The sequence below is a fragment of the Canis aureus genome, chromosome 3 (genome assembly GCF_053574225.1).
Source record: "Canis aureus isolate CA01 chromosome 3, VMU_Caureus_v.1.0, whole genome shotgun sequence".
Taxonomy (NCBI): Eukaryota; Metazoa; Chordata; class Mammalia; order Carnivora; family Canidae; genus Canis; species Canis aureus.
The window spans coordinates 55,300,479-55,520,799 of NC_135613.1; the positions used below are offsets into that span (position 1 = coordinate 55,300,479).

General features: G+C 51.8%; 1 protein-coding gene, 2 long non-coding RNA genes and 1 pseudogene across 3 annotated transcripts; 1 reads left to right on the forward strand and 3 right to left on the reverse strand.

The window, feature by feature from the left end:
* Positions 1–696: 696 nt before the first annotated feature.
* Positions 697–1,891, forward strand: LOC144310942 (uncharacterized). The gene is made up of 2 exons (XR_013376603.1): positions 697–1,009; positions 1,564–1,891. It is a non-coding gene; the product is annotated as an uncharacterized LOC144310942 (long non-coding RNA).
* Positions 1,892–5,599: 3,708 nt separating this feature from the next.
* On the reverse strand, positions 5,600–176,835 carry NTN1 (netrin 1). The gene is made up of 7 exons (XM_077892661.1): positions 176,711–176,835; positions 175,194–176,280; positions 67,735–67,923; positions 53,812–53,961; positions 51,200–51,253; positions 20,179–20,253; positions 5,600–5,975 (listed from the first exon to the last, which is right to left on the reverse strand). The coding sequence occupies exons 2-7, from the start codon at positions 176,209–176,211 to the stop codon at positions 5,647–5,649; spliced, it is 1,815 nt and encodes a 604-aa protein (XP_077748787.1). The 5' UTR covers positions 176,212–176,280; positions 176,711–176,835; the 3' UTR covers positions 5,600–5,646.
* Positions 68,399–71,581, reverse strand: LOC144305396 (MICOS complex subunit MIC26 pseudogene; annotated as a pseudogene).
* A 3,408-nt stretch (positions 176,836–180,243) lies between the features above and the next one.
* Positions 180,244–189,965, reverse strand: LOC144310944 (uncharacterized). The gene is made up of 2 exons (XR_013376604.1): positions 189,113–189,965; positions 180,244–188,417 (listed from the first exon to the last, which is right to left on the reverse strand). It is a non-coding gene; the product is annotated as an uncharacterized LOC144310944 (long non-coding RNA).
* Positions 189,966–220,321: the final 30,356 nt, after the last annotated feature.

Consider the following 220,321-nt stretch of genomic DNA (forward strand, 5'->3'; position numbering starts at 1 on the left):
GGGAAGAAAGGCAAGGGGTGCCTGGGTGGCTCAGTAGTTGAGCATCTGCCTTTGGCTAAGGTCATGTTCCTGCGGTCCCGGGATCGGGTCCCGCGTCGGGCTTCCTGCATGGAGCCTGCTTCTCCCTCTGCCTGTGTCTCTGCCTCTCTCTCCGTGTCTCTCATGAATAAATAAGTAAAATCTTAAAAAAAAAAAAAAAAAAAAGGCAACACAGGGCTTTAGCACCCAGCCCCTCGGCAGCTTTGTGAAAATAAACCGTGTTAAAACAACAGTGTAAATACTGTGTAACTTCCCTGATTATGATAAGCATTTAGAGGCTGGATGCCATATAAAGAAATCCAGATACCTGCTTATACCTGGTACTTACGTTCCGTTGAAATTTCATTATTATTAATAACTAACTAAACCTTAGTCTTAATTAGCTCCAGGACCATGTGCTGCTTTCAGGGGCGCCAGAGCCCCAGCAGAGCCCTGTCCATCCACACAGCTGCTGCAGAATTCCCAACTACCCCTCTCCCTCCAGAACTGCTGGTCTCAGACACCTGCCAGGAGGCCCCTGCTTCCTCAGATCCCCTATTCCCCATGTCTTCAGCTTGGGGTTACCCTGCGAGCTCTGTGCATAAACCAAAGGTCTTCTTTTATCTCGTTTTTTTTTTTTAAGATTTTATTTATTCATCAGAGACAGAGAGAGTCAGAGACACAGGCAGAGGGAGAAGCAGGCTCCCTGCAGGGAGCCCGATGTGGGACTCAATCCCAGGACCCTGGGGTCGCACCCTAAACCGAGGGCAGACGCTCAACTGCTGAACCACCCAGGCATCCCTCTCTTGGGTTTTCCAGCCTAGCCCTGCTCAAGTCAAATGGGGGTATTTCTGCCTCCCCTCCCCCATTTTAAAAGGTGGACCAAGACTCATCTTTCCTCTAATTGCTTCGTACAGTTTCTGACGTCCTCCCAACTACACGCCAATGACAAAAAGCCTTTACTCCTCGGCGTCCCAGGCCCACCCTGCAGGTGGGTGCAGCAGGCACACTGCGGGCGCCTTGCTGGCTCTATTCGTCCTTTCCTCCCCATTTCCCTTGGCATGTTCCTCCTACGTCTCTATTTAGTCTTGAGAGTGCAGAAAGAGATGTCTGTTCAACCAAATCTGAAACCTAGGGCGTCTGCTGAGAGCAGGCGGTCCCCGTGCCAGCACGCTGCCTCGGGAGGGGGGCGGCTTTACAAATGGGGGGCCTGGCCTCCCTGCACGTTGGGCAGACCCCGGGAGGTGTCCCCATCCGGGAGGGCCTGGGCTTTTGAGTGGACTGTAACCATGCTGGACCCTGAGCCTGGGACAGGGTGGCTCAGGTTCCTTGGGCACCAGCGGCCATCTCTAAACAGGCTCGTCGGCCACCTGGGGCCAGCGCTTCGGGGCAGCCGGGCTGACATCCCGCGCACACTCTTGACAGGTAGCAGCGCGTCCCCTCCCCAGCTAGAGCATAAGGCCCCGGGAGGCGGTGAGACTGCTTACTTTACAAGCCAGGCCCTATTGCTGTCTCTGACCGACAGGGAGCTTTCTTCTGGCCCAGGGCTGCAGGTGCACAGGGGGCCTGGCTTTCACCCCTGGGTCCAAGAACACGGCACCCATCTCTCAGGGCCAGACCCCAGCGGCAGCTGGGCCAGCCCTGGTTCTTCCTGAGGACAAGCTAAAGCATCCCTGTCACCTCCCAGAGCCTCAAGGAAATGGCTGGCTTCCGGAACCTTCTAGGGCCAGCCTCTGCCCGTCACTGAGACCTGTCTTCGGAGCAGCTGGGCGCAGAAATTATAGCTTCCTGGTGTCGACGGGCCCCATTCTGCACGGCAACACAACGTGTTCCTAATGACTGAATTGTTTATTTAATAAAGAAAGCACAACCATTTGGAGATTTAAATATAGCCTCCCAGAAATGCAGTGAGCTCAGCTCCCTAGGCCTGCCCTGCGCGGAGCATTCAGCATCGGCTCAGGGCGGAGGACACTGATGATGTGAGAGGCAAAAACTCACTTGCAGGTCCTGAATCAGAAGGGGAAGTTCAAAGGTGTGCGAGGATGCCTCTTTTTTGCTGCTCTCTGGGGACCCCCTGACCTGGAGCCCCCCGGGGACTGGCAAGGATGGATGCCATGGACGGTTTCTTGGGGACCAGAACATACATGGTCCCATCTGGGAGACTTTTTGCTCTAAATTGCAGTTAAAGCCAGTACACCCTAGGACTTTCCAAGCAAAGTGGCCCGCCCCTTCCCTGTCTTTCGGGGGGGGGGGGGGGGGCAGTAGTCAGGGCTTCACCGCCGGGGCATTCTAAGAGCAGAAGCCACGCTCCTGAAGAGTGGCCAGAAGACTCGCTATCCTCTCCCCCACGGCATGCCCAGGCCACCAGTAAAGACTAGGAGACAGTGGACAGTGTACAAGAGTTTATTTAAATGATATCTGAACTTAGTTCTATCATGTGGCGCCCACGTTACAAGTTCCATCTGGGTCCATTACAACTCTAACCCCCCCCTGAAAAAAAAAAACTTAAAAAAAAAGAAAATCCACAACTTTTTCCATGTCATTAAATATATTCATATATAATAACCATAATATATTAGTATGCATTGGAAAGAAACACTGACCCAAACAATATGTCATGGTCACAACTAAACATTTACAATTCTGAGCAAACAGAACTCAGAAACGCAGGAGGGAGCTGGGGTTGGGGGTGGGGGGGATGGAAGTGCCTTCGGGAGCAGAGAGACAAGATGTCTGATGACACAGGAGTGGGGCTGGCTTGGTTTTGGCCGGGGGCGAGGCCCCACAAGGACACACTTGGATACATACCCATAGGGTATGGCATGGCTTTGGCCATGAACCATGGCCCAGTGAGTCTAGGTTGTCCCCTCGCCAGTCTCTCCCCCGGGCGGGGGGTGGGGGGTGGGGGAGGACAGGGGGCTTCCTTTAAGTGTTGAGACCTTGACATTGTTGAGTTACCCAGAGAGACCGTTTCCTGATGGCCTGGGGTCTCCTTGATCTCAGCTTCATTCCAATCTGGGGGGAACCCGAGGAAGTCTGTACCCATTTCCTGCCTGCTCCTACGGAGGCAGAGCTCCAGGAGGACACGAGGGGCCTTGTGGCAGTCCCCAACCACCCTGGCTTGCACCCCAGGCGTCCCTCCCTCCCACCCCAAAATCTTTAGTGTTACTGTGTGTCAGTAAAGCAGGCACGGGGAGCAGGGGCCGGGGGCTACAGACCACCCAGCAGGTAAGCAAAAGGACAACTGGGCAATCTGTTTTCGTTTTAAAAACTAATCTGGTATGTTTTTCTTCGAACACCTACATATCACAACTCTGGTTAATACACTCTTCAAAATCAAAATCTAGGTCCATTTTACATCCTTTCCTAACTGTACAAACTGGAACACCTCCGTTCCTCCTTCCATCTCCTCCCAGGAGGGGGTGGGGCGGGCTGGAAGAGGGCACCTCGACTGCCGCCCCGGGGATGGGCCCTGGCTGCTGGGTCAGTCGGTGGCTGCCATCAGAGGAGTGGAGGGGCTGGGTCCTCCTCCAGAGGGGCGACGCAGGCTGGGATGACGGAGCTCCCAACAGTGTCCTCACCCCCGCCCCCCTCCACGGGTGGATGCGACAGCCCGCGGCCTCGGGGTGCTGAGCCGAGGCTGGAGGCTGGGGGCTGGCTGAATTTAAAGGAGGCATTGCTGCTTGGCAGGGCCGGGGTCCAGGGCCCAGGGGGCCCCGGAAACCCCCAGTGCCAGCCCCTCGCGGACGTGGGGGGACACTCGGACCCAGGAGGGCACAGCCCTTCTTGGTCGGGGTAAGGAAGCCAGGCCAGTGTGAGCAGAGGAGGCCCCAGCGGAGCGTGAGCGCAGGGTGCCTTCCGAGGACCGGGCTGGGCCTTCAGGGAGGCCTCGGGGATGCTAAGGTGCTCGGCAAACCTTGCCGGGCCTGAGGGGGCGCGCTCGCGGCAGTGCTCTCCGCTCCCTGCCCCCTCGGGCGGCTCTCCCAGTCTGTCCTGGAATCCTTCCAAACACCCCCAGGCGGACGTTTTAGGATTAGCCAAGGCCTGCCTCCCACCCGCGGGGGGTTTGCGCCCTGCCTCACCCACTCTGGCTGCCACCGCTGTAGATGTCGCGCCCACCTCACCCCCGCCACCCCCCCCACCGCGGTCCCCACCCTGACTCCTGTTCCCCAGGCCAGATGCAGCAACCAGGGCCGGGTCGCAGCCCGGAGCGCCCCCTGGAAGCCTCCCTAGGGAGCCGAGGGGCAGTGTGGCCAGAAGGCCCGGCTCTGGAGTCTGACCCAGTTCTGCTTCTTCCCTGCCCGTGACCTTGAGCACCTTGTGTCCCTGCTGGCGGCAAGTAGGGTGCGAATCCTTGTCTCGGGGCTGTCGTGAGGATAACGGGAGGTCATGTGGGTAAAGTGCCTGGCACAGAGCAGGTGCTCAACGGAAGGCGGCCTGCTGCGGGCTGGAGCCGGAGAGGCCGAGGGAAGCCAGGCCGCGAGGGACCAAGCTCCATCCTCGGCGACCCTCTGCAGCGGCCCGGCTGCGCGGGGAGTTTCCTGGCTGAGAGGGGAGCCAGGTCTCTAAGTCAGTGTGCCGGGTGGGTGTGCGGACGGGGCGAGGCCCCTGGGCAGTGCAGAGCTCCGAGGCGGGCGGCAAAGGGCCCCAAAGGTCTGGGGCTGCCTGTGGGGCGCCGGGGTCTCTAGAAAGCTTTGGAAAGGGGGGGCCTGGCCACACCAGGGGGCCACGGAAGGCCTCCGCGAGTAAAGGGGGGGCCAGAAAGGAGCCGGACGGGCTGCCCAGGCTAGACCACAAGAGCTGGAGGGGCGGGTGGGGGTGGCGCAGGGGGCACGCCCCAGGTTCCTTTCCCCAGGGACCCGGGACCTTGTGCACCGCCGGGGGTGACAAGCCCCTTCCCCCAGCCCGGCCCACCCGCCTGTGCAAACCTGCATTCCGTGCCGGGCCCTTCCCAGGAGCTGACGTCATTACACAAATAGTGTCACGGCCCCTTCCCCCTTCCCCTGGAAAATGTCATAAAGGGGCTGGTTCCAAGTTTCCAGAAAGGAAACTCTCTGGGAGGTTTTGCCCGCGCAGCGCCTCCTCGGACGGGCGGCTCCAGCGTGGGGCGGTGACCACCCGGCTGGGGCTGCTCAGGGGCGCCCCGGGGCCCCCTGCCCAGCGCGGCCCGGAAGCGGGGGGGGGGGGCGCCAAGCCCGGGCCGCGCTGCTCCGCCTCCAGGGACGGAGACTGGGACCCGCCCCCGAGACCCCCGGACCCGCGCAGCAGGCGGCGCGCTGGTGGGACGGGCCGGCCCTGCGGACGGGGTCACGGCCGAGGAGCCGCGTCCTCCCGGCGCCCCGCCCCCGGCCCCACCTGCGCGGCTCCGCGCCCCGCCCGCCCCGCCCCGCCCCTCCCGCCCCGGAGCGCGCTGCTCGGCCAGGAGCCCGTGAGGTAGCTAAGTCTCGTCCTCATCTCTCCCGCCCCGCGCGCGGCGGCCAGGGGGCGGGGCGGGGGCGGGGCCGGCGGGGCGGGGGCGGGGCCGCAGCCCGGAGCCCCGCCCTCTCCCCCGCCCGGCCCCGCCCTCCCGCCGCGGCCCCGCCCCGCCCCGCCGCCCGGCCCCGCCCACCCGGCGCCGCAGCCCCCGCGCTAGGCCTTCTTGCACTTGCCCTTCTTCTCGCGCTGCTGGAACTTGCGCAGCCGCCGCGCCCACGTGTCCCGCCACTGGATCACCAGGCTGCTCTTGTCCGCCACGATGCCGCTCTGGTCGGGCGAGTCCTCGGCGTTGCCCAGCAGCAGGTACTTCTTGAGGGGCTTGATTTTGGGGCACTTGCAGGCGATGTCCCGCGAGCGGATCCACAGGCTCTGGTCCCCGCGGCGGATGCGGCTCGTGCCCTGCTTGTACACGGAGATGATGTTCACCGTGAACTTCCACCAGTCCCCTGCCTTGTCCGCCTTCAGGATGTGGATCTGGACGGCTGCAAGGAAGCACAGGCGGGCGGGTGGGCCCCGGGCCGAGGAGTGCCGCCGGGCCACCCCCCGCCCAGGCTCCTGGGCCCAGGTGGGCCCCACCTGCTGGCCCCCACCTGCTGGCCCCCTGACCGCCGGGCGGCCCGTCTGATGGAGAAGGCACAGCTGGGAAGCGACGGTGCAGGGTACCCCACGAGGGCACCCGTGGGTGGTGCCCAGGCTGACCTGGGGAACCAACCCCACCTGCTGATACCTGGGCCGGGGCCACTGCTCCCACCAGCCTTGCCTCATGCCTTTGTTGAAGCTGCCACCCAGCACTGCCTTTGGAGACAAACCCCCCTCCCTCCTGATCCTCTCCAAATCCCCAGGCTGTTCCCCACCCCACCCCCCAGTTCTCTTCTGAGACTTCCCCTGGTGCAGGGTCTCTCCACTGGAGCCTGCAGCAGAATCCATGCCCCTGGGGTGGGGCGGACACATAGTGCTGGGCCTCCCCGCAGAGTTTCCGATTCAGCACATCTGGAATGGGCTCCCCAGAGTATGCCTCTCTCACAAATTCCCAGGTGGTGCTGCTGCTGCTCCTGGGAACACACTTTGAGAACCAGTGCCCTAGTCAATGTCAATATATGCTATCTCTGCAGGATATTAGGAAGGGTTTTAAAACGCTTTTTTAAGGATTTTATTTATTTATTCATGAAAGACACACAGAGAGGCAGAGACATCAGCAGAGGGAGAAGCAGGTTCCCTGTGGGGAGCCCAATGCAGGATCAATCCCGGGACCCCGGGATTACCCTCTGAGCCCAAAGTAGACGCTCAACCACTGAGCCATCCGGGTGCCCCTAAAATGCTTTTTAAAGAGAAAGGGGGAACCTTGCTCAAATAGGTTTGTGAAATTCTGGCTTAAACGAAGTCAAGAGGCTTCCTTATTGCAGGACTTTTCAGAGCCTTCAAGCTACAAACCATGCATGTGTATGCATGCATGTGAGCTTCCCAAACTACTCTGACTGCAGATCTCTTTGGTTAGCGCATCTCAAGGTAGCAGGGCCCCATGGGGTACCACTGGGGAAACTGCTGGGGTTGGGGGGAGACATAATCATTCCAGGGGATAAAAGGAGAGGTCTCTGCTGCACTGACAGATCAAGGAAAACTTGGTCATCTTCCCCCTCCCCAAGGTCAGATCAGGGCACATTCCCCTTGCTGAGCCCACCTGCCCCCGCCCCGCCCGCCCCCCCCACCAGACTGAAGACTGCCCTAGCAGATGAGCAGCCAGCTCGTCTCTCCAGATTACACCTGAAGAAAGTGAGACATGGGTCAGCCCAGCGGCTCTAGGAGTCCCGAGGACATGTCCCCAGGGCGTGTCGAGTGGTCATCACCTGCCCTCTTACAGCCCGGCTGGGGTGCCCATGCAGCCCAGCCTCTCTGAGGGTCTCTGGGGACCCACTCTGCTGCCTTCACTCCCAGGCCCCCCCTCCCATCCTGTCCCCACGCTTGGCCCAGGATGACGGGGAGGTTCAGGGATGGCGGGGCCCGGGGGGAGCGTCCCACACCATCCAGCTCATCCTTCTGGGGTGAGGCAAGTGGCAGATTTTCCCATATTTGATTTCAGCTGTTCTTGGGCATCGTCAACTTTGCACTCCAGTCGGAGAGCTCCAAAGAATGGCTGCCATGGCAACCGTTTCCATGTTTTTGTCACCAAGGGACTCAACACTCAGTGTGAACTCCGAGGTGGGGTGGGGAGCCCTCCAGCCCGCAGAAGTGGCCGGGCTGTGTGTTTGACTGTGCACATGGAGGTCACCGTGGTAACTGAGTGCCCCTCCGCTAAGCGACGGGGGAGCCAGCGTCCCTGGGAACCCCGGTTTCCTCTCCTCGCGGCTGAGCTGAATGCACAATGAGGCTCCATCGGGATGCCACCGTTTTCCCTGGGTGGCATCTTAGACCCCTGGTCCCCAGCCACAGTGCCGGGGTGGGCAGGGGGTGGCCTGGCAAGGATGCCTCAGAAAGTGCCTGTGGATGGGGACTCCGGGGGCTGTGACCCCGGGCACCGAGCATCTAGTGGCGCTACAGGCCACACTGCGGCTCTCGGCCCTGGACTCATCGGATGAAGTGCCAACCATCCTCCAGGAGCTCAGAATGCGACCATATTCGGAGATGGGGTCTTAACAGAGCTGATTAAGTTAAAGAGGCAGTAATACGGGGGAGCCTAATCCAATGCAACTGGTGTCCTTGTGAGAAGAGCAAAGCAGGACAGACACGGAGGGAGGCCTGCAGGCCAAGGAGAGGCCTCAGCAGGAGCCACCGTGTGGACGCCTTGGTCGCCGACTTCGGCCTCCAGAATCGTGAGACAATAAATTTCTGTTGGTGAAGCCCCCAGTCCGTGATGCTTGGTTCAGGCAGCCGGAGCAAACTCGTTCTTTTGGGGGGAGGGGTGCTCGGGATCTTGGGCGGGGTGCAGAGCCAGGTGAGAGGGCTCACCTGGTGAGGTGGCCCAGGTGTGCTGGGAAGCGGCCAGAGAGAGCTGCCCGAGTGGTCGGGCCCCGGGCTGGCCCCTCAGAGGAGCTGCGAGAATGTGGTCCTTCCCACAGGGGGGACCGGGGACCCCAGCCCCACCTTCCCTGGTCTGAACGTTCTCCCCTGAAGGAATGCCCTGGAACAGCAGGCAGGACATCCAAAGCAGCTCCCCCCGCCGTCACCACTACCTGCCCCTCACCACCACCTGCCCCGGCCGGGCCTCTTCCCCAGGCCCTGCTAGCACAGGCCTGGAGCGCATCCGCTCAACACAGAGGATGCAGCCCAAAGGGGTACCCACCCCTGACCCCATGCTGTCCCCGGGAATCCAGAGGCCACAGCAGCAGGCCCTGGTCCACTGGCCACAAAGCAGCGGCCTGTGTCCTCTGTCCACGCCAGCTGCTCCCAGCAGCTCCCTGGCCTTGGAGCGGGGACGGCCCAGGCGGGGAAGGGGCAGGGGAGGGTGGCGGGAGAATTCATGTGATTATGCTGGAAAAAATCCCCAGTTCCGCTGCCCTTGGCAACGCCTCCGCACATTACACAGCCCACCAAGTATGAGCTGCACACGCAGCACACAGGCCAGGTCCCCGCCGCGCGCACAGCTGAAAATATTCAAACTACACACTGAACAGTGACCTCAGGCAGACGCAGGCCGCACGCTCAGGGGAGCGGCCCCGGCACACGGCGCAGCGCCCGCCCCGCGCCGCCGCCCGCCTGCTGGCCCGGAGCCCGGAACGACTGGGGGCGCCTGGGGGGCCGTGGCCCACGGTGGCCACAGGCAGCTCTGCCCGTCCGAGCACCAGGAGCCCCGAGGGTGTGTCCCCGGCACCCACACGACAGTCAACACCAGGCCACTTAGCCTCAGCCCTCAGGATGCCTGGGCCGCCCCATCTGTGCACCCGTGTCCTAGACTGACCCCCAGGAACACGGGGACCCGTGAGGCCCCCGACCCTGCAGTCAGAAACGAGGGAGATGAGCTGACCCTTGGGAGGGCAGCCTGGCAGGTCCCCGCGCAAAGCCAGAGGGGGGCCTTCTCCGGCGCAGAGACGAGGCAGTGGCTGAGCCAGGGCAGCCTGGCCCCCTCGGAGTGATAAGCGGCTGCGTCTCGGGGTCCACACTGCGAATGCCCTTCCTTACACTGAGCCCTGGCTCACCCCCCACCCGAAAAAAACAATATGAGGACTCAAGATGCAGGAGAGCAGCTTGCCTGGCGCCTGGGGCCCTCTCTCCACACGGACAGAAGCAGGCATCAGGGTGTGGGGACTGGAGCCCACCAGGCAGGATGGGTGAGGTCAGCTCTGGAAAGCCCAGCCGGGCTGGGGGACCCCTGGGTGCCCCCGAGCAAGCTGCAGGGGAGCGCGTCCCTGGAAAGGAGCAGGTGGCTGAGCAAAAGCAAGGGGAGAGCTCCTGCCTTCCGGGAAGCAAGGTCCTAGGGGCCAGGCGGCACTGTGTCCCCGGCCTTGGAGTCCCCACATGTGTCGCCAGCTGATGAGCTCTGAAGGCAAGGCCATAGGCAGGGCAGGGCAGCAGCCACCCCTCAAGAGCAATTCTGGGGCTCACAGGCAGGCCTTGGCAGCCACCCGGGCAGGGCCGTGACGACTGACTTCGAATCCCAGGCTGCTGCTGGGCCTGCAGGGCGTGGGGGGCACGTACCTCTCCATCCCTGCCTCCACACAGGCCAGAAGGGGACTGAGGGCCAGGCCCACGGGGGCCGCAGTCAGCGAGAGCGGCCTGGGCCAGGGCTGGGCTGGACTGGCCAAGGGGGGGGGACTCGAAGGCAGCCCCAGGGCGGGCTGGGTGCCTTGGCCTGTGCTGGGGGTCCTCTCCGCCACTGAGTGTGCAAGACCGCACACGTGTCCTACAGGAGCAGACCCTGGCCATCCCTTCCACGGTGCCTCAACTGTACTGGGTCCCAGCACTGGGCTTCCTCCAAAGGGGCCACAGCAGGCAGCCCTGTTCTGGGTCGGGAGCCCCCGTTCATCCCGAGCCCCCCTCCCAGCTCCGGCCCTGGCACAGCCAACTCGGAGCCTGTCAGCTCTGGGCCCCCAGAGGACCTGGGACCGCCTCCTCCCTGGACAGGACGTAGCTCCATCCCCCCACCCCGCCCCGCCCATGTAGGGGTTGGGGACTTCCTGCTGCAATCCAAGGGCCCAGCCTGGGCTAAGTTCTAGGAAAGCTGTTTGCACAGCGAAGAGTATACAGTTGTTGCTCATTCATCCTCGGGCTTGGCCCTGACACACCCTGCCTGCCGGGCCCAAGTCGGGGGGGGGGGGGGGGGGGGGGGGGGCTGGCACAGGCCCCGGTGGGGAGCTGGGGAGTGGGCGGTGGGAAGCCGGGGAGTGGGGCCACCAGCCATCTTCCTCCTCCCACAAGCACAAGCCTGGAGCCCTGGGAGGGATGACACCTCAGCGGGGAGGCTTCCTGCCGCCTGGAGGGCCCAGGATTTATGGGCCGCTCAGGGGGGGTCCCCAAGGGCTTCCCAGCAGCCACCCCTTCCAGGAGGCTTGGGTGGCCAGCCCCAGGTGTCCCCCCCTGTCACCCCCAGCCACACCTTCCTATTGGGCCAGTCCAGCCGGGGAAGGCTTGTCATCCGTCTGCCTCGGAGGCTGCGGCCAGGGCGAACGGGGGAAGACGCTGACCCCAGAGAAACCCTTAAAACCATGCAGCCCCATAAATTTCCCTATATAGCAAGTGTGTCGTGAGCTGCAGCTGCTTTCATAAAATGCAGCTCTGACCACGTGTTTCCCAGGCCCCCGCGAAGGTGAGAAAGCACGGGGCCCGGCCGCGTCTTGTTCCCGGAGGTGCTGACCTGCCTGCCAGCCAGGGGGGCGTCAGGCGGGACCCCCGCACCCACGATGACATGTCCCGGCTGGTGGTGAGCTGGAGGCCAGTGGGGGCCACACCAGGCCGTCAGCCACAGCCATCCCCCCAGCAGGAGTCCTCGGGAGTCCCCGGGGCTACCACTGCCTGCCACACATGTGCAGGTCCCACCTCAGACCTTGACTAAGGTGGGGACATCCCTCCCGAGGGTCCCTCCTTTCTCATTCTCAACAAAGGTTTGCTTCTCTCTCTCTCTCTCAGAACTAAGAGCAATGGGAACGCTGCCTCGGTTTCCCCATGGGGCCATAGCGCTGAGGCTCTGTTCTTGGGAGGGGATGTTGGGAAGTCTGGGAATCGGGGAGTCTTGCTCTGGGGAAGACATGAGCCCTGTTCACTGGGAGCCGGGCCAGTCTGGACCACCCGCCCCAGCTTCACAAGTCAGAAGGGCTCAGGGGCCTGGCCACTGTGCGTGGCCCGAGGCTCGGGCAGGAGAGGGGACGTGGCCCTGCCTGCACAGTGGGGTGCCCTCACCCCGCCCCCCCCCCCCCCCGGCTGCTCTCTTCCTCAAAGGAGCCAAAGGGAGAGAGGGACCCCCTCCCAACAGGAGGAGCGGAGACAGCCCGGCTGGTCCCTGGCCCCCCAGCCCAGGAGCGGCCAAAGAGGCCAGAGGGTCCCCCAGAGGATGTGACGCATCCACTAGCAAACCTGCCTCCCAGCCCCCTGGAGGGTCCTGCAAGGGCTGCCACCCCGGGCCCCTGTGCCAGCGGGGTAGTGGCCTCCGAGGGAAGGAAGGCTCGGCCCCAGTCCAGGGCTCACATCACCCCCAGGTCCCTCCAGGACACGTGGCCTCCGAGGCTCACAAAAAGCTCCTGGCTGCAAACTTACACGCGGTCCCCAGCAAGGATGTGGCCCTCTGAGAGGTCCCTGCGCAGCCCGCAGTCCAGTCCCCATGAAGGCCACTGCCTCCAGGAAGCCCCCTCACAGGACCAGGACAGGCAGCCTGTCCCTCCTCAGGTGAAGCCCCTGAGAGAGGAGGCTGGCAGCTACTGGTCTTCTGAGCACGCTCTGCACACCACGCTCTGCACACCTCCCTCTGCACACCACGCTCTGCACACTGTGCTCAGCTCCAGCTTCCAAAGGTCAACGCTCATCCACAGTGGAACCTGCTTCTCCAAGGAGCCCAGGAGCAAGGGCCTCAGGCCCAGAAATAGGAACCAAGTGGGATCCAGACCACAGCAGCAGAGTCCTGGGGGTGCTCCTTCGTCAGCCGCATTCCCCTGGGGGATCGAGCAGGTACCAGCGAGCACTGGACGGGTGTTCCTGGCCCCGCCTCACCTCCCGCAGCTCTGCAGCTGGAGAGTGTGGTGCCCTCAGGTCTGGTGGCTGGACCATCGGAGGTGGGGTGGGGTGTGCGTGTGTCCCTCTCTCCCATCCTGGCCAAGGCATGGGGCCGGGAGCCCCAGGAACAGTGAAACAGGGTGCTGGGCTCTGATCCCAATGCAGGGGCAGGGGCAGGACCCACCAGACCACCCCGCAGGGGGACATGCCCATCTGAGCTGTGACAGAAATGCTCTGTGATGCTGGGGCTGGGCCCCCGGGGAGCACAGAGAACAAGAGCTGCCCATGGTGGCCAAAGCAGCCTGGGTCCCCAGCACCAGGTACCCAGCTCCCCAGGCACCTTGGACAGGTCCCTGCCCCCACCCCTCCAAGCCTCCCGTTCCCATCTGCCAAATGGGACGAGCCCCTTCCCAGCCCCTCAGAGCCGCCCCTCCCACCCCCCCAGCGGCCCAGAGGCACAGGCTCTGGGGCTCCCCTGTCTGCGGGGTCAGGAAGGGTGGCGGGCGGCCGGGGCAGCACCCTGCAGGATGGAGGGCTTTCCTGTCAAGCCGTCCCGGGGGCCCCTGGGCACTCCCCGTCCAGCCTGGTGGTCACCCGTACTCCGCGACCTCAGCCTGACTCGCCGCGGACCCAGCTCCACATCTGGCCTCCATATGGGGCTGGCACTGTGGGGTGGGGGGGGAGGGGAGGTCACATCTGGCCGGGGGAAATCGGAGGACCCCCCCCACCAGGGGGCCAGTGACTGCCCCCTCCAGGGAAGGGTCAGCGAGCCTCTGAAACACCAGGCCACGTGCTGCTGGCTGGTCTGCGCCCCGCTCCCTGGGGCTGCAGGGGTGGCTGGGGTGGGGATGGCGTCCCTGCAGGGTGAATGGCGGCGGGGGGGGGCGGCACCCACCAGCTTCGGGCTCTCCAGGCAGCCCTCCCTTTGGGGAACCGCCCCCAGGGATGGGGCACATCCGTACCCACACCCAAGCCCCATGATCGCAGCGTGGGGTGGACTCAGGCGCTTTGTCCCCCCGCAGGGTCCATAAGCAACCTGTCAGGTTCTCTGCTCTCAGCGGGCTTGACCCCCCTCGATGGGGAGCAGCTGTTGAACTCAAGGTCAAGAAAAGGAAGGGGAGGGGGTGTCAGGAGGTGAGAGGCCCGAGATCCCTGCGGCGGGAGCATCCGATTTGCAGCCTGAGCCACTGGACGAGCGCGGGGCAAGCGCCAGGCCGGGTCACACCGTCCTCACCACCGTGCTCGGCGGGCCCTACGCCACCGGTGTCACCCCCATACCCGCCCCTCATCATGATCGGCCGTGACCTTCCCCCGCGACACGCCCATGCCCACCGCCGGCACCCCCCACCCGGTCCCGGCCACAGCGTCCCCCACGTTGGCTCTATCATCTCTAAGAGTCACCCCAACACCGTGGTGACCACTCCTGCTGGCTCCCCCAGGAGATGTGTCTGGTTCACCAGGAACGGGGAGTCAAGGGTCCCGGGGTGGCAGTGCGGGGGGACCCGTTCCTGTGCCTTCTAAGGGCCCGCTGTGCCCACCATGTGCCACCAGGGGCTCGGGGCCTGGGAGGCATCGGGGGAGCAGAAGCCTCTTGGGGCTTGGGAGTCGGCCGGGAGCCACGTTATCTTATTGTGTCTTAGCCTGTGGTGGGCGGGGAATAAAGCCCCATCGCAGGTGCCGTGTGGATTCCAGGGGACGGGAGTGCGGGTGCCTCGAGGGCTCCCGGCACCCCAGGAGGTTCCGGGGAACATGGGGACATGCTGAAGAGAATCGGGGCCTGAGAAAGCAGGAGCACAGACACGTGCACGTGCACACACACCCTAACGAGCCCCGTCTCTCCCCGCAGATGCCAGCAGAGTCCCCCCCTTGAGTGGTACCCCAGAAATGCTCCTTGCAGGATCTCAGGGGGAAGGCTTGACACAAATCATCCTGTGAAAGGCATTTTGATTTTTCCATCCCGCAGTGCCAAAATGTCTTTCAACAAAAGGGGTGACTAATAAACATTTCTGGGAATGAATAATTTTTCCAAGAACTGGCAAAAGTGAGATGATCTCACCTTTCAGAATGTGAGCTGTCTCCGCCCCCCCCCACCCCCCACCCCGATCCCACTTTCGGATCCCAGGGAGAAGGCAGCACCCGGGCCCCCCTCGGGCCACCGCGCAGGCCCAGCTGAGGGGGGAGGCGGCGCCGGGGGTCTGTGCACACAGATGTGACCGTGGCTGCTGAGGCCTGCGCGGGCCTCTCCCCAGCCTCCCCGGCCCCCACACCCCTGTACCCGGCCCCTGCTTCTCCTTCTGCGCCCAAGGCCTTCCTCCCTCCACCTGGGAGCCTTGCCTTGCCCTGTGAGCACGGGCTACCGGAGCCCCCGCCTCCAGGAAGCCCTCCCTCCACCCCCTCCCTGGAGAACCAGTCTCTGCCCCGCGTCCCCACTCTCGCCTGTGTGTCCGTCTGCCCCCTCCCGACCACAAGGTCCTTGAGGGTTAAGCCTGCGTCTCCTCCAGGTCTGTGAGCTCAGCACCCAGGACAGGGCACATGGCAGGTGCTGGAGGAGCCAGCGATGGGGGGTAGGAGTGCAAAGGTGAGGAGGGGAGTGGGGACAGGGCCTGGGGGGGAGCTTGGGGACCAGAGGGGACGGGAGGCCCAAGGGCTGTGGGCAGGAGCCTGGACCAGAGGGCAGGGCAGGGAGGGGCAGGGCCCCTGAACCTCCCCAGGCCTCAGCCCAGCAACCTCCCAGAACAAAGCACCCTGGGGACACAGTGTCACCCTGTTACCCTCATAGCCTTGACTCCCCAGGCTGACAGGCAGGCAACTCCAGGGAGGGTTGCAGACTTCACAATGAACTCGTGCATGCACACAGATGTGCAACACGCACACAGGCACACCCCTGCTCACACACAAGCTGTCACATGAGCACTCCTGCTCCAACGCACGTGGTCATACATGCAGGTCACACTCACATACACTCATGCAGTCACACACACGTGCCCACCCATGAGCATACCCACACCTGCACATCCTCATACACCACACAGGGACACCCACACACACTGCCACAGTCACGTGTGCGCACACACACACACACCCACAAATCTACACACTAGTATATACACACACCTGCACACACAGTAACATACGCTCACATATTATCACATGTGCACACACACGCACACTCACAGAGCCCACCCATGCACACCCACAATGCCGTCACACACATACACTCACATGTGCACTCACACATGCACATCCACATGAGCACATGCACACACAGGCACACCACACATCTGCGCACACACACTAGCATATACACACTCACAAGAACAGATGCAGTGCTCAAATACTGTCACACTAGCACATCTACACTTGCACACCCACACACGTGTGCACATCACACAAGCAAATCCACAGGAGCCCACCCATGCACACATACCTGCACTCACACCCATGCACTCACATCCACGAGCAAACACACACTTGCTCACACGATCACACCTACACTTGCACACCAGCGCGTGCGCACTCACCAGTGGCAGTCACCCCAAGGAAGGCCCCCCCAGGCGAGGTGCCCCGAGGAGGACGTTGCTAAGACCCTGGACAGTAACGCGAACACTCTTCTGAGCACAGCCGTCCGTCACTGTGCTGCGGGCCGGATCGCCCAGGGACCACGGGGCTGGGGGCCGCACACCCCAGCGTCGCCCCGCACCCCTGCCCCGAGCAGATGGCGCCTGGGGGGCTGGGCAGTGGTTGGGCCTCACCTAGGAGGACATAGTGTGCGCCTTGACGACACTATGGTTGTGGGTCCGCCCACAACCCCGTAGCACATCAGGAGCTGCACCTGCAGACGGTGGGCCTGGCGCCCCGTCCCCGCACATGGGAACAGAACGGGCCACCTCCCCGCTGGGGACACTGGGTGTGAGCAGCATGGCGGGCTCAGGCCCGAGCCCCCCCGCCAGGCCTCTGGTTCTGCCTGGGCCCCCTCTCGTCAGGAACATGCCAGAGCGGCCACCCCACGCAGCCCAGCTCCCCGAGGCCCAGAGCCACGTCCCAGCGGGAAGAAGGGTGCCTGGGGCCTGCTCTTCACCTGGCAAGGGCCACCACCCCGAGGTACTAATTAGCAGCTTCTGGAACATCCAGCGCACTGGCTACAAGTGAAAGAAGCAGGATTTCTAATTGGCTCCCTGCAGGGTGTCAGCGCGGAGAATATGCAGCCCCTCGAAGTCCGGTCCCCAGTCCCCAGTCCCCTTGGCCGGCCGCTAAGCAGGCCTTAGCTCCCTAACTGCTCCCCAACTTTCAGGGGATCCCAAAAGAGTCAGGAGAAGTCCTAGGGACCAGAAGCCCTCGAGGGTCTTTGGAGGACAGGAAGAGTTTCTGAGCTCATCAGCTCCCCGAGGGGGCACCCGACTCCTGTCTGGCATCTGCTGCTCCCCGTGTGGGGCGCAGCAATAGAACTGTGGGCGCCAGTGCAGTGCGCCTGGCAGGAAGTGCAGGGCAGGAGCTGGGCGGCCACGTGAGGTTTCGCAAAGGGGGCCACGCCGGGCATCTATCTCCTCACCCCTCTCAGCCTTGGGGCTAAACAGGATGTGAGATGAGAGACCCAGGGCAGGCCGCCGCGGACGGAGAGGGAGGACGGGCCCCGTGGGCAAGTCACACCCACCAGCTGGGCCTGTGTCCCCTCCTGTGACACGAGGGATGTGAAGCCAGCCGCTGGTGACACCTGCCTCACGCAGAGGATCCAGAAGGAGTCAGGTGCTGGCAGGAGGGGAAGGGCCATCAGGCCCGGAGTTGAGGGCAGAAGGAAGCCAGAGGCTGTGCCCCACGCTCGGCACCCCCAGAAAGAGGGGCCTGATGCAGGGGAGACGGGTGCACAGCAGGTGCAGAGCCCAGGGAGGGCCTGTGGGAACCCCTCTGAGTTCATAAAGAGGTGTCCACCCCCTTTGGCAAAAAGAGGGTATTCCTGCCTGCTGGTAGGGGGCCAGGAGGGAGCCAAGGGGGACAGGTGTCCCCCAGAGAACATCAGGAGTCAGAGAAGCTGAATTCAACAGGAGTGAAAAGAAGTGACAAGGGAACAAAGTGGGGCCGAGTCAGATAGAACCAGGTGGCACACGGGAACTATTCCGGTAACTTTTGCAAAGTCTTTTTCCTTTCTGCAATTTAAGAACAGAACAGGGGCTGCGGGCCAACTCCCCTCCAGCCCCTCTCAAAGTGTCTGCTCCAAGTACACCCGCTCTTCTCCGGCCCCGCCACGTTCTGGGCAGGGCTCTCCTCTATGCACCCTGGCTCTCTGGGCCTGTGTAGACACCTCGTGCATGAACCCCAGGCCCCAAAACAACAGGACCCTCGGGCCTACTTGCCTGAGCCCTCGTCCCTCAGAAAGGTTGGAGGGGCAGCAGATGTCCCTGTGGAAGACCCCAACAGAGGCAGGCAGCTCGGGGCTGGGGGGATGGGACCCTACGAGGGGCCTCTCCCCATGGCCGTCACCAAGGCTTAGAGACAGCACTCCCTTTACCTTCAAACCGCACTCCCATGGGACTCAGAAGTTTCTGCATTGCCCCGGATGCAAACACTTGAAAGGGGCTTTGGGGGACTTGCCGAGGGCCCCACGGGGTTGTGGAGCAGGCCCACCAGCGGCCTGACCACTTGTGGACACACTAAGCCTGGTGCCAGTTGCTCTGGCTGTATCGAGGGGTAGGCCAGGCGGCCTGGGGGCGTGTGCTCTGGGCCCCAGGGTGGGGTAGGCATACTGTGCATGTACACACGCATGGGTGTGTATCCGTGCACACACACGCTCACACGGTGTACAATGACAAAGTTTTAGACGATCTCAAAATTGCTCTGGGTTCCTTCAGGCCTCCTCATGCATCTGTTATGCAAAAGGTCCCAAAGCTTGGCCTTAGGAAAGAACACAACCCACGTTTGGCTCCAACGGCCAGCCCAGGTGAGACAGCAGGGTGGGCTGCTGGACGCCCCTGAGTCAGGCAGGGATGGACGAAGGTTCTCTCCCAGCTCCACTTCTTCCTCCCTCCCTTCCCGCCCTGATACCTCTGGACCAGCAGAGGTGGTTCCTCCCTGGGAGCACCCCCGGCGGGCACCTGGCCCCATGCTGGCTACTTCCAGCTTGCAGACACGATCCATGCTGCACACAGGGGATCCAAGGCTCAGAAAAGCAACGGAGGCGCCCCAGGTCCTGGAGGAGGAATGTGACCAGGGCAGAATGGAAAGCCGGGCAGCAGAGAGAGGCCAGAGTGGTGTGGGGTACACAGGCCCGCCAAGGCCTCGGGTGAGGGATCTGTCTCTGGGGTCAGCTGCAGAGGGGACGGTCGGTGGCCAGAAAGAGGAAGGCCCAGCCCTCCACCCAAATCAGCAGGACCCATAGGTTAGGAGGTGGGAGGCGCCAGGCCCAGGTTCAGGGCCCCTGGGCCTGCATCCAGGCTGCGGCAGCGACCTCCTGGCCGGGTGACAGGGGCCTCGGCTGCCCACGTGGACGCCCGCATCTCTGCATGGGGGGCCCTCCCCGGCTCTGCCAGCAGATCCTCTGGGGACTTCTCTTTGCTGGGCCAGCTCTGCAGCGCCCCCCACTCTCTGCACACCTGTGCACCGGGACCTCAAGGGGCTCCCCTCCTCCTGCAGGTCCCCAGACCGCCCCCTCATCACGTGGTGTCTGGCTAGCCTGGGCCTCCAGGCTACCCAGAAATTCTCAGGGATCAGAAGCCACAAAGCCGGCTCCTTAGGTCCCCCAGGGTGGGCCGGACCGAGGAGCTTCTCGGCAGGTGCCTACAGAAGGCGGGCAGGGGCGGCCTGGCAGAGGGGTGCAGGGAGGATGGGGACAGAGGGAGCGCAGAGCCGGGTCAGCCCTTCCCGGGGAAGGGGGCCTGATGGCTCAAGGGACAGAGCTGTCAGCCCCACAGGTCCCGGCTGCAAAACACCCTCAAGGGCCCCCCCCACCCCCAGCCCAGCAAGCTGTGTTCAAACTTCAGCGAACCATTTAAAACACAGACTTACCCCTCTGCGGAGTCAATCTTTGGAAGGAGGTGGCTTCCAGAATAGCAGTTTTAAACCCACGGACCCTCCGCCCCCTTTCCTGAGGCCTGGAGGGCCCCACTCTGAGCAACACTCGAGTTGAAAGCCCACAGTACTTTGAGGGCACCCGAGACCAGACAGGTAAAGTGACGAGTTCTGAGGCCACAGCCCCCCACCCGGGGTAAACTGAAGGCTGGAGGCCAGGCAGGGAATCCCAGCCGCCAGAGGAGCCCCACTGGCCTGGATGCCAGATTCTCCACCCTGCCCGGGCAGGGGTGGGATGGGGTAGGGTAAGTGGAGGTGGAGGGGAAGAACCCAACCCTCACACCCCTGTGGCCCCTCACGACCCCTTGCCTCTGAGGGCCGTGGTGCAAGAGCTGACAAGTTCCTCGGGTGTGGGATCCCGCCAGCCTGGGCCCTGTCCCGTCCCAGAGACTCCGTGGCCCGCATGTAGCCAGGGCCACCTGCGCCCTGCGCCCAGCTCCTGGCCAGTCACGTGGCCCCGCCGGCCCGCCAGACAAGGGGACTGGCACTCACCATAGTCCTTCCTGCAATACTTTTTCATGTTAATCTTCAGCTTTCCTTTGGAAGCCTTGCAGTAGGAATCACAGTCTGCAGGGGACGGAGAACACAGACAAAACCTAATTAGACTGGCGATGAATAGGCTGGGGGGCCGCCCCCCCAGATCCCCAGAGGCCTGTGATACCCATGGGCCGGGCGGGCGGCCATTCAGGGCAGGCCTGGCCTTCTAAAGAGGCGCTTGGGACAAAGGGGCCCCCGCCCGGCCCACCCCCCTGTGGCCTGCCGAGTCCTTCAGCCGCCAACTGGAGCCCCCTTGGCCTCCGTGGGGCACGCTGGGGGCTCCCGTATTGTGCCACCCAAGGCTTCTGAGCACCACACAAACTCCCCCCACCCCATTCTTAAGACACAACCGGAGCCTGATTAAAGGCGATAGAGGCCTCATTGTCACCCCGTGCCCTAGGTCTGTGTCAGGCGCTGGCTTTCACGGCGCGGAGCCTCTGGCTGGGGTCAGACCCCAACAAAAGAGGTCACGGAGGAAATTAGCAGCCCATGAAGCATTAGAAAACCCCTTTGGTGTCCACTCTACTGGAGTGTGCAAATAGAATGCCCCATGAAGAAGAGTTCAGTTCTAATGGGCCCAACTGCTGAGAGGCAGGGCTGCGGGGCCTGCGTCCGGCCGCCAGGGATCACGTCGGGGGGCTGCCCGGAGCCCGAGTCTAGTCGGGCGGAGAGCTCAGGGCCCTGGGGCAGCCAGGCATCGGGCCTGCTTCTCCGGGAGGCGGCCTCCATCCACCCACCAAAGCAAACCTCCAACATCGGCCCTGCCAGGCCGTCTCCCCACCGGCCCTTCCCACTCCTCGGACAAGGTGATGTGATTGCTTTGCTAGATCCGTGGGGGGACACCCTTAGCCCCCCAGCCAGCCTAGCGCAGAGGCCAAGGAATGACTCGGGCCCGCCCCGCACCACCGCGCTGGGCACCGATGTGCCGGGCCTCACTCAATTCTCACCACCGCTCTCTGATGTGGGGGGACCTTCCCATCCCGCAGTTAAGAGAACTGAGCCCACCTGCTCACAGCATCCGGGGAGCTGGCGGCCAGGCTGGGCGCTGCACTCAGATGTAAGATGCCATGACGCCCGCACCCTCGGTTATGCCCTGCCGCGTGCGTCTCAGCGAACGCCACCAATGCCTCATCTTAAATGTGAGCAGGGAGCTAAGCTCTGAGCAGGGGATGAGGAGCACCCTGTGTTCCAGCAACGCCCAGACCGCCGGGGGTGGGGGGTGGCGGGGGAGGACCGGGGGCTATGGAGGGTCCAGGATATTCTAGGAGCAATGACAGCACCGGGCAGTGGACGTGAGCTGGGAGGGCATCCTGGTAACAGACTAGACAGGTCACACACACACACACACACACACACACACACACACACACAGGGGTGACTGCCCCAGGGGTAGGTGCAATCTCTCACTCTGCAGAGGGGCTCGCCAAGTCAAGGTGCGCGGAAGGAATGACTCGTGTGGAGCACAGGGCAAAGCCAGGGAAACAAGTCGGGCCTCACAGCAGCCCCCCACCCCCCATGGCTTAGAGACACAGAGACTATTCAGAGATCTCCCGCCCAGGGATGCAGAGACTATTCAGAGGGCCTCCTTCTAGGTCCTGTGATTCACTGACTGCTGCCTCAGTTAAAATCAAAACAGCTCTATCCCCCTGCCCTGGCGGCCACGGCCCGGAGCCCCCACCCCTTCCCTGCCTCTTGCACCAGCTTCCTGGGGCACCCAGTTGGGAGCTGGTCTCAGGAAATGGGGGAATAAGCAGCCCCCCTTCCAGATGCCCTGTGGTCTGAGTCCTTGGGCCCACCCACCCACCCAGATGCCCTGCCAGGGACACCAGGGGCTACCGTGCTGATCCTTTGTGCTAGCTGGCTGGTTGCTGGGTGGTGACCCAGGGAGGCACCACTCAGGATGCAGGGCCAGGGTCGCCCAGAGACTGTAGCCAGAGCCCGGGGGGTCAGTGCGAGATGGTGGAGGCCTGTGCACACACACCAGTGGCACCAGCACCAGGCTGACCCCTGGGAACGGTTGCTCCTGGCCATGTCCCCGCAGCTCAGGGACAGATGACATCCCCAGCAAAGCCACCGCCGAATCCAGGTTGTGCGTAAGTCCTTGTGGTCCTGAGCGGGCTGGCTGCGATCCCTCTCGGCTCTCTCCACTGAGGGAAGCTAATTGGAATGCGAGTAGTGCTGGGTGACGTGATTCCCGGGACAGCCTTGGGCCCCCTCTCAACTCGCTTTCTTGTTATTTTACTTTTTTTTACGAAAGTCAAAAGCCGTTGGCCGCGTCAGGGCTTGCATTCCGGTCGGCAGGAAATCACCTACGCCCTGTCGCCTCTGCAGGCCCCTCTGTCTGGGCCCTGAAGTACACAGCACCCTGTGATGAAGGCACGGCTAGTCCCACCCGAAAGCCAGACCCCAGGGTTCTGGAAGGTTCTAGAACACCTGCCACAGATGCAAGCCACACACTGTGGGGCTGCAGGCACGGTGGTAGAGCCCTGAGACAACCTCCCCCAGCACCTTCAGCTCTTACCACCTCCCCTCCTGGTCACATCTACAGCTCTTCCTTCCAGAACCAAGTATCCACCTGGGGCAGAAGTCGTCCTAGCACGTGTGGCATCTATTCCCTGCCCAATCAGACCCCAGTTGACCAGCCTCCGGCGTCCCTGTGAATATCAAGAGCCTGCACCTCGATGACAGCCCCTGGACAGTCCTGACAAGGCAGGTGGCACACTGTCGGCCCTGCCAATGAGCCCCAGTTCAGAGATGAGGCAGGCTGGCTGCACAGCCCCTGCTCCCCACGCCCTGGTTCCCAGCCCAGCCACACGGTGGAATTACCCAGAAGCTTTAAAAAACACTGCTGTCTGGGACCCACCCACCCCCAAGACCTTCTGATCACTGGTGCAGGGGGCAGAGTTCCCCAGCCAGGGTCCCAGGGGCCACCATCTCAACCAACCATAGCCAGGAGGGGCCAGGGTGCATAGGGCACCCAGGCAGACAGAGGAAAGGCTGAGAGGTGCTCGTTGACCCAAACTGGAGGGTGTTCAGAGAGGGAACCCAAGCTGCCTGTTCCTCCAGGAAACGGCACCACCTTTGAGCATTTACAGTTGTATGCGGGGTGCAGGGGATGGGGGATCCTTCCTATATTTTTCCTTTCCATCCCTTGGAAATACTTCTTGGGTCAGTGAGCTCATTGTTGTAAGAATAAGTTTTGTTTTTTTTTAAGATTTTATTTATCTATTCATGAGAGACACACAGAGAGAGGCAGAGACACAGGCAGAGGGAGAAGCAGGCTCCCTGAGGGGAGCCCGATGTGGGACTCAATCCCAGGACCCCGGGATCACGCCCTGAGCCAAAGGCAGATACTCAACCCCTGAGCCACCCAGGCGGTCCGAGCATGTTGTTGTAAAACTACCCCCTACCCCCCTGCATATTCGCTGACTGATCGATCGGTTGTAAGTTACGAAAACAGAGACCAAGGTTGTTAGAACTGTATATAAAACACGGGTAAATCGGCTTGGAACGAGGGAGCCTGAAATGCTCTCCTTTGGGTAAAGTGAATAACATCCAGAACATGGACACTGTGGCAGCTATCTGGCTGTGCTTGTGGACTCTTTGTTTTGGGTATATTCCAGAGAACTGAGGTCATCGGACAAGTGGTCCCTGGACAGGGAAAATGTTCCTGCATTTTCTTCTTTTATCAAAAACACACAAAGCTACAGAGACTGCTTCGAGATGGGCAAACCACAGCTTTTGACTGCAGTTCTGACTCCTTCAAAATGGCATATCTACTTGGCAGTCACCCATGGAGCCTCTCCTTGTTTTGTTCCAAAATAGCTGTAAAGACAATGAGAAAAATGAAAATTCACACGAATGCCAAAAACTAAACTGATAGATGACCCAATGTTGGAATCTGGGAGCAATCTTTATTAATTAAAGGCAGATGGTGGTGAAACAAGCAAAACCTGTCCCAGGTTTTACCTCAAGACACAGCCTTTTGTCTGATGAACAGAAAGATTTGAAAAAGGAGATGACACGGAGACAACAGCCAGGAAACAAATGGGTAGGAAGCGGGCAGGGGCCTTGGTGGTGGTGCCCTCCTCCAGGGAGGGGGATCTGAGGAAAAGGCAGGGCCCAGAAGGACAGTGTTTGCATATCTGAACTTGCATTTTTATCAAAATTATTGGCGTAGAGAATGAAGAAATCAGGCAGTGCAGATGGAAGGACACATTTCCACAGAGCAAAGTGAATCAAAGGGAAAATACTGGTAGGAACGAGGCAGTAGGGACAGAGCTGCATCAATTCCCCTGCTATCCAGCTTGGAGCTAAGATGGGAATCCAGCTGTTGTGCTAGTAGCAGGATCTATAAGGTTTTTTTTCTTCAAATGTCAAACAGTAAATATTTTAGGCTTTGTAGGCCATACGGTCTCGATCCCAAGTATTCAAACTTTATCGCCATGGCTCAAAAACAGCCATGGATAGCGTACAACTGAATGAGCATGGCAGACTACAAAAAATCCAAAAAAGACGTAGCCTCTGTGAAATCGGAGAAGAAAGCCATAAGGAAAGACTAGGGTGTGTTGAAGACGCCATATGATCATACAAAGAGCATGACACAGAAGAGAAAGAAGAGCCAGAAAAACCAAAACCTAAAAACGCAGTAGCACAATTAAGACTCACTTTGGAAGCAGCAAAGAGAAATGATGCTGGAGAAACTTGATTCAGACACACAGAGAATAAACTGGGGAAGCCCTCAAAAATTCTAGAGGAAAAAGATAAAGATGCGGAAATCATGAAGGAGAGGATGGTAAGGATATGAGAGAGAACATGCAGGGGGACATATAATGGGGAGAGAATGCAGCAGAAGCCAAGTGGAATAGAAACAAGGATCAAAGATCAGAATCCTGAGCTAAAGGCAGACCTACATATGCACAAGAAGATTCACTGACTTTTTGGAAAAATATTAAGGAGACCAAAAACACCCAGACATGTCTCTGTACAACATATGATATACCAGGATGAGGGAAAATTATATATGGATTAAAAATCAACAACAAGAAGCCAGCCAGATGACCATGGAGTGATGCCCATAGGTCTTGCGGAGGGAAGTCTGTGATCTAAGAATTTTATACCCAGCAAGACTGTCTCATATGTGTGTAGGCCACCATGAGCAGATGGCATTCTCCAGCGTGCAAGGCTGCAGACAATATTCCAATCGTGTACCCTTTTTTGAGAGAGATACTTGAAAATGTTTTCCAACCAACCATGAAATGAATCAAAAGTAAGAGTTTAAGAGGGAAAAGTCTTGTGGAGATTGTACAATACGAATGTGCTAGTGATTGGCTCTGAAATCTGCAAATGTGGAGATTTCATATTTGGTCCTAAAATCGAATGCAAGGGTGCCTGGGTGGCTCAGCTGGTTAAGCATCTGCCTTTAGCTCAGGTTATGATTCAAGGGTGCTGGGATTGAGCCCTATATCAGGCTCCCTGCTCAGTGGGGAACCTGCTTCTCCCTCTGCCCTGCCCCCTGTTTATGCTCTCTTTCTCTCTCTCTCAAATAAATAAAATACGTAAAACTGAAGGCAAATATCAAAACAACTTTTTTTTTTAAGATTTTATTTATTTATTCATGAAAGACACAGAGAGAGAAAGGCAGAGACATAGGCAGAGGGAGAAGCAGGCTCCATGCAGGAGTCTGATGTGGGACTCGATCCCGGGACTCCAGGATCACACCCTGAGCCGAAGGCAGACACTTAACCGCCGAACCACCCAGGCATCCCTCAAAATAACTTTTAAATATTTGAAAGGAAATGTCAGTGTGTAAGTATCAATATATATAAGTATAAATAGCTCTAAAATGTAGTCTGAAACTTAGATATCATATTAACAAAAACTAAGCAGAAGAATGAGTCTTAAGCAGATAGAATGTAAGATATGCTCTTTCCTGCTTGACTCTGACAAATAAGAGCTATTAGATCAAATAGTGCTTTTGAAAAACTCAAAGGCAACCACAAAGCACTAAAGAAGATGGGAAATAAATTATAAGTAATATGGGGGTGCCTGGCTGGTGCAGTGGGTAGAGTATGAGACTCTTGACCTTAGGGTTGTGAGTCTGAGCATCAAGTTGAGTATAGAGATTGGTTTAAAAAACTTTCAGATTATAGGTAATATGTAAAAAAAAAAAAAAGAAAAATAGAGAAAGTGGATTATATAAAAAGCAAATGAGACCAATCAAGAGTACAGTAGAGCAACCATCTAAAAACAAAACAATGCCTGTAAACAGATTCAACCCCTCTACTGATAAATGGATTAAAAATTATTAAATCATTTCAAAGGAACATAATTAAATGAAGCAATTTGTTTTTAAAGCTCACAACTTTGAAAGAAGTTAGCTTCTTTAAAGATGTTATAGTAAGTTCATCACTAGCAAACAAAGAAGTTCACCTATTAATGAAAAAAGAGAATATTTTACATGGAATAACATCTTATTGAAATATATTAAGAAAAAAAGTGTTAGGAACATAAAAAGGAACAGACAGTAACCTGAGCAGTAAAAGGATGCTAAATTAATCCCAAAGGAGCTGGAAGCACACGGGACGCATCTCCTGACCTCAATGTAAGAAATAGGATTTACTGGGCAGCCCGGGTGGCTCAGTAGTTTAGTGCCACCCTCGGCCCAGGGTGTGATCCTGGAGACCCGGGATCGAGTCCCGCGTCGGGCTCCTTGCATGGAGCCTGCTTCTCTCTCTGCCTCTCTCTCTCTTTCTCTGTGTCCCTGATGAATAAGTAAATAAAATCTTAAAAAAAAAAAAAAAAAGAAATAGGATTTATTGTTAAACAGAAAAGAATGAAAAGATATGTACTCGACTCTAGAAGTTAGAAAATGAGCAAAATAAACTCCGAAGAAAGCCAGAGAAAAACTAACAGAAGTAGAAACTAATAGTGTGGGACCCTGGAAAATATTCACCAGTTGTCAATACCTCCAAGAACTGATTCTCAGGAAAGGCCCCATACCAATACTCTTTTTAAAAAATCACACACAGGGGCGCCTGGGTGGCTCAGTGGTTGAGTGTCTGCCTTTGGCTCAGGGCGTGACCCGGGGTCCTGGGAACAAGTCCCTCATCGGGCTCCCCACAGGGGGCCTGCTTCTCCCTCTGCCTGTGTCTCTGCCTCTCTCTGTGTCTTATGAATAAAGAAAATCTTTAAAAATAAATTAATTAATTCAAAAAAGTTTAAAAACCACACATGAAAAATGCAAACAACCAAACAAACAAACAAAAAAACCAAAACAGACAAAATACAGTCGTGTCTAATTATGAACATGAGAGAGAAATCAGACACACATGAAGTCACAAGGAAGGGAAGATAATCATGGTCGAAAGCACATTTTATGAATTATGAGGCTACTACTGTATGTGGCTTTAGGCCGAAAGCTTGGGCACTCAATGAAATGCATGACTTTTTAGGAAAATGTAAATGATCGTGAGTCTGAGTGAAGAAGAGATATAATAATCTTCAGAAATCCCTGAATCCAGGGCCACTTGATCTGGGCGGAAACAGGAAAAGGTGGAAACTGGTGAGAGGGACCATGTGAAAGTATCTAAAATCAATCACTTTTCAACTTAAACTTAAGAACGATTTTTTTAAAAAGAGCAGTGTCCCATGGTTCAACCCTGACAAAAACACCCACATGAGCTCACGGACACACAGGCCCTGCAGATCCCATTCACCAATCGGGCCCGACGTGGGGTCCCAGCCTCCCTGGACCGCTGGCCGTGCCCTGTCCCCCCAGGAGTGAGCGAGGGGTGAGCCAGAAGGTCCACTCTCTCAGGGGACCCCCCGCTCCAGGGTCACCCGCCGCTCCCATCCTCCTCCCCGCAAAGACGGGAGCTGCCAGGGAGGGACACGGGGACCAGGGAGAGGCGCCGAGACCGGGAGGCTGCCATCTGCGGCTCGCAGCAGGCCCATCCTGGCTGGCTGGCATCCTGGCCCCTCCTGGGAGCAGCCGACCTCCCTTTCATTCCACCCACCTGCTCCCCCGGCCCAGCCACAGCCAAGAGCCGAGAGGGGGCCCCTGCAGGCCCAATCCCAGCGGCCGAGCTGCTCCCTCCTCTCCCACCACCTTGGGTAGCTCACCCCTCTGGTCTGCCCTCCTGCGACCCAGGTGCCAAGAATCCTGCTGGGCAGGCCTGCTCGCCGGATCGAAGCTCATCCCCGAGCATATGGCAGGCGGGGCCCGGCATCCCCCCGTCAGAGCTCGGGGCGCTGCATCTGGCGCCTCCCTTGGAGCGGGGCGGGGAGCTAGCCAAGCTCTTGCTCTGAGCAGCACCCTGGCCTCTCTGCTTTTGGGCTGTCAGGCTTGGGAAGGTGGGGCAGTGAGGGTGACACACAAGGGACACCAGCCCTCGCCCAGTCCACCCTGAGGCCGAGACCCAAACGGTGGGTGAGACAGCCGGGGACGGGTTCCTGGTCCCCCACACCCTACCCCGGCCAGGGTGACAGAGCCCAAGCGGGTCAGGCTAGGAGGGACCTCCATCCATTTCGCCTAGGCCTCTCTCCCCACCAGCAGGTGACAAAAGGCAGGTGAGGTCGGTCTGTCCAGAGAAAGTGAGTTTCGGCTCCACCGGACCTGGAGCCACTGAACCGCTTGGACGTCCTCAGGCTGGAGCCCCGTTTGCACACGGTGGGTGTCCAGGGGTCTCCTGAGCGAGGCCGCTGCAGCGAAGGCATGGTGAGGATAGAGGAGGCACTTCTCAGGAAGCCAGCTCTCGCCTCTCGTCCGAGGCTGCAGGTGACTTATTGCCCTCCCCCCAGTAAGACCACCTCCTCAGCATCTTCACCCACAAATGCTTCACCCAGGATACCACCACCGGTGTGGGAGAGCTGGGGTCACAGCCAGCTCTCAAGCGCCCACGCATCTCTCTGAGACCACAGTGGTCCTGCCTGTCCACTCCAACACCTCTAAGCCCTCCCTGCCTGCCTCTACAATGTCGTGCCCTCCAGACTTGGGGCTCGGGGGCAGAAAACCCAAGGACCCCCCTTCCTCAAATGAGGCGGCCCCCAGCAATGGACGGCTAGAGGATATATGGTGTGAGGTGCAAGCAAATGACTAGAAAAAAAGCCACAAGTATTTGTGAGACAGATAACAATGGGTTAGGATCTTTCATATATCAAGAACTCTTTTGAATCAATAAGATAAGCAACCTGAAATTCAAAGGAGGGGACACCTGGTGGCTCAGTGGTTGAGAGTCTGCCTTTGGCTCAGGTTGTGACCCGGGGGTCCTAGGATCGAGCCCTGCATTGGGCTCCCCCCAGGGAGCCTGCTTCTCCCTCTGCCTGTAAATCTGCCTCTCTCTCTGTCTCTCATGAATAAATAAATAAAATCTTTAAAAAAAAAAAAAAGATTCAAAGAAGAACAGGCAATTCACAAGAAGGGGGAGAAGGGGGACAAGGAGATAGAACATGGCCAATCTCAAGTAATCAAAGAAATGTAGCTCAAATCAATGGGAATACAGGACCTGTGGCTTGTGAACTGGCGAAGGCATCCACACATGTGCACACAAATGTGCGGGTGAGGTAGGGGTGCAAATTCCTCTTCCCTGAACACAACTGATATCGAAATGTCAAAAGCGTGGAGAGATGCGCACCCTTTGGTGCAGCAGTCCCCCCCACACCCCGCACCTCTATGAATTTATCACCGCTTGCTCCCTTCCAAGGTTGGGCTAATAAGCAAATTCCACATGGCCAACTCTGGGAGGTGCTGGGTGGAGGGGGAGGCCTGACTGCAGAAGGGGGACAGGTAATTTGCATGGGTGTGATCACACTCACCCAAGAGCGACACCCATCCGGGGGAGATGGCGAGCAGAGAGCGGGCATAGAGATGGAGACTGACTGAGGCGCGAGGGCCAGGCCGATGGAGGTGACATCTAGGATGACAAGGCCTGAGCCACATGCAGCACACAGGGAAACAAAGGACCAGGCAGGTGTGAGGAGCCAGATGGAGGGGAGCTGGTGAGGCTTGGGGGGGGCGCAGCCAAAGGTCAGGGGGTCCCTGGGGGCCGGTTGACCTCGCCTGGGGTTTTTGAGTTTTATTCTAGAAGAGTATGCTATGCGCTGAAATGGTAGCCATGGGACTGGGATTGGTTTTTACACTCTTGCTCTGGCTTACCTATATCTCTCTATATATTTTTTAAGATTTTATTTATTAATGAAATACACACAGAGAGTCAGAGACACAAGCAGAGGGCGAAGCAGGCTCCCTGGGGGGAGCCCGACGCAGAACTCGATCCCAGGACCCCGGGATCACGACCTGAGCCACAGGGAGACCCTCAACCACTCAGCCACCCAGGTGCCCCAGCTTATCTATATTTTTAATTTTACTGTAATGAGTATATAATTCTTGTATTAAAAAAAACCACTAAAAACATTCTGAAGTGAGTCTCTCCTCAGTGAGGATGGGGACCACTTACTTCCGGGGGATCCCATCATACGCGGGTACCCGTGGTCTACAAGGCGATGCTCGTATTCCTGATCCACGGGGCGTCCGCTGCTGCAAGTGCTACATACCCCTCAAGAGAGGGAAGCGTGTGCGCATGCAGATGCCCATCCCCTCGCAATTGCACACACGTTAGTACGAAGGGACAAACCAGAAGTGAGCTGTCAGCCAACTGCGCACAGTGGTGTGGTTGAGAGCGAGGGTACGGCTCTAGCTAGAGCGGCCAAGAACTCGCCAGAGCGGAACACCACACAGGGACCGAGAGCGCGGAGCACGCAGGGCAAGGAGATGGGCAGGTGGAGGGCTGCAAGCAGGAAGCACAGCCCGCGCAAAGGCCCTCCGGCAGGATGGAGCCTAGCAGAGCCCAGCGACTGAACGAAGGCCAGGGTGCCTTGCACACAGTGAATGGAGAGAGGGGGCAGGGAGGTGACTGGCACAGTCTGAGGGGTTGCGTGGGGCCGGGTATGGTTTGGATTAGACCCCGTGTGGTTTATAGTGGCACAAGCTACGTGTTGGAGCCTCCTCCTGCATCAAGCCGGGGGCCCGAGGCTCTGGGTAAGCACAGAGGCTGGGGCTCCGGCCCCCACCCCACGTCCCAGGGGAGCCCTGCCCTGCTTTTCTGCTCCTTCCCCAGCTACGGTCGCGGGCGCCCAGGGCTTCCCGGAGGGTCCCTTTGCTGTGCCTGCAGCAGCGGGCGGCGTGCGCACTGCACAAAACCCACCCAGGGCCCTCCTTTCCCGAACCTTTCTGGTCAAAGCCACCCGCGGGGACGGCTGCACCATCACACCTGGGTCCCACACATCTGCTCCGGCCTCCCCAGCACCCACCCCTCTTTCTTCCAGAATGGCTAGCAACCCTCAATGTTTCCAACTTCGGGTACTCTCCAAGACTCCCCCGTGGCACCCCGTGGCCGCGCACCCACTTAGGGCCCCGACGGTGTCAGCAGTGACCCATGAGGGGCAATGGGGGCAGCCGCTGTTCTTGGTGGAAGGCGGTTGCATCACCAGCCCAGTGATCTGTGGCGCTTGACCACTTGGAGCCTTGGTTTTCCCATCAGTAAAACGGGGCAGGATTTAGGAGGGTGCGGTGACAGAGACAGGCTGTCAGACACGGCGTCCCAGGGATGTGCCCCCTCACCTGTGTCCCTGCGGTGACTGATGAGCAATGGGAGGGCTGGGGCCTGACCCTGGTCCCCAGCAGAGACTATAAACCGGCCCAAACCAAGCAGCAGCAGGTGGGTGGTGCAGTGCTCTCTGGCCACCCCACGGTCACGTTCTTCCTGGACCTAGGGCTGGGCCACCCGCCGTTCTTAGCGCCCACCCGATGGTCCAGAACAGCCTGGCTCCCCGCCTCTGCTGACCTTGGTCTCAGCACCCGGCCCAGCGCGGGCCACAGCAAATTCTTGCTAGACCCACAGGTCACGGTGGTGTCAAAGGAGCTGAACGCAGTTGCCCCTGTGAGGTCCCCAGGCTGCCTGGCCCAGCAAACCCACACATAACAGGTCCCCTGCGGGGCTCAGCAGGGTGGGGAGCATCTGCCTTTGGCCCAGGGCGTAATCCTGGAGACCCGGGATCGAATCCCACATCGGGCTCCCGGTGCATGGAGCCTGCTTCTCCCTCTGCCGGTGTCTCTGCCTCTCTCTGTGTGTCTCATGAATAAATAAATACCATCTTTAGAAACAACCCAGAGGGGATCCCTGGGTGGCTCAGTGGTTTGGCACCTGCCTTTGGCCCAGGGCGGGATCCTGGAGTCCCAGGATCGAGTCCTGCGTCGGGCTCCTGGCATGGAGCCTGCTTCTCCCTCCTCCTGTGTCTCTGCCTCTCTCTCTCTCTCTCTCTCATAAATAAATAAATAAATAAATAAATAAATAAATAAATAAATAAATCTTTAAAAACAAACAAACGAAAAACAACCCAGGTCCCCGGACGAAGGAAGGACACATCCAGCTCCCCCGGCAGTGATCCGGGCAACACCCACGGGGAAGCATGGGTCCTGGCTCAGGCATCCGTTAAAGCGGTGAAGCTTTGTGACAGCAAACAGGGCATGAGCCCCGAAGAGGGCTGGAGGGGGCTGGAGGGGCACCCCGAGTCAGAGGGCCCTGCTACCCATGCCAGGACTGGCAGCTAATGGCTGAAAAGAAGCACACTGGAGCTCCGGGCCCTGGGGGCTCTTCTGTGGGTCTTGGTCTGTCCTCTTTGGAGCACCCACCCCCACCCGAACCCCGGGATCCGATCCAGTGGGCACAGTGCATCTCGGAATTCTGCAGGATGCGGGGCGCTGTTAGCAGGTTGGCCATGGAGGACTCGGAATGCTGGCTCTGCGACTTTCTAGCTGGGCGGCTCCGGGCGCGTCACTGCACCTCTCTGAATCTGGGCTTGCTCTTTGAGGAAACGGGGTAAGACTGGGTCGTCCTTGAAGCTCTCGTGAGCGAAAGCCTGACCAGGTGAGCTCTGAGCAACGGTAGCTGTGGTGGCTTTTGCTACAGTTTAGGGATCACGACCAATCTCACTGTATTGCTGGCACCACCCAATTAAAAGATTTATTTTTCTTTCTTTTTCTTAATTTTTTTTTACAGCTCTCACTCAGGTATGTCCTGACCAACTTTTGACTCTTTGGAAAAAACAAACCCATCTTCCGGGGATCTAGTTCCTTCCCGGCACTTGTCACACACTGTATTCCCTTCGCTCTAGTTTCTTTTCAGCCTCCCTCCCGGAGGACAGGGCCACTGCCTCGTTCACTGCTCTCTCCCCAGGGCCCGAAAAGCATGCAAACCCTCAATAAATATTTGTCAAATGAGTTGCGTAAAAGGGAGGGTGGGGGGTGTGGGTGCTCAGCTGCCACCAGCACCGTGCAGCCCCGGCGATTCCGGCACCCCTCCATCCGGGAAGATCCCAGGCCCTGCAAGGGACCCCGCCCCGAAACGCGAAGTGTGTGTCAAAGGCAGGCAGGAGGAGGCTCTGAAGGGAGGGTGGAGAAAGATAATTCTGGAAAAACGCGAAACAGAAAAGCTGACCCTCCGCGAGTGGCGGCTCCTTGCCTGGGGATAAATCTCCCGTCTCTGGGGAGGTGGAAGGGCTTTGGTGTTTTGTTTGGACTTTAAAGACACAGATTCCCAATCCACTGCCTTATTATGAAAATACGTCTGCAGATGCAAAATACTGGGGCCCGGGATGCTGAGCCGGGCTGACCCCACAGGGACAGAGACACCCTCCCTTGCCCCGCAGTCCTGCGTCACCTGCCCTGGACGCCTGTCCCATTTCAGTCCCTCCTGGTGCAAGACCCAGTCGCTCGGCCTCCTGGAAACGGGACCAGCAAGTGGCCTCTTCCTCCCTCAGCTGATGAAAGCGGTGACCAGCTTCTCCAGAGGGGGTGGGGGGGGAGGCAGAGTGGCCTCCAGCCCGGTTTTGGGGGTGGGGTGGCCAGGCCGGGAGAGGTCAGGGGCTGCGCCGGCCACGTGAGGCAGGAAAGCAGCCCCTATCTCCACTTGGAACAAGAGGGTGCCATGAGTCCCCAGCATGCTCTTTCTTCTTGCTGAACAAGATGGATTGGAAAACAAATTGGCTCAAATAAAGCATGTAATTAGATTAAAGCCTCTTGCCCAGAGCCGTTGGGGCTGCAAAAAGCCCTCCTGACTGGAGGCAGGACAGCTCGGCAGGCTGAACCAGCTTCTGGACATCCAGAATTTTCCCTTGACCCCCTGGCCGCCCACCCCCCCTAGTCCTCCCCAGCTGGCGTGAGTCGTGCTGAGGGGACTCATCCTACCCCCGAGATGGCCCCAGACCCGGCTCTGCCACCAGCCCCACAGGCCTTGGGGTCGCCCCGTGCCCCACCACCAGCAGATCCGGCCTGGGCCTTGGAGGTTGCCACCGGGACCAGCCCAAGCACCTGCATGGTGATGAGTCTACACCTTGGCAGCCCGCACCCAGCACTTTCCAACCACAACCTCTCAGGAAACCAGGCATGAGGGTCCCCACGGCCATGTCCACTACAAGCACGAGAAGACTAAGGTTGAGAATGTTCAGTGTCCCAGGTTCTCGGCCGGTGGGGGCACTCACTTCACTACTGTCAACACCAACTGCCCCTCAGCCCTTGGCAGGGCCACCCCAAGGGGTCTTCGTCGCCAAAGCCATGGAATCGTTACCCTTGCTGATTCCGGTGCAAGGGGCTGGCCCTTCTCAAGGGACTGCGTCCTCTGGGCTTCTGGTTCTCAGGCCGAGCCACACCCCATCCCAAGACTGCACCCCTTGTCCCACCAGCTGAGGCCTCCAAAGATGCAGCTGTGCTCCCAGGCAGCCAGAGGAAGGAAAGAGCAGAGAGGCCACACTCCAGAAGCCGCTGGGCCCCAGGGAGTAGATTCCTCTTCCTGCAAGTGTTTCAGGGGTAGCTCCCTTTGGAAATGGCAGGTGAGCTTCCGGCCCTCTGTGTCATGTGACACCCCGGGAAGTGCAAAGGAGAAAGGAAAAAAAGGAAAGGAGGTATGAAACCTGGGGCTCCTTGTTGCCAGGCTTCATCATTAGCAACTTATCTCCAGAAGGGAAAAAAAAAAATAAAGAAAATGGGGACTTCCAGAAGAGACAGGGATTAAGAAGAGCAAGCAAACAGGCAGCACAGGGACCCACAGCTTCCCCAGCCACACACACGGCAGGCATCACTAATCAACCTCAGAACACAACAATTTGCTGTGGTTGCTCCGCGACAAAGCTGATACATTCTTGCTGTCCCTGGTTGATCCTGTCACTGGCCACTGACTGACTGACCGGCACAGGCCACAGAGGGGGTCCACGTTCTGAGCTGGGAGAGTTCTCGAAGGCCAGCCTGGCCCCTCCCTGCTGCCACGCCGAGCCTGAATCTGTCTCCCCACGGATCCTAGGGTTTGCACAGGACTTCCCGTGAGCTGAGCCCCTCCCCCGCTCTGTGGCCTTCGTTCCACCATCCGGACCGGACCGGTACACGTCCACCACCCACTGAACCAATAGATCAGCCCTCAAGGCCGTCGAAGCAAGCGTCCCTTCCCTTCCAGGCCCGCCTGGTTCCCTCAAACTCAGGAACCACGGCTTTTAGGAGCCGCATCATGCTGGTCCCTCTTAACCTCTCTGTTCCATGGTTCTCTGAAGTGAGAGCCAAGGGAACTAATCCTGCCTCCTCTTTATTTCAAGGGCATCTATGTGCAGTTGGGAGATGCTTCTTGAGGCCGCCTGTCTGTCTGTCTGTCTTGGTTCTCTGGAATGCAGGGGAGAACCAGGAACAGAGCCGAGCAGCCAGACCACCATCACAAAGGACATCCCTCCGGGTCTTGGTTCACAGCTTAATGATCCTTCCCTTACAGACACGGATGCTGTTAGTGCCACTCCTAGGACACGGTATGGAAGGATGGAAGGATGAATATATTTAGTATATGTGCTGCCGAAGCGAGCACAAGGATGAATATATTTAAAGAGTGGGGGGACCCTCTAGAGATTGACCCATCATTGGGAAGAAAGAGCAGCAAGCCAGCAGAAGGCAAAGAAGAAGAAGAAAACCATGAGATCAAGAAAAACAGATGTGGATTGTAGGGGGGGCCGCGGAGAACAGAGGCCAGCAGTCCTAGCACAGCCAGACAGCTGCGGGGCGACGACGGCATCCCCGCACCATCTCATCTTGCAACCACCACGCTATCCTGGAAGGTGAAATCGTGTTCCATGGGCATCGCTCGGGGAGCAGGAAAGTTGGCGATGCATCTGGGAAAGACTTCCACCCACCATGATTAAAAAGAAAAAACGTTACGTGGCAGGTGAGTGAAGGATGCCTCAGGGGTCTGCAAACCGTATTTACGGGGTCGGGTGGGGGGATGCTTGTTCCCCAGCTGTGCAAGAACCCTGGCAAAAACTGAAATCTTCGCTGAGACCAAAATGAAGGTACTGCATCTGCCTTGGGGAAGGAAAGAATTCTCAACAGACTCCACAGATGCAAACGCTCCCTGCTGTAGAAGGTCTAGAAGTCTTCACAGTCCAGGTGGAGGCGCTGCTGCTCTCCCCTGAGCCACTGAGGGGCCTAGAGGTTGGAGGTCACTATGAGGCCAGTGGACATGCTGGACATCATCCCTGCCCTGCCCTCCCCACCTGGACCTGTCTAGGCTTTCACAAGATGGCCAAGTTCATCTTCTATACCCATCTTCCGATGCAGCCCAATTCTGCAGCTGAACCAGAGGAATACAGAGCCCCTAAGCTGTTTAAGATGTAAACTCTTAGATGAACTTTCTAGAGGTTTTGCCCAAGGACACCAGATTTCTAGCTATGCCACTGGTTCTTCTTACCTGCCATTACGGAACAGAAGCCCATCTGGAGGGGGGACGAGCCACCTCGTTCTAGGGCTTTGGGGGAAGGAGGAACAGATCCAGCAGGCTCTCGGGGAAGCCTGACCCCAGGAGGCCGTGCAAGACCACGTGGGCAGCTGCTGACATGTGTACACGTGGCTCTACCGTAAACTGCAGTCCCCTGAACTTGAGGCCCCACGCTCCGTCCTCTCTGTAAACCCAGCACAAACCCTAACGTGGGCCCTCAATAAATGTGCAGGGGATGAATGAATAAACAGGCAAGGGCACAAACCCTTGGCTCAGAATTCCCAAGGACCACTGGGAATGGCAGGGTGGGTAGTGCTCCAAACTACCACCAGCCTGGCGGGACAAGAAATCCCCATTTTTTTTTTTTTTTCTTTAGAGCACAGGATCCGGATTTCTTAAACCCTTCCAAACTGCAGAAAAGGCTGCACCTGCCGGAGTCAGTCTGCGGCCGCTAATCCGCTGTAACAGCCCTGCGCCCTGCATTCTGGCTCCCGCCTGGAGGGCAGACTTATCCTGTGTATTCGTCTTTAAAAAGCTGAAGCCATTCGGGCGCTGTATTCACTGGAATCTGCTCCCACCGGGCCAGCCCCACGGGGTCTCCTTGTCGGCTCTCTCAGTGAACAGGGGGATTTTGTGTTCAGCAGGGAAAACAACGCCGTCCCGATGGGGATCCAGTTGGCTCTCGATACACTTCTCCAGCCGGAGCCAATGGTGGACACGGCCCGGAGCCGCTGTCTATGCTGAAGGGTGATTCAGGGGAGCGAGGGAGGGGGAGGCTAAGCCAGGGCTCCCCGGGAAGGTCATAAAAGAGGGATGCCTGCAGCCCGCGGTGTCCGCTGGCTGGTTGGCTGGCGGGCCAGCCCAGCTGGTTAAGCCACTGCCAATGAGGTCATGCCTTGGAACCCGGTGTCGCCTTTGCTTACTTTCCCGGGTAGGGGGGCACCTACACCCGAAATCCAGGCAGCTGTCCGGCTGGATGCACATCCCTCCTCCTTCCTACACCGAAGAAAGGCGCTCACAGTTTACCATCTCTTTCCAGTGCCAATGACTGGGGCACCACGATGGCACAGGTGACCACGGATGCCCCTGAAGTCAGCAGAGTGAACAAACATCTATGAGGAAGAGTGTGCCAGGTTCATGCAGCTCCTGTGATTACATTACCCAGCAGCCCCTGCAGTCAGGTGTGGTTGCATGACTGAGTTCTGGCCAATGGGACATGGGGGGTAGAAGTGATGCTCAGACAAGTCTCCCACTGCGGCCCTAAACTCTCCTGCCAAACCAGTGAGGACTCCGAGGCCCCAGGTGATGGCAGAACCACAGGAGGGAAGGAGCCTGGGCCCCTGCCTCACTGCTGGGAACGGAGGCGCCCAATCAGAAACACCTGCGTTGGGCTGCTAGGGCTTCTCGTTGCAGCACATAGCCTGTCCTAACCAACAGCATGACGGACCCACTGGCTGGGTATCATAGGGGGGACATGGGGCCCTAGAGAATAACCACCAGGTGTTTTTACAGTGTAAGGAGGTTGGAGTAGACAAGACAGAAATCCATAGATGGTCCCCAAATTCCCATAGAACTTGTTTTCCCCTCAAATAACTTACCCAGGATAGCAGAGGTGGTTGTTACCCCACCCAGAGCCCCCTCACGGGGCCGGTGCACCCACCTCCAGCTGCGGACACCGGCGTCTAACGGCTCCCATTGCACCTTCTCTGAAGGCCTGTCCTTGGCTGATGGAGCTGCTCTGCTTGCAAATATCTGGGAAGTTGCACACACCACCCCCTCCCCCCCCAGGGAGGCAGCCCATAGTCTGTGGCCAGGCTACACAGGCAGCTCTAGCCGTCCAACCCTATTACCTTTAGGCAGGATAACTGTGGTGTAATTCACTCTTCAGAGCTCTCTGTGGGGTCAGGTTGAGGCCAGACTTCTCCCGAATCCACATGTTTTCCTAGCTTCTTCTGCTGCCCTGTGCAGTGCCCTTCGCTCCCTTACTGGTTTCTCCTGAGAACACCCCCCCAATAAATCATCTGCACAACACTCTCTGTCCTGGGGCCCCTGATAACCCAAAAGAATGGCTGGCAGTCCATCTCTTCTCCCACCTACAGGTACATCTGCCACAAAGAGGAAAAAGGACAAGGCCTTTTCCCTTCAAGTCTGGGCCAGGACAATCCTGGACCATAGAGCCAAAAAAGATGACCACCTTGTGAGAGCTTTCTCCATCTGCGAAAGATGCTGAAGTATGGTTTCCCAACCTTGAGACCGAAGGAGGTGGCCTCATGGGGGCAGCAGGAATGCTTGGCCAGGAAAGCAGGAGTGTGTCCCACCTGCTGGGGTGGAAGCCTAACCTGGCCTGGCTTGGAAGAAAATTTCAAGGCTGTTTTCACTAAGCCTGTTGCCCCCAAACATTTGTGAATTTCTAGCCCTTTTCAGCAGAAGGAATATTTTCCAAGTCCCCATGTCTGATTTCTCTACACAGTGCACCCCTTGAAAGGATGCTTGCTTGAGGTGCTCTGGTGAATGAAAAGTTGGCAGACCTGGGTCCTCCCCTTGGTTCTGCTGCCCACCTACTGTGCCACCTGGGGCAAGTCACTGTCCTCTTCTGGGCCTCAACCTACCCTCCCCCCAAACCTGTCAAATGTGGAGGCCAGACCCAATATCAAGATCCTAAACTCCATACCTAGGATGCCCATCAGAAGAAACACCAAGAACTGTTCAATGACCAGCTCTCCAAGAAGAAAAAGCCTTAATTTGTAGCAACTGCCAATTTCCACGGTGTAAATATTACCACCAAGGCCAATTTCCAATTACCGGCAAGGCACCCTGAACGAGGCTGGAAGGTGCATGCGGCCCCAGCACACCGCCAATTCGCAGATACCTCTTTGCACAAAATAAATGCATCTCAGACCCCAACCCATTTCGAATCTCTGCCAACAAAACAGCTTCCTCCTCTTCTCAAGCCTACAGAGGTCTTTACTATTGAGCAGAGATCACAAAACGGTGCAAATCTTCCCTAGGGAGAAGCTGGCTATTCCAGTGGAAGTGGCTCTTACTGGATTATAGTTCTGCCCTGGGGATGGGGAGAGGGGGGCAAAGACACAAGGTCTTTGATCTCTGTGGCCACGCCTTGGGGACACATAGGGACGGGGTTTCTCATACTTAAACCCACAGCTTTAGGAGCCAAGGGAAGAGCAGCAGAGAGCAGAGGCCTGCTCAACAGGAGGTTGGGTTGGAGGGGCAGTCTGAGCATCTCCTCCCATGCGGGAGGAGGCAGCTGGTGGCCCCGCATCCCCACACACTGCCTCAAGGCCATATTGCTCCTTCCAACCCTGAAGATCTATGTCTAACATAGGGAGCACACCCAGTTAGTGGGCAGAGAATGCCCGAGTCCATTCTCCCTGCCTCCTTTCCTCCCCTGGGTCTCGGCACCCTTTTTGGTCTAAATGACCCCCCCCATGGTCCCTTCAACAAACACCTGGAAAAGCCCCTGAGGCAACCCCCCCCACCCAGGCTCAGGGACCATCAGGCCCAATGACTGCAGTTGGCTTCCCAAGCAGCGGGGACCCCGGGGCTCTGAGCTGGGAGGGGGCCCATAGACCATGTAGCCCATTGCGCTTCATCTCGTTGAGAAGACTGAGCCCAAATCTATCAAGTGGCCTGGAAGGCACTTTAATTGGGGTGGGGGGAGAATCACGAAATACTCAAAATCCACACTCTTAAGAAAAAACACATGTGGTTTAACGTTGTTACTATTCACCCAGGGCACCTGGGTGGCTCAGTGGTTGAGCATCTGCCTTCAGCTCAGGGAGTGATCCGGGGGTCCTGGGATAGAGTCCCGCATTGGGCTCCCTGCAGGGAGCCTGCTGCTCCCTCTGCCTGTGTCTCTGCGTCTCTCAGTGTGTCCCTTGTAAATAAATGAATAAAATCTTAAAAAAATAAAAATAAAAGGTTGTTGCTATTATGACTTGAGGTATTTAAGCAATTGAAGGGACTGCATGGATGCTGCACAACCCCAACCTCTGGCTTGGGAAGCCTTCCTTGCTCAGGGTCAGTAGTTGCTGAGGTTCAGCTGGGGCCGAGCCCGACTCTGACCAGAGAGAGGAGGGATCGTGAGCTCAGGGGCCCAGCCAGCTTCCCTGCACACAGTTCAGCAACTGCACACACCCCACCAGTGCCCAGCTGGGGTGGAGGCCTCCCCGGGGTCGGGGGGGCTTCCACCCTGCCCCTGCCCAGCTCCACAGCCTGCACACCGCCCCCTCAGCCTCGGCCAACAAGGACCCAGGGACATCTGTGTGACACTGGGGCAGGCCCTGGAGATTCCAATCCCCTCTCTCACTGACACCTGTCACTTGCCCCATTCCCATCAGCTATTCCCTAGAGTCCCCAGTGGGAAGAGCTCCCAGGAAGGGCTAAATATTCCGCCCCCTGCTTGCTCCTCTGGCCTCCTGGGCTCATCCCTTTATCTTCCTCCAGGCTGGTGGCGCCCCACCTGCAGAGGCCAGGCCCCAGGGAAACAATGGGGTCCCAAGACCCGCTATGCAAATTGCTTCTTTTGTGCTCCCTGGGGTGACCGAGGCCCCAGGCAGGGGGTGGAGGTGGCGGGGGCTCTCTGGGCCCTGCTCACCCCTAGCCTGACCTCTGCCCCAACCTTTGTGCAGACCCCCCCCAACAGGAGCGAGGAGAGGGGGAGGGGGAGGAGACCAGGGAAGCAGAGGGAATGAGGAAGGTGGTGACGACAAGGGTGGAGGAGAGAAAAGCAGATAGACACACACAGAGACAGGGAAGGAAGGAAAGAGGACTGCTTTATGCAGGCTGCCCAGAGCAGGGTGTCCTGGCCAAGGGGGAGCAAACAGTAAGCTGGACCCCGTGACCCTGTCCTCTCTGGTCACCAACGATGGTCCAATAAAATGGCAATTCCATTCGTTCCAACTGAATCAGCACTGGATGGATCAGTGTGCTCCCCAGCCAGGGCGAGGAGAGCAGGTCCCTCGCACGGGCCCCACGTTTCCTTGGCTTAGCCTCCAGTCTCCCTTCCTGGGGTGTTCTGGGGTAACCAGGGGAGGTCATGACATCTGAGTCCACCCCAGGGGTTATCAACCAGGCATTGTTTGCTCACTGGATTATCACAACCGTCTGGACAGTGGGGGCCAGGGATGCCGTGCCACATCCCGAATGCATAGGATGGCCCTCCACACCCCAACTAAGAATTCTCCAGGCCTGCCAGCAGCCACACAGAGACTGAGAGGCCCTGGTTCACACCCTTCTCCTTGGCAGACACCTCATATCACCGCACAATGTCTCTGCTCCCACCCCGGGGACAAGGATTTACAATGGTGCCTCACTGCCTGGTCCTCACTCTCATTCCCCTGGTGGAAGCTCAGAACTCACACCTCCTCCATCCTCCCCCAAACCCCCAAACCACAGGGTGGGCCACATACAAGGCCCGACGTGGCTCTGCCCCTACTTTAAAATAGTGAGATTAGTGACAATGATGTTGGGGGGGGGACAGGTAGCCCTTGTCACCAGACACCACACTCCAGGCGCATTAGAGCCTCAAAAGCAGCCCACACCCAGGCGCTAGAGCAGCTCTAAATACAACACTTCATAAAGCACATTATCACAGAGTGCTTGAACAACTAAACCATCCAGCAGACCAGCTATAAAAGATATTTGGGGGGCGCCTGGGGGGCTCAGTGGTGGAGCGTCTGCCTTTGGCTCAGGGCATGATCCTGGGGTCCCAGGATCAAGTCCCACACCAGACTCCCTGCTTGTCCCTCTGCCTGTGCCTCTGCCTCTCTCTGTGTCTCTCATGAATAAATAAATAAAATCTTTAAGGAAAAAAAAAGACATTTGGGGAATAACCAAGGAAGTCTGCAGGCGGACTGGGTATCAGATGACATGAAAGATGTTTTGTTAATGGCATCAGGTATAACTACGTGATTGAGAAGATTTAGGAAAAGGCTTAGTTTTCAGAAGTGGTATTGTGAAACATTTAGGGGCGAAATGTCAGAACGTTTAAGCTTCTTTGTTTTAAGATTTTATTTATTTATTTGACAGAGAGAGAGAGAGAGAACAAGTCAACAGGGAGAGGCGGAATCAGAGGGAGAGGGAGAAGCAGGCGCCCCCCTGAGCAGGGAGCCCAACGCAGGGCTCAATCCCGGACCCCGGGATCATGTCCTGAGCTAAAGGCAGACGCTCCACCGACTGAGCCACCCAGGCGTCCCTTTTTCTTTAAAAACATTTCAAAAACAAAAACAAATTGTTGAAGCAAAGGAGGCAAAATGTGACTTAACTAAAGCCGGGTGATAGCAATGTGGGTACCCACCTACAACTCTTGAGGTTTTTCCACAATAAAATGTTTAACCATCGGTTAGGTCACATTAATTCCAAAATAGTCATGTATACAAAAGCTGAGAAGTTGGGATAAATTTTATTTTAGATTGGGCTCAGTTTCCCAGGGAAAATGGAATAGCAAATGTTCCTTGTTGACTTTTTTTTTTAAAGATATTATTTATTTATTCATGAGAGACACACAGAGAGAGGCAGAGGCAAGGGAAGAAGCAGGCTTCCTGCGGGGACCCCGATGTGGAACCCGATCCCAGGACCCCGGGATCATGCCCTGAGTCGAAGGCTGACGCTCAACTGCTGAGCCCCCCAGGCGCCCCTCCTCGCTGACTTGATAAACAGCACTTTTGAAACCCTCAGACGCACCCATTTCAGTATCACACGCGAGTAACAAACGGGCTGGTCTACATATGAATGCAGCAGGATCTCATCCTGTGTCGATATAGCAGGGTCTCTGGCACTATTAGTATTTGGGGCTGGATAGTTCCTTGTGGGGGCTGCCCTGCGTTTTTGTGGGATGGTCTCTCCTCAACGGATGCCAGTAGCGCCACCACTCCTCCAGTTGTGACAATCAAAAACATCAAAAACGTCTCCAGAAATGGGCCAAATGTCCCCCAGGGGGGCAAAATCAGCACCGTCGCCAAGAACCACAGCAATCTATGAGCACGACGAAATAATTTACTTAAAATGCTCCAACAAGCCAGGCCTCTCACCCACGTTTGACCCTCCAGGATATATTTATCTTTCATTACGTGTCTGGTAAAACTCTTCACTAACGTTGACCCTCCGTGTGTAATTGGCGTTGGCAACAGCTTGTACCTTTCCATTTCATCTTTGAATTTTCTCCCACCACATAATTATATGGATATCGCATGACTGAGTAACTAAAACTCTATTGAAAGGTTGTTCCCATCCTTTGTTATTATGAACAATGCTGCAAAAAAGCAACCTTGTAGCTAAATTTTTGCCACATCTCTAGTTCCTTAGGCTAATAAATTCCTAGAAAAGAAGGCATGGAGTCAAGACACATTTTGATATGTATCACCCTTCATAAAAGTAGTAACAAGTTGCCCTCCCATCACCAGAGTAAGGAAGCATTTCAACACAGAGCATTATTTTTTATTTTGTAGAGTCGTCACATTAGCAGGTTTTGAAATGGGATTCTTGTCAATGCTGTTTCTTTATTACCAGGTAAATATAAGACTTCAGATGGTTATTGCCATGTGTGCAAATTCTCAGAATTTCCAGTGCATTGTCTCAACCCAATTTTGCATAAGAATATCCTCTACTTCTTGTTGAATTGCAAGAGCTCTTTATTTATTGAGGATATTGATCTTTGGTCATCCGTGTCACAGTATTTTTCGCAGCTTTTAGTTTATCTTTCTGTTGCTTATAGAGAGTTCTGACATACAGAAGTTTTCACTTTTATCAACTTAAAGTCTTTCCTCTTATGACTTCTGATTTTTTTAAAGATTTTATTTATTCATTCATGAGAGACAGAGAGAGAGAGGCAGAGACACAGGCAGAGGGAGAAGCAGGCTCCATGCAGGAAGCCTGATGTGGGACTCGATCCCGGGACTCCAGGACCACGCCCTGGGCTGAAGGCAGGCGCCAAACCGCTGAGCCACCCAGGGATCCCATGACTTCTGATTTTTGTATCATATTTAGAAAGCTTTCCCCACCCTAAGATTACATCGACATTGATATATCTTATTCTAGGATTTCTAAGGACTCATTACAAATATAGAAATATGTAACCCACTGGCATTTAGATTGGCTCACAGCCTGAAGTCGGAATCTCATTTATTATTATTTTAAAATAAATAGCCAGTTTTCCCAGTACCATTTACTGACTGGTCCATCCTTTCTTCACTAATTAGTAATCACAACTTATTGTCTACTAAGTTCTTCTGTTTACATTTGAGTCTATTTCTGGACTTCTACTCTGCTTGTGTGATTCCTCTATCACACTAATTTAAATATCTTGGCTGCAATATTGTAAAAATCTGGTAGGCCATATCACCCCTCATTACTCTTCTTTTAAAAAAATTCTTGACTATTAATACTCATTTATTTTTCTAGTTGAACTTAAGAATCATGTCTTGTCCCATTAGGATTTTGATGAGAATCACGCCAAACCTACAGATTATTTGAGGGGGAGAACTGGCACTTTATAGGGTTGAGTCTCACCCTCCCAGAATATGGTAAGATCTTCCTTTTTTTTCCTGGTCTCCCATAGTGTCCCTTAGAAAAATTTTACTCTTGGGACTTGGGTGGCTCAGCTGTTGAGCATCTGCCTTAGGTTCAGGGTCCTGGGATCGAGTCCTGCATCGGGCTCCCCGTGGGGAGCCTGCTTCTCCCTCTGCCTGTGTATCTGCCTCTCTCTCTGCGTCTTTCATGAATAAATAAAATCTTTTTTAAAAAATAAAAGTTTTACCCTTTTAAAAAATATACATTCCACACTTTTAATGCTACATTTATTTCTGCGTATTTGATATTTCTGGGACTATTCGAATTGGGATCCTGTTTCCATTATACAAATGCTGTGTATTCACAGGGCACTTACTACGGGCCAGACATCCCCCTAACATTTTCACTCACTAGGACTGTGTTTTTATGTAGTTCTTGCTGATACATAAGAAAAATTCCTGCCCTTTGAATGTTAATTGTGCAATAATGGCCTCCCTGCCATGCTCCTACCAGGGGATAACACTTTTCAGCTGGTTCTCTACCAGCATGTTTTTAGGATGCGAGTGTCATCCTCTGTGTGAGAAAGCCACCTGCTCCCCCCACCCAAACTGTTTTCTCATATAAGCTGATCCATCTGCCCCGTCTCTCTCAGGGCCGTCTTGTGACCAAAGGGACAGCTCTGCATGACCCCCTGTGTCCAGAACCTGTGGCCTCAGCCGCCCCAACCTTACATGCCAACCAGTCTCACTCCCAAAGCCAACGTAATGGGCACCTGCAAAAAACAGAAGCTTTTAACTGGCTGCTCCTCTATCTCTACCCTGGCTTTTCAATCCCTACAGACGTACCCATTTGTCTTCTCTCTTGGTAGGATGCTACCAAACCATCAGGAAGATATATTTAAAGATTACCCTAAATTGGCCAACCAGCATAACTCACTGGAGACAGGATGACACAGAGGTCAATGCCACTTGCAGACTCTGAGGCCAGGAGACCTTGGCTGGAAGGCTAGCTGTGCTGCTTATCGGTACTTATCGGTATTCATCCCTCTGTGACTCTGTCTCTCACGTGTAAAAAAAAAATGGGGTCTAATATGAGTACCCATCTCATGTGGGGGGAGCAGGTGATTAACGGCTAATCATTGAGAAGAGTGCCTAGCACAGAGCAAGCATTCCATAAATGTCATTTCCTTCCCCTCTCCATTTAGCCAGAATCTTTTTTTTAATTTAAGATTGTAAAATAAATAAAAAATAAAAAAAATTTAAAAAACCAATAAGATTGTATTGATTTATTCATCAGAGACACAGAGAGAGGCAGAGACAAAGGCAGAGGGAGAAACAGGCTCCCTGTGGGGAGCCCGTTGCAGGACTCGATCCCAGGACCCCAGGGTCATGCCCCCTTTCTCCGACACCAGGAATACTTGATGGCCCAAGGAACACATCCTTCCCTGAGGACCCCAAAAGGAGAAAGAGCGGATGTAGGCCGTGTGGCCAGACCTTTTCTACATAACAGGATGGACCATGGCTACTGCTGTACATCTGGAAAGAACCAGAGACCGTCTGCCATCTCCCTGCACTGGCTGGGCTATGCCTGTGTGGAGACGAAGTGAGCAGGTGCTAAAAGACACCCCCAGTGACCCAGGGGACAGGAGGGCAAGCATGTCCCCCACTGCCGCTCGCTCCCCAGGCCCTGTCCTCATGGCACTCAGCCCACCCCAAGCAAACCAGATTCACTTCACTCTTGGACTCTTGATCCTTTAGTACTTGACTTTTTTTTAAATTGTGGTAAAACACACATAAAACGTACCATTTTTATCCCTTCTCAATGGGGCAATTTGGTGGCAAGGAAGCACATTCCCAGTATTCCCCAGCACCACTGTCTACTTCCAGAACCTTCCCGCCACCCCAAAAGGAAAGCCTGTGTCCGTCAAACATCACTCACCATCCCTCCCTGCTCCCAGTCCCTGGCAACCACTAATCTACTTCTGGTGTCTGGATTTGCTCATTCTGGGCATTTCATATACATGGAATCATACACCGCAAAGCCATTTATCTCTGGCTTCTCTCACTCTGCAAACTGCCTTCAAGCTCATCCAAGTTAGCACCTATTGGTACCTCATTCCCTCTCGTGGCCAAATACTAGTCCACCATGTATGGATGTGCTACACTGAGGCTACCCAGTTGTGCAGCAATGGACACGTGGGCTGTCTCCACCTTTGGGCTATCATGAGGTCAGGCACTTGACCATCACCTGGCTTCTGACTTTCAAGGGTCAGGGTCTCTGCTAGGTTCAGGGTCTGATATGGGCCGCTGGGAGAGCTGTGACAAGGACACCCAGCAGGTGGCGGGGGGCACCTCCAGAGCAGGTGCAGGGGGCACTTCACAGGGCCCCAGGTGGGGGGAACCAGCCACAGGGCGAGTGCTTACAGCAGGGAAAGTGGCAAATGCTACAAACCAGGCCTTCCCCAGCCAGTTGTCAACCATTTGCCCAAGGAGAGCTCTGGAAGGGGCAGAGGATGAAGCCTATCAACGGGCAGGAAGAGAGCCAGCAGGCATTCCTGAAGGGGAAGGCAACCCAGCAGGAGGGCAAGGTCATCCCTAGCAGGAGAAGCAGGGCAGAAAGGGCCCCCGCTGCTCTCATCCGGGGCATGATCTCATTCTTTGGGGGAGGCCATCAGGAGACACCTACGTGGCACCCAAGGCCTCAAGGCCAGGGGAGAATCAACCCCAGATCTCCCAGCTCCAAACCCCGCTTCTTCCGAGGAAGCAAACAAACGTGAAGATAGATCAACATCCACTCGGGGCTGATGGAGGGCAAGGGAAGGCAGGTGGCCCTCTTTTAGTCCCCCTGGGGATGGAAGTCTCTATGACCATAGTAGATGGGTTTGGAGTGGGTGGTCCTCATCCCCTTCCAACCCGGTTCCTCCTGGGCCCCCACCCCCTACACAGGGGGGCCCCCCCGACCTCCCACAGTCAAGGCATTCCTCACCTCCCTGCCCCGACAGAGGGACCCAGCCAGCTTAGTGAGCAGGTGGACAGAGTTCCCCCAGTGAGCTGGCCCTCCAAGGGGATGGGTTCAGGGTGAGGTTATGTCCATCAGCTTTCAGGACAAATTCTCGGTTTATTAATTCTCCTCCATTACGCAGGCAAAAGTAAACAAGCTTTTCTCAGGCAGCCTGGCACAGAGGCCTTCTCTATTCAAACACTGCAAGAATCGACAGGCTTGGAAGTATGAGCTCCCAGGCCCATTTTCCGGGGGGCCCCCTGGCCTCCTGCCCACGATGTCCCAGCCTGCCGAGACAGGCGAGCCGGGCTTTGTGTGGTGGCCGCTCCGGAGTCCGGCGCTCCTGGCCTGGGAGTGGCCTCAGCTCTCTGGAGGGAGCACCGGAGATCCTGGTCATCCGGAGAGCCCGAGAGAAGGTCAGAAAGGGTCTGGCCACAGCCATGGGCACCCCGACAAGCATCACATCCGCCCACTCACCTCTCTGTGAGCAAAGCACTTTGTAAGGGTGTTTATTTGATGCCTGCTTCCATTTACATCATGATTTTTAAAAACGATTTTATTTATTTTTTACTTATTTGAGGGAGAGAGAGCACCAGAGAGCACAAGCAAGGGGAGGGGCAGAGGGAGAGAGAGAAGCAGATGCCACGTTGAGCTGGGAGCCCGATGCGGGACTCGATCCCAGGACCCCAGTATCATGACCTGAGCTAAAGGCAAGGCAGATGCTTAACCCACTGAGCCACCCAGGCACCCTTAAATCATGATTTTGTTTATTTATTTTTTTAAGATTTTATTTATTCATTCATGAGAGACACACACAGAGGGAGGCAGAGACACAGGCAGAGGGAGAAGCAGGCTCCCTGCAGGGAGCCTGATGCGGGACTTGATCCCAGGATCCCGGGATCACACCCTGAACCAAAGGCAGATGCTCAACCACTGAGCCACCCAGGCATCCCTAAATCATGATTTTAAAAGCACAGAAAAAAGAAAGGAAATTCACAGTAATGAAATTAAAAAACTGCTAAGAAAGACTTTTCTAAGCAGGATGCTACAAGTATTTCTAAGTAGTTACTCAGGAGACTTTTCCCTGCTGGAACAGAGACGGTTGCATGCATGTTTTATATGATTTTTTTTTTTTTTTTGCCTTCTAATTTTCTTCTTTTCATTTCTGATTTGGAAGAAAGAAAAGTTCCAAATCACTGCAAGAGGCCTAGTCAAGCTGTAAAGCCCAGAAACTGGGGGGCAAGAGAGAGGTCGTGACCTGTAGTGCCCTTGGACATGAGCTGTGCAGGCCGCCCTGAGGAGCATGTGTCTCACGTCACAAGGAGGAAGCTAAGACTCTGTTAAAGGGAAGCGTTTTGGGGCACCTGGGTGGCTCAGTGGTTGAGCATCTCCTTTCGGCTCAGGGCATGATCCCGGGATCCTCAGATCGAGTCCCGCATCAGGCTCCCCTTAGGGAGCCTGCTTGTCCCTCTGCCTGTGGCTCTGCCTCTGTGTCTTTCGTGAATAAATATTTTTAAAAAGGGGTGGGGGGACATCTTCCAGCTTCCAAACTGCTTCCCCCACAACCCCAGAGCTGGGCTAATTGGGAGGTTCCTTTGAATTATGTTTTTACAGAAAAAGTTCCCTCCATCTCACCTCCCAAGTATTGGGTGATACTACTTTTCTTTTTAAAAAAGATTTTATTTATTTATTTCACAGAAAGAGAGACCACAAGCAAGGGGAGGGTGGGGGGAAGCAGGGTCCTGGATGAGCAGGGAGCCCGATGCGGGGCTCGATCCCAGGATCCTGAGATCATGCTCCGAGCCACAGGTCTGCAGACACTTCACCCACTGAGCCCCCCAGGGCACCTCTCACAGCAATACTTCTAAATGCAAAAATAAAATACACAGGACTACAAGGGCAATGGGTTATAGTGAAATACACTTACCCAAATATTTTCCCAAAACCCAGCTCTCACGATTACAGTTAAATGATCTACACGCTACTTTATTAATGATTATAAATCAGGACCTACCAGCGGGTCGGCGGGGGGTGGGGGTGTGGGGAGTACCTTCCTTCCGAAAATCCTGATGTGACACCAACAACAAACAGTATCGCACCATCTCCATCTCGCCAACTCGAATGTGGAGTGACACTGGCTGTGACCTCTGCTACCTGCCCACTCTGCCCAGGGGCCTGTGACACGGCGCACGATTCCAGGCAGGAGTGTGGGGCGGTGAGGGTGTGACCGAGACCTCCCCCGGCCCCGGATCCTGTTTGCAGACCCCCATGCTCGGAATGCCTTTTTTATCCCATCGCCACCTCCTGTCGTCTCTGCAGCCCAGATCAGAAGGTGCTGGACACGCAGGCAGCTTGCTGCCCGGGGTGGATGGGCAGGAGGGGTACAGCTTCGAGGGTCTCAAGCCTGGGTGAGAATCTAGCCTGGGGGCACAAGGAAGCCCCCCCTTTCCGTTTTATTCTTGGTGGTAGCATCAAAAAACAATGCCCAGTGGCTCCATCTTCTTCAATCCAGCCCCGGGTGGGGGGGGGGGGGTACCACGCACGCCCAGCATGCCCTGATGACAGTGGTTCTCAGGAGTCTGGCACCTCTGGTCCCTTCCCCTTCCCCCCAACCCCAGCCTCCCTGTGGCAAAGTGGGACACGCCTACCTTCTGGCTCCTCCACGCTGCTGGCTGCAGTGGTCGGGGGTGCCACGGGGATCTCTGCAAGGTTCCGGACGGGGAGAAGAGAAAATGAGGCAAGAAGATGTTATTTTTGACATTAGAAAAGGATGAACAGAGCACAAACTCCTCCCTAGGCCCTTCTCTCTTCCCTACTCCTCAGCCCCAGAGGAGGAGGGTCAGGGAGGCAGAGGAAGGCGGCACAGGGGCCTTGTTCTCTCTGGATGCTGTCCCTCCACCCAGCAGGGACAGGAGTGGCCCCCCTGCACGGTGTGTCGGTGTGTGTGTCATCACGGGGCTGGGCCCTTGGGGCAGCAGAGGCATTCCCCAGCCCCCCATAAGGATGCGACTGCTCCTCTCTGACCTCCGCTGGCTGGCAGGGAGGGCTCCCGTGGCAGGGGTGGCATGCCAGGGGCTGGGAGGTGCCCCACGTGTGCAGAGTGTGGGTCCGCACCCCTGGCCCAGGTTCCCACGGTCTCCCACTTTTCCCGGTAGCCGGAACATACTAAGGAAGATCCAAGGGCCCGAGAGAAGTGTGCACTTTACCGGGGTCATTGCCTTCCTACCTAGAACGGCAATTCTTTCCTATTAGCTCCTGACCCCGCCCTGTGCTCAGGAGAGGAAAAGAGGTTCAGCCAGTGTCTGGGAAAGATGCTCAGGCATCGACCAAGAGTCCCTGAGGGCTCCCCCAGCGGGGGCCACAGAGGTCTCCACGAATGCCCCAGACTCAGGCTACCAACTGGTTTGGGCTAAGATCCCCCTCAACCTCCAGACGGGATCAGCTGAGACCTGGTGGGTCGAGATGGGCCTTTGGGGCCTGGGGGCCGTGCCTGAGACCCAGCCCTCCATTCATAGTCAGCTCTTGCCCCCAGGGGAATTTATCAGCGACAAGCCACCGGTGGCTCTGTCACAGCAGCTCAGGAAGAAGCGGACCTGGGACAGGCCCTCTCGTAGCCCTCAGGGGCTGCTTGGTCCTGATGGCCAGGTCTGTGCAGCAACGGGGCTGGGCCAGGGACCACCGAGCCACAGAGCTGCCCACCCCTGGCGCCTGGGGGGCCAGCTCCGGGATGTGCACGGAGGGCCCGGCTGCCAGAGCTGTGACAACACTGGCACAAAGCAGCCCCACCCAGGGCACAAGGAAGAGCTCCCAGAAACCCCAGGGTGGAGAGCCAGGTCTTCCGATGGTCAGTGGGAATGCCTTGGCGTCTGCCAAAGGAAGGGAGAAAGCACAGAGCAGGTCGGAGAGCGGGAAATCCCGCTTCCCAAAGTTCCCGTCTCTGAACCTTGGATCACCAGCTTTCATTTCAACATCCTTCCCCTTGGGGCTTTGAAGTGGCAGTTCCAGCCACTTCTGAGCTCCCTTGGTTTTCTTATGTTTTCAGAACCCCTGATGGCTGCGCTGGGTTTCCTCACGGCTTTCTAAAAATGTTCACTTTGCAGCTTTTTGGGATAGATGGAAGAGGAAGAAGGGGTTTGGCAAACCGTGAGACTCCGACAAGTAGAGGTGGTCGCAAAAACTGCTTCAAGGTGCTCTGCCCCGGGGTGGAGACTCAGCTCAATTTCCCAGGGGCTGGGATTTGGGGTATCTGCCGTTACCCGACCCCTGTGAATGCCTTGGGTCCAAGGACTCTCCAGTGTGTCAATGCGCCCAGCTGCACGGGTCGCACGGTCTCCACCACAGCTACCCAGTCGTGTGAGTGGCTCAAAGCAGCCACAGACAGCAGGTACACAGAGGGCATGGCTGTGTCCCCATCAAGCTTTACGGACACTCCACTTTTCACTTCAATCGTTCCACGTGTCATAAACTTTGATCTTGGTTCCCATCAGGAAAAGACTATTAAATAGAAACACGGAGCCCCGCAAAAACAGGCAGTGGGTCAAAGCCCTGGGGATCAGCAAACCCCTGGTCTAGAGAAGCGGACTCCGTCCCTCAGGTCTGCCCACTTTGCTGGCATCCACTCCTCTTTTCTGCTCTCCCTGCTGGGTTGGGTCAGCCTTCCACAAGGAATCAAGAAAGCCAAGGCCAGGGGGTGGGGGTAGGTGGTGGGGTGGGGGGCCCAGTTCCCAGCCAGGCCTGACTTCCAAGCAAGGCTAAGTATCCACTCAGAACACCTGGGATGATCCTACCAGGTGTGAAATATGAAGTCCCTTCTGAGCCAGGGCCCCTGAGGGACTCCTGCCATCTCACATACTCTGTCCTCTTGTTCCAGGAACTAACGGGCTCATAGCTGGTCCAAGGGGGCCCCCCAGGACCCATGCATGGCCCTCACGGCCCTCAGGATACATGGGAGCTCAAAGTGTCAGCCCCTTCTGCTCTGGATCTGCCAGGGCATGAGGATCCTGGGGTTCCCGCCGCAGCAGCCACAGTGACCCCAGGTCCAGCTCTGCTGAGCTCCCAGCTCTTGCTTCTGCAAGAAGCCCACAGGCTTGGCGGTGTGGGGCGGGGGGTCTCCCATGGGGTTCCGCTGAGCACAGGGCCCCGGACACACAGCACCACATCAACAAGCGTTCGACCAGCTGCACATCAGCAGTCGGGGTTCATAGAAGGCTTCCCTCCCTCACAGCCCAGCTGAAGCCTGGGGAACCTCGCATGCACGTACTTATGCAGGGGGCGATGGGCGAGCGGCTCTGCTGGTAGCCCTTGGCACAGCGGTTGCAGGTGATGCCCGTCACGCCGTCCTTGCAGGGACACTGGCCAGTGGTCTGGTTGCAGGTTTTGCCAGCAGCGCCCACGGGGTGGCAATCGCAGGCTGTGGATGACACCCAACAGGAGGGTCAGAGGGTGGCAGGGAATGGCCAACCTCTCCCTGGGAATCCCTCCCTGCTTTGGGGCGCCCCATGGACCCCACCCTGGGGATGGGGAGGGGGCAGGCCCAGTCAAGCCCACACACATATTCTAGAAGCTCTGATAACTGGCCACCTGCGCACCTGGAAATGGGGCATGAAAATCAGAATGGACCACCTTGAAAGGCTCAAGGCATCCAGGAAATAGAACAGGGGGGAACCCTCCAAAGCCCCGAGAGGAGGGCCCACACTCAAGGATGTTTTCGGGAAGGCAAAGGCCACAGGCTGATCACAAGCGGAGGAATCAGAATCTCCACAGGGTAAGTCTGTGCCTCCCCAGGCCCCAGGCCTCCATCCCTACCCTCCAGGTGGGAGAAGGAACCTCCCAGGGGGCCTCACAGAAAGGGAGACGCCATATAGCGGCTGGAGCAGGCCCTACACCCTTCCTGGTTTGGAACACGCTAGAAAGCTGGGGTTGCCTGGCCTGGCATGTTGCACCCCAAGCTCCCCTCCTTGTGTTCCAAGGACGTAATCCCAGAGGACTCTGGGGAGGACATCCCCACTACTATGGGTGGATGAAAAGCTTGTAACCCTGCCCCAAATTCACGCCCAGGCCCTCAACCCCAGTGTAACGGGGTTAAGGGTGAGGCCTTGGGTGATGAGCAGGTTTAGATGACATCTTGGAAGCTGGTGCCCTCGGGATGGCACTGGCATCCATCTAAGAAGAGAAATAGAGAGATCTCTGTGCACAAGCACACAGCAAGGCCATCCCCTGCGCCAGGAAGCTGGCCTTCCCCAAACACGGGATCTGGGGTGTGCTGCTCTTGCACTTCTTAGCCTCCAGAACTGGGAGAAATACAACGCTCATCGTCTCAACCACCCAGTCCGTGGTGTTTTACTATAGCAGCCAAGATTCCCACCGACCCCCGGCTGCTCAGGTGAGAGTGACTCTACCAGCAAAGATGGGACACCCGAGGTCCCAGCCAAGTCCCGCTTCCCGGAATCTAGAGGTAGGCTCGGGGTGCAGGTGGCAGGGGGTGGGGGGGCAGGATGAGGTAGGCAGATGTGCAGCCTACCCCGTCTGTCCACTCCTCTCCCCAGGGAAGCCCGGGTGTGGGGCGTGGAGGCAGGGCGCGGGGGTGAAGAGCCGTCTGCAGGAAGCTGCTAAGTGTTTCTGCTCCAAATGGGAAGAAAACACCCCAGAAAAGAAGTGTGAGCAGAATGTCCAGGCAGCACCGCTTGGTGAAGTACGAGTCTGCTGGTGAGAACGCGGCCCCCCACAGTCAGCCCCTGGGGGACCCCCCCACCCCTGAGGGGCTGACCAGGAGAAGTCAAGAAGTCAGAAGCGGGAGGCAGAGAGGAGAGGAATGTGAGGAATTGTTAACGTTGTGTCTGGACATGTGGGAGCTTCTGGAAGCTCTCTGGGTGGGGGTCCTGTCTGTCATGGGTGCCCGGGTCAGGTTTGAGCAGGGCAGGGGTGCCACCCCGGGGATGCACCCCTGTGTGTGTGCAAGTGGTGGGGTCCTGTCAGCAGACTTCTCCTGTTGCAGGATCCACGGGGAAAAAATAGAACTGTCCCCCTCTCGTCCCTGTAAACAGCAGTACCTCATCCTGTTAGGGACGTGTCTTCTTCAATCTACCCTAAATTCAAGTTCAGTCGTGCTCAACTGCTCTCACCTTTCTTTTCCTCTTCTTTCGTTGTAAGAAAAGACCCAGCCTGCTGCAAGCTGGGGACGATGCTGTGAGGGGGAGATGTCTGGAGAAGCCCTCTAACCCTTCCCTGTGCCCTCGAATCTGGGCTTGCGGTAGTAAGGCTGCAGGGGCAGGGGAGGCGTCTCTAAGGCCACAGCCCAGGACCCCACTGTCCCAAGCACAGCAAAGGCACAGGGGCCGGGAGGATGTGGACTCCAGAGGCTCATGCCAGCCGACCTCCCGTGGCCTGCTGTGCGAGCCTGCTGGTAATGCCGAGATCCGTGCCAAGACCTCCTCCCCTCCGTGCTGACGGAACACAGCTGTGTGCCAGGAAGCTCTGGGGCCTAGTGCTTGGCGGGGAGGAGGTCACCAAAGGTTGCTCAGGCATCGAGGGGTCAGAGCCAAGTCACCCAGAGGCACAGATCACCTTTCCCAAAGCAGGAGCTGTCCAGAGCACATTCTCCGGGAGGGGCGGGGGGCTGGTGTTGCAGGAGGGCTGCACAGGCCTTGCCCGTGGCCCCTCGCAGCTGGTGACCTGTCAGCTGCCCAGGCTGGCGTGCCGCCGGGGAGGAGCCAGGCGCCAGCTGACGTCGGCAGAGCCCAGGGCTATCCTTGGGGACAGCGGGGCAGCCGGCACTTCCTACGAGCCCATCCTCTGATTAAAGCCGGGGGTGGGGGGTGCTTCGCTGCTTGGTTTCCAGTCTTTCTCCCAGGATTCTGCAAAGACTGTGAGTAATTGGCCCCTCTGCCTCATCTGGCAGAGGCCGCAGGCTGGATGTCTTTCCATGAAAAAAAAAAAAAAAAAAGGGCACCGTTCTGGGAAGAGAAGCTATTGGGGGCCTCAGAAGGGTGCTCAGGTCACCTCCAGGGCAGCGGGACTGTCACCAGAGCCCAGCATTCCTCGAGCCCAGATACCTGGGAACACCTGAGCGCATCCATGCGCTCTCATTTGCTGTCCCCTCGGGTCCCCCCCAGCAGCCTGTGGAGTCAGCACCACCACAGAAGAGACTGCGGGCTGCCCAGGAAACACCCAGAGGAAGGTGGAAGGGGCCTCATCTCTGAGGGCATCGTGGAGACTCTCAACCCCCCTCTGCACTTCTCGTTCTGCAAGGAAAAATCCCTGCTTACCTGGCTGGGCGGGCTTTCTGTTACCTGGGGGCCAAGTGTAATCCTAGCAGACTTGCATTGCTCTCATTCTCAGTGCCAAGCAAAACAGCCCCAAAGCATGGACCTTCCCCCTAAACCCTCAAGTAGGGAGAGCCCCAAGGGACAGCCTCTGCACAAAGACAGGTGAGCTTTTAGGTGTGGGGACAAGTAATGGGTGACAATCTGCAACCTAGGACGAGGCAAGCTGCTGGCAATGTCCAAGGAAGGGAGGCTGAGCCCACCAGCTATGAAGGAAACACCAGACCCTGGCCCTTAGGGTGAGAAAGCCAAAGGGATCCCTCAACCTGGAAACACACACAAATTTCCACAAACTCGTGTTCACACAGAGCTGCTTAGACCCACACGGATGCAAACACGCACAAGCTCACCTGGCAACACAGCAGGCAGGGCAGCGGAGGGGCGGGACTGCACAGGGGCATGTGTGTGTGTGGGGGGGGGATGTGGAAGTGAAGGGTGTGCAGGTCTTCCCCTGTGCAAGGGGCCTGGGGCAGAGCGCCTTCCGCCCCCGGAAGCCCATCTGGTGACTCCTGTTTCCCTGGAAGTCGGCCACTCTTTCGGAGGAGGTCAATCCTTTCAGGGCAGGTCACCCTGTCTGCACGGGGCAGGCAGCACCTGGTCATGGGAAACAATCCACCCGGGGCTTTGTCCATAAAGAGAAAGGTGAGACCAGACGGAAGCTCGGGACCCTGAGAAGGCAGCAGGATTAGGTTTCTCACGCGCGCAGCGGGCTGGAGTGCCTCCCAGCCTGCAGAGGGGAGCCCCCGTCATTCAGGGACAGCCAGCATGGGGCACACAGGCGAGGTTTCATACAGGCATCGGCAGACCCGGGTCTAGGCCCATCCTGCCAGGACTGCTGTGTGACTCTGGGTCAGTGCCTCGCTCTCTCTGGCTCACAAGTGCCTCATCTGTAAGGACAGAGGTCTGCATACTCACTAAAGTCACCTTCTGCTCACCAGTCCAATGCTTGGTCTGTGGCTTCCAGGTCCCAGGCAGCACCCCACCCCCACCCCACCCCCTCCTGCTAGAGGTCACCACAGTCCTGGCCCAGAGGACAGGGAAGGGGCTCAGGCTGCTGGTGCACCAGGCCTTCCATCCACACCCATGGGTGACCCTGCCCCAGCACTGTGGGCTGTTGGGCTGTGCTGGCATCTCCTGGTGAGAGGAGCACACAGAGAGCCCTGGCAAAGCTGACCCCAAAGGCAGACAGTCCTGACCCCAGCCACCAGTCCTAAGCACTGCCATCCAGCTCCTTTGGATGCCCTCCATCCCAGGCCCTGAAGACCCACGGCCTCCATCAGGAGGGGATGCATGTCCCAGCCCGGCCTCCTGCACTGCGGCTCCCATGGTGGCTTTGGGAAATCCATCCTGGCTCCTATCAGGAGATCTGGCTACCTCTCCTGCACACCTGACTCCGGGGGGGCCTCGGGGTTAGGCAGGACGCCCCAGGGCACATGCTCGTGGGGGAGAGGGGAGCTGGCTGGGATCCCAGGCTCCATGGGGCTGCTCCAGGCAGGAAGGGGGAGCCATCCAGCCAGTCCGGAGGCTTGGGCCTGGCCTCGCACTAGGGACTGAACTGCATCCCGAGTGGTGTCCTAACCCCCAGCACCTCAGAGTGTGACTGTATCTGGAAAGAGGATCTTTGAGGAGGTGAGGACGGTAAAAAGAGGTCACTAGGGAGGGCCCCAATCTGATATGACTGGTGCCCTTATACGGAGAGGACATGAGGATGGAGGGAGGACTACATGAGCACGCAGGGAGAAGGAGGCCACCCGCGAGCCCCAGAGAGAGGCCCCCAGAAGAAGCCAGCCCTGCCAACACCTTGGTCTCCTGCTTCCAGCCTCCAGAACTGGGGGAAATAAACATCTCCTCTTAGAGCCCTACGGCCCATGGTACCTTATTCTGCCTGCCCTAGTGCACGGACACATCTTGTGCCAAGCCCTGACTCATGTCTTCTTTCCCCAGGCCCATCGCTGGCCTCGTGGGAAGATGGACAACCAGCTCAGGTGTCCTGCTCATGCTGCCAGTGAACGGGGCTGCTCCCCAGAGCCGACCATGGAGTGGGGGAGGAGGAGGAGAGTAGGAGAGGATGGAGGAGGAAGGAGTAGGAAAGAGGAGGAAGGGGATGAGGAGAAGGAGGGTGAGGGAGGAGGAGTGATAAGGAAGGAGGAGGAGGGGGAGGAGGAGGAGGGGAGGAGGATGATGGGATAGGATAGAGGAGGAAGGAAGGAAGGAGAAGTAGGAAGGAGGAGGAAGGTGACAAGGGGGAGGAGGAAGAGTGAGATAAGAAGAGGAGGGGAGGAGCTGGAAGGGAGGACCATCAGGAGAGGGAGGAGGATCAGAGCATGCTCCATGCAGGGGAGAGCAGCACATGAGGACCAACGTCTTCAGAGAAAATCAGGTTCAGATCTGAAGGGTTCCCGTGTCTCAGAGGTGGCACGGGGAGAGGACAAATGTCAAGCACTAAGTAAGGGGTGTCTAAAAACCTGCTTCTCCTCTGCTCCCCAAGTGAAGTGAGGGGGACTGGCCACCAAGAAGGGCAACATGAAAGCTGGCCAAGGCTGCTGAGGTATTCCAGAACGGTATTGGGGGAGGTGGCTGACACAAGGTGGCAGACCCGCAGGGTGGGGCTCTGGGAGGCCAGGCAGGAGGAGCAGAGAACGTGACCCAACCTGCAAAGAACAAGAGGTCCAAGGACCCGGCATCATAAAGCTTTATGGAAGCAGCTTCTCACCACCCTTGCCATCATTTCACGTGTGTGCAGCAACATCACTTTTGTCGCTGTCCAGTTCTCTGGGTTTTATCATGCATGCAGACTCAGAGTGTGACTATATCTAGAGAGAGAGTCTTTGAGGAGGTGAGGACAGTAAAAAGAGGTCACTAGGGAGGGCCCCAATCTGATACAACTGGTGCCCTTATACAGAAAGGACATGAGGATGGAGGGAGGACCATGTGAGCACGCAGGGAGAAGGAGGCTGCATAAAGAACATTCCAACTCTCTCAGGAAGTCCCTCATGCTTCTCTGTGGCCAGCACCCCCACTCCGACTCCTGGTGGCGACGTATCCGTCCTGTCCCTCTAGCTTCGCCTTCTCAGAACATCATATCCTGGTACTGGTGTGTACAGTTCCGGACAGACGGATGGTTCATAGTCTGGGACTGGCCTCCTTTACTCAGCCAAATGCACCCGAGATGTGTCTGGGCTGCTGTGTCCATCAATAGTTTATTTATGTAAATTGCCCAGTGGTGCCCTATGGTTCACAGACTGCAAGTTTTTAGGGCAGATCTACGTTTAATTTTGCAAGAAACTGCAAAACTGTTTTCCAGACCAGCTGTGCCACTTTGACTTCCCACCAGCAGGGCGTGAGAGTTCCTCGCCAACACATGAAAATGTCTGTACTTTGCATTTTTGATGTTTTCATAGGTGTGCAATTGTATCTCGTGGTTTTAATCTGTATTCCCCAAATGACAAGTGACAGCTTCTACATGCAGCTGCCATCGGTGCATCTTTGGTAAGTACCTGTTCAGGTATTTCATCCATTCCTAACGGAGTGGTCTGTTTTCTTACTGTTGAGTTTGGAGCGTTCTTTGTGTGTTGCGAATCACGTCCCATGTCCGGTGTGTGACACAAGCATTTTCTCCCATCTGCGGCACATCTCACAGAAGGAGCACCTTACTATGTAAGCCAGATGTGTCACTCAAGCGTCTCCTCTCCTGACTGCCCGGCTGTTCGTCTCCTCTCCTGACTGCCTGCTTGTTCGTGGCTTCCAGAGCTGCTGGAATGGGAGCTGGTCCCGTCCCTTGCCTCGGCTCCCTTCCCTGCTTCCAGATGCTGGCACTGCACTTCCCTCAGCTTCTTCAAGGCTGCTGACTCCTCACATCATGGGTCTGGCCTCAAATGTTCTGTCCTCAGGGAGGTTGTGACCCCTAGCCACCTTGCAGAGCAGCTCCCTGCACCACCACATCCCCCTTCCTCACTGCCCTGTGTGCTTCCTCCGGGTGACTTCCCACCATCTACATAATCTTCTACTCACTTTTTCTCCTTTATTGACCGCTGACCTCCCTCCAGAAAGTGAGCGCCAAGGGAATGTGTCTGCCTCTGTCATCACTGTAACCGCCCCTCTCCTGCATGTAGCAGGTGCTCAATAAACAGTTGCTCAATCAGTGCTCTCATGGGGGCCAAATCCCCACCCTGGAGGGGAAGTGGGCAGGCAAGAAAGAAATCCTCTCACATCCTAGATCACTAGCAACCCCCATGGGGAACACCCCTCACTCCCAAATCCTCCATGCTCACGAGAAAGCAAGGATAACTGACGTCCGGAGGTGATGCACAAAGTGCATCTCAGCTGTCTGAGTCTTCCTCCTCCGTAGCTACATTTTCTTCTCTCCTAGCAGGTGCTAACAAGGCACCAAAGAATAAATGTTTCAAGTTGCCCTACTTCTGCTCTCCCTGCCACCTTGGGATCAAGGCGCCCAAAGCAGGAAGTGGAAGGGGAGGGGAGCGCCATAATCCCAAACTGGGTAATTTGACCCTCCGCGATCCAGTTAACCAGAGCCTTCCTGCACCTGATTTACAGCAGAAATAGAAAGGCATGCGTCCTATGAATGGCTCCCAGGGAGAGACGGAGACAAGGAGAGACAGCGTGCGTGCGTGCGTGTGCATGTGCGTGTGTGTGTGCAAACACAGGCTTGGGCCAGGCAGGTAGGGGCTGGACACCAGCACAGTAGGTTGGCACCAGAGCACCTCAGTCCTGTGCAGTGGGGCAGTGGGGACCAGCTGGGACCTTGCAGCCCCTCCCCACCCCAGGCCAGGAAGGAGCCCCTCAGAGGCTGCCAGGTCTTTCTTAGTGGCGGTTTCAGACATATTTTTTGCATGCACACAGCCTGACTCCACCTCTCCGCTCAGCGCCTCTACAAGCACCAACTGAGCACTCATCTCTGCTGTTCAACTCATTTACCATTTTTGGCTCCCTAAACACGCCGATCCTTTCTGGAGAGTGTGGAAGAGCATTAGGGCAAATCCCCAGAGCCCTGCCCCATCCTGGGGGGACTGGGGCATGGAGTCCACGCCAGAGAGTCTCTGCTCCGTGTGCGTGCTGGCAAGGGCAGGGGGCTCTGGTTATCGAACCTCCTTCTACTTGGACAAATAATCCTAACAGCTAACAGGTGTGGAGTATGTGCTGTGTGCCTGGGACCTCTTCTATATCCTCTCTACTCAACACCCCTAAGTAAAGTGCCCTCCACTAACTGGGGATGCTCAGAGATCAGGGGGCTTTTGTGCTTAAGAGCAGCCCACCCCCCAGGAAAGTCCATGTGGAAACCGTGAGAGCAGGTGACACCCAGTGGGATGAGGCCTCTGGCCAGGGAGTCGGGGATGAGACACAGCGGAGCCTGAAAGATGCTGTCTTAGGAGCAGGACACCGTGTGGGCCACACATGGGGATGGGAACTCTCTCTGCTCAGAAAGACTCTGCACTGGATTTCCTGGCCCTGCCAGCTCCTCCAAGCTCGAGGGTCACACGCGTTACTGACACAGGACATGGTCCCATTTAGTTATCAGGGACCCGTAAAATTCTGAATGTTTAAAAAGAGCACGTGGGACGTGGAAATGCAGAAGCTGGCCGGGACTCAGAGACCATAAATCTGAACACGATTTCACAGATGAGGAGACTGAGGTCCCAGGAGGGCACGTGACTTGCCTACTGCTCTTCAGGCTTTGAACCTGGAGCCAAATCCGGAGATCGGGATTTCTGACACCCCCACCCCCCAGCCGAAGTCCCCAAGGAACAGGGGAAGGAAGTGCCAACCGAGGCCACAGCTGGAGTTGGCTCTTCCATGGGAGGAGGGGGTTCATCTCCTTCCGGTTTCCTCTGTCCCCGTGAGTGCTGGGCACTCCTTGTGTCATGGTCGCTGCCCTCTAAGCTGGGACCCGTGGCAGACATGAGGGCCCTGCCCCGTGAAATGACCACCCTCTTCCCTGCACTCCTAACATAGTCGCAGACCCGAAATGGAGATGTCATATGTGGGACCCACAGAATAAAGGGCACCCCTGAGGCTTTCTGGCTTTTGTAGGCTACATGGACACCACCTTGGAGTCAGGAAGAAGGAGGGGTTACCCAGGTTCCTAGCTGTGATGTGACTAAACTCTCCAACCAGAGGGAGACAAACCATAAGAGACTCTTAACTCTAGGAGACAAACTGATGGCGGCTGGAGGGGAGGTGGGTAGGGGGATGGGGCCCCTCGCGATGGGCATGAAGGAAGGCACGAGATGCGATGAGCATCAGGTGTTCTACGCAACTGATGAATTCTCGAACTTTATATCGGAAACTTAATGATGTACCATGTGTTGAATAAATGAATTTAAGTAAAAAAATAACACTGGAATTAAAAGGAACTTTGAAATTTTTAAAAAAATAATAAAAAACCATCGAATGATCCAATCTAGCTTGCACGCATACACGTGTGTACGCGCACACACACACACACACACACACACACAATCCAGCAGTGATAACCATCCAATCCTATGCCTTCCTCTGGACACTATAACATCAGCAGGCACTAGCTAAGCTCCCAGCCTCGCCCGGCAAAATTAAATTTTTTTTTTTTTTTAAGCAATCCCCTCCCACCCAGTTATCATCAAGAGCACCTTAAAATAACATTTAAATTCATCTCTCTGCCCTCCCACTCTGTGACCATCCCCCTTTTCAACCCCAGCACAGCACCCCGCCCGGGCCTGACTCCTTATGCCCCAGGGCAAGGGTGGGACGGGGGTCTCATCAGGACTCATTCATTAAAACGGAATCTCTGAGGGTGTCCACATTTTCAGATCTCCGGGTGTTTCCAAAGTGCAGCCAAGGACTGAAATAAGAGAGACATACACAGAGGATGCCCTTTAGAGAAGGTGGAGGATTGAGGGTGAGAAAGTCGTGGAGAGGCCCACACAGTGGTCAGGGGGCTACAGGGGGATGGCCTGAGGTGCCCATTTCCTCCTCGAGCTCTAGCAGAGCTTCCAGAAGAAACAGGGGGTGACTGGGAGCCATGGGTGTGCACTGGCCAAGACGGCGAGGACCGCTGCGTGCCTCTATCCCGCCACCTGGACACCTTCTTGGTGGCCTGCATTTGGGCCACATTGACTGTGGCCTTGAAGGGGGAGGCGGTGAGTGCAGGACAACTGGTGAAAGCAAGGAGCTGTTCAGGGAGATGGGACGCAAGCAGACCCTTTGTGGGGGTGGGGGGTGGGGGGTGCTGGACAAAGTGGTTGACCTCCTAACTCTCATCGCAATTCGGTTCACGGGAGACGCCCAGAACGTCTTTATCCATCACAGATGGTTTGGGAAGATGATAAATTAATATCGCTCAAACAGAGACAGGGCTGGAATGGTCAAACAGCAGTGTCTTCTCTGCCGGCTCCAAAGAGAAAGAGCCCCCCCTCACCCACCCCCCACCCCGGAGTCCATAAAGAAGACAAATGGTAAACAAAACCGCCTATCTTTTGACAGATTCCAGGACGAGGATCGTTCACAACCCATTCTGCGGAGAAAAGGGAGAGATTCATCTCATCTGACTTTGTATAGGACGGCGGCCCACGCCATAATGAGGCCTTCCCAGTGCTGTGAAATTGCACTGAATAGGCGCAGAGTGCAGCCGCCTGTTCCCTGGGCATGTTTATTACGGCCCTTTGTGTCCACCAGCCTGGCCAGCCCCGGTTTGGGTCTAAACCAGGGGAGGGGCGAAAGAACCCAACGATTTGTTGCTATGAAACTTCCCCAATGGGGGGACTGCATAATAACGTTTGGAATCTAATGCCCTTTGCTCTAAGCAGTTCTTGTCTGGGCGCACCCCTGCTCCAAAGGGAGCCAGCCAATCACCAGCAGGACCTGGGTGGCCTCAGGCCCCTGCCTGGGGATCCTCCCAGGCCCTGGGAAGTCAAGGGTAAAGAGGACCCCAGTGGCCATTCCCAAGTACCCTCAGGTCACCTGCAGTCTTGAGTCAGGAATTGCCTCTGCCAGTTGCCCCAGCTCCCCAGTGAAATGCCTCGGAAAACAGAGCAAAGAAGTGCACAATCGGAGGCTACAAGGGAGCTCCCCGAGGTTAGCCCCATGAGGCTGGGGTGGCTGCACGCCTCCAGGACTTCAGAGGCCTCTGATTGCAACCCACTCAGATGGGCAGACTCCGTGGAGGTGGTGGGGACAGAGAGACTCCTGTCTGAAGACCTCAAGGGTACACAGCCCTCTGCTGACATCTGACCTCCTGCAGCTAGTCCCCACTCCCACCCTCACCTGCCCCCCAAGATCTCAGGGTCTCCATTTGCTGGGAAATGTCCCCTAGAGTTCCAACATGCCCTGAGGAGTTGACACCAGAAAAAAGAGAGCAGAAGGGAACGATCTAGAACTTCTGAGAGATGCTTTTCTTTTTTTTTTGAGAGATGCTTTTCTGCACCAAAGAAACGGCAGGACCTTTTAGGTCATATTCTTCTTGCTCATCAACCAGAGAATAGATCAGTCAGGTAGTGTTTTTCCTTACCAATCAGGATGCAGGGGCCGCCACATAGTGTTTTTCTCACCAATTAGGAAGCAGGACCCGCCAAGTAGTGTTTTTCCTCACCAATCAGGTGTCAGGATCCTTGAAGCGTTCTCTTTCCATGCCAGGCAGGAGGTACCTGGTCCCACTACCCCCCTGCCACATTTCCCTGGTAGGACTATACAGACGTCCTTCCGAGCAGAATCTGTCCTCACAGCTCTCTCTTCCTTGGGCTCTTCTCTCAGGGTCCCACCAAGGCTGGGGACAGCTGCTGCCCAAAGCTCGGAGGGAAGACAGAGCCACCAAGGCCAGCCAGTGTTGGAAATAGTAAGATGGAACCACACCCTTGTCTGCCCGCACCTGTCCCTCCTGGAAACCAGCAAAGGAAGCTGGGTGTCTCCACGCCACTTAAGCAGAGTGGCAGGGCCCCCAGAAGGGTAGTCTGCAGGTTCCCAGGGCCCCGAGGCTTCTTGACATCTCACCCTGAGCCATGAGAGGCCACATGTGGCTCTTGCGCTTCCTTGCAGCAACAGAGGAGAGGGAGGTGTGACGAATGGCAAGATGACCAAGTCCCTGCTCCCTCCTGCCTCTCTAGGGGACATGCCTTTCCTGCTCTTATGGTACGTGACTGACTACTGCCCTTCCACGCCCAGCTGAGATCCTCTCAACTGTGGGGACAGAGCCTCCCACCTGAGTGGCCCCTGCTGATTAAAATTCCCTTGCCAAATCCCCAAGAAAGCTACGTGCAACCAGTTGTTTACAAGACTTTGACTTTGGTTTCTTCTGTAAAAGGGCTGGATACCTTCCAAGTACGGTCTCTGAAAACCCAGAGCCCTCTCTCTCCCTGGTCAAGCTCCTGCTCACACCTTCCTGCCACTTGTAGGTGTTTCTGGGTCCTGTCGCCCAAGGCCACCTTCTCGGTTGGTCCCTGCTCAACATCTCCTGGGGGAAGTCTCACCTTGATTAGCAGGTTTGGGATGTAAACTTCTCTTGACAACCACCAGAGGCAGCCTTAAGTCCACAGATCTGGGAAGACAGCTTTCCTGTGTCTCGGGAGCCACTTGATTCATCCCTGTTCATGTGGAACCTAAGTGATTCCTCCCGGAGAAGACAGGCTGGGAACCTGTTTTATGAACCTGTTTTATTTTGGAGAAAAGTATCCTCTCCACCAGCAGGGCTGGCTTCACGGGCCTGATGCTCAGAACGGCAGGTTCCAGGTCAAGGCTTTCCTGCTGCCATTTAAAAATTCTCAGCAGTTCCCATCAAGAAGCCCCTCGTGTTTTCATCTTGTGTGTTTTCATTTTGAACTGAGGCCCACAAGTCCCATAAGTGGTCCTGCGTGCAAGTGCCAGATGTCTGGCAGATTTGTGGAGAAAAAGATACTCTGGCTTCATCCAAAAGCTAGGCAGTGGCCACAGAGGGGTTTCTGGACTACAGCTGCTCATCTGAGCCTAAGCCTGACAAGGGTTGGGTCTTGCCCAGGTCAGGATCTACACGGGTCCGAATTCAGATCATGCTGGATGGTGGCCCAAGAGCCTTGGAGATAAATATCTTCTTGGGAAGCCATGCTCACAGCAAGCCCCTGGCTCTAAGCCCCAAGTTGTAGGCCCAGACAGCCTGGAATTCCCAAAAGCAAAGGTGGGGCCCCCCCGGCCCCCCATCTCTAACAGCATTAGAGCTCCCTGGCATTTCAAACAGCTCCTCTGGGTCATCTGACCATTGCTTCATTTTTGTGAGTCGGGGAGAAAACACAAGTGCAGAAAGTTAAAACATTTCGTGCTCGCTCCGGTGAACGCAAAGAGTCTCCAGTCTCCCTTTAATTTTTTTTTTTGTCCAAAGAAAGAAAGTTATTTGCAGGTGGATTAAATGTTCCTTCAGAGACCCTGCCCCCGAAGCCTCCGACCTCACTGCAACCGGGATGGTGCGTGTCTGTGTGAGTGCTGGGGGTGGGGGGCTGGGGGGCCCCGGGGGGCAGGAGGGGCGCACACACATCCAAAGAAATACGTCTGCGCGCACGGTTTGGGTAAAAGAGGGCCCTTTGTGCTGGTAAGCCCCGGTGAACGTGACCCCCGGCCTGTGGTATGCAGCACACCTGTGCCGGCGGAGCAGCCGGGCGGGGGGCGGGGGCCGCGCACCCTCACAAGGGATCACACCTTCTCCTTTCTTCTCCGTGGGGCCACGTCTCCATCGCCCCTTTGTTTGTGGACTCGCACCCCCAAATACCAGGGAGGCCGTGCGCACGCCTGGGCGTGTGCACAAGGGAACAGGTGACACAGGCTTGGTCAAGGCAGGTGGCGTGGACAAGGACAGGATGGAGGAGAGGACGGGAGGACCGTGTTCTCGAGGCCCCGCCCCTGCCTACCTTTGCAGGCCTTCCGGTGGGTGATGGGCTTGCCCATGTCGCGGTAGTAGCCCTCCTTGCAGTAGTGGCAGTGGCGGCCTGCAGTGTTGTGGCGGCAGTTGAGACAGACGCCCCCGCTCTTGCGCCCCGACAGCTTGTACAGCTCCATGTTGAAGCGGCAGCGCCGGGCATGCAGGTTGCAGTTACAGGCTGTAGGGAGGCAGGGAGAAGTGTCAGGGCAGGGGCAGGAAGGGACTGTCCCCAGCTCCCCCTGGCCCCACTGCTGGACCTCAGGAGGGACTGTCCCCAGCTCCCCTCAGTTCCACTGCTGGACCTCAGGAAGGACTGTCCTCAGCTCCACTGCTGGACCTCAGGAGGGACTGTCCCCAGTGTCCCCCCACCTCCACTGCTGGACCTCAGGAGGGACTGTTCCCAGTGTCCCCCAGCTTCACTGCTGGACCTCAGGAGGGACTGTCCCCAGTATCCCCAGCCCCACTGCTGGACCACAGTCCTTCCCTGGGAGCTGCTCTTTGGCCCCCCGTTTCCATCCAGAAGCACCTACCCATCCCAGCAGTATCCAAACCATAGCAGAAGCTCCCCCTTCCCCCATAGGGAGATTGTTCTCTTCCATCCAATAAGCTGCCGGCCCCCACCCCATCGGGCACACATCTCAAAGCTGGGAGGTGGGGCTGGCCTCCCCCTGGTCCCCCAGGTCCTGCTTAGGAGGGCCCGAATGCTGCCCCCCCCTTCACACGCACAGGCCCTGACCCCCAACTGAAAACAGGACTGGGAGACTGACGGTTTCAGAGTTGATTACATGGAAATGAGGCCATGGGCTGGGGGGTGGGGGAGGACCTTCATCCCATCTGACTGGAGTCCTTATAAGAGGCAGCTTGCACACACAGCAGTGCACACACACAGAGGGAAGGTGGTCTGCAAGCCAAGTAGCGAGGCCCCAGGAGAAACTAACCCCGCCGACACCTTGACCTCAGACTTCCAGCCTCCAGAACCGTGAGAAATCTGTTGGCTAAGCCTCTAGAGCTTGATGTCTTCTGTTTGGGCGTCGGGGCAGAGTCGTGCACAGCTTCCAGGGCCCCCTCCCCTGTGCTTTGGCCACCAGGCTGCTCCACAGGCCTCCCTCTGAGGGCTGGGGAGGGGAGGCTGCTGCACCTGCTTTCTCCCCACCTTCCCCTCGGGCAACTCCCCATGGCACACTGGTCACACACCTGGCCTCGGGCCCATTAAGGGGACTCTGGACATCCTCTCACCTGCTTTTCCTCCTGCTTCCCTCTGTCTTGTTCCCTTCATGCCCCTCAGGACTCATCGCCCTCTCCCCCTCTGCCTTATGCCCCTGGCTCCTGAATGCACACTCCGGCTTCGGGTCTAGGGCCTCCAGTGGGCTCAGAGGCACCTTGCCCACATCCACCCCCTCCTCTCCAGCCCATGGCCTGAGCTGGGCCTCCTGGCTGCCTCAACCCCACAACCAGAGCAGGAGTTCTGAGCTCCAATCTGAGGACCGTCCGTCAACAGCTGAAAGTCTTTCGATGCCCCTCCCGTTTCTCCTCTGGGTAAAATCTAAATCGGTTGTCACAGCCCTTGGGGCTCTGAATAAGCTGGTTCTGCTTCTGTCCACCTCCTCTCCTTAGCTCTGCCCACCGCCACCCCACCCTTGCTTTTATGCTTGAACTGTCCCCAATTTTTTCAGTTTCTAGAGCATGCCATGCACAAGGACCCCCACCCAGGCCTGCCCCCTCTGTGGCTTTGTGGATGCTCCTCTGCGCCCCGGCCCCGGACCCTCTTCTCCCCAGCCTCCTCTTCATCTGCTTGCATCCTTCTTGTCCTCCACACCTTGGCTTTATTTTTTTTTTAATTCAGAATTTTAATTATGTACATAAATAGCAACATGAGAACCAGGAGTTCTAATGCTGGACATTATCTCTAGGTGAAAGCATTTCCGATTAGTCCACTGGTAGTATGGTATCACCCAAGATAACAAAGAAGCCTGGTATAGTTTTTCCTGAAGAAGAAAGCCAATTTACTACATTCAGTACTGACTTCTCTGCCATTTTTCTGTAGAAAATGCATGGAGTTTCCAATGTTTACCTATAACTGAGTAAAATGGGCAGAGCATGGAGCATTCTACTTATTTCCAGGTGAATTCTTCACATTTCCTGGCTGGACAAATACGATGGCTTGTTGTGGATAATAAAGAGAGGCAGCTAGTCCCATGAACCCAGGTGGTTACACCAGCTTCTTTATTTTTGACCCTCTAGTCAAAAGAAGTCCAACAATGCCAGCAAAACCAATAACACCAAGTCTTGGAAAAAATCCAGGTGGTGCATTTTGGAGATATTCATAGCTGTCTAACCCCCATTGAACCAAGCTCTGCATCTTGGGCTTTGTTTGTGAGTACATTTCCTGACACCAACTTGTATATGGCTCGCAATAAGGTCGGAGATGTGAAATGCTTTCTTCAAGCTGGGTCCTTGGCTCCTCCACATATTTAGATTGACCCTGAGGAACCGAGTAGAGTGAAAGCTCATTAAGCTTCACAGAAGTTTTGTGAGGTGAGTCCCTTTTAGGTGACGCACAGACTTTAAAGGTGAGCAGACTCAGGCTGGCTGGCCCCACAGACCTCTGAATTACCTTGAACATGTTACTGGCAGAGGTGGCTCCGGCGGGGTCCCACGCCTTGGCTTTAACATCTGTCCCTGACTCATCTCCCCACCACCCTCCCCCGACACACAGGGCATCCCACTCGGCCCCCGTGATGCCTGTGACCTGCTTCTGCGGGCTCCCACCTCCAGGATAACTCGGGCTTCCATATGGCCAGGATAACTCTGGCTCAGTCTTCAACATGGTTTGCACTGCCTTTGTGCTAAGTGTGTTTCAAGTTGCATTTTATGTAATGTCTAAAGAAATGCTTAGTGCCAGACACTTGATAAACAAAAGCAAAAAAGTGAAAAAAAAAAAAAAACCACTTAGATTTCCAGCAACCACGGTGAACAAGGGGTCTTCCCTTGCAGGCTTTAATTAACATTTGCTCAGTTGTGGAGTGACATAATTCTTTCCCATGGACATGGATCATACTCGTGCATCTCCCCCTTTGTGGCCTATTTTCCCAGAAGGATGAGCATCCTTTAATGCCAGATACGGTTCTTCATGATTGTGGACAGCTGTCCAGTCATCCCTGTACACCTATCTGTAAGGGGCTCTTTGGAAACCCTAGTGGGTGCATTTTTTTTTTTTAAGATTTTATTTATTTATTCATGAGAGATACACAGAGAGGCAGAGACACAGGCAGAGGGAGAACCAGACTCCCTGTGGGAAGCCCAATGCAGAACTCAATCCCAGGACCCCGGGATCATGCCCTGAGCCAAAGGCAGATGCACAACCACGGAGCCACCCAGGTGCCCCTCCAGTGGTGCATTTCGAAGCAGGACCTCCCTGGGGCTGAGCAGTTAGGTTGTTTCGGGTTTGTCACTGTTACAAACAACATGTCGGTAACACCTTTAGACTTGCCTACATGTGCTCCTCTCTGACAGCTGCTGCCCTGTGGGTTTCTCAAGACAGCGTGCCTAGGGTAACTTGGATCCTCATGCATTTAACTCAGGATCCAGATTGCCAAACTGCCCTGGAGAAAGGCAGTCCTAGCTTCCAGTCCCTTCCAGCGGGATCTGAGAGCTACCGTCTCGCCACACCACACCCTTCAAAAAAACAACAGTACCCATGTGCTATCTGTACTCTTTTATTTTTCATCTCTGCCAATTCGTCTGGAACACACACACACACACAAACACACACACACACACGATTTTAATTTATGTGTCTTTGATGACCAGTGAGGTTGGACATTTCTTCATGTGTTTTTCTTTTTCTTTCTTTTTCTTTCTCTTTCTTTCTTTCTTTCTTTTCTTTCTTTCTTTCTTTCTTTCTTTCTTTCTTTCTTTCTTTCTTTCTTTTCTTTCTTTCTTTCTTTCTTTCTTTCTTTCTTTTTCTTCCTTTCCTTTCTTCTTTTCTTTCTTTCTTTCTTTCTTTCTTTCTTTCTTTCTTTCTTTCTTTCTTTCTTTGTGCATTGCCTGTTCATGCCATTTGCCCACTTTTCAAATAAGGTGGGTTTTTTTTCTTATGCCTAATGCTCTTAACATACGAAGAGTTAAAAACTATGTGTCTCTTCTATCACACAAGCTGCACAAATTTGCACCAGCTTCTTTTTCATTTACTCTTTTTATGATTAAAAAATATACGTTTGCCTCTTTTAATTTTTCTCTCTGACGTTACAAGTTTCTTTAGATTGTTCTTGCTAGAGGCATTCCTGTTAGTCACTCAGCTGACAAGCAGAAAAGGACATAGCTTAGCAGGAGCACTGTGGAGACCACAAAAGGAAAGGTTCAGTTCACATCTGAGTCTGGAAGCAACTGGAAGGCAAATTAGGCCAGAAAATGATTCTTGAGAGCCTCATCAACGGTCCCTCAGCACCTCCAGCCTGTGGCTCAGCCTTGCCTTTCCATCAGCACAAGGGACCATCGTGAATACAACATCCACTGTCCCTTTGGACTCACTCAGCCAGAAGAGGATGCTACGGACTGCTCAGGGTTAAGTGACCTACCAGCCCAGGACCACCAAGGCAATAAATGGGAGTCCAGGACTAGAACACAGGTCTTCTGGCTCCTGGCCCACCACCCCAGAGGAAAGGACCCACATCACTGGAAGGAACAGTGGGGCTACAGCACAGAATCTAGACCTTTCCTGCTGGCTCAGAAGTCACAGGACCTGGCACACCTGCCCAGGGACAGGGATCCGGGAAGATCACCCAAGTCTGGCTTCCTCAAGGTTTTCTTGCACCAGGAAAAGCCTCACTAGCAGCATCTTCTGGTCCTTCTTGGAGGCCAATGCTAATCCTGTGTCCTCCTCTGTAAAGACAGTGCCAGCTGTCCCCCAAACCCCCAGTGGGCCTGCCTGAACCTCTGAGCCTCTCCTGGGAGCTCAGCAACCACCCTCCCTACCCCAAGGGGAACCCCGAGTAATATCTCTCTTCCATATGCACCTTACACCAATAAAAACTTCTTCCCAAACAACCGTCACACAAAAGAAAGTTCAGAGGCCAAACATCAAAAGGCAGGGCTCCCCTCCCTCCTGCCTCCTCTTGGAGCTGTCAGGGAACATCAAGTGGCAATTGCCCACGCTCAGGCTTCTGCAAAGTATTTTACGGCTTGTTTTCTTTTCCCTGTGTTTTATTTTCTCTGCACAAATGGAAAAATGCATCAGGCAAAGCAGCCCCCATCTGGGTCCCTCGGCTCCATGCAGAGATGTCACCCCATTCCCAGCTGGGCCCCAGCCCCTTCCTCAAAAAGACACCTTAATCCCTCATGCCTTCCTGTTTATCTCCTGCCTCTCTTGGAGGCAAAAATATTGGGTATTAGTTTCATTATCAGATTTCAAGGCGGGAAGGAAAGGGTAGCTTTGTGAGAACAGAGAGGTCAGCCCAGGGGAAAAGGGGGCAGGGGACAGCAGAACTTCTGAGGAACGTCTATGAGTCAGGGCCGGGAGTCCTACAGGCACTGTATCCTGTCCACGGGGGCCCCAGCCACCCAGAGACGGCTGGTCCAGTCTGGACCCCAAGCCCCATGCCCTCCTTCAGCTCCCACATGAGGATCCCCAAGGATACATCAAGCGTGGCTACGTTTCAGAACCAGGGGCGTAACACAGGGCAAGGAGGTAGGAGCAGGAGACCCCCCCATCTCCCCATCCTGAAACCCGATGGGAAAAGGGGCCCCAGAGACAGTCCCATCAAGAGGTCCTCTAAGTCCTGTTTTAACATATGCTTGTCACCACCATTCCTTAAGTTTTTCCAAACCTGTCCCACAAACCTGGGTTGTCTAAACCCTCACCACCCTCCAGTCCAGTTCAAGTCACCACACACTTGAGTATTCCAGCTACATGCCAGCCCCTTTGCTATAGGCCCTGAGGCAGACAGGGATGGATGATGACTCCTCAACTGTCCAGGGGCTCCCTGTCTGGTGGAAGGAGGGGGCAGATGAGGGCTCTTGGAAGCAAGCTCTCAGATAAAGTAGGATAAATGCTCTCCTGAACCGTGCTGGTTCCTGGAGTACAGGGCAGCGTTTGCCCTTATATCCTCCAGCCCAGAGCAGATCTTAATACATTTTCATTGTACAAAAAAGAAAAAGTGAGAAAGTCAGAAAGAAGACAGATGATGGATGGCTGAGTAGGTGAATGGATAAATAGGTGGGAGGATGGATAGATGGATGGATGGGTGGATGGATGGGTGAATGAATGGATGAGTGGATGGATGAGTAGATGGATGGCTGGATGGGTGGATGGATGGATGGATGAGTGGATGGTTGAATGGATGAATGGTTAGGTGGGTATGTGAGTGGGTGGATGGGTAGATGGATGGATGGATACATGCATGGATGGATGGACTGATTGATGCATGCATGCATTCAGGGGTGGATAGGTATGTAGGTGGGTGGGTGGGTGGATGGATGGGTGCATGGGCAGAAAGAGAAGATAGATGGAGGATTATGTGGTGGGCCTAGACCACATTCTGACAAGACACAGTTTTGTGACATTTCTTTTATTGTTGCTTTGAGCTACTTAAAACTTGTCTTGCTGCTTTAACTCACCAATTTATCTTCCATCTGCTCAAGTAGAAAAAATCCACATCTAGGATGCCCTGGATTCCTCCCAGGACCTCAAGGAGAACCTTGCACACAATACAGCCTGATTCTGCATCCATTGGTTTGAGGAGTTTACCAAAAACAAGTGTTGGTCCTCTCCTGAAAGACCTTCATAAACTAACTCCCAATGCCCATGCCACCTGCCCCTGTCCCCCTGGGATATCCCAGGCCCAGAAAGGATCCTGCAGATATTGTTAAGCTGTATCCTGGCCCTGTCTCTCAGGGACTCTGGCCCTGGGTTCTCCAAATTTCACATAGCTCAGAGGCTCTCAGCAGAACAGCAAGGTCATTTGACAATGGGCCCCCTCAGAGCTCTGGGCTGGGGCCACAGGCCCTCCTATGCTCTCCCAGCACAGGGGATGGCTCTCAATTTTTTTCTCCTAGGGCAGTTTTTCTGAGAAGGCGACCCCACATTATTGCTCTAGCAGAATAGGAATTTTATTTTTTAATTTTTTAAAAAGGATTTTATTATTTGAAAGAGCGAGAGAGAGAAAGAAAGCACAAAAGAGCAGGGGAAGGAGCAGAGGGAGAGGGAGAAGCAGACTCCCTACCAAGCAGAGAGCCTTGACGTAGGGCTCCATCCCAGGACCCTGAGTTCATAACGTGAGCTGAAGGCAGATGCTTAACCCACTGAGCCACCCAGGTGCCCCCAGCATAGGAATTTTAGATTTACAGATCTGCAGCTAAACTATCCAAAATAACTGGCCCACTTGTGCATCGTCCACAAGCTGGAGGCTGTGTACGCAAGAAACCGGTCCCCAGTCCTGGGATACCCATCCCAGGGGAAGCACAGCCCTCAGATCTCCCACAATTATCAACAAATCTCTACACGTCCAGGCCCCAGGGGCAGGTTGGGGCATGACAGGCATCTGTAGGTTGGAGGCAGGTGCTGCCTCCCTCAATGGTTCCTTCACAGATTTTGTCCGTGGCTGCTGGGTAGGACCACCAGATTCACTTAGCGTGTGCAAAGTGTATGCAACTTCTCTGGGTGGGGGGCGGTGGGCGGGGTGTTGCCCCCCAAGCAGACAGCGGGCAACGTCTATAGACATCTTTGGTCGTCATGACTGGGGTTGGTGCTCCTGGCATCTAAGGGACAGAGACCAGGGATGCTGCTCCATGTCCTACCAGGCGTAGAACAGCTGCCCACAGCAATTACCAGGCCAAGTGAGAGAAAGCCTGGGTTAGAGAGATTGTAAGGGTCTCACCCATGGGAGGTTTTTGTACCCCTTTACAGCGGCCTGTAACATGCCATTCTCTAAGGAGCAAATTCAAACGTGGCCCGGGGGTGATAGACCTTTGCTCCTTCAGCAGATGCTAGCTGGAGCCTTTGCACGGATGGGGAGCTGGCTGAGGGCAGGGGTACAGCACAAACAGGGCAGAGGCCTGCTCTCAGAGAGCTCCAGCCTCAGAGGCCAGAGGGACAGCAGTCTAGCAGCTGCGCAGGAAATCCATCAGGCATGTCCAAGTGTCCTGCTGGCGGTAAGGATGGGCTATCAGGGAGAGGATTCTGCTCAGCCCCTCTGGGGACCGGTGGACAGGGCAGGATCTGAGAAGACAACTGGACGCAGATGGAGTATTCCTGCTGGCCAGTGCTGCTCCATATGCCACCTGCTAGGGCAGGGGTGGGGGGGGGGCAGTCAGTTCAAATGCAGATTTGGCTTCAGGAGGTCTGGGGTGGGCCTGGGAATCTGCATTCTGGAAAGCTCCCAGGTCCTGCTGCTGCTGCTGCTTGTCCACAGAGCTGGCATCAGTGAGCAGACAGGGAACTAAACCCAAAGAAATGGGTCAGGGCATGAGCCACTCCCCGGAGAGGGAGCCCGCAGGGAGACGGTGGGCAGAGCTCGCGGCCGGGAAGCGATCAGAGGTCTGGTTTCGAAAGGAACTACTCTTTGGACGACTGGTTTCCAAATGATGCAAATATTTTGAGTTATTTTTAAGAGTTCGAGGCAGCTGGTATATCCTTTTATCTGTTCCATTGCTACTCTATTTGGTTTCCTATTTATTTAAAAGGGGTTTGACGCTTGTTTATAAATCGTACACTTTCCGCCCTCTGTGGCCTGTGGTCTGAGCCCAGATCGCAGTTTCTTGAACTGAGGTGTCCAGGACAGGCAGTCACCGCTCCACACACCTGGCTCCTGCCTGCACTGGGTGGGGGAGACACTCATAGCGGGGTCCCTAAGGGCTCCTTCCTGGAGGGGGTCCAGAGCGAGGCGGGACTGGTCCAAGCATTTCTGGGGTCTGGACCCTCTCATGCCTGCCCTTCAGGTGAGTTGGGCAGAAAAGCAATAACCTTACCCCCAGATACATTTAAGAAAAATCGATTCACTTTATTGATGCCAAGTGTGGTAGCTCAGGGATTTGTTTTTTCATTCAACAGATATTGCCCAAGCAGCTACTGTGTTCCAGCCCTGAGGCAAGGTGCTACAGAGGCCACAGCGAGCAGGACGGACCTGGTTACCCCCCACACACACACCCCTCGCAGAGTCTGTGCTGCTACCTGGCACGAACATGTCTGCTCCAGGCCCCTGCCACTGTCAGCTTATCCCCCAAATGCGGGGCTTAAAGCCCGTCACCAGAGGTGTAAACTGGCCAGACGCTACAAGCGGTGATGGGCCGGGGTGAGCCAAATAGATTGGGCAACTGCTAAGAGACTTAGAAGCACCATCACGCATGAGCAGCTTGGTGCCAGTCAAGGTCCTCAGGTTTGGGATCATCCGAGGGCTGACTTGTGTCACTTTTAACTTAAAGGCTGTTGGAAAGCATCGCCGAGGCATGACCAGGAGAACTGGACAATTCGCTTGTCTGAAAAGGAGTGAAGAATCCATGCCAGGTGTGATAGAGCCCAAGTGAAGCCAGGGCGTTCTGCGGGAACCCCTGGGGTTCCAGGGGACACGTGACAGAAGACGTGGCCCCTCAAGGCAGGATTTGGGGCCACACTGGCATCCCCATCAGGACCATCCTCTGCAGGGTGGCTGCTTCACTCCCAGAATCCCCATCAGGACCTCCTTCTGCAGGGTGGCTGGTTTGCTCCCGGAATCCCCAACAGGACCTCCTTCTGGAGGATCACCGGTTTGTTTCTTCTTTCAACAAATGTGAACGGAGCCCCTTTGACGTGCCAGCTTCTGAGTCGGGAAGCACAGCTGCTAGAGGGTTGACAGTTGTGTCCTGGGGAGGTCTCAGGACTATGCCCCTTCCTCCTTCTCTGGAGCTCCGGTTGGCAATTCAAGGAGCCGCTAACTCACCACCCTGCCAAGCCCTCTGACACGTGATGGTTCTCAAACATGGGTGCATAAAGTCACATTGCCTATGAAAGCACAAATGGCTGAGCCCCAGCCCTGAAAACTTCTGATTCAGTAGGTAGGTTGTCAGTGGGGCAAGAGGGTCTGTCCTGCTACCCAGCTGGGCATCCTGTGGCTTCCACCTGCTCGAGGCGGAGGCGATGGGGTTCTTCAGTCGGGGAGCAGATGACAGGACCGTGGTGACCTGCGTCTTCCAGAAGGAGAGGGGGTGGCAGGGGCACTCATCGGGGTATTGGGCAGAGGAACAGAAGGAATCCACTTTTGGGCACATAGGGGTCGGAGAGGGCTTGGTGGTTGGTTAGCATCGGGGAACTTGGCTGGTGGGCCCTGGAGCCCCCCAACCCCGAAGTCACGTTCTCATGGGTCGGTAGAGGGGGAGCCCTGACTACTCCACCCCTAAGTCTCTCTAATGTGTCTCCTCTCAGTGGACAGAAGGCCTGCAGATCCACAGCATGATTTAAAAAAAAAAAAAAAAAGGCTCCAACTTGAAAACAATCTCTGACCCCCCCAGACCTACGCTTTATCTCTGATATCAGACACAGAATCTACAAGAGGTGGATCAAGGATGGTCAGAAAAATGAGCCATAAAAATGGAGTGGGAAACCGGGTGTCCTTCCTCCCCACTATGCCCCCCTCAAACAGCGACAGTCAAGGAGGCCAGAGTTCCCAGCAGCCACGGCGGGCTTTAGATGGTTTCTGATAAAGTCCCGGGAGATAAGTGGCCTGTGTTTGCCGAGGGCTTAGAGAGCTTTAGCCGGGTCTGCACACAAAGAGGCCCTCTGTCAACAGTCCTTCAGGCCACTCGTAGGGCTGAACAAACAGTAGGGTAACAAGCTCTTCACACCTGTGGGGCTTGGGAAAGCATGTGAGACAAAAGAGCGGCTGGGAGCCGTCCCCCCACCCAGCTGGACCCTCAGGCTGCTGGAGGACAGACGGGGAGTGGGGGACGGATTGAGGTCTGTGGGGCTCGTCCAGTCTCCTAGCCCAAAAGTGAACTCTAGCCAGGAAGGGAGAGGGGGCGATCCTGGGGTGAGGGGCACAGGTAGGCGCCCCGATGTCAGGCTGATCGGGTGGTGGGGGAACTGGGGCTGGGCAGGACCGCAGGCAGGGTCAGGAGTACCTGGGTCAGTGCCCCGCTGTCCCCCATGCACAGCCATGCCTGCTGGGGCCACCAGCCTCTCCTCGGTCCACTGAGCAGGGCCACCCCCCGAATTGGCTTGACCTTGCCGTCACTTTTTCCACTGACTTCTCTCTGTAAACATCGGAGTGTTTTCTTCCCTCTGCCCGTTTTTTGGCTGCCGTGCCTCCCTCAGGCTTTGACGCCGTAGCTCCTTGCACTGCCCAGGCCTTTGCCGCTAAAGGCGCACATAACTCAGGGTTCCTGCTGCACAAACATCCTCCTCTCCGCTGGCGGGTAGGCCCCCTCTCTGTGGAGGAAATGCCGGGGAGGCTTTGGTGAGCCCAGAGCAGTCATCAATTCTTTGTCTGCGGCCCTCCTTCCTCAGATCCTCCCTCCCCAGGCCATTTCAGAGCCCCACCCCAGGCAGCTGGGCGGAGGGGGCCCTGTCCTGTCACCTCCCCTGGGGCAGCGGGGGACTCTAGCCCTGGCCCACTGTGTGGCATTCCCCACTCCAATGGCCCTCCTGCCCAAATCCCCCTTCAAGCTCCGCTCACCTCATTGCTGCCCTGTTCCGGAACCTTCTGGGCCCATTTTGGAATCTTCTGGGGGGGCAGCCCACTGACTACAAAATGCAAACTCTGTTGCCCTCAAGGGTACTACTGGTTGCCAAGCAGAGGTCCAGAGACTAGAGGCTCTTGATGTTTCCTTGCAGTGGGACCTGTATGAACACCCCCACCCCATCCTCACACAAGATCTATCAGCCAAACAACGAAAGGGGCTCTTGTCCCCCAACGGCAAAAAGCAGGATCTTGGAGCTGGTGCGGGCTTTCAACTTTTCCTAGTTTCCCCCTCTTGTCGAAGGGATGAGAAAAATGCAGCCCCAACCGGCATAGAGACTTTGCCAAGGCCCTGGAACTAGTTAGGGGCACTCCTAATTCAGGGCTCTTTCCAGACCTCCAGCACGCGAGAGTGGCATGGCCTTAGGCAGGATGGAGCTTGATAAACCCCCTTGGCTGCTGCTGGAACGCATCCCCAAAGGCCGAGAAGTTTCAAAGAAGTCAAGCTAGGTTGTCTGAGCAAAGCTTCCTCCCTTTGCCCCCCACCCCAGCAGCTTCAGTTGCCATGAAATCCTCTTTGCCTTGTGGCTTGTCCACCCTGCCCGGAAGGGGCTTTCTTCCAAGCCCGCTTCCCCAGAGGTGGCACACACACTCCCTGTGCTTTATTAACCGGACACAGGAGGGCTGATTTGCCAGCCGTGCTGGCCAAGCCTGGCCCCTGGCTCTCTGGAGTCATTTCCCATCCGTAATGGGTCCCATCACCGGATCTGGCACATGCTGGGCTGGAGATGCGAGGCTGGACTCCAGCGGCCGTGGGAGAGCCTGGCAGCGAAGGAGGTTTAATGACTTGCAGTGGAGTCTGCCCCCATGACACCAGCAGAAAAACACTGGATTCCCAGGACACCTTTCCCATTCCCATCACCGCTGACCCACACAGGCAGCGTCCTCCCTGTGCTGGGCCTGTTATTTATCTCAGCTCTGACTCGGGCTGGAAGCTCTGGAGACCAGCCTAACCTGCAGCCCAAACTGCTCCAGGGATCTGACACAGCACACAGGACTCCCTGCCCTTGGATAGGGACAGGCTCTCCTTCCTCTGGGCTCGGTGGGAGGGGGTGGGGAGCGGTCACTCCGGGTCAACACCAAATGCACTCTACCCACAAGGGTTGCCAGATTCAGCAAATAAATATCCGGGATGCCCAGTTACGTTGGAATTTCAACAAAGACTTTTTGGTGAAAGTGTGCCCCAAGTGTTGCAAGGCCATCCTATCTCTGGCACCTTCCAGATCCCCATCAGATGTGTGCTTTGCCTAAAATGTGTGACTTTTACATAACTGACTTTTTTTTTTAAATCAAAGGCAGCTGTGATCTTCTGGGTACTGTGGAGTCCCACCAGAGGGTGGAGGGGTAGGGGTGGGGGTCCCCATGCTCCAGCAGCAGCAGGAGGAAAGAGTCCTGCTCAGGCTTTTCTGTTTGGTCAATGCCAGCCTGCCTTTTCTCAATCACTTTCCTTTCTGCATCTGCTCCATGAGAACAGAGGTCACATGTGGGAGGCCACGCAGAGATGTGAAAGAAGGGGAAGACCTGGCCCATCTGATGACCCCCAAAGCGTCCTCCTGGCCATAGACATCACCATCGGTGCTGAGCGGACAGGCCACCTCTCTGCCCCCCATCAGGCTTTACGGGGGGGCTCGCTGTTCCCCAGGATACCCAAAAATTTCACATGCGAGGATCCCACATGGAACCACACTGCATTCAGGGAGAAACAGGGGGAGGAAGGCAATTATGATCAGAATGACCCAAACTCTCTACCCACTTCCATCAGGACAAGCTTTGCAGTGCAGTAGACCAATAACTCTGCACCTCAACCCTGAATCCAATTATCTTAACCAAACCAGCAGGTATCATTTATTTGGATACCGGCAAAGTGTTCATGAGGCCACAATTTAAAGGCTCTGATTAAGCATTATGTCACTGAAGAATGCAGGTGGCCAACCACAGAACAGAGGGAATGACAAGGAATGGCAGATTCTAACTGGCCAAGAATAGGGGGGAACCCCCCAAAGAGAGTGATCCGAGTAGAGAGACGTAGTACAGGAGATTCTAGCTCTGAGGAGGAGGCAGGAGGAGGCTGCCAACCTTACCCGTGGAGGAGACACTGTTCCACCTCTGGGCTGGGAGATCCTTCCAGGTTTTAGGCTAGGACCAGCTTGGCCATCATTCTTTTTTTTTTTTTTTTTAAGATTTTATTTATTTATTCATGAGAGACAGAGAGAGAGAGAGAGAGAGAGGCAGAGACACAGGCAGAGGGAGAAGCAGGCTCCATGCAGGGAGCCTGACATGAGACTCGATCCCGGGTCTCCAGGATCAGGCCCTGGGCTGAAGGGGGCACTAAACCACTGAGCCACCCAGGCTGCCCTTGGCTACCATTCTTAAACACGCATTGGTAGAAGGGGTGTCCTGAAAACCTTCCAGTCGGTGGCTGACTCTGTGTCCTTGGGGGTGGGGGTGCATGTCTGAAGGAGACCACGGAAGGAGGCGAATGTGGGGGATTTATCTGCAGAAAACAAACCCTATGGTCCTTCTGGAATGATGTCCTAGTTATTTAGGGGGAAATGGCCCTGGGAACTGCTGTCACCTCCTCCTCACCGGCAGATGATGCCTCGGCCGCCAAGCATCCTCCGCCAGGGCTTTCAGACCAGTGCAGTGACAGTGGGATGGAGGGGGCTTAGCTAAAAAAACAAAACAAAAAAAAGCAGCCACTCTTTCAGGGTTTCCAAAGGCTTTAGGGCAGACGGATCTTTCATAGAAATGGCCCAACACAGTCATGTGTGGCTGGAAGCTCCATGATGGTTGGTGCCAGGAAGTACTGGCTGCTGAGCACTTTGAACATCTCCCCTGGATTTAGGACGCTGAGCCTCCCCAGTGGCTTGCTGGCTCTGTCAGGCTGAAGCTCCCAGGTAAGAACCAAACAAGGGACTGGGCCTTGTGGGAAAGAGAAGGGTCCTTTCCTGAACAACCCCTTTACCCTCTTTCTCCAAATTGTTCAGAGTGCCAATGGCAGGGTTCAACACCTCCCTCTCTAACAACCAGAGAGACTCTGTCACGGAGCTCTGTCTCTGCGCCCAGATGGCAGGGCTGCTGAGGGTCCACTAGATATGTCTAAAGACCCCTGGATGGCTCAGTTGGTGAAGCATCTGCCTTCAGCTCAGGTCATGATCTCAGGGTCCTGGGACGGAGCCTCGGGTCGGGCTCCCTGCTCAAGGGGGAGCCTGCTTCTCCCTCTCCCTCTGCCCCTCTCCCTGCTTGTGCTCAAGCACTCTCTCTCAAACAAATAAACAAAGTCTTAAAAAAAATAAAAAAAAAAGACGCCTGAGGTCTCCAACCCGGCTGCAGGAGACGGCTACACTCACTTTGCTGCTTGCTCCAGAACTGCATGCCCAGGTTTGGTACGCACGACTCTCTCCTACCTGAGACCTCACCCCGATGTGACAGGGACTTCCTTCTAAAGCCTGATGAATACAGAGATGTGACGGACTTGCAGTTCTACAGAAGAGAGGACCTGGCAAGTGCCGGCCATGGTCTGCAGGAGAAGGTGTGCAAGCGGTGGGAGCAGAGGCCAGGAGGCAGTCCTCATGGATGAAGCAGGTGCCTCTTGGCCACCTGGACCCACAGGACCGCAGGGACAGGTGACCTGCCGGGGGCCAGGTCAGTGCCCCCAGGTGAGTGCCAGACACCACAATCTCTCCTGAGGTTGGACCTCACTCAGCTGCTTCCCACCCATGAGCCATGGCTGGCCAGGCAAGGTGTGCCATGGTCTGGGAGTGAGGGATGTGCGTGAAAGGTGTGGAGGCCTCTGGAAGGGTCCCCCGGCCCCTGAAGCCAACTAGTGACCACAGAAGCATGTCATCGTCCCCATCCTCTCCGCGAAGGGGGGGACAGGAGGCAGGGATGAAGCTCCACATTCACTCCTCCGAATGCCTCACGCGGTATGGCTTTTCCTCTCATCTCCACCAGAAGAGGCCATAAAATAAAAGAGATGGAGAATAAGGAGGCTTGATTTTATATGCTTTGTCCGTTGGACAGCCTCACAAACAGCCCATTCTCTAGGCAAGGACATCAAGGCCCTGGGTGGAGCCCACCTGGCCCCTGCTCGGCTCTGGCTCCGTGTCTTCTGGCACCTTCCTCGGCTCCCGGCTGCAAACGGTGAGTCTCAGCCCTTCCCTCTGGACCTCCACGGTGACTCGGATGGCTTTGAAACCAGAACAGAACTATTTAAGGCACAAGTGGAGCTGGACAGGGGTCGTTTTACAACCACACTACCCCTCAGGTGAAGTCTTTGGAAATGCTTTCCTCTTGCCCTAAAATTAGGGAGTTTGGGAATCAGATAGGTTCCTTGACAAGGACTGGGGGAGGGGGGATAGTGGAGGGGGCGCCGCGTGTGAACGCCCCACATTTCTTGGCCTTGGTGCTTCTGGCTGCTTTGGATTTGCCTAATTCCCTGGGCGCCCTCCATAATTCCACAGTAATGTGGCTTTAATTGTCCCCAAAGCAGGCCATTCTTTCTTTATTGTGCAGTAAATTTCCCTCCAGAGTTCGGATTTCATGCGCCTGCCCCAGCCGGGGAGCCAGGAGCCCGACCGGCCTAGGGCGGGGGGGGGGGGGGGGGGGGGGGGATGGGGGGGCACCACCGTCCTCACTGCCCTGCCTCTCATGTCTTGTCGTGGTCAGGAGTCGCTTCGTTCCGCCCCCACCCCCTGGCCCGCCCTGGGACCCGGGAAGGCTGGGCTGGGAGGCTGGCCGTCAGGCCCCCCGGGGGTGGGAGTGCACGCTGGGCAAGAGGCAGGGACACGCTGGTCTGTGGTTCTGTCTGGAAAACCAATTAACTCCACAAATGCAAACAAGCTGCCATCACGGGATCCATTAGGGCTGCAGTTGGGCGAGGGGACGAGGTTTCACGGCTGCTTCACTAGCAAACGCCACTGAGGCAGGAGGGAGACGCTGAGGCCGGCTTCGGGGCCCTGCTGAGAGCTGGCACCTGTGCGACGCAGCCCCAGCACGCGGCCGCTCGGCCTGTACGTCAAGGAGCAGGAATCAGGAGCACCCCCGGTCAGATGAGATAAGGCTTGGAGAACTTGGTGAAGAAGGTGAGCCTCAAGCCAGGTGCCTATGTTCAAATCCCGCCTGTCACACCAGCATGGTGTACTTGACCTTGGCTGTGCCCACGAACCTCTCTATGCCTTGGTTCCCTAACCTGGAAACAGGGGGAAAGGGGGCATCATGATGTCCATCTGTCCCAGCAGCGAACATGGAGCCAGTGACCAAAGTTACTGCCATCATTGTGACCACACAGGTGCCCGGAAAGTCTCCTGCATGCAGGGGACACGAGGCTGGGTCCCTCACAGGCAGACAGGTTCAAAAGCACACAGCAACATGCTCAGGATGCTCGTCCCAGAGGAATGGCACAGACAGGGTCACTGCAGGGGTGACCCTGGGCCTCCTGAGACTCAGTCCCTGTGGGGCCAGTGCATCTCTAAGGCCCCCGAGGTTTAAGGTGCTACTGTTCCAGCCCTGGCCCGGCGTGGCTTTATTTAAGGGACTCTCACTGTGACCATCTTTCCTTTCCAGAACGACACCACCGAGACCAGAGTCAAGAACGATGCCAAAGAGGCAGCTGGGTGGCTCAGTGGTTGAGCATCTGCCACCAGCTCGGGTCCACCAGCATCTACCTGAACAAGTCAGCCAGGGATCCCGGGGGGGCTGTGAGGGCTCCCCTTCATGGGCACAACCGCCTCCTCTCCCCTCTGCTCTGGCCCTCCTGGAAAAGTCACACCACAGGGAAGAGGGGCACCCTATAAATCCGTGGCCACCAGCAACCCACTCCAGACAGCCACAGCTCACCAGTGGCTCAGTGCTCACGGTCCCTGCCCTGGGGGGCCTGCCCTGGCCGCCCCGCCCCCAGCACCCCAAGCTCATGGCCGGCCCTCCCAGGCCCCTGCTCCATCTGTAGTGGCTTCTAGGAGTTTGGCCTGTAGTGTCATCTTACAGTGGACACAGACTTCACACACGCTCTCATCTAGTGCCCTGACTCCCCCAATCCAGAATGGAAGCTCCTGAGGGCAGGGATTTATTTTTGTGTCCCCATCGTCCCCTGCTCTACCCCCCGGGACCTAGGACACAGGGTCCCAGGAACGTCTGCCAAGTCAAGACCTGTGCCCCCTGCCTCCCACTCCCTGAACGACTCCCTGCCCCACTCCTGTCAAGCACCCACACTCTCTATAAACCCCGAGGCCCACCACCCCCCTCCTCACCTCTACACCTTTGCAGTCTATGGCCTCATCCTCCTACTTCTCAGAGGAGACAAGAGCTCCTCCGTCCTGGTGCTCCCACCTCGAAGCCACCTTCACAGGCCGCCCCATCCTCCCCCCTACCCACCCCTCCAGCCACGGGGTTCTGACCTCACCCCTGTGCCTTCTCAGGAAGCCCAGCATCCCCCCATCCCCTCTCTTCAGATATCCGGCCTCTCCCTTCGACCCCTTTCATCTCCTCTTTTTTTGTTTGTTTTTTAGATTTATTTATTTGAGAGAGAGAGAGAGAGCAAGAGAGAGAGCACAAGGAGAGAGAAGCAGCAGAAGGAGACGGAGAAGCGAGCTCCCCGCTAAGCAGGGAGCCCAATGCAGGGACTCAATCTCAGGACCCCGAGATCACGACCTGAGCTGAAGGCAGACACTTCACCGACCGAGCCCCCCAGGTGCCCAGCAACCCTCTCTTTAAAAGCCCTCCATCCAGCTCTCCAGCCTTCCCTACTCTGCTCCCCAGCACCTCCCCTCCAGCTCACCCCAGCCACCCCACTCCCCTGCTCCATCCCACTGTCCCACGGAACACCAGGCTAAGGCCACCCACAGCCTCCAAGCTCCAAACCCCACCAATGCCCATGATCACGCCTGCCGGCCCATCCGTGGCTCCCCCTCAGGCCCTGTCTCCCCTCCAGGCTTGACCTCATCAGAGCCGGAGTTCCAAGGACAAGCCAGGCTTCTCTCCTCTCACTGGACTGTCCTCCTTGATAACCTCACCCAAGCCAATTACCCTTCTCCATCTCTAGAAATCCTCTCTGAGCTTCTGACACATATGTCCCCTCTCCCAGGGGCCCCAGCCCAGCTGTCTTCCAGGGAATCTGCCAGCAAGTGCAGGCAGGACACAGAGAAGTCACCCTTGTCACCTTCTGCCTCCTCCTCCTACCTCCCATCATCCTCCCATCACCAAGTCGCAAGTCCTATTTATTCTTTTTTTTTTTTTTAAGATTTTATTTATTTATTCATGAGAGACACAGAGAGGCAGAGACAGAAGAGAGAGAAGCAGGCTCCCTGCAGAGAGCCCGATGTGGGACTCGATCCCAGGACCCCGGGATCACGACTTGAGCCTAAGGCAGAAGCTCAACCACTGAGCCACCCAGGCACCCCAGTCTTGTTTATTCTTAAATTCCCAAATGTTGCCCAGATCTCTCGGCCTGCTTCCTTAAGTCTGCGTCATCACCCTCCTTGACCTGCACAGGGGTCCCGGATCTGGGCTCTGACCGGTCCACACATTGCTCTGGCTATGAATTCCCAGAAGGGACTGTCTTCCCCCCTGGGGCCCTGGCTCTGCCCCCAGAGTGCAAGCCGTGTTCCCCCTCCCCCAAGGAGGTCTAGGTTTTATGTGGTTGTCTCCTGCCAGACCTCCTACATTCGTCCCTGGTCCGTGTCCTGCAGCGCCGGGGCTCCGGGCGGCCAGGGCTGGACAGACAGCCTCCCGCACAGAGCCAGCTACAGCCCCCAGGCTTGCTCACCTCCAAAAGCCCCCTCCTGGGAGCCTCCACAGATGCCTTCCTTCTCCTGCCAGCCCAGCAGTGCTTTTGTTGCCATTTCCGTTTTTGTTTGTTCGCTTTTTAAAACTATTTCATGCCACCCTTTGTTCCTATGGCTTCCAGAGGCAGGGTACCTGTTTGCCACACAGCCGGGAGCAGGCGTGGGGACACGCAGCTGGGTGACATGGGGCCAGCAGGGCAGAGGGCCCTCCCCTTCGCTGACCCCGGTTCTCCACCTCTGTTCACGTGATGACCCCTGCTTTCCTGCTGACCCAGGGCACGTTGTCCCAGATCGCCTGCTATCTGGGGTCAGCATGTTGGCTTCAACTCCCCAGGGTGGCTGGTGTTTAACCAGCAGAAGGGAACCACCCACCTGTTAGCAGGTCACAGGATGGGGGTCATGGGTTCCGGGACAGCATTCAAAAAGAAAAAAAAAAAAAAAAAAGGAGGTTTAAAGGATATTGTGATGGGTTATGTGTAGCAAAGGTATGTGAAACTTGGATGGAGGGACAGATGGACGGACAGATGATGGACAGACAGACGTGTGAGGTCATGATTCATCTATGGCAAATGTATTTCTACCATGTGTCATGGTCCAAAAATTTAAGTTCCATGGACTCTGTGGTTATAGCTAGTTCTTGAGCACAAGGACCACGTCTTCTTTCTTTCCTACTCCCTTGCTGGACACAGGCGTGTGCAGGGCTCACAGGAGGCTCCTGGCCAACACTGGAAGATGAGGGTGGGGGGATTGATCATGCATCCAGGACAGTGACCGAGTCAGCGGGATCCTGGAGCCCCGAGGGGTGGCATGGGCCATCTCTCCTGGGACCGAAATCCGGGAGGCCCTAGCCAGCTCTCCACCTGGCCCCCGCCGGGGAAGGCCACACCTGACTCTGAAGCCAGGCTTTGGGGGATACCAATTTTCCTCAATGTGCTGTCCCAGGGGAGGCAGATACATGTGGGTAGCAGGTCCAAGACCTCAAGGCCGCCACTAGGGCCTCCTCGTGCCCTCGTTTTCTGCCCATTCCCTGCCCACGAAGGACCCTGCCCCACACTCCTTCCTTGGCACCCATGCCACTGCTCGATCGACGGATCCCGAGTGTCTCCACCAACATGCCTGGGTTCCAGAGAGCCCAAAGGACGCACCTGGACTCCTTAGCTTGGCATTCGAGGCTCCTTACAACCTCCTCCCTCTCCCTACTGCTGTCACCGTAAGTCTCCTCCACTGCTAGCAGTGCTCCCAGCCCACCCACCCATCTGTTCACTCCCCCTCCTCTTCGGCAGCCACACATTCGACCCCCGGGCAGCTGTCCTAACATCCTCAGCCACATTCACTTGGTCAAGCCCCGGCACACTCAGAGCCCTGGACATGTCTGATCACCACGAGGGGGCTGGCTGGGGGCTCCCAGAGCTCACCTGGTGGGAGCTCAGTCCCAGAGGCCTCCTGGCCAACTGTCAACACCCTCTTCAAGTCTCCATCTTCAGCCCGCAGGGTCCCCAGTTCTGGTTGTGCCCACCCTGCCCGTCCCCCAGAGCTCTGATGGCCCGCCACACCCTGGCCTGGCACCTAACACAGCTGCCTTGTCTTGTGCACACTGCCCCCCAACCAGATCTTATCTCCCATGTCTTTCTTGTCTCCATCTCCCCAGGGCGGCACCCAGCGCCTGGCTGTCAGTACGAAGGTGCGCACATTCAATAAATTGGTGTGGACAGATTGACGGACGGTGAGGGCCTGCCAGAGCCCAGGTGGAAGCCAGGGTCCATCTGGTCTCTGTCTCCTGCCCAGGCAGGGCCTTTGGTGACAATGCGAGGAGAGAAGGGGACAGATCAAGGTCACGGACAGACGGGCATCGAGCCTCCTGGAAGCAGCACAGTCTCATCTTCCTCCCACGGCGGCTCCTGGAGGAGCTTCTGCAGAGGACAGAGCCCAAGAAAATCGCAGACACATGTGGCCTGGGCCAGAGCAAGGCCCTGCCGCTCGTCCCCCCATTACCAGGCCTACTTGGGCTTCCTAGGCCCCGGGCTATATCTCGCCACTAAAATTTATGCAAATGAAATAATGAGCAATTTGGGAAAAGGAATGAAATGCTGAGCGGGATCCAAACCACCCAGACACCCGCCTGCGGGGGTTTTCAAGTTGAGCAATCATTTTAAAGATGATTGAAAGTCACTCGCTGGGAAAAAAACACTGGGATTCCCGCAAACCAGCAGGTCCCGTGGCTTCCTCTGGAGGCTGCTGGCCTCACCGAGGGCAGCAGGGGAGGCTGGGTTGGGGAGGGGTTGGGGAACCGGCCCTGCTGCTCACTGCTCCCCATGGCTGGACCAGTGGGATTTCAGTGGGGCCCGCCATGAGCAAACTGCAGGGACTAAGCCTCTGGCCTGGGCATTCCGAAACACCCACCTCATTCCCGGAATCAGACACAGGGAAAGCTCTGGTCCTGCCCAAAAATCGCCCAAAATGGTCATCAACTCTTACTAGTAGAGACATGCCTGCCCCAGACATAGGACACTTGGCGGATATGCTCGTTCACTCATTCCTCATGGAGTACCCATAACATACAGGTCCTGCTCTAGAACACAGAGGAAACAAATATTCACTCTGCAAACGGTCACCGCGCTCCAGCTTCCTATCATAACTGAGCAGGGTGGGTGGGGTGGGGCATGGAACACAAAATGAACAGGAGAACAGGTCGCTGGCCTCTGGGAGTTGACAGTGTGGTAGGAGGGGAAACAAAGCTGACAAAACTTGAATTCTAGGCACAGATGATGCGTGAGGAGGGGTTTTAGGAAATGGAGAGACCCCTGGGACCAGGGCAGACCAGGGGCATCGCAAGAGGTGTCATGTGAGCCAGGCCGCGAAGAACAGACAGGAGCCAGGTGTATGGGGCAGGTAAGAAAAGCATTCCAGGCAGAGGAAATGGCACAGGACAAATACAGACCAACACGGGACCTCAGGGCCTCCCCTGACCCCTGAAGCAGAGAATTAGCCCGAAGAAGGAGTCACACTGTTTATGTGCTGCCTACCATCTGGGGGCAGCCCGTTTTGGACACCTAAAGAGCTCGGGGCCTCCCTCTGCCCACAGGGAGGAGGAGGGCAGGGATGAGCTGGGAATAAAGGTTAGGGAGGTGCCCAAGAATCTTTCTCTCCACCGTGCATGCTCTCCGTTTGCAAGATCTGGGAGTGTGTGGTGGGGATGGGGGTTTCATAGAGACCCATTTCCTGAATTTAAAAAAATGTTGCAATTTGATAAAGCTGGGGGTGGACACATACATATATTCATAAGGTATCCTCCTTTCTTAATTACTTCGGCATAAAATTCATTTTGGTTTGCTCTGGTTTTGTAAAGATTGGAGAACCGGGGTGAGTGCAAGTTCTGCTGACCCCAGCCACTGGCCCAGGGCTGGAAAACCTCCTGCCTGCTTCTGCAGCCCGTGACAGCTTCACCTCAGTGGAGTCCAACTCCAGGAAGATTCCAGAAAGGAGCATGGGTCAGAGCACCAGGAAGGATGAGGGAAGATGCTCAGAGCTTGCAGGAGGGCAGGTGCATGTGTAGGGAAAGAGAGGAGGGGATGGACAGGGACAGTCAGGAATTGGGGGGTGTTGTGCCTGGCTGGACCCAGAGCGGATGGGGCCGCCAGGTTCTGGGTAGAGAGCTCAGAGGGTCTGGTTCAGGGTATGGGGATTAGAGGTGCTGGGGACACGTAGATGGGGTGTCTATTCAGAAGGCAGCACCCCTCTGGAACCCAGACAGGCCTCCCAAACTAGACTGTCAAGTCCTAGAACAAGTTTGCTCCTCTCTCTCGGGACCCATGATTGAGGAGTCCCGGCCAGGTTCACTTCAAGCCTGCAAATACCTAGCAAGCAACCACCTCGAGAAGGACCCAAGACCTCAGGTGTTAACTCCAGAGGCGCTGTGGAGCGAGGGCTGTGTCCGCACACTCCCCTTGCACTTGGGCCAGTCCCTGCAGGGCAGCAAGTGTGAGTACCTGCGCCCAGAATCATCCCTTGAGACCATGGGGCAGTTGGAAGGATAATGCATTTTGAGAGCGGACCAACCGTCTGTCCTGGTGGTTTACTACTCATGCTGCGGATCAGAATCTCCGGGAAAGCTTTAGAAGAAAGTGCAGGGACACCTGGGGAGCTCCACGGCTGAGCTTGTCTGCCTTCAGCTCAGATTGTGACCCCGGGGTCCTTGGATGGAGTTCCGCCCCGGGCTCCCCGAAGGGAGCCTGCTTCTCCCTCTGCCTGTGTCTATGCCTCTCTGTGTCTCTCACGAATAAATAAAATCTTTAAAAAAAAATGAAAAAGAAAGAAAGAAAGAAAGAAAGAAAGAAAGAGTGGCTTCCCCACCACTAGATGGGAGTTTGATTAATCTGATCAACCAGTCCAAAGTGAGGCCCTGATGAGTAGTTTTTAAAAGCTCCCCAGGTAATTCTAATGTCTAACAAGGACTGAGATGCTGTGCCAGACCCAGGGAGCGAAGGGGGCAGGTGGCTAGTAGCTGGCTTGAAAAGTCCATATTCTGGGGACGCCTGGGGGACTCCGTTGTTTGAGCATCTGCTTTTGGCTCAGGTCGTGATCCCGGGGTCCTGGGATTGAGCCCCGCATCAGGCTCTTTGCTCAGCAGGGAGCTTGCTTCTCCCTCTGCCTCTGCCACTCCCCTTGCTTGTGCACGCGTGTGTGCTCTCTCTCTCTCTCAAATAAATAAAAATTTTTTTAAAAAGAAAAGATCATATTCTAGCAAAGGAGGTGGGCATGGTGTAGGGGGTGAGGCCCTCAGGGTGCGCACAGGGAAGCAGGGTTCAAAGCAAGGGAGGGATGCATAAGAGTTTCTCAGAAGGGGGATCCCTGGGTGGCTCAGCAGTTTAGCGCCTGCCTTCAGCCCAGGGTATGATCCTAGAGTCCCAGGATCGAGTCTCGCGTCAGGTTCCCTGCATGAAGCCCGTTTCTCCCTCTGCCTGTGTCTCTGCCTCTCTCTCTCTCTCTCTCTCATGAATAAATAAATAAAATCTTTAAAAAATTAAAAAAAAAAAAAGAGTTTCTCAGAAGGCCAAAAGTGAAGGCATTCCAGGTCCAGGGAACAGCAGGAGCAAAGGGCTGAGAGGTGGGAATGCGTGGTATTCACGACAGCACATGGCTCGCCAGAGGATGAAACGAGGGGGAAAAAACGAGCCCAGAGCCAGCGTGAGGGGTCAAAGTAGTTAGGGAAGGCGAGGGACAGAAGGCGTGGCCCGATGATAAAGGGATGGGGTGCATGCATGTGGGGGAGCCACCCAGGAAGCCAGCCTCTCAAAGTGACACACACACTCAGGTTTCTACTCAGAGAATTCAGATGGAGGCGGAGCCCGTCATCCACTCATCAAAGAGGAATCAAGGACATCCTGTGGCCAAAAGAAAGACAAACATGACACGGTTCTGCCCTCAAGGAGGCCGGGGTCTAGTGCAGGAGAGGCCAAGACGGACCATTTAAAAAATGGAGTCATGCACTGCATTCATTCATTCATTCATTCACTCATTCATTCAGCAGGTACCTGTTGAAAGCCTAAGTGCCAGGCACAGAGGATCTGGTAGGGAACAGAAAGGTTAACAACTAACATGCGACAAGCTAGTGACTGAGGAGGGAGAATGAACTAGGCACACAAGGAAATTGTACCGCATGTAAGAAGTATTGTGAGGAGAAATCAGGTAGAGAAGGAGGACAGGGTATGCTGGGTGCCCGAGAGGAGCACGGTGCTTTTAAACAGAGGTCATGGAGGCCTCATCGAGCAGGTGACACGTGAGCAAAGACCTCAAAGAAGCTACAGTGTGAGCCACGCAGATACACAGGGGAAGGAAGCGTTTTAGAAGAAACAGCCAGTGCAAAGGCCCTGAGGCAGAGTGAGCCTGGCAGGTTAGGGAATAGCAAGAGGGCGTAATTAGAAGACACAGGTAATTAGGGCTGGGGCAAAGGATGGGTGCCTGACCCAGCCCCTGGCAAAGGGAGGACAATGAAAACCACCTGTTGGATGTGAGGTTGGTCTCAATATTAATGCTCGAATAAAGAATCCAAAACAGCACATTGCTCATGATAGGTGAGAACTATCATGCCACAAGGCCTTGCAAACTTAGGGGAGGAAGGTATGGAGCCTGGAGGCCATTCAGGGTGGGCTGAGGGGGCCTAATTCAGGGTGTGGCAATGGGAACAGAGGAGGAAGCACACTGAGGGAGCTGTCAAGCCGACCTAGATTTGGATGCCAGAGCGTGAAGACAGGGGAGGCATCCGGGGTGACCCTGAGTTCCTTAGGGCCCATGAGACGAACAGTGAAACCCAGAGTGGGGGCAGGTCTGGGGGTGGAGGGCAGATGGATTCAGCCCTGGTTGAGTTTGAGGGGCAACCGGCAAGAGGGAGCTGGTCGGCCCCATTCGCGGGGCCAGAGAGGTCTCCAAATGGGATTGGAAACACTGGGAGGACAGACACTTAACCACCCACCAGCTCTGGGGTCCCCTCCCCCAGCACCTAGGAGGGGGAAGTGGAGGGAGAGGGAGTCTCTGAGCAATGGTGAGCAAAGCGGGGGCCTCCCGGCCACTCTGTCAGGATCACCTCCCACCTTAACACCAAGGGCACAGGTGCATGGGTAGCTGACACGTGGCAACGGCAGGCCGGGGTCGGCAGGCCGTGGTAGGAAACCCACATTTTTCTTGATCCAAAGGCTCTGCCCCTTCCCACCACACCCCCCTACCTCCCAGAGGTGAGAAACCCAAGCCTGCTGCTAAGTCTCGTTAGGTAGAGAACAGGCACGACAGCCCCCGACCACCCTGATCATGCAGCAGTCAGGGCCCCCAGCGTGGGTGTCTGAGCAAGCCCGTAGTGACTTTCCGGCACAGGAAGACTTAACTTCTCAGGGATCCTGAGCTGGACCAGCACACCACAGAACTGCTCATGGCTCTTCTAGAAAGGACACCCGAACAGCTGGTCTGGACCCAATCATGCCCCCCGCCTGCCGCCCCGTGAAGTCACAGCTTTCAAACTCATTGGACCGAGATCTTTCCTGTGTCTTCGATCTGAGAGGCACATTTTTGTACCATCTCTGGAACCACCGCAGGCCAGGCAGCAGCAGTCCCTGGCATCAAAGGAACGTCCAGTCCTGCAGCATAGGAGGTGACCGCACAGCACACGGGGTATTGGCAATTCAGAGTTCACAGAGTGACACTGGGTGTCACACGCTGGGTGAGGGGATACCGTCCCTGAGCTCCTTTATAGTTTCCTTTTACCACAGGCACAAACCTTAGGTTCAAGAATCTTAGATGTGATGTGACTCACTAGGTCACTCGCGACGTTGGGGCTGGAGGGACTGGTTCCTCGCAGAAAGGAAAAAAATCCATCAGAGGAATTAAAGTAACTCCAGAGTAGCAGCATTCGGACCAGAGGTGCTTGAGACTCAGGGGGGCATTCCTTCCAGGCATCATTCCCACTGCTCTTCCCTCGGCAGAGTAGGACGGGCTCTCCAGGGGAGCCTTCTAGACAAATTGCCTTTTAGCAGAGGCCCAGGGAGGCCAGACTCCCTGGGGGCTCTGCAGCCTTGCACAAGGGTGATCCCCTGAATGGCATTGGAAACCAGCTCCATGCAGGCAGCCTGCAACTTCTCCAATCTCTGTCACTGATGGTGTTAATCTCGACTGTCACTGTGTGCCAGACTAGACAATGAAAGCAAGCACTGGGGGCGCCTGGGTGGCTCAGCGGGTAAGCATTTGTCTTCAGCTCAGGGCGTGACCCTGGGGTCCTGGGATCGAGTCCCGCATCGGGATCCCCATAGGGAGCCTGCTTCTCCCTCTGCCTATGTCTCAGCCTCTCTCTCTCTGTGTCTTTCATGAATAAATAAACAAAATCTTTAAAAAAACAAAAAGCTAGCAAGCACTGTATTGGATAGTGCTGCTGCCAAGCAGGGCCTGGGGAACGCAGAGCCAGCTCCCCGATTCTGCAGGCAAAAAAAAAAAAAAAAAACAGGCCAGGTCACACAGGACAATGTCCAAAATGGGGCTATGAGCCCCTTGGTTCATTTTAAAATTCTCTTTCTTTTTCCCCACAGCACTTCAGATAAATGTCAGATGGGATTTTTAAAAAAATTTTTTTATTTTTAAAATTATTTTTATTATTTAAAAAAAATTTTTTGGACTCTAGGAATCACGTCTTCTGTTCTCAATCCCTAGAAATTCCAGGAAGATTCTGATCTTGGTTACGACGCTGTACTTGGTTTAGGCAAGCATCCACCACACAAGCCCTGGGAATGCAGAGGGATGGAACATTCTAGAGGCCTTGCTGTTTGGGCCAGACCCCCCGGAGGTATACTAAAGGGACCAGGCATGTCGAGGACCCTGGGCTCTTGCTCCTCTGAGGATCTGAATGCAAGGGAAACATACAGGTTACAACTTTAGGTTCAGATGGAGAAAAGTGGCACAAAAACCGGAGTTGATAAAGAATAAGTGCCAGACTGGAGAGCCACCCCCCCACACACACATACCTCCCTCCAGCGGCCTCCCTGGGTCCCAGGCTGATGGTCAGGAGCATCAAGTTCATGGTCCCATCCTTCCAAACCCTCCCCCTCAGCCAGAGAACCTCAGGAATGGTTCTGGAGTGGGCCAGTCAGATCAGAAGCTCCTGCTCCTGGACCACAGGCGCCAAGATGGCCTGGGACTCCCTGAACCTCGCCTTCTCTTCGGAGTCCCAAGATCAACTCCACCTCAAGCCACTCGTGTTTTATTCATTAATACAATCACTAATGATGCACGTTTCCTCAGGAGACTTTCCACCGTTCCCCAGCCCGGTCCTTGCCTCCCCATCTCCCCACCCTGAGCCCACAGTGGTTTGTAAAGTCAGGTGTCCCCAGGCAAGGCTGCACACAGCTGGGGAAATCAGGCAACGGAGTCTGGTCCCTTCTCATCTGCACCTGTGCCCCCTTTTTCTGAACATCTGGCTCTGCAGCGTGCACATACCCCCCACCCCCACGCCCGAGGACCACAAACTGGGGATGAAGAGATCATTGCTCTCACCCTTCGCCACAGGCCCCCGCTGTCCAGCAAGCAGCACCAAGCTCCAGAGCCACACAAACAGACACGGGTTGCTTCCGCATCCCTTCTGCTCCCAAAAGCAACCCACCAAGTTCTGGTGGCGCTACTGCCCACGCAGACCCCAAATGTGCCCACTTCTCTCCACCATCCCGTCGACACCCACACCTCCACCACGTACACCTGGGAACCCCCACCGCCTCTCCCCTGCCTACTGTAGGCCTAGCCCTGGCTTGAAACTTCCTAAATTTCTTAGGAAAACCTAAGCAGGATCACACCAGGCCTCAGGTCTACACACAGCTCCAGCTTCCCTTTATACTTGGAGGAAAAGCCCAATGCCTTCTCCGGCCCCTCCACCATCCAGGCCCTGCCTGCTGCTCAGACTCCCTCCTACCACTTGTTCACCCACAGCCACTCGGCCAGGTGCCAGATCCTTCTCTGGGGTAACACGGGACATATGCAGCCAGACTCACAGCCCCATCCCCAGGGATGGGGGGCTCACTCCTTCTCTCAAACACCCATCCTGGCGACCTAAACACAAGCCCCCTGCAGCTCATGTCTGTGACCCCCAACAGCATGATGCCCTTGTGGCCATGACCCTGCAGTGGCCTTGGATGTCCTTCCCTGTGTGCTTGTCTCCTGTTGCACCTGTCGGGTCCCTGCAGACCACGGGCCTCCTAGCAAGGCTCCAGCCTAAGGCTAGGCCTGCCCCGCCCCGGGGTCCCTTCCTCTGTAGCTCAGGCACTGAGTAAGGGCAGTGCGGTGTCGCCGGGCCCAGGTACCACTGGACCAAGAGGTGGGAAGTCCACTATCCCCGCTCCTGACTGCCCATGAGCCCTTCACCTTTGCGACACCCACTTCCCTAGATTCTCTTAAGTTCCTGAAATGCTATCTTATTCTCCAATCCTTTCAGATGTGTTTCCCTTGCATCCACCCCATTCTGCATCCACCCATTTGTGCTGGCTCTGCTCGGGAGTCAGGCCCCGGCCTTGCCACTTGGCTGTGGGACAAGCTCCTGCAGGTGACTTGGAATTCCTGAGCTTTGGGTTTCTCGTCTATAAACAGACGTGACACCCAGTTTAAAGGCTCTGAGAAGGTTACATCAGACAGTGTGATAACGAGCCCAGCATAACACGGAATAGTGATAACTCACATCAGCATTGCCATCGGTAGATGTTTACCGAGCATCCGCTCTGTGGGATTGCTTGTGCCACAGTGAATAGCAGAAGGGCAGGAGGCTCACACAGGGCTTGCAAGCTGCCAGAAGTACAGGGGACACACACACACACACACACACACACAACACTGCAAACACACGGTATGTCCAGGCACCATCCTAACTCGTGTATCCCTCATACCACCCCCGTGAAGCATCATTCCCATTCTATAGATGAGGAGAGTAAGGCACGGTAAAGTCATGTTACTTGTGCACACGTCATGGTCGGGGTTTTATCAAGCCCATGCAGTCAGGTCCCGGGTCTGAGAGCTGCACCATCTGGCTCTACTGATAGAGCAAAGAGGATGGGGACAAACACTGAAAGAGCAGGTTCCTTTGACCACCCCACAGCCCCTCAGCATCTACGGCTGTTCAGGGCCCAGGGCAGGTAGGAGCTTGGTAATTAAATAATGATGTGCACGGGAGGCCTCTGTGGGATTCGCACAGCATCACCCAGCTACTGCCTGGTCACCACCGGGCTCCTCCTCCCCGTCACTATCACGGTCGGCCTCGTCATTGGAAAAGAAAGCACGGCTGAGCATGGCCTGAGTGTGGCCAGGGCCTGTATTAGGCCCAGCACAAGGTGTGGCCGAGGATCTCTTGGAAGTCTGGGCAGACCACCCAGCAGGCTTCCCACCCACAAGCTCCCTCCGAGTTCAGGAAGTGGGATCCGGAGAGAAGCTGGAGGGAGGAGGGCACAGGAGGACGTGTCTGTCCGACCACTGTCATGGCAACAGCCCTTATGGGAGCGGGGCAGGGGCGTCCCTCACCGGCTGGAGCTCTGTGTCCTCCACCACATTTCCACCCTGAATTCCCCACCTCAGGAAGGAAAAAGCAAGGATTGTGCCCGGCACACCCAATTATGGAAGAAAAGCGTCCAGAAGTCAGAGAACATGAGTCAGCAGAGTAGGGTTGCTGATTTTGAAGAAAAACGGATGTGATTATGGGATATAGTGGAACTGAGGGACCCGGGCTGACACAGACCCGCCTTTCCTGGGTATAGGGATGTGGCAGGGCTTCGGGGCAGGGGACAAGCCTTACGCTGCTCACGGCCCAGAGTGCTCACCGGTTCAGAAGCATCCCCGAAGAAAAGCTTTAAAATAATACAGATGGTTTACTCTTACCAGGGATCAGATGTATATTCAAAGATTTCGTACAACACAAACAATCCTTTGCTTTTTGGATGGTGTCGTTCCATTCACAAAGCTTCCCGAAGTCTTGAAAGTATAGTGTGAGCCACAAGAATCAAAACAGTGTGAGCTGGCTTATGAGAAGAGAGAGAACATTTATTTAATCCAATGGAAAGTCTAGAACAAGATCTGTTTGTGTCATCAGATGGGCAAAGGCAGAAATTAGGAAAAGAGAGGACAGTTGGGTAGGAAATAACACTGAGACAACTCGTCTACCAGGCACGAATGACTTATGATAGTTCTACCCTGCTTTCATTGCTTCTACCATGATATTTCAGGCAGATGAAAAGTCTACACATAAAAAATGAACCTGCAAAAATTACTGGCAGAAAAAGTAAGTAAAGAGTTATATAATCTTGGGTTCAAGAAGGCCTTTCTAAAGTATGACACCAAAAGCAAAAGCTGTAATGTATATTTTTGACTACATGTCTGTCAAAAGCACCACAAATTTTAAAATTTCGCTAACAATAAAACCAATCAACCTGAGATAAATATCTGTAAGACAAAAGATGGACCAAAAGTTATAATCTTTTTTTTAAAGATTTTATTGATTTATTCATGAGAGACACTGAGAAAGAGAGAGGCAGAGACACAGGCAGAGGGAGAACCAGACTCCCTGTGGGGAGCCTGATGCAGGACTTGATCCCAGGACCCCGGGATCACGTCCTGAGCTGAAGGCAGATGCTCAACCACTGAGCCACCCAGGAGTCCCTACAATCTTTAATATATAAAGAGTTCATTCAGAAACAAAGATAAACTTTTACTAGAAAAATAGATGCATGCCCCAGGAGGGAATCCACAAGATATAAATTCAGGAATCATGTTCAACCTTTCTGAACGGTTTCAAGAGACTTACAAGTTAAAACAATCCACTGCCACTTCTTTTGTCTTCCAGGTTGGCCAATATTTTTCATAGCCGTTCATGCCCAATACACATGAAGAAGTAGGGACAAGCACTCCGTGCACTGTAAATTGGGATAATTCTAGGGAGAGCCAGGACACAACATGGATCAAAGGTCTTAAGCCTGTGCTCACTCTCTGACCCTGCAATTCCACAGCCAGGAATCCATCCTAAGGCAACACTGAGAATGGTGCAGAGGCCAACCCAGAAGAATGGTCAATACAGCAGAGCTTAGAGGGAAGCAGGCCAAACATCCAAATTTAAATGCCTGATTGACAGAGTCAGGGTGTAGCTCACTGATGCAACACTATGCAGCCAGGCCAAACTACAGGATGGAAGACTACCCAGTAATGTGGAAAACAACAATACATTCGTAAGAAATAGAAGGACTTTATGGAGAAACCTGCACGCACATGTGTACGTGCATGCTCAGGAAAAGACCTACAAGGTAACAGTTCCTCTAGGGCATTAGCACAGTTGCCCGGGCTGCTTACCTACCACTTCTATTTTTTATTCATCTAGTCGCTTTTATTCCTAATCTGTGTCTCGTAGCTTTTTTTTTTTTTTTTAACAATGAATAGGTAACATGTAATACATATATTTATAATTCGTGATACAGAAAACAAGACCATATGATCAGAAACAAGAGCCCGAGACTGGGAGGCTGAGGCTATGCCCTGAGAATCCAAGCACTCCTCAGTATGGAAAGCTCCCCTGGACCCCCTCGCTTGCTGTAGGCCAAGTTTCACAGCACCCCCATGTCCACTCAGGGGTGTCACTGGAAATAAAAGCCATGGCCCCAAACCCAAAGGTTCTCACCCAAATCACCATTTGCTAGTTACAAACCAAACCTGAAGGGACTTTGGGGTGTGGAGGGCAGGGGGCAGGGGAGTGTTGCTGCTGAAAAAAATATTTGTCCATGGAATTTCCTAGAATCCCAACACATACAGAATAAAACAAGAAGGCTAAGAAGGTGGCTGGCTAAGAAGGTGACGGATGGGGTCACCTTCCAGCCTTCCCACATCAGAAGGGGCATGACCAACTGTAGGGCATCAGGTGAGGTGACAGGAGGCAATGAAAGGTCTGGAACTGGTCCCAGGAGGAGTGGACAGGTGGAAATGCAGGTGTGTGCAGCGTCCCCGGAGAAACGTGTTACTGACCAGTGCGGCCAACCCTGGGTGGGGCCTTGGTGTGGCTGAGCATGTGCTGCAGACCACATTCCTCTAAGCGGGTGGGGGAGGCCTCCTGGGCCCAAGAAGGGGTCAGGGGAGGCAGCAGGGTCCCCGAAGAGTGCACATGAGCGAGCATGGATCATCGCAGGGCCAGGAATCCTAACAGTCATAGGTGAGCACAGAAATGTCCGGAGGTCCCAGCAGAGAAACACGAGCCCCAGACTGAGGTGGGGGGGCAAAACCACAGAGGAAACACACTTGAAGCAGGCCGGATTCACAAAGGATGATCACTCGTGACACGGCAAGGATGTGCTAGTTCAAGGGGAGACAGAGAGCCTCAAGGAGCTCAAAGCTGCATTGAAATGGCCTCAAGGTAAAGGAGAAAGCGTCCTTCAGGAGGAGACAGGACTTTTATCACCGGTGGGTCATTAACAAGCTGGTTGTGGAACATGGTTCCCCCTTCGAGCAGCTCAGCCCCCATGGGAATTGTAATTACGCCATCCAGCTCGGCCCAGTGTGTCCATCTGGACCACCTGCACCCCCGTACTGACACAGGGAGGGTCTCCTTCCTGGTCCCCCATGTGGGGTGGCCTGGTGGCTTCATCCTCAAGGTCCCCCAGGGCATCCCCTTTCCTGGAGGGAGGATGAGGGAGGGGGTGCTCAGGATATGTCCTCAGGGAAAGCCAGAGACGTACTTGAAAGGCTGAGGTCAAACCAAACCTGAGCTCAATCTTCGCCAAAGACTATTAACTGTTGGAAAAACTGGGATATTTTGAAGCAGAAGGAAAATGAAAAGGAAGGTTTATACAGGGCCAAATGGCCACCTGAGCAGCAAGCAGCTGGTGCCAAACAATTTAGGGGGGACGTAAGCGCCAAGTGGACGGAGGCCCAAGATGAAGTCGCTATGATGAGTTGGTGGGGGGAGAGAGGGCAGGACTCGGGGAGTCTTGATGGGGCCCCGTCAACACTGTGCACATAGGCCAACAGCACTGCCAGCTGCCTCCTGGGGGGCTTGCAGGTGAGCAGAAGCCAAATCCCGAGCGGCACTGAGGTCATCAGCAAAGGCAGCCAGGTGTGGGCAAGCAGGTGGCTGCCATCGGGACTTGGGGAAAAGCAAATTGGAAAGGGTGGGCTGGGCATGGGGGTGGCCGACGCTCCAGCCTCTCCTGAGTAGAAGAATATCTGAAGAAAACGTAAAGCCACCCACTGGCCACTTGGGCAGTGAGTGCCCCGCCCCCCATGCCAATTCCTTAGCACAGGTGGCTCGGAGAAGCCTGGCAAGCCAAGTTCTGGGAAACCTCCCTAAGATTAGGGTATGAGGCACATCCCCTGCCCAAGGCATTCCTGCAAGCACTTCTGAGGACTAGCTTACTAATCAAAATGGACAAAGGATCCGACAAATAGCCAATAAGCACATGAAAGAGACTTGACACCACCACCACTGGCCATGGTTCCAGTCAAAAAGGCAAATATGCTGGGACACCTGGGTGGCTCTGCGGTTGAGCATCTGCCTTTGGCTCAGAGGGTGATCCCAGGTCCTGGGATCGAGTCCTGCATGGAGCCTGCTTCTTCCTCTGCTTGTGTCTCTGCCTCTTTCTCTGTGTCTCTCATGAATAAATAAATAAAATCTTAAGAAAAAGAAAAGGCAAATGCTAACAGGTGCTGGTGTTCCTAATGCGTTCCTCATGCATTCCTGGTAGGAGGGTAACCCAGTGCAGCCGCTCTGGGGAGCAGTCCTCAAAAAGTTGAATGCAGAGTTAGCACGTGACCGAGACAACCCCCAGCCCCCCATCATTGAGTGTCCACCCGAGAGAAATGAGACCACGTGCCCGCGCAAGACCTACCCACGGATTCTCAGCAGCATGATGCACAAGAGCCAAAAAAGTGGAACCAACCCAAATGTCGATCCAAGGAATGAAAGGATTAAAAAATCTATACATATATAAGGTAGATCCATACCCCTGAGTATCACTGGGTCAGTGGTAGAGGGTGGGTGGATGGGAGGAAATGGGGAAGGAGCAGGTGGTGAGTACAGCACTTCTTTTGGGGCCGATGCACACGGATTCTGGTGAGAGCCGCACAGCTGGAGAGACTCAAAACCACAGAAGCGCTCACTCTAAATGGGTGCATTGTACGCGACGTTGGATTATAACCTCAATAAAGCTGCTTTAAAAAACAATTCACTTCATGCCCACGTCCCTTTGAGGTAGGCACTGACGTGAATCCTGGTTTACAGGTGAAGAAAACAAGGCTCCAAGAGCAACCTGCGCCCGGGTCACTTGGAAAACGGGCAGGGCCAGGAGCAGGAGGGCTCCGTGCCCCCACCCCCCAGCACTGCTGCAAGCTGCTTTGAGCCTGAGATCGGGCACCTGTCTCTGTTCACAGGCTGCATGCAAGGGGCAGAGAAGCAGACCCCAGCCCGCTCAGGCCTGCCCCCCAAGGGGTCTTAGGCAAGACAGGCAGGGCCCCAAGCCAACAGCTCACTCGGTTGGGGCACAGACCAAAGGCCAGTGGCTCTGCCTGTCTTCAGGGTTCAGAAACATGTAGGCCTGACTCGGGGCAGGGCCAGCCAGGTAGGTGCTCCCCCTGTGGCCCGCCTTCCCTCAGGGGAGCACAGCATCCCTGCAGGAGCTCGGCCCCTGCTGCCACGCGGCCCCTTTCCTGGGCTCCCAGCGACAATCTGCACTGTGTCCTCCCCGCCCTCCCTGCCCTGTCTCGGCCTCCTCTCTATTCACGCGCTGTTCCCTTAGACGCTGCATTTTTTCCTATAACATCATGTCTGATCCAGACTTTCCTAAAAGCACCCTTTGAGACCTTGCAGCTTCCCTGATGTCGCTCCCTGGGCTGGACCGCACAGGGGGGGGCCGTCCTCTCCTCAGCCCCGCAGGGGAGGGGGAGCCCTCCCGCCCCTCCCCCACACCCCATTCAGAGAGCCACAATACACATTTTCATATCAAAAGCCACCCCTTGTACCTCGGGGCCGCAAATCCTTCCTGAAAGCAGACAAGATATCCTCAATCCAGAAGAAAATAAACAGGATGTCCCCACTGCCAAAAAATATTTCCAACCCATACTCAGTACGTTAACGTTACCAGAACATGCTCCCACCTTCTACGTGTTGTCTGCCTTCAAAATAATGTGTTCTTACCACCTTTCTCGGGGTGTGTGGGGGTTGGACAGGGGGGTATTTTTCCGCTGGCCTGTGAAAGGGCCGTCCCCGGGCAATACAAATAAGGCCCTGCACTCCCAGAGGCCATTGGAAGCTGACCTTCTGGGACCTTCTAAAGTGACAATGACAACGTGGTGCATGGGAGTGTTTTCTGGCCCCGGTTTTCAAGCCGAGGCAAGCACTGGCTTCCTCAGCTCCTCAGAGAGGCCGGAATTTCAGCTTTGGAAATAAAACAGGAGCAAGTCAGAGAGCTGTGGGGGAGAGAGAGAAGGAGAGGAGGCAGGAGGGTGGGTGAGGGGGTGTTAGGAGGAAGTCCCCCTCCATCCCAGAGCTCCTTCAGACAGCTAGCAGGAATCCCAGGGGACACCCACCTTGACGCCTGGGAGCAAAAGATGGGGTACAGTAGGTCCAGTGAGGGAAGGGATTGCTGGAGGAGGCCGCACAGCTAGTAGATGGCTGGGTGGGTGGCTGGGGGACCTAACCCCGGGCTGCTTCTCGACAGGGGGAGGGGGTGGCTGTGCCCTCCATGCCACACTGCCTCCCCCCCGCCCCAGCACCTGCTCCAAGTCTCTGCGTTCTGCAGACACTTGCATGTGTGGACAGGGGTCTGAAAGGCCGGCAGCTCTCCTCCAAGAACAACAGTGGCCTGGCCAGCACCAAGAGGCAATGTGCTCGGTTAACCAAATAAGATGATGAGACCCACAGGCGGCTTTCCCCGAGGAAAGCTCTGCCTCTGTGAGGTTCCTCCAATCTGCACCCCCCGCCCCCCCGGAGAAACGGAACGCACAGAGTTTGAAGGAAGGGCCACCCAGTCTCTGCCCCTGGGGCCTCCACCCCGTCAGCTCACTGTGTGTTTGTTTTTGTTCCAGAGGAAGATTCTCAGACTGGTCACCCAGGGAGGCATGGGGTCCCCTCCTCCCCTGCTCAGGAGCAGCCTGGGCCCTCACTCCTCTTCCTTCTGCTCCTCCTCCTTCTCCTCCTCCACCTCCTTCTCCCAGCTCACAGGCTCTCCTGCACAGCACCCGCGGGTGCACGGGGAAAGGCCAGCCTCCCCAGAGGCTGCCCGGGGGACCTCCGGAGGCCTCACCGAGGCCTGTTGTCTCTGGAGGCTGTGGCTGGGGGAAATGTCAGAGCCGTGTGTCACCGCCCCTGGGGGAAAGATGAGTCAGTGGACAGACCTCCCTCCTGCCTGCCTTCTTTCCTTTGGAGGCCTCCTGATTGTGTTTGTGAAGCTGGTTTTTCAATTAACTGCTGCACACTCGAGTGGGGGCGTCTGTAGCATTTATCAAACCCTTCCCCGGACTGCAGCCGGGATCTGTCCAGCTCCGGAGCCTCCGTGGACCAGGACACCGCTAGGAGAGGGGATCCCTGCGGGCCCCAGCCCGACCCTGGGTGGGTACCCGGGCCAAACAGAGCAGGTCTTTGGAGAACCCCTGGTGCTCCTTCCAGTTCCTGCTCAAAAGGTTTCCTCCAAGGCCTTGAACCTACTGATTTGGCCTCAAAATCAGTCCTCCCCCATGAATGAACTCTAGGTCCAGCACTTCATTCCCTCACTAGCACCGGCGCTTCCCGTGTGCCACGGTTCCCTCTCAGAGCAGGCTCAGGCCCTAGGAGGAGGGAGCAGCTGAGCAGCTGCGGGATGATGCAGGGCCTGGCTTTCTGCAGCCCCCAGCCCCCCAGCCCCTGCTCCCCGATGCCTGCCCAACCACCTCCTGGAGGAACGAAGCCCTGAGCATCTTACTCGAACCACGCACTCTGTGGACTTCTAGAAACATGAAGGGTGCCCTCAGCAGTTCAGAGTCTAAAGGGGGACCTGGATGCAGACGCGAACAAGGACAGTAATGTGACAGATGCTGCAAATCAAGCAGGACCAGGACCTCTGAGAGATGAGAGAGGGAAAAGACAACGAACGTGTTTCTTCCCACTTTTTTTTCTTTTCTCTCTCTCTTTTTTTTTTTTTTTTTTTTTTAAGATTTTACTTATTCATTGATGAGAGACACAGAGACAGGGTCAGAGACACAGGGAGATGGAGGCGAAGCAGGATCCATGCGGGGAGCCCGATGTGGGACTCGATCCCAGGACCCCAGGATCATGCCCTGAGCCAAAGGCAGATGCTCAACCACTGAGCCACCCAGGCGTCCCTTTTTTTTTTTTTTTAACTCAAGTAGTAATACATCAATATGTTTTTTTGCAAAAAATCAAACACTCCAGACTCATGCATGGTATACACTACAAATAACCTTTATCCCGCCCAGAGTAACAGAGTCACCCAGACCTTCCTCTAGGTAAGCACCTTTTTTAACAAATGGGAATAAAAAATCTGATCGTGTATTCATACTATTTTAAGTCCTGCTTTTTTTCCCCTCTACTCTTTGTAAGTCAATGAACAATACACAATACCTGAATAGCTGAATCATACATAGTTCACATTACAGCTCTACTGGAGCTCACTTTACTACTCTATTGTTGGAGGCGTTTTTTTTTTTTTTCTGGGCTTTTTTTTTTGTTGTTGTTGTTGTTCCTCACTGCATGCTACATGGATCTCACTCCAGTGATTAACTTTTTAGTTTTCTTGTCATCTCTCCATATACGCCATCTTACTCTGCCTTTTAATGTCAGTGTAAAGTTATTCCTTTTTTTAAAAAAGATTTTATTTATTTATTCATAAGAGATATTTAGAGAGGCAAAGGCAGAGGGAGAAGCAAGCTCCCTGCGGGAGCCCAATGTGGGACTCGGTCCCAGGACCCCAGGATCATGCCCTGAGCTGAAGGCAGACAATCAACCATAGAGCCACCCAGGTGCCCCAGTCTAATGTCATTCCACCAAGGAATGTTAGCTTCCATTTAGGCAGAGAATGTGCCCGCTTGAGACTGGAGGGCACCAATGTCCAGATATCTGCCCCTGGGTTTCATGGTAAAGTCATCTCCAGAGGTGGGCTCTTACACAGATGTGGTTGATTCTCACTATTCATAGTGGTTCTATCCTTCCTTTCAGATTTATTTTAATTCCAGTGCAGTTAACTCACAGTGCTATGAAAAAGTTTCAGACGTTATAATCTATAAAGTCGCTAGAACACTCAGCTGGCAAATACTGAACACAGCTCCTAAGGGAGATCCAGTGTCCGGCTCCTGCGAGCCTCTGGTCACAGCCTTTCTACAAGCGAATCAATACTTAACCTTGTTGTTTATGTGTTTCCCTTTAAAGACACCTATTTGGTGCATGTGGTTGACTGGTTAGCACTGGACTCATGGCCATCATCACTGTAACTCGTGCCTGAGGGAAGCTTATCTAACACGCGTATTTTCTCCATGAGGCACACCGCACACTCCTTGTGGTTAGGAGGCACCAGGCACAGCAGCCCTGCTGTTAGGGGCTGTTGTAAACAGCAAAGTCACAAACAAAAAGCACAAAAAATTCAAAAAATGTGGCACCAACCAAGTAGACCACAAAAAGGACACTTGTTTACAGAACAAGAACTGAAATAGAAGGCGGATGTGCTTGTTCGACCCCAGCTGGGATGTGCTCATCAGGTGACTCAGTCTCTTCACTCTTGTCCTCATGGACAATGCCATGGTGACTTGGAAATAACCAAGGAACTCTTATTCTAGGGGCCACAGATAAAATTCAGCGAGTGAGTAGATTTACAAATATGGAATCCACAAATAATGAGAGTTGACGGTACTATTTCTTTTTCCTTGACTCTACTATTTTTTTCCCCTAGGGGTCCTATTGGCTCTCCCTTTACTTATCGTCAAAAGGGGAAGATCTACACAAGTTTGGTATCTGTTAAGGGACATAGCAGCTCACCCCAGCTCCTATCCTGGCCCACTTTGGCTGGGGGTATGATCACCTGCTCAACTCCACAGCTGGTGGACAGGTTGATGCCACTTCCAACATTCGATCTGATGTGTACCCACTCATCCAAGGGGGCACCTTCCTTTATTACCCACTGCTTGTTTTCTGGGACTCTGAGTAAATGAAAAAATGTGATAACTACAATCCCCTCCTCTCTGGGGGGATGGCACCTCATAGAATATACTGCCTCTGTCAGAATGTACCATTCCTTCTCTACATGGCACCCTACCTCACACACACACACACACACACACACACACACACACACACACACATATCCTGCTTTGGGCACAGTTGTTCTCTGGGATTTCTGGAGTTTGCCAAACGTGTGGATTGAACAGCCCTCAAAAGATATGTCCAGGTCTCAATCTGGTGCCTGTGAGTGTGACCTCTGCAGGGCCTCTGCAGGTGTGATTAAGCTAAAGATCTTGAATAGGAGGTTTTCCTGGATTTAGGGTGGGCCCTAAATCCAATGATGGGTGTCCTTTTTTTTTTTTTAAGATTTTATTTATTTATTCATGAGAGACACAGAGAGAGAAAGGCAGAGACACAGGCAGAGCTGAGAAGCAGGCTCCATGCAGGGAACCCGATGTGGGACTCGATCCCAGGTTTCCAGGATCATGCCCTGGGTCAAAGGCAGACGCTTAACCCCTGAGCCACTCAGGCATCCCTGGGTGCCCTTTTTAAAAAGGTTAAGAGAGAAGACACTCAGTCACACAGTAGAGAAGGCTACATCAAGACGGAGGTGGAAACTATAATGACATATGTACAAGTCAAGGAATGCCGGGCGTTGCCAGCAGCCACCATCATTTAGGAGACAGGCATGGACAGATTCTCCCTCAGAGCCTCCAGAAGGGAACAACCCCACCAATACCTTCATTTCAGGCTTCTGGCTTCCTGAACTGTGATAAAATACATTTTTGTTATTTGAGCCACTCGGCGCATGATATTTTGTTACAACAGCTGCAGGAAGCTCATACACCTGGAGAGAAACAGATGTAGGAGGTGGGAAGAAGGGAAAGGAATTCTGCTCTTCCCACATCAAGGGGCAGCACCCAGATTTTGGGTTTTCTTACTGACATAGATACTGAGGTTCTGAAGGGGGGGGCTTCATCGGGGGAGCATTATTTTGCCCTCACCCAAGCATTTCATGAAGCAAAACCAGGTCAGGAGATATAAAACAACAAAAGGGAAAAAGAATAATAGACTGGGCAAAAAGAATGGCACCACATACAACAAAGGATTGCTATTCAGAATACATAAAGAATGCCAACACATAAATAAGAACCCAACAGCACACACACACACACACACACAATAGCTGTGAATATTCAGGTTACAGAAAAGGAAATACAGACAGCCAATAAACATGAAAAGATGTTCACCCTCGCTAATTGCCAGGCATATGCTAATTAAACCATGCATATGCAGATTTAAACAATACATACCCATCAGACCAGCAAAAATACACAAGTCTGATAATATCAAGTGTTAGCTAAGATAGTGCGAAATGAAAACTTCTTTGCAAAGCTGGTGGGAATTGGTGCAATCATCTTGGGTAGCAATCTGGCAGTATCTGGTAGTGCTGGAAACAGCCAAACAACTGTAGTTCTTGGTGTTGATCCTAGAAAAACTGCACACGTGACCCCGAAAGGACAGATAGAGCCACTTACTGCAACATTGTCTGTAATAAGAAAAAACTGGAAGAAGGAGTGAATGGCCATCAGTAAGAAATGGATAAATGAACTGTAGCTTGTTTATATGATATCATGTGGTATAAGTCTTAAAATGAATGAAGCACAGCCCTACGAAGCCACATGGATTCACCTCAAAAACACAGCAAGTTACAAAATTATACACTTGGTACAAAAGCATTCTGATAAACTCATTAGCTCAAAAACAATACTCTGGGAGTGCATGGGTGGCTCAACCAGTTGTCTGACTCTTCATTTAGGCTCAGGTCATGATCTCAGGGTTGTAAGATCGAGCCCTAAATCGGGCTCTGCACTCAGCCAGGGAATCTGCTTGAGATTCTCTCCCTCCCGCTCTGCTCCTCCTCCCACCATGCTCTCTCTCTCTCTTTCACACACACACACACACACACAAATAAATAAAGTCTTAAAACACACACACACACAACACTCTGCATGGGCACAGAAACACAAATGTAGTACACATTGAAAAAAAGGGTAGAAAAATTAAGTTGTATGATTTGTCTCTGGGGAGAAAGGAATCTTATGGAATTAAATGGAGAATAAGGTATTGTTTTCTTATTCAAAAAAGTCACAAAGACACAGAAGAGAAAACATGAAAGCATATAACTACCACATGAAGGAGAACATCATAACCTCTCAGAGAATAAGAGATAGTGTTCCCAGAATGCAGAGGTCAGAGACTTCTGGGAAGGCTTCCTGGAGGAGGTGGCAGTGGAGCCTTGAAATATGAAAGGATGTAATTTGGAGATGGGTCTGAGAACTCCTTCCATAGCACAGTAGGCCCGTTCTCTCGGGCACTCTGGGCCAGTCTCATTTCTCATGTTTACTAAATAATGTCTTTTTTTTTTCTTAAGATTTGACTTATTTATTCATAAGACAGAGAAAGAGAGGCAGAGACACAGGCAGAGGGAGAAGCAGGCTCCCTGTGGGGAGCTCGATGTGGGACTGGATCCCAGGACCCCCGGATCACGCCCTGAGCCAAAGGCAGATGCTCCACCACTGAGCCACCCAGGTGTCCCATGACTGCAGACTTTGATTACACTTTTCTCGTGAACCCAGGTCCCCTGAGCTAAGATTTCTCACTGCTGCAATCAAACCACGTTTGACGAATAAATGAGCCCAGCAAACAAGCGAATTTCAAGCATTTATGACATGCAGGGAAACGAAAATTTAGGAAACATCCAAAACGTTAATGTTAGACTAGGGTCTGGCAAAATTTGTTACTATAGAGGACAAGAGAGCAGGTATTTCTGGCTTTGCAGGCCATACACTCTTGGTCACAACAATTTAACTCCAATGTCATGTGTGAAAGCAGCGATGAATGGTATGTAAGTGAGTGGGTGTGGCTGCTTTCCAATAAAACTTTATTTATAAAAACAGGCGGCTGGCTGGATTTTGCCCACGGAGCATAGTTTGCAAACCACCCCCTACCAGAGGCTAAACATACAATAAACCGATCAAAGCCACCCCAACCTGTGCAGAAGGTGCGATGAGTCCAGCATTCCTGGGGCAGCCATGTCCCCATCCCAGCTGAACGAGCTAACACATGATGTTTCCATTCATGTTTCCATGTTTAATAGGGCTCCCTGCCCCCTAATTTCCTCTTTCTCTCTCTTTTTTTTAAGATTTTATTTATTTATTCATGAGAGACACACAGAGAGAGGCAGAGACACAGGCAGAGAGAGAGAGAGGCAGAGACACAGGCAGAGGGAGAAGCAGGCTCCTGCGGGGAGCCCGATGTGGGACTTGATCCCAGGACCCCAGGATCACGACCTGAGCTGAAGGCAGATGCCCAATGTTGAGCCACCCAGGTGTCCCACTTTCCCTCTCTCTTAAAATGCTTAATCTAGAAACAGTCATAAATATGGCCATAGTACCCTTGTGTCCCTTTTTTTTATAACAAGCATAAATTACATTTTATTTGAACAAATATTTAGGATTTTCTTTCAACTGGCCGAGACGTATAGGATTTCTACTTCAGTCTTTAATTAAAACACAATTAAAACGCAGATGGAAACTGAAACCAATACAGACATTAGTGTTTATATTATAAAATGCCTTGACACACTCTAACATATGGTAATAATAACTACACAGATTTTGGCGCTTACAGGAGAACTTCTGCCCACCATCATGGAACTTGGGGACTGTCACCAGGACGAAATGGGCTATAATTCTGTCTGACTTCCCGAGTGTAAGTTAGTGTGGTGTTGGAGTCACATGGGCCTCAGGCCAAATTCCATCCCTTCCGTTATGGAGGTGAGTGAGCGGGAGTGCGTGATGGTCCTTGGAGCCTTGAGCCTCAAGCTCCTAGATTCAAAGTAAGACCAGGTCAGGGCAGACGTGACAAGGAGGTAACCTGCCCGTGAAGCGCAGCGCGGATCCCAGTGAGGGTTCCCTAAAGGGTCAGTGTTGGGATGATGGTGATGATGACAAAAAAAAAAGGCCTGTTTTGAAATGTCGGGGCACCTGGGTGGCTCAGTCGGTTGAGCATCCGGTTTCGGCTCAGGTCATGATCTCAGGGTCATGAGATCCAGCCCCGCGTTGTAGTCTGTCTGTCCATCCTCTTGCTTGCATGCACATGAGCACTCTCTCTCCCTAAATCTCTCTCTCTCAAATAAATAAATAAAACATTTTTTTAAAAAAAGACATATTAGTGACCAAATAGCAACCTGATGGTGGGAAACACACCCCCAGCATCTGGGGTGCTCCGCTCTGCGCATTCACCCTGGGGTCTCTCTCCAACTTCCCAGCTCCAGCATCTCTCCATGACCACAGCTTCCCCAAAACTTCCATCCCGAGACACAAAACGCACATGGATTCACCCAGGCACAAATCTGGAGTCCTGAGAGTCAGGTTCTGCTATCTCATCTCACCTACAGGGTGGCAGTGGCGGTGGGCAGGGGGATCTCCACCGCACCCTCTCACCCCCCTACAGTTAACCACCTGTGGGGTCACAGACAACCACTTCACATCTCTGGGCCAGGAAGTGTAGCCCAGTTAGTGCTCCCCAAACTTCAATACGCATGTGACTCAGCTGAGGAATCTTGCTAAAAGGCCAGCTGGCAGTCTTCACTGGGTGCGAGGTGGGGCCCAATCATCTGCACTGCTAACAGTTCCCAGGTGATGCCCAGGCATCCTGAGAGCACACTCTGGGGACCTTGGGGACCACTGGCCTCCAAGATCTCTTGGTTACCCCAAGACCCAGCCTAGCACTTTGGGATCAGAACTCTAGGCAGGTCTGCCCACATCCATTCACTTCCCCAGCCGTGGGTTCTGGGGATGAGGTGGGATCCCACAGTTCCTAAAGAATCAGAGACAGGTTGGCTGTTCTCTACCAAGAGCATGAAGAGACAGAGAGTGTACGCAGATCCCAAGGAACTCAAGAAAACCTTTTAGGGGCAAATCCGGGCTCCTCTTAGTGTGGAGCCTTCACCCCCACCCCACTCTTCATGCAGACGCCAGGCACAGAGGAACTCCCACGTCTGCACAGATTTCTAACAAAACTGTCTCAGCAGGAAAAATTATTCTGGATTAATGCCTCCTGCATTCACCTGCCAGCTGGGAGCATTCTTTGCTCAGCCCCAAAAATGTTCCTAAGGCTTTCCGGGCCACCATGCAAACACGCCAGGCCCCAGATACCTCCAGTAAAGGCCCAGATCAGCAGCTGGCCTCCTGGAGGACCAGTCTAGGGCTGGGCAGACAAAGTGGCCTGAGCTGACCGGCCAGGGCGGGCCCTAAAGTCCAGGTGTCAGGAGGTGGCTTTTCTGGGAAGCCAGTCCCTGCTGGTAAGAGTGTTAACGACACGCCTTCCCATTCCAAAGTGGACATTCAAAATAAAACACCTGACCACACAGCCACCAGGGCTTCTGGCGCATTCAGGAGAGCAGGAGTCCTGCCCCCATGGGCACCCTCCCCAACCCCAGTCCTGCCCTCCTGGAGGCACTCCTTGCCACCCGGCCTGGGCCTGGCACACCGCAGCCCATGGTGTGCAGGGATTTGCCTCTGACTCTGCATCTCCTGCGGGCAGCAGGCCCTGGCTGCCACGCCAGCTCCATGGTTCCAAATCTCATGCCACAGAATAAAGCCCACAGGGGAAATCCTGCCTGTCCTCAGGCCAAATCGCCCGTCTGAAGTCTCCTGTCCCCTGGACCTGATGGCAGTGCCATGCCGGATTCAGACAACAGCCAGACCGGGTGCTGCAGGGCGAGAGAAGCTTCTTTCCAGCCAGCATGCAATGCACACCGTCCAATGAGCCAGTTTCGACATGTGCCCCCAGGTGCTGGCTGGTCTGACCGTGGCGCTGCTCTATGAGGTTGATGGGCCCCCACCACCTCTCAGAACCTCCTCCAGGGGTGGAGGAGCCCCTCTGCACTTGGAGCCCCCCCTCCCTGGGCTCTGCTGTAGCACGTTGGGCCCGGCCCCTCAGCACAGCAGGCTTCCTGCTGCTCATCACTATGTGCATCTGTCTGTGGTGCTAAAACATACACCACATAAAACCTACCACCTTGACCCACTTTCAGCACGCAGCTCAGTGGCATTAAGTACATTCACGCTATTGTGCAACCATCCCCACCATCTGCCTCCAGAGCCCTTCTTTCTATCTACCTTGACTGGAAGTCTGTCCCCATGAAACACTGGCTCCGCATCGCGCCCCGTCTCCCCCAGGCCCTGGAAACCACCATTCTACATCCCACCTCTGGGAATTCGACTACTCTACATACTTCACAGTAATGCAATCATACAATATTTGTCCTCTCGGGTCTGGCATATTGTGCTCTGCATAATGTCTCCAAGGTTGCAACATGCTGTAGCAGGTGTCAGAACTTCCTTCCTTTTTAAGGCTGAATAATGTCCCATTGTATACGTACACCACAGTTTGGCCATTCATCCATCAACGGACACTTGGGTTGCTTCCACCTTTTGGCCATTGTGAGTTGACGCTGCTCTGAACACGCGTGAGTATCTGCTCAAGTCCTGGCTTTCAACTCTTTTGAGTGTATTCCCCATGATTTACTTTTTTTATTAAAGATTTTTTTTTCTAGAAAGGGAGAGGGAGAGAGAATCTTTAAGTAGACTCCCCACTGAGCACAGAGCCCAATGTGGGGGCTCAATCCCACAACCCAAGAGATCACGACCTGAGCTGAAACCAAGAGTTGGATGCTCAATCAACTGAGCCACCCAGGCACCCCTTCATGATTTACATTTTTTAAAAGATTTTATTTATTTATTCATAAGAGACACACAGAGAGGCAGAGACACAGGCAGAGGGAAAAGTAGGGTCCCTGCAGGGAGCCCGATTAGGGACTCCATCCCAGGACCCCAGGATCAGGACCTGAGCCATAGGCAGAAGCTCAACCACAGAGCCAGCCAGGCATCACCGTGATTTACTTTTTAACTCGTCCTAGACATAGAATATTTGTCAGAAAGCTCCTCACATAAGTGCAGGGCTCATGGAATTTCCACAAACTGAACACACCCATGAAATCAGCACCCAGATCGAGAGCCAGAATGCTCCTCACTCCCCAGAAACCCCCACGTGTCCCCCGTTCCCAAGGTCACTACCCTCCACCCAACCTGCATAACCAATCTCCTGACTTCTAACAGTGTACATCAGCTTTGCCCGTTTTTTACACTTTACATAAGTGGAATCATGCAGTGTGTGTCTGGCTTCTTTCATTCAGCATCATGGTTTGTTTGTGAGGTCCCAACTGTTGCATGTAGCTGTGGGTTGCTCACGCTCACTCTCGTATGGCATTCTGCTGTATGCTATATCACAATTTATTTTTCTATTCTATCGTTGATGGGCGCGTACAGACTGTTACAGGTAGTGTTGCTATGAACATTCTAATACATGGCTCTCAGTAAGCATACATACCCTCTTCCGGTCAGTATATACCTATGAGTGGTATATACCCAGTTACAGGGTGTTCACATCTCTGGTTTAGTAGATAAAGCCAGGCTTCCAAAATGCCTCCCACCTGCAGAGGATTTCACCGATCCGTGAAATTCTCATTTTCATTTTACCATTCTGGTGGGTATACAGTGGCAGTGCCTTGTGGATTTCATTTGCATTTCTCCAACGACTAATGAAGTTGAGCACCTTGTCACGTTTATTAGTTCTTCTCATGTCTTAGTGACAGGTCACAAACCCCCAGCAAGAAGACATAGCAGGGGAATCTCAGCGTCTTGCACAGCTGGGTCTTCCAGCCTCCCATGCAGCCAGGGCGCAGGATGAAATTCAAGGCCGAGCTGCACTATGTGAGATGCAGCTAAGTTCTCCACTCACCTGGCCAGGCTGTCCTGGGTCCCGGGCTGCACTATCCACGGCTGGCCCACCCCTCAGTAACTCTTTGCTCATAACGGTGGCCCAAGGGCCAGGCCTTTAGCCAATAGTGCCAGATGTCACTGTGTTGGCACCGACTAATGCAAAAAGCCAACAAAACACAAGTGTGCAATTCGTAGGAACAACAAGTCCCTCTTTGGAACACATGCAACAAATACAGAGAATTCTGCAATCCTAAAAGGGACAGAGAGGGACCCGTGTCTGGTCTTCAGAGTTGTGCCAACCAACTCCCTGACCTAGACCTGACCCCTTGGTCTGCCCAAATTCAGCTTAAGTCCATCTAACAAATATTTATGGAGGTCCCTACTAGGAACCCACACACCGGGTTGATGATGCCAGAGTGGCAGACGAGGAAGATGGTCCTAGCCCTTGGAGAACCTGTGGTCTCCAAGAACATCATTAATATAAAAGCAAAATGCAGTAAGTGGAGTAGAGTATGAACACAATACAGGCAGAGTGTCATGAATTTAATGGAGAGAAGATGTCTGGTTATAGAAAACCAAGGAGACCTGATGGGGGAAAGGGTTTTTAGATGGACTCTCAACAACAGATAGGGGATCTCAACAACTGGAAATTGATAGGGAAAGCTCTCCAGATGGACAACAGTTCAAACTAAACAAAGACACGCGGAGGTAGGTTTGCAGCAATCATTTCCAGGTAGAAAAGGATGACTCAGTTACTTTTTTAGGTCATCACATTTTTTTCTATGTTAATCTTTTAAAATGACATCAATTAAAATTCAGGAAAGAAACCATTAGACTTCAGAAAATAAGATACGTGTGGGGTGCCTGGCTGGCTCGGTCGGTGTGACTCTTGATCTTGGGGTCATGAGTTCGAGCCCCGAGTTGGGCATGGAGCCTACTTAAAAAAATATGTGTATGCCATAAATTATTTTGCCTAATATATAGGCAAAGATTTTTTAAAATAAGAACTACTGGGCAAGAGTTTAAGGCATTCCCATAGACTTCTGGTGGAAAACATGACTACTTTGATCTTTTCGGAGAGCAAACTTAAAATATGCTTATCCTTTGACCCAGAAATTTCACCTCTAAGAATTTATTATAAGGAAATGATGAATTTACCCAAATATACTTCTAGGACGTTCACTGTAGATTTTTTTTTTTTAATAGGAAAGAAGGAGGGAGGGAAGGAGGGAGGGAGGGAGGGAAAGAAGGAAGAAAAAGAAATTAAAACAGCTTAAGTTTCTAACAGTTGGGAGTTGGCTTTAAATAAATTATTCCATACTCAGAAAGTAAGACTGTATGAAACAATTGAAATGATGTTATAGGATCTTTAATAACATGGAAAAAACATTTCTGATAAAGCGCACATAAGAAGCCTAGATCATGAAACAATATGTATAAATCTATCGCACCTAAAGATTCACGTACATATAAAGGAACAGGAAAAAATACCAGAAGAATGTATGCCAAAATGCGACTGGTGTTTTCTCAAGATGGATTTCAGATCATTTTTTTTCTTTTGCATTTTTCTCTATTTTCTTAGATTTCTCAAATAACGCACGTTGTTTTTCAGAATCAGAAAGGAAACGAGTATTAGTGGTTAACACTGAAGGAAAAGCAAGAGAAAAGTGGCTTATCATTCTCAACAGCTTCATCTTCCCCACACATCCATTCTCAGCAGCATCTCACTAACATGTCTGGCCCCACAATCCAGTTAGAGATGGTGCTGTTTCCTTTCCATACTGGTGTGGCTGGAAACACCCAGTAGCATCCTATGGTCTGCTCCAGCCCGGGTTCAGTAATGACAGCATCCAGCTGTGCCTGGAGCCACATGGACCTCACAGATGAGGCTCTTGCCTGGTATTGTGGCTCTGCCAGAGACTCTCTGCATCCACCTGCTGCATCAGGTGAGACACTCTGCAATGACTCTCCCTACACCCTTCAGTTTGTAATTTGTAATTATCAAGACTGCACAGGTGCGTCCTGGGGCACGTGACTGCATCACTGGGGATGCTGCTTGGCCAGAGATGAGGCTGATGCCACCTGGCCATATGATCCGCATCCACCACAGTTGTCACTTATTTTGCTTTAGTTTCATCAGCATCACGTATGAGCATCACGTATGGGCGTGATACTGATGAAACTAAAGCAAAATAAGTGACAACTGTGGTGGATGCGGATCATATGGCCAGGTGGCATCAGCCTCATCTCTGAGGATGGGAGTGGGAGGGATTATTTATCTGACAAACTCAGAAGTAAGCAAGGCCAGGTGACAGTGAAGAAACGAGCAAAGGGTCTGCTGTACAGTTGCAATAAACAATACAAAGTCCTTGACTAAAATCCATTCACTTCATTCAAGAGAATCACCAGACCCTCGTTCAGAACCTATTTATTCTCAGTCTCCACTCAGTGTTCAGTAGTTCACCTATTCTCTTTCCTCTGGAAATCAGAGCAAGTAGATTAGGAGCAGAAAATTAGAAAAAGCAAGCAAAAGCTTATATTTATACAGATGTTCACTGTAGCTGTTTTTGTTATAGCAAAACAGTGGGAAAACCTAAGTACATCGGGTGATTGTACAAATAAATTATGTTACTTACATTAAATGGCATAATGAGAGATTCATACGTGATGATTTAGAAAGACTATCACAATACAGTAAGTAGGAAAATGTACCTCTTTGTGTGCTTTGGTTTGTATTTTAAAAACCCCACAAAGATACATATTCATATATGTCCTGGTACAAGCAAAAAAGATATCTGGAAAGATACAAGATGTTGCCTTTTTCAGAGTGAATAGCATTTGGTGTGACAGGGAGACACTTATGACGTTTGAATTTTCTGCTTTTGAGTTTTTACTTTTGTAGTGTTTGAAGTGTTTTCCATGCTCATGGATTATGCCTTCAATTACAACAATGGTTTTAAAAAAGAAGGAGAGGAGAGGGGATAACTGGGTAACTTTTGGAAGTAGACCCAGTGACAGAAGAAATAATTGATAACAGACAACTTGAGAACAAGAGAGAAGACACAAGGAATGTTTCAGTAAGCCAGTAATGCAAGAGAGGGAGAATGAAAGTGAGAGAAAAACAGAGGTCAAACAGATATGCAAGACCCACTCTGATCCCTGGTGATCTTACTGTATTATAGAATAATTTTTCACTACATATTAACGATGCCTCTGAAACATCAAAATAAGATTAGACTGCCTTGAATAGTCTTTAAGCAGGAAAGTTAGAAATACCAAAGATATTTCCACTTAAGTCAGAATTAAGATAAGCATGCCTACTCTCATCCTTACTACCTAGAGTTGTTGTGGAGGGTGTAGCCAATGCAACAAGACAAGAAAAGAAAATGAACAGCAGAAATACTGGAAAGAGACTGAAGACTCTGTCAAGATGCTATGCTGGCCCACCCGTGAAATCCAGGAAGACAGCCCCACAGTTTATGGAGTGGGCCAATTACTAAATAAGTACCTGAAAATCCATTTCTTTTACATATGCCAAAAGCAAAAAATTGGAAAGTATAGTGGAAAATTCACCTTGACTGCAAGCCTCTCAAAATGCCCAAGTATAAACTTAAGAAGCCTACATGAGAAAACCATGTGAATGACATCTGATGGACACACCGAGGCTGCAGAGGGGAAGATCCAATATAATAAAGATTCCAAATTCCCTCTACATTCATCTAGAAATGTAGTGCAATTTCAATCACAACCACAGAGGAATTTTTTTTCCAAGTTGACCAAACCATTCTAAAGTTCATCTGGAAATAAAATGCAAGAGAACAGCCAAGGAATTTTGTAATCATGGGATTCATGCCCTAAAATAATTAAAATATTAAAACAGCGTGGAACTGGCAACAGAACATAGATTCATATCATTGGACAGAAAAAAACCCCTCCAGAAACAGAACCAAAAGTATGCAAGAATTAACACATGGCAAAGGGAGCATTTTGAACCAGTAGGAAAATGACAACGTTGGGAAGGTGTGAGGTTGGATTTTCTACCTCACACGAGACATCAAATCATTTGGGGAGTGGATTCGAGATTCAAGTGTGGAAAATTAAGTACAAACATGTTGGGATAAACAAAAATGTGGACAAATAGCTGTACATTGTAGAGTAGCATGGATCGTGAAGAATGACACCAAATGCAGAAGTTTAAAAGGAAACATTTAGAAATATCTCTGCATGAAAACAAAAAGCTTTTTTTCCCCCACATCATCAAGCACTAAAAGCAACACTGAGAGGCCGAGGGCAAACCAGGATAAAATTGTTTGCAGCCGATATGACAAACAATTTACATCCTTGATATGCAAACACTTCTTACAAATTAATAAAAAAATTAATCCCCCTAAGGAAAAAATACACAAAGGGCATGAATAAGCAGCTCACAAAAAGAAGGAACAATGGTCTAGAGATATATTCCAAAAAAATGTTCGAAGAAATGCATACTTTTCAAACCTAGATGGTATTCTTCACTATTCAAACAGGCAATAATTTTTTTTAATGCAAATATGAAGTTTATCAATGAGAGGACGGGAGAGTACTCCTCTTTTGTGCTGCTAAGGAAAATAAGGAAAACTCATCTGAGTTTGTCAACGTGTGTAAAAGATTCCAAAGCTTGACAGATGGACGTACCCTCTAACCCACTGACTGCAGTTCTAAAAATCTATCCCAGGGAAAGAAGCAAACATGTGCGAAGACGTTCAGCTCCAAAGATGTGCTGGTAATAGGGAAAACTGTAAAGTGGTGGGAAATTGATGAAAATTTGTGATATATTCATGCACCAAAATGCTAATAGCAATAGTTTTTTATTATGTTGCAGCAACAAGAGTCAAGATATCAGTGAGTTTCAAAAACCAAGTTACAAAATGGTATATGTTTGAATATGAAACCCTGTATTACTAAGTGACACAAAAGGACATACACCAAAGTATAAATATAAATACATATATATATACATATAAATTTATATACATATATATCTCCCAAAAGTTTCCCTGGATGACAGGATTATGGACGATTCATGTTCTTTTAACTTGCCTACGTTTTAAAAATGTTTTTTAGGGGATCCCTGGGTGGCGCAGCGGTTTGGCGCCTGCCTTTGGCCCAGGGCGCGATCCTGGAGACCCGGGATCGAATCCCACGTCGGGCTCCCGGTGCATGGAGCCTGCTTCTCCCTCTGCCTGTGTCTCTGCCTCTCTCTCTCTCTGTGACTATCATAAAATAAATAAATAAATAAATAAAAATGTTTTTTTAGGAGCACCTGGGTGGCTCAGCAGTTGAGCGTATGCCTTTAGCTCAGGGTGCGATTCCCGGGTCCTGGGATCGAGTCCTGAATCGGGCTCCCTGCGGGGACCCTGTTTCTCCCTCTGCCTTGTGTCTCTGCCTCTCTCTCTGTGTCTCTCATGAATACATAAAATCTTTAAAAAAAATTTTTTTTTTTTTTAATGAATGTAGCCTCTGAAATAAGAAAAAGCACTTTTAAAAAGTCACTGGCAGGGGCTTCTGGGTGGTTCAGTCAGTTGAGCATCTGACTCTTGGATTCAGCTCAGGTCATGATCTTGGGTCCTGAGATCCAGCCCTGGGGTCAGTTTGGGAATCTCTTTCCTTCTCCCTCTGCCCCTTCCACTTGTGCTCACTCGTTTGCTCTCTCAAATAAATAATAATCTTAAAAAAAAAAAAAAGTCCTTTGCAAAAGAAAGCCTAGCACACCCAGTTTCACAGAAGCACTATTCACAAAGACCCAAAGGTAGAAGCAGCTCGAATGTCCATCAACAGATGGACAGACACAATGGGTTGTATGCATATAATGTGATATTATTCAGCCTTGAAAAGGAAGGACATCCTGACATACGCTACAACACGGATGAACCTTGAGGACATCATGCTAAGTGACATAAGCCAATCACAAGGACAAATGCTGTATGATTCCACTCATAGGAGTGTCCTTCCTAGAATCATCAGATTCACAGACATGGAAAGCAGAATGGTGTTGCCAGGGCCTAGGGGGTTGGGGGAGAGGCTCAGGGAGTTGTGTTTAATGAGGACAGAGTTTCATATGGGAAACAGTTTTGGAAATGGAAGGTGGTGATGAGAACACAGCGATGTGAACGTACGTAACAGGACCCAACTGTACATTTTTAAAACGGTTAAGGGATAAATTTTATATCAATTTACCACATTTAAAAAAAAATACTTCTTTATTTATTTATGATAGAGAGAGGCAAGTGAGAGAGTTATTTATTTTTATTTTTTTAAAAAAAGATTTTATTTATTCATGATAGAGAGAGAGAGGCAGAGACACAGGCAGAGGGAGAAGCAGGCTCCCTGCAGGGAGCCCGATGTGGGACTCGATCTCAGGACCCTGGGATCACGCCCTAAGCCAAAGGCAAACACTCAATTGCTGAACCACCCAGGTGCTCCTACCACAATTTTTTTTTTAATGGGGGACGCTCGAAAGACACAACAGTTCAATTGTTAGTGTTTGGGGAAAGAGCCTCGATTCTCTAGAAAAGCCACTTAGTCTCTGATAATAATAAATTAGGTGTTCTTGCAGACACTAAGGCATGACCAACACAACAGGTCTTCCTCCCCCACCTGGCACCCAGTGCCCTTCTCAAGAGGTCCCCCGCCCTTGGCCACCCCCTCCCTCCCTCGGCAGCCTCAGGATGGGCAGGCGTCCGAGTGTGGCCGAGCCTCCACCGCCCTGCCAACCTCCCTGCCCCCTTCTCTTGGCTCCCATTCCAGAGGAGCATTTGACTTTCTTCTGATTCTCCCCTCCTCACAACAAAAAGCTGAACATTCCCCAGGCACTTGGCCTGGTTTCTGTGTTGGAGCAGAGATGGCCAGAGAAGGCAGACAGCAAGAAGCCAGCCCCAGTAAGTTCTCGAGAGCAGCTGCCTCACACGCCAGCCGGTCTACAAACCAGGTGCCTGTTTCTCTGCTCACGTGGCCAGAGATAGTAAGTGACTCTCTGGCTCTGTGTCCCAGATGGAGTCCCCCCAACTGCTGGGGAGAAGAGAAATCAAGTAGCCTGGTTCCCCTGGTTCAAACCAAAAGAGTATCAGTGTCTGACCAGGTGTTAACAGCATCCTCCACTCACAACCCTGTCCTGTCCTGCAGCCTCAGCAGGTCCCCCTGCGTTTGGGTGTCCTCAAATGCCCATCTACCCCACGGGCCTCAAAAGGATGGGCAGGCACGTGAGCCTCAGAATTTCTCAGCACAGAAGAGGGTAGTGTTAATTTTGTTTAGTAACTACACTGCTGCGTCCAAATAGCTTTATTAGTGTTTTTGTTTTGTTTTGTTTTGTTTTGTTTTGTTTTTAAAAAAGGCACACACAAAACAACACAAAAAATCCTTTGGCTGCTCTAACAAGTGCTTGCCAGAAACAGCAGGAGGCTGGCGGTGGGAGCCAGGTTAGGGAAGGGAGAGGGAATCCCCACTTCTCCCCCATGCCTCACCCCTGGAAAAAAACCCAATCACAAGGAAAAGTGGCTACAGCTGTGAATACAAGCTTCCTCTCCAGTCTCCAGTGTGGTGATGCTGAGGGTGAGCAGAGGCAGGAGGCCCCAGGGTAACTGAGGCACCCAATCCCAGGAGGCCTCTGCAGGCAAGGTGATAGGACCGGGGTTTTCCAAGGGCAATTGCTACTTTTGGTCGACCAACTACGAGAGACCCACCAGGGACCTGGAAGGGGTGGCATGTTTAAGAAAGACTTAGCAGACTTCCATCCTGGCATGCATCCTGCCCAGGAAACTAGCGTCCTCTAGAACACTGCTCTGACAGGTGCATCAAGGTGTGAAAGGTAAAAATTGTAGAGGAACCAAAATAGGTACGCTGATTTAATGATAAAGGCAGCGCCAATCAGGCTCCTCCTGCCTGGTTTCCTCAGCTGTCCACGATGGAAAGAGGCTATCCCCAGGCTGGGAGCACCCACTCCTTACCCGTCACCACCCAAGGCCCAGGCATGGGGCTGTGGAGAAATTATTAATAATTTCTATAAATTTCTATAAATGCTTAATAATGATGTGCAGGCTCATCCCACTTTGCAGGGCGGGCAGGTGCACGAGAGGTTTCGTGGCCATACGGACCCTGGAAAGAGGTCATTTCTCTGGGTTTGAAGTCATTCAAACTCTTGATACTGGAAGGAGAAGAACAGATTATCAACCCCGAGGTCCCTCCACGCGTGCTTCCAGCCAGCTCGGAAATAGTTACCGTGACTCAGCCAAGCTGCCAGCCCTGTCTGCAAACCCAAAACCTGCAAAGAAGATAATTGAAGCAGAAAAATCCTCCATCTGGGACGATTGAATGTGTTCCAGGCTTCTGGGTCTGCCCTGGGGAGTCAGTCCTCAAACGCGCAACCCACCCGGGGGTGGTGTGGCGGCTGACTGGGAGCCGGCCCACCCATCTGTCTGGGGCGCTTATTTAAGGGTCTTGGTCGCTGGGGTTCTAGGAGCTCCAGAGAATCACACAGCCCCTCGGCTGGAAGGGACCTCAGAGGACTTCTGAGGCCAAGCCCTGGTTTCTTTTTTCCTTTTTTTAAAAAAGATGTTATTTATTTATTCATGAGAGACACAGAGAGAGGCAGAGACACAGGCAAAGGGAGAAGCAGGCTCCCTGCGGGGAGCCCGATGCAGGACTCTATCCCAGGACCCCAGGATCACGCCCTGAGCCGAAGGCAGATGCTCAACCACTGAGCCACCCAGGTGCCCCCAAGCTCTTGTTTCTTAAAAAGGTACTGAGGCCCCTAGAAGGGAAGGGCTGGCCTGACCTCACTCAGTGAGATGGTGATAAAGCCAAGCCCAGGACCCAGAAGTCCTGACCTGCTCCACAAGAAATCCCTCCGAATCTCAAGAGCAGGATGACAGGAAATTTCAAGTCATAGAACAGGTGGCCAAAGATCCTTGGGGCTGACCCGCAGATGGACCCCCACTTGGGCACCCACAGGGTCTCCTGCCTGTTCACCACCAACACCAGTTTGGGGGAACTGGGGTTCTGGCCATGGTGTGGCCCTCAGCTCTGGACACGACAGCCCTGTCCTCTAGGAAAGTCACTGAACGCCATGCTGCAGCCTCAGGGAAGGAGATGGCTTCAGGGAGCACGGAACAGAGTGACTTCACTCAGCCTCCTGGTGGAGCTGATGTTTCTACATCTGCTCCTGAGTAGATGGTGAGCTCCCTGGGGGCAGGATGCCCAAGGGGCCACTTTGATCACCCTGGGAGCTCAGGGACCCTAAGCCTTGGACAACCCCTCCAAGGCCTGACCCTTAGAGGAGAGGCTCAGAGGTGTTGCACTCTCCCTGAACCACAGGACCAGGATTAAGGGGAGGCCACAGCACAGAGCTCCCGAGGCCACAGCACGGGAGCACCCGCATCAAAACCCTCCTGTCCTGTGCTTGTTCTACAAGGTCACAGCCCTCCAAAGGCCAGCTCTGGCTTCCTGTGGACTTCTTCAGCCTCCACCAAGGAAACACACAGAGGTAGAGCCATCACTTTCTTGATCGGATGGTGAATTCATTTGAAGGCTATAGGAGCAGAGCCCCCAAAGGGACGGATTGCTGTGCTGAGAAAGGAGGGTGATGGGCATCTGTGGGAACACCTGAGGGGACTCTGAGGGGACCCCATATGCACAGGGGTATCCTTCCTCTTTCAGCCCATGACTTTCAAATGTAAGACGTGGTCTACTTCAGACACCCATCAACACCGACAACTGTGGTCTCCCTGCCTCAGTCTCCCCTTAGCTCCACTGTCCACTTGGTGACCATGGTGATCCTTCACAGCACAATCGAGTCATGCCCCACCTCTTCTCTACTGTCTTCCTCCTGTTGGCATCACGGCATCCAAATGCTGGACACAACCAGCAGGGACTTGGAGAGTAGACTCTGCCCCCCATCCTCATCTCTTACTCCTCACACACAACTCCAAAGACCGCCTCTTTGGATTCTCAACTGCCTCCAGCCATCTGCCACCTCTGGACCTCATGCCTGGGACCCTTTCCTCCTGAAATGTTCCTGATCCTAATCTACCTGGCCAAGTCCCACCCGTCCTTTGAATGTGGTCAGTAAAACAAGGCTTGGGAGCAGACAGTCTGGGCATGAATCTTGAGTCTCACATGGACAAACTCACTGTATGACTTTGGTCAAGCTGTTTAACTTTTATGAGCCTATTCTCCTCACCTCTATTATTTTTAATTTTTTAATTTTTAATTTTTTAAAAAGATTTTATTTATTCATTTGAGAGAGAGAGCACAAGCTGGAGGGGAGAGGAAGAGTAGGCAGGCAGGGGCAGAAGGAGAGGGAGAAGCAGACTCCTCATTTGAGCAGAAAGCCTGATGCGGGGCTTGGTCCCAGGACCCTGGGATCACGATCTAAGCCAGAGGCAGACCTTTAAGAATCTGAATCACCCAAATGCCCCTTTTCCTCACCTCTAAAATGAGAATAACAACTGGACTTAAGGGGATCCCTGGGTGGCTCAGCGGTTTGGCATTTGCCTTTGGCCCAGGGCGCGATCCTGGAGTCCCAGGATCGAGTCCCACGTCAGGCTCCTGGCATGGAGCCTGCTTCTTCCTCTGCCTGTATCTCTGCCTCTCTCTCTCTCTCTCTCTCTGTGTATCTATGTGAATAAATAACTAAAATCTTAAAAAAAAAACTGGACTTAATAGGTCATGGTGGAAAGTCAATGAGATAGCACATCAAAGGGCTTGGCACAAGGCCCCACATGCAGAAGATACTCGATGAACACCAGTTGTGATGATGATGATGATGATGATGATGATGATGATGACAAAGAGAGTGTTGGGGATGGTGGTGGTGGTGGTGGTGATGACAGTGCGGTGGTGATGATGGTGATGAGGACAGTGGTGATGGTGGGAGCAGAGATGACAGTGATGATGACGATGATAGTGAGTATGGTGATGGTGGTGGTGATAGTGATGGTGCTGACACTGGGTAATGATGACACCAAATGATGATGATGATGGTGACAGTACGTGTGATGATGGTGATGATGGGGATGGTGATATGGACAGTGGTGATTATGGTGGTGATGATGGTGAGGGTAGGAGCAGAGATGACAATGATGGTAGTGAGGATGACAGTGAGTGTGATGATAGTGATGGTGATGATGGTGATGATGAGGATGAGGATGAGGATGATGACAAAAGTAATGATAATGAAGGTGGTAGTGATGATCTGTTTGATTTCACTTCCTCCAGGAAGCCTTCCCTGATCTTGCCCCACAACTAGCCCAGGTGCCTCCTCTTCTTACTTCCCAGTTTGGTCCCTACTGCAGCAACTACCACCCTGTATTGTAATTGCTGGTGTGTGTTCCCTTCCAACTCGACCGTCATGGTGGCCTCCACTTTATTTCCATCACTTAGCACAGAGACTTAGCATGAGAAAGATGCCTAAGAAACAGTAATTGAAGGATTTTAATGTTTTTGGTTTTTTATTTATAAAGATACCATGACAACTTATCTCCCTACACCTACTTCCACTTGCTACTATTTTTTAATATATATATATATATAGGGATCCCTGGGTGGCGCAGCGGTTTAGCGCCTGCCTTCGGCCCAGGGCGTGATCCTGGAGACCCGGGATCGAGTCCCACGTCGGGCTCCCGGTGCATGGAGCCTGCTTCTCCCTCTGCCTGTGTCTCTGCCTCTCTCTCTCTCTCTCTCACTGTGTGCCTATCATAAATAAATAAAAATAAAATAAAATATATATATATATATTCATGAGAGACACAGAGAGAGAGGCTGAGACACAGGCAGAGGGAGAAGCAGGCTCCCTGTGGGGAGCCTGATGCCAAACTCGATCCCAGGACCCCAGGATCACAACCTGAGCTGAAGGCAGATGCTCAACCACTGAGGCACCGAAGCATCCCTCCATTTGCTAGCATTAAAAAAAAAAAAATACCCCTCATAAAAAAGAACAGGGAAACCAATAATTTTAAAAACAGGGACAAATGGTGTGCTACCTGGGTTTTATTACATGGCTTTAACAAATTATCAGCAGAAATGCTTCTCACTTGGGCTCCACTGCTAACTATGAGAAGCCAACTGGAAGACCCTTGCAGAGTGCCCCAACTTGGAAATCCCATGTTTGGTAACACTAAGAGGATCACTTACAGTCCCTCCAGCCCCTGCCTCAACCTCTCTGAGCCTCAGAGCTTTCAACTGTGAAACAGAAATAACCAAAGTGCCGACCTCAACGACACATGAGAAAGAATTCTGCCCACTGCCGACACAGAGTTGAGTACTCAGATGGGTTACATCATGGAGAGAGCTGCCCACCTCCCAGCTATTAAGTGAAAGAGAAATAAACATCCACTTTGTCTGAGCCAGTGTGTTCTGAGGCTTCTGTGTTCCAGAAGCCAAGCCTGCTGCTGACCAGGGATTCCCTGCCCAAGTCCCACAGCTCACTTCATTTGTTTGTTTCCGTAGCATCCTGATACAAGGGAGTGGAGCTGCTGGTTTCATGCTTGTTGCTTTAAGGATCAGAAGGAAGTGTTAAAGCTGCAAAAAAACAAAACCAAAGCTAAGAAGCCCCTAGGAAGGCTATGGATGAACATGTCCAGAGGTCTCCTCCCGCCAAGGCCCTGCAAGGATGGAGGCATCAAGGTACAAGAGGTACTGCTCTCCAGATGGAAATCTCCTGGACAAGCCACTCTGCACTCCCTCAAGGGCCACTGTGTGACAGCATCTTGTGAAAACAACACTCGGGTGGCTGTTTCTACACTGGAATGATGACAGTTTGTGGAGTTTGGGTTTTCCTCCCACAAGATGACTAGACAAAACAGCTTTTTATTCACATCATCCTGTGCCTTTGTGAAAATTTTCTCTTGCTATTCTCAGCATGTTCATGGCAGCTACCAGAACATCTTATCTCATGCAAAACACGTGCTCCTGGGAAGTTAACAAGCCTGCGTTTCCACAAAACCTTATCCTTTTAAAAATGTATGTGGTGAGCGTTCCATTGAAAGAAGAGCTATTGTGCAGTCATACATAAAAGTGGATCATCACCCTCATTGGAGATTCTTTTTAAACCTGGATCCCATACGCCTGCCCAGCTTAGCAGCCGCTCATCTACCACACTGCAGTCCCTTGAGGTGCCTTCTAAAACACCAAGGCCCAGAAGCAAATGCAATGTTCAAATCTTGGGTGTCTCTCCCCAAGCAAGCAGGGGCTCTGGGTAACTGGAATTAGAGCTGGTTTCATTCCATAATGTCATCAAGCACTTGGCGTCTTCCATCTGTTCTCTAGGCCTTTGTGGTATCAGTATCGACCTAGGGTGGGTGTCCCTTGTGGGGGCAAAATGGATGCAGCAGTTCCAGGCTTCGTATCCACACACCACACCATCTAAGATACAAGAGAAAGGGCTGACTTCTAGGGCATCTGGATGGCTCAAGCAGTTGAACATCCAGGTTTTGGTTCAGGTCATCATCTCAGGGTTGTGGGGTCGAGCCCAGCATCGGGCTCCATGCTTGGCAAGGAGTCTACTTGTGATTCTCTCCCTCCTCCTTCCTCTCTAAAATAAATAAAATCTTAAAAGAAAAAAAAAAAAAAAGGAAAGAAAGAAAAGAAAAGGTTGGCTTCCAGAATCTCCTCCAGAAGAGTTAGAGACCTTATTACAAAAGCCTCCAGCCAATGTGCTCTTATGATTCTAGACCAAATTGGGTCACACATCCATTCCTGAACCAACTCCTATAGCCAGGGAAATGCTGGGTGTTGACCAACCATGTAGCGAGGAGGATGGAGTCATCCTGATTGGATTAGACAAACCACAGACAATTCCACAGACAAGACCACATGGCTGTACAGAAGAGAAAGGATGAACAGGTGTCAGGCAGATTGGCAGCCACATCCTGTATCTGACACATATAAATCTTTCTTTCAACTAAAACCCTTAAGCCTGTCTGACAATAGTAGGACCCGTCACACTGTAACGGTACCACTCAGTTTTTGGACCTATGGCAAAGACTTTAGATTTATCCCCAACGTTCTTCCCCTGATCAGACTAACTCAGTGAATTTCCTCATCCAAACAGAAGGCACAAAACCTCTCGTAACTCATGGCACCTGTCAGCATCAGTTATGCTTTCTGTTCTTGCTGTGAAACCTGGGGCTGGTGTCCCCAGCGAAGCTGAGTCCTATCGAGGCTACTCTCTGCTCCTCAAGGAAATTGAGACGTTCCCGACCCATTTAAAACAGCGAGCATGGGACACTTGGGTGGCTCAGTGGTTGAGCGTCTGCCTTCAGCTCAGGTTGTGATCCTGGGGTCCTGGAATCGGTCTCCCCGCAGGGAGCCTGCTTCTCCCTCTGCCTGCGTCTCTGCCTCTCTCTGTGTCTCTCATGAATAAATAAATAAAATCTTAAAAAAAAATAAAAACAGCAAGCAAAGGGCCATTGTTTCTAAGAAAACCAAACTGGACAGACAGTACACGTGAGCCACTGAATTTACAAAAGTGCCATCAACTGAGATGCGGAGGAGGTATCCAGAGGAGAAAAACTGGGGAGAAGTTGTAAAAGAGGAAAGATTCTGAACACAGACAACTTCCCAAGTTTCTCTGGAGAATTACTTCGCTTTAAGGAAACGAGACCGAGACCATGTATCGCAGGCGGGGTTTATGCAAGAAAGAACCCAGAACCCAATCAGCAGACCCAAATTCAAAGAAAATGCCTTGGCCCTGCATCAAAAGCCTGGCAAATGGATGTACATGTACATGTGTCAAAGGCAAATATTTAAATGTTTATATGACTTATTTGATTGTTCAGCCAACCACTGCCTTCAGCCGGGAAACATTAAAAGGCTTCCCCCCATGGCTAACCCACTCCACACACACCCAGCTTCCTGCCATTCAGAGCTTTACCGGCCGGTCACTAGTCTCTTCCTCAAGGAGTAAAAACGTTGGGAAGGGCCGGCCTGAGCCTAGAACTCTCTCTGTGCCAATAGGTCTGCTTTCTTGTTGATGCTGAGGATGGGAGGAGGTACTTTATGATAGGGAGTGTGGATCTGTGGGGCAGGTGGGGAGACCGGGTTGGGACAACAGTCAAGTCTCCAGGTGAAGAAAACTTGAGTGTTGGCAGTAAGAATGGAAAGGAACAGGTGTGGAGGGGGCGTTACAAAGAGAGAATCAACGAGACTGCGTGATCAGTTGACAGGCCAAAGAAGATCAAGATGGGGCTCCTGGGTGACTCTCGCATAGAGGAAGTACATTTTGGTTTATGGGTGACACTTCAAATGTTCTAAGTTTGAGATGGCAATGTTTGCTGTTTCAAGAAAGACTAGAACATGGATGGATAATTTGGGGCCATTTACATCTCAAACTCTAAGGATAACTCGAGGCACTGAGATAAGACATCTCGAAGGCTAAGTGGATAGCAGGGCTTACCTCAGAACTCACCCACATCTCAGGAGCTGGAGGAGGGCAAGCCAAGGAGGGAGAAAGATGAGGCCTAGACAAAGATGTGGGGACAGACTGTAGCCATGAAGTAAAGGATGAGACAGTTCAGTGAGGAAAGACAGGTCCGTGCAACCAAATGCTTCAAGAGGTCAATGAGGGCCACTGGATTTAGCTCTCAAGGTCATTCATTGGTTGCCTCAGGTTAGAAAATTTCAACTGTGTGGGGCCCCACAGGGATCCAGAAATGACAGCTGCCTGGGGCCATTCCTTCAAGGGTCAGAAGCAGCTGGGGCCATTCCTTCAAGGGTCAGAAGCATGTTACGGGAAGGGGACAGAGTTCAAGAAAAAAAGATACTTGGATCACCCCCTGAAGCCATCACCACAGGGGAAATAGAAGATGAGCTCCCAGTCCACCTCATTATGCAAGACATTTTCTCAGGAGGGTGAGGAATGAGCCTAAAACTCAAGTGTTTCATCCACTCAAGAGGCAGCCAGGCTGGAGGAGGTGAAGCACAAGCCACCACGGCTCTCCCCTTGGGGACCTGCCATGCCTAAGATGGACAACCCATCATCCTCAGACAGGACTTCTCTCTCACAGTGTGGTGACGGGGGTCTACTGAGGTAGGATGGAGGTCCTTCTGTCAGGACCTCAGTTCCAGGATGCATTAAGTACCCTGGGAGTCATTTCAGGCCATGCTCCCTGCAGTGGTCTCCTCTCCGGGGCCCAAGGCTGGTGTGTGGAGGGGAGAAGCTGGAGCTACGAGGACCACAGAAGCCACCGGGGACCTCCCTAGATACACAGCTCCTTTCCAGAGGATGTAGCCCAGACCCCTAAGTCAGTTTCTACGTAGTCCAAAGAGTGGGTTCAAAGTAAAACAGAAGGAGGGAGGGTTGGAAGGGCAAAAGAACAAACAGCATATGGAGTGTTGACAAGGAGGCCTTAACCATCATCTGGGGATGGGAACACATGAGCTGGGCAATGGCAATAAAACCCGTTATGGTAAATATCTTCCCTGGGATGACCTTCACCCTCCCAGCATGGAGCCCAGGGCCCCAGAAGCCTCCACAGACACTGACGACCAATAGACGACAGCTGAGGGTCAGCCCTGCCACATGCACTCAGATGGATTCTTGGCTCTCCAAGATGACTGAGGTTTGGATCACTTGTCTGAGGTCAGATGAAAGGGAGATTTATACATCATCTCTTCTGTTTTCAATTCTCCCCAGTGACCTCTCCACCGTCTTGCCAATCTTCCTGAATAGTGTACTAGAAGTTTACATTCATCCTCCCAACCTCTCCCCACTTTGTTTCTACTGGATACATCAGGTCAATGATGATGGTGAGGGTGATGATGAGGGTGAGGGTGATGGTAATGGTGATGGTGATGATGGTGATGATGGTGATGATGATGATGGTGATGGTACAGCACCCTAAAAATCAAGTATTTCATTTCCATCTTCACTCATACGGTCTTCACTACTATGCTGGGGCAGGGAGCTGGGATTATTGCCTCCATTTTTCAGGTAAGGACACTGAGGCTCACAAAGGTGAAGGGACTCACCCCAAGTGCTAAAATGAACTCACAGTACCGCCCGCCTTGGAAACCTGGCCTTATTCCCTCCCAGCCCAGGGCCCCACCTCCAACATCCTGTTGCCTCTGGATGCCCTCCCTCTCACCTCTACTGCATCTGACCTTATGTTCTCCTGGGTCTGGTCCTCAAACAACGGGCAGCCCCAAACCCCGTCCCTCTCCCTGGCCAAAACCCACATCATTTCTTCCACTCCTTTTCTTTTTTTATTATTTCCATTTCCAACACGACAGTTGGGGCTGCTTGCCCACATCTCCAGCTGTTATCAGTTCTTTCCTCTGTGTCTTCCGTTGTTAATCCCAAGATGCTGCAAACAGGAAAGACATCAATATGTGGCCAAATCCCATGTTCATCCAACTCTATGACCATTACCTGCTGCAGAACAAGGCAGGGGTACTTCTCCAGGAAAGAGGACTGAAAACAGCAGTTTGGGCTTCAAAAATTTGTGCCCTCCCCTCTGACTTCTAGTCAAGGTAAGCAAGATGCTGGGACCCAGGGTCATGATGCAAAGCTCAGAGTCAAGGCACTCTGAATTGTCACCATTTAGGAATGTGATGATGGCCTCCACTGCATTTCCTAGAGTAGGTACAGGAGAGCTCCATGAGCAAGAAAGCTCCTCTGATAGCATGGAGCCAGGACACCCTGAGTAGTGGCAAGTTGTTGATAAAATCACGCAGAAGGTGAAAATAATTGTCAATAATTGTCAAAATACAATTACAAAATAAATCACCAATAAGGGCACAAAATGCATGTTTCTTGTATATTCACTTTGGACTTTTATGTGTTAGGTATGCTGAAAGCTGAGAAACTGTAGGAAAGGGGATGTGTCCAAGCATCCCCATCGCTATACCTTGTGGTAATGCCCAGCTATGGTCAGTTTGTGTGCAAGATGGGGTGGACAGGGGGCTCGGCAGGGGTGAGCCATGCACCCCAGGTTGATTCCACTTCACTTTGATGCTCGGCCCCCCTTTTGCCAGTGGAGGTGGTGGTTGTCTTGAGTATCAAAGGGCACAGGTGAGCGTGCACCCTCCAGAGGGTGAGGCTCTCCAGGCAGCTCCCAAGAGCAATGCCAGCTGAGTGGCCTCAGGCAATCTCTTCTCTGTGACCAACAATTTCTAAGATACCTCAAGGAGCCCCAGGATTTGGTGGCATCACCTCAAGGGCTACTCTGGAGTTGAGGGGTGGTCCAGCCCACAGGGCCTCCGTCACATCAACACAAACAGCTCTGCTTTCTTCTGCTCTACCTACCCGGGTTCCACATACAATTCCATCAACTAGAAGAGAGTTTGCCAATCACTGACCAGTGCTGAGGGAGGGGTGATGTCCCCTGACTTCCGTCCTGCCTCCTGCCCACCATGCTGGGTCTGTCCTGGGACCACACCTCCAGGTGGCCTCAGGCTGACAAAAGCTGCACATGGCCTGAGACCACAGGGCTAACGTCCCCGAGGTTCCCAAGGGAAGTAGTTAACAGTGAAGTAGATGGGAAAACTGACCCACAGAAAGTAGGTAACTTGCCCAAGGTCATACCCACGATAACTGGTGGAGCTGGGATTTGAACTGAGTTCATACCCTTAGTCAAACCATCTAGGCCTGACCACAACATGGCAAGGTTGACTCTTCAACAAGCCAGAACATTCCATATCCACACACACACGTTCCTTTGAGTATAAGAACCTGGCATCTTGGGGAAAGCGGGATGAACACTTGTCCTAAGGACCCGCCCTCAGGGGCTTCAGCTCCTCAACCCTGGGATCTGGATAGAACTTCCACATCCAACCCCAAACCTTGGGTGTCAAGTCTGGTGAGCAGGCTCAAGGAATTGAGCTTGGGTGATGTTGTTGTTGGATAAAAACAAACTGTGAACGCAAAGCAACAAAAGCAGCTTTCCTCCCGTGGGACTGGTAAAAAGACTGTACAGGCCAGCGAAAAGAAGTGTTTCTCCTCCCAAGGTGGCCACTAAAGTGGACAGGACACTCATCTAAGCCTGTCAACCCTGGTCTGTTTGGTGAAAAACAAAAAGTCAGCTCCATCCTTTATAGTCACACCTCCGAAGCCAAGGAGTCATGAACTTGGAGTTGTTTTTCCAGTGGTGGAGATGACTTTCCACTGATTTGCACACCCGCTCACCCGCGCCACGGCTCTGCTTCGTAAGGAATGACACACATTTTCGAGAAGGCTGGCCAGGTGAGGAGTTCAGCCCAAGGCCGCGTGCAGAGAGAGACGCTCACTGACCCTACATGAGCATGAGTCACAGCACCGAGCTCCAACCAGAGGGAGCTGGCCGGGCCCCATCCCTAATCCCTCTGAAAAATGCGATCCTTGAACTTACATGCCGCCACCCTCGCCAACCTGTTTCCTTCCTGTGGTGGTTGGGTTTCAGCGCTGCGAGCAGCAGCAGGCACCACTGAACTCTCGGATGCCCCCTCCGTCGCCTGAGGGGTGCTGGTGGCTCTTGGCACCAGTAGACCGATCCCCTGAAGTCCTCATTCAACATATCCATCAATCCCTGGGGCTCTTGGGCTGGGGCTCACGGAGCTGGGGGACTGGTAACTAGAATCATCCATCTTCCAGGCTCTGTTTCCAAACAGCTTTCCTTTTTCCTGTGCCCCTTGCAAGACCATCGAAAATGGCAGGGAATCAGCTCAAGGAAACTCCCAGAGAATGAGGGTGCTGGATGTCCCCACCCTGGCACCCAGGAGACCTGGGAACCCCAACTAGGCAGCCCCACCAAAGAGAAGGCCACAGCCACCACTTTCCAGGCATCTACTAAGTGCCAGGCACTGACCAAGCTGGAGGCTGCTGTCCATGTCCCCAGAAGGCACAAGTGGGATCCACAGGTGCAACTTCCAGAATCCTTGTCCAAGAAGGTGAGCACCTGCCACCAGAGTGGACAGAGCAGAAACTCAGCATTCTGTGTCGGGGTTTCTACACTGGGTGGAGGATCAGATGCTGGATAATCTCTATGGTCCTCTCAACCCCTTAAATTTAACAAGTCTATAAAAAATATGATGTAAGGAAAGATGTACCCACGCACACCCCCAGCCAACCCCCGGACACCAGCACGCCTTTGTTGCAGAGAGTGAGATTTTTACCCTAAACTACTTGGGACAGAGCTGCCCCCCAAAACTCACGCCCTGATCTGATGAGCTGTCGGGGTAGGAGGTGCCAGAGAACCATCCCAAAGACTTACTGGAGTTCCATTTCTTCCCAAACGACGCACTTTCAGGCTCCAGACACCACCCCATAAGCACCTTCGCCTCCTCCCAGCCCTGCTGTCTGAACGCAGGAGGCAGGTGTCCGGGGCCCAGGTGGGAGGGCTGCCACGTCCGAGCCACTGCTGGCAACGCTGCTGGGCCCCCATGGGCACTGCCCCCTCCTTGTGGGGCCTCCACCGTGCAAAGCGTGTGCAAACCGAAGCCCGCTGCCAGCCTGCTTTCAATATGTGCTCGTCCCTCGCTGGCCTACCAGCCAGACGGTCCCCCCCCCACCCTTTTCTCTTTGAAGAAAAGTGATTTAATTTCATGAGACTTTGGGGTAATCATGTTATGATCTTCAACATTAACCAGAACCAACTCCCTGCTACAGGAGGGTGGGGAAGGCAAGGGGAAGAGAAAAGTAAACAGTCCCATTCGGGATTGCCAGAAATGAGAGGGGGAAAAAAAAAAATCACAGCAGCTGCTTTGCTGGTTCCCCTGTTGAGGACGGGCCTCTGCCAGAAACGGGGGGCCTCGGTGCCAAGGTTTCTGGAAACAAGTAAGTTGGGCTTGGCAGGGCCTCCACTTCTACAGGTTAATCAGCTCAATTGGGGGGGGCAGGGAGAGATATTGGTTTCCATCCCCAGCCTCTTATTCCCACCCCACCCCCACCTCCACTCACTTCCCTAGGGCTCTGCACCCCCAACCCCCACCCCAAACCAGCCAAGGTGACCTGACATCCTTCTCTGCGGCCTGGAGCTCGGGGGTCTCCCTGCCTCCTCTCCGAGGCTGGGATGCAGAGCTGCTCTGGAGACCAGGTCAAGCGGCCTCCTGAAAGTTCCTCAAAGGGCTTTGCTTCCATGCGCCCCCCACCACTGCCGCCGCCACCTCTCAAAGCTTTTTTGGACAAGAAAAGGAGGCTTGGTGAGATAGTCTGGTTGAGAGGAGGCAGGGGGAAGTCAGGAGGTGGGAGGGAGCCTGTGGTTCAAAAAAGAAAAGGAATAATTCAGGGCACAACCCCAGAATAGTGCATCTAAGGGTTAGCTGGAGCCAGCGAGGAATTCTCATGAACAATGGTCCTTCTTGGCAGACAGTCCAAGGGTGTGGTGCTAGCTTGAAAAAACAGCAAATAACCCAGGCTCCAGGGCCACCGGGGAGGGGGCTGGTGTGAAGCTGCAAAGTTGGGGCCAGGGCCTTCAGGGGTGTCTACCCAGGAAACGGAGGGTCACCCAGGAAGTGACCCGGCCCGGAGACACCTAGGTGGACCTGGGCCCTGGCTTCCCTCCCATCTCTCGGGGTTGCCTGTCTGCTCAGACCCCATGAAGGCATCTGTGGGTTCTCTAATACCCCCCCACCTCCCTCCCAAGGGATGCCGAAACCAGAGCACCTGCTAGGGGCTGCAACCCGCAGGGACCACCATGCCACCCGAGGCAACTGCTCACACGGCCTGCTCAGACCCCCAGCACCCATTCGGGTTTCTGAGCATCTGAGGAATCCTGGAGGGAAACAAGACCCTGGACGTGACTCTGAGACATATGTTTGTGGTTTAAGTCCCCTTCTAGGGTGTAGGGAAAACAATACAAGTGAAATCGGCCACCGCGCAACAGCCACATCGCCACCCCCCAACCCCCACCCCACCCCGGCCCCTGTAGGCCTCCAATCCAGGCTGCTGGCTGAGGCACATGCACTGGGGCCTTCCCTCCGCGGGGCAGGCAGGTGGGCACCCCCCACCCCCACCCCCATCCCCACCATCCCCCCACCCCTGGGACCCTGGATCCCGTCTAAGCCAAGTAGCATTGGCCTCCGTGGGCCACAACAGTGCTGGATGGAGAAACCATAATGCATTTTAATAACATTTTTTGTCTTTGCAAACACGTTTCTTTGGTTTCTTGTTTGTTTGCATTTCAACTTCATGTTAAAAAAAATTTAATAAGATAAAGGTCAACCAGAGTGGGACAGAGGGATTAGAAAGTCTAATTACCGAGAATGTGAAGAGATACCATTATACCAGAAAAGTGATCAAAACGGGCCTAGAGCAAGCCTTCGACCATGTCGGCAGCTTAGTGCAGCGGTTCCGGAGACTGCCCGTTCAATGCTCCAGAAATAGTGAAGAAAACCACTCTGTCCAAGGGTACTGGTGTTCAAGCTGTGTTACATCAAAACTAGATCTGTGTCCCGGAGAGGGCAGACTCCTTCAGGCAGCCCACGGGGCGGGGGAGGTGCAAAGGAGCTGAGTTGGTGAGCCCCACAGCCCTAGTGGCTTGTGGCTATTCTCTCAATATGCAGAATTCCTAGAGGCTGGAGGACTCCAGGTCTGTAGGGAAAGGGCGACTCTTGGGGAGGCACTGTGGCAGTCACCTGAGACAGGAACATTCTGGAACAGAAGAGGCCAGAAGTCTTGCGAAGCTCCAGTTGGGGGTCTAGCTGCCATGAAGTCCTACATAAAGCACGTGTCTCTTAAAAGTGAATGACATGGAGTACCTGGGTGGCTCAATGCTTGAGCATCTGCCTTCGGCTCAGGGTGTGATCCTGGGGTCCTGGGATGGGCTCCCCACAAGGAGCATGCTTCTCCCTCTGCCTGTGTCTCTGCCTCTCTCTCTCTGTGTCTCTCATGAATAAATAAAATCTTAAAAAAAAAAAAAGTGAGCGACAGATCAGTGGCAGCTGGGATTAATGGCAAAAGTGCTGAATGCAGAGGTAAGAGATTTAGGTTCTAATTCTGAAACACCTGTCCAGGGTCTCTGAGCAGGAGGGTGGGATTGGAAGGCGGGTGTCAGGCTAAAGGTGCCAGGCTTGCCCCGTGTGGACTCCCTGTGTCTCTATGACCTCTCTAACAGTCACTCATGAATAATCTGAGTTGTCCTAACCAGTGGCTTCAGTGACATCCACCCAGAAGGATCACAGTTAACATTTCTTTGAGTGCTTGCTGTGAACTGAACGCCGACCCTCGCACTCGAATTAATTCATGTGATGCTCAGCAGTCACAAAAAAAATCAAAAGAAAGAGAGAGAGAGAGAGAGACAGAGAGAGAGAGAAGAAGACCACATGTCTTCCAATAAGGAGGTATGGCTGCAGGATTTCCAGTGTGTCCTAGCCATCAAAGCCTTTAGCCATGTTTAGCTTGTCCTCCTCTCTCAAAAGGCTACTGGGTTCCATCCAGGCTACCCACCAAATTCTTCCTGGGAGGGTGGTCCCAAGGTGGTTCACTTGACCTGTGGCATAACATGGAGTCTTTTTTTTTTTTTAGATTTTATTTGTTTTATTCATGAGACACACAGAGAGGCAGAGACACAGGCAGAGGGAGAAGCAGGCTCCCTGTGGAGAACCCAATGTGGGACTCGATCCCAGGACCCTGGGATCATGCCCTGAGCCCAAGGCAGACGCTCAGCCGCTGAGCCACCCAGGTGCCCTCAGAATAGTAACAACCTTAAACAACATGAAGTCTTGGTCCAGTAACCAAGGGGGGCAAGGGTGGAACATATTAGGGCCACAAACATTTTCTTCACATGGGGATCAACTCACAGTTTTTCTTCCTTAGAGACACCTGGAAACCCCGCGAAACACTTTTTTCTCCGGCTCCGCACACACATCCTCTAAACTGCCTTTAGGCCCTTCTGTCCCCAGATCCCAATTGGTAACAAAAAGCTAGGTGTCTGGGATGCACACAAGGCAAGACCTGTAAGGGGAAGGAGCTGGGAAAGAGGCCGCTCGGCAGACTCAAACTCTTCTTGCAGAGGAAATGACTTTCTTAGCCTCATTACTGCGTTTCTACCAAAGTGAAAGTGGATTAATCCACCTTCGAACCAAAACAGTTTACACTCGGGGTCTGCGGAGGGCTTTTTAATTATGAAACATGAGAGAAAAAAAAAAGGGGAGGCATTCATTCTCCTGCTTTGCAATGGCAACATATCGTTTAAAAAGACCAGAAAGAAGTATCCCTAAAACTTAATTCCTACTCATGCTGTTTAATTCCCATAACTATAAACTAGCTGAACGGACCTTTAAAATGTTTCTTTTTAATTTTTAATTTTTAAAAATGTTTTAATAGGAAAATTCTTGAGAAGGGAAGTGAGATGTTGGTGTCTAAGAGGTTCGAATTTAACAGCAGAGAAATGTGTCTCAGCAGCCAGCAATGCCCACAGGATTGCAAAATCCCCCAACATGCAGCTCCCGGTGCTGGGGCTCCATTAAACCGTGGAACGAGCCAGGCTGGGAAGCCAGAGGCTATTTGCAAGGATGGGAAAATTTGGTGTCCTACTTTGGAAAGCAGACGCACTTACTCCTGTACTCACGGAGCGGTGGGTGCGTGTCCAGAATGCAGGGTACCAGCCAGGAAGAGGGAGCTAAGGGTCCGTCTGCATTGCTCGGTGTGACTTGGAAACTTGCCACTCGCCCTCCTTCATCGTGGATCCCCTGCTAAAAACTTGAGGTTGACACACTGTGCCCTCCCAAAGGTCTAAAGTGAGAAAAGACCTATTTTTTTAAAAATAAAAAAGGACCTTACCCAGGGAACATAATCGGACTCTCTATTCACACCAAAGAGGTATTTCCGTAAGCTCATCAGTGCCTTTCTAGTCCAGCTGTTTACGCATGGATCCAGCCAATAAACCTTTACTAAGCATCCCCAGGGAGACACTGGGATGCAGAAGCCAGTGTGCGGGTTTGTGCTGGAGGACCCAGCGCCCAGGCAGGGAGAGTCTTGTCGAAGGAGTGATGCACTCGGCACTCGGTCCTCCAAGCCTGGAGCCCGAACCCCCAGCTCACCTGGTGGCAGGCTGGACACACAGACGTGCCTGCAAGAACTCTGTACCCAGACCCAAGATACTGGTGCCACCCAAACCTAACAGGCCGCGGGAGCCGACTAAAGAGGCTGGAAGATGGGAGCCAGGAACAGGTAGAGGAGGGCCTTGAGTTCTATGCAGAGTTTGGACTTGACTCTGTAAGAGACGGGGATGGGGACTCAGAATCCCAGGAGAAGGCAGCTCGGAGGACGGTGTGCCAGTGATCAGCGAGCGTGTGAATGAAAGCGTCTAGAAAATCAAACGTGCCTTATTTCACTGACAAGTGTATTGATCATCATGAAAACTGTTATTCCACAGTAGCGCAAGGCTCAAAGACACCAAGATCCGAAATATCTGTTCTCTTCTGTGGCTTACTCTAAAACTCCGAGCACAGATTGCTTCCCCACGCTCGTGTCCATGGTCTACGGAAGAGTACTCAACAGTCGTAGGCCTCACTACCGTGTCCAAATCCCATGATCAATATCAGATATTTGATGGCACTCAGGAGTTCAATTCGACCCTTCTAGTCATCCATCATTGGATTTCCTGTTTGGCCCACAGAAAACGCAACCAAAGCAAGTCTATGACGTCTTTCACACAACCAGTGATTTTCTTCATCCAGGAAGAATATATGCTATTGATTTTTTTCTTTGTTTTTTGATATTTTATGAATACATCCACGCGGAGATGCCCACCCCACTGCAATCCTCTCCAGATACAGGTTATACATGCATTTTATACCTTCCTCCAGATGCTGCAGATACATGCATACAATCTCAAGCTAAAAAGGTAGGCATTTTAGCACAGACCTGAGGATTAACAAAATGATAAATGAGCAATTTGTGTGTTGATGGTCAATTCTGTTCGTTATTACAATTTGTTTAGATCTAGCTTTCCTGCTAGGAACTTGTCAGTAAATGGTAACATGTTTAAATGTCCAGAGACAGGGACGCCTGGGTGGCTCAGTGGTTGAGCGCCCACCTTTGACTCAGGGTGTGATCTGGGGGTCCTGGGATCGAGTCCCACATCGGGCTCCCTGTGGGGAGCCTCCTTCTCCCTGTGTCTCTGCCTCTCTCTCTGTATTTCTCTAAACAAATTTTTAAAAAATAAATTTAAAAAAATATATGCCCACATACTCCACTAATGCTAGAGCACAGGCCACCCTCTGACAGGCCACAGAGCCTAGCAGCATCCTGCTGGTGGTCATTCACGCCTTCCCTCCTTCGCTCAGGACAGATTATCACTAAGCTCCCACGCTGTCTCCAGGGCAGTCCCAGGACTGGGGCACGGAAGTCTCAAAGCTGACTCAGTGCCTGCCCTCATGGCTCATTCAGTCTGGTGTCCAGAGACTGGCGTGAAATGCACAGGTATATAAGCAAGATGATTTCAGACGCTCTGATGACACGGGGTGTTAGACCACTAGCTGGGACCAGGTGGTCAGGGAAGGCATCTCTGAGAGAGGCACTGCAGCTGGAGCCTGAGCGACAAGAAGAGAGGGACAGGTGGGAGCCCCAGGTGGGGTGGGTCAGAGGGAGGCAGATGGGTCGGGAGGAGGCAGGGCAGTGCAGTGAGAGCTACACAGGGTTGAGAGCAGTAGGTCTGTAATCTAATGGGATCACATCAGTGTCACGTGGAAATGGACCACAGAGGGGCCCCAGCAGGAGCCAGAGAACAAGGAGGCGGCTACCACAGCCACTCATGGGATGGCAACTGGCTCTCGAGAGGACATGGAACAGACAGAGGAGAAATATTCCCAATAGTACAGACCAGACTGTGATGAACTGACTAGGGGGCAGGGGAGGGGAAAGAGGATGTGCGGCTTACCCCCCTAGGTGTTTGGCCTGAGCAGAGTGACATGCCTGAGACCTCCAAGTGGGATGAGAAACTAGGAGTTGCAGGGTTTGGGGCTCAGAGGAGCGCCAGGGCCAGAGAGGGTTTGCATGGCTTCATTCAAGATCAAGAGAAAGTGTGAGGTCATCTACAGGGAGAAAGAGAGAACTCGGGCTTGACTCCCCCATGTGGCAGTCAGACTGAGGAGGAGGGGCTGAGAGACAGGACCGGGCAGGAAAAGGACAGATGGACGCATGGATGGACAGACGCACACACACATGCACGGATTTACATGCAAACAGCCCCAACCAATTCTATAATCAGCAAAGTAAATGGGACTGCTTCCCCAATACACTCATCATCCTCCCCGCTGGCGTGGGGTTTCCACATTCCCTACAAGACCATATAACCCTTCTTTCCTACCCCTCCAAAGGCAGCAACAAACTACCACTGCCCACGGGACCTTGACCAAGTGATCGCCAAATAAGGGACCTCAAACTAGGATGTTCTGCATTGCTTACTTAGTACCTGAAAAAGAAATAAGTCATATACTGGATAACGCTGGGTAAAGTGATCAAGATGGATTTCTCCCCTTCCCACAGGACAACAAAGCTATGACAATGGCTCCTTCCTTGGGGGACCTGGGTGGCTCAGCAGTTGAGTATCTGCCTTCGGCTCAGGGCGTTACCCCCGGATCCTGGCATCAAGTCTCACATCGGGCTCCCCACAGGGAGCCTGCTTCTCCCTCTGCCTGTGTCTCTGCGTCTCTCTCTGTGTCTCTCATGAATAAATAAATAAAATCTTTTTTAAAAAATGCTTTAAAAAAAAAAAAACAATGGCTCCTTCCTTGAGGCATGCATCAGGCTTGGCTAAAAATGAATCATTAGTCTGCTAACCATGGGTAATAACCTCATTCATAGCAATGCATGGAATCTATGGATTATGGACGAAAGCCTGCCTTTGAGCACAGACCACGGAGAAACACCATTTTTGTGCTTATTGTAGCAAAAACACAACAAAGCTCTGATAGTCATTAATAATGATATCTATAAAAGGCTACGGGATGGATGGATGGTAATTAGAGTCTTTTCTTTAAAAAAAAAAGAAAGGTATTATAGTCTTGTCTCTGGGGTGGGATTTCTCAGTAGAAAAAAAAGGAGAAGTTCAAGAAGATGTGCTTTCAGGTTTTAAATAGGCATATAACAAATTCTAAAAATGTTTGCCACAACCCTGTATTTTTTTTTTCCCTTTAACATAAAGGCAATGCTGGCAAAAGCTGTGAAATTTCTACTACGAGTTGACATTGTCACACCTACAGATACACTGGGTGTCAGATATCCTCATCACATGATCCATGAAATGTAATGCCTGAACATAATGTTATGTGCTATTTTTCTGAGCTTTCTCTTGAAAAGCAGGGTGACTTCTTGGGTAGCAGCAATTTACCTTTCACACTTCTGTAATAATCAAGGTGCCTGATTGCCTTGAATAACATTCCAGGCTGTCAGAATATTTCATGGCTGTGAATTAGCATTTCAAAACCTTTTGAAACCAAGGGTAGGAGGGCTTTTTCCCTTAGCTAAAGACTCTGCTGGCTGCAAAGAAGCAAGTGTTCAACGCACACCTGGAGAAGCCATATTTTTGTTGGGGAGTATTGGAGAGAGCTTTCAGGAAAAAAAAAAAATGTGTCACAAGGCTCAAGAAGCACTCTTGCTCCAGAAGCACACAGCCTGAAATTTCCCCAAACTCTCTAAGTTTAAACATTTCGCTCAATGTCCCTAGAATCCATTAAAAAAAAAAAAAAATCCTGGAAAAATCTCAATACTCGAGGCACAGAAACATTTTTCTACGTTGCTTCTCCAGCCCGGGAACAGGCATAAAAGTCTCCTCCGTTGGGCCACAGTCTGTAAACTCCGATTGAGAAAAACCAGACCAGGAAAGTCTGTGGTCATCAAATTATAACAGTGGCCTCAAAACGTTTTTTTGCTAGTAGGTTGAGCATCCAGGGGGTGAGGATCCACCAAGATATGCCACTGACTGGGGGATACGACCACCGCATTTAATCAGTTACAGCTCTCACGGCCACATCCCATGGCCACCATTTGTACCTTTCCATCAAACTTGTCCCCTACTAGAAACCAGTCCTGGTTCCCCATGGCCTATCAGTGGTTCCCCAAGTGTGGCCTCCAGACCAGCAGCACCAGCCCCACCTGGGAACTTGCTAGTTCTGGGTCTTCTCCCAGCCACCACCCCCACCCCCACGCTGCGAGTCTCTAGGGGAGGGCCCAGCAATCCATGACTCTGAGCACCACTTGCCTACAGACACCCCGCATCGCTCTACCTGCCATCATCTTGCCCGTGCTATTCTCTGCTCCATCCCCTACTACTCTCCCACTGGAAGCCTGGGTCCTAGGAAGACTCCTTCACTGACTGGATGTCCCCTGAAAATGCCAGCCCAGCCCCTTCCCTCTGGACCACGAGCACTCACTGTACTCACCTAGAATCTGCCCCACTCCTCACACCGTTGTTCCACTGCCACTCAAGCAACTCAGATGGAGCCCTCGGATCCCTCTTTCACCAGGCCTCCTCCACCTCCCTGGGACCTGTGGGGCTCTCTGGTGGCACCAGTGCAATCTACCATGACAAGAGAAGCACAGTGGTCTTTCCCAGGGCAAAGTACACTATCTAAGAAGGCCCAATTAAGGGAACTGTGGCAGAGTAACTCGTTGCAATTTCCTCGATTTTATGCTTTTTATTTAAAAAATTATTTATTTGGGAGAGAACACAGAAGGAGAGGGAGAAGCAGACACCCCGCTGAGCAAGGAGCCCAATAAGGGGCTCAATCCCAGCACCCCAGGATCATGACCTGAGCCGAAGGTAGATGCTCAACCGACTGAGCCACCCAGATGCCCCATTTTATGCTTTTTAAATTACACTTTTCGGGGGATCCCTGGGTGGCTCAGCGGTTTGACGTCTGCCTTTGGCCCAGGGTGCGATCCTGGAGTCCTGGGATGGAGTCCCATATTGGGCTCCCTGCATGGAGCCTGCTTCTCCCTCTGCCTGTGTCTCTGCCCCTCTCTCTCTATCATGAATAAATAAAATCTTTTTTAAAAAAAATAAAAATAAATAAATTACACTTTTCTTCTAAACCTTTCTTGCCTGCTCCGTACTATTCCACTTGAGGGCTGGCTACTTAATGCTAAAGGAGATGAACAACCTGATGTTGCAAGGAAAGCATGATGACTCCCTATGCTGTTTGCTGCACATGCTTCAAAGTCCATCGTTGGTACCATTCATGTGGCCGTTCATGTATTTTCTGTTATCAAGCGTACTTTTATTCTTAGACATCCTTCCCTAATCATCAGGGCTAATGTTTATGTAAATATGCCAACACACTTAAACACATGCCCCCTGAACGAGGTATGTCCACTTTCCTCTGTCCCATGCCACACTGGTCACCCTGCCATTCCCCTCCCTCACCCCCAGGGCTCAGACATGCACACTAAGCTGTATATGGCCCTGGTGGCTTGGATCTGCCCTCTGGTGCCTTCTTCATGAATCTTTTTTTTTTTTAATTGAGGTGAAATTCACATAGCATACAATTAACCACCTAAAGTATACGACGCAGTGGCACCTTTGCAATGTTTTACAGCCACCACCTCTGTTTAGTTCGGAAACATTTTTGTCGCCCCCCCCCAAGAAGACCATATAACCATTATATGCAGTCACTCCCCATTTTGCCTTCCCTCTAGCCCCTGGGGACAGACTAATCTGCCTTCTATCTCAATGAAGTTGCCTATCCTGGCAAAATGAATAAATGAGGTCATTTATATGTGGCACTTGTGTCAGATGACTCAGCATGTCTTTGTGGCTCAACCCTGTTAGGGTTCTTCATTCCTTTTTCATGGCCGAGTAATATTCTTTGTGTGTATATACACCACATTGTGCTGATCCACCCATCCACTGATGGACATTTGGGTTGTTTCCATCTTTTTGGCTACTGCAAAGAATGTCAATAACGTTGATGTACAAGACTGTTTGATCCTCTGTTTTCAGTTATTTTGGCTTATACCAAGGAATGGAACTGCTGGATCATATGATAATTTGTTTTTTTTTAAGATTCTATTTATTTATTCATGAGACACACAGAGACAGAGGCAGAGACACAGGCAGAGGGAGAAGCAGGCTCCCTGCAGGGACCCTGATGCAGGACTCAATCCCAGGACCCCAGGATCATGCTCTGGGCCAAAGGTAGATGCTCAACCACTGAGCCACCCAGGTGCCCCTCATATGGTAATTCGATGTTTAACTTTTTGAGATACCTGCATGAGTTCCTCCATTTGTATCTGCTCCATCTCCCACCCCCCACCCCCGCCCCAGTGTCATTTGCAGACAGGAATGACCCTTCGTGTCATACCTGCACATCATACCCAGACCTCAGCATTGTGCCTGCCATGTCGTAGGTGGGCAACACAATGAAGGTCACAATGATAACAAAGAAGCTCACGACGTGCCAAGCATTTTGCTAAATGCTTTACATGAACTGATTTTATTTCATGCTCATAATAGCCCTGGGAGGTACGTACTATAACGACTAACCCCATTTTTCAGACGAGTGAACTGAGATGCAGAGAAATTAAGGAACTCGCCCAAAGTTAGGTGACCAGGAAGTGACAGGGCCAAGATAAAATAGAACCCAGGCAGTCGGACTCCAAAATGTAGACTCTTAAACCACCAGACACCATCAGCCCCTCTCACGTTCACTTTCCCTCACCTCCTTAAAAACAAACACCAGAGGTGTATGTGTGTGTACTGGGGGGAGGGGGTGAAGAGTATTCCTGATACCTGGGGATCAAAAAACAAAACCAGGCAAAACATAGTAAAAAAGCTCATGATGAAAAATATCTGGTCTTCAGCAACTACTGCTACCTTTTTATTCACTTCTTTAAGCTGTCTTTCTTTTTCTTTCTTTCTTCCTTTCTTTCGAGAGTTGATCATGGGTTAAGTATCCCACATAAGCCCTAATACTTACAAAAATCCCATAAGGTAGGTAATAATTACTCTCATGTTATGGACAAGAAAAGTAGTGCTCTTACTTATTTTTTTAGAGATTTTATTTATTTATTTACTTACTTATTTATGTACTTATTTGAGAGAGAGAGAGAAAGAGCACGAATAAGACAAGGAGCAGAGGGAGAAGGAGAAGTAGACTGCCCTCTAGGCAGAGAGCCCAATGCAGGCTCTATCCCAGGACCCTGGGATCATGACCTGAGCCGAAGGCAGATGCTTAATCAACTGAGCCACTCAGGCACCCAAAGAGTGATGCTCTTAATACCCAATGCTATTTATTAAGATTTGGTTGGCCATCTGGGGCCATCTGAGGCAGGACAGATTTCCTATACATTTCCATATACTATGTTCAACAAAGTGTGATCAACTGTGTTCATAGAGATGACTTGAATCACTCAAAACAAAAGCTAGATTATGTCTGGGGTGCTCCGTTTAAGAAGGCAGGTAAGTACAGAATGCATTACAGAAAGATGCTCTTCAAAATGATTAAGATAAAATAAAAGTGTCAGTGGCCCTTAGAGGAGCTAAGTGCAATTTTCTGGAAAATTTTCTCATGCAGGACCTCTCAAACCTGCTGGTGGCTGACGGGTCAGCAAGCCTACATGGTAGGGTAACAGCTCTATCTTCCCACCTGATGGCTTTATGGGGATGCTTTGTAAACCGTGATCAGCGGATGAATGATAAAAACGAGGGAGAAACAGCAGCCAAAGCATCACAGAATGGGAAACTCCCGAGAAAGCAATCCAAACTGAGATGGCATACGTTAGGCAGAGTGAGAAGGGTCACCAAGAAAGAGCCCGACTGGTCACGCTATGGCCCTTGGAAGCAAAATGGCTGGAAGAGCATAAAGCAAAGGCGTGAGTGACAGCCCTGAGCAATCACTAGGAAACAGACTCAGGGGGTCACCACGGGATCTGTGTGCAATCAACCAGTCACACGTCAAATTGAGGTTTAAGTGATGAAATTATTTCAGCTAACAAGCCCATTTGCCTGTTGTTTACATAGTAAATTGAGTGAGGTCAAAAATAAAAGGCTGTAGAAGTTGGTACCAGGCCTCTCCTTACAAACCATGTCCCCTGGGGCCGGAGGGGGTCCTCTGGTCATGTTAGGGAGGTGGAGGGGGTAAGACAGGGCCTGGGGGAGCAGGTGGGAGGGCAGACAAGGATGATGCGCTCCAACCACACTCTTCACAAATGTTGCTTGTTTTTTTTTTTTTTTTTCATTTGAGAGAGAGAGAGAGACAGCAAGCACAAGTTGGAGGCAGAGTCAGAGGGAGAAGTAGACTCTTCAATGAGCAGGGAGCCCAATTCAGGGCTTGATCTCAGGACCCTGGAATCACAATCTGAGCCAAAGGCAGACATTTAACCAACTGAGCCACCCCGGTGCCCACATAGGCCTTTTTCAATCAGAGCAGCTCAGCTTCTACCTATTTTCCTACTGAGTCTCCACAGGAGATTCTTTTTAAAGATTTTATTCTTTTTTTTTTTTTTTTTTTTATTCATTTATGATAGTCACAGAGAGAGAGGCAGAGAGAGAAGCAGGCTCCATGCACCGGGAGCCCGACGTGGGACTCGATCCCGGATCTCCAGGATCGCGCCCTGGGCCAAAGGCAGGCGCCAAACCGCTGCGCCACCCAGGGATCCCTAAAGATTTTATTCTTAAGTAATCTCTACAGCCAACATGGGGCTTGAACTCATAACCCCAAGATCAAGAGTCGCACGCTCTATAGACTGAGCCAGTCAGGTGCCTCCAGTAGGATTCTTCTTCTTCTAAAATCTCTTATGGGGGGTGCCTGGCTGGCTCAGTCTATAGAGCATGCGACTCTTGATCTTGGGGTTATGAGTTCAAGCCCCATGTTGGCTGTAGAGATTACTTAAGAATAAAATCTTAAAAAGAAGAGGAGGAAGAGGAGGAGGAGAAACCTTTGGTAAGCAGGTGGGGCAAGAAGGTGACCCCTAGAGCATCAAAGGGTCTCTGCTTGCCTGCTGGGGAGGTGAAGCATACAGCAAGCACACCTGAACAGTGCATGTTCTCCTGACTACCTGTCTATCTTACCAGCTTCTCTCTGCCCTTGATGCCAGACCAGCCCCAAATCCTACCAGTTCTTCCTTCAAAAGACTGGCTCGCTTCTTTCCCACCCCCTCCCCTGCTAACGCAGGCATGTCTGCCCCTCACCTGAATCCAATAGCCTTCCCTGCTGCCAGTTCCCGGGGTGGCCCAGGCCAACTTCCACCCTGCTCACCTGCCTGGAGCATGCTTTCTGGGATGTCCTCATGGGGTCAAAGTGTCCTCACTGGCCCCAGAGGGTGTCTTGGGGCATTCCACCCCACCTTACTTATTAACAATAGTCTGGGCCAAGAGGAAAGACGGTCATGCGTAGCCCCACATCTCAGAAAGCTGGTCCACTGCCCCTCCCACAGCCCCCTTCCTTCCCACCAGCCTGTTCTCTGTTCCTCAAACACAGCAAGCTCCTTCCCGCATAGGCATCTTCATACTTGTTCTCTCGACCTGGAATAGTCTTACCTTTCCTCCCTGGGTGGCTGGCTCCTTCCCATTCAGGTCTCAGCTCAAATACATCTTCTCAGAGAGGCTTCTCCTGGCACCTTGTCTAATGCTGCCCTCCAGCCAATCACTACCTGCTATTACTGCCCATCACTGACGTCTGAAACATGTCTCACCCACAGAACACGTGCTTCATGAGAGCAGAGACCCTGTCTGTCCACACTGGTGTTTGTAGCATTCAGAACCCTGCTTGGACACAGTGGGTGTTCAGTAACTGATTGCTGGAGGAGTGAGCAAATGAGTGGATAAGTGAGGGAATGAAGGAGGGAATGAATGGGAAAAGGTGTAAGGGAATGAATGAAATGAATGTATGTGTGAATGGATGGATGGATAGACTGATGGATGGATGGGTGGGTAAACAGATGGATGGCCAGGAAAAGGAATAAGCAAATGAATGGAATGAATGTGTGAGGGATGAATGGATGGATGGTGGATGGATGGAAGGAAGGAAGGATGGGTGGAAGGATGAGTGGATGAGAAAAGGAATAAACAAATGAATGGAATGAATGTGTGAGGGAGAATGGGTGGTTGGGTGGATGGATGGATGAAAGGATGGATGGATGGGTGGGGGTGAATGGATGAATGGACAGGCAAAGGAATAAGCAAATTAATGGAATGAATGTGTAAGGGATGAATGGGTGAATGAATGGATGGGATGGGTGGATGGGTCAGTGGAAGGATGGGTGCATGGATGGATGGGTGGGTGGGTGGATGGATAGATGGGTGGATGGATGGATGCACAGGTGGATGGATGGATGGATGGATGGATGGATGGATGGATGGATGGGAAAAGGAATAACTGAATGTATGGAATGAATGTGTGTATGAATATGACTGGATCGATGAAGAATGAATGAATGAATAAGAAAAGGAACAAGTGAATGACCGCCTGGACAAGTGACTGAATGAAGGCAGCAAGGTAGCAGAAGGATCTGGATCAGACAGGCACCCACCTAGTGGTCCTCAGCCAGGCCTGCCGCCCTTTGCCCAGGAGGCGCTGAACCCAGCCAAGTCCCGTCCAGCCCTGCAGAGGCGCTCTGGCACCCATGTAGCCCAACCGAGGTGCTGCCAGGAGGGCATGCGCACTTCATTCTTCTTTTTCCTAACCCAGAGAAAACTTTTACTCTGTCCATTTACACCACCATTGTCCGGCCCTCCCCAGAGAAAACTTCAAAACTGAAATTCTTTCTCTGCTCCTTTCCCCCCTGTGTTGCGACAGAAATGCTCCATTTAGCATTCCTAAAGGCCCATTAGCATCCCAAAGCTCTCGCTGGGCTGCTCGGCTGGAGGCTGTTCCCGTAGGAAGGGCTGTGGGCTGCTGCCACCTGACCAGGCAGGGCTCGAGCTGAGACTGAGACTCGTCCCCCGCTGCCCCCCCAGCCCCCCACCACTTGGCATAATCTCCCGCCTTGCCCGCCAAACCCAACCCGTCCTCTCATTCCAAATATTTAGTGTGTATTCTTGTCCCCCGACTCCTGTTCTGAATTCCCCCCACCCCTTTCTTTGGGCCTCATGAGGGCACCATTGACAAATACCGTACGGGGAGGGGGGCAGGGTGGGGGGGAGATTTTTCCATTGCAAAGAAAGACCCCCTCTACAAGGCAAGATGAATATCCCCATTATAGAACGAGCAGGGGTGGGGGTGTTAATCCTTCCCTTGCGACCGCCACCCCCTTGTCTTCCATCCCTGCTCAAAGAGAAAGCAGAAGCCAGTCCTCCCACCACCACCCCCGAGCGAGGCAGGTCCTCGGACAAACCTGGGCAGGCAGTGGGCCACGAGCACCAATGGGTTTTCCACGCTTTCCCTGTGGCCTGAATGAGCGCTTCCTCCTCAAGTTAGCATTTGGGCTTGTCAGGGACGTCACTCTGCAGGGCACATTGTTCTAGATAATCACCCTGCTTGCTGAAATTAGCCTGTGAATCAGACAAAAACCCTTCTGGAAATGCTAACCTAGTTGCTAGGTTCTCTGGGAAAGAGCATCGCCTTCACTGTCTGCCTCCCAGTTCCTAGCAGGCTGGGGTCTCCTTTGTCAGGGCGGCCTGGTGTGTCCCATATACGGCCTAAAACATCAGACGTCAAGTGCCCCCAAGGGACCCCTGCCAAAGCAAACGGGTGACCACCCAGGCCCTGGGAAAAGCCTCTCTGCAGCCTGGGCACCCAGAGGGGCCAAGGCGTTCAGGGCAAGGTGGATCTGCTCCATGTCGCACCCGAGTCCCACATCGGGCTCCCCGCATGGAGCCTGCTTCTCCCTCTGCTTGTGTCTCTGCCTCTGTCTCTGTGTCTCTCATGAATAAATAAATAAAATCTTTAAAAAAAGAAAAAAAGGATCCATAGATGTCTTTAATTTCTGGCGGATACCCTTTGCACAGGCTGCCCAGAGCGAGAGAATGAAGGTAATTGTGGTCTGGTTTGTTTGTTTGTTTTTTAATACTTTTCATTGATGTATGTTTGTTAAGCACCTGCTCTGTGCCAGCATCCTGCATGGTTCTAAGAATCACAGAGACACAGGCCAGGGCACAGTCCTGGGCGGGGAGGGCGTCAGGTCTGCGGGTTGAGGGGGTTGCTTAAGAAAGAAAGCCTTTGGGAAGTTCTATGGCTAACACCCACAGAGGACTGCCTTGATAGGACGCGGCTGCAGGACTCTGGGCACTGGAGGGACGCGGTAACTTTCTTAATGTTGAATTTGCCTTTAAGTAACCATTGATCCTAGGAGCCTGGGCGGCTCCATGGTAGAGCGTCTGCCTTCAGCTCAGGGCATGATCCTGGGGTCCTGGGATCGAGTCCCACAGCAGGCTCCCCGCAGGGAATCTGCTTCTCCCTCTGCCTGTGTCTCTGCCTCTCTCTCTCTCTGTGTCTCTCATGAATAAATAAATACAATCTAAAAAAAACAAAAACAAAAAAAGTAACCATTCATCTGGGCTTTTAGAGGCAGCTCTTCCAAACCTCCCCAAAGTCACAGAGCAGCAGGAACAGGCCAGATCTTTTGAATGTGCCCCAGGTATTGGAAGAAACAGGGTTGGTCTGGAAGAAGGGATTAGGGGCAGGGTTCGACCGCTTTTATTTTTTTTTCCTGGAAAATGCCAGATGATGATAACTATTGGAGGCTCTGCAGGCCACACAGTCTCTGTTGCAACTTCGCGGCTCTGCCATTGTAGGGATGGCAGCCACAGAGGGTCCCTAACTAAATGGGTGTGGCTGCATGCCAATGGGAGTTTTGTGGGGTTTTTTGGAGTTTCTTTACAAACCAGCGACAGGCAGCATTTAGCCCGCAGGCTGATCTTGCCAGTTGTACACACGTGGTCTAGGTCAGCACCAAGTCAGAACCACCCCAGGCCTGGTTCTTCATTAATTTCATGAATTCAATTCATCATCTGCACAAAAGCAACATCAGTAGGTGCCAAGGTTCCCGAGCCCCAGGGCTATTCGGCAAAAGCACCCTACTAGGTGCCAGGGCTGTGGCAAGGGTGGAGGGATGGAGACAGGATCCTCGGGAGCACTGAGGCACAGCATTTGGCTTTGATGCACCCATCATATGGTGCTCTGTCCAACACAGCATTCCATCGGTGGCCACACACATGAGAATTCACCACCTTCACGTGCAGCATTACATGCTAGGGGGTGAACACACCAGTTTATTTAGCTGTTTCTTTCCAGGCTGGGTTTCTCTGTGGGTGCATATGTAGATAGCACAGCTATGGATCATGGATAGGGAGAGAGAAAATGAAGATAAGTCACACAGATGGATTTAGGTCCCTATGGATCTGGGACACACACCTGCAGGTACCTTTTTGCACAGGTACCTGTGTGTTGCTCTAGGGTAGGTTCTGAGAGGCGGATGTGCCAAGTCACAGGGAAAGCTTACTTTAAATGCAGGGGTGTTGGTGAAGCATCTGCCTTTGGCTCAGGGCGTGATCCCGGAGTCCTGGGATCGAGTCCCGCATTGGGCTCCTCACAGGGCGCCTGCTTCTCCCTCTGCCTCTGCCTGCCCCACCCCCCTGCTCCTGCTCGCACTCTCTCTCTCCCTCTCAAATAATTAAAATCTTAAAAATAAATAAATAAATAAACGCACCCAATCATTCCAATGTTCTATGACTATGCCTGTCACTCTGGCTCACGCTCTTGCATCCCTCTGGCCACACAGGAGACCCAGGAAACAGAACGTGGAGGGGCATATGGAAAAACGGAGACTGAGAAACTACCTACGGTACATGGCCTACTCTGCATGTTACCTGCTTTGTTTTATTTAACAATAACCCATGAAGCAAACCAGAGGAGCACAGGCACCCACATGCCGCAAAGTTGGGGAGGAGTCAGCAGATGGATTGGGAGGACCACCTCCAGGCCTGTCGCCCAGCCTCGGCCATCAGCAGAATACACTCTGTGGGGGAACTAGCTTTTATTTAAGTCTAATTAATTTGTCCCCAAGGTCAACAGAGGGAGCGAGCCCCAGAGAGGAGCTCTGCCCTAGGTTCTTGGCATTCCTGGAGTGGGGGTGGGGGGGAGTGGGCAGGAGAGCAACCAGGAAGGTCTGGCCTGCCTGTGAGCTCTGAGGGCTTGGATTTCTGATTTCAGATGCCAAGCCGAGCCTGGCACTGGCCAGGTTGAGCCTTCCTTTGTGTCTGAAAACCCTTTTTGTTTGAAGTTGGTATAACTTTAAGCAGCCTGCCAGCAAAAGCCTGTGAGAAAGCTCCCCAGGCCGGCTGCTTTCCTCTTCCCCTCTCCCATGATGCACCTTTTCTCAGCCGCTGGGCCAGGGTGCTTAGGAGGCTCCTTGCTAGGCCCCAAGAGCCCAGCCCAGAGGACCCATCCTCTCCCTCCCAGGTAAGGGGCAGGCATGATTCTGAAGAGTGGGGAGCAGAACTCCTGTGCACCCCTGGGGGACTGGCCCTTCTGAAGCACCTGCCACATGCAGACACAGCAGTTGGTGTTGTAAACAGCATTTCCTCTGCAGTCCTCCCACCATCCTAGAACGCCAGCATGATTAATCCCATTTCGCAGACGAGGAAGTGAGGCTGAGAAGCTCTAGGCCTCACCGGTAGGTGACAGCGTCAGGCATCCAGCCACTTCCAAAGCCAGAGCTCTTCCTCCCGGCAATGCTTTTCAGAATGGGAATCACGATGCTCTAGGAGAGTGGTGTCTTCATAATTTTTGTCTGAGGTCATTTTAGACTCACAGAAAAGGTGCGAAATGGTGCAGAGAATTTCTGCGTACCCTTTACCCGGCATCCCCCAAATGTTAATATCTTAACAGACCCAGGAATGATCAAAACCTAGGAAACAGACACCTAAGCTACACACCTTATTCCAATTTCATCAACTCTCATTAATGTCCTTACCTGGTCCAGGACGGATGTGCTCCAGAGACCTGAGTACAGGTGTGTCTTCTCTTCCCCTTCCCACCGGCGACAGACCTCCAGTCTTTCTTCGTCTTTAATGACTCTGATGCTCTTGAAGAGGATTCGCCAGGTCCGTTGTAGGGTGTCTCTTGTTTGAGATTGTCTGATGTTTTGTCGTGATTAAATTCGGGCTACAGATTTTCAGCAAGATCCCGCAGAAGGGATGCTATATCTCGAGGGAGTTACATTAGTTCTGATCACCTGCTTAAAGTGATGTCTGCCTGGTGCCTTCGCAGTAAAGTGACTATGTTTCCATCTGAAATTGTGGCAAGATGCTCCGGCACTAGGGAAACGTTCTATGTCTCATACCTTCAACTCGCTAACTTTAGCAGACACTGTGATTCTCTACAACTATTCCTGGGATTTCCCCCCACTACCCCAATACTGATTTCCTACATCCATCATTCTTTTTATATTAATTGGAATTTGACTCAAAGGAAAAGCGGACAGAGATTCTTCAACCTTTCTGCGCACAGGTTTCATCGCAACTATTAGCCAAAGTGCAGATTTCTTGCTCTCGCCCCCAGATATGTGACTTCATGAAGCTAGGGAAAGGTTCAGAAATACACATTTCAATAAGCATTTCCCACTCTCCGTTTTTTAAAAATTAATATAATTTGCATATGATGCAATTAACCCTCGCAAAATATACAATTCCATGGTTTTTGACATCATCACAAGGTTCCACACAACTGTTATCTATTCCAGAACATTTTGTCACCCCAACAAGAAACCCCAAATCCTCATTCACCCCTTCCTCCAGTCTCTGGCAACCATCAGTCTGCATTCCATATGAATTTGCCCTTTCTGGGGGATCCCTGGGTGGCTCAGCGGTTTAGCGCCTGCCTTTGGCCGAGGGCGAGATCCTGGAGTCCTGGGATCAAGTCTATATATCTATATATAGATATATATAAAATGAATACATACATACATACATACATACATACATAAATAAATAAATAAATAAATAAATAAATAAAATCTAGTTCATTAAAAAAAAAATTGTCCTTTCTGGACATTTCACATAAGTAGAATCATAAGGTATGTGGTCTTGCACAACTGGGTTTAATTACTATGAAGTTTTCAAGATACATCCTTGTCTAAGCATCTCTCAGTACTACTTTCCTTTACGTGGTTGCATAATAGTCCATTGAATGGATATACCACACTTTACTTACCCATTCATCCACTGAAGGACATTTGGGCTGTTTCCACATCCTAGCTATTATGAATAATGCCCCTACAAACAATCATGTACAGGTTTTTGCCTGCACACATATTTCTGTTTCCCTCAGGTATACACCTGGGAATAGAACTGTGGGTCCCGTGGTAACTGCACATTTAACTTTCTGAGAATCTCTTTCCTAAAGTGACTATATTACTCTTCATTCCCACCAGCAGTGCATGCATGAGGATTCCAATCTCTCCAGATTCTTCTCAACACCTGCGATTATCTTTTCAATTATGAGCCATCCTAGCGGGTGTGAAGTGGCATCTCAGTGTGACGTTGATTCACATTTCACTGGCTAATGACATGGAGCATCTTTTCACATGCTTTTTCAGCTATGTGTATATTTTCTTTGGAGAAATGTCTATTTCGGTCTTTTGCCTGCTTTTTAGTTTGAGTTTACCTTCTTGTTGAGTTGTAAGATTTCAGTGGATATGGCATTCTTTATATATTCTGGGCCCTTATCAGATACACGATTTGCAAATATTTTCTCCCATTCTTTAGGCTGTCTTTTCATTTTCTTGAAAGTGTCCTTTGAACCGCAAGTTTTAAATCTTGACGAAGTCCAATCTATCTGTTTTTTTGTGTTGGTTCCATGTCAGATTTTAATGTACATCGTCTGTGGGCAGCTCTGTGAGAAACGCTCCAGGGTTTGATCGTGATACCAGAAGTTACACTTTTAAATCTATTAGCATAAAGTTATTCATGGTATTACCTCTGTCTATGCCAGATCTCTGATTATGTTTTTTTTTTTTCATTCCTAATGTTTTTATTTGTGCCTTCTTTCTCTCTCTCTCTCTCTTTTTTTCTTGACCAATCTTCCCAGATACTTGTTTGCCTTATGAGTCTTTCCAAACAACCACCTTCTGGCTTTGGTTGGTCCTCTCCGTGGAGTATTTTTTTTTTTTCTAGTTCATTGACTTCTTATTTTTCTCTCCCCCCCCCCCCCCACCACTTTCTTTCTGGCTTATTCTGTTCATTTTTTTTCCCCTCACTTCTTAAATTGGATACTTAGCTCAATCATTTTCAGCCTTTCTTATGGTGCTGGTATCCTGTGAAACACATGCCTCTCTCTTCAGCATCCCCTCTTTCTTCCATGAGTTAATCACCCCTTGGCAGGAGAGGGAGAAGACACAGAGGCAGGCATAGAGCTGCCCATCCTGCCCATTCCTACAGGAAGCCGCCCATGGAAATACTCTTTTGGGGGATCTCAGAGCTCCTGGGGTGGAGCGAGGGGTGTATTCCAGAGGCAAACCAAGCTATCAGAGTCATAGCTCATTGCTAGAAATGGCACCCCATGTCAGTGAGTTCTTGTGGCCTCATCATCTTGTCCTTGCAGACTGACTCGTGCTTCAGCAAACCTTCTTTGCCAGGCCAAAAGGCAATGAGGCAGATCTTCATGTAAGGACAGGAATGAGCCAAAGCAATAAACTCAGCCCAGCTGTCAGCTCAAACTGCTCCAGTTTCAACCAGGAATCATCCTGGCCTTTTCTCTATTTCTCACCCTTATTCCCAGTTCACTGCCACTCTGGTATCACTTAGTGGGGAACCCCAAAACCATCATTGTGGGATGGAAGGGACTGGAAGAGACTGAGAAAACATCTGCCCACTCCCTCTTTCCACTAAGGAGGAGACCAAAGCCCAGGTGATGTACACTCAAGTTCACGGTACAGCGCATGTGTTTTTCCCAATATTAGTATCAAACAACCAGCTTTGTCCTAGTCATTGCACTCTGCTCTGAACTCAACATTTCAAACATGATCTTGCGACTGCTGCTTTTACTTTGCACTCACATGCCTTATATGCTTTTGCAGTTTTCTTAATTTCTAAAAGGTTTAATGGCTTGGTCACCTAATTTGATAAATACTGGGAGTGACAGATAATGTTGGTGTCTCCGAGTTAGGTGGTGTTTTGGCTCCAAGCAGGCAAAAATATAAACAAAGATACAGGGTATCTAAAGGCACAAAATGAGTAAGATAGATTTAACAAATATATTGAACTCTGCCCTAAACAGAGTTCTCTTTCAGTTCCTATGAAATATCAACAGAGTTGATCTTACACATACACACACTAGACTGTTAAAAACTGTACCGGCTGCAAAAAAATAAAATTGGCCATTAATGACAACACCTATCTTTTAAGGATGTACTCCCCTGGAAATGAAAATGCAATTCATAAAAAACTGCAGGAGCAAAAGAAGGTCAAAACTATAATGACACAGTCATTGTCAAAGCAGTGACAAAGGGAGCAGCGCAAATCAAAACGAAGGGTGGGTGGTGAAAGCTGCACTAGAGAGAAAAGTCACAGCCTTCGATGCTTTCACTGTCAAGCAGCAATAAGAAAATCATGATATTAGCTGAACGGAGCACCTAACGAAAAATATCAGAAAGGCCACAAAATCCTAAACAAGAAATGAATAGAGGTGAAATAGATATTAGAAAATTGGATCCAGGGGCGCCTGGGTAGCTCAGTCGGTTAAGCATCTGATCTTTGATTTTGGCTCACGTTATGATCTCAGGGTCATAAGACTGAGTCCCACCTTAGGCTCTGCACTGGACATGGAGCCTGCTTAAGATTCTCTCTCTCCCTCTGCCCTTCCACCCAACAGGCACTCCCACTTGCACACTGTCTCTCTCTCTCTCTAAATAAATACATAAAAATAAAAAAGAAAATTGGAAACAATATACAACAGTCAAAAACAAGGGGCAGGTCCAAGCAGTGCCTAAGAGCCCCAGCACTGAGAGCAGGCAGGTTGTGTTAGAATTATAGCTCTGGGCTTTGTATTCAGGTGACATCAGGCAAGCTGAATTTCTGAACTTCTCAACCACCTGTAAAATGGGGATAATCGTACTCAACTCACAAAGCTCTAAAGAGTTTAAAATTGAGTGCATACAAAGTGCTCAGCACAGGGCCTGGCACCCAGTGAGTGTTCAGTAGATATTATCAGGTGTCATTACCGTCGCTTTCAAAAATATCAAAAAAACACCAAACCTAGGCAGAGAGTGAGAATAAATATGTGCTATTAGAAGTCAGAAAGGTGATACAGGCACATATGGAAATTTTTAAAAAATAGTTTTAGTGATTGCTATATACAACTAGGCTTTAAAAAGAAAAAAAAAAAGAAAAGAAAATCCTGGTAAATGATAACTTTCCTGGAAAACAAATTACCAGATTTGACTCAAAAAGCAGATGAAAAATTCCTGAATAAATATATAAGCATGGAAGAAATTGAAATGGTTATCAGATAACTACTTCCAAAAATGGCACAGGGCCCAGATGGGCTAATTTAGGCAAATCTTCAAGGAAGAGCTATCTCTCATGCTACTTAAATCACTCCAGGGCACAGAACAGATCGGAAACTTTTCACTCCATTGTATAAAGTTAGAACAGCCCTGATAGGAGAGGCAGTATAAGGAGAAAAAAGTTCAGGCAAATCTCACTTCTGAAGATATCTAAAAAATCAAAAATGAAATATTAGCAAAGAACAACATGTCACCAAATAAATGTATTCCAAAATGCTAGAATAGTTCAAATTTAGAAAATCATGAAACCACAATGAGATACCACTTCCTACCCACCAGAAAGGCTATAATCAGAAAGATAGGGAATAAGTATCGACAAGAAGAATGTGGAGAAAATGAAGCCCTCATATGTTGCAGGTGGGAGTGTAAAATGGTGCAGCTGCTTTGGAAAACAGTCTGGCAGCTCCTCAAAAAGCTAAACACAGAGTTACCATATGACCCAGCAACTCCACTCTTAGATACATAACCCAAGAGAAATAGGAACACATATCCATTCAGAAACCTATCCACATTGATACTCATAGCAGCATTATTCCTAACATCCCAAAAGTGGAAACGGCCGACATATCCACCATCAGAAGAACCAATAAATAAAATGTAGTGTTCACAGACAATGGAATACTATGCAGCCGTACAAAGGAATAAAGTACTGACAGATTCTGCAACATGGAAGAACCATGCTAATGGGTACAAGGTTCTCTTTTTGAAAGGCAAAAATGTTCTGGAAAATTTTTTTTAAGAATTTATTTATTTGTTTGTTTATTTGTTTATTTGACAGAGAAAAAGCACACACAAGCAGAGGGGCAGAGAAAGGGGGAGAAGCAGACTCCCCACTGAGAAGGGACCTCAACATGGGCCTTGATCCCAGGACCTCGAGGTCATGACCTGACCTGAAGGCAGATGCTTCACCTACTGAGCCACTCAGGTTTCCTCAAAAATGTTCTGGAATTAATTTTAGTGATGGTTGCACGATTCTATAAGCATACTCAAAAAACACTAAATCCTATATTTTAAATGGGTGAATTGTATGGTATGTGATTTATATCTCCATAAATCTGTTTTAAAAAGTTAGGAATGAAATTAATGCAATTCATTACATTAATAGTCAAAGCGAAAAGACACGATCATTTTGATTGCTCTCCAAAGGATTAACATTCCACACACTCTTATTTTAAAACAATAACAACAAAAAGGGGCAAATCTCCCAGTAAACCAGGAATCAAAGTCATCTCTTTCAGCATGATAAAGAATATCTATCTAAAGTTAGTAACAAAAATATACCTAATGATAAAACTTTGAAGTTCTATCCAATGCAGTAAGACAGGAAAAATAAAAGTACAAATATTAGGGGGAAAAAAAGAGCAAAAAATCCATGATTTGAGGATCACAGTTGAATATGAAAAAATCCAAGAGAAGAGAATTAACTGGAACACTATGCAAAATACTTTAAAAAGTTCAGTGAAGTTGCAGGTTGCAAAATACTTATATAAAAATCGAGCTTTTCTGTATGTCAGCCATCTGTCGGAAGATAAAATGAAAAAGGAAAAAAAAATCCCTTTCATAATAGTAATCAAAATTATATGGAAATTTTGATTACATGGAATCAACTTTCTTTTAAAGAGTGTGAGGTTAAAATAAAGACATTTATATACTCCATAGAAGGACATAAGAGAAGATATGAATAAACTTCATATGAATATGAAATGTTCAACAGTTCTGGATTGTTAGGTTTAAAATTGTAAAGGTATCTACCATACACCTCTTAAAATGGCTAAAATTAAAAGACTGACCATATCAAATGCAGGCAAGGATTGGAAATTGGTGAAATTGGAACACTCACACTGCTGGTGTGAATGTAATATGGTACAACCATTCTGGAAAACAGTGTGGCAGCTTCTTAAAAAGTTAAACATACACTTCCAATATTATACAGTCACTCCACTCCCAAGTATTTACCCAAGGGAGATGAAAGCATCCGTGCATGCAAAAACATGCACAGGAATGTTCACAGCTGCTTTATCTGTAATAGCCAAAAATGGGAAATGACCTGAATGTCCATCAGCAGGTAAATGGACAAAGGGTGCTGTTTCCACACAATGGAAGAGTATCAGAAATAAAAAGCAGTGAAACAAACTACTGATGCACGTCACATCACGGATGAATCTCAAGATAATTGTGCAGACTAAAAGAAACCAGACAAAAAAAGAATATATACCATATGATTCCATTTATATAAAACTCTAGAAAGGCAAGCTAATATAAAATGACAGAAAGGGCTCTCATGGAAAGGGGCAGGAGGTGTGGGAGGAATTACCAAGTAGCATTAGGAAACATTTGGGAATGATGGATAGGTTCTGTATCTCGATTGTGGTGATGCCTTCATAGGTACACACATATGTCAAATTTACCAAATTATACTCTTTAAATATGTGCAGTTTATTGAATTTCAATTAGAACTCAATAAAACCTCTTTAAAATTTATCTGGAAGAAGCGACAAGAAACACACAATTTGTGATTTTATTCAGACTCACATTCTACCCACCTCACATCCTCACAACCCTAACAGAGAAGTTTAAATAACCAAAGCATTAAGTACAACGGTCGAGCTGATATGGTAACAATTTAAAAAGTGTAAAGCTATCCATTGTCACCGAGTTTAGTTTAAGAAAACTGCCGTCAAATTATCCAGGGCATGTGTATTGAGGTTTGACAAACCTACCTAAAGCCTATGCATACATGTATACATACGTAAGAATAGCAATGAGAATAACTGGAAAAGAACCAATGTGAAAGAATCAGTAAATACTGAACCCACCAGACACCAAAATACACTAGCCAAACAGATAGGAAGTGGCAGGAAAATAGACAGATCAGTGAAACAAAACAGAAAATCCAGGAAACAGATCCAAGTTTATAAGAAAACGTAAGCATTTAATAAATACGGCATCTCAAATCACTGAGAATGATTTTTTTTTCCCAATGATTGTCACTGAATAACTGGCTACATATTTGATGAAAAAAAATAAGAGATCCTTACCTCACACCATATGTCACAATTAATTCCAGATGGATGAAAGATTAAAATATATGGCTTCGAGTTCTGGCAACAAGGTGGACTGAGCTCATGCAGAACCCCCTACCATTGCAAACATCTAGAAATACTAGATGAAATGTAATTTTAAAAAATATTTAATGCATAGCAGATCCCACAAGAAATAAATGGAAATCCCCAGGTGCTGGAGGAAATAAGAATCTGAAAGCCAAAGTATTAAGAGAAACATTGAGACTGTGGTGACCAAAGGAGTATGTGTGAGTGGAACTGGATGAGACAGAGAAAAAGATCAGAGGAAAGAAAGCCTGGTTATTTGACCTGGAAACAGGCCTTCCTGGCTCTGGGCTCAGGTTTTAGCATCCATACATGGAAAAGAGATGAGGCCTTTGGTCCTACAAGGCCAGGAGTTACCAATGAGGCCCTGCATTCTTTCCTTTAACAAATACTTAGTGAGCACCTACTATATGCCAGGCCCCTCATGAACAACACAGACAAGGACTCTCACCCTTACGTTAACTTACTTTCTAACAAGTGTTAAAGGGAATAAGTGGCAGGTTGGAAAAGACAGTTAATAAATACAGTAAAGGAGTAAATTATGTAATACGTTTAAGGTGGTAAGTGTTATGGGGGGAAAAGGAGAAAGTAAGAAAAGGGTGATTGGGAATGTGCACGTGCGCCTGTGCATGTGTGTGAAGGAGACAGACAAATACAGATGAGGGAGCTGTCTTAGGATATTATTAAGTAGGACAATCGGGGCCAGCTGCAGCAAGAAATGACACCTGATCAAGGGACCGAGGAAGACATCCATTTGAGTATCTGGCAGTGAGAACTACCAGTAAGAACAGACTAGGGGCTGGGGAACAAGACAGACAGGGCAGGGAGACCAGCTGGAAAACCAGTAGTGATCCAGGCCCGGGAAGGATGGGAGGAAAAAGCGTACTCCTCACTTGATACAGGAATGCCCAGGATGATTCATTAATGGAAAAACCAGTCCCACCCCAAGGATACCTCCAAGATGTCTGGCAAAGTCAACTCAATAGAGATACTCCGGAACTAAGACCAGCAGGATTTCCACAAAATCCCCCAAAAAGACAAGCTCACGGTCGGACGTTACAAAGCAAACAAGGAAATCATTCCCATGAGCAAAAGGTCAGCAGACAAAGCAAGTGAGATGAATAGTACCCCCAAGAAGCTGAGATCATCCATCAGACCAAAGAAGACTCTAGGATATGTTAAGCAAATAAGGCTGGCTGAGCAAAGGAAGGTGGGTCCTGAAGAGTACATACAGGAGGATTTCAATTATATAAAGTTCAAGAGCAGGCAAAACGAAATCTACGGTGCTAGAGGCCAAGATGGTGGTACACCTCGGGGTGGCGATTTGGAGGACACACGGAGGAGGCCCTCTGGAAATATTTTATTTCTTGATGGCTGAGCCAATTACACAGGTGAGCTGACTTTGTCGACATTCATCCAGCTGCACACGTGTGATCTGAAGAGAGGAGACTGGCTCGCTGACACGCAGGAGGGCCAAGAAGGAATGCATCCCAGGTCTTCCCCTCCCCAAGTGGAACAGCTGGTGGAGAAGGAGGAGGTGGGGGGGAAGACAAATCCCTGGTAGTCTTCAAGTCTTCATCCCCAGAGCCCGGCCAGTCTTTTGAGGGACTCCCACTGGAACAGAGAGGTGGGTCACACAGCAGAAGAAGCCTCAGGTGGGAGGCTCATTCCGCTGTAACTATCAAAGCTGAAGATGGTCTTCATGCTCCAACTCCTCACTTTGCAGAAGAAAATACCAAGACCAGGAGAAGTAAAGGGAATCTTTGCCCACAGTATTGTTTTCTGGGACAGGGTATATACGGATTAAAGATGAGAGGCAGCCAGGCACAGTGGGGAGAAGCAAGACCCCGGGGCCTACACCACCTAGATTCTCCTTTGAACCCTACCGCCTACTAGCTGTGTGACCCTGGGGCAGGTCCACGTCCTCCCTAGGATCCCGTGATTCCACTTCTGGATACGCACCCAGCGGAAACGCATTCACACATGCACAAGTCCAAAGATGTGGACGAGTAAGTGCACAGCAACATCATTTGCAATAGCTGGCATGCAACAACCACCCAAGTGTCCGCTGTAAATGGAACGGGTGACTAAAGTGTGTTACGTGTACACCACAACACACTGCACGGCCATGGAAACTCATGAGACCGCTCGGAAATACACGCCACCGAGGAGATGCTGAGCAAAAGAAGCCAGAACACAATTACACTTAGGCAGAGCTCAAAACCAGTCAAAATCAACGTATGGTGGGAAGAGGGTGTGGTGAGGGAGAGGGAGCCCAGGGCAGCTTCCAGGGTGCTGGTGTGTTCTGGATGTGGGTGCTCATCAACAGTCCTAGAGCTGGGATCCGAGTGCATTTCTGTATGGATGTCACACTTCATAAAGGAATCTACTGAAGACTAATAATGAGAGAACCCACATCACAGTCTGTTGCGAGGGTCAGACGAGGTAGTATCTGCACAGTGTCTACAGCAGAGGACGGCAGCAGAAAGGGTGGGTGATAGACGTGTGGGTTGATAAAAGCCGGGGGTGCCTGGGTGGCTCAGTGGGTTGAGCATCTGCCTTCAGTTCAGGTCATGATCCTCAGGTACCGGGATCAAGCCCCGCAGAGCAGGGAGCCTGCTTGTCCCTCTCCTTCTGCCTGCAGCTCCCCCTGCTTGCACAAGCTCTCATGTTCTCTGTGTCAAATAAATACATAAAAATCTTAAAAAGGAAAAAAAAAAAAAAGCCCAAAGGCGAGGACAAGTACTCTGCCTCTGGGTCTCCTTCCTGTGCCCCTCCTCTGAGTCCCCCTGGCAGCACGATGCGAGGGCTCCTCTCACTCCCCGGCCCCCTGTATCCCACCGGGGTCTTGCACAGACCCCCAGCACACCGAGGGCACTGAATCCAGGCACCCAGAGGGGCCCAAGGTGACCCTGTGGGTGGAGATGGAGCTGTAACCCGGGCAGCGTGAGGCTGGACATGGCCTGTCTCAACCACACATCGTGCTATTCCGTATTATCATTAAACAGAGAGCTGTGCCCTCCGAGCTTGATCATAGAAGGAAATAATTCCTCTGGAGCAGCAAAAGCAGAACACGCTTGTCACTCAAATGTGGGTCATGTTCTCCTGCAGGCATCACTGACTCCAGGAGAATGGTCAGCCCTCCCACCCTGGTTCTAACAACAAACAGGTGTGAGAAACACAGCAAAGCCCTGACCCTTGGATTTTTGGGGGTCACGATGGCCAATCTGCCCGAGAACAGGGTCTAGGGAGGGCTGGTTTCTGTGGATGGGGCATGAGCAGCACTTGTCCTGCTCGCATAGCAGGGAAGGCCGGGCCACTCTCTCGCCGTGAACTCTCTGAGCCACGGGGTCTGAGCCACGGAGTGAGGCAGGGCTGGGTCTGGGAACAGAGAGTTGGCTGGGATCAACCTGCCCACCTCGGAGGGCTGGCTTCAGGGAGAGGAAACAGGCTGGCCGCAGGACGCGGGGCAGGGTGTCCAACAGCCCTGCCCTGGGGCGTGCGACTCAAAGGTACTTTGATGTTTCGGGTGCCAAATCCTGGATCTGTAAACACAATGTGTTTCCTTTTTCATGCTGGGGTTGGAATCATCGGTTACTGTTTGGCCCAAATGGCAGCAGAGCACCGAGGGAAGTGGCCCAGGCAGGTCTCACAATGCCACACAGATGGGGCTCAGGGGGCGAGGGCCCAACTTCTCAGGTGGGAAGAGCCCCCGGGAAGCCTCATGCACCAGAGCCCCAACCCCCAGCTCTCCTAGTCCAGGGGAACCTGCCTGGGAGCCTCGGAGCTGAGCCTCCTAGAAGACACTCTTTTCAGGGAACCTGGTCTCTCACGCTCTTGGCATGGGAGAAAAAACAAAACAAAACAAAACACTACAACAAAGCAAATGCGTGTGGAAAATGTGTTGCAGTGGACTGCAATCCAATCCTCCCACAGTAGAGGAGCCAAATCCAAAACCGCTTCCTCTCCAGACCCTCTGCGCCTCCTGTGTCCAGGGCGATCGGCAAAGCTCCTCCCTTGGAGGGCCCAGCCGTGTTCACGGGTTAGTACACGTGTGCAAGCATCCGCCCTTCCCACGCACGATCTCCCCCAAAGAAAGTGCATTCTACCTGCAGGGAGGGCATCCCCATTTTAACGCTTCTTTACTTCCCAGGCCCAAGAGAGCACCCGCCGCCAGGACCATTGATGGCTCCAGAAGCATCCACTTCCAGGGTACTCCTTCTCTGCATGCTGGGGGAGCTGGGGAAGGTCTTCTGGGGACAAAGGTGTCACAGAGTGTTCATCTCCTAGGCTAATTCTAAGTGATAACGGCTGTCCAGGGTATTATACGGAAAAGGATTCCCATACCCTAAGCCCACCTCTGGCCTTAAGAGAACAGAGTACTGTGATTGATTAGCAATGTCTGCCCTGGTTTCAGAATGGGGGAGCGGTGGCACCATTGCTAAGGACACACCATGGCCACCCCAGGCAGGAACAGATGAAAATGAGAAGCCCTGATGGTGGTAATCAGGCAGGCAGAAAGTGTCCCTCTCTTGGGGACACCCCTAACTATGGAACGTCATGCAACATACAGGTGCTCTGGGAAACTAAAAGAGCTCTGTTTTCATTTCCTTGTTACCAAAGGATCAGTTATTCAAAACCAGCCCATTTAAAGGTCCCTGCAGTCCTACAGATGGTCGAACTCAGGTGTGGGGCCTCTGGAATGTGTGAGAATTGCACATGACAACCAATACTCTCTTTCTTCCCCAGGCGGAAAAGGACCTGGGAGGAAAAATCTAAAATTCTATCAACAGCACCAACCAGAAAAGGGCATGTATGGGCTCCAATGTGGAGCTCAACCCTGTACCCAGGGCGCTGATACCTCAACCTACCTTACCCAGGCCAGTCCTGAATCCTGCACAGAGACAGACTTCCAGCACCTTCTTCCTGGCTGACTTGGGTAGATTCCTTGGTTATCAGAGGATGGGGTGCACTAGGGTGTTCACTTTCTGCCTTTCAAGGTTCTCACCCAGCAAATTTACTTTGCCCTCTGAAAAGCCACCCCTTTAGACAACCTGGAAGTCCACCACACCCAGCAACATTTGTCTTCTGGATCTCCTCTACACGCGTCAACGCACCGCAACACGAATTCATTTCCCCCTAACTATAGCTCCTGTGCTCGTCCCGATGGCAGGAGGCCCAGGGAGCTCCAGGGATGACTCCAACATGGGCAGAGCCAGAGCACACTTCTCCAGTCCCCAGAACTTCCGAATCACTGGTACACCTGTCCCGTTCCCCCCCACCCCGCCCGGTGACATCTGCTCTTGTGCCCTGAGTGTCCACGGACGCCTCAGACAAATGCTTATCGGGAAGGAGGTGTGGGGCAGGCACTGCAGTATCAGAAGAGGAATTCTCAGACAGGAGGCATCCCATGCTTTGTCCATCACATGACCACAGCCCCTTCCCAAGGGGTTCCCCGTTCCCGCCCCCACCCCCAGACGGGCTGAACACACACCTAGCAAAGGCCTCCCAGTTGCTGGAGATGGGAAGGGAGCATTTCCCTCTACAGGCCAAGAGCTGACACTGGGAATGAGTCCCGGCCTTCTGACATGGGGGAACAGTCACATCAACTATACAATGTTCAGAAGGCCAATCAAGATCCAATTCGGGGGGCACCTGGGTGGCTGAGTGTCTGCCTCCGGCTCAGGTCCTGATCCCAGGGTCCTGGGACCGAGTCCTGCAACAGGCTCACCACGAGGATCCTGCTTCTCCCTCTGCCTGTGTCTCTGCCTCTCTTTGTGTGTCTCTCGTGAATAAATAAATAAAATCTCAAAAAATAATAAAAATAAAACAAAATAAAATCCAATTCTGAGTTCACATAGGAATGCGTTTTGGGGGCAAGAATACGGGAATGCAATGCAATGCAATGCAGTGAGCTCGCTATGTTGTGCAACACAGGTCAAAGCCCAGGACTGCAGACGGTGGAAGGACTGGCCCAGGCAGCTCACAGGCTCCAGGTGCTATTCAGGAAAGCCATCCCCCTCCCACCCACCCCCACCCCCGAGCTGGTTATAAGACGACACAGCTTTTATGTGATCAGCCTTTGAAACAAGTGCTGGGGACACCCCCTGTGTATGTGATGGCCTCACTGACTAAGCCAATATGTGCCCTGCAGACCAGTCCACACTTAGTTCTGTTGGTGTAAAAATTCCCCGTTGGTGGCAGGGACATCCGTTTTCAAGATGCTTCCATTCCTGGTGGCGACCTGATTGACTGAAACAGAGCCCACATAGAGCACCTAGTACAGTGGCTGGCACTTAGGAGGGGTTTGTGGTCTGTCTTCAGGATGCCACCTGACAGCCGCCTTGGGCTGCCACTGTCAACCCTGCAGTTCCCTGGCCACCCAGGCCAATGCCACATCTTCCGAGGCCGCAGAGACCACAGGGACTGCTGCGTGTCTTTCCAGACGACAGGCAAAATACCGTGGGCCACTCTGCAAGTATTAGGCTTAAATCCGGAGCATTTCAAAAGCCCTCTGAGACCTCCGGTCTCCCTCTAATGAAAGGCACTGCAGAAACCCAAGGTATGATTATCACTTCTGAAAGGAAGAAAAAAAATACTGGCTCACAAAATATCTGTACTGGTGCATGGACAGATAAGGCGGTTTTATAATCCAGTTCCCTAGGGAGCCATTTATTTTGGTGAGGCCAGTGTGCATAGCAGACACTGTAGAAGCCATCAAGATAACACGAATAACAACCCAGTGGACTTTTGAAGTGTAAACATAAAAGTCTATTAAGAATACAATGTTGGTTTAATCCCAAGACAAAAAATTTACTTAATGAAAAGCACAACTCATCTCAAGAAGGAGATATCTATACCAGCTGTGAGCAGAAAATGAGGGGATTCCTTCCAGGGAACATCTGAATCTCAACCCACTGCCTTTCCAATATTTACTCTGGACATAAAGTCTCAAATACTTTTCCGAGGATCTCATTTTTCTACAGGAGGAGGAGGTCAGAGAGAAGTCTGGGCAGGGCCAAAGGCTTCTTGGCAAAGCCTGAAAACGCACAGACCCGCCCTCGAAGGTTTACCCTGACACAATTCTGTCTCCCTTCTCTGGGTAGAGTAGGGAGCGGCCTCATTGCCCATCAGATGCTGGGGAGAAGCCCAGGAGAGACCCTCACTCCAGCTGCCGAGTCGGGGTGAGGGTGGGGGGGGGTGGCCCGAGATCACCAATGGCCCGTGTGCTAACTAACATGCATGAACTGCACCTATCAGGTGTATGCTACCAGCCAGGGTCTGCTGCTAAACTCTTCTCCTTAACAACACTTCTCAGCCCACTTCCTAGATTTTTTTCCTATGTGTTCCACAGAAGCAAGGGAGGTACAGAACATTAGGGAAACGGAAAAGGCCTTGTTAAAGAGGATTTTCTGACTACCAGCTCTGTGTCCCCACCTTTGAGAGAGATCAGAGCCCCTGAAATGAAGAAAAGGCTTGCCCATCACCAACACTTGCAAATGCCAAGACCCAAAAGAAAGTATTTAAGCCCTCTTCACTTATATTCCTGACTCCCAGCTCCCACAGGACCTGATGGCTAAAGTGAAGGATGATTTTTTACATACAATTCATATTTATGTACGTATGAACATAATTAATACAACATAACATAATCAATACAATGAGGGAACCATCTCCAATTCTACCAGAAGTAACAGGTTGTGCCAATTCTCTCCTATACATGGATATGTAACTACCACCCACCCACCGATCCATCCATCCATCATCCATCCATCCATCAGTCCATTTTCTGTGGAGTCAACACGAAGGATGCAGTAAGACAAACCATAAACACCCAGCTCCACCACCTACTAACCACATGGCTTTGGGAAAACCATTTGAATGTCTCTAGGTTATGGTTTTCTCATCTGTAAAATAAGTGCAATCATACTGCTTATTATTAGCATAGTTGCAATGATTAAATGACTAATATAAGTGCTTGGCAAAAAAAAAATAAGCTCTCAAGAGTTAACCACCATAATGATGATAATTATAATAATTACTAAGACTATAAAAATACTCACTGATCTACAGCTACGTGCCAGGCTCTAGACTAAGGAGCAAATAATTTTAGCCTTCTGATTTTGCAAGAGTCTTTAGTGGGGCGTTGGATTTCTCACAGCAACACCTCCAATACACCCCCCCCCCTTCCTGCCGGGGATGATGGTAGGCCAAAGCGTGAGAGCCATTTGCAGCATGAGGACCCCCCCACCTCCCAAAGCCATGTTTAAACAATTACCAGCATTATGTTGCAGGTACCCAAGACCATAGGAGGCCAGCCCAGCACGGTGCTCATCTTGCAGAGACGTCTTTTGTGTGGGTTTTGGGTTTCAGCTGGGCAACGCAAAGCCATAGAGTGAGTCGCAAAACGAGTTTTCATAAGCTCACCCTGTCACAAACCAGGCAGGGGTTCATGCTGACATCCCCACAGTAAGATTAAACAGCATGCTTCGTCAGGCACTAAATACTAACACAGCTCCGACGTCAGGCGGACACTGATTAAAACTGATGTCAATAATTTATGAAACACAATATGGTCTTCAGATGCTCTTTTGAAAAAAAAAAAAAAAAAAAAAACGAAGGGGGAAGAAAGGGGCCTAGCAACCCAGGTGGTTTAAAACTGTTCATGCATTTTCCCTTGAACGTACACACACCCCCACCATGCATGGATGCTTCTTTACGCGATGAATGTAAATGCACATGTGTATAAGAGCATGTGAACACTGCTGATACATATGGGCGGAAGAAAGTATTTAGTTATTCCACTGAGAGCTGTCGAGGCTGTAACGTTATACATGGTCTTGTCTTTCATATTGTTTCGAGGGTTTTTTTCTTCCAGAAGAAATCCAAAATTGCATTTAAAATAAAATTGGGCTTTATGCAAGTTCACATTTATTCCGTAGAGACCCAACCTTGAAACAGCACCAAAAAAGAAAGCTTGACCAAAGAAAACCTATAGGATGCACACATTTCTTAGCAATCCGAAAGTACCTCGGCCTCATCTAGAACTAGGTAGGCAAAGAAGAATATCCAAGTCTTTTTAAATTTTGGAGGTTTTTTTCTGGGGGGTTGGGGGGAGCCGAAGGAGAGCTACGGGGCAACCTGGGGAAGGATGCCATTTTAGTCTGTTATAAACCACTGTCTCATTATTTTATAAAGGCAAAGACAAAATGGCACAGGGATAATGTTTCATTTTTTATCAAGACTGTTTTTTGGAATTAAAAAACATCCTTCTTTACTCTGCCTTCGTTGTAAATAATCTGGGTAGCTTGACTTTACATGTCAACAGTGTGAAATTCACAAGATGGGATTATGTTGGGGGGGAAAATCTGAGCCGCTGATAGTACAAAAGTTAGTGTTTGAAGGATTTATTAATGCTTTTTTTCCTAGCACAGTGCCCTGTAGTGTCTCAGAACACCTGTCAAATACTAATTCATTCACATATCTCCACTACAGGGCCTTTTCATAAAAAGCTCGACCTTTAATTGTAAATCACTTCTAAATTGTCTTTGCTGGCTTTCTCTTTTGCGGAATGATGGAAAAATCACTAAGACTTCAATTAAGACTTTATGGGAACTTCAACCTGACGTTCCAGGGGCTGTAGCTACAAGATATCAGAACATCTATTCAAAAAGGAAACTATAAATAACTTTAACTTAGTTGAATTGGCTTTGCTTTTATGAGATGACTGAATAATTGGCAAGATTTAAAGATACTTTAACTACTGAGAATTAAAATAACTTCAGTAAAAACCAGAAAATATTGTTAGCCGATCATTTGTCATGCAGATTACGTACTCATTAGGCCTAATTAAACTTTTTGAACAAAAAAAGAAAAAAAAACACTTACTAATTACATTAGTTAATATGTTGATTGCTCAATTTGGCTGTTTAAAAAAAAAAAAAGCAGTCAATCCAATTTGTGCACATAGTTAACGCTTTGGTCAAAAGACAAAATCCTAAACTACAGAGATTATTTCAAGTGCATGACCATTGTTACAACAAATACGGTCCGTCTCCACATCCAAAGTGACAAGGAGAGATGGGGGGAGTGGATGGTGAATCTGAACAATACCAAGGCTGAGCCGAATCTTCGAGGCAGTACAGTGTTACCGCAAGATCTAGTTTATTCACCTCAATGTATTCACTTGCATTTGTCCAATTAAACCCTGCTGTTGACAACTCGAAGATATCTTTCATACCGCACAACCGTGGGAGGCCCTTTAAATGTCAATAAAGGGTTTTGACGCACAAAAGGAAGCAAAGAAAAGAGGGAGGGGGAAGGAGAAGGAATGGGAAAAACCAACATTTCTAAAGTAATGGAGCAGATCAAAGCAATTTTATTCTCAAAGACCACTAAGTCAGGGTCTAACTACTCGCTCTCACTGCCGAATCCTGCAAAGTGTCTTCAAACTGGGCAACCAGCGCGCAGTGCCTTAAATGAGGGGGATGAACAATTAGGTCTGCAAAAGCGGGACCCGGTGCAAAAACATGGAGGCCTGCGCCATGCAACAGGCGGTGCAGCCAGCCGTCTCGCAGCCCAGGACGCGGGACTGGGCCCCAGTACCCACCCGGCTCTCCAAGACATGTTTTCCATTCGCTCGCTCAAAAGTCTGCATCCACAGTCATGAGGCACAAACTATTTGACAACAACATGACACAATTAATCAGAACCAGACCTCAAAACGTGTGTTTGTGGGGACCAGCAAACTTAGCCATGTGCCTCCGACCCGGGAAGGGGCTGAAGAAACCCGGCGCGGCTGCCCCAGGGGGTAGGGAGAGGGCCGAAGAGCTATATGTTCACAAAAGATGCACCCCGAATGGCCTTATTTATGGACTAAATAATTTTCATTTAAATAGAACGTGGGATTTGGACATTAAAATATCCTACTGGAATTCTCTGGCATTCCTCCCGGGCACCCCCACTCCTATTTTGGGGTGGTTGTTTTTTTTTTTTTTCTTCCTGGGGAGAAACTGATGCCTGAGAGTTTGTACAGCAGCAAAGTTGTACAATTCAGAAATAGAAATGGATCTCTCTCTCTCTCTCTTTTTTTTTTTTTTTTTTAGCCTCATTTCTGACCCCACAGTAGTCACCAGTGCTGGTTTTGTCAGATTTCTTTCAGGACTTGAAACCACATTAAAAAAGCGAGAAGCCGGACCCTGGGTTAATTCAAAGCTGTTCCATTTCACCTAACCCTGACGCTAACACACACACAAAAAAACTCTGATATACTTTTCTGGTCCAGGATTGAATTATTTTAGAATAATTACTGAACCCTTCCTTTGTCATCTGTAGATAATAATTCATTTAAAGCACCTCATTCTTTTGCTAACACAAATAGGCTGTTCCAAAAGGGAGGGGGGGGGCGCGGTTTCCGAACCATAAAGACAAATGGCCGGTGCAGGAGTGATAGACATATGCGTCAGGGTGCTGAACTGGCCCCAAACTGCAAATCCCTTTGCCATCTCCCAAGGGATTTGTGGTCGGTCGTGGGGCTGGAACTTCCCGGGAGCCGGGCCGGGGTTCCCAACTGCGCGCCCAGCTGCAGCCCGGGGAAAGGCGGGGAGGGCGGGCAGGGTAAGGCGGAGGTGGATCCCAGGGTCCCGCCACACCGAGGGTTAAGGCGAAGCACGTTTGCATTTGAGCCCGGAGTCAGGGGGACCCGGCAGCAAGTTTTCTGCAAAGCCCTCCCCACCCCACCCCATCCCCCCGCGCCGCAGCGTTTCTCCGGCTTCCTGGCTTGGCGGAGCGCACGGGGCGCAAACCCGAGCCTCCGAGGCCAGCACCGGCGAGCCAGTGCGCCGGCTCCCAGCCCTCCCCGGCCGGGCGGTCCGCGAACGCGCCTCCCACGGTCCCCGCCCGCCGCCCGCGGCCCCGCGGCGCCCCCCACTCACCCACGCACTCGTTGGCCTCGCGGGCCGTGGCGCGCTGCCAGGGCCGGTCGTAGTGGAACGGCTTGCAGCGGTCGCACTCCGGGCCGGCCGTGTTGTGCCTGCAGTCGCACACCAGGCTGTCGTCGCGGTCGCGCACGCAGCGGGCGGCGTGGCCGTTGCACTTGCAGCGGCCGCCCACCTGCAGGTCGGACACGGCGTAGAAGTACGAGTCGCGCGCCAGCTCCGAGTCGTCCTCGTTCTCGTCGCCGAACGTGTGCAGGCGGCTGAAGGCCACGCGGATGTCGGTGGCCGTGACCCAGTCCTGCAGGACCGGCGAGTTGTCGAAGTCGTGCGCCGAGGGCCGCCCGTCCAGCGTGCTGAAGGCGATGAGGCCGCCCGAGAGCGGGCGCATGTCGGTGTGCGAGTCGGTGCACACGGCCTCCTGCTCGTTCTGCTTGGTGATGGGCGCGCGGTGCGGCCGGTTGTACATCTTGCGGCACTGCGTGGAGTAGAACTGGAAGGGCACCCACGTGCGCCCGTAGTCCATGGACTTGTAGATGGCCATGGACTCGGGCCGCGGCGAGCAGAACTGCAGGCTCACGTAGGTCACCTCGAACTTCTTGCCGAGCGACAGCGTGAGCGTGACGTTGTGCGGGAACTGCAGGTAGTTCTCGGACTGCCAGCACGTCAGGTTGTGCGGGTTGTTGAGGTCGGTGAGGAAGGCGGGCGGGTGCGCCTTCTTGGGGTCCGACGCGTTGCAGAGGTGGCAGGAGCGCAGCCGCTCCTCGCCGCGCTCGCTGACCACGCAGTAGCGCGCCGGGGGCCGGCCGCAGGTGCTGGACACGCGCACGTCCTTGCCGAAGGCCGCGTTGACGAAGTCCGGGATGCAGCGGCGCGGGTGGCCGTTCTCGTCCGAGCAGGGGTCGGGCTGCGCCGCCTGGCCCGAGAACACGCTGAGCCCGGGCCCGCCGCGCACCGCGCCCACCAGGCACGCCACCGCCGCCAGCGCCGCCAGCGCCTCCCACACGGCGCGCATCATGCCGCGTCCAGCCTGCCCCGGCCCCGCCGCGCCGCGCCGAGGAGTCGGTCCGCCCGCCGCAGAAGGCGCCTGCGGAGAGAGGGGAGCCGCGCTCAGCCAGCCCGCCCCGCGCCCTCCGCCGCCTCCCGCCCCACCCCCGCCCTCCCCGGAGGGCGGCGAGCGGGGGCGCGGGCGGGCGCGGGCGGCCGCGGGCGGGCGCCGGCTTCCGCGCCACCAACCCCGCGGCCGCCCGCCCGCCCGCCCGCCCGCCTCGCTCCCCGCGGGTCCGGGGCCGGCGGATCCCGGGCCTCCCCGAGCCCAGCACCACCGGCCCGGCCCGGAGCCCGGAGCCCGGAGCCCGCACCGCCCGCGCCCGGACCTCCCGGCCGCCGCCGCCGCCTCCACGCCGCGCGAGGGGGCCATGCCCGCGCCCCGGGACGCCCTCCACCCGCACGGCCCGGGGTCCCTCCGGCCGGCCCGGACCGCGTCCCCGCCGCGCAGTCCGCGCTCGGGACTTTACCTCTGGCGAGGGCAAAAGAGAAAGAAAAGTTTGCCCGGCCCCGGCCGGGAGCCCGCGCGCCGGACGGCGGAGAGCCTCTCGCTCGCGGCCAGCAGGCGCGTCCCGCCTCAGCGCGGGCTTGCCAGCTCCATGCCCGGCGCGGCCGCCGCTGCCCCAGCCCCGGCCCCGGCCCGGCCCGGCCCGGCCCGGCCCGCCCCGGCCCCGGCCCCGGCCCCGGCCCCCGCCGCCTGGCTCGCTCGCCGGCCCGGGTGACGCCGCGCCCGCCGCGCTCCGAGGGCCGCCCAGCCCGCGCCCGGGGCGCACACACACTCACGCTCGCTGGCGCGCACTCACACACACGCACGCACGCCCCCGAAGGCTCCGCCGCCGCCGCCGCCGCCGCCGCCGCTCGCGCCGGGAGTGGGGGGAGTGGGGGAGTGGGGGGCGGAGGGGAGCGCGGGGGCGGGGGGCGGGGCGCCGGGCGGGGCGCCGGCCAATAACGTCGGCGAGCAGCCGCCCGCTCGCGAGCAAAGTTTTAACCCCGGGAAAGAAGAAAGTTAAAGGCGAGCGGCCCGGACGCGGCGCGAGCGGGTGGGAACCGGGGAGCCCGGGGAAGGGCGGCGCAGACAAAGAGGAAGCGAGGCGAGCGCCCGGGGAAACCCCGGACGGGGGGGGGCTGGGCCCGGCGAGCACCCCACGCGGGGAGGAGGGGCGGGCCGCGGGCTGTCAGCCGCGCCCCGGGCCCCCCGCGCCGCCCTGGGAGCCCCGCAGGTTTCCGCCGGCCCCACGCCCGGGGGAGCCGCGGGCGGCGGGGCGTGGGGGGAGGAGAGGGGAGGGGACGACGTGCTCCCTCCGGGTCCCAGCCAAACACATCTGTGTTTGTTTTCTTTGCTGCGCCGAGGTCGGGCCTTCCTCCAACCCGGCCTGATGGCCCCGGTGGCACCGCGCGCAGGGCTGTGCCCCCGTGGGCAGGCAGCCGGGAATCGGGAGGAAGAAGAGGACCGGGGAGGGAGGGGCGGGGGAAACCTCGGCCTGCTCACCCCTTCTTCCTGAAGACCCCCCCCCCCCCCCCCGTCCCCACCCCGATTGTCATTCTGCGGTGGGCCTGCCAACTGGGAACGCGGCTCCTTGCGTGCCCGGGGACGCTGCGGTGGGCTGGAGGCTGGCGATGGGCAAGCAGCCGGACGGCCCCTTGGGCACTGGCCCACGACCCTCCAGACAGGTCTGCGAGCCTCAGGCTGGGGGAGGAGAAGCAGCCCAGCCGCCCCCCCAGGTCCCCCGAGTCGGGCTTGTGTTTTCAAGGGTGTTCTGCCCCGCACTATGTCGCGAGAGCCTCACTACAGCTTTGCAAAGTTAGGTCTTCGCCCCATTTCGCAGATGAAGAAACTGAGGTCCAGAAGCTTGCCCAGCATCTCCCAGCTAGTAAACATCGAGCAGATCCTGGCATAGAAACCGGGGCTCCTTCCTGTCCTCCTTGACAAGTGGATCATAATCCCACCCAATTATAGTCTCAGGGGGCATCCTTGGGGCCACCCAGCTTCTCTGTCTTGCCTCATTCTCTGCCACCTTAACTAAAGGACAGAGGACAGTGACAGCGTCCTTTGACTATCCTGCACCACAGCCAAAAGCGCTTTGAGGGAGAATCCACTGGGCTGAGAGTTTGAAACTCAATCCCTGTTAGTTTCTTACTTTTAGATGAGTGATCTAGTAATAAATCCGGAGTGAAAGCCCAGGGTTCTGGTTCTGGCCCAACAGCTGACTGGCTGCATTATCTCCATCAAGTGTCTCATTTTGTCTTATTGGCACTCTAAACAAACTGTGAGAATCTAAGAAGGGGCCTCAGGGCTCCTTTGGCCCAGCTCAGTCTCCTTGGAAAACCGCCTTCCCCAGACTCCCTCCCTGAGAGAGAGCCACCCAAGCCAGCTCTTCCAAGGATGGGAGTTCACCACAGCCCAGGGAAATAAACGCGTTCCCTTGCAGGAAAAAGGAAAGAGGGCCCAGATTCATCCTCTGCCCTAGGGCGATTTTTAGCTTTGCCTTCTCGTGCCACTTACCACTCCCTACACTGTTTATTTCTGCCTTGTGGCAGAGAGGATTGTCCCTGACTTACGAGGGTACTGAAAACATGGCAAAATAATATAAATTAGACAATGAGGTGAGAGGACACAGAGCAAATGTTTAACTCTTGTGAGCTGTGAGATCTGAGTCCCATGTCGAGGGCATAGCAGTGAGGAGTAATACTTTGAAGCCAAACTGTGGGCTTGGCAAGTTTTGCATCTCTCTGTGCTTTGCTTTTCTCATTTGTAAAAAGGGGACAATAAAATCCATCTCAGAGGGTTGTGAGCATCAAATGAGTTAGCACATAGGAAGATAGTAGCTTATTATACGTGAACACACATACTGCACTTAAATAATCAACACGAACAAGGGATAAATGTAAATATACACAAAACCAGGCATGTTGCAAGTGGATGTAGCAATGTTCACTGTTACTACTAAATTGCCAGATCTTCATAGATATTTAAAATAATTTAGGGACACCTGGGTGGCTCAGTCAGTTAAGCATCTCCCTTCCGGTCGGGTAATAATCTCAGGGTCCTAGATCAGGCTCTACATGGAGCTCCCAGCTCAGCCAGGAGCATGCTTCTCCCTCTGCCTCTCCCTTTGTGCTCTCCCTCCCTCTCTCTCTCAGATAGAGAAATAAAATCTTTTTTAAAAAATTTAAAAAATAAAATAAAGAAAAGCATTTAAGTACATGGGAAGATGTTCATGAGATGTTGCAAAGGGGGGTGGGAGTAAATGATAAAACAGTATGCCCCCCAGAAAAACTATGCACAATGTAAGCTCATTTTTATTTATTTTTTTTAAGTATGTCTTTAAGAAAAAGACAACATGGTTCATTGTGGTCATTCCTGTATCATGAGGTTACAGGTGATTTTTATTGATTTTTGCTTGGGCGTTCTCAGTTTTTATATCGTAGAATAAGAAGGAGAGCTAGAAGAGAAAAGAAAACCCAGGAGGAGTGGAAATGGGAAGAAAGCAAAAATGCCCCCTGGGATGCCCTATTCACCTCCTGTGGGTAGACCACAGATTTGTTCCTCAGCTTTCGGGCAGCCAGAATGAAAAGGAGACCATGCCAGTTACAGGATTTCCAGTGTCCGTGAGATAAAAACAGACAGACCTATTACTCAAGAGAATTACAACTATTCTCGGTACTCAAATCAGACAGGAATCTCTCTGGGGTGGGGGCGGGGTGGATAAAGGGGACACAGCGTGTGGCACCTCAACATTCCCATGGCAGTGACAGCAGCGAGCTCCGTGGGCTGGTTTCTGTGTGATGGCCCACCATAGAAGCTGGTGGCATCACACCAAACCACAAGTCAGGGAAAGACAGTCTGGCCGGGACAGGTCTGAAAGAGACCAATCAGGGTGCCCCTGCCCACCCACCTTGGGTCTGTTTCGGGGTACCTACTCAACTGGCTTGCAACATGCATTCCAAGCCCTCCCTCTGCTATGTTGTTTCTGTCTGCAGAGATGGTGTCTTTGTTTCTTTCTTTCTTTTTTTTTTTTTTTTTAAATAATCTCTATGCCGAACGCAGGGCTCAAACTCATGACCCCGGGATCAGGAGTTGCACACTCTACCTGTGGAGCCGGCCAGGCGCCTCTGTCTGCAGAGCTTTTGGTGGATCTTGCGTGGCAGCAGGTTTGGAACTAGAAAGCAGATACTCTGTGCTGCCAGCCGAGCTGAGGCCAGGGGCTTGGGGGTGGGAGAGGGGACACTTTGCACTTTTATTGTGGTCACTTAGGTCTAAGCATATCTTCTTTAGTAGTTCCCAGTGGGCAGGACTGTCACCTTGTACCTTGGGGGTCTGGAACATTCTGGAACACCGTAGAACTTGTCTGCCTCCATTCAAAACCCACCTCCTCGCCACCAAAACAGTTCATGAAATTGCAGCCCCCACGGCAGCCCAAGGCTCTGCCTCGTCCAAGCTTTGCAATCAGCCTTCTATCATCCATCCTTCAGCTTTATCTGTTAGGCAAAAATATTTCCAGTTCTTTCCATGAGTTCTCCCAGGACAGTTTTCTGGCCCCTCTGCAGCCTCTCCCGGTGCCCTCTAATTTGTCAGTGTCCCTGCCTAAAGCATACTGCCCTCTGAGGGGACAAATGAAAAAAACAGATGTCCAAGTGTTGTGAGAGCTTCTCAAAGTGGGGGTTATAAATACACACCCGAAAAGGCATGTCAGGCTCAAGCAGCAGGATCCATGGCACAAACAGGAGTTCAAAACACAATGGTGCAGGTCTTGGATGAGAAAGCAAATTCCCAGGTGTTCCTGCAAGCAATGTGTTGGGAGGGGGAACCGCCATTCTTGGCGCCCGGCCCTACCTGGGAAGCCCGAGGATCACTCTAGAAGGAGGAGAAAGTGGCCCTTTCAAGAAAAGTTAGGAAGCAGTCAGAGGAGGAGACAGAGGAAAGCCGGAAGGCTCAGGTGCCTTAGAAGCCAACAGGGAAGTTTCAGGGAAGGAGGGGTTGATGAGCGGTGTCACATGCCTTTCAAGGTCAAGATAAGATCTGAAACAAGTCCTTTGGATTTGAACGACAAGGAAGTCATTGGTGACCTTGGTGAGCCGTGGGGACAGAAGCCAGACGGCCTCAGGTCACGAAAGTGGGAACAGCAAGTATAGACAATGTTCACGAAGGGTGGAAACAAGTGGTAGGGAAGAGATAGGGTGCTAGGAGAGGGTGGAAAGAGAGAGGATGACAACAGACAACCTCATAGGGACAGCTGGGTGGCTCAGTGGTGGAGCATCTGCCTTCGGCTCAGGGTGGGACCCTGGAGTCCTGGAATCGGGTCCCACATTGGGCTCCCGCAGGGAGCCTGCTTCTCCCTCCACCTGTGTCTCTGCCTCTCTTCGTCTTTCATGAATAAATAAATAAAATCTAATAATAAAAAAAGAACTAATCTTCTAGAATTGGCGGTCAGATGCCAAAGTGTCTCTTGTCTCAGTGGAACAAGAAATGGCAGGATCTACTGACAACAAGGGAGCAGGTAGGAGCATTAGAGGTTGGAGGGTAAGGGAAAGCTCAATCGGGTCATCACAGAGGAGAAGCTGACACTTTTTGGCCAGAACTCAAGGTCCTGATGAGGCTGGAGACCATTTATGAGAAAGAAAGCTCCAAAAGTCAAAGTCATAGGCCCACCACCAGCCAGCAGTGCTCAGCAGCCCCTGTGTAGACCTAGAGAAAGAAGAACTGCTGGATTAATCTAGAATTGCAGGTTTCTTCCAGGAAGTCGGGCGGAAGGAGAGGATGACTGCTGGGATGGACGATGGAAGCAAAGCTAAAGGGAGAAGACACGAAGGCAGGACATGGAGAGAACGGGAAACAGAGCCCAGGTTTCTAGAACTGTGCTGTCCAGTACCGTAGCCCGTGACCACAGGCAGTTAGTTCCATTTTGGCCTGAATGAATTAAAATGAAATAGAGCTAAAGGTTCCTCAGCTAACTCTCCTTTGGACAGAAGCAATAGAGACCATTTCAATAATCATGGGAAGTTCTATCGGACTGAAAGTTCTATCGATCTCGAAGATTTGGGAAGATGGAAGAGGTGTGGTGAGTAGCCAAGGAGATCGTGCTTTCAAACTGGCATCAGAAGGGAGGATTCCAGAGGTGGAGCAGCTTGGGGTGATGATGAGGCTTACTGAGGACAGGAGGAAACTTCCTGCTGGGAGGCAGACATCAAGGTAACTGGACCTGAGGAGATCCAGGTGCTGGGTGGGCCGTCCACCTGGGTGGGTCTCAAAAGGCACACAGAACCAGCCTCAGGACTTGGGGCAGAGATGAAGGCCCAACCAGGTGCTGGTGTCTCCGAAGAAAGAGTGGAGTGACCTAGGTTGTGGGGTGTGGGGTAGGGATTCAGAGGCGGAGATGTGGAAGGTCTTCAAGGGGCAGGATGGTGTTTCTGTGATGTAGATGGAAGGAGATTTGGGGGTTGAGGAGGACAGCGGCCCCCATCCTGGGCATGGGATGGTGTGGTTGGGACAGTAGTCCCATGGAAGAAGAGGCCTGTGGTGTGGGTGAGGGCCAGGTTGGGGGGAGCACTCTGTGAACACAGGGAGGACGCAGGGGAAGGCAAGGCCCCCCGAGGGCACAAGCTAATCATGTGAGAGGAAGGGCTCAGGAGAAATGAGATGACCCAGGGCCTCCATCCTGGGCGCGACTGAGGGTCCTACTTTCTAAATCAAGCATTTATTTGATGCTTACTGTGTGCTAAGCCATCTTCCAAGCATTCCAACAATCATTAACTCAAAATACTCCATAACACCTGACAGGATAGGTGTCCGATCATCTCTTTAGGGAGGAGGAAACTGAGCCTAGAGAAGTGATGTGCTGAAGATCGCATCACGGGAGGAGCAGAGGAGCAGGGATTCGAATGAACGATGGGGTGTCTCTCGGTCACCACTCATGGGCAGGACAGACTTGGCTGATGCTAAGCTTTTGACACCAATGGGCCTCCACCACGTCTGGACTGGGGAAGGGGGACACAGGTCTACCTGCAGTTTGACAGGCTGGACACTGTCTCAGCAGAGGAATGGAAGATTCTGGAAACGGATGCAGGCATCTACCTGCAGTAGGAGTATGAGCTAAGACTTGCCTTTGCTGAGCTTCTGAGTGCATCTGGTTCCCTTACAAGGACAGACGTGAAACCATTTGGTCCCCAGGGCTCCCAGCACAGGCTGGACACTGTCTCAGCAGAGGAATGGAAGATTCTGGAATCGAATGCTGGCATCTGGCCTCCCCGCAAGAGTTAGGGTGGCCTGTTTCGATAGTGTCTCTCTCAGAAACAGGAAGAACTTGATGCAGACAAAGCATGATTCCAAATCACCTTGAGCTGACCTTGTGTGACCTTGAGCAAGTGACTTTACCCCTCGAGGATTGAGATGGGGATTATCACACTTACTGTATAGGCTTGTGAGACTGAATGAAAAGATGGGCGTGAAAGGAAAGAAGCCGGCCCCATAGATGATAGTTTAGGGTTTTTTAGTTTTGTCTTTTTTTTTTTTTTTTACTTTGGGGGTTTTATTCTCAAAATTTCCAGATCTGGTTCCCAGGTCCCTCACCCTGGAGGAATTAGGGGCATCCCCTCATTTCCAGACTGCCAGCTCACCCGATAGGCCTCAGGGAGGATTGCTCAAGGTGATCCCATTCCCTTGGCAGGATTTCAGGAGATGGGGCTGTTTGGGGAAAGGACTCGGAGCATGGAAGCACAGGGCTGTAGGGTGTGGAGGGTTTCTGGAGATTTACCCACTTAGGTCCACAGTGTTGGGATGGTCCTCATCCTTAGCTTGGGCCTCCCTTGTTGCCAGCTTCTTGGCAGAGGATTCAGGACTTGGGCACAGAAGCCCATACAAACCCCAAATCCACCAAATCCTTTAATCTACCAGAGCTCTTTGGAGGAGTGAAAAATTCTTGTGGATCAGGGGAACCGGCCACCCGATGTAATTTATTTTCATTTGCAAAAATCTTTTGACAAGGTCCCACCCTGAATGCTATTAAACTACAGAAAATGCTTCACTGTGAGGGGGAAGTTTTGTCATGGATGGAAACAGAGTTCACAAAAAGGGATGGTCCTCTGGATGGAGAAAGTAGTGGGGAGGGGGTATAGGGGCTCTGAGCCCAGAGTTGGGGTTCAGCTCATTCAATGCTGACAGGCGCCCTGAAGGAGGACGTCCTCTCAGGGAGACCTCAAAGTGCAGAGGTGACACTGAAGTGACACCCAGAGAAAGGGGGTGAGAGGGACCATCTCAAGAGATAGCATACATGGCCTGGGGACATGGGGACACAGTCAGTGTTAGCAGAAAATGATGCATTTGGGGACAAATAGCCTGAAAAACTATTAGAGGGTTAAAGGTTTTCAGTTTCTTTCTTTCTTTCTTCCTTTCTTTCAGATTTATTTATTTATTTGTGAGAGTCACAGGCAGAGGGAGAAGCAGGCTGCCTGCAGGATTCGATCCCAGGACCCCAGGATCACGCCCTGAGCCGAAGGCAGATGCTCAACCACGGAGCCACCCAGGTGCCCCAGGTTTTCAGTTTCAACTGAAAAATGCTATTCGAAGACCCGAATACAGGCTGTTTCCTGAAGATCATCTCTCCAAAGAGGTGCTGCTCACATTTAGGGCCAGAAAATTCTTCCCTGGGCAGAATGGTCCAATGCCACCACAGGACATTTAGCATCCCTGCCCCCGGCCCCATTAAATGCCAGTAGGTACCCCTCTACACACACACGTACACACACACACACACATGCACACATTCTCACCACTGAAAAATGGCTCCTCACATTCATACATTCCCCCCAGAAGAGCCTCCACTTCCCCACCCCATTCTGATCTACTTGAAATTTAGCCTGATGTGCCGCTTAGCACCTTCCCCGACCTCCCCCCAAACCAGCAACATGCAAAGAAAACTGCTAAATGAATTCTCAGAAAGAGAATTGGAAAAGAAACAGGATGCATTTATGTCTAGGATCCTCTGGGAAGTTCTAGTCATCACGTCTCAAAACACCTGTGGAGGTGGAGATGGCCCGGATCAGTCACTTGACTGTGGTAAGTGCCAGGAACATAAATAAAGCAGAGGAGGGGAGGGGGCATGCCAGGAAGGAAGGTGCATTTTAGACAAGGTACTGGGGTGGGTGTTGGGGGTTGCCTCTCTAAGAAGGATCCAGTAGAGCAGAGTTAAGCGAGGAAGGGAGCTGTGGGGGTATGGGGGCTTGGCAGGGAGGAAAAACGTGCATTTCTGGCAGGGAAGACAGCCAGTGCAAAAGTCCTGAGGCACGCCTTGACCCGCTAAGGACCAGAGAGGAGGCCAGCTTGGTGGGGGCTTGGGGAGTGAGATGGGGAGTGGTAGGAGGTGAGGTCAGAGAGCTGAGTGCAGGTGAGGGTGCACACAGTCTTGCAGACTTTGATAAGGAATTTGAACATTTCGGGGTTCATCCAGGGGTTGCTTTTCCCATACCTCTTTTTTTTTTAGATTTTAATCTATTATTTATTTGAGAGAGGAGAGCATGTGAGAGCAGTAGCAGGGGTGAGGGGCAGAGGGAGAGGGAGAAGCAGGCTCCCCGCTGAGCAGGGAGCTTGACGCGAGGCTCGATCCCAGGACCCTGAGACCATGACCCAAGCCGAAGGTAGACGCCCAACTGACTGAGCCACCCCAGCTCCCCTCCCATAGCTCTTAACACCACAGTGTTGCCCTGACTAATCCACGAGCTTCTCGGGGAGGAATTGTGTTTTCTCCCTCTGAATCCCCAGTGTTGCACGCACTGCCAGACACAGAACAGGAACGCACTACAAATTCATGACAATCAGGCAATTAAAGGCCACAGAATTATGGGCCACTGGGGGTGGTGACCAGCCGTGGCAGGCGGAAAAATGCGGTTCCCCCTCCACCAAGAAGATATCCATGTCTTCATCCCTGGAACCTACGAAAGTGGCCTTAGATGGCGAAACAAAGTCTTTGGTTGGAGACCACGAGATGGGAAGATCGCTGTGGATCATCAGGGTGCACCCTACGTGCCATGCCAAGTGTCCTTCTGAGAGAGAGGCAGAGGGAGAGCTGACAGGATAGAGGACAAGGAGGCCATGTGGAGACACAGGCAGAAATCACGATGATGCAGCCACAAGCCAAGAACACCAGCAGCCGCCAGAAGCCACCAGAAGCTTCAAGAGACCAGGAACCAATCCTCCTCTGGAGCCTCTGGAAAGAGAAGGACCCTCGACTTCAGTCCAGTGACGCTGACTTTCAACTTCTGGCAAATCCTAGAGCAGCTGGAGTTAGGAGGGTCCCCTTCAACTCTCAAGAGGTGACCTTGGGGGTACGTGGAAGGAGCAAAGAAGGGACCCCTAACGCTCGGGTCCTGAAACGTTCCTGGCGTCTCGCTCTGGGTCTCCTTCCTGGGAGCGGGGACCACCTCTCCCCGTTTCTTCCCTCCCGTGATGCTGAGCAGAGCGTCTTGCGCGTACGCTTGCTGAGAGCTTGCTGCTTGTGTTGAGGTGTCACAAGCCCCCTTTCCTGGAAATCAGGATTGCAACCCCTTTATGATTTAGGAACCAGTCCAGAAGGAGGTCATTCGTGTCCTGAGCATTTAAGAGAAGAGGAGCCGCGCCATCAGGGGAGGGGACTCCAGTCCACAGGGAAGCCGAAAGGTTTTCCCTTCGAAGTGCTTGTCAGCTGAGGTCAGGGGTCCTCTGTTCTGGAACCACAGATTGGGAGGGCCCTGGGCGTTGTTCCTCAGTGACGTCACAGCTGACGGTGGAATCTCTGCCGGCACCACTCAGGGACGCCATCCCACCCAAATTCCCGAAGGCTCCCCTGAATTGAAGAGAATAGGAGTAGTCCTTCTAGAATGTCCATCTATTGCTCCCCCCCCCCTCCCCGTTTACAAGTGAGGAAGCTGAGGCGTTGGAGGCTGAGAGAATTGCCCAGGAGCTGAGCTCCTAACTACGGCTGTTGAGTCATTGAAGTAGGTGGTGGGTCACCTGTGGGGGGAAACCTGCTATATTCGGTTCCGCTCACTTAGGTGGAAAACACAAAATCGTGATTCTGATGGCAAAATGTTTTTCGTGACAGATGACTGCATAAAAAGTCTCTCTGTATGAGGGAGTAAGCTTCTGTTTTTTGCAAAAAACAGCTATGTGGAAGAGCTCATTCCCCCCCGAATGTCAGTATTCCTGGTCTACGTGTCACTCGGGGAGAAAGTTTAGGGGGCTCAGTTCTAAGAGGTGGTACAGGATGGAAACGGACACAGGCCCCTGATTCAGATTAGTTAAGTACACAGATGATTCAACTATAACAAGGTGTTATAGGGAAGTAGGGGGGCACCTGGGGGGCTCAGTCAGTGAAGTGTCTGCCTTCAGCTCAGGTCATGATCTCGGGGCTCCCTGCTCAGCGGGGCATCTGCTTTTCCCTCTGCCGCTCCCCTCCTGCTTGCGCTCCCTCTCCCTCTCTCTGTGTCTCTCAAATAAACAAATAAAATCTTTTAAAACATAATAAAGTAGGATTAGGGGAAGGAGGGGACCTGTCTCTCACCGATGCTGCCATCAAGGAAGGAGTAGCCACCATGCCAGCCCCTGGAACGACACCAGAAAGTAGACACAAGGCTGCATGGACATGACCTACCCTACAGAGCAACCTCTTAGTCTCTGGCTGAGCATAGGGTCTGTGGGGTCTCTCGGGGCACCCAGCTTCCTGGCCCTGCTTGGAGGGAGCCCCTTAAGTGGTCAGCGGGGCAGCTCCAGTCACATACACCACCCCCCCCGGGTCTCTAGCTACACCTCTGTGACAATGGATGCTATGGTGTGTACCTCCCAAATTCACATCTGGAAGCCCTCATCCCCAGTGCCATAGTATTCGGAGGCAGGGCCATTCGGGGTAATCAGGTCCTGAAAGTGGAGCCCTCGTGATGGAATTAGTGCCCTGATGAGTGACACGATCGCTCCCCTGACCATGTGAGGACCCAGCAAGGAGGCTGTCATCTACAGACCAAGAAGAGAGCCTAAGCCAGGAGCCTGATTGGCCCAACACCTCGGTCTGGGACTCCTTGGCCTCCAAATCGTGAGAAGTAAGTACATGTTGTCACTCAAGCCACCCAGCCGGTGGTGTTCTCTTACAGCAGCCTGAACCGATGAAGACGGTGGGCAAGTCACTTCACCTCTCTGGACAGCTGTCCCCTCTCCTGAAAAATGTAGCTGGTAACATTATGTGTCCGTTCTGCCTCCCCCCTCCCTTCCTCCCTGCCTTCCATCTCTTCCATGGAAATCAGGAGTCCCAAGCCAAAAAGCAGAGGCAAGAGACCCGGGGGTGTCCAAAGCCCTAAACAAATATGCTTTTTATAAAGAACCCAGTACAGTGACCATCACCATGATTCCCACGGGAGCCCCCCTCTCCCCCAGCAGATGACAATCTGCCCTGGACCACTGAGGATCAGATCAGGGACAGTGACATTAGTGCTGCAAAAGATTGGACTTTGTGTTAATAATACTTTAATTAGGGGCACCTGGGTGGCTCAGTGGTTGAGCATCTGCCTTCGGCTCGGGGTGTGACCCCGGGGTCCTGGGATCCAGTCCTGAATCAGGCTCCTCACAGGGAGCATGCTTCTCCCTCTGCCTATGTCTCTGCCCCCTCTCTGTGTGTCTCTCATGAATAAATAAATAAAATATTTGAATAATAATAATAATAATGCTTTACTAATTACTAATAAGTCAGTGAGCGTGCATGGTAAGTATCAGTAAAACCATCCACTGCAGCTTGGAGTTGGGTAGGTCCCTCCCGTGTAGTCTAGAATCACGATCCCAGCCACAATCACCATCACCATCACAGTCATCGTGACAATCATAACGGCAGCTCACACATTCTGGAACCCTGTTGTACCTGCTGTCAGGCTGATCTAGGGAGTTGGTCTGCTGGATCTTAGCCGAGGTAGAGGGGGCTTCTGGTGGCCACGGTGGTGGTGGAGCAGCTGCAGGTGAAAGTGTGAGAAGTTCCTCTTCTTAGGGAACTCAGGGACGGAGAGGAGAGGTCGGACCCAGACCCACAACTGGGTGTGACGTCTCTTGCTCACTGCGGTGTGCCCAACGCCTAGCCCATTTGGCCCTTGTAGGCACTCAAGGAATGTTTGCCAAATGAAACATCGAGGCGCCAAGCCAGAGCATCCGCAGGTAAGGAACAGGGACTTCTTGGTGTCCAGAAGCATGTCTGGGCCTGAGGCTAGCAGGTCTAATTCAATTCTGCATCTGAGAACATTTGTTTCCCATGAATCCCTTACCCGAGTAAAGAAGACTCACATTACAGGTCATGTTGGCCTTGCTCTAGAACTTGGATGATCCTCGGTAGTATCAAAATTTCATAATCTGTGATACACACACACACACACACACACACATGCACATACCACGTCTCCTGGCTCCGGAGGGAGAATCAGCCCTTTTCAACGGGAGCAAAGGACCCTCACTGGGCTGGGTGCCCTCACCCTGGGTCCAAGGGACTCAGGAGACAGCTGCCTCTTGCCTGGGCCCCCTCAGCTAAGATCTGATTTTCTCATCATCTGGATAGTCTCAGCGACTCACAGCAAAGGGATGAACCAGGCTGACCTTTCTGGAGGTTTGTTTAAAGCAGAACAATGTTTGTCTTGTCCAAACACTATGAATTACTCCAGAGGATCCTGCCCAGTTTTACAATCCACAGCTACAAACGGCTTACATAAATAGGGACTCGTCCCCTCTTCTCCCCACCACCCACCCCATTTTTAACAGCTTCTCTCCCCCACCACCCACCTTCTTCTACTCTTCCAGACCTTCCCCCTGTCCCCCTCACACCTCCTCTCCTCTGAGCCCCAGCCTGGTGAAGGGGCAGGTGTTGGGAGTTCTGGGCCACAGCTCACACCTGGGTTATTGCTGGCACGGATCCCCTATGGCGGGTGGGCTGCTCTGTCCCTGGTGTGGGCAGGGGTTTGCCTTGCTAAGGGGGGGCTCTGGGCACATTTGTACTGTGTGTGGGGCCTGTGCTAGGTCCAGCTGTGAAAGTGTGTTGGTAAGAAAAGGCCTTTCGGTTTGGGGGGCAGTTCAATGTCCAGCCCACTCAGACCCTCCTCATCTGGCGGGGTGTTCAGCTCACCCTATAGCTTTTCCTTCTCAGGCTGCACGTTCGGGGGATCCCCCAGGAATCTTCTAGAAGTAGGGTCCCTTCCCACCCTCCCGCCATAGGAGGGAGGCCTCCCTCCCATAGGAGGCACAGAGAGGGAGCAGGGCCATGGTCCTGGGAGAGGAGGGGCAGCTAGGGACAGAGCCCAGTTTCCTAAACTATCTCCCTAAATATAGCCCCTATGCCACCTGCATCAAAATGCTTTGGGAAACTTGTTTAAAATGCAGACTTCTGGGCCCCTCCCCAGGCCTAGGGAAGCTCTCTCTCTGGGGAGTGGGGATGGGGGTGGGGAGTGGGAATGGGGGTGGGGGGTGGGGTGGGGTGGGTAGGGCCCAGAGCTGATTCCAGAGTCTGAGAAGTCCTCTAGCTGGGTGACCCCAGCAAACCACTCCAGGACTTTCTATCACCATCTGCTCGGGGAGGGGGTGGGGTCAGACTCTGCAAAGTCCCTTCCGGCTTTTAGATGGTGTAGTTTCAAGGACAGCTGGGTTCTAGAACCCAGAAACAGCAAGGGTGGGCAGAAGCAGCCTGAGAAAAATTTAGTGGAGTCACTGAAGCTCCCAGGAGAGGTATCGATGAAGACTTGAAGAGATGCCAGAGGAGTGTGCGGCAGCACTGGTGGTTGAGGGTGTGAGTGGTGTGAGGGTCCTCCCTTGAAGCCAAAAGCGATTTCATCTTTGTTTTGCAGACAAGGAAACTGAGTCACAGAAGGGAGGAGTGACTTCCACCCAGAAGCTGGTGAGAGGCATGGGATCCCGTCCCCTATCCACCCTGGGACACCCATCGGGGATCCCAGAAAGACCCTTTCCCCCCAGCGGTCTTTCCTTCTCATTCTGGCCTCTGAACCCAGCTGAGGTGGGATCTCAGGGCCACAGCTTCTTTTCCCTTGATGGCAGGGTCTCCCTGGGCGGAAGGGCCCAGAGCCAAATGTGCCCCTCCACGTGGGCGCACGGTGAGCCCCAACAGCAGGAAAATCAAAGAGCCGGGAGCTCCACCCTGGAGAGAGCCAAGCCAGCCCTGCCCACCCGGAGACTCGGCAGCCGGGCTGGGGGCGCTGTCGGTGCCGGGTCCTCCGGGTCAGGGCTGCGGCTGCCATGCACGATCCCGCTTGGCCGGAGCGCAGGGGGCGCCGCCAGGTTGAAGGCCCTGGTGTTCCGAGCTCAGAGACCAGTTTGCGCCCAGCGCCGGCGGCGACCTCGGGTGGAGGGGAGGTCAGAGGATCAAGCGGCTGGAACTCAGCTGATGCACCGAGGCAGACCCAGCTAGCTGGGGTCCGGGCGGGAGTGGGCAGCCGCAGGCCGCGCAAGGCATGGGGTCACCACCCCCCACCCCAGCCCCCAGGGGAGACGCAGCCGGTACCGCGGGGGGGGGGGACCCCCAATCAAACGCCTGGCGAGGGTCGGGATTCCAGGAGCGGGCCCTGTCTCCCCGATCCATCTGCAGGTGGGGAGACCCAGAGGCTCGCGGCGTGACCTGGGGCGCGCCACGGCCCTCCCCGCATGCCAACCGCGGGGTTCGGGACAGGTGCCCCCCGAAGCCCCAGCTCCAACGTCCGCGCCTCCGATCGGCGGCTCCTGCCTCCCGGCTGGTTTAGCCTTTGATTCTCTAATCCAGCCCTTTGTCCCCCGCGGCCGTCACCCGAGCCCCCCGGACCCCCGCCGGGGGCTCGCCCTCGCCCGACTCTCCCGTCGAAGGCCCTCGAAGGGAGGGACTCCCGGGAACCCAGGCCGAGGCCGGCGGGTCCGCGGCGCGGGCCGGGGCTGCATGGAAATGGCCAGAGGAGCCGGCGGGCGCGGCGGCGATTTATTCTGGGAGTGACAGCCCCTTTGAGCGCTCGGCGAATGGCATTTTCTGTCTGTGAAAGCCTTTCTTCCCACCTCTGTTCAGATTAGCCCGGGGGATGAATGCGCCCATTATCCAGCCCGCTGACCATTCTGAAACGCCAAATTAATTACTAAGCACTGAATCAGGCGCCGGGGCCGGGGCACCGGGAGGTGTGAAAATAGCGAGCGGCTGGGGCTGGGGAAAGGCGAGAGGGGCGCCGCGCCGAGAGGCCGGGCGGGGCGCGGGGCGCGGGGCGCGGGGCGCGGGGCGCGGGGCGCGGGGCGCGGGCTTGGCCGGCGGCGGAGCGCGACCTGCCGGCGTGACCCGGCGCGGCCGCGGGGCGGGCGGGCGGGCTGCGGGGAGGGCGCGGGGCCGCGGGGGGTCGCGGCGGCTCGGGCCGGCCCGGGGCTCGCCGGGCCGGCGGGCGGAGCGCGCCAAGTGCGCCGGGCGCCGGGGCGGAGGCTCGGCCGTGCGCCGCGCGTGGGTGCGGGTGCTGGTCCCCGAGGCCCCGCGCGCCCGGACGCCCCCGGCCCGGCGCCGCTGCGCTCCTGCTGCCCTCGCGGCCTCCCGCAAACTTGGGCGCCGCCCTCCGACCGCAGCCCGGCGGGAGCTCCCGCAGCGCGGGGCCGCCGCCGCCCCCCCGCTGCCCCCATCGCCGCCGCCACCCCGGGGCCGGCTCCCGCGGGCCTCCCGAGGGCCTCCCGCCGCCCGGACGGCACTCACCTCCCGAGGCGCCGGGCCGGAGAGCGAGGCGAGCTGGCGGCGGCTCCCGCTGGAGTGCGAGGGGCGCGGAGGAGCGCGCGCCTTTAAGCCTCTTCCCCGAGACTCCGCCAGGTGGTGTCAGGCCGGCGGGGCCCGGGCGGCTCGTCACCCCGCGGCCGCCCCGCTCCCGGCCCGGCCCGCCCCGGGCACAGCCCCGGCCGCGCGCTCGCCCTCCGCGCCCTGAGCGGGGAGCCCAGGAGGGCGCGATGGGGACGGCTCGGGGACCCCGGATGCCCAAGACGAGGCCACGCATCCTGCCCCTCTGGCTGGGACCGCCTGGGGCTGGAGGAGGCTGTTTCGGGGCGGCGCCGGCGGGGGCGGGGGCGGGGCGGGGGCGGGGAGCTCGCGGCTGGAGATCCTGCCCGAGGAGCGCGATCGCGTCCCCGCTGGCATCGCCTCGGGACGCGCCTGAGGTCGTGCTACTCCGGCCCGGTCGCCCTTGATCCAAGATGGCGAGCTGGCTCGCCTCCCCGGTGGCCGCGGACCAGCCGGGCGGGGAAACAGCGAGAGCTGCGGCCGCTTAACACGGCGGAAGCGTCACTCGCACTCCCGACACGGAAAAGTTTAAGAGGACCCGAGGGAAGCTGCGGGGAGCTCCAGTTCCTCCGGCGAGACGCAGGGGTCGGCCTGGAGAGAGCCCGGGCCAGCCCGTTCTCCCCGGGGGGCTGCTCCGAGTTCAGGGCAGCGGGTGCGTTCGCGCGCCGCCGGCACCTGGGAACCTGGCGCAGTGCTCCCCGCGGCTGCCCGGACGCCGGCTGGCAGGGGCAACCACCGTTCTCTCGCCCCGGGCCATTATTCAAATTGTCCACCGCGGGTCTTCCCTTCCAGAAAAAAAGAAAAAAAAAATTGACGTGTATATCGAGATTGCAAGCTGCATTAATAATTAACTCAGTCAGGTTTTCTGGCTTTGCTGTTTACTATTTATGCCAACACCTTCCTCATTCCTGAGGGTCTCACTGTAGTTTCACTAAGCAGGGGAGCCAGGAGGACGTGCTTGCTTTGCTTTGTGGCTAACACACCTAGAGGATCCCTGGACCTAACTATTTGTGACTACACCCTTACCTTACAGCTATTGTCTTCCGGTTTTTATAGTTGCAGGAACTCCTGGTTTTGTTTTATTTTATTTTTTAAAGATTTTACTTATTCATGAGAGACACACAGAGAGAGGCAGAGACACAGGCAGAGGGAGAAGGAGGCTCCCTGATGCAGGACTTGGTCCGGGGACCTCGAGGTCACACCCTGAGCCAAAGGCAGGTACTCAACCACTGAGCCACCCAGGCATCCCAGGAACTTCTAGGTTTTAGAGAATAACATCACTCAGACCTTTCTTCCCCATTTTTGTTTTTTGTTTTGTTTTGTTTTGTTTTGGCCACTGGCTCTATTTTTCTACACTTTCTTGAAAGAAAAAAAGCAAACAAACATAGGTTCTGTTACTGACCTTGGGTTGGTCTCTGCTCTCCTCACTTGCATTACTTCTCTTATAAAAAAGGAACAAACTGGATTATGTGATGGCTGTGGTCCCATCCAGCGCCAGCAGGCTGGGAGCCTGTTAGCATCTGATGAGAAAGCAACCATCCTGCTGCCATAGGACAGCACTTCCGGCCAAGTAGGGTGGCTGCATTAAAAGAGACAGGTAATAACAAGTGTTGGCAAAGATGCAAAGGAATTGGAACTCTCATGCATGCCTGGCGGGAAAGCAGCCATGGGAAAACAGTCTGGCAACCCATCCAAAGGTTAAACATATGGTTGCTGTAGGACCCAGCAATTCCACTCTTAGGTATATATTCAACAGAAAGGAAAAGGTAAGTCCACGCAAAAGGTCGTACATGAATGTTTATAGTAGCCATTATTTGTAATAAAGGGATACACAACCCAAGTGCCATTAACTGATGAGGAGATTAATAAAAGGTGGCATGTTCAGGGGGCACCTGGGTGGCTCAGTGGTTGAGCATCTGCCTTTGGCTCGGGGAGTGATCCTGGGGTCCTGGGATCAAGTCCCGCATCGGGCTCCCCACAGGGAGCCTGCTTCTCCCTCTGCCTGTGTCTCTGCCTCTCTGTGTGTGTGTCTCATGAAAAAAACAACAAATCTTTTTTAAAAAGGTACATATTCATAGAATGTAATATTATTCAGCTGCAAGAAGGAATGAAATACTAATACATACTACAAAGTAGATGAACCTTGAAAGCTATGCTGAGTGAAAGAAACCGGTTACCAAAGGCCACAAGTTGAATGTTTCCATTTATTGTGAAATGTCCAGAATACGTAGGTCCATCGAGACAGGAAGTGGACTGGTGGCCGGTGAGGGCTGGGGGTGGCTGTTGGGGGCTACAGGAAGTGAATGCTAAGGGGAAGAGGCTTTCTTCTGTGGCTGGTGAACACTGTGAGGATGAGTACACCCACCCTGTGACTGTACTAAAAACCACTGTGCACTTTAAACGCATGGATTATCTGGTCTGTGGCTTATATCTCAATACAGATGTTATAGCAAAAGTACTTTCTGAGTGCACAGTGTGTGTCAGTTGCTGGGGTAAGTCCTGGGGATACGGAAGTGAACGAGGAGATGAGGACTCTGCCCTCATGAAGCTTAGGGCGTAAGGGGGGGGGTAACTATTTCAGGATCTGCCAAGGAAATGAAACAGCTCCTTCCTCGCGCTGTGCATAGGCTTGCATGGCCCATACAGAGACAAGACAAAGGCAACACTTAGGGATCACTTTCTTCAATTCACCCCGCCTTTTCTTCTGCCCGGCCAGAAGAGGCTGCGGTAGCCCTGCAGACTCAGTGGGCTTTGACTCTCAGAATAGTGTCTCCCCAGAGAGCAGCCACCGGCAAGCAGTTAAGAGCAGCGAGTGTGGATGGAGCCAGACCTCCAGGGTTCAAATCCCAGCCCTGCCTCTGGCCAGCTCCTTGGACGTAGTCAAGGCACTTAACCTTCTCTGTACCTGCTTCTCTATGGGCAACAGGGGTAGAAGAGCTCCTACATCGTGAGGAGAGAATGGGTTGGTGTCTATAAAATGATAACATGCAGTAGGCGCCCGTAAGGACTAGCTGATACTATCAGCTCATTGTCGCTGTCACCCATGTGCCCATTAAGACGCTTGACCTAGCTTAGCTCACAGACCTGAATATTTTTTCATGGCCCACTAGGTGGCGCAGACATACCACCTCGGGCACCGGAAAAAGGCGCCTGGGTCCCTGGCAAGGTCATCTCTGGGATTTGATAAACTACCCCAAGAATTTGCTTGGGCTGTGGTTGTTGGGTCCGCCTGTGAGCTATAGCTAGCAGCATCGTCTATAGCTCAGCGAACCAATCTAGCCAATGCCACTCACTGGGAGAAGTTTCCTCCAATCTAGAGAAACCAGTGCAGGTGCACAAATGAAGCACATGGTCCAGAGCAAAATGTTTGCTGTGCACCAGCTCACCTACTGCCACGGACCCGAGGCAGCGGAGTACCCTCCCTCAGGCCCCTCCTCCTTTTATTACAAATATCTCAACATGCTCCCTTATCATGCTGGAATGAAATTTATAGCGATATGGCTTTGCCGCATGCCTAACTTCCTCCCCCACCCAACCCCTATGGGTAACATAAGCAAGAAATAAAAATAAAGTCATGTATAATAAAATAACATGCATTTCAATATGTTAATGCCTCAGCACTGCTACGTTAAATGACAGAGTGGAAGAGTTGGAATGCTTCCACCTGGGCGTAGAATGACCAGGAAGGCCTCGGTGAAAAATGATATCGATGGGGGGGGAGGGGGGCATATGACTCTGGTGATTCCAACACGGTGAGTGGCAGGCGCCCGGGGCAACATGACTTTCCAAAGTGGTCCATACGTTTCGATCAAGTTGCCCATCTGGGAAGTTTGTGTATTTTTTTTTTAAGGGATTTTATTTTTTATTCAGAGAGACACAGAGAAAGGCAGAGACACAGGCAGAGGGAGAAGCAGGCTCCCTGCAGAGAGCTGGATATGGGACCTGATTCCAGGACCTGGGGATTGTGACCTGAGCCAAAGGCAGACATTCAACCACTGAGCCACCCAGGTGCCCCAAGTTCGTGTATGTTGAGATTGTGAATCAAGACAAAACAAAACAGATCCTTTGTGCTCATTGATAAAATAAAATGAGGCTCTGGGTACAGGTGATTTTTACTCCCCTCCAGCACTAGGATAGCTAAAACTGCTTTACCACAAATTTGTAGCTGGACATAATACCATCCGTTGAGAAGCACCGGTCCAGGGTTAAACTTGCTCTGGGCATTTCTGGCAAAGCTGGCACTCAGTCTGCCTCGGGCTCAACTTGTAAAAGGCATTTGCTTTTCTCCAGGCCACTCAAATACACTTGTCTGGGACAAGAGCTGGGACTCACAGGGCGGGGTTGCAGAGAGAGGGAGGCCGTGGGATGGGGCCTCTCCCTCCCGGGACCTCCCTTCGTGTGGCTCTTTGTCCGCCAAGGGGGACCCCGAGGGAGGCTGGCCTCATCTGCCAATCTCAGGCACAGCCCAGTGGTCTTTTTGAGGCTTTTCCTAAAACCCAGCTGGGAAGTAAATCAGCGCAGACATAATCCTGATTTTAGCCACAGGGGCCCAGGCCTCTGAGCAAACCCCTGGCTTATGAGAATTTCCTGCTGTACATTTGCTTGGCATGTCAATCTCGAGCCATTCTTGCTCTGCTTTCTCAGGGATGGGGCTGGAGAGACCAGGGCTCACTGGAACAAGGTTTTGACATGTTGGCATGTACAGGCCTGCTCACTCACTGGGCTCCATTAATTACGTCCACCTCCACCTCCTATGGGGCTTTTTCCGGTTCGTGTGCATCTGGCCTCTCCTTTCTCCCGGCAGTTATGGCACCTTTCCCCCCTCCCCTTCCCCCCCCCAACAACTTTCAGCTTGTTTGTCTTGAGAAGCAGGTATGACATGACCCAATCTCTCTGCTGGTATTTCTGGAATTCAGCTAGTTTAGCAAACCAAGACTGGATCCCTCCTGAGCAGGGCAGCCGCTTCTCTCCGCACACATTCCATCACTTCTGCCAATTGATGTCTCAGGGCCAGCTGGTCATCTACAACGCAGGTTTTGACACCTCAAGAATTTCCTTCCAGACTCTCAGGTCTGAAAAGGGCAGCTGAGTGGCCTGGAATGCTTCCCGTCCTCAAACAAAGAGGTCAGAAGCTTCTAACTGTGTATTTTTCTGCGCTTCAGACCACAGTCCAAGGGCCTCTCACTCAGACATCCCTGCACCTGCAGCTGAAAACCTGTGTGGCTTGTCTAGTGCACATTTATTGATCACCTCCTGTATGCGGTGCGCTATGGTCTGGTGGGAACTGGGGAGGTGCAGTCCCTGTTGTCACAGTGGACAAGACAGACGTTTAAAACACAATAACATAAACAGCTATGTGATTGCAGCTAGGGGGAATACGGAAGCCAGGACAGGGAGCATAACAAAGGCTGGAGGGAACTGGGAATCTGGGACTCCAGAGTCACCAGGGAAGTCACATTTATGTTGAGACCTGAGAGATGAGGTGTCTGTTAGCCAGGTGAGGAGACTGCAGAAGAGACATCCCAGTGGCAGGAACGGTAGAGGTAAGTTCTGAAATCAGAAGGCAGGTTGATGTGGTCAAGAAATTATAATAGTCAACATGTATTGATTCCCTCACTGTATATCTGGCCTGTTCTTTTTTTTTTTTCCTTAAGATTTTTAAATTTATTTATTCACAAGAGACACAGGCAGACAGAGAAGCAGGCTCCCTGCAGGGAACCCAATGTGGGACTTGATCCCAGGACCCCAGGATCACGCCCTGAGCCGAAGGTAGAGGCTCAACCACTGAGCCAGGTGCTCCTGTCCAGCCTGTTCTGAGAGCTTCAAGGGTATCCATTCTAATGCTCATGATTCTAATGCCATGAAATAAGGTAGTGTAAGCCTTGTTTTATAATAAGGAAACTGAGGCATGGGAAGGCTAAGTAAATGTCCCAAAGTTCCCAGCTACAAAGTCACAGAACCAGCATTTGGACCCAAGTCATCTTACTCCAAAGACTGTTTCCTTCTTATATACTTTCCCCCTTAACTTTATCAGGATATAATTGACACTCAACACGGTGTAAATTTATTTTTATTTTTTTTAAAGATTTTATTTATTTATTCATGAGAGAGAGAGGCAGAGACACAGGCACAGGGAGAAGCAGGCTCCATGCAGGGAGCCTGACATGGGACTCGATCCTGGGTCTCCAGGATCATGCCCTGGGCTGAAGGCGGCGCCTTCATTTACATGGTGTAAATTTAAAGGGTATCATGCCCCAATTTGATACACATATGTCGCAAAAATGTTTACAATAAGGTTAACTATTGCATCTCTGACCCCACATAGTTACCATTTTGGGTTCTTGTTTTTATGGTGAGAACAGTAAACTTCTGCTCTCATAGCAACTTCCAGGCATATGATACTAGAGTCACCAGGCTGTACCTACCATCCCCGGAACTTATCCATCCTATAACTGAAACCTTGTGCCCTCTCCTCATTTCCCCCAGCACTTCTGGCCCCTGGCCGCCAGCATCTTATTCTCTGTATCTGCAGGTCTGAAGTTCTCAGAGTCCCCTTACAGGTAAGATGGGACAGTATTTGTTTTTCTCCGTGTGATTTATTTCACTTGACATATGGCCTCATGGCCCAACCGTGTCATTGCAAATGGCAGGACCTCTTTTCTTTATGGCTGAATAATATTCCGTTGTAGGTGTAGATCACATGATTTTATTTCTCCATTTGTCTGTCTATGGCCACGGCAGTTGTTTCTAGGTCTTGGCTGATGTGAGTAACATGGCAATGAACATGAGGGTGCAGATAGCAATTTCCTTTCCTTTGCATATATACCTAGAAGTGAGGTTGCTGGATCATAGGGAGGCTCTGTTTTTAATTTTGGGAGGGAACTTCCATACTGTCTTCCACAGTGGCTAGGCTCATTTATGTTCCCACTGATAGTTCATGTCCTTGCCAGAATTCAATCTGTCTTTTTGTTAACGGCCATTCTAACAAGCGTGAGTTGTTTTTTTTTTTTTTTTTTTTTTTTAAGACTTTTAATGTATTTATTCATGAGAGACACAGAGAGAGAGGCAGAGATGCAGGAAGAGGGAGAAGCAGGCTCCATGCAGGGAGACCAATGTGAGACTTGATCCCAGGACCCTGGGATCACGACCTGAGCTGAAGGCAGATACTTCACCACTGAGTCACCCAGGCATCCTTGTTTTTCTTTTTTTTAAAGAGATTTTATTTTTAGCTCATCTCTATACACAGTGTGGGGCTCGAACTCACAACCTCAAGATCAAGAATCGCACAGTCCACTGGCAGAGCAGCCAGCCAGGAGCCCCAAGGTGTGAGGTTTTCATGTGCATTTTCTTAATGATTAGAGATGTTGAACACCTGTTCATGTACTGTTGGACTCTTCACGTCTCCTCTAGAGAAATGTCTCTCCAAGTCCTCTGCCCATGGTTATATCTGATTGTTTGGGTTTGCTTGTTTTTGCTCTTCAGTTGTAGGTGTTCTTTATATATTTTGGATATTAACTCCTTGTCAGTAGATGGTTTCCAAATATGTTCTCCCATTCTGTAGGCTTTTCATTTTGTTGATGGTTTCTTTCTTTTTTAAAAAAGACTTTATTTAAAGATTTATTAAAGATTATTAAACATTTAAAGATTTATTTGAGGGGGGGCAAAAGAGAGCATGAGCAGGGGGAGAAGAAGAAGCAGGCTCCCCACTGAGCAGGGAGCCTGATGCAGGAGTCAATCCCAGGATCCCAGGATCATGACCTGAGCCGAAAGCAGATGCTTCACAGAGCAGGGACTACCCAGGTGCCTTTTGTTGACTGTTTCTTTTGTCATATAAAAGCTTTTTAGTTTGATATAGTCCCATTTGTTGATTTTGCTTTTTGTTGCTTGTGTTTTGGTGTCACATCCAAAAAATACTGCCAAGACCGATGTCAAGGAGCTTCCCCTGCCCCGTGTCTTCTAGCATTTTTATAGTTTCAGGTTTTATATTCAAGTCGATCCATTCCACTCTCTTGTGAGTGCTGTAAGATAAGGGCTAGACCTTCACCTGCACGTGGGGGCCATGCTGGAGCATCCTATGACCCCGGGTCTAGTGGTACAGAGCATCAAGTGCAGGGGTGTGTGGCAAGCTCTGGGTCCAAGGGAGTATGATGTCTTGTTCTTGGTGAGTGCTGTGGGAGGTCTGCAGGGGCTACAAGGGGTGATGGGGTCCTCAGCCCTGCCTTTGGCCCAGAAGTTACAGACTGGGACAGGTGGCGGTGGTGGTGGCCAGAGTCAGTGCTGTGCACCCCCTCAACTACGGGTGTCTGCATCGTGGCTGGGATCAGCTACGATCATATCTGCCACAGTGGGGGCTGTGGCCAGCTGTGGGCACACTGGCAATTGGGGCGGGCCACCCAGGCTGTGAGTGTGTACCTCTATGGCTTCAAGTTCTTACCTTGAGCGTGTGCACTGCAGTGGATGCCAGTGATAGGTGGCAGGCTAGTGGAATGCAGGTGCACAGCTGGTGAATGTGCACAGGGGTGAGGATCACCTGCACTCTCTGGGCTGCAGAGACCCGGACTGGCTGCCCGTGCAGACCCTGGGCTCTGGTGGGGGCACAGTGGAAAAAGGAGTGGGGAGGAATCCAGGCAACTAGTGTCTATAAATGTGAACACCCACGGAGTGACAGCTGCAGGGGTCCACTGCAGTCATGCCGGCCGCTGGCTGCTGGCGCAACTGCAGAGGTCTCACCACTGCACGGTCGCTCCCCACTGCAAGGCTGCTATTGGCCACCCCTGTGTGTCCTCCTTGTTCCAAACCACCTCTGCATGCCACAACGTGACCAGTCGCTCTGAGTGGGGGCAAAACTGCCTAATTGGGGATCTTTGTCAGCAGGGCAGAGTCTGGGGTCTCCTATTTTGCCAGCTTGGCGACCTCACTCCCAGACACTGTCTCCTTAGCTTCTCCATCAGAGAAAAGAAAAAGCCACGGTCATGACCACCATATCCATGTCGGATCTGTATGAAGAGATAGAAGCATATCTGCAGTACAGGATGGATGGGCTGTATTTTCTAATTTTCTGTGTTCTGGATACTCTGGGATCTGGGGTCTTGCTGATCTGGAAAGCCCTGGGTGTCCCAGGGTTAGGTGATTCTAGAGATAGCGAAGTACCACCCCCCTTCTTGTGAAGGTACTTTGGATATGCAAGCCTGAGATCACACCTGGGCTCTCTCTGGCAAGCCACTCTCTGCTCCCCCACCCTGGGCCCAGTATCCTACAACTAGAGACATACCCTCAACACCAGAGCCTTCTTCTGCAATGATTCAAGCTAGCCAACCCTGAGCCTGCGTTGCCTATATTTTCCACCCCAGAAACCATAAGAAAACTTCATGCCATGTTTCCCTGTTGCTTCTTTTGTCTCATGACCCCCCCCCCCAGGTACCCCTCCCCCTCCAAAGACCTTGCACAGCGTGGGAACAGATTGCCTGGTGGTGGTCATCTTAACTCTGCAGGGGCCTTTACTGTACACGAATAATATCAAATCCTAATACCAAATCAAGATGAAGGGACCCTGGTCATTTAGTTGAGGCTCAGGGAGGAGAAGCACAAAAGGAGGACCAGACCTAAGTCTCTAGGCTTGGTCCCTGGTGCTTGTTTCATTGCTGCCCCCAGGAAAGGTCATAAGGAGGTAGGCACAGGCAAGTCTGAGGTGGGGGGGGGGGTGTCCTAAGCTCTTCAGAAAGGGAAGAAAGAGTTATTTTTCAGATAAAAACAGTCATGGGGGCACCTGGGTGGTTCAGTGGTTGAGCACCTGCCTTGGGTTCAGGGCGTGATCCGGGGGTCCTGGGATGGAGTTCTACATTGGGCTCCCCGCAGGGAGCCTGCTTCTCCCTCTGCCTGTGTCTCTGCCTCTCTCATGAATAAATAAATAAAATCTTAAAAACAAAACCAGAGTCGTGAAGGGAGGAAGACCCTGGAGAGGGTGTCTGGGTAAGTGGAGGTGAGCAATGCAGGAACAATTGACGTCATTTGTTTATTTTATTAAATTCATGCTAATTATCAATAATAGCAAAATCTCATCTGATACTTCCCATGCACGGAACGCTCTTTAAAGAGCTCTCTGTGTCACATGACATTGACCCCACATAACGACCTGATAAGGTCTATACTGTTATTATCGTCATCTTGGGGAGGAAGAAATGGGTGCACAGGGGTTAAGTAAGCTGCCCAAAGCCCTCTGCTCATGCAGGTGGAGGAGCTAGGGTGTCTTTCTTTCTTCTTCTTCTTCTTCTTCTTCTTCTTGTTCTTCTTCTTCTTTTTTTTTTAAGATTTTATTTATTTATTTGTGGGAGACACACAGAGAGAGGCAGAGACTCAATCACTGAGCCACCCAGGTGCCCCATAGGCAAGGGTTTCTAAGCCCTGCCCAGTCCCCAGGAGTCTGCTCACCAACCACTCCCCGCCTCTCAAATGACTCCAAGGCGGGCTCACCTATCAGTGGGAGCCCACGGTAGGGACAGCTGACCCCCACCTCTGCTGTGCATAGACAGCAACAAGATGGAGCTCTGCCCCAAGGCGATGCTATCTCTACTCTCATTCGGGGAGGAATTACACCTCTCTGACTATCCCAGCATCACCACTCGAGGTGCAGACCCATATTCCTCCCTGAGGGGGCCCATATATGGAGAAGAGCACTTTCCAGAAGGCTAGTGGCCCTCCCCGCCCCCCTTAGATTTCCCCTGTGAGCCCCGGCTTCCCACCAGTCGCAGAAGAAAGGATGGCAGGACCCAAGCAGCTGGCCCGGAATGAGCCCCTGTGATATTTCTGTGGGTTCTCTCTGGCCTGGGGGGCCTGGAGTCAGGATTATCCTGGCTGGGCAGTCATGTTGGCAAAGCCCTCTCAGGGCTGCCAGGCAGGTGAAGTTGTACCTGCACCGTCAATGCAGTGTGTGCGTGTGAGGGTGTGGAGGAGGCCAGGGGATGGTCTGGGGTGACATCCGAGCCCCATCAGAGACAGCCGTGGGCACCTGACTCAGCCCGAGCAAACTCCTCTTTCTTAAATACCAGCACCCCCTAGTGGGAGTGAGCCTCACTCACCCTTCGGGGGTCTTGATCCAGAGTGTCTGAATTCCGAGGGAGGAGGACACACGTTAATTTTCACTCGTCCAACCAAAACCCCCGATTTCCTTCAATAAAGAACGTTTGCAGCAAATCACGGAAGTGTCAACAAATGGTCCCTGTGACTCAGTCCCCAGTACGCCAGCAGGTATTTTATGACACGTTAGAGTTTTTACAGATGACTTGAAACACCCCTCATGTTTATCACGACACTGAAATCACGCCAGCTATTAGGTCTGGATCGTGGTATGCGGCCCATTAATAAGGAAGCGGGTGGTACTGGATTTTTGATTTGTGTTTATATATGTTGAAAATGCAATGGAGTATAACCGTTTTCCTTTGTAGTCTTGTGTGCTTGATCTTTTGCATTTAAAACGTTCTTCTGAAATAGGATCCACAGGCTTCATTGGGCTGCCAAAGGGGTCCATGATATAAAAATGGTTAAGGAAGGAGCAGGGTTGGGACGCCTGGGTGGCTCAGCAGTTGAACGTCTCCCTTTGGCTGGGGTTGTGACCCCGGGGTCCTGGGATTGAGTCCTGCATTGGGCCCCCCACAGGGAGCCTGTTTCTTCCTCTGCCTGTGTCTCTGCCTCTCTCATGAATACATAAATAAAATCTTAAAAATAAAGAAAGGAAGGAGCAGGGTTAATCAAATCCTCTCCTGCTGTGGAGGAAGAGGCTGCTGCTGATGCAGTGATGGGATTCAGGACAGTCGGGATCAAGGAGACCAGAGCTAGTGACCGCTATGGTGTCTGCCTGAGGTTGATGCACAGTTGACAGAGTGGTTTGAGTCAAAGCATCAATATTTGCAATCTCCAAATCCTACTGGTATTGATGCACAAGTGGGCAATGGGGCTCCTTCCAGGTGCCAGCAAAGGCTGGCCGTGAGGTTGCATTTTAAGACAAACATATGATAATATAATGAGAGAGGATGGAGTCAAAGAGAATGAGGCAAAATGACCGTAAGGAGGGAGAATGGCTTCCAGGTCCCAGAAGCATAGAACATTGCTGCAAATGCTGATAAAAAGAAAAAAAAAAAAAGATTTCTACCTCTAAAGAATGTTTAAAATGTTTTAAACTGTGAAATGCCACATGCATTCAGACAGCATATTTTAATAAATAATTACAAAATGCATAACTACCACCAAGAAATAAAATATTAGCCTCTCCACTAACAAGCCCGCCATGGGCTTCTCTCTGATCATAACTTGCATTCCCAGAGGTAGCCACTATCCCCACTTTTGTGGTTTTAATTTGCTGATTACTACTGAGATTATGCATCTTATATGTTTATTAGCTATGTTTTTTTCTTTTGCCTGTGAAGCACAAGTTCATGTCTTTTGCCCATTTTCTACTCAGATGTATTCTTTAACTTACTGATTTATAAAAGTGTCTGATATATTCTGGTTGTTAACTGTCAGCTATATGTGCTGGTGATACATTCTGCAAATCTGAGGTTTGTCTTCTTCACTTTCCTGGTGGTACCTGTTAATTAACAGGAATTATTTTAAAGTGATTTAAATATTTTTATCTTATGATGACGACTTTGAAATCATGTTTAAGAAATCCTTTCTTAACTCATGGTCATAAAGATATTCTCCTTTTTTCCCTTTAAAGTTTCAAAGCCTTGTTTTTCACACTTAAGGATTTGATCCCTATGGGAGACTTCCACTTCCAAGGAGAACGTAGTAAGTAGTGGTGAGAGTTTGTTGCAACAACTGGAAACAACCGGATAAATCATAAAAGCCATATTTGCAAACACATCAAAGATCTGTGGAAGCAAACAGAATTAGATTAAGTAAAATTTCAGAAGAGGGAGGTGCTTGTTAGGTGAGCCACGGCCAACAATGTTTTCTTCCAAAGGGGATTTGTTAAACCTGAGAGCAGAATGAGGATCAGGCTTGCCATGGGGGAGGCTTCCAACAAGAGAAAGAGAAATTAGCTGCACGTTTAATGACTTCATGGCCTGTTATGATGAACCAGAACCTAGGAAGTCCTCAGACTGAAGGCTGATTACCCTAAGGATGTGCGTGCTGAGTGCTGGGGTGGCATGGAGGCTGGAGGGCTGGCTGTAAAGGTCGCATGAAACCTCCTACAGGCTTGCAGTGCTGAAAGAGAGAGAGAGAGAAAGAGAGAGAGAGAGAGACATATAACAAACACATAGCAGGTCTCACCATGAAGACATTTGAAAGCAGCCATGGGCTGAGCAGAGCTGGAGCTCTGAACTAGTTCATTCTTGATTGGGCTGAGATGGTCAACCCCTCCGGCCATGTGCCCAGCAGGAGAGAGGACAAACTCCCGCTTGGGGAAAAAATAAATAAAAGCATTGACGTTGGTCTCTACGGTTCTCTTATAAACACTACACAGCATACAATAAAAATTAATGTGATGAGTATGGAGACCTGGAAACATGACCTATCATCAAAAGAAAAACACAATGATGGCAGACTTGCAGGTCATCTGGATGTGGGTGTTGGCAGATAAGGACTGAAAAATGACTGTGGGAAGTATGTTAAAGGATACAGAGGAAAAGGCAGGCAAAATGGATGAAAAGATGGAGAACTGGATCTAAATAATAAATCAGTGGACATCCTAGAACTAAGCAACATGGTATCTGGGCCACCCGGGTGACTCAGCGGTTGAGTGTCTGCCTTCGGCTTAGGGCATGACCCCTGCCGGGGTCCAGGGATCGAGTCTCACATCGGGCTCCCCTGCTTCTCCCTCTGCCTACATCTCTGCCTTTCTCTCTGTGTCTCTCATGCATAAATAAATAAAATCTTTAAAAAAATCTGGGGAATGAATTGTCCATAAGGGGCTTTGGAAAGTTCAGACACATTCCTGGCAGTCTAGAAGGCTGTGAGCATGTGCAGGGCTGTGTGCTCACTCAAGGAAGACCCTAGAGGGCCCTAATCTTTCACCTCTGACTGACCTTGAGGACCTGCTCAAGCAAGAAGTGGATAAGGCTGTGTTGTAAACTGTCAGAGCACCGAGGGTATCACCTAACATGTCCACAGAGCCTGCTGGCAAAGGGTGGGACACTTAGTGTTTTAAGGCACTGAGGGAAAGTTCTATCTAATCTTTAGCTGACCACCAAGCTAACCAAGCAGACTTCCTTACCATAGGCTACAAATAATATAGTTGTTGTTGTTGTTGTTTTTACAAGATTAGTCCAGGAAACTCACTAAACACAAGAGCAGCAGCAATAAATAAAAGCAAACAAACCCTGGGATGGAGATATGAATTTGACTTCAAGATTTAAAATGTCCCGTTTTCAACAAAAAATTATGACCCCCCAAAGAAACACTTAAGAATGGCCCATACACAGGAAATAAAGCAGCCAGTATAAATGGTCTCTGAGGAAGCCCAGGTGCTAGACTTACTAGACAAATATTTTGCATCAGTCATTATAAATATACATGTATTTTTAAAAACAGCTAAAGAGAACAATGCCTAAAGGATTAAATGAAACTGAGAGAGTGAGGTCTCACTAAATTTTAGGAAGTATCAATGCAACCTCAAGAAAAATCTCAACAGATTTATAAATAGACCTTTTTAAGGTGTTCTAAATTGTATGGGGAAGGCCAAGGGACTAAGATTACCCAAGACACTCTTGAGAAGAATAAATGGATGAGGGGCACCTAGGTGGCTCAGCAGTTAGTTGAGCGTCTGCCTTCGGCTCAGGTTGTGATCCCAGGGTCCTGAGATCAAGTCCCACATCTGGCTCCCTGCAAGGAGCCTGCTTCTCTGTCTGCCTGTGTCTCTGCCTCTCTCTTTGTGTCTCTCATGAATAAATAAATAAAATTAAAAAAAAGAAGGAGGGCAGCCCATGTGGCTCAGTGGTTTAGCACCACCTTCAGCCCAGGGCCTGATCTGGGGGACCCAGGATCGAGTCCCGCATCAGGCTCCCTGCATGGAGCCTGCTTCTCCCTCTGCTCGTGTCTTTGCTTCTGTGTGTGTGTGTGTGTGTGTGTGTGTGTGTGTGTCTCATGAATAAATAAATAAATAAAATCTTAAAATAAAATAAAATAAAATAAAATAAAATAAAATAAAAAATAAAGGATTTTGGGAAGCAGAGAATTTTATGTCTGCATTTCCAAAAGTTCACCAAGCGCATGATGCAACAGCATATACAACAGTTAAATTTTATCAAATCTTTTTTTCTGCATCTATTAAGATCATCATGTGATTTCTCTTAATTTTTAATTTTGTGACTATGATGAATGACATTGATTGTTTAAATTTAAAACAATGTTACTGTTCTGGAAAACACCCCATTTTATCATAATGTGTTATCTCACTTATAGGGTTGCTCGTGAAATCTGCTAATATTCCACTTAGAACTTTGCATCTATACTCATGATATAAATTGTCTCTTAGTTTCTCTTTTTATAATGTGTTTGTCAGGTTTTATGATCAGGGTGTACTGGCCTCATGAAGAGTTAGTGTGTTTCCTCATCCTGTATACTTTGAATGAAATCGTGTCAAATTGGTATGATCTCTTGCTTAAATATTTGAAAGGGTTAATCAGGAAAGACATGTGGGCCTGGGGTTTTCTTTGTAGGATTTCAAAAAAAATTTCCTTATAGCTTCTTTGATATATGTTTGAGATAGTGCACTACAGATACACATATGTAGAGTACAACTTGAGAAGTTTTGCCATACGTGTATACATACATATTGAAAACACATCTCCACCATCACAATAATGAATATATCTCTTATTCTCCCAAATTTCCTTGTGCCCATCCATCCTCTACTTTCAGGCAACCACTGATCTACTTTCTGTCACTATAGATTAGTTTTCATTTTCCAGAACTTGGAATGAATGGAATCATTATAGCATGTCCTTTCATTTTTTTCCTTCTGGAGTGTTTTTCAACACCAGCAATCAATTCTCTAATTCCCTGGACACCAACTGGGTGTTCAGCAAGGCAATTCAATTCTGACATTAGCACAGACACTATAGATTTAGGGATTGGCCCCATGAGACTGGCCCCCACTTTAGATGCCAGTCACAAATCCCAAGGTTCCTGTGGGAACTTTTGACCAACAATATATATATGGAATTCCCATAAGCCCTTCCTAAGCTTCGATAATTCACTAGAAAGGCTCACAGAACCAAGAAAGGCATTTTACCAATATTTACCAGTTATTTATAAAGCATACAAGTCAGGAACAGCTAAAGGGAAGAGACACATAGGATGCTGTGTGGGAGGGTTGCACAGACTTCCCGTGCTTTCTGCAAATGCGCCACCTACCCAGCATCTCTACCTGTTCACCAACGAGAAGACTCATCAAATTCCATTGTTCAAAGAGTTTTTATAGAACTTCATCCCTGAGACACTCCATCCTAGAGGCTGGTGGGTGAGTCTGAAAGTTTCAACTCTTTAATCAAGTGGTCTCTCTAGTGACTATGCCCATCTCATTAGCATAAGCTCAGGTGTGATCAAAAGGCATTCATTATGAATAATAAAAGACACCCCTAGCACCGAGGAAACACACTCCTATTCACTCAAGTTTTAGGAGTTTCTGTCCCAGGAAACAGGGACAAAGACTAAATTATTGCTTTTTTAGCAACAGTTGGGACTTTTTCACTCCGTAGAACTATTTTGAGGTTCATCCATGCTGTTGCATGTTTCATTCATTTTTGTTGCTAAATAATATTCCATTGTATGGTAAATCCTTACCATAATTTATCCATTTACTGATGATGGACATTTGGGCTTTTTCCAGGTTGTTGTTGTTTTGTTGTTGTTTGTTTGTTTGCTATTACCCATGAATCTGCTGTGGACATCCATGATCCATGTACAAGTCTTTGCACAGATATATGTTTCCATCACTCTTGAGCAAATACCTAGAAGGGAGTGGCTGGATCATGGGTACATTTTTAACCTTTTAAGAAGCTGCCAAACTGTTTTCGAGCTGGTTGTATTATTTTACATTCCCTCCAATAGGTATGAGTTCCAATTGTTTCACATCTTTGCTAACATTTGGTATTATCTTTGAAAAAAAATTTTTTAACCCATTTCAATGTGTAAGTAGTGTCATATAATTGTGGATTCACTTTATACTTCTCCAAGGACTAATAGTATTGGACATCTGTTCACATGTTTATTTGCCACCTGTGTATCTTTTTTTTTTTTTTAATAAAAACTCTATTTAAATATTTTTCCAATTTGGAAGTGTGAGTTTGTTTTCTTATTATTGAGTTTTGAGAGTTCCTTATATATTCTAGATACGAGCTCTTTACCAGATACATCACTTGCGAATATTTTCTCCCAGTCTACAGCTTTTCATTCTCTTATTAGTGGAAATTGTTACTTTTGATGGAGTCCAATTTATTATTATTTTTTTATTTTATAGGATTGTACTTTTGGTATCACATCTAAGAAATCTTTGCTTAACCTGAGGCCATAAAGATTTTCATCCTTTCTTTTCTTCCAGAAGTTTTAAAATTTGGGGTTTTAAATTTAGGTCTATTATCCATTTTCACTCATTTTTTAGAGATATGGGTCCAAAGTTCTGGGTTTTTAAAAAAATATTTTTCTTTTAAGTGTTTTGGCCAGTCTTTTGTCTGCCCACACTGAGACTGCCATGTCAGGCATCCGTGCTGTTAAATAATACCTCCTGATGCTTCCAACCGGTGCTTTGGGTGTAGAGCAAGCTCTGAGCCAGGTCAGATAAAAACAAGCCCTGTGAGTGGGGCAATTCTACGGAGCTGCCTGATGCATCAAATAGTGACAGTTCTCGGGATGGGAGCATTTCGGGGTTCCCCAAATCCACTCTGCCTCCCTCAGTGGCTGTGAAATTTCTGGTTTTCAAGCAACCGTGCTCTCAAGGATGCTGGTTTTCAAGTCTACCTGAGAGCTGGGGACAGGGTATAGGAACAGAGTAAGTTAAAAATGATGCAAAGCTCGCTGTCGTCACTGAAAGTTGGACACTTTTCTTGCGTAAATACTCCTCAGGTTGCCACAATCTGAGAATTAACCTTTGGTTGACTTCCAGAGTTCTGAAAAAAAGTTGATTTCGATAGCCTGTGGGTTTTGTTGTTGTTGTTTGTGTTTTGGCCAGTGTTCTCATTGCATTTATGGAACACATTTTAGGAGGTCTTCACTCTGCTGTTTTGGAAATGCTTCTTCAGGATTGCATTGAGCCTCATAGATGGGTTTGGAGAGACCTGATAGCTTTATAATACTTTTCATCCATGAAAATGGGATACCTTGCCAAATATTTAGGTCTGCTTAAATGTCTTTCAGTGACATTTTAGGATATTTTGCTTATTGTCTTGCATATGTTTTATATTAACTTATTGCTTATGTCAGTGTTGTAAATTTTTTTGAAAGATATGTCTTTTGTTAGTTGCTGGTACACAGCAACAGAATCAATTTTTGTGTGGCGATCCTTACACCCAGACATCTATTCTTATTTTAATGAATTTCTTTGTATCTTCCTTTTAGTTTTGTATGTCAAGGATCCTGTAATCTGTGAATTTTTTCTTCCTTTGCTGTCACTTCACATTGTGCTATTGTTATCCCAAGGTTCCGGCTACGATCTCTAATACAATGGTGAATAGAAGTGGTAATATTGCACGTACTCGATTCTTTTTTTGGATCCAGATGTTTTTATTCCACATTGACTGTTCTTGGCAGCATCACTCAGCTCATTAAGTGCTCTTTCAAAAACAGCTTTATTGAGATAAAATGCACATACCAGACAACTCACCCATTTAAAGTGTACAATCAAATGGTTTTTTGTATATTCAGCGTGGTGCAACCATCCCTATGATCAACATTTTCATCTCCCCAGAAAAAAACCCCATTTCCTTCAGCATTCATTGTCTCATATTCTCATATCCTCCCAACTACACTTCCCCTAAACAACCATCAATTTACTTTCTATCTCTATGGATTTGCCCATTCTGGATATTTCATAATAAATGGAACCATACACTATGTGGTCCTTTGTGACTGGGTTCTTTCACTGAATAGTCACCAAGATGTCAACACAGGTTGTTGTTGACCTCGCTCCCCCTCATGAGAAGAACAAGACATCACTGAGAGCATTCTAGAACATGGGGATGAGGCTGAAGGACTCCCCTGCACCTCAGAGATCAAGAAACACTTAGAATGAAGTTTTAGGATTCAACTATGCTGTAACTTGTGCCTGATTTTCAAGAAGATACTTCTAATATTTCCTTAATGAAACTTTCTTTTATAGGCATTTAATAGATGCCCTATTTCAGGTTAAGGAATTTCGGTTCCTAGTTTTCTGAAAATTGTTTGTTTGTTTCATAAATTAAGGACTTTACCAAATGTCTTCTTGGCATCTGACCGGGTAATGACATAACATTTCTCTTTTTTCACTGTTAACATGATGAATTTTCTATGATGAAATTCATAGAATTTTCTAATGTCACGTTACCCTTGCGTTCCTGGGATAAACCCGAGTGGCCATATGTATGATCTGTTTTGGCTTCTCAATATCTCTGCATCTAGATTCACAAATCAATTGGCCTATAATTTTTCTTTTCTTCTCCTATCTTTCTCAAATTTGAATATCTAGGTTATTGGGGGGGGGGTCTCATAGAGTGAGTTGTAGACCTTTCTTTCTTCAGTTGTCTGGAGGGGTTCGGACATGATAGGAATGATCTGTTCCTTGGATGTTAGCTGGGATTGTCTCTGCAAGAAGATTTTAAATTGTCACGTCAATGTTTTATTTTTTTTTAAAAAATTTTTGTTTATTTATTTATTTTAGAGAGAGCGTGTGCAAGCACGGGGAGAGGCAGACATAGAAAATCTTAAGTAGACTCTATTCCCAGTGATGAGCTCCGAGGGCGGCTCAATCTCATGAGCCTGAGATCATGACCTAAGCTGAAGTCAAGAGTCAGGGCTCAATGGACTGAGCGAGCCAGGTGCCCCAGTTGCTTCAATGTTTTATTGTTAGGGGATTGTAGGTATTCTATTTCTTCTCGAGTTGGTTTTATTAAGTTGTTTTTTTTCCTAGGGAAAAAAGATCTCTTTTTATCTAAGTTTTAAAATGCATCATCATAAAGTTGTTCATTGTATTATATTATTTTCATAGTCTTTTTAAAAAGATTTTATTTATTTATTCCTGAGAGACGCACACAGAGAGGCAGAGACACAGGCAGAGGAAGAAGCAGGCTCCCTGCAAGATGCCCGATTCAGAACTAGATTCTGGATCCCGGGATCACGCCCTGCGCCAAAGTCAGACTCTCAACCACTGAGCCACCCAGGCGTCCCTTATTTTCATTATCTTCTGTAGTTATCTGTATCTGTAGTTACATCTCCTTTTTCATCCCTGATATTATTTACTTGTGTTCTCTATTTCTCGTCTATCTTGCCAGATACATGTTTGTCTTTCTAAGGATCTATCTCTTGTTTTTATTTGGTTCTCTCTGTTGAATATTTTTCTTTTTTAAAAAATTAATTTTATTTATTTGACAGAGAGAGAGAGAGAGAACACAAGCAGGGAGAGCGGCAGACAGAAGGAGAGGGGGAAGCAGGCTTCCCGAGGAGCAGAGAACCTGACATGGGGCTCCATCCAGGACCCCAGGATCATGACCTGAGCCGAAGGCAGTCACTTAACCAACTGAGTCACCCAAGTGCCCCAGAATATTTGTTTTCTAGTTCATTGATTTGGGCTATTTCTTTGTCTCCTTCTTTTTGAGTGGGGTAGAGACTTATTCTGTTTTCTTTCTCTAATTTTTAAAATTAGGCACTTTCACTTGTTGTTCTTTTCTCAGATTAGCATTTAAGAGGCTCTAAATTTCCTTCTAATGCTTTTATTGAATCCAACAAATTTTGATATGTACTATTCTCATTACCATTCAGCTCTAAATATTTTTTTAAAATTTTCCCATTATGATTTTTTTTTCTCTGAGACAGAGGCTATTCAGAAATGTCAAGTTTTGGGCAGCCCCAGTGGCTCAGCGGTTTAGCGCTGCCTTCGGCCCAGGGCCTGATCCTAGAGACCCGGGATCAAGTCCAGTGTTGGGCTTCCTGTGTGGAGCTTCCTGCTCCCTCTACCTGTGTCTCTGCCTCTCTCTTTGTGTGTCTCTCATGAATAAATAAGTAAAATCTTAAAAAAAAAAAAAAAAAAGGAATGTCAAGTTTTGGGATACCCAGATGGCTCAGTCGGTTAACCATCTGACTCTTGATTTCAGTTCAGGTCATGATCTCAGGGTTATGAGATTGAGCCTCACCATGGGGCTCCATGCTTAGTAGGAAGTCTGCTTGAGATTCTCTACCTTTCTTTCTCCCTCTCCCTGCTCCCTCCAGCTCATTTGATCTCTCTTTCAAATAATAAATTAATTTTTTTAAAAAAAGTAACAAGCTTTTATGGTAATTTTTAAGGTTTTTTTTTTTTTTTTTTTTTTGGACATCTAACATAATGGCTCTGTGGTCAAGAATGTAGTCCGTATAACATCAATTCTTTGAAATTTGATAAGACTTGCTTTGTGATCTTGCAGATGAGTTTTGTGTTAAGATTTTGTTTATTTTTCATGAGAGACAGAGAGAGAGGCACAAACACAGGCAGAAGGAGAAGCAGGCTCCCCACTGAGCAGCAAGCCTGATGTGCGACTCGATCCCAGGATCCTGGAATCACAACCTGTGCTGAAGGCAGATGCTTAACCAACTGAGCCACCCAGGCGCCCCTTGCACATGATTAATTTCCACTGTGGCATGAGTGCTTGAGATGAATGTGATTTTTTCTGATTATTGGATGTAGGGTTCTATGTATGTTCATCAATTTCAGCTTTCTGATTGTTCAAATTTTCTATAGTTTACTACATTCTATTATTCTATATTATATATAAATATATATTATATTATTAATCATTCAGAGAGGATTGTTGAAAGCTATCACAATGACAGATTTCTTAACTTCTTCATGTGCTCCTATAAATCATTGCTTTATATACTATTTAGATTTTTAAAAATTGGTTTTGTGCAAGTTTAGACTTGTTCTGTTGGTGAATTAAACCTATATCACTCTATAATGACTATAGCTACCTCTAGTAATACTTACAGACGTAAGTATCTTAATGTGAAATTAATACAACCAACCACCTCTTTTTAGTTAGTATTTGTTGGGTGTTTCTGTTTCTAGCCTTTGACTCTCAACTCTTGGGTCTTCATACCTCAGGCTTACCTCTCACAAACTGCAACTAATTGGATTTTATTTATTTTATCTAATCCAACAATCTCTGTTAATAGGTTACTTTGTTTCACTTCCATTCATTATTATGATTGATACATTTTGGCTTGTTTCTACCATTTTAGCTTGGTTTCTATATTTCTCACTTTTTCTATGTTTCTTTTTTCCTCCTCTCTTGCTGCTTTAGGGTATATGTATGTGTGACTAGAAGCCTACATTATGTATGTATATATATACACACACAAATACTCTTATACATGAAACTTTGTAAGATTGATTCCCAGAAATGGAATTTCTAGGTCAAAAAGTTAGACACTGTTATGAAACTCCATTTTAAACCTCATATTTCATGGACATTTTTCCATGTCACTAAGTATGCTTCTGTAATATTATTAACTGTTTATATTTTACTATTGCATAGATTAAGCATATTTTAAAACTAATTCTGTTTACAAATTCGTGTTACTTATAAATTTTTCACTGCTTTAAATTATAAGCAAACTGGTGATTAATATTCTTATGCATACAAAATGGATATATTTTTCCTTCAGATAAATTCCCAGAAGTACCATTATTGGATTAAAGAGTACATGCATTTTGAAGTTTCCATACACAATACCAAATTTATACTTATTTTCAGTTTATGAGAAGTAGGTCTCCGAATGTCTGAAAACTGTGGGTAATATAAATTCTCCTATCCTTGTCTAGCTTTCAGATGAAAGTTTACATCTCCTTGTTTTAATTTACATTTTCACTTATAGCCGAATACATTTCATATACTTATGGCCACTTGTATATATTTGGTGAATTGTCAACTTATCTGCTGAGATCACTTATCTTTCGGGTATATGATTTTTAATGTAAAAATTGTGTTTTGTATTAAGGATAGAGTCCTTTGTTATTGTAAACATTTTGCCCTAGTGTGCTATTTACCTTTTAATTCAATGTTTATGGTAATTTTTCATGTATAGAAGTTATTTTACTTTAAAATACTCAAATCAATCTTTTCCTTCATAACATCTGATTTGGTGTCATGCTTTAAGAGGCCAGCAACAATTCCAACTTTATATACACACTTCTTTTTTTCCTTCTGACTTAGATAGAACATCTTCCTATCTCAGACGGCAACTCCTTTCATTACTAAACCTTTAAAAAAGTTTCTTGGCTATTCCCACACAGCATTTTTTCATGATACAATGTAAAATCATTTTGTCAATCTCCTTCCCTCTCCACAAAGTCTTATTTGGCTTTTAATTGAAACTGTATTGTATTTTATATACTTAACTGGAAAGAATGGCTATTTTTGATAACATTGTTTTCCAATTCAAAAGTGTCTTTCCATTTATGAAAAGCTTTTTTTTTTTTGGTATCCCATAATAAAGTTTATAGTTTCTTTTTTTTTTTTAAGTTTTATTTATTTGAGAGAGAAAGAGAGAGAGAGCACAAGCTGAAGGAGGGGCAGAGGGAGAGGGAGAAGCAGACTTTCCGCTGAGCAGGGAGCCCAATGTGGGGCTCCATCCCAGGACCCCAGGGATCATGATCCCAGCTGCAGGCAGATGCTTAACTGAATGAGCCACCCAGGCGCCCCTATAGTTTCTTAAATAATGGTTTTATTGAGGTATAATTCATGTACCATACGATTCACCCATTTTAATTGTACAGTTAAATGGTTCAATCATAGTCCGAATTGGATAATTGCCATCAGAGTCCATTGTTAAACGTTTTCATCATCTCAAAATGAAGTCCCATACCCATTAACATTCACACCCCATTTTCCTGTAAGCATCTCAGCCGGAGGCAGCTGCCAATTTACATTTTGTCTCTGTGGGCTTACCTGTTCAGAACATTTCATATAAATGGAATTATATAGTATGTGGTCCTTTGCAACTGGCTTCTTCCACTTAGCATAATGTTTTTAAGGTTTATTCATGTTGTAGCATTGTGCCTCATTTCTCTTTATGGCCCAAATAGTAGTTCATTGAATGAATACACCACATTTTACTCACCGTTCTTCAGTTGATGAAGATCTGTGTCACTTCCACTTTTTGTCTATTATGAGTACACCTGCTACGAATATTCATGTACAAATTTTTTGTGTGCACATATTTTTACTTTTACATGTGTATACCCAGAGGGGAATTGCCGGATCATATGAAAACTCTACATGGAATCTTTTGAGGACCTACCAGACTGGTTTTCAAAGCAGCTGTACCATCTTACATTCGGATCAGCTGTGCATATATGAATTTTCCAATTTATCCACATTCTTGTCAATATTTGTTATTATCTGTCCTTATTAATAGTGGATGTGAGACATATTTCATTGTGACTTTGATTTGCAACTCCCCGATGCCTAGTAGCATTAAGCACTTTTTTCACACATGTGAAAAACCTTCATTTGTCTTCTTTGGAGAAATAGCTATTCATATCTTTTGCCCAGTTGGGTGATCTGTCTTTTTATTATTGAGTTATAGGAGTTCTTTTATATATTCTGGATTCAAGTCCCTCATATATATGATTTGCAAAAGTTTTCTCCCATTTTGCAGGTTGTCTTTTGTTTCTTTTTTTTTTTTAAGATTTTATTTATTTATTCATTAGAGACAGGCAGAGAGAGAGAGAGAGAGAGAAGCAGAGACACAGACAGAGGGAGAAGCAGGCTCCATGCAGGCAGCCTGATGTGAGACTCAATCCGGTGACTTTAGGATCACTCCCTGGCCAAAGGCAGGCGCTAAACCACTGAGCCACCCAGTGATCCCCATTGTCTTTTGTTTCTTGATGGTGTCTCTGAAGCACAAAAGTTGTTAACTTTGGTCATGTCCACTGTATCTATTTTTGTCTTTTGTTCCTTATGCTTTTGATGCCATTCATTATCTACTCCAAAGGTCACAAAGATTTACAGCTCTGTTTTCTTCCAGGGGGTTAAAGTCACTCTTGCATGCAGGTCTTTGCTTCATCTTGAGTTAATTTCTGTGTGCAGTGTGAGGCAGGGGCCCAGTTTTTCCTTGTGGACAACCAATTGTCTCAGCATCGTTTTTGAAAAAATAATTCTTTCCCCCTTTGAATTGTCTTGCACCCCTTGTTAAACATTAAGCTTGGGTTTATTTCTGGACTCTCAATTTTATTCCACTGATCTGTATGTCTACCTGTAGCTTTGTGTTAAGTTTTGAAATCAGGGAGTTTGAGTCCTCCACCTTTTTCTTTTCAAGATTGTCTTGCCAGGATACCTGGGTGGCTCAGCAGTTGAGCATCTGCCCTTGGCTTAGGGCATGATCCTGGGGTCCTGAGATCGAGTCCTGCATCAGGCTCCCTTTGCAGGGAGACTGCTTCCCCCTCTGCCTATGTCTCTGCCTCTGTTGTGTCTCTCATGAATATATAAATAAAAATTTTTTAAAAAAAGATTATTTTGGCTATTCTAGGTCCCTTGGATTTCTACTCCCTAGGAATTCTTCTTGCTGGGGTGAATGAGCTCTACTTTTTTTTTTTTTTTTTTTAGGATTTTATTTATTTATTCATGGGAGACACACAGAGAGAGGCAGAGACATAGAGAGAGGGAGAAGCAGGCTCCTCACAGGGAGCCTGATGTGGGACTCAATCCCGGGACCTAGGATCACGCGCTGAGCCACTCAGACGTCTCCAGCTCTACTTTCTATGTGGTTGTTGCTGGTGCACAGATAACTACTGCATGCCACATATTTATTTTTGCATCCAGCTACTTACTGAACTCTCTCCTGAACTTCTAAACATTGTTCAGTTCATCAGCTAGAGTTTCTCAGGTAGAAAATTGTATCTTTTGAAAATAACAATAAGCTTGATGTTTCCTTCATGAATTTATCTTATTCATTTTTCTACTCTTAATGATTCCCCTTGAATTTCAGAATATCGTTGACACCAGCCATAGTGTGACATCCTTGTTCTGCTCCTCATTTTTATAGAAATGCATTTGTTACAACTATATTTGTTCTCCATTCCAGGTCTTCACTAGGTATCATATTGTCTGTTGGTTTGAGATCAACACATTTATCATCTTGACGAAGTCTTTTTATCCTCAGTCACTGTGCGTTTTTGTCAGGGCACAACCTATTAGGGTAATTGCATGGTTTTTCTCTTTTGTCCTATTTGTATGATGAACAACATTCATAAACTTTTAATGTTGGCCCTCCTTCCATAAACAAAGTATCTTCAGAGCTAGTGGGAGCAAATTAGCTCACATTAACAGAAGTAACTCAGGTCTCACTGGTGTAGCTCCCACCTGCATAATATAAAACAGATGTCACAAACTGGAAATCAATAGGGTCATGTCTGGTTTGGCCGGCAAGGGCTATTAAAATACTGTTTTGAATTAGCTTCCGGCATTTAGAAATCAAGAGATTTCAGATTAATAATTCCAATTTCTGATTTCTCTTTAAAAATTATAAAATCTGACCACACCAGTCCTGCATTCCCACATGCCCACAGTGGGCTACAGCTGCCCCCCTTGGCAGGGGCAAGGAGTAAGCAGGAGAGGGTCTCCATTAGCTTATTTGCATGCTTTCCACACACTGTTTTCTCCAACAAGGTCATTGGTCAATTGTCAGTTTCATATTTGTGCAGTTGTTTTTCTTATACCGGAATTAAGCGAAGGTGAAATATTTCTTGTAATCATATCTCTAGCAAATGTGGAAAAAAAGAGAAAACCAAGGGGGTTATGGGCTTCAAGAGAAATGAGAGCAAATCTATTTACCAGTGGAAGTGAATAATATTCTTGTATGTTTAATATGCAAAGTGTGTCTTTGTATTCTTACAAGAATACAGTGTAAGGTGCCACCGAAAAGAGAATCATAAGAGTACTGTGGGGGGGAGGGAGGGAGAAGAAAATCTTATTGAACTGGGGAAAATAAATGAATGAAATTTCAGGGGGATCCCTGGGTGGCTCAGCGGTTTAGCACCTGCGTTCAGTCCAGGGCATCCCAGGATCGAGTCCCACATCAGGCTCCCTGCATGGAGCCTGCTTCTCCCTCTGCCTCTCACTCTCTCTCTTTCTATGTCGCTCATGAATAAACAAAGTC

Coding starts and splice junctions, on each gene's coding strand:
- NTN1 (XM_077892661.1), bottom strand. CDS start 176,211: ATGATGCGCGCCGTGTGGGAGGCGCTGGCGGCGCTGGCGGCGGTGGCG. Junction 67,924..175,193: donor CGAGGCCAACGAGTGCGTGG/GTGAGTGGGGGG, acceptor GCCTCCCTACAG/CCTGTAACTGCAACCTGCAT. Junction 5,976..20,178: donor GTATTGCAGGAAGGACTATG/GTGAGTGCCAGT, acceptor GCTTCCTTGCAG/CCGTCCAGATCCACATCCTG.